This window comes from Poecilia mexicana, unplaced genomic scaffold (genome assembly GCF_051168715.1).
Source record: "Poecilia mexicana isolate PSO_F unplaced genomic scaffold, ASM5116871v1 scaffold_9, whole genome shotgun sequence".
Taxonomy (NCBI): Eukaryota; Metazoa; Chordata; class Actinopteri; order Cyprinodontiformes; family Poeciliidae; genus Poecilia; species Poecilia mexicana.
The window spans coordinates 30,616,797-30,902,169 of NW_028263378.1; the positions used below are offsets into that span (position 1 = coordinate 30,616,797).

At 40.2% G+C, this 285,373-nt stretch overlaps 16 protein-coding genes and 2 long non-coding RNA genes across 30 annotated transcripts; 10 read left to right on the forward strand and 8 right to left on the reverse strand.

Moving 5' to 3' along the window:
- Nucleotides 1–23,988: 23,988 nt before the first annotated feature.
- On the reverse strand, nucleotides 23,989–37,708 carry LOC106930528 (TNF receptor-associated factor 2-like). Its single transcript, XM_088009130.1, has 10 exons — nucleotides 35,882–37,708; nucleotides 34,437–34,515; nucleotides 33,361–33,459; nucleotides 32,825–32,986; nucleotides 32,083–32,157; nucleotides 31,880–31,954; nucleotides 28,872–29,354; nucleotides 28,365–28,542; nucleotides 28,120–28,268; nucleotides 23,989–26,741 (listed from the first exon to the last, which is right to left on the reverse strand). The coding sequence occupies exons 1-10, from the start codon at nucleotides 36,067–36,069 to the stop codon at nucleotides 26,523–26,525; spliced, it is 1,707 nt and encodes a 568-aa protein (XP_087865256.1). The 5' UTR covers nucleotides 36,070–37,708; the 3' UTR covers nucleotides 23,989–26,522.
- Nucleotides 37,709–39,548: 1,840 nt separating this feature from the next.
- On the forward strand, nucleotides 39,549–59,469 carry rabl6b (RAB, member RAS oncogene family-like 6b). 5 transcript variants are annotated; one of them, XM_088009131.1, is made up of 17 exons: nucleotides 39,549–39,702; nucleotides 41,944–42,308; nucleotides 42,413–42,547; nucleotides 44,371–44,418; nucleotides 44,570–44,599; nucleotides 44,939–44,991; nucleotides 45,075–45,163; nucleotides 46,438–46,578; nucleotides 47,188–47,293; nucleotides 47,423–47,526; nucleotides 47,891–48,276; nucleotides 50,801–50,954; nucleotides 52,126–52,329; nucleotides 53,511–53,772; nucleotides 54,229–54,415; nucleotides 55,494–55,549; nucleotides 56,518–59,469. In XM_088009131.1, exons 2-17 carry the CDS (start codon nucleotides 42,179–42,181, stop codon nucleotides 56,707–56,709), a joined length of 2,277 nt encoding a protein of 758 aa, XP_087865257.1. In that variant the 5' UTR covers nucleotides 39,549–39,702; nucleotides 41,944–42,178; the 3' UTR covers nucleotides 56,710–59,469. The 5 variants fall into 5 exon arrangements, with proteins under 5 accessions (XP_087865257.1, XP_087865258.1, XP_087865259.1 ...); XM_088009132.1 differs by having other exon boundaries at nucleotides 50,804–50,954; XM_088009133.1 differs by lacking the exon at nucleotides 44,570–44,599 and having other exon boundaries at nucleotides 39,550–39,702.
- Nucleotides 58,997–62,961, reverse strand: LOC148157757 (uncharacterized). 2 transcript variants are annotated; one of them, XM_088009137.1, is made up of 5 exons: nucleotides 62,805–62,961; nucleotides 62,235–62,522; nucleotides 61,210–61,299; nucleotides 59,727–59,749; nucleotides 58,997–59,639 (listed from the first exon to the last, which is right to left on the reverse strand). In XM_088009137.1, the coding sequence occupies exons 1-5, from the start codon at nucleotides 62,839–62,841 to the stop codon at nucleotides 59,535–59,537; spliced, it is 543 nt and encodes a 180-aa protein (XP_087865263.1). In that variant the 5' UTR covers nucleotides 62,842–62,961; the 3' UTR covers nucleotides 58,997–59,534. The 2 variants fall into 2 exon arrangements, with proteins under 2 accessions (XP_087865263.1, XP_087865264.1); XM_088009138.1 differs by having other exon boundaries at nucleotides 59,727–59,765.
- A 1,057-nt stretch (nucleotides 62,962–64,018) lies between these two features.
- Nucleotides 64,019–71,290, forward strand: imp4 (IMP U3 small nucleolar ribonucleoprotein 4). Its single transcript, XM_015008141.2, has 9 exons — nucleotides 64,019–64,127; nucleotides 65,264–65,372; nucleotides 65,493–65,576; nucleotides 65,663–65,772; nucleotides 67,418–67,550; nucleotides 69,150–69,304; nucleotides 69,395–69,489; nucleotides 69,572–69,645; nucleotides 70,924–71,290. Exons 1-9 carry the CDS (start codon nucleotides 64,125–64,127, stop codon nucleotides 71,034–71,036), a joined length of 876 nt encoding a protein of 291 aa, XP_014863627.1. The 5' UTR covers nucleotides 64,019–64,124; the 3' UTR covers nucleotides 71,037–71,290.
- Nucleotides 71,291–71,511: 221 nt separating this feature from the next.
- araf (A-Raf proto-oncogene, serine/threonine kinase) lies at nucleotides 71,512–95,365 on the forward strand. Its single transcript, XM_015008116.2, has 16 exons — nucleotides 71,512–71,604; nucleotides 75,741–75,959; nucleotides 83,426–83,529; nucleotides 85,485–85,587; nucleotides 85,672–85,826; nucleotides 86,189–86,284; nucleotides 86,384–86,522; nucleotides 86,615–86,639; nucleotides 86,723–86,853; nucleotides 86,936–87,138; nucleotides 87,874–88,050; nucleotides 88,325–88,371; nucleotides 88,780–88,898; nucleotides 89,694–89,825; nucleotides 90,776–90,910; nucleotides 92,143–95,365. The coding sequence occupies exons 2-16, from the start codon at nucleotides 75,852–75,854 to the stop codon at nucleotides 92,281–92,283; spliced, it is 1,815 nt and encodes a 604-aa protein (XP_014863602.1). The 5' UTR covers nucleotides 71,512–71,604; nucleotides 75,741–75,851; the 3' UTR covers nucleotides 92,284–95,365.
- A 149-nt stretch (nucleotides 95,366–95,514) lies between these two features.
- Nucleotides 95,515–101,195, reverse strand: LOC106930521 (leukocyte surface antigen CD53-like). The gene is made up of 8 exons (XM_015008118.2): nucleotides 101,042–101,195; nucleotides 100,295–100,379; nucleotides 99,883–100,071; nucleotides 97,238–97,312; nucleotides 97,062–97,154; nucleotides 96,869–96,973; nucleotides 96,711–96,794; nucleotides 95,515–95,848 (listed from the first exon to the last, which is right to left on the reverse strand). The coding sequence occupies exons 2-8, from the start codon at nucleotides 100,355–100,357 to the stop codon at nucleotides 95,777–95,779; spliced, it is 681 nt and encodes a 226-aa protein (XP_014863604.2). The 5' UTR covers nucleotides 100,358–100,379; nucleotides 101,042–101,195; the 3' UTR covers nucleotides 95,515–95,776.
- Nucleotides 101,196–106,670: 5,475 nt separating this feature from the next.
- On the reverse strand, nucleotides 106,671–109,592 carry LOC148157758 (uncharacterized). Its single transcript, XR_015764308.1, has 2 exons — nucleotides 107,808–109,592; nucleotides 106,671–107,732 (listed from the first exon to the last, which is right to left on the reverse strand). It is a non-coding gene; the product is annotated as an uncharacterized LOC148157758 (long non-coding RNA).
- A 3,119-nt stretch (nucleotides 109,593–112,711) lies between these two features.
- Nucleotides 112,712–136,630, reverse strand: pnpla7b (patatin-like phospholipase domain containing 7b). 3 transcript variants are annotated; one of them, XM_088009141.1, is made up of 36 exons: nucleotides 136,565–136,630; nucleotides 135,713–135,757; nucleotides 134,599–134,673; nucleotides 134,304–134,391; nucleotides 133,955–134,034; nucleotides 132,521–132,615; nucleotides 131,638–131,778; nucleotides 130,755–130,914; nucleotides 129,374–129,454; nucleotides 129,131–129,259; nucleotides 128,966–129,046; nucleotides 128,729–128,849; nucleotides 128,570–128,635; nucleotides 126,606–126,688; nucleotides 126,337–126,489; nucleotides 126,143–126,220; nucleotides 125,589–125,794; nucleotides 125,379–125,510; nucleotides 125,175–125,298; nucleotides 124,899–125,088; nucleotides 124,391–124,540; nucleotides 122,833–122,896; nucleotides 122,501–122,669; nucleotides 121,704–121,886; nucleotides 121,490–121,608; nucleotides 119,828–119,984; nucleotides 119,555–119,671; nucleotides 119,164–119,233; nucleotides 118,630–118,746; nucleotides 117,545–117,693; nucleotides 117,322–117,474; nucleotides 117,106–117,222; nucleotides 116,579–116,663; nucleotides 116,288–116,409; nucleotides 112,865–114,632; nucleotides 112,712–112,789 (listed from the first exon to the last, which is right to left on the reverse strand). In XM_088009141.1, the coding sequence occupies exons 2-35, from the start codon at nucleotides 135,749–135,751 to the stop codon at nucleotides 114,567–114,569; spliced, it is 3,960 nt and encodes a 1,319-aa protein (XP_087865267.1). In that variant the 5' UTR covers nucleotides 135,752–135,757; nucleotides 136,565–136,630; the 3' UTR covers nucleotides 112,712–112,789; nucleotides 112,865–114,566. The 3 variants fall into 3 exon arrangements, with proteins under 3 accessions (XP_087865267.1, XP_087865265.1, XP_087865266.1); XM_088009139.1 differs by having other exon boundaries at nucleotides 124,391–124,561; XM_088009140.1 differs by having other exon boundaries at nucleotides 112,712–114,632; nucleotides 124,391–124,561.
- A 670-nt stretch (nucleotides 136,631–137,300) lies between these two features.
- mrpl41 (mitochondrial ribosomal protein L41) lies at nucleotides 137,301–138,179 on the forward strand. Of its 2 annotated transcripts, none has more exons than XM_015008142.2 (2): nucleotides 137,301–137,453; nucleotides 137,658–138,179. In XM_015008142.2, exon 2 carries the CDS (start codon nucleotides 137,672–137,674, stop codon nucleotides 138,077–138,079), a length of 408 nt encoding a protein of 135 aa, XP_014863628.1. In that variant the 5' UTR covers nucleotides 137,301–137,453; nucleotides 137,658–137,671; the 3' UTR covers nucleotides 138,080–138,179. The 2 variants fall into 2 exon arrangements, with proteins under 2 accessions (XP_014863628.1, XP_014863629.1); XM_015008143.2 differs by having other exon boundaries at nucleotides 137,304–137,453; nucleotides 137,654–138,179.
- Nucleotides 138,180–138,762: 583 nt separating this feature from the next.
- dph7 (diphthamide biosynthesis 7) lies at nucleotides 138,763–144,196 on the reverse strand. Of its 2 annotated transcripts, none has more exons than XM_015008119.2 (10): nucleotides 144,066–144,196; nucleotides 143,685–143,864; nucleotides 142,781–142,914; nucleotides 142,616–142,703; nucleotides 142,319–142,413; nucleotides 142,058–142,215; nucleotides 141,081–141,153; nucleotides 140,921–140,986; nucleotides 140,640–140,812; nucleotides 138,763–139,838 (listed from the first exon to the last, which is right to left on the reverse strand). In XM_015008119.2, the coding sequence occupies exons 2-10, from the start codon at nucleotides 143,814–143,816 to the stop codon at nucleotides 139,435–139,437; spliced, it is 1,323 nt and encodes a 440-aa protein (XP_014863605.2). In that variant the 5' UTR covers nucleotides 143,817–143,864; nucleotides 144,066–144,196; the 3' UTR covers nucleotides 138,763–139,434. The 2 variants fall into 2 exon arrangements, with proteins under 2 accessions (XP_014863605.2, XP_087865268.1); XM_088009142.1 differs by having other exon boundaries at nucleotides 143,632–143,864.
- Nucleotides 144,197–144,908: 712 nt separating this feature from the next.
- LOC106930523 (SH3 domain containing GRB2 like, endophilin B2) lies at nucleotides 144,909–172,748 on the forward strand. The gene is made up of 11 exons (XM_015008127.2): nucleotides 144,909–145,085; nucleotides 145,535–145,676; nucleotides 150,249–150,377; nucleotides 153,253–153,386; nucleotides 155,817–155,909; nucleotides 158,991–159,053; nucleotides 161,360–161,383; nucleotides 161,579–161,668; nucleotides 163,137–163,237; nucleotides 166,116–166,317; nucleotides 170,040–172,748. Exons 1-11 carry the CDS (start codon nucleotides 145,023–145,025, stop codon nucleotides 170,145–170,147), a joined length of 1,149 nt encoding a protein of 382 aa, XP_014863613.1. The 5' UTR covers nucleotides 144,909–145,022; the 3' UTR covers nucleotides 170,148–172,748.
- A 6,475-nt stretch (nucleotides 172,749–179,223) lies between these two features.
- On the forward strand, nucleotides 179,224–180,947 carry LOC148157759 (uncharacterized). Its single transcript, XR_015764200.1, has 2 exons — nucleotides 179,224–179,578; nucleotides 179,666–180,947. It is a non-coding gene; the product is annotated as an uncharacterized LOC148157759 (long non-coding RNA).
- A 9,428-nt stretch (nucleotides 180,948–190,375) lies between these two features.
- On the reverse strand, nucleotides 190,376–196,303 carry LOC106903935 (tumor necrosis factor ligand superfamily member 15-like). Its single transcript, XM_014967980.2, has 4 exons — nucleotides 196,057–196,303; nucleotides 193,909–193,939; nucleotides 193,751–193,813; nucleotides 190,376–192,645 (listed from the first exon to the last, which is right to left on the reverse strand). Exons 1-4 carry the CDS (start codon nucleotides 196,285–196,287, stop codon nucleotides 192,191–192,193), a joined length of 780 nt encoding a protein of 259 aa, XP_014823466.2. The 5' UTR covers nucleotides 196,288–196,303; the 3' UTR covers nucleotides 190,376–192,190.
- Nucleotides 196,304–201,049: 4,746 nt separating this feature from the next.
- LOC106903932 (multiple epidermal growth factor-like domains protein 9) lies at nucleotides 201,050–239,694 on the reverse strand. The gene is made up of 6 exons (XM_014967974.2): nucleotides 239,009–239,694; nucleotides 233,505–233,709; nucleotides 218,487–218,626; nucleotides 211,622–211,771; nucleotides 204,966–205,235; nucleotides 201,050–203,124 (listed from the first exon to the last, which is right to left on the reverse strand). The coding sequence occupies exons 1-6, from the start codon at nucleotides 239,550–239,552 to the stop codon at nucleotides 202,595–202,597; spliced, it is 1,839 nt and encodes a 612-aa protein (XP_014823460.2). The 5' UTR covers nucleotides 239,553–239,694; the 3' UTR covers nucleotides 201,050–202,594.
- A 2,176-nt stretch (nucleotides 239,695–241,870) lies between these two features.
- Nucleotides 241,871–247,023, forward strand: LOC106903936 (serine/threonine-protein phosphatase 6 catalytic subunit). Its single transcript, XM_014967981.2, has 7 exons — nucleotides 241,871–242,029; nucleotides 244,205–244,300; nucleotides 244,430–244,495; nucleotides 244,573–244,714; nucleotides 244,795–244,874; nucleotides 244,995–245,204; nucleotides 246,186–247,023. The coding sequence occupies exons 1-7, from the start codon at nucleotides 241,955–241,957 to the stop codon at nucleotides 246,432–246,434; spliced, it is 918 nt and encodes a 305-aa protein (XP_014823467.1). The 5' UTR covers nucleotides 241,871–241,954; the 3' UTR covers nucleotides 246,435–247,023.
- Nucleotides 247,024–250,139: 3,116 nt separating this feature from the next.
- On the forward strand, nucleotides 250,140–274,322 carry golga1 (golgin A1). 4 transcript variants are annotated; one of them, XR_015764309.1, is made up of 25 exons: nucleotides 250,141–250,344; nucleotides 250,956–251,249; nucleotides 253,577–253,667; nucleotides 254,971–255,045; nucleotides 256,217–256,314; nucleotides 256,405–256,437; nucleotides 258,400–258,528; nucleotides 258,780–258,949; nucleotides 261,562–261,673; nucleotides 261,752–261,835; nucleotides 262,384–262,509; nucleotides 262,998–263,093; nucleotides 265,050–265,145; nucleotides 266,067–266,162; nucleotides 266,521–266,661; nucleotides 268,257–268,331; nucleotides 268,743–268,832; nucleotides 269,308–269,410; nucleotides 269,687–269,847; nucleotides 270,690–270,848; nucleotides 270,956–271,015; nucleotides 271,134–271,358; nucleotides 271,435–271,521; nucleotides 272,323–272,614; nucleotides 273,243–274,322. XR_015764309.1 is itself a non-coding variant. In XM_014967975.2 (24 exons), exons 2-24 carry the CDS (start codon nucleotides 251,121–251,123, stop codon nucleotides 272,401–272,403), a joined length of 2,517 nt encoding a protein of 838 aa, XP_014823461.2. In that variant the 5' UTR covers nucleotides 250,141–250,344; nucleotides 250,956–251,120; the 3' UTR covers nucleotides 272,404–274,322. The 4 variants fall into 4 exon arrangements, 3 of the variants coding, with proteins under 3 accessions (XP_014823463.2, XP_014823461.2, XP_014823465.2); XM_014967975.2 differs by having other exon boundaries at nucleotides 272,323–274,322; XM_014967977.2 differs by lacking the exon at nucleotides 254,971–255,045 and having other exon boundaries at nucleotides 250,140–250,344; nucleotides 272,323–274,322.
- A 424-nt stretch (nucleotides 274,323–274,746) lies between these two features.
- Nucleotides 274,747–278,030, forward strand: rpl35 (ribosomal protein L35). The gene is made up of 4 exons (XM_014967982.2): nucleotides 274,747–274,851; nucleotides 275,302–275,438; nucleotides 277,063–277,144; nucleotides 277,546–278,030. Exons 1-4 carry the CDS (start codon nucleotides 274,849–274,851, stop codon nucleotides 277,693–277,695), a joined length of 372 nt encoding a protein of 123 aa, XP_014823468.1. The 5' UTR covers nucleotides 274,747–274,848; the 3' UTR covers nucleotides 277,696–278,030.
- A 97-nt stretch (nucleotides 278,031–278,127) lies between these two features.
- Nucleotides 278,128–281,938, forward strand: LOC148157760 (uncharacterized). Its single transcript, XM_088008467.1, has 4 exons — nucleotides 278,128–278,819; nucleotides 280,206–280,315; nucleotides 280,398–280,616; nucleotides 281,787–281,938. Exons 1-4 carry the CDS (start codon nucleotides 278,431–278,433, stop codon nucleotides 281,936–281,938), a joined length of 870 nt encoding a protein of 289 aa, XP_087864593.1. The 5' UTR covers nucleotides 278,128–278,430.
- The last annotated feature ends 3,435 nt before the right edge of the window (nucleotides 281,939–285,373 follow it).

The following is a 285,373-nucleotide window of genomic DNA, read 5'->3' on the forward strand; positions in this document are numbered from 1 at the left end:
ATGCCCCTTTTTATCTGATGTATGGGAGAGTGCCACGCCTCCCTGTTGATGTGCTTTTCAAGAACATCCTCCAAGATCCTGAAATTGGTGGATATGACAAGTATGTACTGTCCCTGACTAAAGATCTTCAAGAAGCAATGGCCATAGCTCAAAATCATGCTAACAAGGAACAAGATCGACAGGCTGGTCTCTACAATCGCCATACTAAAGGGAAATCTATTGGGGTCGGCGACCGTGTTTTAGTATCAAACAAGCGTGAAAGAGGCAAACGCAAAACTGCTGACCGCTGGGAGTCTACAGTGTACACCGTTGTGGACATGAACCCTACAACTCACACATACCAAATAAAACACCCCACCACCGGTCAAGTTCGAGTTGTGCATCGTAACCTCTTGATGCTAGTGAACTTCTTGCCTGTTGATGCATCCGGTGAGCCTGTCGACTCTGCTGCCGTCACACCTGAAAGCTCTGACATTAACACTATTTCAGATGCCCTGGGATCAGTTATTCAGGAAAATGATTCAAAAATCAGAACACAAGAATGGGTCAGCTCCCTATCTGATAAGCCCCATGATGTTACCCCTGTGAATGACTTTGTTGGAGACGTTGTCTCTGCAGCACAGGCAGACGGGGGATCTCCATTGGTCCCTAGTGAGATGGACTGTGACAATAATTCCTCAGATGCATCAGTTGACAAACAGAGTGTTTGTCCACACACTTCACTAGTTGCTCAGTCTGTTACTGACACTGAGCCTGACACTACTTACACAGTTAGAACCCGTGTTGGTAGAATAGTCAAGCCTGTCAATAGACTGATCCAGGTGATGACCAACATGGCTGCTAATGATGATGCTAGTCAGCTTTTTGACAGGGTTTCTAACTCAGTGTTTCAAATGTTCCAGCAAAGACATTTATAGTAATAGATTATTTTCTAATCTGACTTTTCCTTGTCCTGAGTTTTGTTTTGTTTTTGTAGTGTATATTACCATTGTTGGTACAGTTCCAGGGTTAGGGACTGACCTCTTTTAGTTTTGGGCATGGATTATGTGGGATGTAGGCTGCATCCTGCTTCCAGGAGCTGGCAAGGAAATAAGGCGCCATTTTCTTGCCACTTCATCCTTTGTAAAGGATACTACTTCAGTTGGACCTTGTATATTCATGACAGCCAATTCATGTGATTTATTTATTCATTTATTTTCCATTATGGTGATAATTATACACTTTAATCATTTTGGTCAAAATTCAGCAGGGGTGGGTGTAACAGAGAGAAGAGCTCGTGTGTCTGTGTGAGTTTTGATCGAAATGATTATAGTGATGGTTGTATGTATTTTTGATTTTGTTTGGAGCCACCTAGTGGTGTGATGAGTGACTGCATGCAACGGGTCCGTCAGGCACTCTCGCGGCTTCCTCCACCAGAATTCTGAGGAGCGCTGGTGGAGGTAGGTGCGAGAGAGGCAGCTCTTCACTTCTTTTTTTACTTAGGGTCATATTTTTCTAGTTCAACTATTAACAAGGTACTGTAAGAATATTTAACATTTATAAATATAATTTGTAAAGTTTTCTTGTGGTTGGGCTGGAAAAATGTGACCCTATGAGTGGGAGCTGCGCCGGTTGGTGTTCGTGGCTGACCACTCAGTCACGGCGCTAACTGTGTCTTTTATTTTTCAGCCTGTCGGACCACTTGGCTGCAGTCAATCACATTGTGAGGAGTTTTACATCTTTTGTTGTGCTAGGTGGGTTCAGACAGTGAATTTGTTGATAAAAATGTTTGAGTGTTTTGACTGTTAATTGATGTAGCTGTTGTCTGTTATTTTACTGTTTATTGCTGTTGATGTTATTTTTGATTGATTCATTGCATAAGAATGTTTTGTTTTAGTTTTGAAAATTTGTTAACAGTTGTAAGTGTTGTTAAACTATACGATCACATCTAAAAAAAAAAAAAAAAAAAAAAAGAAATAAAAGAATTCTGAGGAGCGCTGGTGGAGCCTGTCGGACCACTTGGCTGCAGTCAATCACATTGTGAGGAGTTTTACATCTTTTGTTGTGCTAGGTGACCAACAACACAATAAGAAGAGTTACACAATTAAACAAAAATTTATTTTTTTTTTCAAACTGATCAAGATCTGCCTCAACATGAAGCGGTGTAAAGTCTAGTAATTGGCCATCTGTGTTGTGCAGAATGTCAGTTTTATCCCTGCGAGTGCAAACCTTGTAAAGTCTGTTCTGAGTGCATTTACAACCATCCCACCGTCATTGTGCCGGAGCTGGCCTTATGTAACAGAGGTGGTTCCCCTGACAGCTGTCCCACACTTGTGCTTCCTCTGCAGCCCAGACGCACTGAGAGCAGAATGTGTGTCAGGAGGAGCTGGAGTCTGCAGGCCAGACGGCAGCCATGAGAACTGGACCAGATCTGTGGTCCTACTCCAGTTAACCGTCTCCCACTAGACCTGGACTACAACCAGAGGCCTGGAAAGAGAGCTGGAGTGGAATTCATTTAGCAAGTCGATAGCTCTGCTTCACTTTTCTGCAGTCCATGATGAAAGATAATGAAAGATTCAAGCCATTAGAACAAACCACCGGAAAGTACGACAGCTCATCTTTTCACAAGTAGTAAAGATCAAGAAAACATATCTCTGGTTCTGTTCTGTTTCCTGTTTGTTTTAGGATTAATTTTAAGATTTTATTGGTTATTTAAAATGCTAAAAGGATTGGCCCCATCATGTCTCCATGATCTTCTTAACATCCAAATTCCAGTATGAGCTCTTTGGTCAACCGACCAGTTCCTCTTAGATGTTCTGGGATCCAGGTTAAAGTTCAGAGGTGGTTGGGCTTTTGCAATTTGATTTCCTAAACTTTGGAACATTTTACAGAATTGTTTACCTTCTCATGTACGGACCGCTGAGACTGTCGAAACTTTTAAATCGTTGTTTTAGATTTATTCTTTGCCGCTTGATTCAAACAGAGTTTGAGTGTCTTTTATTATGACAGTTATGGAGTATATTTGTTTTCTGTTTTAATCTTACTTATGTATATTTTCATTGTTCTTATTTGTATTGTCTTGTTTTATTTCATTGAATAGTACAGCACTGTCATCGACATCTGTTGTTTTTATGTGCTATATAAATAAATTTTCCTTGACACTGACCATTGTAAATGTCAAACTGGAATTTTAAAGTCACACAAATCTAAGTATACATGGACAAAATATGTGGAAATAAAAGCCAAAATGACAGATTAAATTTTGTGTGGACTGGGTTTCCTTCTTGCCAGTTTTTTTTTTTTTTTTTTTTTTATCATTCATGAGGATTTTAAGTTTATGGCCGGAAATTCTGGGGCAGCCTGAGCTGAGTAATCCTGTTAATGCTGTGTGAGTTGTGACCATGCCGAGGTACAGTGACAGGAAGACAATGGTGGTGTTGTGAGGCAGACAGCTGGGTTTCCACCACCCCCACCCGACCCCACCCCCCTGTCCTCCCAGCCCCCAGCACGGCCCTTTGTTCCACTTGCATTGGATGAGATAGACTCAGGGTTTCCCTCAACCCTCTGACATCACCGCCCAGCTGATAGGAAACACAAAGGACCTGGAATAAAAGATGTTTTCTATTTATGTAGAGTGAATGAGTGAAGTGACTCAGCTGCTTTGGTTATTTGTTATAAATCCTCAAGTCATGGCCTGCGTTATGAAACACAAAACTGCAGAATCATCTGAGTATTTCTTGAGATGAAATACTCTCCAGAAATACTCAGAGTATTTACTCAGAGTGAAAAGGAATACAGGTGTGTTGTTGACCACCTGCTTAGACACACAGTCCAGTCTGACAAGCTGTGGTCTGTTAGTGAGGTAGTCACAGATCCAGGTGATTGTTGAGGCCTCCACCTCCAACTGTTTCTTCCCAGTCGGCCATGTTCGTTTACTCTGATCTCACGTTTGGACTCAAGAGGTTTTGTGAGATTTTCCATCGGACTTCTGAGTGTTGGTGAGTGAAATCAGTTTGTGTGTGGTGTGTTGTCCCTGCTGTGCTGCTCGACACCACACACACACTATACAACAAAACCTGCTATATGTGAGATTTGTTAAATTGCCACAAGTAGGGTGTCTTATTATGAAAGCCAAGATATTTATAACAAGATATTTATGTCTTGATTATGAAATAATAGCTGTTTTCTCTTTTCTCTTTTTCAAATTTTCCACATTTACTTTTTCTCGAAGATTTTCTCAAAATAAGTTAATCTTGAGAAAGTTTGTTAACAGAAGATGATTGGTGTCCGCGGGTGTGTGTGTAGGTGAGTGTGTGTGCGTGTGTGTGTGTGTGTGTGTGTGTGTTCAACTTGATTCCATCCTTAAATAACGTCATGCATGTGAAGCAAACAAACTTTTGTTTTTCTCAAGTTTAACTCGTTCTTCCCCCAAAAAAACACCAGGAAATTAACTTATCTTGACAAAACCATTGGGAAACAAGTCACTGTCGGCTTCCAAAAATCATTTAACAATTTCAAACTTTGCTCTGTGAAACAGGCTTCATCTGAGCCTAAGACTTCTGCAGCTCCTCCTCTTTGCCTCATGTCTGCTTCTCTGGTCAATGCTCTCTTTGCCCAGTCAGTCACTTTAAGTAGACAGTAACGTGTCATGTGTCATGTGGATGTAAGCTGGTAGGTTTGTGCTGGTTGGTTGTATTGGCTGTCATAACAGTGGTATTGCAGCTTGACCTTCTCTGACTGAAATGGCACTTTGACTACACTGCCGTAATGTTTCCAGCGTGCTGCATCATTATTACTTTTCAAGATATTCCCTGCAGACTTGAAGGAAATCCATTCACAAGCAGCCAGCTGTAAACGTATCCGCCTTTTACAGCACGGCTCTAAAACTCGGTGGCAGGCCGGGTGAGACGGAACCACAGAAGGATTGGTTTGCACTGCAGGGACGACGTCCCGCTCTCCTCCCTCGTTCTCTGCACTCTCCTCCATGTCTCCCCGCTCGCTTTGCTTGACCTCTGAGATGAAAAGAAAACACCTGGCTTTACTCTCCACAGCCAGGTTTGGACACTTATCTGTTCATTAACAACTTCAGCTGGGTCCAGAGGGAACAATTAGGGCAACAACTCAAGCCCCATTCCTTGTGGGCGAGGACTGGCGGCTGTTACCGCGGGTGTAAAAAGAGGTTGTAGAGGTTGTGAGGGACATCCACTGACTCCTGCTTCCTCTCGGTGGAGCAGCAGGATTCGGTTTTGATTAATGGTGGCAATTAAACAAATGAAAACAGGGGGACGTCTAATGAATCCATCAGTATTTAGTCCAGAGACTCTGAAAGTTGTTCCATTGCCTGACATCTTTAATTTGATAGCATAAATCACTGGAAAGGTTCAGTTTAGGCTCAGGCCTTGTTAAACCCCTACAGATGGCTGAAAAACGCAATCAGACCAAATTCGCTCAGCCAACAGGAGATGTTTATCAGTAATAATTGCCATATATTAACTTAACTATGTCTGATGAGAGCTCTGTTGAAATGCTTAGAAATGAACAGTTGTATTGTAGAAGATACATTTCATGTTTTATTAATTGTCAACGGCAATATTTACAGCTGTTTTTTTAGGCCAAAAAGTGGAAGCGTGGAAAACCTGACTCATTTCAGCCCACAAAGAGAGGATGAACACGGCCCCCAGGGGCCCCTGACGCAATGGGAACTCATCATACCTGAGGAGGACTGCAGCACAGATCAGAACCAGTCTGCGTGTGCTTGCTTTCACCGCGTACGATCGTCTCCCCAGACCCACTGCTCACGGCGGCGCCTGCCAGAGGAGGCAGGAGATCAGGAGCTCCGAGTTCATCGGGGTCATTCTGCAGTGAAACAGTGATGTCAGCGCAGCCCACAGGGGCCGAGAATAGACAAGATCTGAAACTCTACTGTTTGAAGTAAGAAGCAAGGGTATTGCAGATAACTAAAACTAACAAAATAGTGAGAAATGAAATTGAGAAAACATTTTTTTAATAAGTAAAAAACAACTATAATTAATGTTGAGAAATTGGAACTGTAAGTATAACTTACTGAAATCATAGATGTAATATCCTTCGTTTTTGTGTTTATAAATCTTTTTGTTAATATTTTTGATCTGGTGTTAAATAGATTTTTCCCCTCTCAAAGGTAGTTGTCGACAAATTACGGCGCTGTATACGCCCCCTGGTGGCACTTAGTCCGCAAAATAGCGACAGAAACAGCTGGGAGAAAACATCAGTCAGTTGGTTGTTCCACAATAATTTAATACATCTTTTGAAAACAGCATCTTCTGTTGAGTATTCATTAACCAATCCATGTATAAAGAATCACAATATCATAATCTGACCTTCTTGAATTCTGCACCTAAGTGCATCTTCCTGGTTTTGGTTTCAATTTGGAACATTTAGATCACTTTGGGTGAGCAATCTGTTGTTTTCTGCACTTCTTTTTATGTTTTCACCTGTCCAATCAACATTTTGCTGAAAATAGGCTGTTCTTCAGAATGCCATCTGAAATGATTTTCAGAGGACTTAATGATGACCACATTTAATGTCTTCATCCATAGCTAAGGGCCAGCTCAGCTGTTAGTTTGGACAATAAATGAGCTCACTGAGTAACACTGTTGTTTTAAATATGCCCTTTACAATTAACTACACAGAATCAGCAGCCTGACTGTCATGGCTGCTGGTTTCCTATTACTTTACTAAACCTGTAAATTATTCACCAAGGAGAAATATAAGCTGTGTCTGCAGATGAAATTTAGTTGGTTTGGGATATTGGATTGCTGATATAAAAACAACTGCATAACTTGACCTTTCTATTATAGGTCTTGTAATCTGACATAAATTACAATCATTCTGTACTAAGTTTGAAATGAAAGTTTTTTTCTCCAGATTTTGAAATATATGATAGACATTACATGTATAATCAAATTAAATCATGATCTATCTGTACTAAAGAAACAATATGTCAAACTCCAGACAGTTCATCTGAAATAAACGGAGTAAAGTCAAGAAGAACATCTGAGACCCAAGCTACTTGATGCTCATTTACGTCTCAGCAGCAGGAGTTTGAAAATGGAAAATCTTCAGTTATTTTCCCTCACACACATTTCACAAGAAAACCTCGGGGGAGTCCAGTGACTCAGTTATGCCAACCTGCTCCTGCCTCCCCACTGAGGTGCAAACCTCTCCTTGAACAGTTTATCACTGTGACTTAATCCAAGATGAGCTAAGCTAAATAATAATGATGATGATAATAATAATAATAATAATAATAATTAATAATAATAATAATTAATAATAAACAATTGACATCCTTGCCATCAGAGTCTCTGTTTTTTTTCCTTTTTTCTTTCAAGGTTTGGTAAAGCAGAGTCTTTATGCTAAAGACCCGGTGCTGACCTCTTGTTCCAGTGGTATTCCACAGAAATTAAAATATTAATTATAGCATAAGCATGAGCTGGGCTGAACCACAATGCAACAGTTAGTACATAAATGTAAGACATGACATTTATGCAAACCGCTTCTTGTGTTTCCAAGAAGTGGTCTGCTGGTGACTTCAGGGTTTGCTTTAAAGTCCCAAAATAACTGATATATTCATTTATGTATTTTGAACAATTACATCATGCTAAAATGACTTATTCTCTTCTAACCTGAGTTGCCCTACTGAGTACTCCAGTAACACGTAATTTTACTATGGGGGGGGAAAAAAAACAGTGTTTTTGACAGCCACTTGAGGAAACCTGTCAGATACAGTTAGGAAAGATTAAAAAATGACCAAAGGAAAAGAAAAGCTAAATGCTACTTATATTGTTTTTTTTTTGTTTGTTTTTATTTCTAAACATTGATAGTCGTGTCTGGAGTGTTTCACTCCAAATCATGCGACAATTACAGGTCAAAGAATAAATTAGATAAATTATCAGCAGTCCTTTTTCACACCAGGGGAGAGGGAAACCAGATTAATATGGTTTCCTTGAACTGTTTGATGGAGGATAGTGAAATGCTTTTTCAGCAACAAGTGGCTGATAAAGACTCTTCAACAGACAGATCATCCCATACAGGAGCTTTAAACTTCCAGCAGTGATCTGCACCATGGTCAGCCATTTTTCTTCCAGCCAGAAAGGAGGGAGGCTGAGAGGCTGAGCTTCTGGGAGTCTGGTGGTGAATCTGAGTCATTCACTAAAGGAATCCAGTTCACTTGAGTCACCTGAAGAACAAACACCATTATTGTCTTTCTTCTGTTGCTGATGACTGGTTCTCTTTATTGTCTCTGTTAATTCTCCCAATAATTGTGAGTGAAGTCAGTGAACTGAACCTACTGAGTCAGCAGTGTTTCCAGTGGATCCGCTAACTAGAGTTACTAACCAAAACCAGCCAATCAGCTGAGTTCGTCATGTTTCCGCTGAGTCTTCTAAGCTGAGTAGTTAGCAGAATCAAGCACATCCAATGCAAACAGGACAGTGACTCCAAACTGAACACCCCTGGTAGAAAACCTTCAAATTATTCTTCTTAACCAGAGTCAAAAATCAGGTAATGAGCTTTACTTAATGAGCTTTAATTCCTAGTTAGCTAGCCCCTAGCTTTATTTCAACATAAGAAAAGTGAGAATTTGGACCCAAGATCAAAAATAGTTTAGGATTTTTGATCTCAACTTATTGCCCAAAACATCTCAGGCAAGGTTTTGGATGAATTAATTAGAGTATTATTCAAAAGTTCATTGATTTCAGGAACTCCGCTCCATATTCTGTGAATAAATTCCACACAGATAGATGTTTTCAAGCCTTTATTTTGGCTAATCATGATTATTATTTTTATTTAATTTGTATTTATATAAGTTGTCCCATTGAGATTCAAGATCTGATCTTTCGGACATTATCAGCTCGGTGCGTCTGAACGTGAACATCCACCAAATCATCTCCACATTCACTGGTTTTGCTGAAGCCTGGCTGCTACATTGTTGTTGTGACACGGCGGTGTCCTGGCCCCTTTAGCCCATTCCAACCGTGACTGGGATTCTCTGGAATGACTGCCGCTTACAGGACCCAGCTCCAGAAATCGATTTCACCACAGGGGTCAGTGTCAATCTTTCTTACTGTTAGGGTTCATTCAATGTCACATGCTGTTTTTATTTTGTTTTTTAATTATGTAAAGCACCTTGAAATGCCTTGCTGCTGAAATATCTGCTGAAATGTGCTATACAAATAAAATTTGACTGATTGATTGATGTTTTAGTAACTGAAATAAATATCAACCAACTCTGCACTGCTTTATCTGGTAATTGTTGTTAAATTTAAACAACAATTTCTGCTCCCTCAATAAAGAACTAGTATTTAGTTTCCCTATATATCTCTAAATTCATCTGCTTTAAAGCTGGATGGAAGTTGTTGGTTTATGGGACCATGCAAAGGTAGGAACTACAGTAACATAAAACTCAAGTGTATAATTGAAATGTTCTCATCACCTTTCCCATCGCCCCTCGGGAGTCTTGCCTATCTTCTGTTTTCCAGACTCGTGTTCTGTCGGATGCCATGTTTCCATGTGAGGGTCCAGCTTCCTAGCTGCAGTTACACCAAATAATAACTGTTATTACCAATCTGCCACATAGCTGTGCTGTGTAAACCAAAAGGAAGATCCAGATGCTCGTAGTGCACCACTCTTTGAACATCAAAGGCTGAGAGGAGGGGCTGAAATGCACCAACCCGCTCCATCATCCGATAAACACAAAAACATACATGTTTAAAGCCACACCTGCAGCGTTGAGAGGTAAAAGTTCACTAAGCATTGATGGCATTTCAAAGGAAACAGGTTGGGAAAGTCACACTACTTATACTGAGGATGCTGAGCCAGCACAGCTGAAAGTGAAGCAGTCTGTAATTCTTCATTTAGTGCATATTAGCATATACACAATAAAATGAGAAATGTCAAAATGGCACTGATAGGGTCAATTTCAAGAATGAGCCAGGGAGCATTACGGTGTTATGGTGTTAAAGGTACACGAAACCTTTCACAGATGGTTTTACTCTGAGTTGCAGAGTAAACTTGAACATAAGAAAAATGTAGATTTAATAATGTTCAGCACTAAAATTTGTTTTATTTCTATAGTGGTTGCCAAAGAAGAAATATGAGTTGAAGTTTCACCTGTGCTGATTCAAACCTGCGTGTGAATAAAGGCAGCCGTGTGAAATGGGTGGAAGTTTGGTCCATGTAACATGGGAAAATCCCTTAAGTGAAATAATCTGTCTATATCAATATTAAGAAAGTATTGACTTAAAACGAGCTCTTATATCTTTCCAAAAAAATATTTGTAACTTCCTTTGTCTAATTTCAAGTGTACTAAGGTATTTGCACTAGAAAATGGACCAAAAAGAACTGGGTAAGATTTTGTGTTTTTGCAGTGTGTTTCATTAAAAACACCTATCTTAATTGTTCTGACAGGGTCCATACATCTGCAGCATATTACCCCCTCAATAGAAGCCACTGGGGGCCCACAGATGGAGGGTCACTTCCAAATTAGATGACTTAAGCCACTGAACTTGATTTATAGTCCACATATTCCCCGAGTTCATGTCACAAAACAGCCACATCTGTGAAGCAGTCCAGTCAGAGCTAAGCCAAGCTCGTAAACTGAAGGTTCAGTGGAAGATGTGCTAATGAGAACCATGCCGGGATATTTGCTTCCATAATGTCAGGGTTTTTTTATAGGGAGATGGAGAGTTCCCTGAAACGCCTCTGAAAGGGAGAACCCCAACCCGTCTGCTACTGCAGATCCATCAGTGAGAGCGCGAGGCCTCAAAAGAAAACAGTAGCTGCTGACAAGTAAAACAGAGTCCTGATGAGGGGCCCCGGCGCTTCGGAGGGTATGGCTTCCAGCAATGAAAACAGAGCCTTGTGTAAAGCCAGACCATGAAGAGACAGACAGGCCGAAGCCTCTCGGAAGTCGGCTGCACAGCGATCCAGACCCGGTGAAGAATAGAGGCTTTGTGAGAATGTCACTGTCAGAACAGCAACAGCCTGAACAGAATATACATCAGGCCCTTCAAAACATCCACCCTTCAATATGACTGCTGCATTCTAACTGTACGGAGCTAATGTACATCACTCTACTCCATTAACATTTTATGGTTGGATCCATTTAAAGGTTTTGCTCATAATGTGGGGATGAGTCTCTTGTGAAATACCCAAAGAAATGGCAATTTTCTTAATCTCCCCAGAGAAGTCATGCAGCGTTGCATATGTTGATACGTTCTGGGTCAAATCAGAGTCCTCTGTTCTTGAAACAGAGGACTCTGTTTCAAGCTGGTTGCTTGTTGGTGACAAGCAACCAGCTTGTCACCAACAGAAAGTGTGTACTTGGACTGACAGAATCCATGTGTCTGGAAGTACGTTTTGCATGAATATGCATTTTTCATAAGAAGAATGCATTTGTGTGCGTGTGTGTGTCTTGTGAAGCACACTTTAGAAAACACCACGACTAGATTCCTGCACATTTTTTGGCCTGGGTGACTGGGAGAGCTGCTTTATTGAAAGAAACCTGAGAGTTGATTCTTATCTTGGAGATCCATTACAGTTAATCATACAAAAATGCAAAAACATGACAAAACCTTTAACATTCTTCAAAGCATGCACCGATCCATTTTCTCTACCCCCTTCATTCTAGCAGGGTCACAGGGTCTGGTGTCTGTCTCCAGGACTTAATGGGACCCTGCCACACAGCACCAGTCCTTCTCAGGGTCCATTTATCCATCTACCTAGACTTTTACTTTCAAAGCATCATCTCATTCCAAAGCAGAGGTTTTGTAAATGCAATTATGTGCAAAACTGTGAATCCAACTGAGGTAAATTGGAATGTATCTTTTTCTTTTCATTTTCACATTTAGTAATAATAGTAAAGTTAATGGTCTAATGCATGCTGAGTCTGTACAATGAGTTCATCCTGATGTTCACAGTAAACATGTTAATTATCAGAAGCAGAGTTCATATTTCAGCAGCTAAAGGGGAGAAGCTACAGCAGTTTTAATGAGCTGGAACAACAAAGATTTAAAAGATAAATCTCTGTTTTTTTATTGCAGCTCTTTACAGTTTCTTTGACTTGTTTTATTATGTCAGGCTATTTTAATGTTCGGTATGAACTGCTATGGCTCCCAGTTCTGAGCTAGAAGATAATTAGACCTGGAGCGCTGTGAGTCTTCTCCAGTCGTTCCAAACAGAAAGTTCCTGTGAATGCTTTCTGGGGATCAATGCGTTTCCCTGCAGCTGCTGAAACTCACGTTCTGTCACATTTCACAACATTCAAGGTCACTTTACAAATGAAAGAATAACAACCACAAAAATAAAAACATCAAAATGCCGTATGTTCTTCTTAACTTGGCATGCCTAAATACGTTTTGAAGGGAAGATGGCAGCTTGCTCTAACGCTGATTAGCTAAACAGTGAATAAAATGAAAAAGCTCAGAATTCTATTCACACTGCAATTCGATAACTATGGAAGAAAAACAGAAATATGCGGTAATTTGAACATTTCTTACTGAACCAATTGCAGTCAATGACAAAAAAAAGCAGCAGTTGATCACTCAGAGAAACCAAGCTGGTAGTTGTAGAACGAGCTAACCGATGGCCTCTTGGGCCCATTCTAGACATGCAAGCTCACCATCATACACCCATCACTGGTCTGCACGTGTGTCTAATTATCTTTGAATGACGCCATTTTTTTTTTTTTTTAGGGAGCTTACCGTAATTTTATTTTTCCAGTGAGTTCAGCTAGCACCAGTAGAGACGTTCCACTGTGGTTAAATGAAGCTGGTGGGGGATCAAGCAATGGCAAGGTTTATGAAACTGAGCCAGTTTAGGTTTGAAAAATATACAGTAAGGTTCATTTTTCCATATTAGAATCTGAATGTAAGTATTGTAAGATGAGCAATTATAGGTACGATAGGATATAATCATTAAATGCCATTTTATTGGTAGATCATAACATTGCAACTAATAAACTTTTTATTTTTTGATGAGAAATATCTACAACTTCTAAACAGGCACAGATCTGTGAAGGCTTCAAGCGCCATTGTCTAGAATACCCAAGATGCATTGCAACATAAACAACATGGCAATGTCCGTGTGACAATTAATTTTTTTACATTTCTAAAAATGAAACACCCCACAGTATATTTACTGGATTATTTGTACATGGAATGTTTCTCAAATAGTGTATTGTTACAGCTAACTGTGGATCCCTTTAAACAGCCCTACTCAGTAACACATTTATTTTAATCTGAGTATGGTATTTTTGATAACTGTATCAATTTTGTAAATTATTTTTATTATTGTTATTTATTCTTATTAAGAACGTGTGGCATAACAAACGGCATAAAGATGATGAAGAGATGAATCTCCAACTAAATCATAGTTGCCATTTTTACATGAACAACCAGAAGAGAGAACAAGAAAAGCTGGAGCGACCCCACAAAGACAAAGTTCACTTTTAGTTTTATAATTTGATTATGTTATCTACTATAGTTTCACTTTGTTTGTGAGACTTATGTACAAACTTACATTGGAGACTGATGTGTTATGTTTTCATTATATGAAAAACTTTTCACTGAGTTACAAATATCTAAAATATACATTTTTATACATAAAGCAGATTTTTGTGTCTAAATGTTTCACATGCAGGTCAGTCAGTGTGAGGTGGGGGATCTGGCAACACCTGTGAATTTGCTGACGTGTTATATTATGAGTCTTATTAAAAACCTAAAACCACTTTCCATTTAGAAAATAATTAATGGTAATAACTCCAAACATATGTTCTTGTTAAACATTTTTTTAGATATTGCTGTTAAAATGTTACACATAAATGTATTATTTCACTTATGTTCTTAAATTTCTCCAAACTGGAAGTCCCAAGTGGTCAGCAGAAATACTCTGGAGAACCTTCCTTGTTATAAATGACAGATTGCCTCTTCTGGCTGCCCTCAGACAGCTGCTTCATCATTCTGATTCCCAAGAGCCGGCACAGCAATGTCCATGTTCGCCCAAACATAAGTTCTAAAACCTAACTTTTCCAAATCCTGTTTTGTAAAGTTTCCAATTATGAGGTGGAACAGTGAACAACTTTACCTCCTGTGACTTCTTTGAAAATTTGACCAAAGTTGTTTTTTTCTAAACCTTCTCCTGTTGATCTTCGCCCCCGTCAGTAAACCCCAACCTGACCTTGGTTTAATTTTCAAACGTCTGGTGAAATGCTCAACCACATCTTATGATTATCTCATGCAAAGTCAGCATGAGATCATCTAAAGATGTGGCATTTGACATATGAGGTTCCATCTGAAGTAGGCTGTGTTTGTAGTCTGGGTGGCCCAACCTGGGAAGCTCTGGTAGCAACAGACTGGTCCTGTTCCACAAGAAAGCCCGCAGCCAAACTCAGGGGAAGATCTGACCATACTCTTAGTCATTCAGCATCACGGCATGTGAAGCTACTTGAACACAACTGTATTCTATTTAAAGGCTTAAACATTGTTATGGCAATTGCCTGCTTGTTTAGTGTTTATGGAAAAACTCATTCATAAAAGAAGCGAAGAGCATTTCTGGGTACTGCTGATGATGCTGTTACCATGGTGCAGCGAACAGACGGTCTAGCTTGGCATATGTTCAAGGTGTGGAGGGAGTCTGGCCTCCCATCCTCAGGAGTTTGTTCCACTCCCACTGCTCGCCCACTGAGCACCTTTGTTTCAATGTGTGTGTTTCCAAGGCCTAATAACAACCCTTAGGAGAATGTGTATTTTCACCACATCAGCAAGGGAAAGCAGAACCACGAGATGAGGTATGGAAGTGAGCTCACACTAGCAGAATGTGGCCACTGTTAAAGCACCACATGAAAGGGCCTCCTCTGGGTTTTGTGGGAACTCCAGACCCCCCAGCCTAAACCCACCCAACCCCACTCTCTTACCCCCGACTGGTGAAGTTTTCCATCCTGTGATGACCGTGTAAGTGTTGGTAAGTGATTTATGAACATGACAAATTAGCTACTGTTCTTTTAACTCGATGGATAAGTGCCTCCACAGAGCTTATAGTGACCACATTGAAAACTACATAGCCTGGGCTGACCAAAGACAAACACAAGAACCAAATGATTAACTACATCGCTGCCAAGAGGATTAGCTGACTGGTGTCGGTGAATGCAACTCAGTTTTTATCAAAAAGATACTTTTGTTCAAAAAGAAAAATCTTCTTCCTGCTGAACATGTTTTCATCCTAGTATTTATTGAAATACTCTGCTCACTCAGGTATGTTTTACTCTCTTTTGATATCACTTGTTGATCATTTGGCTGATAACAGACTTTTTTCCACAACCTGATCTTTCATTTCCTGATTTGTTTTTGTCTCTACACCTCTACCAATAACTGGTTTGAGGAATTGAGTTTCATCAAGGAATCCAGTAAAAGTCAGTTAAAATTAATTCATCAGACCAGTAACACCAAATCTTTCAGAGAAACTAGATTGGGGTTTTCTTGGTTAGCAGTCTTGGTTGCAGTTGAGCCACTACTGCGACCTTAGCAATTTTTGCTAATGTATTTAATAAATCATTATTTATTATTGTAGGTAACCTATGACCAAAAAGCCATGGAAACATGATAAACAGTGTGGAAAACGAATCAAACATCTTCTCTGTTGAATGTGACTCTATGAGGTAGTTGTCATTTTGAACATTGAAATGATGGAGACGATGGGGCCCTGTAGAGCAAATGTACAAAGTAGAGAGAATCCTCAGGCCACCTGCTGTTAACGTATCAGCTAGAGAAGAGCACTTTGAGTGTGTGTGACAGGAAACACAACACTTCTCAGGGTAGAGCCCCTCACAGTAGCAGGGATCTGTTGTCCAGGAGCTTTTTGTGATGTGGTGACCAGATGCTGAGACCATGTCAGGGAGGTGGAGCATGAGAAGGATGGATGGGACAACATTAATCATTCTCTCCTGTCACCAATCTGGCAATATTTGTTTTTCTGTTACCATCCTGAGGACAGAGTTTCTTCACACAGCATTGAAAAACAATGTTGCTATGAAACCTTGTGACTCCAAGATGTCAGTTTTTGCTGAACTCACAAACAGTGAGCTTTGGGAATGTTATTGTCTTTCATGTATTAATATTGCACTGTTACATTTCTGCCCTCTATTCCAATGGTGTTGGAAGTTATTATGTATAATGCTCTAGCTCAGGGGTGATCAAGTCCAGTCCTCAAGAGCTACCATCCTGCAACTTTCAGATGCATCCCTGCTCCAACACGTCTGAATCAAATGGCTGGTTAGCAGGTCTGTTCAGAGCTGATCCCGGTCTGTTGGGGTAAGGATGCTTCTAAGTTGCAGGATGGTAGCTCTCGAGGACTGGACTTGAGCACCTCTGATCTAGCTTCACCCATCTACATATCTGCAGTGTGATTGGTTCATGTCCAAACTTTAAAACTCAAGAGGAAGGTAAATGATCAGCATCTCTCCTCTTGTGGCTGGTGAAAAATGAGGCGAGATTGCCCTCTGCTGTTCTTCATAAGCAGTCAGCCAGAAACAGCTGCATCAGTCAGAAATGGATGTCAAGGTTGTTCCCTGTTTCCAGAAACCTGGATGCTCAGGCGTTCTGCAGGTGCACTGTAAACATTTTATCTAGGTTCCTGAAGCCGTGTGTGTTTGCAGATGCTTTCAAACAGGAAGTCCAGCATGAAGATCTGCTTGTTCTTTCAAATGTGCTTCAAAAAGTGATTCTGCCATCTCTATCCTGGGAGTCAGGCTCTTGTTGCTGTTGGACAACCAAACACACTTCTCTGATGAAACTTAACCAGGTTTGATTTGCTCCAGAGAGACTCAAATACTTTGATACATTTCAACAATAGTCTCACGTTGTGAAAACTGTAGGTTTCACAAATGAACTCTGTCAAGTCTGTGTAGTCCAAGTCCAAGTTTGAGCTGTCTATATATTGTTCTATTCGATTCAATCTGAGGAGGTATAACAATGATATGGATTCATAGAAATGCTCAGACTTTGTTTTTCTTTTTTGGAAAAGCAGAAGCAGAATTTTTGCTCAGTGTGGAGTAGATTCCTTTTGAGGTCTAATCAGTCTAAATATTTAAAAGTACAGAGACAGCTCTTTAACTTAGCACTGACTCATCAAGGACAAGTTAACATAACATGTCATTATGGCTATTCTGTGATAAAACCCTCATGTGGGCACATGTCCCATTACTAAACTAATGATAAGACATTTTTTGGGTTGTTTTTATTTTAGATGTTGCCTTGGGCTGCCCTCTTGTGGCATGCTGCCCTGGGCAGAAGGCCATATCTCCCATATCAAAACCTGTAACTGTGTGCTTTTACAGTAGGTGAGATTTATTACTGCATAAAAATACTTGCAATAATTGGTTACAGTGAAGAATCTTGTTTCTTGACCAAAGCGTCACAGAAGCTGCTTTCCCAAGATCGTGCCTCATGACTGAAAGCCCCTTCATGGTTCCACCTCCAGCGCAGGTTGTTATTTCCCCGCTCATTCTCCACTTGATCTACTTTTAAGGATTTTTTTGTCCTTGAGTAATACATTACCAATGACACTGTTGGATGCAAGCGTTTGGACCAAGATGAGGATTTACACTGAAGCGTGTCCTAGAATGACTTTGGGAAATTCTCTCTCCAGGAAATCCCTCGTTGTTAATCCTCACAAGAGACCAAAAGCCCCTGCTCAGCTCACTGACTGCACTGACATTATTAAGATCCGGATCACACGCACAGGGTGATTACTGTTGCTGTGCCGGCCATGTTTATTACCACGCTTGAAAAGGATGTTTTCAATAAACCTTTTAATCAGTGGAGCAGAATTTAAGTTTACAAAATGATTGTTTTTCCAACAAAATTACAGATGCTACAATTATTGCTTACCCAACCCAATATTTAATAAATATTTTCTATGATCGTCTTTTGCTAATATGACTGTATGTCTTCCCTGATATTAGTTCACAATGTTGAAAAGTAGAGACAGTAGGTCAGAGAAACTATTTCTCTGACCTACTGTCAGCCTGAACCAATCTGAGCAGTAGTTCTGACAGTTAGATAAAAACATTAAAATATGGAAATCCAGCTGCAGTAAAACAATCAGAAAGTGATTTTATTCCTGATATGTTTGGTTGATTTTTGCCGGGGCGGAAACATGAACCTAAACTTACCAGCTTAGGCTGCATCCTCACTTTAACCTTTGGAGTCAAAATAAATCTGATGTTTTCTTGAACCACAAGATGAACTTACCTTTTCTCTCAATGCTCGTCATGCATCATTTCCTGGATGCTGGCTGCTCGGTCAGCTATCTCTTAGAAGAGATAGATTGAACAGAGTTTCTTTAGGAGTCTGTCAGTGGGATGCACTGAGTTCTTTACCAGATGTTCAGCAGACATATCACACATTAATATTTCCAGGGAAATTACTAAGAACCGGTACTGGAAGGTCGACATATTTTGGGACTGTGTGAAATACATCCGCTGATATTAGACCTCAAACTTCCTGGAGAATCAATCAAAAAAAGCCCTCTGGATATAATTTAACTGTCATCTTTATGTTGGTCTTTATGAATAATCAGTTACAAATCCCATTTCTAAAAATAAAAAATAAAAAAAGGTTTTTAGAATTACTGCAAGATTTAAAAGGCTAAATTAAATAGTATTTTTTAACTGACTTTACTGATTTACTAATTCAGTAATTAATAAAATCTATCTGATGTTTTGCAATTTAATGTTTCTCTTTTGTGCTAAATTAATAGAAATTGTGTTACAGAACACATAAAAGTGCTCATTTCTTTTCTGAATAAAGAATTAGAAGCATCACTGACATGACTGGGCGGCTGTTTCACATTATTTTCATTTGGTTTACAGGCACCAACTTAAACTCCAAAACTCCTGATTCCTACATGACGCATATAGGAAAAGAATGTAAGCTGTAACCATAAAACGTCTCAGTCGTTCATCATCTCAAATTATTTTTTTACTATTATTGTTTGCTTTTTTTTGTTGCAGAATCTAGTGTAAAGATGTCTGAAATTTTTACACATTTCATATAATTTGTCACATTTCATATGTTTTTCATATGTTCATATGTTTTGTTTCATATCCAGCAAAATAAAAGGCAAAGCAGAAAACTATCATGCTTGCTGGTGTTTGGTTGAGGATCCAAATGCAGAATGGCAGAGACGTAGAGTTTATAATAAAAATATGATGAACAACAACTTGCCAAAAATTCCACAAAAAGCCAGAGTCCAAAGCAAAATGTAATCCAAGGAACACAAACCGGAAAACACGATGAGACAAAGGAACCAGACTAATGAGTGAGTGAGAGGACGAGAAAGTAAATCTAACACTAAAGAATAATAGACACAAGAAATAAAGTGGAATCATAGAGGAAGCAGTAACTAAAGGACAGGAACAGAACAGGACTTAAATTAAGTAACACAGAACAATAATGAAACTAAAGCGACTAAGAAAGCAGTGAACTGAAATAAAACCAAAGCACAGCTGATCTAAATAAAAGAAGAGGAACTAAGAAACACAGAAAACAGAACCCAACTAAACAATACAAGTACAAACCAAACTTGTTTGTAACGTTGTTATTAAAAGCAGCAAATATTATATTTTCTCTCACTGTTGGATTGGATGAGGGGAAAAATGAAATAACTTTATTACCTGTTAAGCTTCAAAATGTTTCTGAAAAGATGCTCTGGAATTATTTTGTTTATTTATTCATATGAAGTCATACATGTCTTCCACTGATCGGGTCATGTGTTGAGCTCAGCATGATGGTGATTCGTAAGTAAAGACAGAGCGCCCTCATGTGGTCAAAAGCTCCAGTGCACTTTGAGATATTTACTGCTGGAGGGAAATTAGAATATAGTGAAAAAATGAACATATTTCTTTATGGTCTACATGATCAGGAGGAAGACAAAAGGTCAATAGTGAAGAAGCTGGCAGTTCAGAGGGTTGGATCCATGATAGTGTGAGGAAAGAATAAGTGTTGTAGAAAAATGAGAACCGGCAACAGGGAAAACCACAACAAAAACAAAACCCATTTAAGAGTTTAGAGGAGATTCATAATTCTTCTGGCATCAGAGGTTGAAGAGCGACTGGAACACAACCTGCAACTGTTTCAGAGATGTTAGAACCATCTAACCTGGGCAGAGGAGAACCAGAACTTAATTCATCTGTTTTCAGATGGAAGTAAAAAAATCATCACCTGAAAGTCAAGGTCCAAGAGTCTGGAGGACCAGAATCCATGAAGCGTGGAGTCCAATGTGACATGTCCAAAGTCAGTGATGGTTTGGGTTGCCATGTCCTCTGCTGGTTCTGGTCCACTGGGTTTTCTGAGCTCCACAGTCAGTGCAGCTTCTAGCAGGAAGTCTCAGAAAACGTCCTGCTTCCCTCTGCTGACCAGCTGGATCGAGAGGCTAGTTTGATTTCCATTTGGACTTGGTTCTGACCCACATTGAGAAGGGTACTGAACTGGTCCAATGATCATGGTGTTACTGTGTTTGATTGGTCAACATCCACCCCTGACCTTTAACCCCACAGAGAATCTCTGGGCTGTTGTTAAGAGGAAGATGATAGACAGCAGACCAACAGTGCAGTAGACCTGCAGGCAGCTGTCAAAGCAATCTGGGCTCCAGAACCTCAGGAGAACCACAGGCTGATCTCCTCCATGCTATGCTGCACTGATGCAGTAATTCATGCAAAAGGAGCCACCACCAAGTATCGAGTCCTTTTCACTAGGGCCACATTTCTGTATTAAAAAAATTTTTGTTTTACTCATCCGACATGGTGGGGTTGATGATTTGGGGTTCTTCTTAGCTGTCATTTCTAATGAATTAACACCTGAAATGTATCAGTGAGTGTATAATGGATCCATGTTTCACCATCTAAAATAAATTAATGTTTCAATGATTTTCCGATTTATTAAAATTAATCCGTCTAAACATCGGGACATTAGAACACAGAGTCTTTGCATGGAGGGCATTTTAAAATCTTTATTAAATCAAAATACAAATATGGAACAAAATTTCCTCTGTACAAAGAGTTAACTAACACATGACTTTCTATCCACAGAATGCAGCAGAAAGAATGAGTACGACTGATGTCACCGCTACAGATGAAGGCTCTTCATCCTAATCTCAGCAAGGCCTTTAGAGGAATAACCCAGATCCACGGGAACGGAGATGGAGGGAAAGCAAAAAGTGACTAGTTTCAGTTTCTGAAGCAGTATTTATCAAAACATTGTTTATTCTGTTGCAGAACAGTGAGGCAGTGTGGCACTTCCTAAATGTCAGCATCGCTGATCCACGGAAACATCAGCTGGCTCAAACGGAACCGCCGCGCGGTTCTGCCTCTGAGCGGACGAAAGCCTGCGTGTGACGTCAGGTGGATGCCGATGAAATGTGAAGCCCTTTTGTTGTAAACGAACCAGAAGTCCAGGCTCACGTCAGCCGAGCATCTGCTAGTGCTACAACCAGAACACACTGTATAGGCAGGAAGAAAAGGGGCTTCATTTGAGGCTGCTGGAACGTGCAAAACAGAGATCACTACACGTGCAAAAACACTCATGAGAAGAGAAACGGAAACGTGTTTCAGAAAGGAACAGAATGCAACAAGCTGAAGTCAGAACGGAGACGCAGCTTGGCGAGAATGAGCCGGATGAACTACAACATGCTTTCAAACGACCTCAACAGAAAACGTTTCTAATCAATAAATATTATCTATGCATTATTTAAATATATTTACTTCTCCAACTGCCCCTCAGGGTTCTCTCTTACTTTGTATAATATACAATAGTGAAATCATAAAAAGGACATAAGAACCTGGCCAACGATGTGAACCAGTGGCCAACGTTATGCATGGTGTCCGACTGAAGCCTCTCATGCACAGAGATGGATCAGTGTGTGTTGAGGTTTAAAAGCATGCTGGTTCACCAGCCTCACTATGAACATTCACTACTATTCGCACGCAAAGAAAAACATTCAAGGTCACAAGAGATTTTAGAACATGTTAAAAAAAAAAAAACAGAAAAACAATACAATTCTGAAGGATAAGATGTTGTAAAACCCAATGTTCATAATATACTGTTATGCTTAATCATACAGGATAGCACATTTAAAAATATTCAAGATTACATAACATAAATACAGGCACTTCTTTTTCTAGGAAAGTAGGTCGGTTAAAAGGTGGAGAAGACGAGTCGATAACAAGGAAGAAAGATAATCAGTTTTCTTCTTCCATCCCAACAGTGCTGCGTAAAACTGGATTTTTCTTCTGGTTTTGTTCCTCTTAAATGTTTCAGAAATGTCTTACAAATTTTAATACCAGGTAATGATAACCTGATAATTTACAAAATGCAGCTTTCCAAAAATTATTTTATTTATTATGGAAAGAACAAAAACAATCCAAAGATAACTGATCGCTTTATGCAAATTATGAATCAACAGTGATTACCCACAAAGCTTGGTTCATCTTGGTTGCCTTAGCCTAAGCCAAGTCTGACTCACTGTAAGAATACAATAACAAAAAAAAAACAAAAAAAAAAAAGAAAAAAGAAAAATCACATAGCTATCTGACAACATGAAACTGAAACTGGACAAAGCACCTAAAACAACAACAAAACACATCAAGCCCTGATCTAAGATCAGGGCCAAAGACTGTTTCAGGGACAAAGACCCTTCTCACTTTTACAAAAAAACAAATAATAATAAAATTAAATTAAATCATTCTGACCAGCAGGATTTCTAGGAGAACATCCTGTGGATGCTGAGATCATACATGGTGGTGGCAGTGTGATGCCTGGGGCTGCTTCCTGCTGCTGAAGGGTTAGGGATAGGGGTGGGGTTAGGGGTTAGGGTACGGATGGGGTTAGGGGTTAGGGTCATGACCATAAGCTCAAGCACACATGGGTTATGCAGCAGAAAAATAACCCAAAGCCCACAAGAAAGTTAAACTTTGCTAAAAAAAAACATAATAATAATAATAATAAAAAAAATAATAATAATAAATATTTTATAATAATAATAAATATTTTAAAAAGGCCTAGTCAAAATGTATATATAAATGCCATTTAAAAATCATAACTGTTTCAGTGTGGCTGAATAAAAATATTTCCAAGAAGAGTTAACCAAAGATCCTCTGGAGTTTTGCAAAACACTCATTTTCAGTTGAGTCAAACCCATGATGGTTCTAGTTCCTGGGGGTGACTACTTTTCTGTAAAGCTGCTTGTATGTATTTACTCAGTTTATCTCCATCTGATATTAAGACGCTCTGAAACATGCAAGTGTAACAAAAATAAAAGAAATCAACACCAGAAGACATGTAAGGTGACACACACTTTGACCTCACTGTACACACCGTTAGCCTTACCAAGAAAAATATATTTGTATAGATTGGAAACAAGTGTTTCAGCTAGGGGTGCACTGATTTATCAGTGCCAATTTCCTTCATTTGGAGAAATTGGTGATCAGCTGATGCTTACATGTGAAGCAGATCTTATCTTATCAGCAATGGTCTTAAAAATCAACCACTGTCCTCTTTAGCTCTGCTAAAGAGCCATGTTTGAGTGATAGGCTGGTCATGTTTGCAAATTTGTAGTTAACTATAGTCACTCCACTGTTATCAACTCAGTGACTTTCTTGCTAAATTTAGCAACATTTCAGAAACAAAACATTCCAGCCAATATCAGAATCAGCAGGTCAAGCTTTTTGAAGATTAGTAATCTGCCAGAAAACTGTCATCGGTGCACCCCTGGTTTCAACTCAACAAAAATCCCATGAAAATATAAATGTTTTTTATCTGAACTGTGTTGGAACATTAAATAACTCAATGACATCAATTCATTTCAGCCTGCAGTCTCCATTGGTACTGCATCTCTGAAGTCATCTTTCTGGTTATTTTTGCTTCGCTTTGCATTTTCCTTTTGTGTTTTTAGAGAAAGTTTGAATTTTTTGCATGTTGTCAATGTCTTCAACAATTTTTTTTAAGGAAGGGATCGTTTAGAGAGAAAGTGTTGGAAGATTATAAAGTTGTTGCAGACCATCAGCAGTCCATAACTCTCTGTCCACCTTTATTCAGTGTAACCGAAGGCAACAAAACAATAACCAAGGCTTGATTCATACTTCACACCATAGAATTTCTTTCAGAGGAAAGGAACTGCAAAGACACATTGACAGGAATGTTAGCAGCAGAAGTACGGCAGACAGAACTGATGGGCTTTAAGAGACAAATGATTCCCAAAGAACAGCAGAGCCAAACACAGACCAATCGCTGTTATGCAACAGTATGTGAGAAATTCTGACAACACTGTGAGCAAAGCTTATGGGAGAAACATAAAATAAGAATGATGACGTCACCAAATGTTGGACAGTACACAACAGTGAGCGCAACAGCCAATAATGGTCTGATCTATTGCTTTGACTGTAGACTTTATAATCTGCCTCTCTGTATTGTCAATCATCAGCAATGCTTAAATACATAGTGCATCATTTAAAATGCAAAAAACAATTCTATAGGTGGAATTAAGATGATAGAATCACTTTATGCACTTTATGGAGTTTTGGTGCATACGTACATCGCTGGCACCAAGTGAAGCACTTAGAACTGACCGAATCGGATGGATTTCAATGTGCAACCAGATCCATTATGTGGCATCTGGGTGATCAACATGGCAGGTGATGTTCTTTTTTTTCCACAATGCGAAACCAAAATATGACACTAACCAGACTCCATCAAGTTCAGTTCATTTTGTCTGGCATGTCTGGGAGCCGTCCTCTGATCTTCACTCAGCGTTTCCGCCGGCAACTGCCTGCAACATGTCACTCAAACTGCCACTCGACAAATATGAATTTAGAGGAAATGTTTGAAACGCGTTTAAAATGTTATTAAGCATTGGTCACTGGTGTTAAAATGTGGAAATACTGTCTGAATAACATCATGCGCTGTACCTCCAATCCACCCATATGATACATGTAACAGTTCATTTCGATTGGATTGAAGATTGTTTTGTTTTTTTGGTGGCATTACCTCAAAAGTCTGATAATAATCAGACCTGGGCAGGAATTTTAGAAGCTTTAGTTTTAGCATAAACTTTTTCAGTTTTCCATTTCTCCTTTCAGACGTAGAAGCTCTGATCTCCTTTTTGTTCAAATAACCTATCCAGAATCGACCACCTGGGTGCTTCACTTGGTGTTTAAATTTCTTTGGTTGCTTTTCTGCAGCCAATTGTTTTAAAAGCATGGCCTATATTTCCCTGTGCATAGCTTGCACACCTGTATTAAACGTGTTACTTAAATAAATCTGAAGTCCTATTAGATTACACCACCTTCAAAGCAAAGCGCGAATTTCATGAACATGACTTTTGAAATAACTATCAACAAACTATCAACAAGTCACATCAAAACAGAGAACAAGACCAGCAGGAGAAATGTGCACATGTGGACTCAGACATACAGTAACTATAAACACATATGAAACTACAAGTGTTTTAGCTCATGTGTTACCAGAACGTTATGCTGGCTTTCATTAACCAAGCACCACATTGATGCTGGGACTGTAGCGGCCTGTTACTGTAACGGCTTCACGATCATCAAACCAACTTAGACCACATAATACAGTTGACAAGTAGTTCATTTTCTCCTCCTTAAAGCTACTGAGTTTGCAAACAAGGCGATGATTACAAAGAGGATCTGACTGAAAGTCTGAATCCAGGAACACCAGTTCTAAAACCACTCGGCTCGGCATCTGGGTAAAAAGAAATATCTGGATAGTTTTTGGTTTTATTCTCATTTTTAATTAACTCAGACCACTTTCTTTTCAGCTTGACTCACGTGTGAATATTTTCTCTATTAAACCCTTTAATTAATCCCAAACCAGCTATTTAAGACGGAAGGAAACTTGCGGTACCAGAAAAACAATCTTGTTGGAAATCAGTGGAACGATCACAGAAGACTTAATGAGTGTCATTAAAGAAGCTGAATATTTTCAGGGACTTGCGTGTTTGTTAGTTATCTTAGCAGTTAGTAAGTTTCTGGGTTATAACTAGTAATAACAAGAGCATTAACTAGTGCCTACAGGAAAGCTTCCTTTAAACCTTGAAGGTGAGCCCCTTCTGAAGCACCAGGAGCTTCAACATGTTCATGAGGGATTAATGAGGCGGGCAGAGTCGGCTCGTTTCACATAGTACACTACACACTTGTTGGAATGCCTTGGTTAGTAAAAACGCTGTTTAAAGTTCTGCAGTCACTTTGGTGATTAGTCACAACTTTGATGCATAAAAGCTCCTTCTGATTGGTAAAACAGAGACTGAAGGACTTGAATAGCCAACAAAGAAAAAATGATATCTTGCATATTGTCAACAACAACTGATTCCAAAACCAAACGACACAACACCTCCCAGAGAGAAGTGCCGGTTACTGCTAATACGAAGGCCGGTTGATGAACAAGTTAGTTGCAACAAAAGGCAAAGTTGGGATTTCTGCTCTTACGATTTCTCTAGAGCCCAGTGAGGTCGACGATGGCCTTTATGAAGATGGTGTCGTCACGAATGTAGGAGTTTTTGGAGTCCAGCTTGGACAGAGGACAGAAGAGCGGGCAGCCGCTGGCGATGTTCATGTCGCTGACGGGCCTCTGGAAGGACGAAGATGAGATGTCGGGCCGGAAGGCATCGATTATGTGCTCCCTGTTGTTCTGGTCAAGCAGCATGAGGGTAACCTGCACAGATGGTACAAGTATTACCCAACGGCGGCTTCAACAGGGAATCTGGAGCTGAGGCGGATTTTGTTTCACTGTTTGCAGGCTGATATTGGAGATTAGTACAGCAGAGATTTGCACTACATAAGACTATTCTCTACAGATCAGACTGAACTAATGTTAATAATGCGAATCCCACTAAAGGTGCATTTAAAGGTGCACCTACAAAGGTGTGTTGTAGATTTCAGTTTTCTGGGATCTGGTCTTTAATGCCTAGACCAAATGAGAATATCAGGGTAAAACCCTCAGGAAACAGCCCTCTTTCAATTTCAGGGCGTAATAAGAAACTTATCTGGCCTTTGAAGTAACGTCAGGAGAACAAGAGCCCACAAAACACTTATCAGTCATTTATTTAGAGAGAAGTCAAAATAAAAATGCTCTGAATGAAAAATTAAGTACACCTCAAGAGTTAACAGCTTATAGACCTTCCTCTAAAGCTGTGGTTGTAACCTTTTTATATATTTGTTAAAACTGTCACCAAGACAGATAATCTGTCTCAGCTATTGCCTAAACTTATGACTGTAGAACACTTTAGTGCACAAAACATTCATGTAATCCTACAAACAAGTTCAAGTCTACAGCCCTCCACTATGGTGTTTAACACTTGGTGAGACGTGTTTGTTCTGGTTCCGTTTTTAAAAACATGGCGCCTTCCACCATGTCCAAATACATCTACTTCTGTCTTATTTCTTCAAAAAACATTGTTCCAGAACAATGTCGTTTGTTCAGATGCAAGTTAGCAAACGTGCATCCTGCTGCCATATTGGTTTTAAAGGAAAGAGGCTTTCTCCTGGTATCCCTTGTAAATACAGCTGCACAATGAAAATTGAAGTTTATTTGTTGCAACTGGAGGATGAGTCAAGTGCAAATGATGTAGGTTGTGTGATTAATAGGAGTGTTTACTGTGTGCTCTGCTTGTTACAGTCTGATGAGCGTCTGCTCTCCACCTTACTTTCTTTTGTTCCTCAACAGGGAAAGCTGCCTACTCCTCTATTTAGACTATAATAAGTAGATTAACACAGCTTTATATCGTACACTCTGATGTGGTGTTCTCTGCTGGATGTAGGCTTAGAAAATAGGCCACAAAAGCCTGGACCCAACCATCAAGCAAATAATTTTGGCCTGTCCATGCCTGAATTTTGGGTTCAAAACTTACACTAAGCATAAGAAAACTATGAAATTTTCTAATTTAAAAAATTCATAAAAGTTTATAAAACTTTAACTCAACTTATCCTGGTTCCAGTCTAGATGCAGAGCCCTACAGCTAGTTTAAATTTAGTTGGATTCTGTTAAAAAAAGCAACATAATGTTTAAACTAATAATAAAAAAAGACTTCTACCTTCTGATTGAAAGGCCACTTAAGGAGTGCGTCACTGTGTCCTCTCATCACCACAAAGAACAGAGACAGGTGTGTGCCGCGGCCCGTCCCGTCACCATTCAGGTAGATTCGTAAGCACATCTTGTAGCCGTATTTACTTGTATAAAACGCTGGAAGACAAAATCAAACGACTGAGTGAGTGTGAAGATCTTGGTTACTCCAGGCCATAAGCGCTTGGTGAGAGCATCTCCGGATGGAACGCTGACCGGGAGAGAACATAGCAGGAGCACGGCCAGCCACGGCATCCTGCCTTTTCTTGGTGAAATCAGAGATCTTCCAGATAAAGACGCCATCGTAGGTGGCTGCAGACATCTCCCTCATCTTCCCCTCCATCTCCACGATGGACAGGTCCCTCAGGCTGACCGTCCTTTCCAGCTGACGGACCTGCAGCAAAGCACCAAAGGAATAAGACCGTTTTAGCTGGATACTTTCAATCCACTAAATCCAAGGAACACAGCAGATGAGTGAGGGAGGGAGCTGTGGAGAAACTACTTAAAGCAGGGTCAGGTTCTTGAAAGATATTTCAACCCATCATCTCTAAATGGAAAGAGTGTGACACAACTCCATACCGAGACATGACCATCAACCTAAACTGACAGGGTATGATGTGGTGTTACTGAGTATGTTATGGTGTTATGGGCTATGATGTGGTGGTACTGGGTATAACTTTGTGGTACTGGGTATGTAAAGAGGCATCCAAGGCTCATTCGTACCTTGTTGCTGAGAATCTCGATCTTGTCCTGGTCCAGTCTGTGCTGGCGGTTGTAGGCTTCCATGGTGGTGCAGGAACGCTCCATCTCCCGGTTCAGGACACAGACGATGTTTTCAAACGTGTTCACTTTCAGCTCCAGCTCCTGGCAGCGCCGGCTCAGCTCGGCCACTTTGGTCTTCTCGCTCTGGAGCTGCAGCTCCAGGGCGGCACCCATGGCGCTGGGCAGCGGGGTGAAGGACGTGGCCAGGGTGAGAGCGCATGCACCCTGCACGGGAGCGGGGCCGCCCCCACCCAGCTGGCTCATCTTCAGCTCCAGCTCTCTGAGGGACTGGTGCAGCACCTGGAGCTTCTGGCTGGCCACCTCTAAGGTCTGTGGTTGGAGGCTCTCCAGACTCACCTTGATGCCCATGATGAAATGCAGCAGCAGGTTGAGGTGCTCGTATGAACACTGCCGCTCGTGGTCGTGGATCTTTTCCTTCTCCACCTTGGAAACAAAAATAGAAACTGTAAAATTAAGAAAATAAACAGTTTGTCTCTCTAAAGATTTGCATAAACAACAAAAGAGAACAGTAAGATTATGTGGCAGAGCTGGTTCATAATGAAATACACAATGAATTAAAGGGGAAGTACTTTGTGTTTTCCAGGTATATAGTACCATTTTGTGTTTGCTAATAGCTGCTGACTAGTCTGAAGGAGCTGAGTGGTGGAGTCACAGCGGAGGGCTGCTCTGTGAGGAGGAAGCTTGGAAACTGCAGCTCCGATGAGGACAACCAAATAAATGGTTGTCATGGAGATCGGAGGATTTCTTAAACTTGCGTGAAAGACTCAAGTAACACTCCAGGTATGTTTTTTGATGAGGGCATAATATTTTAATATTATTACTCAAAAAAATGTATTTTACCTAAACTTTAAAAAGTTTAATTGTTCTCTTAGACATTTCACAGTTGAGACTGTTTCGTAGAACGTTCATCCAGCTGAATAAAGACTCACTACTGACACACAATGTGTGGACCTTAGATCAGGCAGGCTTTATAGTCGGAGTTCCAACCAAAATACAATGAGCTAATGTTAAAGTAAGATTCCAGGAGAGATCATTTATGAGTTTTAATAGAAAAATACTTTTGTTCAGACTAACTGATTTGTCAGAGTTGCTTTCAGAATGTCAGGGACCGACAGCATTCAGAGTGGTGGTGGGGGAGCAGAGGGTTGATGACTCATCATAATCATCAACAGTTAGAGATGAAAGGAAAAAACAACAGCTGTAACAATTAGCTAGGGGGTCACAAATCCATGAAGTTTTTCACAAATGACTCATGATCTGATTCAGGCAACAGTCCAAAATGGTAGCTGATAAACTTTGTTCAGTTATCAGAATCAAAGTTTTGATCATTTTATTTTGTAATATCTTATTTTATGGCGTCTTTGATTATTACACCGAAAAAAATGTCACTTCTTATTTTTCAACACCTTTCAAAAACTCTAAGTTGCCTTTAGCTAAAATGGTGGTTTAAACCACATGACTGTGGTTTAAACCACATAACCAAAACATTTGGTTATGTTTTGATCAATAACCAAAACATTATTGATCATTGATTTGTGATCAATATCAAGTTAAAACAGAGACTATGACACCAAATACTGTTTGGCTGAAGAGCTTCTTAACAAAACAGGTAGTACTAAATATTGTTGGTGTGATTAGTAACCTGATCAGTCCAGTTTTCTCTAACATTTTAAATAAAAGGATGGGTTTGACAAGATAAACCAGCTCAAAAATATTATTACGTAAAATCATAAATAAAAAATGTATGAGTTTCACCGAAAATAAAATATTTGCAAGACAGAAAATTTGCAAGACAGAAAATGTTTATATTACCCCTGTTGATTCATGCCAGATTAACCTAAGCGCATGTAATCCTCCGTGTTGCTTTGAAACGGTGATCATGTGATCAGTGGTCATATCTAAGGAACAATCCTTTAATCTGGAATCTAAACAATATCCAAGTCATTCAATTAAAATAACAGTTTTTTATTCTTTGTTTTTGACTACTTATGATGCCCCTTATGGTAATGCCACCCTGGGCAGGGAGCCATCTTGCCTATGCCAAACAAAACTGCTGTTTTATTGTCACATTGCATAAACAGCAGATTTAAAGCCAACAATACAAGATTTAGCAGACATGTAGCAACTACAGAAGACTAAAAGGGACAGCATTAATAAATACCTCCTTCAATCATTACAATAACCATTTATCTGCCAATCAATTTAACAAACATGTCATTAAATTGTTAAATCCAAACTTACATTACTTTATGAAGGTATTTAAATGTGTATTCAGTTATTTATGTCTCCTGCTCCTGCAGGTTTATGATGAAGTACTTCTCTGTCAAACTCACCTATCACAGTTGAGGGGTGGGGCTATGGGCTTATCGCTATGCCATGAAGCAGAAGTTAGCTTTTGTTTGCAGCTTCTGATTTAGAAAATGGCTAAAGGGAAATTCCACCTAATTTTACACTACACTGAGCATCTTTAATACACTCTTGAATGTGATAGGCGAGTTTAACAGAAAACTATTTCATGATGATGATGATGATGATGCAGGATCAGGAACCATGACATAATTAAATAGACATTTAATTAATTATTGGTTTGCATTTTAATGATTTCACATTTATTTAAACATTTGTTTACATCATGGTACATTTAATTCATATTTTAAGGATGAGTTTGTTTGTTTTTTCTTGATTTTGTCCCTTTTTATCCTCCATGAGCAACATCCTCTCCAACAAGTGTTTTTCCAATAACTTGGCAAACTTACTGATATAGTCAAAAATGCTAAATTCTTTAGCTTACTGGCTTACTGGAGGAAAAAAAATGTTTACCTGACCTTTTTGTTTGAATATGTCTGAAGTGTGATATAATTCATTTTGCCAAGTTATTAATGATGGAATAGTTATCACAGTAGGCAGTCATGCACATATAGCAATTTGTGACAAAAGTATCTACTTACAGACGTATCGCAGCCAACAACATGAAATCTGCATGGTGTTTTAAATTTACTGCAGAACTTAATATGGTCCACATACTGCAAAACAAAACAAAAATGAAAGAAGCCAATGGCGTAAAGAATGTCAGAGAGTTTGATCCCAAGCTCAGAGCAGAGAGAGGTTCATCAAACTGAAGAATGGAGGAGAGTGGAAACGGCCAGGATACCTTCTCACGGGGGATCTTTTTCTTCGCACAGCCTTCACAGATCATTGGGTACTTTGGGCAGATTTCATCATGAGCCTAAAACGACACCGCACATCAGTTCAAAACATTTACTGTCAGAAAGGCGCACAAAACTGTAATTCGACAAAATGAGTATTTCCTTTTAAAATGTCACATCTGAAATTCAAGTTTTACTTATTTGCCCTTAGCAAATGTTTATGAACAACAGCAGATGAAAAGTGTTGTTCATTCAAATTTTATATGGACCAAAAGAAAAAAGCTAAATATTTTGAAAGCTGCACAAAATATGATAATATCTTTACTACATTATTAGTGGTAGCAACATTAACAACTGTAAGAACCACACTTTGCATGTCACTACCATTTTCTCCCGATTGGATGGAGTTTCAATGAATGAATAAATGGCCAAACTAAGTGTAAAATGAACTACGAATAATGATAATTGTCTATGACTTATCTGTGACAGATCATTTACAATATGATCCGTCACATACTCATATGATTATATGACCAATATGATAGTATGCCATAAGTAAGCATATCCATGATTCTTCAAAACCATGACTAATCATGGTATTCATTATTCATGAATCCAAACCATGAATAAGTTCAGTGAAACCCTTTCAGCTTCCTGCCAGCCCAGTGTTTCTGAGGATGACCGTATTTGGTAACAGGTACAAACAAGCAGCGCATCATGAATAGTGTTTAGTTGTTTAATCCTCACCTTGATGTTCTTTAAGAGGAATGGCTCTTTGCAGTATTTGCAGTTCAGTGTCCTCTCTGGACACTCTCGCTCGTTGTGGCGCTCCTGTTCATTGGCTCTCATCAGCTCTTTACACGATGGACACATGATGATCATGAAGTCACAGTTGCCCTCATGGCTCGCCTGCAGGGACCCAAAAGCAGCAGTTTTCTTACCACTTCATTATTTCCATCAAAAGTGCATCACAGTTCATGCCTTTGAACCAACCATGGAACCAAAATGATGGGAGATCTTAGTTTTGTTGCATTTAACAAACAGGAAATAAAACAATTAGATTTTTTTTTCTATTTGAACACCAATCAAATCAGATCAATTAATGGAATTATCCAAATTAATTATATTTGTAAACAAACATATTATTTATGAGCTGGATCTGATAATTTGAATGGATGATCAGATAAATCTATTTCTTTTTGAACGGACTAATCTGTCATAATCCTCAGTAACAGATGAAGGGTGTGGTTGACCCCAGAGGGAAATAATGCTCTGGGATTTACCTCAAACTCTCTGACAGTTCCAGTCCATGTGCATCCTTCATTAGGACAAACTGCTGCCAAGGCCTCCACCTCTCTCCGAGCTGCGTTGTCTGGGAACGCCTGGACAGGAGAAAACGGCTGTTATCGCTGTGTAGAGTTACAAACGCTCTGCATCGGTTTACCGATGGACACAACGCTGGGAGCTCACTTTTCTCCCCTGGCTCTAATTTCTTCACCACATATGAAGATAGACAGCAGAACTAGAGTTTCAGTTTCTGCTTCTTTTTTTTTTATGGCAACAATCACAGAGTACTCAAAATGTTTTGTAGAACTAGATCCAAGACGAGCAGCAATGGATCGGAAACTCAGAAAACACTCATATGTTACTCTGTTGACTCTCAGATTTTTTTTTTTATTGTTTTACATCCACATATATTCTGCCTCCCATCAAGAAAATATGGAAAAGTTTAACACTGGTTCAACCTTACTACTGATCCTTTATTATTTCACCTTTATTTAATCAGAATAAATACCCTTTGAGATTAAAAACCTCTTTTTGAACAGAGACCTGACCAAAAGGCAGCAACAAATACAATACATAAAAATTACACAGTTAAAAGAAAATGTCAAACTATATAAAAAAAAACAGCTACCTGTTGTTGAATTGGGCTCAAGAACTTTTAGTTTGGATGCAAAAGCAAAAACAAGATGAATTCAGTCAATCTCAACATTTCTTGAAACAAGTTCCAAGAAGAGGGAGCAGAGTGAACAAAAGTCTTATTACCCAATTCAGTCCGAGCAGAAAGAAGCCACAAATCATGTGAACAAGAAGTATAACACTCAACACTTCTCAGTGTGACTGCAGTACAAATATAGACCAGCAGGAGTCTAGGTAATACCTTGTCAATAAAAGTTAACCAATGGGATTCCCTAGCAAACTTAGTCATAGTGACAGACCTGTGTAAGAGCTGAGCTTTGTGATACCGATACTAAAACTTAAACTGAGCCTGAAGTTGACCTGCTGTGGTAGAAATCTCAGGTAAGGACTAAATATCTGAAACATTACAGCAAACAAAAGGAAGGTTCAATGCGCTTACACCGCCAGGCTTGAGAATGGAGGTGGGCTCCTCAAACAAGTCCTCCTTGATGCATGCACTGCATTTCTGTGGTCCAGAACTAGGAGAGGGAAAATAGATAAACACACATGACTACTGTTTCATCTGCTTTTAACAATCTGTCAATACATCATACTATTTTCACAGGAGATTTACCAAAAAATATAAGAAATAAATGATAATATAAAGTTGTTGTACTTTGACATGCAAAAGCATTCATACCTGAAACATTTTTAGATCGAGGGCCAGGACTTTTGATGAATTAATTTCATATATTAGCTTGTTAAAATTTTAATGAAATGATTCACTTTTTTTTTACGAAGTTTCTGACAGAAACCTTTGCATTTGCGCGTTTCTGATACACATGCAAACAGCAGTGATGGATGACTTTTTTTTTATTCTGCACGTAAATGTTTTTGTCATTCAGACAGTAACACTGTTTAATTTTAACATCTTTAGCAACACATCTCTTGTCAAGAAATCTTATTGGATACGTCGATTAGACAGTATTTGAGCAGTGAGTTTATTATACACCGACTGACATTGACCCAGAATTAGATACGTTTCCGTTTTTTTGACCTAAGGGAGAACTCAAATGAGCACTCTTGTGTTTATTTATATTCTGATAGTTATTACAAAGCTGTGACAGCATCTCAACTATATTTAATCACACTCTGATAATGATTTGACTTTTTTTTCCTTTTTGCGACTAAGGATAGCAAAGAAAAAGGAAAAGTGCAATTCCATCCTACACATGCGCACTTTCAGACTAGAAACCCGGTGATCTCATTCTCCTCAGCGCACCGTCACTCCAAAAAGAAAACCAATATGAGATTATTTTTTAATTTATTATGTTCAATAACAAACATATAACGGTATTATTTGAAGTCCTACTGCCGATTTCTTTTCAAGATAAAAATGGAAGCAATATATGTTAATTCTGGTTAGCGTAAATACGTTATTCCAAATTTAAATAGACAGCCCAAACTCCATTCGAAAAATGGCGAATTTTAATCAGTGTAGTTGTATTTATAGCTTTGGTGGAATATAATTAATGGAATAAAAGAGTCAAACCTTCTGGTATATTCGGCATGCAAAGCGACTCGATAGTGATTTTATTTCCTTCACGTCGAGCCAAACTTTTCACATTTTCCACTTCCAAACCAGCCTCATCAATGAAAACACACAACCAGCTCATCACTCAGATCCAGATTTTCTCTTGGCTCAGACAGTGTTTGTGAATTAGCCGTATGCCATATCCCCCCACTAATTCCCTTGATGTTATTCATTTTTAATCCTATAAAGTGCTTCCCGTGATAACCGGTGGAGAAGAGTTAAAACGTGAATTATGTGAATGGAGTCTGGCGGTGGGCTCCACACACTCCAGCTAGCACCCTCCACTAGCAGCCCCCACACTCACCACTCACCTCACCAGCTTGTTGAAACAGAACGAACAGAAGCGGTGGCCGCACTGGGCCTGCAGGGGCCTCCGCAGGATTTTCTGACACGAGTTGCACAGATGCTTGTCCTCCAGGTTGTTGGCCAGAATTTTCTTTGGGAAGCCCGGCTTGTTGCCTTCCAGGGAAGATGGTGGAGACGGCTCTTGTGCAGCCATTATTCCCCTTGAACAATATCGGGGGGCTCAGCGGGGTGTGTTCAAGACAACAAACACCGACTGGTGTAGTTTTCGAAATAACCGCCAGCAGTGACTCATTGCTTTTTGGCAAATTTATTAAAACGTGTATACCTGCTTATGTTTACGAGCCCATAACGACGTCTGCCGCTCACGTGCACGGAGCAGGCGTTTGAGTGAGATGGCAGTGACAGCTGAAGATGCAAGCCCGAGAGAGCCGGAGCATCAGGAAGCACGCTGCGGTGGAGTGGACTGGGCTCAATGGATTGGACCTGAGGAGAGGTGATCATCTCGGAAGCAGTGTCAGTTCTGATTCTTCAAAGTAAGGGCTTGTTGGAGTGACCTGGTGGACCATAACTTGTTTCTAATGTATCAGGACATGATGAAAATGAGCTGCTATTTGTTATTCAGATCTAACCTGTACAAAAACACAACGTACTCTAGATTTTCGTTATTTAATAAACAGAAATTAATCCAAAATGCAACAACCATGTATGAAACACTATTACACCCATTAGTAGCTTGTAGAACCACCTTCTGCTCCAATGATGTCCCATAGCATTTCTATCTTATACAATTAAGTTTGCAAACATCTATGTTAGTTCCTTTAAGGTCCCACTGACACGTTTCTTTCAGCTTATGGTCCAGACTTTGACTAGGGCCATTGTAATTGCTCTTTGACTAGGCCATTGTAATTGCTCCAGTCTTCTTGTTCAACTATTCTATTGTGGATTTGCGGCAGCGTTTGGGATGTTTGTCCAATTGATGACAAATTTTGTCCAAGTTTCAGCTGTCAGACAGATTGCTTCACATTTGTCTCCAGATTGTTTTGATGTTGCCTGTGATTTGAAAATGCTCTGTGGCTGTAGAACAAGCTGAAATCATCATGCTTTCAACATGGTATTTGTGCTGATATGTTTTTTTTTTTTTTATCTATTTTTTCTAACCCAATTTTGGTGCTCTGCATAAATACATTCTTGTTTGTTCCCTTTTGGTCAAAGACACTGTATTTGTGGTTGAAAGATATACTCATTCTTTTTCCAATTATTTTTGTTTTGTGCTTGTCATTTTGTATTTGAATCATCTCCCTCCTCTGTCATCCATTGTGTGTTACTAAGCATATCAGATTACTTGTAACTCTGTACCTGACCTGTTTACCATTGCCTCGATATTTTGTTCTCATGAGATTGTCTGTCATTGATTTTGTGCCTTTTCCTCAGTTTTATAAGTTCATGTAACAAATTACCATCCTCTGTGTTAGACTGAACTTAGATCTGTCTCCACTACACCGCACTCTTGATAACTTCAGGCCAGTAGAGTCAGTTTGTAGATCGATCTTGCTTTATTGTTTTGTTCATTTCCCTGTGAAATGCAAGGTTTGGCCACCACCCACTGCCAGACTCCATTCACATGACTGACCCTCAGAGGACAGTCAGTCATGAGAAGGTTAGCCACAGTCTGAAATATTTTCCTTGTGTGAATATTTTTCTCCCTGAAAAATGATGGGCATCAAGTAGTTTGGAAATGATCATATAATGCAAGAGTAAAAAGCTGATGATCTGTGGTCACTGGTGATGTCTTTCGTCTTTAGCACACACATATGCTCCACACCTGCAAACTTTGAGATGATGTGACTTTATGATTGATAATCATAAGCTAATCATGTCAGTTTAGTTGGAGGCACCTGTTGTCCTTCAAAATTCCCTGTAAACAGCAAAGATGTGCTTATTTTTCCACACAGCTTTTTTTATTTTGGTTACTATCCCATTTAGGATTAGTACAACTATTGAAACTATGACAACTGCACTGAAAATTTCAGCAGCAAGAAGTCTAGGCATTTTTTGCCTAGACTCTATATGCCCTCATAAGAAAATTAAGTCAACAAAATAGCCACAAACACACTTACAAACTATGTTTATATCACTGTCTCTTTTAAGAAAACAAAGACAATTTTAAAGTATAAATGTTCATAGTCTCATTAGCCAAAATAATACAAAAATGTTCACTTTTTTTTAAAGCCTCCTTGAAGATGCCCACTTCCCCCTTTTCAGCTAAGCATGCCAGAAGCTCATTTTGAACTTCTGGTTTATTTTTGCACTCCTGGTTTTTCAGGCAGAACAGAAGCTCTAAGCTGTATTTACCTTGTTCTGTGAGGTTTCTGTTTCATCGTGTTCTTGTTGAAAAATGTTTTCAGTAACAACATTTCAGCTAGAGCTTGATTGTTAAAGAGAGACCTCTTTTTACACAAGCTTGTTGTTTTAAGGTTATCAAAACCTTGTTTTAAGGTTTTAATGTTTTAATAACATTAACTGATCACTCAGCCTGTGATACTGATGTTTTAGACCAGGGGTCACCAACTCCAGTCCTCAAGGGCTACCATCCTGCAACTTTTAGATTCACCTCTGCTCCAAAATGTCTGAATTCCCTCACCATCATTCATTCCTCTCTGCAATAGGCTGGAAACGAGCAGTTTATTTGATCCAGGTGTGTTTGAGCAGAGATACATCTAAAAGTTACAGGATGGTATCCCTCGAGGACTGGAGTTGGTGACCCCTGGTCTAAAACATCAGTATCACAGTAGAGCCTGTGATCAGTATCATGTGATACTGATGTTTTAGAGCCATCAATGATACTTCAACCAATGAAAGCCCTAAATATTTTTTTCTATTTTAAATATTCATAACTGTTCTTGTTTTTGTTGCAAGCAAAACTAACAAGGGAAATATAGTAATGCACCCAAAACCTAATTTCCCACCAAAACCTCTTAACGTTGACTCCTCTAACCTCCATTTAGAAAAGGGGTGTCAAACTCCAGTCCTCAAGGGCCGCTGTCCTGCAGTTTTTAGATGTGCCACAGGTACATCTAAAAACTTAATTAGCTCCTTCTTGTCTAGATAAGTTCTCCAGAGCCTTGCTAATGACCTAATGATTCTATTCAGGTGTGGTGCAGCAGAGTCGCATCTAAAAGTTGCAGGGCAGTGGCCCTCCAGGACTGGAGTTTGACACCAGTGATTTGACAATCATCTACTATCAAATCTAAACAAATGTGCTGAAGGAGCATTAGTGTCTCTGTATTCACTTGGAAAACACAGTGGACTGGAGACACAATAGCAGTCTACTCAAAGGGACAGACCCAGACTGTCTTCAGTCAGAGGTTTCTTCAGATTTAGTGCAAAACAGACCACTACAGAAGATTCTCCCCATTGTTTTATATGTAATGACTCATAAGAAGTTTAGATAAAGACACTTTAATTTAGGATTAAAATTGTACCAGTAAATAAAACAAAAATAATTGCAGTACATCAATTAAATAACTGAGTTAAATGAAAACAATCCATTATAAAATTGTATTCTTATGAACTTCAGTGGTGCCTAATGTTTTGTAAGCGACAAAAACCTGTTATGTGTAAACTTAAAATCCCTGTAAAAACTTTAAATGCCTGCTTTTATTTTGAAGGTCCTATCGGACATTGCAGAGTTTTGCGATAAGCTTGATGCCAGCTCTGCGTGCCCGCTGTCTTTGCGAAGGAATGTGGCTGCTTTCCCTGTGTCGGGATGGATGTCTGACAGATGTTTTGAGAAAAAGATGCAGGTCCCCCTCCTCATTACAAAGCAGTGAGTATTAATGGCGACGCAGCGAAATTGAGGGCTGCTGCTGTGTGCTGTTATGGAGCCGCGAGCTCGAAACGCTAAGCTAATAATACAGCGGCTGGAAGAGCTAGCTAAAACTGAGCTGGGGGATAACGTTACCTCCTTTATCTAGGGTAACAGCAGGTAGTAACCTTGGCTATCTCATCTCTTTTTGAAGCCAGTAATGTACGTAGTATTCATACTTGGGTTTTATAACAATAAAGGTATAATTAGCAGAGTACTCACTTAACGGAGCGAAGTGAATAGACAGCTAATGCTAACTGACCGACGGTGAAAATAGGAAACTGAATAATGGCGAGGAAGTGTGTTAATATATCATTCAGTACTGTTAAAATTGATTTGGTGTCTCTTTAAATGAACGGACACGAATACTCTAATTTGGTTACTTGTTATGATCGAGATGGGATGTTTTCTGGACATTGTGTCCTCTCCATTACTTATATGAAATAGAGATAAAGAATCACAACTGTAAGCTTGTTGTGTCTTAAATTGTAATATTTAATCATAGGTTAATGAGCCACCTACTAATACACTGTCACTGGAGCCGCTGTGAAGAGGGTCAGCTGACCTCATCATCTTACCCGGTTCAGCCTCTCGTGTTCTCCTTTGTGTGACAGAAGTAGGCACTGGCTTCAGGCTAACATACAGCAAAAATATATCGATTTATGGGAGGTTTATTTACTTTTGTTGATCTTCTAAAATGTTTTGGATGCAAAAAAGATTAATGCAAACAATCTGGATGAATGAATGAATGAAAGGCCATGATGTAATTTTTGTGAAGTTGCAGCTACACATCCAGGCATTTAAGCTCTATCCTCCTGACCAGTGACACGGAAAATGTTTATCTTGATTTCCTTTGGTACTAGATAGGATGTGCAGTTGAAAAGAAAGAATACTTTAAGACTGCATGATGCAAGGGGAAAAAAAAAGAAAGTGTGGAGTTTTATAATGTGGATCATTCCCACTAAGTTGCTTTAGCATATTGGTCACTAAATTTATTCCAGGTGTGTGGATCAAGGACTACAGAAGTAGTCCATACATCTGGGCAAATATTTGGATGCAGAGTTTGAGTACAGAACGACTGAAGCTATAAAGTATTACATACAGGCAGTCCATCGTGATTGTATAATTACAAACACTGATACTGTAGTGATGATTACTATTCAGTATAGGTGCAGGTCTTGCACATGAACATTCATTTGATGTATGACTGAATGTCTTCACTTGACTCCCAGATGATTTAAATCTGACCTCCAATATTCAAAGCCACTCATTCTTTACCAATACTTTTATTGGTAAATGAAATTTAAGCCAAAATGGAAAACATACATAAAACCTTAGAATGCATATTCCGTTTAAGCTTCATGATTTGTTTTACTTGAGTTGCAGGTGAAATAATTATATATTATACATCTCCTATGATTTTTAAAAATAGAAATTGGGGTCCCAGTTTGATTTTTACTGTGAATTTTCTCTTATCCACATAGGGTCAAAATTCTACATGCAGGCTGAAATATATGCATGTACTCACCTAAAACTTTTAATAAAGTGGTACTGAGGTGCTAGAATTTCATAAACTTGAGAACTTCTTTGATCACGATTGACCACAGCTTGTGGTTTCTCTTTGGAAACAAAGAGATTTGTTTGACTCCCTTGATTAGCCCTGGAACCTGTTCAATGTTTGACAATGAAAATGATAGTTTTACATCAGCTGGAAAAGTATTTTTGCATCATTTCTGAACAACTCCTGATTGCCAGTTAAAACAGCTGTATATGAAGTGATGTTGATGTTTCACCACGATGACAAAGATCCAAACTATCCATCTTGGATGAATGGAAATTGTTTAGGATGTTCAGGAGAAACCCAAAGGGTCCAGTCCAGAAAACTACCCCATTTAAATTACCCCGGACATTGCTGAAAGGACGCATGGTCAAATGTCATTCAGTTATATATAGATATACAAGTGTGCCTACATATTTGAGGCTTTTATTTTGGCCTGATGTACAATTGAAACACATTTATGCCTAGATCTTTATTTTTCTAAAGCATTGCAGTAATCTGTAGCTCTAAGCAACCTATCAGTTCCTGAAAGATTGAAAACTCTGAAAAAAACCTCTGATAGACAATTAAGGTTTGGTTTGTCTTTAAAGTGATAACCAGTGATTACCAACAATTATTTTTTTTATTTTTATTTTTTATCACAGATGACGATGTTCTTGATCCCCACCACTGATGACCAAGAAGGAACATCCAGTCAGATTTAACAGAAGTCAAACTTGATCCATAATAATTAGTTTGACCTCTTTCTAAACATGGAGCCCTAACTTCTCAGCTATAAGGACACCATTCTACACTGCTCCTTCTGTTCTTACAAAAGGAATCTCATTAAGTGGCGTCTCAGTGTTTTCACTCCCCTCTACGCCTCCTGAGACCTCAAAAATGTTTTCGGCTTTGAAGAAGCTGGTGGGATCTGAGCCGGGGCAGCTCCGGGAGAAAACCATTCCAGCAGGACTGCAGTCCATGAACCAAAGTTTGCAAAGGCGCTTCGCCAAAGGGGTCCAATATAACAGTAAGACGAATGTGTCAAATATGTGAGCAAAGTTTGAATCTTTGTCAAATCTGTGCTACAAATACCATGACGCGTTTTTTTTTTTTTTTTCTTCCCCACTTAAGTGAAAATAGTCATCCGAGGAGACAGAAATACTGGAAAAAGTACTTTATGGCATCGACTGCAGGGGAAGAAGTTTGTGGAGGAGTATATTCCCACTCAGGAGATCCAGGTCACAAGTATTCACTGGAATTACAAAAGTAAGTCACATCTCCTCTGACTATCATAGATCGTTTTTACTTCCAGAATGCTGCCTTTTGTTACCTTCCTGTTGGGATGAATTTTTGACATCTGCTGTTTGTGCCTGGTGCTTTATTCCAGTGGCTCCATATCAAGGTAAAACATGTCAACAGGCCATCTGAGCTAACAACCATTTAGAGAGTGTTAGTTTTCTTCCTTACCCAGGATAGATTTCCCCTCTCCACTGCTTATTGTTTCAGGTAGAGATCCTTCACAGAAACATGGGACACTACTCACAACAAGTTTGGGTTGTTTGACTTACTGGTGAAATTTAGAAAAGGTTCACAGTATAATGATATCTTATGATGAAGATGGGTCATTTCAGTAGAAGCAGCAGTGATCTCCTCATCTCGATGTATTGAAACAAGAACCATCAGCAGCAGCTGCGTTTCCATTGCAAATGCATGCTAAACTTTGTTGATGTTTTTGCTATTAAAGAAAACAACACAATTTCGCAATTGTGGAGTTTCCATTAACAAAGTAACGCGATTAAAATCCCATGTGAATAAGTTTGTTTATATGATAAGTCATTAAAAAACATGCACTTCCATCATTCTTATGCAAATGAAGTTTTTCGCAAAATCCAATCATTTTGTTGAAGCCGAAAAACCACCTCATCCTGGCACAATTTTTATTTATTTTTTTTTTAATGTGAGGATTTTTTTTAAAGTAAATTTATTTTTGTAATTCCAATTTGTGCAAATGTATGCTAAATGGGAACCCAGCCTCTGGTGGGTACACCATAACAAAACTTGTCAGGGTCTCTATAACATGCCATGTGACGCTGAGCATCAGTTCCATCTTGACGACGACGACATCTCCTGTTCTTTACAAGTTGACTTACTTGTCAACTGCAGGTGTGGCTTCCCTGCAGTTGGAGGGCAGCCAATGTCACAACATGAACAGCAGGATGATGAGAACTCTATAAATACCAGTTAACCTATTGGTCATTTCATGGATCAAACACCTGTTGTGAATTGTGTCGTTAAGCTCCTCATTAGAGAACAGCAAGTTGTGCAAAAAGTACTGAAGCTTTGAACAGTTGGACATGTGCACTAAATGTTTAGAGAACCTGGAATTTTTAGGTTCAACCTGGAGTTCATTCCTGACTTTTTGTGAGTAGTGCTTGTTTCTCTGAGTTTTCAATGAAAAAGAAATGTATGTACAACCCTGACCATCCTCTTCATAAGATTGTCATAGAAAAACAGTGTCTTCAGTCAGAGGCTTGTTCAGATTTGTTGTTATACAAACTGCTACAGGACATCTTTCCTATCCACAGCCACCACCATCTACAATAACTCTTTGGTTAAATGATTTACACATACACATTTAATTTCTGTTTTGGATCAATAAAGTACTGTTAAATAGAATTTAAAAGCTGTGACCTGTCCATTTCTCCAGAGGTCCAATGAGCAGCAGCAGTTAAATCGTTGTTTTCTACCATGATCACTCATGAATTATTTATATTAGGATCAGTGGCAATGACTTAACCCTAGTCACTAACTAATAAAAAAATACTAATAAAAAAAAACTAAATAAGACGCATCACATTTTAAGCTATCTTGTGCCTTTTATTTTAGCACTTAGCATGGTTAGCATCACTAACTGAACAGCAGTATGTGTATTCCCTAGAGGCTGATGGTCTGTGCATTTATGTATTGGACATATTCCTGCTCCAACATAGTTAGTTCATATTAAAGTCACCTAAACCCCATGTTTCTGTAATCCCTTCCTTTGTTCCTTAAACCAATACTAATGAATCCAATCTTTGTTTTGTGCTCAGCCACTGATGACGTGGTGAAGGTGGAAGTGTGGGACGTGGTGGACAAAGGTAAGTGTTGACATCAGCTCAGACTTTTTTTGACTAAGGGAACTCGGCTATGAGATGTTGATGTTTTATTGAATCATGCTCAGTGTGCTGGCTCGTTTCTGTCCTTAATCTTGATGTTGTCTTTCTTACACCTCTCTTGCACTCATCTCAGGCCAAAAATACCCTCTTCCTGAAGGTGGAGGTGAGCTCCACTGTAATGCATAGAAACCCGTGTGTGCTTTGGGTGTGCCCTGGCTCCTCCCATTTTAATCTGAAAGTCCGTAGAGTTGAGGTTTTGCTGTGCTCAGGACTGCTGTTAGTTTTTCTTCTGCCATGTAGAGGCTGAACATTTGCTGTGTGTGAGCCCTGGCTTGATGCTAAGGCTAGTGTGAGCAGGGAGCTTTTCACAGAAAAAAGTGGATGAATTGCTGTGCTTGCTTTAGTCACGATGAAACACTTGCAAGCTAACAGATGGCAGAACACTTTAAAGCCTTATGTTGACTTCCCTCTCTTATCGTCTTAACTTGTGTCTTGTTCTCAGGAAAAGGCAAACGGCGCGGAGACAACTTGAAACTGGAGAATGAGCCACAAGAGGTGATTACCACATGGCTGTCATGTGGTCAGGCTCATTAACAGGATGTGTGATTGCTAAATTGTTCTAAATGTTTGTGTTGCAGTCAGACGAAGTGGCCCTGGATGCAGAGTTCCTGGATGTGTACAAGAACTGCAATGGTGTCATCATGATGTTTGACATAACAAAGCAGTGGTGAGCCACCATAGTCAGAGAACTCTTTCATGCGACTATCTGCAGGAACAGAAATGGTTCTTTTGTATTTGAATCATGTGAAGTTCTGAAATATTAAAGCTGCAGTATGTAAATTTGATAACAAATGTACATATTTGCTAAAACTGTCGCCATGTTGTAACAGCTTGGTATGAGACAGATAATCTGTGAAAAAAATCCAACTCCTTTGCCTTCTTTCAATACTAACTGGAAACAACCAATCAGAGCCAGGCGGCAGATGGTAATGTCTGTGGAGTGCTGCTCATGCCCTCCCCTCTGCTATGCTGCAGCTAGCACAGCCTGTCATGAATGCTCAGGTTAGCAGCATGGCCACCGATGGTGGTGGATAAACAGTTTCCCTGTAACGCCAAGTTGTTTCTCTGCCATTAACACATTGAGCAGCGAGTACATGAGGTTGATTGACAGCGTTAAGACCCTCCTCCTGGCTCTGATTGTTTTTGGTCGGGAGCGGTGCATCCAAGCTTGAGTAATCTATATATTACAGATTTTGTGTTTGACTAATTATAAAATGATTCCTATGTCAAAAACATTCAGTGTGTTCATATTTGTATTCACATTTATGGTATAAAGTTTTTATGACTCTTTTCAGGGCAAAATTCTCCAGGTCAAGTTTGATTGGTCTGAATATTTTAGATTTTTAGCTAAAATAAGATGATTAGCCAGTTGTATTATTCTCACAGTTCTTATCAATAAAGCTTATATTGCCCATCACCCTGTCACTATTTATTTTAGCTACCAAGTATCAATTAACATATTGACAATAAAGGTTTCAGTTTACTTTATTTCCCAAACAGTCCAGGATAGCAAGAAACTTGTTAAAATATAGAGGAAGCTGTTCACATAGTGTATTACTTAAACTCTTTAATAGTCATCAGAATATTAATTCATATTGTGTCAAAGAAAAAGCAAAGTCATATTTTCTCTTTTTCTCTTACTGCTGCTTACTTTGATTTCCATTGCTGATTAGTCAAAATATGTTTTCAGTACCTCACAAGTTTCCTAAAGAACTTAACATACAAATTTAGTAAAAATAATTCAGTTATTTAATTAAATGATATAACTTCAGGAAACGATAAAGCACAAAGGTGCATGTGTCAGGCTGCTGTATCTGGTTCAAACTAAATCAAGTCAATCTGGCATGTTGACATGTCAGTCCTAAGCTTAGTGTTACTCAGGGTTTGTTGTTTTCTTGCTCTCACCTGCTAAATGTTATTCTGTGATTCTGTAAATTTCAGGACTTTCAATTACATCCTGAGAGAACTGCCTAAAGTACCCACCCATGTGCCGGTGTGTGTCCTGGGAAACCACAGGGACATGGGGGAACATCGCGTCATTCTCCCCGATGATATAAGAGACTTTATTGCAGGACTAAACAGGTAGTTTTCCTGTCGCGACATTTCAGGCAGGAACTATGTGGAGAAGCTGTTTTGAGACCTGGAGAACTTCAATCGCTTGATTGATTGTATTAAAGGGGACTTATAAACCAAAATTCATATTTTGCATACTTTTATACTTCCATTTGGGTCTCGGCTGCTTCTCAAAATGGCTGGGTGTCTTAAATATAACACGCAACCTTTTTATGAGAATAACTTATTTTTTGGGGTTTGGAAAACGAGCCATTTTATAAACCTTCCAATTGTTAAGTCACAATCAGCTAGCACTGCAGTGTTACCTAACAACTCCGTCTAAGCATAGCCCATCACCTACCTACTTAGAAGTTCCAGCACGTTCAATCAGCTGGTTTTGCTGCTGTTTGCGCTGTACAATAGCTGCTGGGAAAGACAAGTGTCCAAATAACTGGCCAGCAGCCGGTTATTTGGATCTAAAGTGACAAGAAGCCTTAAAACGGCTGATTCCGAAAAGCACTCCAGGGTCTCAGAGCTGGCCCAGAATCCCTGCTAGCGTCTTTCCTCAGCACACAGATGACACAATAAGTCTGAATGAACTCTAAGATCTACTGGATGAATAACTCTTGTTTTTTACAGACCAATGGGATCATCCTACATCCACTATGCCGAGTCTTCTATGAAGAATGGGTTTGGGTTGAAGTATCTGCACAGGTTTTTCAACATCCCCTTCCTACAGCTGCAGGTTAGCTTTTAGCATTTTCCCAACAATAGTTGGATTAGTCAACTTTAGAAGGATTCAATCAATAAGATATGATCTATAGCTGTGTTTGATCATTTACATTTAAATAAATGTGTGTGTATGTGTGTGCAGAGAGAGACCCTCCTGAGACAACTGGAGACCAACCAGCTGGACATGGATGCCACCCTGGAGGAGCTTACTGTCCAACAGGAGACTGAAGACCAGAACTATGAGATGTACGCTGGTTTCTTTCCCTTTTGATTGTGCATTGAGGAGCAGAGCCACTAGGGGGAGCTGTTTCTGTTCTGAGGGTTAGGGATAAAAGTGTAATCTTGACACTGAATGTTGCTGTGGTTGATAGCAGCACAACTGTTGTTCCACCTGGAACATCTGATGCTGATGTTTAAATGTTGCTTAGATGGATGCAGATCTTTGTGATGGATCATGCACAGTGAAAATAATTTTTCTTTTGTCTGTTTTGGAAACAAAAAGAGAAGGCTTCAGATTTATTTGGTAATATCAGACGACGCATACAAAAGTTGTCTTGACGAGTCTTCCCTTCCCCCACTCCCCATGAAATGTTTTCTATGAACTTTCCAGCTTCTTGGAGAACTTGGAGTCTCGCAGTAAAGGGTACGCCTCCCCTGGTCCACCCAACGGTCAGAGCCCCTCCTCTGGCTCCCAGTCCCCCATCGTCCCTCCCAGTGGTGCTTCCACTGGCAGCTCCAGCCCCAGCACTCCACAGCCTCCGCTGCCCTCCCAGATGCTTCCTCAGTCTCCGTCTGTATCTGCGTCCTCCCCTGTACCCCCCACAGCAGTGGCTAGTGGGGCAACCTCCCCCACGGCTGAGGCGAAACTTCCGCTCCAATCACCTGAACACCAGCAACCATCAGCTGTGCCTGGGGGCTCAGGCCCCCAGAAACGTGGTTTCATCTCCCGCTGGTTTGGTTCATCTCCTGCTGCTGACACCCCTGCTGCTGCACCAGGTGAGCAAAGTTACCCAGGTCTGCTTATTCAGCATTAATACTCTACTCAGCCACTCCTCACTATAGCAGTGGATCATTCCTGGACTGGCCCTGCTTAAACCTCACATGAACAAGTCCAAACTGACGAGGCTGGCTGTTCCACCTGTGAAAACTTGTACAAACAATTATTAGTAATGAACAGACAGCTGGTTCTTATTTTTTTATGTTCATCAGCCGGTTAACTAAAATGGTTTTAGCAGCCCTGCCCTGTATCTCCACCACTCGGCTCCTTCAGACTAGCAGCAGCAGCAATTTGCAAACATCTGGTGGAACTGCTCATCCGCTGAGCTCATTATAGGAACTACTACTCAGTACAACGCTTCTAGTATTTTAGCATACATTTTGTGAGTTGCACACATAGCATGGCACCGGCATGCAGCTCTAGGTCTGCTAGGCCTGGAGCAGCACTATGATGGTGACGAGGAGGTGAGGTGAGCAGTTGTGTGCGCTGCCCTGATTAACTGTAATACCTAGAAAAAAAAAAATTTACATTGGGCTTTATTAATGCTGAAATAAAACATTCAGATATTTATTTATTACTCTCTTCCACCTTTCTGCGTGAATGTCAGGCCTGACAAGAAAACCCTCCTATGCATGGTTTAATTCCACAAGAGTTCAGGGTTCACAGACGATTCCATCACAAAGGCAAAAATAATTGAATCTTTAATGTTAAAGGAAAATAACACTAAGAAGTTTTCAGAAGCTGAAAACTTCTGAAAATCTATGTTTCTAACTAGATAAGCCCAGGCATAACTGTCGTATGTAGCTAGCTAGACAGTGTCAGGACAGCAAGATGTTCAGATCAGACACAATGACATTGGCCAACATGCTGAAGGTCGGTGTGATGGAGGCGCAGCTGAGAAGGAAAAAAAACAGGTTGCTATTCTAATCGTTTTTCTAACATTATTAGTAATAATAATCAGTCATGCAGTTCACCATTGACACTTCTATTTTCCTTTCCTGTAGAATAATATAAGTAATTATACACTCATGAGTTGAATCTGTTTCAGTGAAATTAGGACACATTATCCACAGAAAAAAATAACATTGATCTAGACACTGAATTAAGGTACACATTTATTAATCAAATTAATATATATTTGCATTCAATACTTATTAAAAATAAGAATAGGCAGAATTAATCAAAATAAGGATGCACAACAAAGAATAATCTACTTCTACTAGAGTGAAGGAACATCCAGCAGTCATACCAGGGTTACTGACTAATGGTCATCATGACCAAATTTACATGAAACCTTATTTTTAATTTGAGTTCCAGCTTATCTAACAGGAAGTGCTAAAGGAAATGCTTTGACAATCTGTCTTGCACATCTGAGCCCATCTAGTTCTGACATGGTGACAGAAAATTTTGAAGTTTTTCACAATGTTCTAATTTGCTGAGATCTACCTGCATATTAAATTACCTTTAAAGTGTAATATTTTACATTCAAATGAGATGTTTGTCATAGCAAAGGAGAGAAGCATCTCTGATGAGATAAAGGGACATAAGTAGTTTCTATTTTATGACCGGTTATTGTTTATATTATGCTTAAAAATGTCACGTCAGATTCATAGTCATGGAAGAACAGAATATTCACATCACTGCTGATTGAGAATATGAAATTTATTTATTTTCAGATATTTCATGACAAGACCTGACCTAATATGATTATCTGTTTCAAATCAGATCTTTTTAATAACTTTTTTTTGTTGTTGTTTTTTTATAAAACATTTGTAAACACAAGATTTGTTCTGTCTCACTTTATCATACCTTACTCACATTTTCATATTCTAACAAATTATTTCTGTATTCTGGACCCGGCTGGATGCAAACAAAACTTTTCTTGGATTTCAACGGTTCTTTCTTCTTCCTCGTCATCCCTCGTCCTCTTCCGCCTGACCAGCAGATCTCTGTAGTTGTGGCTCTCTGCTGTTAACCTCATTGTTTTGGTCTAATACATAATAATATGTCAACATTTGTGAAAGTTTAAGTGATCTGAATAATTTTGCAAGGCACCACATATGCTTATATTTTTGTTGTTCAGTTTTAGATTCGGTCCCGTAAAGGTCACAACCTACATGTTTACTGTATAGATTGTGTGTCACTTTTAGAACCTAATTGCCTTGAATATAATATAAATGCCAGATTAGATTTTATTTGACAACACATCTCTATATAAACCTACCTTATTTCTGTATACATAAATATTTTAAAATCCTGACATGAATGGATTTAGCCATAAATGAAAGGACCCTAGTAATTAGTCATGAGATTTCAGACTTAGCAGTTAGAAAATGCAGAGCATTCCTATGAATCAAAGGCCTTACTGAAGTTGGAATGTCATGTGATTTTTTTTTTTTTTTTTTTTCCCCCAGCTTTGTTGAGGCTTTGTTCTAGATGAAGAACATCTAGATGGGAACTTTTGAACACTGGGACAAACTGAAGTGCAGCTCATGTTCTTGATTGTCCCAATGTCTTCCTCAGAAGACCCTCCTGCCCCCGTGTGTCCCGCTAAGGTGCAGAGTGTGGATGATTTTGTGCCAGATGAAAGGCTGGACAAGAGTTTCCTGGAAGACGGCGTCCCCTCCAAGAGCAAGGTGCCCCAAACCGCCCCGGCTGCAGCTATGGATAGCGACAGGTGAGAAGCTCACTGGCTTTAAATCGGCTTACCTCGGTTGTCTTGGATTAAACGCTATTGCCTCACACAAACTCGTATAAAAGAAAATTCCCTTTTTTAAAAACCAAAAAATACAATTTACCTAATGAACTCCAAAGCAGTGGCTTATAGTCCAGAATTTACAGTAATCAGATTTTACTTAAATGTCATGCATGACCTGTGAAGGGCAGATAGTTTATACTGTAAACCGCTCATTTAGTTGTTTGTTTATGAGATTATCTTTTATTAAAATCCATAATGCTATCTGCTCATACTGGTAAAACCAGGTAAATGACACCGTTGTTTTAAACAAGGTTCTGATCATGTTTTGATTGGCTGCTGCTCACCATGAGCCTGCCCCTAGCTCCTTGTGTCAGCGGGTCTTTCCTGTGGTCCAACATTGAAGTGTCTTTGGTCAGCAGCTACAACTTGGACCATGACAACACAAAGTTTTTTGCATCATAGTAGTGATTAGCGTGGCTGATATCTTGGTGCATCTCTCCTGTGTGGGCTCTGGCTCTGCTGATATTTCTTTATATTCTAAGGAAGTCCCTTCATTTCCTCTTGTTGTTGGAGGTAAGCGGATCTGACGTATCACTGTGGTAATTATGGCAATGTTTTTTTCTATTTCAGTGCCTCTTATGTGCCTCTGCAGGGTTCAGTTTTGGGGAAACGTCTTCTTTAGAAAATTAAAGTTCATTAGACTTTGAGGGAATTAACTTGCATTATTATATTACTTGAAAATTGTCTCAAAACAACAATATTATTGATTATCACAATAATTACTGAGACAATTTATCTTTCAGGTCAGGCCTATGTACATCAGTTGTAAAAACGCACTTTATCCCTGAGTTAAAACCTACTTAACTCACTTAACTTATTACTATTAGTTTTGATTTACCAAAGTCTGAGTTAAGGCCGTATGTTAAAGCAAAGAACAAACCTTCACATTTCAGTGAGATCTAGTAACACTATAGCTTCTCTCTAACTTTCATATGATGAACAAACACTTGTCTGGATCAACATCTCTGCTCCGTCCCCATAATGACTGTGTTTGTTCGGATTACAGCTTATAATGGTGGTGTTAAGTGACATCATCGCGCTCACTACTTAAACATAATGTGAAAGAAGGTTTGTCCTGTCATTCTAACAGTGATGGAGAAAACCGAGGAAATCCGATGGTCTCCGGCTTCCAGGATGAGCTGGATCCTGACGACAGCGAGCCCAGCCTGCCCCAGGTGAAGGCCCGGCCCCACAGTAAGGACATCTCTCTGACCAGCGATGAGGAGGAGGCTGAGCAGGGGGCCCCCACAGTCACACAGGACCAGGACTGGGACAGTGAACCTGATCTGAAAGCGTAAGTTGTTTTTCAGTAACTCAGCAGAAACTTGAATTTAACCACACAACTTATTCAAATACAGAAATCTTTCTTAACAGACCTAGACCAATTCCACCACAGATATCAATAACTAATACAATTTAATAAAGATTAGAGACAGATCTTCACTAAATAATATATGGTTGAGTTGTAGCCAGAATGTGGAAATGTTCAACACAGTAAATGATTACAAGACTTATTTTTAAGCTGCTACTTTGATGAAGAGCTCTTTATTCAACATGGATTTATGATCTTATTATGGGCATAATTATGTTTTTGTATAAACGGTATATTCCATAAAACACTGAAAAGACATCTCTAGCAGTTTCTTTGACATCCACTTTCATTTCTAGATGGGAACTGCAGCACTTGCAGAGGGGTTTGTTATCAAGGAACATGTTACACACAAAAAAGAAAAACACTGAAACGTTTGAGTGACCAGTACAAAAAATTACATTTGCACCTCTGGTCGTGACAGTTTGCTATGCAGCAGATAATCTGTAAAAAGGTGGATCTCCTCCACCTCCTCTTTGAGCTACTGTCTGAGAAATCCACCAATCTGATAAACAACCAATCAGAGCCAGAAGGAGGGTCTTAGTGCTGTCAGTCAACCTCATGTATTCCCTGCTAAATGTGCTCTTGGTCAAGAAACAGCTTACTGTTACAGAAAAAACATTGATGTACCATCATCGGTGGTCATGCTAACTAGCCTTAGCATTAATGACAGCCAGTACTGGCTGCAACATAGCAGATCACCTAGTGATGACTGGGTGAAGGCAGAGGAGCTCAATTTTTATTATTATTTTTTCCCTCAATGGCTGTCTCATACTATATCTAAAAAAATAATAATTTTTCATCAACGTTGCATACTCTTAAATCAGCTTTAAGAGTTGATTTGAAAACACACAACAGGATCTGTACATCTTTTGGCAACGACTTCTTAACTGCATGTAACATTGACAATTCCTGATAAAACATGGGAATAATAGGAATATTAACCACTTCTGCAGAATAAAACAAAACATTCTTGCAGATATGACTAGGACATCTAGCTTAGACGTTAACCTGCTCAGAACAGATAAGAAGTAAATATAGTTAAACGTTTAAGTTTTCATTTCAACTAACAGAATTTCACTCATCTGCTTGTATTTTTCTTTCAGGCCAGTTATTCAACTCACAAAACCAAAGGTGTCTTCTCAAGTCCCTGAACTCAAAGTCCAGACCACAGCACCAATCTCCCTGACCCTCACTCCAGCAGCGGAGCCACCGGCTCGACAGCAGGCCCGGAAAAAGGGAAGCACACCCAGAGCAGAGGACTCAGATACAGACCCCGAGGCTCCCGTGGCCCAGCAGATGCTCTCTTTTGTCATGGATGACCCGGACTTTGAGTCAGAAGCATCAGACACTCCAAAAGTTGCAAAGGTCACCAAAAGCAAATTCACAAAAACAGAGTTTAATTAATCTAAACCGAAGGTCTGCAGCCCTCAGTCCAGCTAAATGAAACTTGCTTAGAGACACAAATTTTACATGAAGAAAACTTACGTCTGAGAAAAACCCACCAAAGAATTACAATTTTAACCTCTATTCTTAAAATTAATTTTCTTCTAAGATGTCTATATTTGTGTAAAAATATATATAAAAAAACATTTTCAACATAGCGGCAAGAAATATTTATCTGCAATAATTTGTACCTATAATTTAAGTGTCATTCTGTTATAGAAATTCAATTTATTTCTTGAGAGGTAGAAAAACTGTTTCTTAAAATAATTTTTGATTTATCATACCTATACATTCCTATTAATGTTAAAAACCCCTAAAAACTGAATTGACTCTGAATTTCTCTGTAACATTAATTGTTCGACTCTTGTTTTTGCACAGGACACCTTTCCGGTCAGAGACGAGCTTCTTTCCGACCTCTCTGATGAGGACACACAGTTATCCAAGGTTCTGGTTCCGCTGAAGCCCACTGTGATTTCCTTCAAACCCAAGGATGATGCTGACCTGTTTGGCCTGGGGATCCAAGAAGAACCTCGAGCAGCAAAAGACAGCAGTGAGGACCAGGAAGGCAAGTCAGGACACAGCTGTGTAGTTTGTTTCGCTGTCATTTCACTGATCTTTTTTCCATCATTTACCATCTCTTGGTGTCATAATGCTGAGACCTGAGCTGACAAAATGCTGTTGTTACTTTCTTAATATTTTTTTACTCTAACATTTCTTCATCACTAATACCAGCACCAGTTGTTTGGGACTAAACAGCTGGTTATAATGGCACTTAATGACAGTGCCATTATAACCAGTAAGATCAGGTTTACATGGTCTGCATTAGCATTGTGGTCGTATAGCATGAGTCACTCACCAGTGACATTTATGACATAGCCCCTCCTACTTGGAGTAGCTATGTATGCAGCGTTTGGGGGGAATTGTAGTTGATGATTTTACAGAAGTGTTATGGATTCAATACGTTCAAACAATACACAACTTTTTATGAACTGTGTATTTAGGCCTGTCACCATAAGAGCATTTTTGCAGGATAAAGTCTCAAAAATGATTGTGATGGGGGTGCTGTGGTGTCGCAGGGGCAAAGCACAACCCATGTATTAAGGCCTTGGTCCTCGTGGTGGTGGTCGCAGGTTCGATTCCCGGCCTGGTGACATTTGCTACATGTCTTCCCTCTCTCATTACCCACTTTCCTGTCGAACTACTTTCAAATAAAGGCCACTAGAGCCAAGACAACCTTAAAAAAAAGAAAAGTTTGTGATGATGAACAATAATAATTTCATTTTGAGAACATTTTCAACTGTTATATTTCTAATGGAATATTAATGCCAATGCATAAAACATACGAGTACATGGAAACGGATCAGCACTGGTTGTTATAGAAACCAGTGATTCTCACAGATCTGTTCACCACCATGTTGATGGAGTGTCGGCGACAGGAAGTTCTAGACAGCAGTTGAAATATGGATGAGCAGTGTAGGTGTTTCAGGCAGTCGCCCCAAATAACTGGAGACGCATTTAGTACCTGGACTAAAATGTTTGTACCAGAAGCAAACGGCTGTTTTTATTAAACATGTTTTTGACCTCAGATGTGTTTCATCTATCATCCAATAACCTCTTCTGATTTGTGCGTTGTCCTCTTCTAGAAAAAGAAAGCAAGCAATCCAAAGAGAAGAAGAAAAAGAAGAAGAAAAGCAAGGAGGTACGGGTATTATAATAGAGTACAGATTATCTGATGTATATCTGAGTTCATCCTCACACTTCCAGCTGTACTTTTGATTGTCAACACTAGTGGCTGTCAATATTGTGTGACTAAAGTGATTGTTGCCCTGGTGGAGGTATGGAATCACAGTAAGCAATAAATATTTCCTCCAGGTTTCACACCAACCCATCCAGACAGACTTTGTTTCAACTAAATTTAATTCAGTAAAAAATACTTGAGTGGTGATGCTGCAGCAGATCTGATTACAACAGGTTTCTGTCATATGGAGGAGGACACTCCAGCTCTGTGGTCATTTCTTTTAATGTATCTAATTTCTGAAGTTTCCACCTGTGTCTTCTGCTGTTTTTGATAAAATAAGACAGGCTGGAATATGTTAAAGTTATCAGAGGAATCCAGCAAGGTAATCCTCAGTGTGCTGCTTGCTTTGGCTGGTCGACAGAGCTCAGGTTCCCCTTCCTCCACCTCCCTTTCTACACATCTGAGATCTGTGGCTGTAGTTTAGCCATAATTTGAGCTTTTCAGATGCCATTAAGATGCTCCCCGTTATTAAAAGAAGTCCACGCTGCTATGGTTACATAACAGCTTCACAGCATCCAAACCCAGAAAAAAATCTTTAAAAACAAAACAAAACGTGTCTAATGAGAAAATATAGGAAGAAAGGTAAAATAATCTGCCTAATTTTTAGATGACTAAAGGGTTGATGCATCGTATTTTACATATTCATGATGTGTCCTCCACAAAACACACTAAGTTTTAATGTTCTGTTTTTAGTATCAGACATTATGCTGATGATGCTGATCTTTATTTATAAATTGACCTCGATGATGCTAGTTTCTGAAGCTACCAGCTTTTGGATGTTGGTTGGGATAAGGAGTAGAAAGACTTGTCATCTTTATATTGTTAAAGATTTATTTTTATTTTTTGTAAATGTCATGCCTTGTACACAGGAGGAGGAGAAGAGCAAGAAGAAGCACAAACACAAGAAAAAGGAAAAAGACGAAGTGGCAGCGGTTGACGACAAAGAGAAAAAGAAGAAGAAATCTCGCTCCAAGAAAATGGAGGTGGACGAGTTGGAGGACTTTCTGGGTGGAGGCACTGGCTCCGTCAAAAGAGACGATGGGGATTATGAAGAGCTATAAAAGCTGCTTCTTGTTTGAATCCCAGGAGAACAGCAAAGTCTATGCTCTGTTATCAAAAAAAAGAATCAAAACTAAAAGGTTACCTTGTGTATGCATAAAACAGCGTTACAAGCCATACCCTCCACTGAAACCCACCAACCACAGCAGGATCTGGGAACCTGGGATTCTAACTCCCAGCTCTCATTTCCACTCCAACCAATAAGAACCCCCAGGAGGAGTCGGGTGTACTGTAATGAATCTTACTATGACTGGTATGAAGACAGGCAAGCTCTTTGTACTTTGATTCAAGCTTTTGTTTGCTTTGAACACTCTGTGATGCACTCCCAATGAGCTGCTGTAAATAGGATCATGATTTCCTCTGGATGTTTGTGTGGCTGGTGTAGTGCTTGTGAGCATGCTCAAAGTGATGACTGACTCCTTAAAGACTCCATCGTGTCCTTTTCTTTCTTTTTCTTCTGACTTAGTTTCAGTGGGAAATATCAGATTAAACATTGGTTTAATGATTATCTTCATGGGGAGAGTTTTACACTTTATTGTCTCCACTAAGCTGTTCTTTCATCACTGCTAATATTCTGGAGAAATTTATTTATCAAATCTTTTTTTTTTAAATTTCACATATGAAGCCACATCAGTTATCTGTAGGCTTTTGTTTTGTGCTGATTGTGGTCAATGATGGTCAACCTTCCACCCACCAGAAGACTAAGAGCTGTAAACTAGTCACTAGAGGTGCACCGATAAATCGACCAGCCGATAAATTGGTCCAATCTCATTCATTTTGGGAGATCAGTGATTGGTCAATGCTTACATGTGAAGCTGATCATTTTCACTGATCTTGCATACTTCGAGACCTAATCAGCCACTGTCCTCTTCTGTTCTTTGAGAAAGGTTTGGCTGACAGACCCGCCCACCAGGTGACATCTGCACATTCAGTTAATAGTGACCCCAGTGTTGCCAACTGAAGGATTTTCTTGCTACATTTAGCAACATTTCAAGGAAAGAAATCGACATCAACCTACATCAGAATCGGCAGGTCACGCTTTTTAAAGATTAGTAATTGTCCAGTATACTGCAATCAGTGCACTCCTACTAATCACACTATCATGGTCAGAAAACAAATAATCCGCTAATAAGTGAAGATAAAAGCCCATTGATATTGAGTTGAGTCTAAACCCAGGATGAGGTTCCATGTGTTTTATTCCTCTGCGGTTTTCTGCGTTTGCCTTAAGCAGGGTCACCGCTGAGGGAAAGACGAGCAGCCGTCCCCATCAAGTGTTCTTACTGTAAACCATGTAGTTCAATCTGCTTTAAATGTCCCAGGATGTCCTGCATCCTGGATGCCTGTCATCAGATCGGAGTGAATCTTTACATTTGTTTTTGGTTGTAGAAGGATTGATGTGAATATTCCTCTGTAACTGTCCGGGTTTTCTTTTTGTTGTTGTTCTGTTGTGTCCTTTATTATGTTTTGTTGCAAACATGTCTTTGTTTCTCCTGGTGTAGTTTTGTGTGTGCAGACTGTCCAGTCAGACCCATCATGCAGCTCTCTGTATGGCTCAGAACTTGTCTACTTCTATGACCTTTCACCTGTAACACAGTCAGCTGTTTACTTAAATTGCTTTTTAAAGCTGCAGTATGTAACTTTTAAAAAAAGTTACATACGAATTTGTTGAAATCGTCACAATGTTGTGACAGTATAGTATTAGACAATCTGTGAAAAGGTGGATCTCCTCTGTCTTCTCCCAGCGCTAACCAGAAACAACAAATCAGAATCAAGAGGAGGGTCTTAGCGCTGTCAATCACTCTGTGCTGTATAGTATATCCTGTTGTGAATGCTCAGGCTAGTTTGTATAGCCACCAATGACGGCAGATAAACAGTTTTTCTGTAATCGTAAGTTCTTTCGCCACCATTAGCACATGTGGATGATTGACACCGCTAAGCCCCTCCTGACTGATTGGTTGTTTTAGGTCAGGAGTGGTGCATTTTTTCAGATGGCAACAGTAGCTTAGAGATCCATCCTTCACAGATTCTCTCATAACAAACCATCACAAATGACAACAGTTTTAACAAATATATATATAAAAAAAACATATTTTCTAAGTTACATACTGCAGCTTTAAGGAGAGAAACCAGAGCTGCTTTAGTCCCCATATGGTGTCATTCTGTCTGAAAGCCTCAGCTCACCTGCTTCTAATAGATGGAGAAAACGCATCGCATCCAGAACCGATGTGTGTTTTTACATCTGATGGATATCAGCTCTTTATCTTTCACACACACACAGAACGGTTACAATTTGCTGGTTTACAAAAATCTGTTTTATTCCAAAGGTGACACTATGCAGCATTATCCTGAATACTGTGTGCTTTTGTTTTATCTCTTAAGGATAAATGCTGATAAAAGTTTCAAGCAAAGCATGAGACTTAAATGTACAGCAAGAAAAGAATGTATAAAGTAAATATATAGATGTATAGATAAATATATACGTGAGGAGCTTCATTCCAAAATCATGTACACTCTTGTGGAAACAGTCCTGCTGAAATCCAGAGACTTTTTCTATGTTATGTTCTGTTTACTAAAGTAATAACATTCCTCAGAATGATATGCACTTTAGAAAACTGGTTTTAGGAGGCTGTTATCCAAAATGTTTTGGGATGAAATTCTTCATTTATTTTTCACTCCATGACATGTTCCATCTTTACACTATGTGTGAGTTTGCCTATGTTTGGTTTGTCCAATAAATGCAAACTTATTTCTTCATAAAGAAATTGTGGATTTTTTTCTTTTTTTTTTTTTTTTGTGATGTTGGTAGAAAATGCGTCAAGTGATGCCGTTAAATCCCTGATGAATTCCTCTCATTCTGAGAATCTGGACTCTGATAGAGCGGGTCAGCGAGCGCTTTGCCCGCCGCTACGTCATCATATGGCTCATCCTGCTTCTGAGGAAGGAAAAGAGAAAACTAAATCTCAAGATTTTAGGATTCTATGATTCTAGAATGTTAATTGAGAAACAAGCAGTCGCTTACCTTAAGGCACCGGTTTGCTTTCACTGTGAAGAGAAATAACTATTTGATCAAATTAATTTATTCTATTATAAGGCAAATTGCATGCAACTAAATGACACTGTTTAACTGGAATCCTCCAATGAATACTTGGAAAAAAAAAAGGAAAAGAAATGAAAGCTTACAAATAAAACATCAGATGACTCCAGTGTTTTAAAGTCCATAATCTTGATGATAGTTTTTAATAACAGCTGACATTAAGCTTCTGATTGTATGAACGTCTGGCTGCTGTGAAACCAGAGCAGGAAAGAGTACAAAAACAATGTACCCAAGTAAAAGTTTGATCAAATTTAAAGTTACCGGTGTAAAATGTTACTCCAAAATAAAAAGCACATCATTAAAATTATACTTTTAAGTAAAAGTAGCTTTTTCATGAGCAGAAGAAAGTTCTGCCTGAGGATTTCAGAAAGGAAATAAGAACATGCAGGTCTCAAGCTGTTTAATTAAAGAAGCACCTTTATAAATAACAATGTAACACGTCTCATTTAGTGCTCTTAAACTAAAAGTTTTAGAGGTTGATTCTGTGACAGGGAGCTGCTGTTTATATAGTAACATTTTCTTCTAACTGTATTTTTCTGTGTTGTATTTGCTGATGCGTCTTGCCCAGGACTCCCTTGAAAAACAGATTTTTAATCTTCATGACTTTTTTTTATCCTGGTAAAATAAAGGTTAAATAAAAATTTGACAAAATACAACACATGATAGCACATCACATCATGAATATTTGAGAGTTCTGTGTGATTTTAAATACATAAATACCTAACATCTTCTGTCAGCCTGGCCATCTGGCATTTCTGACCTTCATCATTGTCTTTGTCCAATATGTCCACTCTTCTTCCTGTCTAATACTTTTAAATAACTGAGTCCAAACTAAGCACCTGGTCGCCAATACAGATTGGAATCACAAGCACCAGGTATAACTGATACAAGTTACATCAGTTGTTAAAATATAATTCAGGATGTTTATATGGTCATAGCATTGAACATAAACCAAACTAAGTTGATATCGTATGATAAAGCTGATGTCTTTCTAAAACTTATAAACTGGTCCCTTAAGTACAGTGAGGATTTTATTTTTCTCAGAGGAACTTAAACTACATTCAATGTGTTTTTCCAGCTCGTTTGTCTTCCAAATGATGCAACATGGAATCTGATTATTAACCCAGCAGAACAATAAATGCTGTTTTTTTCTGTTGTTTTTATTATGATTATTTAATTCGTTAGCGGGAGTTACTTTAAATGTAGCTGAGTAAACTATTTTATTCAAAACAAACTCAAGTTAAAGTAAAAGTAAAAGTTTTAGCTCAGTAAACAGCTTTTAAAAGCACATAGTACAGACAAGTTGTTCTTGGTTATAGTAGCACAGGTGAATATAACTAGTTACTTTCCACCCCTGAGTGAACCACATTGTCGGTAAAATAAAAGAATAAAAACAGGAACAGCTTACTTGTGGTGCAGACATGAGCACATATGGTCGCTACGGGCAGCAGAGGCAGCAGCATCCAGCGAGTAAAACTCCAGATGAAAGCAGCTGAGGCTGCAGTGAGGGCAAATTAATGGAGATCAGCTTACAGTGGTCATATTTCATCAACTTATGCATCTTCAATAAAAGAAAAGTGGGTATAAATCTGCCACAGTTACTTTATGTTGGTGTCTTGGTACTTTCATGCTTATTTAAGAAATCCTTTAATCTCTATGGCAACTGTTCAGTTGTACAAAATGGCTGGGTGGACCTAGCTCTGCCTTCAAGGTACAGCTCCTCCTCAGTTTCCAAGTTTCAGAGCTTCCACCTCACAGAGCAGCTCCCCCACTCAGCTCCTTCAGACTAGCCAGCAGCAATTAGCAAACACTTGGTAGAATTATATGTGACTGATCCATAAGGGCAGATCTATTCAGTCCAATTTTATGCTTTGTGCAAGATGATTCTTTCCTATATATTTTACATTATATTTAGAATTCCTAATTGCACTTTCTGATCCTTTTGAAAGGTTTGTTGCAGATTATTTTTCTATGTTTGACCAAGTTACTCAACCTATTGTTTTCATCAGTTTCATTTTCTTTATCATTTATTTTACATTTGCTGTTCTATTGCACTGACTGAAGAGATTACAGTTGGTTTTACATATTTGATCTACCTTCTGAAGCTGTTTGTGTGTTTCAGTGTGCAGTGCTAGTGCAAAGTTACCAAACACATTTGTAAATCACTACATTTATGTCTGTGTTCAAAAAAAGAAAAACGTCTAAAGTCAGTTCAGCTGTTTTTCTGTATCAGCTCAGTATCTATATCTGTATCGGTGCCGGAAGTGAAAAAAATTGATTGGTTCATCCCAAGTTAGCAGGCCTTTAAAAATGATCATTACAGTGAACTAACTGGAAGCCATCTTTCACCAGATTGTCGCCTACAGCAACTAAAACAGACGCAACAATCATAGCTGGACTTTCATTGGCTGTCAAGACGCTGTTTTTACTTACAGCTATGAAAATATCCTTCAGCCAGCTTGATGATGGTGTCATTTCTGCTCAGTAGGCCGCACCAATACACCCCCCCTGTGTAGCTCGGTTCCAGCAGCTCCACGGTGAAGGAGTGCAGGTCCTGGGTCACCCTCAGCTTGCCTCCATCAGCCAACTGGGAGCTGTTGCTGAAGGTGAGGCCTGTGCAGCACTCTGCAGAGCTCTGCCGGCACCAGACCCGCAGCAGGTTCTGCTGCTGGGCTTCATAGGGACATGTGAGCCTCTGCCAGAACATTGCTTCATTCCCACCTGCATGAGCAGTTGGAAACATACCAAACCAAAACAACTTGACCATGTAATAAAGCTTTACAATTCACTAAACTAAATTTTTATTTATCTAAAAGTGAAAAAAGTGGTCTGGACAACAAAATGATTTCTATAAATGCTCTGAATGAAGAAGTTTTATACACTCTTCAAGCTGTTTCAGTCAGAAACATAGCACAGTAAAGACACATGAAGCTCTGCAGTTGAACTAGAATTAACTCGTCAGATTGAGATTTAAATCAGCATCTTATATTTTTGGAGACTTACCTATTGCCAAAAGGAATACCAAGATTAAAGAATGCATATTCCAAACACCGAGCAAAGCTGCACTTACATCGAATAAAATAAAAAGGCAATGTTTACCGGAAGAGGAGGCTTAAAAAATGTACCCAAGCTTCAGGAAATGTCTAACCACACAGAGGTTCCTATCTGTACATGCTGATTGGATGATTATTGCAACACAGCTAAAAGTCTCAGTAGATTTTGTATTTGGCCCCCGTTTTTTTTAAAAAGCTCTTTTCTTTTTTGGAATGAGACGTCCTCATTTTCGATGGGCATTCTTTTCTTTTCTTTTGCTCGTTGTGATTCTTATTCTGGTGTCAGAACTGACCCACTGAAGTTCCAGGTCAACTCACCCGTTTATCATCCTGCCCTCACTTTGTACCAACCATCTGTTATTTGTGTGTTCCTTCTGTTGGTTCATCTTAACAAACCGTTGTGTTTCATGTAGTTTAAGCTTTTGCATATCAGTTTACTTCCGTATGCAGTTGAGACTTTTTCATGAATTATTAATATATGTAAATCTCCAATTATATATTAATTGACTGAATTTAATTACATACATATTTCTTAAAACTTTGTATTAAATCCAAACTAGACTATTTTAGTTCAAATCCCATTTGGATTGGGGTGATATGAAATATGTTAGATCAGGATCTTCAAACTATAATTAACCTCCGAGTAGATTTTTTTTCTTTTTCTTTTTTCTTTTACTGGATTCTAAACCCCACATTATCTTACAGCAAATGTACAATGAAGACAAAACGTCTTTCTAAGGCAAAGGTTAGCCTTTTCAATCCAGAGAGCCATTTTTGGCCCTGGGTCAGCTAAATTAAATGTGTCTAAAACTGCAAAACCTGAAAAACCTATAAATAGATAGCTTTTTTTTAAGTCAGACTTTGTTCTACTTGTGTTATCTTGTTATCTAAAAGTAATAATTTTTATTACATTTATCCTTAAAACAAGTTCTTTATTATTTTTAAACAAAGTATTTTTTAATAGAGCCATTCTGAAGATCCGAAGTAGATATGACCCCAGAACTACAGGTTACAGATCCCCGTACTAGAAATGGATTAAGCAGATAATCCATTTCGGTTAGAACGATGTATGCGAAACGAACAGCAACGGCCCTACAGTACAACTTCACACTGTGGATACTCATTTCAGACTCTTATTTTGAAAAGCTAGCCATAGTCAGTACCGACGGTTTTCATTGGCCGTTTCTTGAGCGAATGACGGGAGTTGTTGTTTGGGAGCTTTTTCTTCCCCACGTGAGTTTGTGGAGCCTGGAAGCTAGCAGCCAGCATCATGGTGAGTTAAAAATAACATTGGCTTTTATTAGGAAAGTGTCGCAGTTTGAGTTGATAATGACGGCCGCTTTGGGACTGCTTTGACATGGTTGGCTTTAGAGTCTGTAGCCTCCCTGGTGCTTAAAGCTGAAGGCAGGATAAGGAGCAGGCAGGAGGATACAGCTCTCCATAAACACTGCCAGGGTTCAGAGGCTTTAAATGGGCTGGAGCTCAACGATGACCTGTGGAATTATAAAGTTTAGGTTAAAACAGGACAGGAACTGATCAGGAGTGCTGCTCGTTTCATCCTGTATTTGTTTCTAACTTTTCCTGCGTTTCCCCTCATGTCCTATGATCTGTTCTCACCATTCTGAATGTTTTATGCTTTTTTGCTTCTTGCTCTTTTCACCACAGTCACTGTCTGTTTTTCCGTGTTGCTGCTTTCCCCCCGCAAACTGGTAGATCTGCTTCAGTGTCTCCCCAGCTGACCCACCACTTCCTGACCTTTTACACAAGGCCCAGTCCCTTCTGCTTTTCTGTCCCAGGCTGTGCTTTAACAGTAAAATACACGGAGTGTTAATGAAAGTGGTTTAGTTGGCTGGTGTTCAGGGTACCTGTGCAGTATGGAAAAGTATGGTTGTTGATTAATGTATTATAGGGGGTTAGGTTTAATTAATAAATGTTGATTGTTCCTAATGGCTTAATGACGTAATTGGTCTGTGTAATTGAAATAATTTCAAGGTTGACTTATATTTTATGCATAAAACAATGTTGTTAAATTGGGACATTTTTTCTTAAATTAGTGTTTTGTTCTCAGACCAGTCAGTTGTAAACGGCGTATGTAATAAGACATTTCAAAACATAAAAATTTGTTATATTTTAGTTTACTTTGTCCCTGCTGTAGAATGTGGAATATTTCTGCAAGACATTAAAGACAGTAATACATGACATATTAATATATGATATATTATAATAATGCTTTTTTGCTTTTATCTCTAAAGTATGATGCTGGAATATTTTGAAAACTAACCTTGAAAGTGTTTGAATTTTACTGTGGGAAAAGTATGAAAACCATGACCTTAGTAGGAGCGTGTGCCTTTGAGTCTGAGAAGCTCTGTCTGCTTTTCTGTGTTTTCCTGCTGTGTGACGGTGAGGCAGCTCCGTCGAGAGGTGAGGCTGAGGCGGGAGTACCTGTACAGGAAGGCCCAGGAGGACCGGCTGCGAACGATAGAGGAGAAGAAACTGAAGCTGAAGGACGCACTCGACAGTGAGGCAGCACGACAACACAGATCGCCTTTTTCCTCATGCATTTTGCATGAGTGGTTAACACTAGGAGCTGTCCAACCACAAATATCCCTGTAACACAAGTATTTGTTCTTGACCACAGAAAACTCTCCCCTTCCGCCCGACGTCCGCAGAGAAGCCCTGGGGCTGCAAAAGCTGGTGGAGTATGATGACGAAGGGGCAGAAGGCAAGTGAGGCTGGAAGCTGACTGTTCGCTGTGTTCCTCCACATGTCCCTCTCAGCTCCTGTAATCGTCGGCTTTTTTGCGTTCAGGCGTCAGCTCTCACATGGACGACGAGTATAAATGGGCTGGAGTGGAGGACCCCAAACTGATGGTGACCACGTCCAGAGACCCAAGCTCCAGACTCAAAATGTTTGCCAAGGTGCTGATGTGAAACCTGGTTGCAGATGAGATGATGTAGAGCACATGTAAACACACTGTGATCATTACTGTCTGCCTCTCCCTGCAGGCAGCTCTGCATGCTGATTCCCATCATGCAGTGTCTCTCACAGAGGCCTGCTTGGGCCCGGTCCCAGTACGCTTAAAGGACACTCTTGTGTCCTTTACATGTGCGTTCCCACTGAAGGGTTCAAGTGCGTAGTGCGTCCCTGGTTTTTAGCCCCGCCCCCTTTGCGCCCTTGATCCACACTTTGGTTAAGTCGGCACCCAGACCAAATAAATTCTTAGTGCCAAAATAATTATTGAGAAAAAAACAAAAAAAAACAAAACAGCGACAGACATTTGGATAAAACCAAGGTATGAGCGAATGATGAATTATCCGCACAACCAGTTTGTACTTAACATTTCTAAATTGTGCTTAAGAAAAATGACTTCATTTAAACCTTCCTGAATATGAAAACTGAAATGTTTGGATTGAGACATTTCCTTAAACATTTTTTGAAAAATGTGCATTTTTACATTTTAAGCTTACAAAGTCAAGCATATTCATTACTCGTGATTAATCACTGTACTAGAGTGTTATTGTGATAAATGACTGTGTTGTTTTGAGACCATTTTTATGTAATATAGTGATAATTACATAATAATGCAAGTTCACCCTGTCAGAAACTAATAAACTTTAATTTGTTTAAAAACCCTGAAAACTGGAACTGGAGGATATTTTCAGTATCCAAAATAAAACACGACAACCAAACAAGAAATAAAAAGTTTATAAAAACCTTTTTATTTCATTTTTCATTGACTGTTTCTACAGCGAATGACGGGAGTCGTTGTTTGGGAGCACACACAACCAAAACCATAATTAAAGTGGATTATGATGTATCTGTAAACAGAATTGGCCTTTATTTATTAATTTATTATTCGATTAATTAATTAGTTTATTGCATGTTATTTATAGAGGGATGTAAAAGGTGGATTTATGGATTTGTATGCTTTATGACCTGCTTCCATATTTTGTCACATGACAACCACAAGCTGTGCATTTGACTGATGTGATTTGTCTGGTGTGCCTTCAGCAGGCAGCTCTTTGCAGCAGCAGTTTGTCTCCATCAGACAAATCCGAAGTGAGAGGAAATTCTGATGAATGTTTCTGTGAACATCATCCCACCACTAATTCTCTGTTTCCTTAGGTAGAAACTTTGCAAACTACTTTGAATAACAAACTGAGTTTACTGTACCGTTTGATAACTGGGATCAGGTGGAATGCGTGTTATTGGAGTGAAATGATTAAGAGACTAGAGACGACGTTTGTTGTGAATTGGCACTAACAAACTGAATTGAATTTGTTTATCACAAATGTGTTTGTAATGTGGCAAAATGTGAAAGGTGAAAATGTTTAAATACTTTTCAGGACATTTTAATTTCCTAGCAGATGCATGGAAATACTGCTACTTTCAAACTGAATATTTCCAGTTGAATGCTTTTGCAAGGTGCTGTGTGTTGCATTGGGAGGTTTGACAGGACAGATACCGACAGAAGACTGACTGACCTCAGTGTGATTGTAGCTTTCTGTAAAGTGTGAAATGTTGCAGAGATCAGTGAGTAACATGCATCCATGCTGTCTGTAGGAGGTAAAGCTGATGTTTCCTGGAGCCCAGCGGATGAACAGAGGAAACCATGAGGTGGCGGCGCTGGTGAGGGCCTGTAAAGCCAACAATGTATCAGACCTGGTCATTGTACATGAAACCAGAGGACAGCCAGGTAGGCAGGCTGACATTAGCCTCTGTTCCTAGATGCTTCCTGTTGTTTTAACCAGGTGAACCTGGAACTAATAATGAATAATGAATAAAGTCCTTCAGATTTTTCTGTCACCGTTTTAAAACAAAACAAAAAACAGTCAATGATGGAAAACAGCCTGCTAACTAAACTCCTGAAATTTGCTGTGTGCTCCCCAAGCGTCTGCTATGGAGGGACAGAAATTCATGCTTTTTGAGTAGCTAATCTTTTGAATAATGCACAGATCTAGCAGAAGAGTTATGGAGACTTTAGAGCTCATCTGGTGCAGCTGAACCAGCGTTCAGAGAGTCTTACCAGCTTCTGATCACTTCTGTTGGAGAAATGTTACCTGATTTTGAAACTTTGGCTGAAGTGCTGTTTGTAATTCTGATCTCCAGAACAACATAAAAACCCTGAGACATTTGATTACAAGCAGGTGTGCTACTGAGGTCCATGCTTACCAAGATGAAGGAGTAAGACCGTGATCAGTGCAGTCTTTTCATACGTGGTTACTGGGCCACAGCCAGTGGTTTTTGTCACCGTGTAGAAAAACATAACATTTATTCATCTGCTTGATGTGTGATGACATGACGTGGATTCTCTGTTCATCTTTTTGAATTTTAATTAAACCAAATAAAAATGAAATGAAATTAAATATACCATTAATATCACGGCATATTTTATTTTAATATATAAATTGACAGGATATTTTTGACACCATCAGTCAAAATGATGGACAATGAAATAAATCTAGTGAAACTCTGAATTCTATCATTATGTTAGTTGATATATTTATTATAGAGACCTACAGATAACCAACATGTGTATTTTACCATCAACATGTAAATATATTCTGTGTCCTATTTGCATCCTTACCAACGTTTAACCGACTGGATGTTGTGTGATGCTGAAATGATGTTGGTAGAGAAAGCCGGACTGTGACAGCAGAGCTTTAGGCATATGACTAAAACGTGTTTAGATAAAACATGTCAAAACTTTCCTACTTTAAGTCAATTTGCCAGAAAACATAAAAACTTTTCAGGGCATTCATGGCCTAAAAATAACTTAATATTACATATATTTGTTAAGCTTCCCTGTGGGTCATATTTGAATCTCTTCTTATTAATATGTGGTTGTTTTGAGCAATACACGTTTCCGCGGCAGGGCATCCAGGCACGCTCTTCTCGGCATAACACCTGTTCGCAACCTGATGTGTGTCTGCACTGCTGTGACTGACAGCCTCGGAACATGACAGGAGGGGTCCAGGATGGATCTGCCTTTTCCACATTGAAACTGCAGTCTGTGGGAGTTTCAGCCAGGCAGAAACTACCACAGTGACCTGCAGGAATTGTTAAGAGAGACCTGAACTCAGCTGTCCTGAGCGGGTCAGGCCACCGGGAAACATCCCAGAGCGCCCGATGGCCGACCCACGCTGTGTTTAAGTGTTTAGCCGATTAACTATTTTCAGGATGCTATAATACACAATATTTCTTGTTTAACTCAGCATGTCTTCATCTATGGGAGAGGCTTGTGTTATATGACTGACATCTGATGGATCTGCTGGATGTTCCTGTATGGTTACAGATGGCCTGGTTATTTGCCACCTACCGTTTGGACCCACAGCTTATTTCACGCTCTACAATGTGGTGATGAGGCACGATGTTCCCAACATTGGCACCATGTCTGAGGCCTACCCCCACCTCATTTTTCACAACTTCACCTCACGCCTCGGCAAAAGGGTGAGCGCTGAGCGTGCGCCGCGCAGACTCTGGGGATATTGTCTTACATCTCTTGTTTGTGCATAAAACTAATTAATTGTTCTTGTGCAGGTGTCGAATATCTTGAAGTATCTGTTCCCAGTCCCCAAAGACGACAGCAGGCGTGTCATCACATTCGCCAACCAGGAGGACTTTATCTCTTTCAGGTCAGTGCCGTGGAAAACATTATGGAAAGTAAAATACAGCAAATAGATAAATAGACAAATCAGATTTTTTATTTTCTTTCAGGCATCACACCTATAAGAAAACCGACCACAAGAACGTAGAGCTGACAGAAGTAGGACCCCGGTTTGAAATGAAATGTAAGTATTGGTGGCTGAGTCTGGTGGTGAAACAGCAAACAGTACCGGTTAGCTGGTTCTTAGCAGATACATCAGCATTCTTTGAAACTCCACACTATCTCCTGAGGTCTCAATAAAATATCTGGCTAGTTCAGGTAATAAATGGTTTCATGTTAAACTAGAGCTAAATCTTCTCTCTCAGGGAGAAAACAGTGGAGACGTTTAAAGCAGAATTAGATTGTAAAACCGTTTCCCAAGTGTTGAACATCTCACAGAGCTCCGTCAAGAATTAATAAGGACAAAACTAGTTTTAGTAAGTGCCTCCTTAGCGTGTCATGGTGACAAAATGTTTGGACACCTCTCGTTTAGATCAGAGCATATCCATGAGTTAGAATGGCCTAGTCAAAACACAGGCCTAATTCAAATTAACAAACTGCGGCACAGTTTGAAAACTGATGTGTTCAGATGCTCTCAAAAATCAAACTCTTTCCCAAAGCAAAAGGAGAACCTGCAAAGTACTGAACAAGGAAGCTGAAAACAAATGCAAGCCAAACTTTTCAGGTTTTCATGCATCATTTTCGTCACAAATATCCCCTATTGTGTTGCTCTATTACATAAAATCCCAAGGAAGTACATTGAAGACTGTTATTGTAAAGTGATGAAAAGCTGGAATGGTTAAATGGGTTGTGAAAGGTTTTGCCAGCTCTCTGTTCCTTTGGGTTTTTCTGGGTTTTAGAGGCTAATGTTGACAATGGCCACTTATTTGGACAAAACATCCCTAATATTTTCCAGATTGTTTTTGTGCTACCAGAACTTTAGCATTAATTGGACTGTTATTGTCTTTAATAAAACATCTGAACATCCAGACCAGAAAAAATGAAAAATAATCCAGAATGTAAATCACTGGAAGGAAATCCTAAAAAGGGTAATTATTTCTTTCTTACGGGGGCAGGATACGGTACGGTGAAAATGTATTTCCTCCTTATGGCTTTCTTCTGTTCTGGCTTTTTTGTCACATTTTAATGTTTCAGATCATCAAACTAATGTTAATATTGGATAAAAATTAACTTAAATATATGTTAAAAGCAATTTAAAAATTATTTTATTCTTTAGAAGATAAAAGGTATCTAAACCAACCAGACCGTAGATGAAAAAGTGATTCCCCCCTCATTAAATCATGAATGAATGACGAACAATTAAACTACATATTTTAGAAATCAAAGCTCAATTTCACACACTTTAATTGCTCCCAACCTGTAGAAGCATTATTGTTACAAGTTAATCTCTTTATCTGTTTAGTGTACATGATCAAGCTAGGTACCCTGGAGAACGAGAGCACAGCAGAGGTCGAGTGGCGTCATCACCCCTACACACACACGGCTAAGAAAAGGAAGTTCCTCAGCGTGCAGTGAGACCAGAGACATGAACCTGGCTACACCATCTTCACAGATCTTCAGTTCCATTTTGGGGTTTAGAATATTATGATTCATACTTTGTTAGAGCAATCTAATATAAGTAAAGACATGATCATCAGTTATAGATTTTTGTCATGTATATTGAAAGCTCCGTTAAATTGAGCATTTCTTTCAGGCATCCCGTTTGGTTAGATCCTTTGTGGTTTTTACTTTGCATTTATTCCTTTTCTAAATAAAATATGTATCATTTGTGTCGTCTTGTTTTATTTGACCTGTGATGGGAAAATAACTGCGTTTATTTAACATAATTATTGAATCCTTTTATTATTGTTAAAATGTAATGGCATATGCCTACCTTGATATTTTGCGCTCTAAAATGAGTAGTGTCAGTAATCCACTGACAGCACCCACCTACCACATGCCAAGCCTGCGATTGTCCAATGAAAAAAACGCGACCAAATGAACCAGCCAATGGGGACGGAGCATTATGGTGGTTTTTCCGCTTTCCCCGAACTTCTTGACAGATTCGACTTCAGATTGAGAGCATTCAAGATGGCTGCTACAGGTAAGAGTTGAACTTTTCTACGCTAATTGTTTGGGAACACCGCGGAGTGAAGTGGTCTCGGTGTTACAGTCGGGATTATCTCCCGGCAGCTGTTCTGTGGTGTTTAAGGTCGTCTGTTAGAAAATTGTTAGTTAGGAGGAGAGCAGAGCAGAAGTGAGTAGCAGACTGACGCCGTGGTAAACCCCCCACAGGTTGGCTAACATTAGCTGACTAGAACTAGCATCAAAGTGAGCTAGTCACTGAGGGAGAGGATAATCTCACTCAGCACAGCACTTAGCTTGTTAGTTTGTTGCTCGAATTTAGAGGAGTCGGCCAGTCCTATAACTTTGTTTCGCAAACCTAGTGGTGCCGAAATTAACGTTTTTCCTCTTTATTGTAAAACCACTTTAAAAGTTATTGGATGGTTAGCTAAACTAGGCTGACTGACGCCCCCGAGAGAAACATGGCCTCCCTAGTCCCTAAACTGGAAATGTCAGAGCTGCATAGCAGGAGGATTCCATGCTAACGTCAGCTAGCATTAGCATCTTTTCACAACTAGAGTTGCTTTTAAACAGTGATTTTAAGGCTCATTCTGGAGGATTTCCTCCCGTGCTTAGGTGAGCTTCTGGGAGTTAGTCCAACTCTCAGCTGTACTCATGTTCTCTTGTCACACAAATCTAAGCTGTCGTTGACACCGGTGTTTTTCACTTAGTCACACTTCAAAGTCTGAAAACAAATTTATCCTAAAAGCCGAGACTGACTACGGCTCTCACAAGTTGCTATCTAAGAACCGGCGTGATGCATAGACTACACTAACATGTTATGGCTTTTATGAAAATGAGTCAAAATGTTAAAGCTTCTGTTGAACATGAGCTCTCGGGAGACAAATTGTCATCGTTATGCAAATGCTCCGTTTGGCCAGTTTTGTTTAGCTCACAATGTTTTTATTGCTGATAGTAAACTGCTATTAGTTAGTTACTGTTGGGGAGATGTAGGTGGAGATGCTGTAGAATAATAATAATCAGTAATAACCCATCGGGGGGTTAATCGTGCTGTTTTAAGTAGATGCAGCACACGCAGTTCAAAAATATAATATTCACGGAAATGTTCTAAGAATAATAAACAAAATGCAAAATATGTGAACAGCGCATTTTCTGATGTTGATATGTAAGGTTTCATATAAGACATAAAAAAACTATTAAAAGTTAAAAAGTAAAAGTCAAAATGTACTAAAGAAGACATCAAATATAAAGCAATACATGATAGGAAGAGTACAGTGTTTATTGTTGTGATGTAATCATAGATTTATGCTATAAAATGTCGATACAGTTTTCTTTTTAGTGCCAACAAGTATTTTTGCTTTAAGGAAATTATTTCTAAACAAATCTAGAAAAGTCCTACAGGTTAAAAGACAGATTAATTTATTCAGATAAAATGAAACTATAAAAATAATCCAGGAAGTCTCCTTTACCAGATGGAGCTCATAAATGTTTGTTTCTTAAAAAGAAATTTTGCACACCTGGAAAAAACAAATTCAACAATACAATTTTTTTTCCACAACAGCACTTTAGAATTTATGTGCACTGTGGCCAACTTAAACTATGACAGAAAACTTATCAGATTTACTGTTCAGTTCTGAATGGTTACTTTAGAATAGAATATGTGTTTTCAGGACTCTTACTGATAATTGTGAGGCTTGTCTATTGGAAATATCTACATTTTTTTCAATATTTTTCACAATTACAGTTTCTAGCAGGTTGTCAGTGTTAACATTTCATCCAGGGTGGGCTTTAAAGAGCCACCCAGATTGGTAAATATGATGTTGCACAGGGTCTGAATTCCTCAAACATGAAATAGTAAATGCCTTTATTTATTGCATTTAATTTTTCTATTGAGATATTGCATGATTGCAATGACCATTCAATATATTGTGCAGATGAGAAAGTGCAGAACTGTACAATTTAAGAAAATCTCATAATTATTACATTATTTCTAATTGTTAACGATATCAGTAATTATGAATCCACAGTTTGCCTTATCTGGTCTTCCAGCTCTCTTCTAGATCCTCAGCATCTATGTCAATTGTGGACATTTACTCCATCCAATAGGCTTAATATGACACCTTTGTATCGTCCTATAATATTGCATTGCAATCAGTCCTTTGAGATATTATTTGTGCACTGATGTTGTTATGACAATATATTCAGGATTGTTTAACCCTAAAAAGCGATGTCACACGATGTGTGAGAGGCAAATCCATCACACTGTGACCAGCAGAGTTAGTAAACGTCCACTCCGATGACCAGCTGTCAGGATTTCATGGAGAACAGAGCTTCTTCCATTGGTTGTACTTCCTCACTGCCTTTTTAAACACCTCAGCGATGCTCAACATGTCTTCCCACCATAACTTCATCAACAGACAGTATTGCTTCCAGGGTGACCTGCTGGCTCTTATATACAGTTTTAGCTCCTCTCCTGCCTTGGTCAAGTATAAAATTATCCAATTCTGGTTGGCAGCAGATTTCTTAATAATACTAATAATAGTAGTAGTAATAATAATGATAATAATAATAATAATCAATTTGGTTTATAATGCCTTTATATGTCTAGCTAAAATCACAGAGGGCTCATTCACATATTGATGATTATGATCAGGTGTGAAAAAAAAAACCTTAATTTATTTTCATAAAGATTGAGAACTACATGATGGGAAAGTGATTTTTTTAAACCACATTTGTGGATCTTAATCCTTCATTGAAAATTCATCAGGCTTCAGAATAGCTTAAGGCTGCTTATATTTAGTTATAAAACATCGAATGTGTTGGTTATGACTCTTCACTGAAAACTACTAAGAACTGTATCAAGTAGAAGTTGTAGCTACTCAATCTTCTGATATTTTGAACCTTGGAAATGCTCAGTGGTAAAATAGAAAGTCGAGACATTTTTGTCCATTTCTCTTTTAATCATGCCTTCATGATGAAAAAAAAAGAACTCAGATGGAACAACTGGAAATATTGTTTACTGAAATAATCTCCGTCCACCGCTGTGTTACCAAAACAAGACTTGTGCTGGCGTATCTCTGACAGCTGCTGGCCACGTATTGAACATTCACTGAACTAAATGGTACACATTTCCTGACACACAGGCATATACATGTTTATTTTTGTAATTGTTACATAAAGTTTGGATGTGCGTTTTTTTTCCCCAGTTCTATTTTATCACCTTTGCTGAACTTAGCTGGTTATCACCACCAAGTTTCTGTTTGAAAACACCCTCTTTTTACACAGTTTAATGAGAACTATATAGAAGAGTTTAAAGCAGCCCTATCCATCCCCCACCTGTTGCTGTTTACTACTGGTCAGCTGGCTGAAAGGAAACTACACTCCTGTTTTAAACAGAGCTTTTGCATTTTATCTCAATGCTGTAAAATCGCTTGTAATTTTGCATCAGATGTTCTTAAATATTTGGTTATTGTCTAACTTTTTACATCCATTGTTTTTGCCAGTACAATTCAATAACTTTTTAAAAATGTATTTGATTAATTTCTTTTTCTTGGTAAACAATCTAACAGAAATCAGTGCATTGTAGGTTTATCTGAGATAGGGTGGTCAATCAATTAAAATATTTAAATTATCCATAGTTAATCTGTGATGAATTGAACATTTTTAAAAACCTTTTTAATGTTTGTAAAAACGTTAATGTGGACAATATATGGTGGTGATGTATTTCTGCGAATGGACAGCCTTTGCTAATTAAGATACATTTGAAGTAACACAGGATTAACATGTCAACTTGGAGAACAATAGAATTAATTAAATAAATTAGTTGACTTCCTAACAGTGTTAAAATGTCTTCAGTTTAACGGAGAGAATCATGCAGAAACCCTGGTTCTGTCCAGCAGCTCACTGCGGCCTTTTAACCAGTTCAGATCTCCTGAATATTCCAGAATATTCCTGATAATTAGGGTTTAAGATTAAATATCAAAATAAACATTCTGCTTGTAAAAACCTGTTGGGTATGTTTCAGCAGCAGCATTGAATTTAAAGCAGCTACATTATGCTAAACTTTGGGTTTTACATTTTTGTGAAGCTAAAATATAAAACTAATGTTTTCAGTAGTTGCATCTAAACTGAAGTGTGTGTGTGTGCATGTTGCAGGTCCAAAGTAACAGCCTTGCCCACAGCCCCCTGTGCATGCAGCTCTCTTAAGGTTGCAGCATCCTCAGTTGTGTGCCCCCCACCCTGCCCCCGGTCCTCCTGCTTCTCACCATGTCCTCCACCTCCTCGTACTCGTCGTCGGGGGAGACCAGCCCGGAGGATGTACCCCGTGGTGGCGGCACCATCCGAGTCTACCTCCCCAACAAGCAGCGGACGGTGGTGAGTTCTGCTCTGACTTTAATCTACTTTATTCAAATCAGTGCATTATTCAAGGTTTTTTTATGCTAGCTTTATTTAGTAAATGAGGAGTGAAAATATGCTGAATGGTGTTGGGGTGGCTGCTGCCAGTCACATTTCTGTGGAACAAGTGATGTGTTTGTTGAAAGTGTGATTAGTCACACAGAAGTTGACATCTTTCACAACATTACAGTGAGTAAGCTAGTGGGCAGCTGGTGTCAGATGTCACAGATGGTGCCTGGAGCTGTCCTCCATTTCTCTTACATTCAGATAGCAATTTATTCTTTTCATCCTTTAGCTGCAGTGTCTCATTAGTACCCTTTGTTCTTGTTTTCTCCATCCGTCTTTAGGTTAGCCAGGCAGTGCCTCACAGCCTCAACATGTTGTTTTGTAATTTAGCCTCCAGAGGTGGGATCACAACTAGGGGTGCACCAATAAATCGGCCCCGATTTCCTTAATTTTGGGAGATCAGTGATTAGCCGATGCTTGCATGTGAAGCTGATCTTTTCCACTGATCAGATCTATCTCAGCAAAGATCTAAACATCAGCCACTGTCCCCTTCTGCTCTGCTGTGAGAGAGATTTGACTGACAGACCAGCCCATCAGGACGGACTGTGAACATGTCTGCATGTTCACAGTTAACAATAATCACCCCACTCTTGCCAACTCAGCAACTTTCTTGTTATATTTAGCAATATTTCATACAAAAAAATCAGTATTGGCCAAATTTGATTGAGCAGATCAGGCTTCAGCGATCGGCCAGAAAACTGCAGTCGGTGCACCCCTAAACTTCATAGCTCAAAGGTTTACAACTATGGTGTGAAACTTTATCTACATGTCATCAGGGAATGTTCAAACAGAAACTTTTCATTACATTTTTATGTTGCATTAGCTGTTTTTATAGCAGTAGCTAGTGTTGTCTCTAGGTTTGTTCATCATTGTGGTTCAGTTGCTCATAAATGCCTAGTTTCTTTACCAGAGAGTGAATTTCACTCTTTACCTCTTAGCACCAGTGTGAATCTCCATTTTTTTATTCTGAGTTTCTGTGAAGGACTTGCAGTCCAGACAGTTTGACTTCACACATCACATCTTTTCCTCAGTATCCCTGCAAACATTCAAAATATCAGCTTAAAATGACCATGTGAGGGATTAGAAAATACTGACAATTTTCTAAAGCAGAGAAATTGTGAGATCGTCTATGAAGTCCAGCTCTATGCTGGACTTCATAATATCTTCAGAATATCTTCTGCTCTGCTAGAAAATATTCCAAGCCTGAAGTGAGCCAAATCAGATTTTTTTTTCCCTTATACAACCTCTATTTGAACTTTTCACGACAGTCCAAACAACACAGATCAGATTTTTACACTTGGTCACTTGGATATGTGGTCCTAAATCAGTTACACATCTCAGGGTTTCTCCCAGAAAACGTTCTAAGCCAGGCGGTAGGAGCTCCAAAGCTGACCACCAGGGGGCCGCTGTGTTATTAAGTAATCAGTCAGTGGATCAGCAAACACCATGTAATGTTGGTCTCATTTAGAGACGACCCAAAGCATAAGTGAACCAAGCAGCTGCTTACGGGCCGTCAGGGGCCCTATAAATGCTAACATTTTAACACAGATCATAAATCTAGAATTTTAACATTTATTTATTGAGAATGACAATGTGTTAAATTTAATTTTCATGCACACATTATTTTTGTTCATAATAATACATCATTCACTGTACACTTAGTCTGGCAGGAATCAATAAAGCCTGGCAGCCCGCCAGGCTTATAACACCCTGGGGGAAACCCTGGTATCTGATCTCTGTCTGTACGGCCAGGTTCCAGCTTTCCGACCTGTACGTCATTGATACTCGACAGCTTTAAAATCACAAGATACGCTCCAGCATCACCATCCATGGTTACTTCCGCAAACAATGAATATGATCACTGTGATGTTACTGCATCCTCTGCTGTCTGAAATGTTTAAGGTTCATTCAGGACATCACATTCAAATCGCACATATTTGGAAACGTGAATGATGACACAAAAAAAGTCAAATTTCACAAAAAGTTGGAATTGAGCATGAAGGCCTGCATTGTGAACACAGCCTTATACAAACATGAGTTTACTGCAACATAAAATCCCAAACTCCTGTAGTTGGGATGAAGTTGTTACTGGTTTTAAGTAGAGGTGTGCCGATCGATCGGTCACCGATCACAATCGGGCCGATTTTCGTGAAAAAGTGCATGATCGGTGATCGGCGATCATTGTTTCTTTTACCGATACCGATCACCTGCTTCTCATTTCCAACCTGCCTGTGCAGCTGGTCTCCTCTTTCCTTCACTCTGCGCAAACGCGCAGCAACAAATCCTAAGCGATGTGGAACTATAACGCACTGAATGAATGGGGAAGTTTGCGTGTTGCAGCGGAAAATTGAAGCAGGTCAAAATGCATCAACACGACGAATCTAGTATGGAATAAAAACAAAGCCATACTTGACGGAGATTGGCTACATCGAGGCTCACTGCAGTAAAAAAGACATACGGAGCGATCAGATAGCAGGTAAAGCAGCGCACAGCTACAAACAATCACCCGGATTAGCATGACGGTCAGAAAGCTAAACAAATAACCCGCGAAATTATTTAAGTCTTCGAGCTGCGATGTAAGACGCTGGTTCTGCTCTCGCTGTTGAATGCTGTTCGAACATACTGCTACAGGTAGTAATATTTGACAGACGGAGCGCCGCTTCTGCTCCACCTGGTAGTGACTCTCACACCGAACCTGCTTAAAGCTGCAGCATCTAACTTAAAAAATAAATTTTACATATGTATTAAAACTTTCGCTGTCCTAACATGAGACAGATAATCTCTGAAAAAATAATCGATCTCCTCCCTGTTCTGCATAATTACTCCGCTCAGTCAGAAACAGCCAATCAGAGCTAGCAGTAATCAGCTAGCCACCATGCTATCAGGAAGTTTTCATTCAGTAACTCTGGATTGTTTATTGTAATGGAACCTGTTTTTGCCTTTGAATGTTAAGTTTTATACTTGAACTTCTTGGCAATGTTGAGAGGTTTTATTTTGGCTCTTTGTATTATTTAGCCTCTTCAGAGCCTTCATATGTTATCAGTCTGTTAAAGATAGTATTATCAATAGCAGTACAATTTGCACAATGCCTGTTTTGTTTTGTTTTCTTCTTGGAAAAAGTTATTAAAAACAAGTTTTTGTCTAAATTAAGGTGAATTCATGGTTCCTTTTTCCACATAATGTAACCAGTAGTGTTTATGATAATAATAATTATGTGATCGGTATCGGTGATCGGTATCGGTGTATCGGCCCTCATGGGTGATCGGTATCGGTATCGGGAGGAAAAAACCTGATCGGCACATCCCTAGTTTTAAGCATTACTACAGTAATGATTTAATGAGTACTACTAGCGTAGCACTAGAGTTAGTGGAGTATTAAACTATTCTTAAACTACAGTGATTGATCTCTTTAAATATTCAGAGATGGTGATCACAGTCTGACATCACAGCAGAGACATGTGAACTATCGGAGTCCACCAAGTGTTAAATGTGACTGGAGTTTGGACTCGACAGCTTCACCAGGAAGGTTTTCTGAAGGTGTTTTGTCTTTACTACATGCAGAGTGAAACTATGGAGCTACCAGCTCTGATTACTCTCTATAGACCAGCCAGAGTAATAAAACGATGGTCCAGGGCTCCATTTATTATGCCAATAAAGTAAGCCTACACAGTAAAGCTTTATCCAGGTATAAAGCGCTCTGAACTTCAAATGTCATAAAGCTCATTAAAACTGCTTGCATGGTCCTGATTGCTGACAAGTTTCCTTTAGAATGCTGGCTGCAGTCATTTCTCCCTGGCAGACAGCATGCTGTGTGTTGGTTCAGAGATGCCACTTATACATGTCATGGGCAAATATTAGTGATTGGGTCAAATTTAAAACTTCAACAGAGTCCATGCCTCCAGGAAGCAATCGTTTAGCGAGAGCCCAGACTGTCAGGATGAATAGTAGTAATAGCAGTATAGTAGGACAAGAGGCTGGTTTTTTTACCCGACTAATAATATCTATGCTATGAGCTTAAACTCACAACTCTAGTGCATTTGCACACACTAATCATAATTTAAAGCCTTCATATAGTTGCATATTATCAAATGGCAGAAGGGGGCTTTCTCTGTTTCTCTTTCTTGCTCTCCTTATTTTTTAGTCTCTCTTTCTGTTTCTCTCTCTTTCTTTTTCTTTTGGATTGAAATCATACTGTTGTCTTTGCCCCTTTACAAGCTGAATGTGTTCAAACTGTTTTTATACAAGTGGTTTTTGGGAAAGCTTCACAACGCCATCAGTTTTACTGCGGGTGTTGGAGGAGGATTTACTAACATGGCAGGGCTTCTTTCCCCCAGAAAACTTGCTAAGCCCAGTGTGAGGGGGAATAGGGCAGTTATCCAGCGGCCCACCGTGTTTGGGTTAAAAATGTTTGAAGTTGACAGGAAATTTTTAAATACGGCTTGCTGCTTATGTATTCTTCAAAATCTGTATTAACCTAAACACCAACTGTAAAGTTTTGGAAAAGTCAAACATAACAGAAATGCAATTAAAATAAATATGATTTTTTTGACTTGTCACTTTGTTTGCTGAAGTTATTAGTGGGTAGACTGGTAAAGACAGGCAGTGGATAAAGGAGTTCTGATGAATAAAGATACCCGACCTCATTCTGACCATACTATGTTGTCATTGTGTGTCTCTCCAAAGAGACTCTTTAACGTGTATTTGCTGTCACAGTTACTGGTGTATAATAAATGAACAAATGATGTTGAGCCTATTGGGGGTGTAACCAAAGCCTGGTGGCCCGCCAGGCTTATAACACACTGAAGGAAACCCAGTATGACATGATATTAAAGGACCATTACTGTCTATTAACTGGATTCGGCAGAACATATGGATTTTTAAACACCACTCTATGCAGCTCATTGAGGTGACATTCTGACAGCTCAGAAGAGAAGAGAACAGTGAACTCATGCTATTCCATTTCAAATCCAACTTGCTGTTAATATTGATGTTCAGTGATTTTGAATGAGGTTTTTTGGTCTTATATCTGTCAGATCAATATGAAAATAGACTGGTGTGTTGAACAGGGTGCTCTTATTTTCATTGTTTCCTGGTCTCCAGGAGCTGCTCTTCTGCTCCTGATGACAGTGGTGCTTTCATCTGTCCCAGCTCCTGGTTGGTGCTGAAATGGCACCAGTTAATCGGTGCCAGACCCAGTTGACTGCATGAATACTGGGTCCTTCTGCTAAAGCTTTAGAAACAGTCTGGATTCTTTACAAAATCTAAGATCTACGCAGCCTTTAAATAAAGAAACTTTCCTAAGGAACAGGAACTTCTGTGACAAGAAGAGTGAACTTAATTTCCCCTGATTACGACGAGATTCTTTAAAATTCAAATGAAAAATAATGACAGTTCTGTTAGAGCACCAGGCACCAAAGCTCACAGTAACGAACATGTTGGTGGCCAAGAATATCTTCTAATACCACTTTTACTGTTTTCACATTGATTACCACTAATGATTGGGAATAAAATTAGAATTTCATATTACCAATTCCTACTTTAACCTCTCTGTTACCTGATGTGTTTTAATCTCTGAGTCCAGACTGAAACACAAATCTTCCTACAAACACAGGCCATGTTGTTGTTTTTGAGCTGCGGATGGAAGTCATCTTGGTTTCTGGAAGCAGTTGGACAGAGATGACTCTGAATGTTTTATTCCTGTTCTTCCTGATTTTCTGGATTGTTGTCAGTGATAACATTACGTGGAAAGTAGAAACGAGTTATTAGCTTCTCATGTGGGCTTCAGAATAGAGCTAATGGGTTCACGGTACGCCCCGGGACTGGTGTTTATTTTCTGGATCTCTGTCATTCAACAAGACACTGACCTCAAGCCCACCACCTCGGCCGTGACACGGCCAAAGGCTTTACGAGTGATGTACGGTTGTTTGAGAGGACAGTGATTATTTTTAGCTTATTGTGTAGAGAACTTTATTAGCTTTAAGTTTATACTAAAACTCTATTTTCAGCAAACTGTGTTGCATTGAGTGAAGAGTTTGTGCAGCAGTAAGCATACGTTAGGTGTAAGGCCAGGATCACAGCAAAGAAACTCCTTCTGTTTAAAACAATCATCAAGGAAAGACTAAAAATTTTCAAATCATGCATGAACAGGCAGGAGGAGACCGCTCTAAGATTATTTTATCAAATAAATCTTCTTCCTGGTTCTTTTGGACGCATGGGATGATTTTTTTTCACTTGTCTTAAGAAGAAAAGGTGATCCCCCCCATGAGTCCTGTGTTGTACCAACAAAATGGCATCCGTCTGCAGGTTGCTTCCCTCTAGGAGAGAGACTGGACTAAGGACAGACTTTAAAATTTTATTACAATATTTTGTGGTACTATTATCATAACAATATAAGTGATGAGAAAAACTATTAATTACTTTTTTAGGTAACTGTATGGCTGTGGCTGTATGATGCGTCAATCATAGCCCCGCAATCACAAATACTGCTCTTGAAAGCCGTTTCTATTTTAATACTGTCCTTTAGGAAATCAGTCACATAAAAACATTTGACTAAACGTCACACAGTTACTGCATTTAATCATATTTTTAAATTTATTGATATTTATTGATACACTTTTATTGAACAAACAGTGGGGGAAAATAGTAAAATTAGTCCTGAGTATATGAACAGTTTTCAGAGATTTAAACATCATTAACTGGAATATATTGAGAAAACAATAAATCAAAAATATTATAAGAAATTTAGCATGACAAATGATAAAATAAATGCAAACCCCTATCTGGACATGTTGCCAGGAAAGTTCTCAGGATCAAACCTCATCAAATATATCTGGTCATATTATAAAACGGGTGGATAAGCTCAATCCTAAAACTGAGATCAACTTAAAATAAAAAGTTGATCACAAGTTTACTTGTAAAGTCTGCATGGCTATTTTTAGATATCTCAGTCACAGTCCAAGTATGAAAGTCTAATCCTCCTTGTGATTAGATGTTGGTTCAGTTTTATTTTTCCCACCTTTGCTGTCTGTACAAAATAAACATCCATGCACAAACTCCCTGGTGCATCATTTAGAAATGCACACATAGTTGGGAAACATCTTGTGTGGTAATGTTGCCATGGAAGTGGAGCTTGTGGCTGTCTGACATCCCACGCTGTCATCTATAAGAGCTTTGTTGTGGTCAGAGCAGGAATGTAGCATTGTTTTGGCTTTAAAAAGAATCTGCACACTGAAGCTCCAGCTTGGAGCTTCACTCTCAACAACAGCAGGAGCTAACGCTAACTCAGTGATCATAGTGCTGCTTTCCAGTTTGAGTCATGTTGTCAGCCGACTGAATGTCAATTTAAGCTTCTGCTGTTGACCTGAGGATTTCTGTTGGCAGGTGAACGTCCGGCAAGGACAAACCGTGTACGAGAGTCTTAATAAAGCGCTCAAAGTGAGAGGCCTGAGCCAAGACTGCTGTGCTGTGTTTCGCCTGCTTGAAGGGTAAGATGTTCCTCCTACATCAGTGACAAACATTACACTGCATTCCTCACTGTCTCCACAGAAAACCACAGCTAATCTTGTCCCAGCTACATCCACTCAGACACACATTATCACCCTAAATCCTTATTTGCATGGAGGGAAAATATTTAAAATAACAAGCTTTTTTCTTGTTAAAGCTGCAGTATGTAACTTTAATAAACAATATGTTGTTTTTTTTATATACATATTTTTAAAACTGTCAGAATGTACTGACAGTATAACATGAGAAAGATAATCTGCAAAAAAATCAAGCTTCTCTGCCTTCTCCCAATGGACCTACAGCCACTTGCAGAAACACACCAACCAATCAGAGCCAGGAAGCAGACCTTAGCACTGTCAATCATTCTCATGTACGCGCTACACACACACACACTCCCCCTTGCTCTTTGCTGTGCTACAGCTAGTTGCCCGCACTGGAGTTTGCCATGAATGCTAAAAGTTACCATAGTCCTCAATGATGGCGGCTAAACAGTTTTCATGTAACAATAAGTTGTTTCTCTACCATTAGCACACTTAACAGCTAGTCCATGAGGTTGATTGACAGCGCTAAGACCCCCTCCCCCTGCTCTGATTGTTTGTTTCTGTAGTTCAGCAATTGGCAGTAGGACCACAGGGAGGAGACACAGGAGCTTAGTTTGTTTCACAGATTATCAGTCTTATCTTATACTGTCACGAGATGGTGACAAATTTAACAAATCCGCTGTTTTCAACAAAAAGGTTTGTTTAAATAGTTTTCAGTCATTCAGCTAACAGGCTAAAGTCCATTTGCCCTTAGCTTACCACGCACCGCAGCAGATCAATGAGAAGTTGAACGGTTGCACAAGTCTTTAAAACACGGCAGTAACTGACAGATTAGTAAACTAACACCAGCCTAAAGTAATCTTTGCATTAGCTTTAAAGTTATATTCTGAACTTGTGGAGAACATGTTACACGTTACGATCTTTACATTAACTAAAGACTGTTGCTGCAGCTTCAGACTAAGGCAGCGGACGCTACTCAGCTTCAGTCTTTCCAGTGAAAGACACGGAGGATCCACATCTTTCTCTGTCGACTCAAACACTAAGTTCACCTGATGAGATCATGAACTGATTCATCAAACGAACAGCTGAACGATTCAACCTTGCACCGCAACTGATTCAAGGACAAGTGTTTGAAGAGTAAACAGAGAAACTAGTCAGTGCCTGGTTGATGTTGGCAAGCCACCAAGTTGAACGATGATCAGCTGGCAGATGCGTCCCTCTCCTATGTTTGGCTCTTGGCAACACATATCCACAGTTCACACTGCAGTCTTGTCCAGATTGGACTAAAACGGTGTTCCTCCATCCTGGCCCTCAGGACCCACTGTCCTACATCTTTTAGATCCGCCTCTGCTTCAGCACATGTGATTCAAATGATAGCTGTGGCTGAATGTCAACAGGTGCTGCATAGTTCTGTTATGTACCCATTTATTAGGCTGCCACCGCATCCTTAAAATGACTTAAATTTGTAAATGTAAGTTGGCCTTAAATACGATAATCACAGGTCTTACATTTTGTCGTGACAGAGTTATTTAATCTCATATATTCTTGAATGTAGTCTTTTTTTCTTTTCTCTCGCCATTTCTGTCAGGCAAAGGTTTGAATCATGTGCAAACTTCTTCATTGCTGTACGATGTTCGTTTTTGCCACTGCCTCAGTTATGTTGCCAAAGGCTATATGCATTCTGTACAAAAAAACTGAAGTTTGGATTAAGGCTGTAGAGATCCATATGCAGTGTGATAAACACAAAGATGCTGCCAAGGACCACAAACAGACAGCAGAAATTTCACAGTTATGCTTGATTACAATACAGCAGGATGCCCCATCTGTACCCTATATTTATAGTTCTTTTTCTCAAAGCTGTCTGCTGTTCAACATGTTTTTGTTCCTGTTCATAGTCGTAAGAGACTGACGGACTGGGACACAGACATCACCCCTCTGGTCGGAGAGGAGCTGCTAGTTGAAGTCCTGGATGACATTCCTCTTACCATGCATAACTTTGTACGTACCTGGTCAGAATCGCAACATTTCCTCTTTCTGCTGTTCTTTCAGAAGCTAATATCTTGGATGTGTTTGTTTTCATAGGTACGGAAAACCTTTTTCAAACTGGCTTACTGTGATTTTTGCCACAAGTTTCTTTTTAATGGCTTCAGATGTCAGACATGTGGCTACAAGTTTCACCAACACTGCAGCAGCAAAGTCCCCACTGTGTGCGTCGACATGGATACAGTGAGCAAACGGTGAGTTTTACTTACTGGCAAGTCATCATCAAGTCTTCAAACTTGCCTAAAGTTAAAATTTACCAGATATTTATCTTTTTTCCTGCTGGATTTTGAGGGTTTTATTGAGACTTTTGACTGCACTTCTCTTTCTTTTCATGAGGTCACTCTCCAGATGTTTGTATGCATATAGTTTTTATAGTAATCTTAAATGGAAGTTAGTTTTATTCTATGAAAGAGTCTGACACTTGAACAAATCCCAAGTGTCAGGCTCAGCTGTCTGACTCCCCATGTACAATTACTACTAATCTGTTGCTGTTGACCCATCTATGGGCACAAACTTGTTGCAAATTGTGTTTTTGTTCTCTGATTGTTTTGTGCAGGTGTGACAGCAATTCCTGCACAGATTATCCTCAGATATTGTTGCCTGAGAATTCTCCATCGCAGAGCAACCTCGCCTTAACCCCAGAGCCTGCTGGGTAAGCTCTGAACCAAACCAGATGGATTGAAATCAAAAGCTTCTGATGTGTGAAACTGACTAACACAGTTTGTGTTTGTGTTTTCCGGAATGGTTCCAGATCAGGCCTCCTGTCCCCGACCTTTAACTTTCCAACAACAGGTGGAGACGGCCAGTCTCTACAGAGACATCGCTCCACCTCCACCCCCAACGTCCACATGGTCAGCACAGTGGACATTACTACCGTCATCGTCTTAGAGGTCAGCTTTGTTTGGACAGTCCTGCTGTACATTAAAACAATGTGTGTCCTGAACTGACCAACATCTAATGTTTCTTTATCCAATGTTTTTAGGAAACACTGAAATACAACACGATAGGTAAGCCTCCTCCCAACAGCTGCTCTGGTTTCATTTCCAATCCAGGTTCGTCTCATCCTTACTGGTGTTATGTGTCCCCACAGGCCCAGAGCCCTCGCCCAAACCCCCCACCAGCCCACCCTCCTCTTTGGGTTCCCCCGGAAGGAGGCTGCAGAAGTCCCCCTTGGAGCACAAGGAACGCAAATCCTCCTCCTCCGACGACAAGAAGAAAGTGGTATGTTGTCTCCAGCCTGGTCCATGGTTGTCCTCTGAAGGGGGGGTGAAGTAGAGTAAAGGGCTGCTTTGTGTTGCTTCAGCATCGCGGAGGCTACAGAGACTCTAGTTACTACTGGGAGGTCCCCTATCGAGAAGTCACTCTGCAGAAGAGAATAGGCACGGGTTCCTTCGGGACAGTCTTCAAGGGCAAGTGGCACGGAGACGTGGCCATCAAGATCCTCAAGGTTAAAGAGCCAACGCCTGAGCAGCTGCAGGCCTTCAAGAATGAAATGCAGGTCTTACGGTGAGCAGCCATGTGGTTCATACTCAACATTCAGTACTACTAATGCATCCTGTTGATTTATGCTCTTTGGGGGTAGGTGATAAATTCATTTTATTGATTAATCATGTTTTTGAAGATTTCATTTTTGAAAATCTGGATTTTTTTATATATTTATTTGAGGGGATGTGCATAAAACAGACACACTATCATAAATATGACAGAACACCTGTCATGAACATGAAGGACGCTTCATGAATGTTTACTACTGTTGTCATAAAGTGTCATTTGGTAAATAATGACAGCCTTAATGCAAAGTTGACACTTTTAATGGACTTTAAATGCAAGTTTTAATGGAATTTTGCATTAAAAGTGTCATTATTTAACAAATAATGCAAAGTTATTCGGTAAATAATGGCGTTTTATCATAATATGGAACAAATGTTCTCATATGGCCCTAATATTCCAACTCACAGGACATTTGAAATAGAAGTCCTTTTTGGAAATATTTTTGTCATTTGTAAGAACATTTTATGCAAAGAAAGTGAGAAAAAAAGTATTAAAATAGGATCAGGAACGAGAAAAATTTAAGCCGTATGGCCTAGTACTGCTACTATTAGAATGGTCTTTGGTTGATCAGAGATGGTGAAGCGGTAAATCTGACTCTGATGTCCTCATTATGAACTGACTCTTAGGGATCCACTGACATCCAGCGGATGAGATGGAGTTTCTAACATGCTTACTATTTGTGCTCTGCAGGAAAACCCGCCATGTCAATATCCTGCTCTTCATGGGCTTCATGACTAAGCCCAACTTTGCCATCATCACCCAGTGGTGTGAGGGCAGCAGTCTTTACCGCCATCTGCACGTCACAGAAACCAAGTTTGACACGATGCGTCGCATTGATGTGGCCAGACAGACGGCGCAGGGCATGGAGTAAGACGTTCAGATGACTTTCCACCAAGACGTTTTAATGGGGGGAAGTCTGACTATGAGAGGCATCCAGTGTGTCTTCCTCAACAGATGATCAGCTTTATTTTTACATCAAATTGTTGAGTTTAATAAAATAATTGAACTTATTATACAGTTTTTTTGAACTAGGAAACAGAAAGTTGAATTTCCTTGAAGGATGTTTGACTCCGGTCAGTGGAGTGGATCCTTGTGAAGATTTGTGGATTTTATTTCATTCTGCTCTTCGTCTCTTCCATAGTTACCTTCATGCAAAGAACATCATTCATCGAGACCTGAAGTCAAACAGTATCCTTGCTTTGTCAGTGTTACCCTTTAATAAATGCATGTTTATGTTTCTCAGTTTAGCTCAGAGTTCAGCAACTTCTAAAAGTAATTTGTTTGTAAGTGATACAAAAAAAGAATAGTCATTGTTCAACCATACTTTGTTTATTTGACCTCCACATATTTCATTTGACATTAAACTAATGTATGGAATTGAAGGTGAAATTTTCTTCATTCTTGTTAGGTGCTGACTAATTTGACATTTGAAGTTTTGAGCTTCAACAAATTTTCCCTTGGTGGTTAGTTTCCCCTGCGACCCTCCCCCCGCCCCCACTGCCTTTTACTGCTTTAAATATCTGCCTGGTTTTTGTGGTATGTGATACAAAAAGCCTCTGCACCACAAACTGGACCGTTTCTCAGCTCTGCTGCCAGATATTTTCCTCCACGAGGGCTGGACCGTAAAGATCGGTGACTTTGGCTTGGCCACGGTGAAGTATCGATGGAGCGGCTCCCAGCAAGTAGAGCAGCCCAGCGGCTCCATCCTCTGGATGGTAAGCTCTTCATAAGCATGTTCCATAACTAACGCATCTGCTTCATATTTAAAGGAGAATCACACTGGCTCCTTTTCAGCCAGTTTTCTGGATAAATTGAAAGTTTTTATTTTTTTAAAATGAAGCAATTTTCAGCACTGTCTCTTTGTTCATCAGAGAAAATCTCCTAAAGCAGTAAAATCTTCCTGGTTGTTATCAGACGCAATGGTAACAAACTGCGACCTGTGGGAGTTGCATCACACTTCCTTTAGTAGAGTTCAAAGGTCAGAAGAGTCAGTGCTTTAAATATCTGTTGTTTCTATCTCAATATTTAATATTCAACTTCCAGAAGTGTTAAACTGTGACTTCATCTGGTAACTACCCAGGAGCCTAAAGACGCCTTTCTGTGATTCATTCATTATTACTGTTTGGACCAGAGGTGATGTCACACTGTGTGTGGAGGTGATGAGTGTCTTAACCAGGATTTCAGTTTTAATACAAAAGGAAACATAATTGACATTTTAAACTGTTAACTATGGATAGCATCAATTATCACCACTATCTAAACATCACTGATTAGAAAAACATCTGTTTCACTTCAAAGTACTGGTGCTTCACCATGACAACCAGTTATTAACAGAATATAATGCAGCTTAAATGGCGCTGCAGATTTACGTCCACATTTACGCTGATCCTCTGCTGGATCCTCAAGATGGCCGCAGCATTACAAACAAAGGGATTCTGCTCTCTTTAGGTCGCAGCTACTAAGTCTGATGCTGACGTGCTGCTGCTGCGTTTTCTCCCGCTGCTCTCCAGGCTCCCGAGGTGATCCGGATGCAGGACAGCAACCCGTACACCTTCCAGTCTGACGTGTATGGTTATGGAGTGGTGCTGTTTGAGCTGATGTCAGGAACGCTTCCTTACTCCAATATCAACAACAGAGACCAGGTTTGGTGCCGACACTCCACTAACCCAGATCTGTCCAGCTGCCGGTGTCCTTTATGTTCTAGCTGTCCCTGGTTCTGCAGAGTTCTGTTCACGAGTCGTGATTTGACTCGGTTGTTCTGAACCAGGAAGTATCTAAAACAAGGAGGATTCTGGGCAGTGTGCCTACCTCAACACCTCACAGATCAGGTCGGCCTGATGTTCTGATCTGTTGTGTCCATCAGTGGTTGACTGCTCCTTTGCTTGATGAGAGCAATGCTAAACATCACAGCAGAGGTCAGAGGCAGGTGCTTTTTGCCCCTCACTGTACAATGCCACATCAGAGTAGTCATCTGCTAAAAAAACACTTTTAAAGCTTAATTCTAATATTTGGAATATATTGGAGGAGTGAGGAATATAATCTTAAAGTAACAAATTTGCTTTATTATTTTAAAGCAAAGTGGTGCTCAGATTTATTGTCTGTCAGTCTCTTGTGAAAGACATTTCCTTTTACAAGAGGAGCATTACAACTTTCGCTATGTTGCTCTACTTGATACTTATAAACTTTTTTAGAAACTGCTGTGGGTTTTACTAAAATGTAATAGAGTATGGTACAAGAAGGACAGAGAATACAGGATTACATGCTCAAACTCTGCTTCTACAGAAACAGAGAAAAAGAAAACAGAACTGAGAAACCATAGTGGCAAAGTACGCATATATAATTAGATCATCACTGAAAAGTACATGGTCTGAGTTCCTACATGATGTGTTTAGTTATATTCTCTATTCTAAGAGTCTAATTGTTGCTTATACAGCATTTCATTATCTTCTCAGTCATACCAGTTCAGGTCAGTCCTCTGCTGCTCTTCAGTATGACACAGTGAACCTCAAACTCTGCAGCCTCTTGGTCAGTCTTTCAGCTCATGTGGCACAGGCTGATGTATGTTGTTTTTTTTCTTTTCCTTGTGCTTCAGATACTGTTCATGGTGGGGCGTGGTTACTTGTCTCCAGACCTCGGTAAACTGTGCAGCACCTCACCCAAGTCCATGAAGAGGCTCATCATCGACTGCCTGAAGTTCAAACGGGAGGAGAGGCCCCTTTTTCCACAGGTGGGTCAGAGGGATGGATGCTTGCTGCTGAAATGAGTACCAGCATATCATCCTGCAAATTCTTCACTTTGATCATTTCAGTGTATCTAATGAAAATATTACAGTGTGATTATTAGTGAAAGGACATAAGGGATAGACCTCATAGACTCCCTTCAAACTTACAGTACTTGAAGCGTTTTGACTGAATCTTTTTCTCTTTTAGAAAATTAGTCATGATTCATGAATAATTAGAGATTCATTTATCAGTAAATTATAATGCAAATGTTGCAGCATCTGGAGATGGATGCAGCGTGAATATAAAGCCTGCACCTTCATCTGCATGTCTTTATGTGAAAACCAATATGTTAGAGCTCTTTTTTAATTACATTTTCTTCTCACTTTTGCCCAACCCTAACAGAGGGTATGAAGCAAGGGTGTCCAAACTATGGCCTGGGAACCATTTGTGGCCTGGGGACTGATTTTGTGAGGCCTTCAGTTGGAACGAGTTCAGATTGACCTTCCAGCAGGTCAACTCTAAACCTTCAGCCAGAGCTACACCAGCTGTCTGTGCATCCTTAAAAAGTCCTAAATGCCTGTATTTAAAATTAAGTCCTTAAAAAGTCTTAAAATTATTATTTTTTTAAATGTAGGTTGGCCTTTGATATGTTAATGACAGGGCAGTAATTTTGTTGTGATAGTACTATTTAACCTCATGTATTCTAGTTAGTGTATTTTCCTTCTTTTTGTTCTGGCTTGATGTTCCATCGGGCAACAGTTTGAGTCCCGTGCAGACATCTTTGTTGCACTGCTAGCTAGCTGCTAGTGTAGACTTGCTAGCTAGCTTTTTGCATCTATCTGCAGTTGACTGGACAACGTTAGTTTTCACCACTAGCTCATATGATGCTACATGCATTCTGTGTATAAAAAACTTAGCACTTCGGATTTGAGGCTGCTGCCATATTTGGTATGAGAAACACAAAGCTGCTGGCCTGGGGAAAATGTTTATTTAAACAAGGATGTTACTGTGGATGGAAATACATCTGAGAAAGTTGAGAAAAGGTTTTAGAAAGTTTTAGATTTGAGTTGGTGAAACCTGCAGATGCTCTGGCTCATTTCAACACATCAACAGTCCAGGTCCAGGGTGACTCCGGTTCTACTGAGGACCAGAGTCCTTCAGAACTCACGACTTCTGTAGAAACCTGCTTCCTTAGCATCATTGAACCGTTTCTCTACATGTGGTTGTGTCCCTCCAGATCTTGGTAGCCATTGAGCAAGTGCAGGAACTGATGCCAAAAATTGAGCGAAGTCGCTCGGAGCCATCGCTTCACCGGGCCGTCCAGGCCGAGGACCTGAACCCGCTCCTGTTCCACACCACCAGGCTGATGCCCCTCTAGGCCTCCTCTGGCCTCAGCTGAAACGCAGCAGCGTTCCTGTGCCTGAGAGGACACAGCTGGCTCTGAAGACAGAACACACCCACCCCACCCCCACCCGGCACCCCACAGCTCAGGAGCCGCACCGCTCAGTACCAAACTCTACAAGCAACCGCAACACTGCTTAGTGTGATGGCGAACCTTACCATACCAGACAGAGGCCTGATGCTGAACAATAGGATAACCCAGAGACTCTCTGCCTGCGACTCAGAGGGAGGGGCTTCTGATGCAGGGATGCTGCTCCTCATTTCCCTTAGTCAGACCAGAGGAAGCTAGAAGTCAGGTTAACAACCCAGAGCTGCTGATGTTCTGACACTTCCTCACTTTATGACCAACCACCCAGCTCAGTGGGGGGTGGAGGTCTGAAGGGTGAAAGCAGGAACTCTTTTCTTAGAGGATGATAAATGTAGTCTCAATAGGAACCTTCTGTATGTACTATTTTGATCAATATTTGAACACAATCACCAAACCAGCCAGTCTCAGGGCAGGGGAGGAAGCACTGAGGAGGTTCAGGTGACCTGGAGCTGACCTCCAGGTTTGTAGGACAGTGTCCTGCAGAGCTCAGCAGCTCACTGACCAGGGCTCAGCCAAATGGGCCCCAGCAGCCTCCTCCCACCCTACTGGTGAAGGACAAACTGGTAGTCCTGAACCACACCAGATCAGGTTTTAAATAGCAGGCCCCATGAGCTTGAAATGCGTGGTCAGGGTTCTGGCTGGGAGTGGAGCCGTGGTCAGACCAGGGAAGGTTGTGACCGCTGCCTGCTGAGGCACAGGAGGTCTGCTCATACCTGACTTCTCTCTGGTAGCTGGAGGGGTGAAGAGACGGTTGTTGTGCTTGTTTGTTTGGGTTGTGTGAGCTTCCTGCACCTTCAGACAGACGCAGCCAAGCTCTCCAACAGGTTCACAGTCAGGTTTTCACTCTGAACTCAGGCGGCTCCTTGGTGTTTCCTAAACTTAGGGTGAAAGTTTGGAACCTCCATGAGTAATGACACGGTCTTTCCTCGGTATCCAGGCAACATTTTGGTCTTCTCAGGCTGCTCGGGCCGCTCTGTTGACCCTGATGGTTCACCAGGGCTCAGAACGTTGTACTAAATCAGAGCAGCTGATGAGATTTCTGCAATTGTTTCTGTTTTGGATTGGAAACCTTAATAGTTAAGAAAATTGAATCTTCGGCTAATATTTCTGTCTGCTGATTCCAGAACCAAACATAAGCCATAGTTGTTCCCTGCTTCAGCCTGTCGTTGGCGGAGGCAGCCAGCAGCGTACTGTCTGCGTCATCATCAGGGTGCGTTCAGGTTCAGTCAGTAGCTGTTCTGCCGTCACCTCACTGCTCCTCTTCCTGCTGGCTCAGCTCACACCTCTCTAACTGCTGACTACAGCTCGGTGCCTTGGGGTTTGATCTGCACCATGATCCATGATGATGATGCTGCTGCTGATGATGAAGAAGTCAGTTCTGCTTCAGTCGATCTGCCAGGCAGCAGCAGGTCAGTGTGCGCCATCTGCTGGATCACACAGTAAACTACAGCCTGCTGCAGTGGTGGTCCTGGTTTTTTCACTGAGCTCTCAGCCCTGACCTTTGACCTGTGCTGGAAGCTCAGGAGTCTGTAGGCCTGTGAAGGAAGCGACATGTCCTGGTGTTGCCTCAATTCTCTTGCCCCAAATCGTTTTTCTTCCTGCCACAGTTCCTGTCATTCTGAGCTTCACAGCTGATCAGAAATGACTCCCATCAGCCCCATGTTCCAGAGGTCACCGCTTTCTGATGGTAACATGTCTCCTTGTGTCAAGTTGAACGAACAGCCAGCGTTTGATCCTCCATGTTCTGATGGGGCTGGGTCCCCCAACTCTGCATGCTTCCTCCTGATTGGGCCAGAGCCTCTTTCTCCTCATTATTTTTTAATCTTTATTGAACAAGAATGTACAAAGCAAACAGCACATCAAAAGACATTCAATACACAAATAAATGAATCTAGGAAAAAAGAAAAAAAAAGACTAAACTAGATAAATAAAATAAAAAATCAGGCTTCAGGAAAATGTTTTTGTAACTAGAGAGAAACATGCTGCCTGTGTGTGTGTGTGTGTGTGTGTGTGTTCGTGTCCTGTGGATGATCTGGTCTGTGACCACAGCTGGCCTCCCGGCCAACACGGTACCTTCTGCTCCTCTGCCACAATGCTTCGCCTCATGGACTCAAACTAGTTAGCAACATTTAGCTCATAGGAGCTTCACTACAGAACAGTTGCTGGTAGCAACGCTTCAAAATTGTACAAGTAATTTATGTGGTGTGTGGAAACTTGATCCTGATCAGGGATGTTTGAGTAGAACTTGAACGTCGGACCAGCGCGAGGCTGCTGAATGAAACGAGCTGCTCTGTAACTTCCTGTTAAAACAACAGTATGGTTGTTTTTTTCTTTTTTTTTTTTTTCTTCTTTTATGTGATTTGATTTTAGAGACAAACTGCTCTGTGGCACAGGTCCTTCTCTACTCAGAGGGTCTCACTTATGTGTTTGCTTGCAATAATTCTGGCTCAGTGTTGCAATATGGCGGCGTGTTCAAACCGCTGTCGCTCGTCTTATTTATCTGAAGCAGGAAGTAACCGGGACGGCCCTGTTCCAGTGGACCTGCAGGGTCCCGCGCCTCGTCTGAGACACTGTGCTGCATGTGGAGACTCACTGGGTGGGGTGGACCAAACTTTACACAGCTGTTAGTTTCATAGAGTTAAAGGAAGAGAGAGCTGTATCAGTAGTTTCTTTATTTTGTCTCTTCATATCTTTTAGGTGAATTGCAATACTGTTGTTTCTGCGGCGTCAGGTGTTTTCAGTTTGCAATAAACGGTGTATTCTGCTGTGTACAGTTACATTTTTTAAAAATTGCAGAAATTGTATTTGTATGTTTTTTGTCTGATGGTTTTAAACAGAACAAAAACAATTTTAAAATATAAATGAAATTCTAGTATTTTTTTCTAGTTTTTTCTTTTCTTTTTTTTTTTGGTCTTAAACTATTGATGCAGGATTTATTCTGGAGAGAAATAAATTAATCTGTGTTACTGTATTCTGGTTGATGTGTTTTTCATTCCTGCTCCTGCAGTTTGTTTCTTGCTGAAAATGGCCAGGAGAGGAAGTTTGGTTTTAAAGCCTTTGCCACAGGGCGCTTAGACAGGAAGTCACGTGACAACAAACAGACGGCTGCTGAAATGGATGTCAGCTCTGAGTGAACCAAACTTTATTTATTAAGAGACAAAGAGCTGCATCAGAAACTGTTTAGCATAAAGACATGCAGGAAAATTCTTCAAGTAAAATACAGCAGTGCTCACTTCACGGTCTGACCTGAGGTGACAACATGTGAAGTGAATAATAAAATCTGTACAATGTTTTTTTTATATAATGTCCAAGAAAATGAAATTTAATTCAGGGTTTTTAAGGAGGACTTGTAACTTTACAAGGATGTCAGGCCACAGGCTGTTCATAACTTGTATCCCAGTCCAGACCTGCTGATGTGGCAGAAGAGCGTCATGGCGAAGCACATTCCCAGGACCTGCAGAGGCAGACATGGTGAGTTCCAGGGATGAACAGAAAGGAAATGATCAAAAATCCAAACTAAAGAGGTCTGGGCTGAGGAGCCACAGGACTGCAAACAGACACACTGGTTCTCTGTAGGAGGAGAGACTCTGATCAGATCAGGCTTTAAGCAAAACTGACTACATTTTAACAGTTTTTAATATTCTTTATTTAAGAATATGCATATTCATATAACATAAAAAACCAGTTAAAAAGAGGAAATGAACCCAACATATGTGCACATATTATATAAATATATATATATATATATATATATATATATATATATATATATATATATTTTTTTTTTTTTTTTTTTTTTTTTGGCCTGTTATTCAAGCATTACCAGATTTCTTTTATAGTGCCAGGTGGCAGAGAGTTGAGTCAAACACCAGCAGAGTTCAACCAACCAGGGCACATCTCTCTGTCTCTGACACCCTGATACTTTTCACACTGATTTCAGTGGAACTGGATTTGAATGTTTTCCAGTTATGAAATGCATGGAAAAACACAAGTTTGGAGAAATATTTCAATTGGTATATAAACACAGGGACGTTCTCTATCTCATTGTCTAGAAAACAAAGGATCAAAAACTAGGAAGTTGAGTCTGAAAAGTAGGAATTATCTTTAAAGTTTTGTCTCAGGATATAATCCAAAACTCCTAGTCTGCTGCCAACAATCCTTGGGATTACATAGAAAACTGAAGTTTGTAACTTTTTTCTTACTGCTAAAGGCTGCAAACATCGATATCTATCAGGTTCAGCACAGTTAAAGAGAGCCACCTAGCTGTAAGCCAAAGTTCAGTAATATTTGAATAAACAGCTGCATGCTCTTCCTACCTCAATGATGCATAGAACAATGACAGCGATCCCAGTAGTTAGGAAGTTTTCTTCAAACCATCCTTTCAGTTTTATCAAACAGCCCTGCAAACAGTGAATCAAGCAACATGTTATTTCAAGAATAGATTATCAATAGTGTCAGTCTAAAAGGCCCCTACCTTTTCGTAATCCGGTTTTCCCGAGGTACATTTGTTTTCCTCGCAGCAGGAATTAGGGATGTGATCGCCCCAGTCACTTGCATTATGGACTCCACAGCACTTAAACTGTTTTAGAAATGAAGAGGAAATGCAAACAGAATTTTGGTAAATGTCTGGATCCCTGCAGAATGAGATGCATCTTGGTTCCACTCACCGTCAACTGAACTGTGTTCCAGTCACTCATATTATCCGTACCAGTTGCATTTTTCAAACCTCTTTCGAGATCCTCTGTCACTAGTTTGCCAATCTAAACGGAGATGTTAGAGAAGCATTTAGTCTTCAGTGTGATCTGGTTATGAACCAAGCATGTGTGTGGAGCTGGAGTCCCACCTCGGCCTCATAAATGAGCATCAGGCATGCTGCTGTGAGCTCCACCAGCATCAGAACGAAGATCACCAGGAAAAACTGTCAACACAAATCATTGCACTTTTACTCACTTAAAAGTTGAACAGTGTCAGAGCAACACGACCTGGAGACCTGAAACAAAGACATTCTGCATCACCGCACGCAACAGGAACTGTGTGAAATGACACCAACATCACTTAGCATCGTGAAGCTGCAAAACTTTGAACTTTTACTGAAAACAGCATGATGCTGCCACCATCATGTTTCGTCATGGATATAGTGTGCTCAGGGTGATGTGTAATGTTGGTTTCACCTTTTGATGTTTCCTGTGACAAACTGTTAAAACAGACTTCTTGTGGTTTTTCTTTCTACTCTTCCGTAATCAGAAGATTCGTGGAGACGCGTTACTTTAGTTACTTTTACTTGAGTAACTTTTGGGGGAAAAAAAGTACTTTGAAGAAAATTTTTACTACACTGTACATTTTGACTTTTACCTGAGTAATTTTATTGCGAGGTATTGCTTCTGTTATTTGAGTAAAATTTCTGTATCCTGGCTGAACGAAGAACAAGCTTGTTTTAACCTGAGGTTCACCAGACTGCTTTTACATGACTACATTTTTTGGATACTCTACCCACCTCTGCATATTTTTATAGTAATTTAAACAATATATATCATTTTCCTTCATAAATGATGCACCTCTTTGCACCATCAATAAAATACAGTGAAGTTGTGATCCTGACATGAGTAAATGTGAGCCCTGCGGTCAGTTGCAGTGCTCTGTCTTCTTGTGGACACGCTCTGCTTCACACAGGAAGATTCGTGTTTTGGACCAGCTCAGCCTGCTGACTGAATAACCACAGCGATCTATGTAAATCATCAGCCCTGCTCGAACGGTTTCTTCAACAGATCTTGGTGTGAACCACATGCGCTGACTGCAGGGACTTCTTCCAGGAACCAGGCTTCTCTCCTCTCCTTTTCCCTGCATTTACTGTAGTAAAACTAGAGCAAAGAGTCTGGCAGAAACTTAGAATAGGAACTATGGGATGGAGTTCTGTGGACTCAGACATGTTTGCTTAAGCTCATTTAGAGGTGATTTGTCTTATATTGTCTGATTTAAAATATTTGACATCTGCTCACATTTATCTAGAAGGAGAGAATCATTCTATTTATTGGTTTCTAGTTATGCTGGTCATTCTGGTATCATACGGCAGCATGTTGTTTCACACTCTGAACAGTTCTTAAATGACAGTGAGGACTGGGTTGTTCATTGTAATGTGGTAAATTTTTATTACCACTATTATCACTACTTTTTTCTTTTTCTCATAGCCAATTTCTGTGCGTTTGTTTTTGTAATGTAACTTTCAATCCCCTTGAAATCTGGTCATTCTATTTCTAGAAGTTTGTAGTGACTTTTATGTCACTTCAAACAGCATTATCGCTGATAGAATAACCAGTAACAGCTTTAATGCTGAAATCCGTCTTTTTAGCTCCACACCAGGAAACGTTTCCACAGACAGCAGCTCAGGCTCTGAGTGGATCGCTTCCTGTTTCCATCGGTGAAGCAATTCATCTGTACTTATACAAGATCAAGGCACTAAACAAGCTGCTAACAAACACTCCACAGAACCCCACTTCCAAAAGTCTGAAATATTCCTTTAACTGCTGCCATTAAAGTGTGTGTGTGTGTGTGTGTGTGTGTGAGTGTGAGAGTAGGTTTGTTTTTGATATAGCATAAGGTCCATTTCTCCAACAAATACACCGTCGTGAGGACCGATGGCTCCTAATGGAACCCAAAACTCTGACCCCAGAAGAGGAAGTGCTGTTTTTGGGTTAGGAGTTAGGTTTAGGACAGGGTGTCCAAAGTGTGGCCCATGGGCCATTTGTGGCCCTTGGACTGTTTGTGGAGGCCCCTGACTAGAATTCAAGAATAATACAAATTTAATCTCCAGCACAGGTGGTTGATGCAAATGCAAACTTTTTATTTTTACTTGGGGCAAAAAGATCAGAGACAAATGGGAATCTTATTCAAATACAAAGTATTAATCTTTACATAACCACTTTTTAGCTTTCTTTTGCAAGAACAAAATTGATCCAATTCCATACAGACTGGCATAAATCCTGCTTTTATTTATCCAAACTACAATTTTTGTTTTGTTTTTTCAATAAATACTTGACGAATGTTTCTTTTAATAAGAGAAATCTGAAAAAAGTTTTGACTCTACAATAGTTCATGCATCAATAAAAATAAAACAAATCTGATTACTTAATTTGTTTAACTAATTTGTTACATTATCAGGTTGGTTAAAAGAATAATAGCATCACCATATAAGTTTTACTAAGAATACGACATTTTTCTGCCCATCTAGTCATTTTGATTTGAAAATTTTGGCTCACAAGACAGAAAGTTTGGACACCCCTGGTTTAGGATGTGAATTGAGTTCAGTTCAGGTTAAGCTTAGGTTAAGTTTAGGTTAAGCATGGTATTGGTTATGGTTAAGTTTAGGGTAAAGGTCAGGGTTGGGCTACAGAAGGGAATGAAAAATGAATGGAAGTCAATGAACGTCCTTGTGCTGATAAAAAGACACAGTATGTATGTGTTTGTATGTGTGTGCAAGTGTGTGTGTGCTACCGTCATGAGGAGGCAGCGGTTCTCCTTCAGGGCCCCCAGGAACCCCAGGAAAGACACACAGGTGATGACAATGCCGCTGATCAGCAGCATGCTGGGAATGTTGAGGTTGGCCAGAGACGGGGTGAGAGCGGCGAAGTTAAGTTGCACCATCAGGTACACACCGAAGCCCAGAACCGCCACTCCACACACCTAACAGCAGGGAGAACACACACACACACACACACACACACAGACAGATTATTACTATATGCAGCTGATCATGTTTCTAAGTATAAAACGCTGCTGAATAGAATCTCTGTGATTTCAGCTGAAGTGAATCAAAACATTCAAACTTGATTGTTTGCTGAGATGCGAACATGAGATCAGCTTGACAACATGATCCAGACTGATGATGTGATTGAGACATACGTACAAAACAGAGGAAGTTGGCGACACACATGGTGTACTTTAAACACTTGAGGCAGCCTTGAGCCATGGTGACACTCTGCTAATGGAACCTGTAACAGGAAACACACACACACACACACACACACACACACACACACACACACACACACACACACACATGAATATTTCCTCCTGATGTAGAAAGAAAAGTCCAGAATTCGTCTGACCTCATTATTTATTTATTCGTTTCTCTCTCATTTCTGACACATTCTGTTCTGTTTGTGCCAAACAGCAGGGAGGTGTGAGTGACGCATCTCACTTCCTGTGTTCTGCCTCCGTTTACAGGAACAACTTCATCGCCTTCTGCCCAAACTCCATCGACCCAAAATAGTTTCATGTGTTTTTAATTTCATTGGAATAAATAAGATTTTATCACAAAATGCCCCCAGAACTCAAAACGTTCTGAACACTCATCTTCAGCATAAAATGTATCTCACCTCTAATGATCTGACAAAGTAGGTATTGTTAAACCCATTTTCTTTTAAAATCATAATTCTTTTTTGATATTTAAAGCTAAAGAATTCCCATTGCCATTTTTAACATTTCAGTTTAACTTGTCTTTTTCGCTTTTTCAAGTTTTCATAATTGTTTACACATTCACAACTCTTACATGTTTCTTTATAAAGACAAAACGATCAACAGTGAATCTTGACTTTGGTCAGGAATCTTCAAAACGACCATAAACAATCAGGAGGAGAAGCATCAGTCCTACCTGTTTGGTAGAATTTGGATCCGTTGGGCTCCGTTTGTTTTCAGGCTGAAGTCAAGTGAACTGTGCTGCTGTGAACACTTCCCCTTCTCATTGTGCTGAGGAAGGACTGAGCTGAAAGGCTCACGGGGCTTTCAGCGCCCCGTCTCACTTCCTCTTTCTGCTACATGGAAAAACCACCCAGCAAAGGGTGCATGTCTGCTTTTATATATTTAGACTTTGACCTCATCCGATGAACACATCTTGAAGAAAAAGTATTCACACCCCTCAGGCCTTGACATGTGTCATATTTTGAGTGATGAGGATTTGAGGATTGAGTGTGACAGACTAATAAAAAGCAGCAGATAACTAACTGTAAAGTGGAAGGATGGTGAGAACAACATTAGGGCAGGTTAGGAGCTAAAACCTTTCCACATCTGTTCATCCATCCTCCCAAAATGGAAAGTGTAAATCTACCAGCATGTCCTAGGTAACACTGGAGGAGCTTCAGAGATACACAGCTCAGGTGGGAGAACCTGCTGACCTTGAGTCTGACCTCCATGGAGAAATATAAACTATCCAGTTTGCCACAGTTTGAACCACAATATGTGATGTTTAGGCTTGGGGCGTTGAAGCTGAGTTCATGGCTAAGTCCAGGACAATCCTGGAGGAAAAGTTTTCAGGATACAGACTAGCTGACCCAGGGGGCGGAGCTTAACCTCTCTGTAAGATAAACAAAAAGCCCGACTCTGTGGACAGAGCTTCACCTACCATGAAGATAACGACCAGAAAAAAAATTATTCTGGGGTTAGAATAAGATCAGGACCAAAAAGCCTGACTGCAGTTAAAGCCTGAGAGCAAAGTAAAACCAAGAAGTTCAGAGCAGTATATATAAAAAGACATTGATTGATTTTATTAATCCATTCATGCAGATTAACTTTAATGAAGCAGTAAGGCAGAGGAAGCCGTGCTACAGAGTCACAAACTGACTCGGAGTCAGATGAGCAGTAACTCATCATTGGTCCACATGTTTTTCACATCAGGGGTTTTCAACTAGAATTAGTCATCTAGAAATGTGTCACACAGAAGCTGCATGTGTATCTAAGAGCTGATGGAAGGTTTTAAATTGTCTGAACAGGAAGTGCTGCAGGCCGTGTTTAGACTCCCTGTTCTGGTCAACACAACACCCGTCATGTTCACAGGAACCACAGAGAGTTATTACTGAATATGTTGGTCAAGCTGCTGATGGTGGCCTGCACTCAGCACGTCATCACTCTACGTCGGGAAAACTCAACCAGAAGGAAAACATGGAGACCAAAGATCCAACTGTTTAGAGAATAAGAATGTTAAATGCTTGAAACAGGAAACATCCCACAGTATCACACCTCCGTCTCCAAGCTGATTAAAGGTTCATGTTTTTCATTTGTTGGCCCAGGTTAATTTCTTCTTCATTGTTTGTAGTTTTGTTCTGTAACAGATGGACGGGTCACACATCCTCCCTAACCTGACTGCTGATGTGAGCTGCTTCACTCGGGTCCTGCTCCTCTGACGGGGATTTCTCAAATTGAACACTTGAATGAACCTGACAAAGACTAATGTTTCTTTTCCAGTTTCGTCACAGTGTATGGCTGTTACTGATGTGTTTGGTCACATATAATAGCTCTAATAATAACGCCATAATGTCTGAACAGGTCTATTTTCAGCTCTAAGCTCTACCTCTGGTGGTCTCCGCTTACCTTCAAAGTATTCAAATATAGATTCTGACAACGTACACAGTTTGAGAAAAAGAGCAGTGATGAAGTTATGTCATGATCTGAAGCAGATCTCCTTCTGAAACTTGATCTAGTTCATAATAGCTTATTTTATTGAGTCAGATTTCTTAGTTTCTTGTTTTGTTGTTGTGTTTGTATTTTTTATTTTTTGGTTTGTCTCTTTTGTAAAAATGATATCTTGGTTCTCAATCAGGTAACTTACTGATCAAATAATAAAAAAAATGCAGCAGTTGAGTGATGAATTAGTTAAACTGTGGATCAGCATCTATGTGGAAAGACGTAATTCCTGTTCTAATATTTCTGCTTTTAGTTTTCTAGAGAATGAAAGAATTGCTCATAAAGGACGTCTGAGGTCAAATTTACCCAGAAAGTCTTACAGTTTTCTTTGCAGAGACTCCATTACTGATAAATGGAGTAATTTCTATCTACTTGATAGAAGAGAAAGCTGACAGCTGTGACCACAGGGAGGGGTGGCTGCACTCAGACATCCAGGAAGAACACAACTGGCAGTGTGTAAGAAATAATAATCCATATCTATAGAGCATAAACACAGCCCAGACTCCGCATCCTAATAAATGTTTGAATGAAATTTTAAAAAACAATTAATTTGTTTTTGGTCATTTCTAACTTTTTCATGCACAAATCAAAAGAGAAGAAAAAACCCACAATGTTGAAAAAACAAGACAAAACTAGAGATAAATATACGATATTTAAATTCTTGTCAATGCAGAGAACACAATTTGTAGACTGGAAAAAAGTCGAGTTGGAACCACAAGTTTGATCCTCTCTCACACACACACAGACACACACAGACACGCGCACACACACCTTCAGGATTAAAGTGTGAGAATCAACTTCTACTGTCCATGACACTAAAGAACAAACATGTGGTGATTCCATTCTCTTATCTGGAAGGAGAAGCAGCTTCTCCACTCCTGCATCCTGTTAACTGAACAGAATAAAGAACTTTCACTGGAGAAAGCTGCCATCAGGTCATTCTGTGGTGTGGAGCGCTGAAGTGTAGCCCAGCTGGTGGAGCGTGAGCAGAATGAGGTGTGGTACCGAGCTGCAACCCAAACCACACCCTGAGCTGTGTGACCCAGCTGCTGCTAACCTGGAAGATGCTGTGGCAGAACAGGTCAGATCAGGTCAGATCGGGTCAGAGCAGCTCATACAGCAGGAAACACCCTGATGGAGTCCCACACATGTGTGATAATCATCAAAATAACAATTGGAGCAAACTCCCAAAATTCCTGTTGCCTAAATGTAAAATAATCTCCTAAAATGACTCCAAACTAGAAAAGACTGAATGGAGAAACTATGATTTGAACTCATGTGCAGAGGTGGATCTAGGGATGTTAGGGCCCAAGGTGAAGCCATGGGGCCTCCTCTGTCTTTTGTAATTATACTTCAGGTTATTTAAATGAAACATACTTGAACATTTTCTTTGCTTTGGGCTTAAATTCAGTTTTACCTCCAAATTCTCAACATATGCTGCAAGCAGCCAGGATTGAGGAACAGCTCTCTGGAATAGGGGTTGGCGTAGGGGAGGTGGCGGTGAGGGGTGGGGGTGGAGTTTATCTAGATGGGTTGGGTTTTTTTAGGAGGTGTTCCCTTTAGTATTTTCGAATTTAGCACAAAACATTTAACAGATGAGCTACTGAAGCTCCCAGTACCTCATTTGTTATTTCACCGATTTCAGAACGCACAGCACGTTGTATTTTACTGCACATTTTTCCAGAGCAGCTGCGGTGAAAACTGCATTCTGTCATCTCCCAGCAGAATAACGCTCCTTCTGCTCAGCTAGAAGGATTCAAGAATAGTTTGAGGAGGACAACCAGCACACCCTGGCCTCTGAATTCCACAGATCTCAGTCTAATCTAGCATCTGTGGAATGAACTGGACAAACAGGAACCACCTCATTGCTTGTTAGCTTCTGGTTGCATCTTGGTGCCAGATAACACACACAAACACACACCTCCCCTGGTGCGGTGGAGGCCATGATTTTAAGTGTGAGGGCTGATTTAGATGCAAAAGGGGAACCAAAACACTTTAAAGTTAGAAGTCATAATATCATCAGTGTATGTTTCTTAAATGATCACATCACAGAGCCAGGACAGGAGAGACCGGTGGTGACCCGGCTGAAATCAACTGCTTGGAACAGAGCAGCTGGACTGTCCATCTGCAGCAGACCAGCTCCTGTCACTAAGCAGAATAGGGTTGGTCTAAACTAGAGCTTTCACTGATCTTATGCTGCGGTCATTTGCATACAGGAAATAATGTCCTTCTTTTAAAATGCTACATCGAGCAAATCTAGTCCAGTTTCTATGCACAAATAAGCACGCACTAAAACTTCAACTAATCACTGTTTGAGTCACTTTGACAAAACAAACTGCATGTAAAAAACTTTTTAAGGTTGTTTTGACCGTTTTAATTTCAACTGAAGGCCAGACTGAATCACAAAATGTCTATGTCCATGGTAACTCTGGAGGAGTTGAAGAGACTCACCGACTAATAAATAAAAAAAAGGATTAAAAAAAAAACAAGTCAGATGTTCACAGCTCATGCAGAGGAAACAGCAAACAAGTGGAAGAAAACATGAAGTCTGTAAAGCAGATCTGACCCGTTGAGTAGGAAACAGCAGAACCTTCCTTTAAAGGTAACAGAGTGCTTTCAGAACCACTTTGAAACAGTGATGCGGGTCTGATGATGCAACAGAGCCGGCCACAGTTACTGGAAGCCCTTCTAAAGATATTCACCAGCCTCAAAATAAATTCACTAAATGTCACTAAGAAAACTTACGAGAAATTCAACCTTTAAATTAAGAACTTAAATACCAGATTGTTTATGGTTATTTATGGAACTTAAATAACAGAACTGCTGGTACCCTATGCTGTTAATAGTTTGCAAATACCACACTTATAGAACAGATCTTTGTCTTCGCATCACCAGGATGGAGCATTCAGAGAGAGTGGCCTAGTCCATGCATGGCTCTCGTCGCCTCAGCTCAGACCACAGGTTTAGGATGGGAGTTGGTTGAATTGTGCATGGTCGCCCATTTTTATATTTATTTGGGAATATTTATACATCATGATGCTGTTGAAATATCCACTGATGACCCATTTTCAGTTTTTCATGCGGTGTCATTGAGGTCATGTTGCCATGGCGTCTGAAGGTCCCCAGGGCCTTTAAGAGCAAAACAGGCACACAGCATCACATACATGTTTATGTTTGTGATGGCAGGACAGAGAAATCTTTTTCTGGCTTCTCTCAACAGGCATCCGGTTTGAAAGTGGTTGTCAGACTTGATGACATCAAGATGTCACTCTTTACTGCAATTTTTACTTCTCTGTCTATTGTGTCCACTGTGTGCAGCGAAAGGATAAATGGGTTGTCGTTCCACCTAGTGGCCAGTGTGCAAAACAAATAGGCCTTTCTCACTCAGGTCTACCCAACAGGAAACAGGAAGTCTATTGTATATTGAAACAAAAATGTATTTAATTTGAAGGAATTATTAGGGGCAGCAATCATTTTGTCTTGCAATAATTTGATTACAAAAACAAATTAACAGAAGATTTCTTTTCTGCTAAATAAAATGAAATCTAATGAAAGGCTTTTTTCTAAGGTTTCCAGTGTGAGATTATGTTGCTGCAGTAAAAGACTAAATTGAAACATCTTTGTCAGTAAATGCAGTGAATGACCAGCAGATCTGCTGTGCCCTCTTTTTGTTCATGTAATAACAGTCCTTAGATCTCATCAATTCCTCTACAGAAGGTTTTTTATCCGTCTAGACCGACTGACCGACTGAAATGAGGTCCAAGCATCACCTTGTTGAGTCTTCACAGTTAAAACAGAAATAAAAAAAATCATCCAATGAGAACTTATTTACAGTTACAGAGTTTAATTTTACATAAGGCAACAGCTTCATTTCAGTCATCATAGCAAAACAATGTTAGGAGGTCACTTAAAAATGAATCACAACCGATTTAAGTTGAGTTTTTACAAGTGTTGACGTTAACATTTTATAACAACACAGAACAGGTAACACTGGCATCAGTTATTATTTTCCCAGCTCCAATAGTTAGTTTTGTTTTCCAGTCGTAAAGCAGGGCTTTGGGTCAAACCCCAGTCAGCAGAAACCAAAATGGCTGCCAGATAAAGTTGCCGTGTTTGACAGGAAAACGAAGCTCAACTAAGATTCACACCGTCATGACAATCTGGCAGTGCGTTACAGTAACACTATGTGAGCAGAGCTGCAGCACAAACTAAAATACAAAACGTTTTGTCAACTTCATAATCTGTAACGCAACTTCAATACAACGCCACTGACATAAAGAAATCAGGATACGGTAAGGCTGCGTAGGTTAAGCTGCTAATGCTGCTGAATTCACTGAGCTGCAGATCATTTAGGTTAAATGAGCTGAATGCAGCCAAACCAGTCAGAGCACAGGTCACATGTCTGCTTTTGGTACAACAAGTGGTGTCTAAATAAAGGGGGCTATATAAACCAAATTGTAAACAGTATGCAGTTTTCAATAAAGTAACCACTTTGCTATGTGACATCTACTAGTATCCTTTGGCTTTTAGGAGACAGACCAAAACGATGCTTCACTTCCACACCACAGTTTAAAACCCTTAGCTGTCATGTGGACAGTGGTGTCCTCATGGACCCACTCACTTACATCTAATTGTTCTGGGGATGACAGTTTAGGGGTTTTAATCACAATTTTGCATTGTTCTATTACATAAAGTCCAGACAGAAAATTGTATGTTTCATGTTCAACAAAACAAAATGTGGAGACGGAAGTGTCATAATGGGTCCTAGTGAACGCACCCACATGCAAGAACACAACCAGTAGAGCGAATCACAATAATAAAGTTTATTAAATAAAGAGAAGTGGTGGGGAGATCTGGATACGGGGTTGGAACTGCAAGGTCATCAACTGTTAAATGAGAGGACAGATGTGAATAGCAGTCGGTGGCAGAAGGATCATGCAGAGATAGTCGGTGAATCTTACTTGGATAAGGGGTGAAATGGGTTTGATTGTTGCCTGATTGTTGCCTGAGGTTGCGACGGAAGACTGAGGTCCAGAGCTCGCTAATCCGGCGAGCGGTGCACGTTGGAGGACGGACAGGTAAGAGCGGCTGTAGCGGACGGCTGGCAAACGGAGAGCTCGATTCATCCAGGGTCGAGGGTACTGGCTTCCAACAGGTACTACCTGAGGCGTCAGAGGGGGTAACGGTTCCTCGGGAGGCTGACCGGAGCGGAGATCACTCGGAGACTTGTATCCACAGGCTACACGCTGGGAGACGGCAGAAAACCATTCTAGGTTAACACTCAGGCACCGGAGTGTTTGCCAGCCGCAGCATAAATACTCCACTTCAGCCCTCTTCAAATTAGCCACAGGTGCGTCAACAGGGTCTGCCACCGCATGTTCCAGGGGCTCAGCCCATCGAGGACCTCTGGTGGATGGTGAGGAAACAGCAGGCAACAACACAAAACCCAACCCCAAGATTACAAAAAAAAACAAAACAAAACACTGATCCCAACAGTACTCCCCCCTCAACGGTTGCCACCCGGCAACCGCGAAGAGGAAGCCCGGGACGAAACAAAATCTCTTATCAGAGTGGAATCCAAAACAAAGGAGCGGGGGACCCAGGAACGCTCCTCCGGACCGTAGCCCTCCCAGTCGACGAGGTACTGGTAGCCCCGACCTCGCCGACGGGAGGCCACGATCCGACGGACGGAGTAGGCTGGATGACCATCAATAATCCGGGTGGGAGGAGGGGGTTCGGTCGGAGGGCACAACTCACAGGTCAGGACAGGTTTAAGCTGTGAAACATGGAAGGTTGAGTGTATACGAAGAGATGAGGGAAGACGGAGACGCACTGCTGCTGGATTGATTATGGACAGGATTTCAAAAGGTCCAATGAACTTAGGTGCCAATTTCTTAGCCATGGCCTTGAGAGGGATATCACGGGTGGAGAGCCATACCTTTTGCCCAACAGTATATGCCGGTGCAGCAGAGCGCCTACGATCAGCTATGCGTTTGTTTTGGGCCGCTGTGTTATGGAGGGCTGCGATGGTTTCTCTCCAAATCTTCTGGGAGCGACGGATCTGGTGTTGCACAGAGGTCACCGAAATGTCCTTCTCATCAGAGGGGAGGAGTGGTGGTTGATATCCTAGAGAGACTTCAAAAGGGGAAAAACCTGTCGCAGCAGACACGTGAGAGTTATGGGCGTATTCAACCCAAGGCAAAAATTGGACCCAGTCAACAGGATTGGAAGAAGTGAAACATCTGAGAGTTGCTTCCAGCTCCTGGTTCATACGTTCAGTTTGTCCGTTAGTTTGGGGGTGATGGCCTGATGTGAGGGTTACCTTGGCTTCTAAAGCTGCACAAAACTCTCTCCAAACTTGAGAGATAAACTGAGGACCTCGATCAGACAGGATCTCCTGGGGAATGCCATGAAGGCGAAAGACATGTTTGATGAGGAGATGGGCGGTCTGAGAAGAAGTGGGTAACTTGCGGAGAGGAACTAGATGGCAGGCTTTCGAAAAACGGTCTATTACAGTAAGAATAGTAGTCATACCCTTGGAATTGGGTAGGCCTGTGACAAAATCCATGGCAATATGGGACCATGGGCGCTGGGGTGTAGGCAGTGGTTGGAGGAGTCCTGCCGGGGGCTGATGAGAAGACTTATTACGGGAGCAAACAGGACAGGCAAGTACAAACTCTTTGACATCTTTGTGTATAGATGGCCACCAAAACCTTCGATTTACGAGTGCAATAGTACGACTGACACCTGGATGGGCTGAGAATTTGGATGCATGGATCCACTGGAGAAACCGGGGCTTAATTGCTGCAGGAACAAACAATTTACCTGGTGGGCATGACTCGGGGGGAGGTTCAGACTGTTGTGACTGACGGATCAGGTCTTCGATCTCCCAAGTAACCCCTCCAACCGTGCAACTGGGAGGGAGGAGGGGAGCCGGACCGTCCTCAGCGTCGTCGGGGGTGTGTAACCTGGACAGCGCATCAGGCTTGATGTTCTTTGAGCCTGGTCGGTAAGAAATGGACAGATTAAAGCGGGAAAAGAACAATGACCATCTGGACTGTCGGGGGTTGGATCTCTTGGCAGCTTGAAGGTATGACAGATTCTTGTGATCCGTCCAAACTAAGACGGGGTGCTCCGCCCCCTCTAACCAGTGTCGCCATTCCTCAAGAGCTAACTTGATGGCTAACAACTCTCTGTCTCCGACATCATAGTTACGTTCTGGAGGGGTCAACCTGCGTGAGAAGAAGGCACAAGGGTGAGTTTTTCCATCCGTTTCTGACACCTGAGACAGCACTGCTCCAACTCCCGAGTCTGAGGCATCAACCTCTACTATGAACTGTCTCTTGAGGTCAGGCTGAACCAAAACAGGGGCTTTGGAGAACAGCGTCTTCAACTGCATGAAGGCAGACTCGGCTTGGGGAGTCCAAGTAAAGACTGACTTAGTGGAGGTGAGTGCCGTTAGTGGCGCAGCCGTCTGGCTGTAGTTGCGGATGAATCTACGGTAGAAATTAGCGAATCCAAGAAAGCGCTGAAGTTGCTTGCGGGTGTCTGGTCTGGGCCACTCGATAACAGCCTTGATCTTGTCCTCTGAAGGCCTTACCTGTCCGCCCTCAAGCACATAACCCAGGAATGTAACTGACGGACGGTGGAACTCGCACTTCTCTGCTTTTACAAATAGCCTGTTTTCTAGGAGACGCTGAAGAACTAGGCGAACATGTTTCTTATGTTCTTCTAGGGACTTGGAATAAATTAGAATGTCATCAAGATAGACGAAGACAAAATCATTAATGAAATCTCTCAGAACATCATTGACTAAAGCCTGGAAAAAGGCTGGCGCGTTTGACAAGCCAAATGGCATCACTAAATATTCATAGTGGCCTATGGGTGTTTTGAAGGCCGTCTTCCATTCGTCGCCTTCACGTATACGTAGCAGGTGGTAAGCATTTCGGAGATCTAACTTGGAAAAAATGACGGCGCCCTGAACGGGTTCAAAAGCTGAAGACAACAGGGGAAGGGGATACTTGTTTTTAATGGTTATCTGGTTTAGGCCTCTGTAGTCAATGCATGGCCTAAGCGAACCATCTTTCTTGCCTACAAAAAAGAAACCTGCAGCTAGTGGTGAGGAAGATGTCCGAATGATTCCTGCTGCTACAGAGTCGTTGACATATCTTTCCATTGCCTCACGTTCAGGCTTGGAGATGTTATAAAGTCGACTGTTAGGAAGTGGGGCCCCAGGCAACAAATCTATGGCGCAGTCATAAGGACGATGCGGAGGTAGTGTGAGTGCTTTACTTTTGCTAAAGACGGGAGCTAAATCACGGTAGTCATCAGGGACTGCGGAGAGGTCTGGGGAGTCCATCACTTGAGGCTCTGATGCCACAGGACTGGGGGGAACGGCAGCATGGAGGCAGGCTGAATGGCAGTGACTTGCCCAAGCCTCAATGTGGGATTCTGACCAGTTAATGTGTGGGTTGTGTTGGGTTAACCAGTTGAACCCGAGGACTACTGAGGAGCTTGCTGCTGGGAAAACATAAAATGAGATGTGTTCAGTGTGATTACCAGAGATGATTAAACGGACTGGTTTGGTTCTGTGAGTGATTCTGGGCAGAGCCTCTCCGTTGAGAGCTGAAACCCTGAGGGGAACGGCCAGTGGGTCAACTTCAATCCCCATCTGCTTAACAAGGTCAGAATCGATAAGATTCTGCTCACATCCTGAGTCTATGAACACAGACAAAGGGAGAGATTGGTTATTATAAAACAATGTAGCTGGAATGAGTAGGCGAGATTTCTTTTCTTGATGTTGGTCCGGCAGACTCCTCACCCTTACTGTCGGACCTGCGGGTTTAACCGGAGGGGGCATTTTGCAATGAAATGGGTGGGATCGCCACAATACAAACAGAGACGTGAGGTCATTCTTTTACGCCTTTCTTCGGGTGTCAATCGTGTGTGTCCCACCTGCATAGGCTCCGGATCTGCTGGGGCTGAGGGTCCAGGCTCAACTTGTGGGGCGGAAGGTGTCGCAGAGGTAAAGGTCTTCACTGAGTAGTTCCTTCGAAGTCTTTCTCGGGTTCTGGCTCGAATTCTGTTGTCCAATTTTATTGTGAGGTTAATAAACTCCTCCAATGACTCTGGCTCATCTAGAGTTGATAATTCATCCTTGACTTGCTCACTCAAAGCATGAAAATATGCACTCTTTAAGGCAGCTGCATTCCAGTTTGTTGCTGCCGCTTTAATCCTAAAGTCAATAGCAAACTCAGAGACACTTCTTGACCCTTGCTTTAGGTTCCATAACTCACGCGAAACTGACGTCTTGTCAATTGATTGACAAAAAACCTGTTTTAATTCAGTCAGAAACTCAGGAAAGGAACAGCCAAAATCAGTGGGGGAAGGAAACCTTGCCTCGGCCCACTCCAGGGCTCTACCGGAAAGCAGTGAGAGGACATAGGCTATCTTAGCATTATCATGCGGAAAACTTTGCGGGGAATGGTTGAAAATTATTGAGCATTGGAGCAGGAAACCACGACACTTGTGAACCTCACCTGAAAATTTCTCTGGTGTAGGTGGATGTATCTCGGAAAATGTGGGCCGGGCTGGCGGAATGGGAGCGGCTGGCAGAGGTGGAGGACTCGGTTCCTGTGAAACAGGGTTCTGCAAAAAGTTTGAAATTTCAGAAAGTTGGCGGTTAGTCTCAGCCTGTCGGGTTCCCAATTCTCGAAGGGCAGCGTCGTGAGACTGAATGAGGGCATGTTGCTCGGACAACGCCCTCCTGATTGCGTCTGCTGGGGTAACTTGTTGGCCTGAGTGTTCTGTCATAATGGGTCCTAGTGAACGCACCCACATGCAAGAACACAACCAGTAGAGCGAATCACAATAATAAAGTTTATTAAATAAAGAGAAGTGGTGGGGAGATCTGGATACGGGGTTGGAACTGCAAGGTCATCAACTGTTAAATGAGAGGACAGATGTGAATAGCAGTCGGTGGCAGAAGGATCATGCAGAGATAGTCGGTGAATCTTACTTGGATAAGGGGTGAAATGGGTTTGATTGTTGCCTGATTGTTGCCTGAGGTTGCGACGGAAGACTGAGGTCCAGAGCTCGCTAATCCGGCGAGCGGTGCACGTTGGAGGACGGACAGGTAAGAGCGGCTGTAGCGGACGGCTGGCAAACGGAGAGCTCGATTCATCCAGGGTCGAGGGTACTGGCTTCCAACAGGTACTACCTGAGGCGTCAGAGGGGGTAACGGTTCCTCGGGAGGCTGACCGGAGCGGAGATCACTCGGAGACTTGTATCCACAGGCTACACGCTGGGAGACGGCAGAAAACCATTCTAGGTTAACACTCAGGCACCGGAGTGTTTGCCAGCCGCAGCATAAATACTCCACTTCAGCCCTCTTCAAATTAGCCACAGGTGCGTCAACAGGGTCTGCCACCGCATGTTCCAGGGGCTCAGCCCATCGAGGACCTCTGGTGGATGGTGAGGAAACAGCAGGCAACAACACAAAACCCAACCCCAAGATTACAAAAAAAAACAAAACAAAACACTGATCCCAACAGGAAGGGGGGTGAATACTAACGCAAAGCGTTGTACTTAAAGCTGCAGTTTGTAACTTTTATAAAAAAATATATTTATTTACATATTTGCTGAAACTGTCACCATGTCATGACAGTTTGGTATGAGACAGATAATCTGTGAAAAGGTCGAGCTTCTCCATCTTCTCCCAGTGATAACTAGAAAATAACCAATCAGAGCCATCAGGCGGGTCTCAGCGCTGTCAATCATCCTCTGTTTGGTGCTCATATGGAGGGTGCTAAGCTGCAGCTTCTTCCTGATAGCATAGCCTGTTGTCAATGCTAAAGCTGCTAGCATGGCCGCTAAACAGTTTCCCTGTTACGGTAACTTGTTTCTCTGCCATTAGCACACTGAGCAGAGTACAAAAGGTTGATTGACAGTGCTAAGCCCCTCCTCCTGGCTCTGATTGGTTGTTTGTGGTCAGAGCAGTGGATTTCTACAGACTACAATAGGAGCTTAGAGAGGAGATGGAGGAGATCCATCTTTTCAAAGATTATCTGTATCATATCATACTGAGAGATAACACTGAGACAGTTTTAATAAATATGTAAAAAATAATATTTTTTTAATAAAAGTTATGTATTGCAGCTTTAAAGATAGTATTTCTTCTGTACAAGTCTGCATGACATTTGAAGAATTCTGGCTCATATTTACAGTTTTTCCACACAATAAGCGTCAGAATATAAATGAAGTTGATAATCTTAAGGACAAGTTGTGTGAAATTGAATGATGAATAGTTTGAATCGTAGCTGCAGCAGACAGCAGTCAGTATGGATGATGTCACTTCAACTCCAACAGGTCAAAGGTTAAATGCAGAATAGCAGCTGTTTTTTTCATTGCATCACTGAAACATTAAACTGACTATGATACAGTTACATGAATAAATGATGTGTATAAAACTGGTTTCTGTAGGACACAGTGCTGTGATATAACGTAGCTGATGACCGCAGCCCGTTTCTCTCTACAGTCACACACTGGTCATCACACCAGGGTCAGCATGAGGTCCAGGACACACAGAGGAGTTCGAGATCAAACCAACAACCTCTCGTCTACTTCCCAGTGGAAGCAGGCCAGTCCTGCTCAGGTCCAGCAGTAGGAGACCAGCTGACTCCTCCCTGCTCTGAAATGGGTTTCCTGTGATTCCCAGGAGGTCAAAGGTGAGCATTCTGAGAGGCGTTCTGGAGCCGGTGTCTGACCTGGATGGGAACTTCTTCATCCTGTTAAAACAACAACATGTTTATTATCAGGTTTTACTCACATCTTTAAATGCATTCTTATTTACATGAATATTATGCTAATTTTTTATTTATTTGAGCCATTCTTCTTGTAGGTTGGGCTGATTATCCTGTCCAGATGGAAACAGCCATTTGACTTCCAGCCATGTAACCTCAGCTGTCAGCCTCAGGTACAGGTTGGGATGTTCTCGCTGTGAACTCTGGGGGGCGCTGTTTTGATTTCGGTCAAACTTTGTTTGACCAAAATCTGCAGCTGAGTACTACAGCCAGACTAACGTACTGAATATACAGGTGCTGGTCATAAAATTAGAATATTGTGATAAAGTTCATTATTTTCCATAGTGTCATGATAAAAATTAAATTGTCATATATTTTAGATTCATTGCACACCAACTGAAATATTTCAGGTCTTTTATTGTTTTAATTTTGATGATTTTGGCAAACAGCTCATGAAAACCCAAAATCCCTGTCTCAAAAAATTAGAATATTATGAAAAGGTTCTCTGAACGAGCAATAAAAATAATCATCTGAATCAACAAAGTAACTCTAAACACCTGAAAAAGATTCCTGAGGCCTTTAAAAACTCCCAGCCTGGTTCCACAATCTTCCTCAGGGTCCGGTCACCTCTTCTCGTTGTGTAGCGTTTTCTGCCACACTTTTTCCTTCCTACTGACTTCCCACTGAGGTGCCTTGATATAACACTCTGCAAACAGCCGATTCGTTCAGAAATTTCTTTCTGTTTCTCACCCTCTTGCTTGAGGATGTCAGTGATGGCCTTCTGGACAGCAGTCAGGTCAGCAATCTGACCCATGATTGTGGTTTTGAGTAACGAACCAGGCTGGGAGTTTTTAAAGGCCTCAGGAATCTTTTTCAGGTGTTTAGAGTTACTTTGTTGATTCAGATGATTATTTTTATTGCTCGTTCAGAGAACCTTCTCATAATATTCTAATTTTTTGAGACAAGGATTTTGGGTTTTCATGAGCTGTTTGCCAAAATCATCAAAATTAAAACAATAAAAGACCTGAAATATTTCAGTTGGTGTGCAATGAATCTAAAATATATGACAATTTAATTTTTATCATGACATTATGGAAAATAATGAACTTTATCACAATATTCTAATTTTATGACCAGCACCTGTACTTTTTTAATTACAAGAATAGTTTGAATATTCTGAAAACAAAGTTATGATATTACTAGAACAAAGATTCAATATTATTAGGAAAAATTTAGAAAATTCTGAGAAAAAATTTGCTTTAATCAGTGTTGCCAGATTGGGTGTGTTTCCACCCGGTTGGGCTGCACGACTAGAATCTGTTGAACGTGACACACTCAGAGTTAAAGGATTAGTTCTGTTTTTAGAAAACTGATACTAAAGCGTAAATTCACAAAACGCTCAACATTCCTCATTTTCATGTTGCAGTTCTCATATTACTACTTCATTCTCCAAACATTAAGACTTCATTCTGGTAATGATAAAAAAAGTCTTATCCTGGCCCTAACATGGCTTATGAGGAAAAGTTTTACAAAGATTGAGCTAACCAAAAAATGAATTAACATTAACACCTAGGATGAGTTCATGTGAAGTTTTCCCCTCTACAGTCCATCTATAAAACACGGGATGCTGTAACGCTCACAGTCTCAGCCGTCTCCTCTCCCTCGGTGTGTTCGCTGCCCGGAGTGAAGGCCTCAAAGTCAGACAGAGCGCTTTCCACTGCCTCCTCGTCGTAGTCAGTCTGGTACTCATCAGATGGTTCTTCTGAAAGCACATGAAGCAGGGAACAGTGTGATCCTGATCACTTTGCAGCTTTTGACACAGACATCACAACCAAACACTTCAAAATAAGAAAACTTTAAGGAGACAGAAGTTTACGTTTCAGTGTTTGTTTCATTCTGTGATGATTTTCTATGTTCTACAGCCGACTGACCGTCTATCAGAGCGTTCTTCACTGGTTCAATTCTGGACACGATCTCTGCCAGGTCGGTGAAGGAGGCGTTCGGACATGTGACCACCTGGAAGAATTCAGCATTTATAAATAAAATCTGCTCTAATATCAGGTGACTTTTGTTTTTGGACTGGCAGAGAGCTGTGTAACTTAGGGATGCTCTTCAGAAATCACTGCACTCCTTTAATATTTTATTTTGAAGATAATTCTATATTCAGGTTATGAAGAAAGCAGAAAAAGTTTTGTGTTCCTGTTGTTAAAGAGAGATTTGAGTCAGCAGCAACAAGATGTTTACCTCTAATTAACATTTCACTGATTTTTTTTTTTACTTTCAATTGTTGTTCATTGTATCATAAAACATATAATAACACGTGTTACAATGTTCCAGACACAAAACAGCCATTTTTCACTGTAGAGATATTTGAGTTTACATAACAGAAATACTAGAAAACAAAGAGCAAATAACATGCATGCATCCTAATCTCCAGCTGTGATTGGCTGTCACTCACATGTCCAGTCTTGGTTTTATGGAACTCCTCCTGGTGTCTGTCCCGCAGCATGCTGTCCACCACTCCGCTGCGGTGCCACACGTCAAACAGAGTCTTTCCGTGCTGGTACCCCACCTCCTGAACTCAAGACCAAAGCAACGGCCCTTCCAGCTTCACACACCTTTCACATATCAAAAGAAAATCCAACAAAAACCAGGAAGACGACAAAAAGCTCACAGCAATTTCATCAAATTTGCCAAAATCCAGCGTTCCGTATCGATCAATGGGCGGCCGGATGTATTCGCAGTAGTCGCTGTCTTTGACCACCTCCAGCTGCCTCACACAGCAGACGTACGCCAGGCGTGTTTGGATCTCGGCCATGTTCAGAACCTGGAGGGAAGAGGCGGGTAAAGCCAGTGTGGAGTTACCAACCGTGGCGGGTCTGACGTGGCAGCAGTACCTTGACCTTTTCGGCCAGAGGGTTCAATCGTTTCCACAGCAGCCACCAGCCACTCAGGCTGTCGCCATAGTTGGTCAGACTGGTTTCATTCCGGCTTCCAACATCAACAGCGATGACAACCTTGGCACCCATGGAGCGAGCCACATCAGCTGATGGAGGAGAGAAACATTCCCTCAGCACCTGTTCCCCAATGTCACTTTCCATTACAAATTCAAAATTAGGGGTGTCCAGATCCAATACTGGAAGCAGAAATCAGTCCCATACCAGCCGAAAAACGGCCACTGGATTATATCGGCCCTCATCTAAACTCGCAGACAGAAGCACGTTGATAGAACTCAGTCCAACGTTTCTACCCACCAGGGCTTGTATCCCACACACAGATCCATTGGTAAACAATAAATGGGTCAGTTGTTCTCTATCCTGGTCAGAACCAGCCTGTTGTTCTACACTATTTGAGTGCCTGAACTCTCAGCTACTGAGAAATGATTGCTTCCTGGAGACGTGGACTCTGTTGATATTTTAAATTTGACCCAATCGCTAAAGCCTACCTGTGACGTAAGTATGAAGCTATGAAGCTTACCAGAAGTTGCCTGTGTTGTAAACAACCATCCTCTACTGTGGAGATAGAAGTGCTGATCCGACTGAGGAGGCTGTTAATGTTAATTCAAAATTTGGAACTGTGGTCAACACAGATTGTGTGTAAAGTGTGTGAAAAGCATGCATGCAAACACCCCATTCCCCTGATTGCACCATCAATAAAGTGGTGGGAGCATTATGCTGAGGGGGGATGGGGAAGCTGGTCTGAGTTGATGAGAAGACTGATGAAGGTAGTAGAGTGGAGCTGTAGCTGCAGCAAAAGTCCAGCTGAATGAAAACATAGCACTACTTTAAGATAAAATCATTTTAGTAATGAATCAGATTTCTTTCTCTTCTCTACTATCCACTCTTTTGAGCTGCTGCATCACATCCAGATTTTTGCAAGGCGCAACAAAAACTGTTCCTACCGATTACATACAGCTAACACTTTAACTCTGTTTGATTTTAAAAGTCTTATTAAGATCCAGTGGGAGCTGCCCGATTCTCACCAGGAAGGTTGTTGATGTAACCTCCATCCATGAGTAAGTGTCCATCTTTGGGATCACAGAGAGGCGGCAGATAACCAGACAGCGACATGCTGGCTCTCACGTAACGCCACAGTGAACCTGTGCAGAGGAGGAGACGAGTGTAGAGGTAACAGGATAAAACACTGATAACATGTTTCTGGGATTAAAATATGAAAAAACATGCATGGAGGATGTCCACTTGTTGAGCAAACATGTTATATATGTTATATATATATATATATATATATATATATATATATATATATATATATATATATATTGTGATGATTCAGATTTTATTTTCCAGGTATATCATTTCTTTTTTCTGTCTTCTGGAAGTTTCACCTAAAGATAGCATTAGCGTTAGCTCCTCCGACTCAATGCTGCTCTTTAAAAATCAACCAGCAGGTGGACATCTTCAAAAAGTCATTTCATCAAAATCTTACTGCAAAAGAAAAACAAGTGGTTTGCTATATTTAGAGAAACTGTAGGAGAAGTGATGATAGTTTCACACACCATCAGTGTGGACCCTCATGGAGGAAGCGGTGATATCTGTTGTTATGGTGAAGTATGGCAACCACAGGTCCTAGAGGTGGAGGGGTGACAAAAACACAAGACGCAGCAGAAGAGAAAACTCTGATCATCGTGGTGAAGTAGGAAATGAGTATTTGAGTTTCAGAACCGTCCCTAAAACCCTCATAGTAAAAACTCTTATGTTTTTCAATTTCACTTCTGTCACATAAAATCCCTGTAAAATGCATTGAAGCTTGTGATTGTGACATAAAACAATATGAAAAGTTCAAGAGGTGTAAATGGTTTTGCATCTCCCTGTAGGAAGTTTGAGTTCTGCTTCACAGCTTTACTGTCCTGCCACTGCTGTTGGGGGAGGCTGGCGCTCCAACCCTACCTCAATCTGTTTGTCCTTGAAGATGGAGCTAATGCTGTAGTTAAAGGAGGCTCCAGAAAACATGGAGGTCACGGGGTAGGTCAGGTCCAAGATCTTCTTAAAGTACGACGTCATTCCCTGAACAAAACCGTAACGAGGGACGTGAGGAGAACGGTGCCATAATAAGGAACAAGGCTTTCCAACACTCAAACAATCAAAGAGTAGCTAAGTTTTGATGAACATTATGAGAAGGTATGAGAAATGTGGAATGAAAGTTGGAGTAAGTGAACACACCATTGCCCACTCCCGAGCCCGGACCCTCATCCGACTGCTGCTCTTTTCCTCAGCGTACAGTGCCCCCATGAAGGAGCCGATGGAGGTGCCGCCCACCACGTCCACGGGGATCCCGGCTTCGATCAGCGCCCGCAGCACGCCGATCTGAGAGCAGCCTCTGAAAGCACAGCCATACAGTTGCTATGGAAACAAACAGCCACCAGTCTCATTTCATGTATTCAAGAGAAACGCTTCTGTTATAACCTCAGACTAATTGTGGGACAAACATCTTAGAAACAACATCAACAACTGATCCTGTTTCTTACTAACTGCAGAGCAGCTTCCAGTCCTGGATATTTTAGTCATCGATTATTCTGACCATTAATCAGATGAAGAAATGGTCACATTTTGGAGATTTTTCATTTAACCATTTACCTTCTTTTTTTCTTTTTGAAATATTAGAGATGCATTAAAAGAGGCAAATAAACAAATTCAATTCATCTCCAGAAAGTCAAATTTTTAAAATAAGAAAATAAACATTTTATTGCCTAAAATGCAATAACAGCGTGTTGATGTGCCTAAAGTCAAAATGTATATTTTGTATTTATGCAGTTTTAGCTTAATTACTGATCTGAATATGTTGTTCATTCAGCAAATGGCCTTTTTAGTGCCTGTATACTCTAGTTAACAATTAATTGATTACTAAATTAGCTGCCGATTATTTCAATAATCGCTTTATCACGATTAATCTGATAAATCCTTTCAGCCCTGAACTACATAAGGGCTTTAAATACACCAGAACATATTTCCTGTACTTTATGTAGTATCAAGCAATCATACAATATAATGATAACAGTCATGGCAGGGTAATTGAAAAGTGCCAACACCCTCCAAGTTCATGTCCTAAAACTAACAAAGCTGTGGGGAGAAACACAGAGCTTCACATGGACATCATGGCTCAAGCTCACCATTATTTTTACATGTGTGCTGCTTTCTCAGGTGTCACTGAGTAGAAAACAAGTCCTACCTTCTCAGAGCTCCAGGACAAGCCAGAGCAGTGCAGGGAAAAAACAGTCAAAACAAACAGTCATTTTAATGTGATCCATACAAACACATGCAAACAATAACTGTCCTGATGAGGGAAGAAATGTCTAAAGCTCCACCTTGAAGGTTCTGTCAGGGTCAGACCCAAAGTAGAGGTGCACTGATTGCAGTTTCCTGGCTGATTGTCAATCACCAATCATTCAGAAGGCTGATCTGCAGATTTCAATTTACGCTGATACCAATATTTTTGTCTGAAATGTTGCTAAATTTAGCAAAAACGTCGCAGAGTCTGTAACAGTGGGGTGACTATTGTTAACTCTGAATGTTCAGACATGACCTGGTGGCGGTTTGTCAGTCAAACCTCTCATTACAGAGGATGCTTAGACCTTCGCTGAGACAGATAAGATTGGTGGAAAAGATTAGCTTCACATGTAAGCATCGGCCGATCACTGATCTCTTAAAATGAAGGAAATCGAGATCAATTTATCAGCTGGTTGATTTATCAGTGCACCCCTGATCCAAAGCATAATTTCTCTACGAGGGAGGTCCATTTCTACCCTGGGAGTTTTTAAGTTTAGAAATGGACAGAAAGGAAGGTTCCAGAAGGAGAAATGTGTCTAATGTCGAATGAATGGGTACCTGGCGCCCCCTCCACCCAGAACCAAGGCGATGCTGTTTCCTGTCAGGATCCTGGCCAGGCGGGAGAAGTCGGAGTGTCGATCCGGACATTTTTCAAACACGCGCTCGTACAGCTCTCTCTGCAAAACAGAAACAAGCTTCAATGTGGAAAATGCTCTAGAAGGCTCAGCAGGTGAGTCCTGCCTTATAACCCACGGAGGTTCAGGTTCAGTACCAGCTTGGGTAAGCTCCTTTTGGAGAACACTCTGCGGGGACAAGACAGGTGGTGGTGCCTGGAGATCCAGCTGCGCATGTTGAGCCACTCGGCGGTCCCGCTGGGCGGTGGGCCGTCCTCCCTGTGCAGCAGCACCAGCTGCTTCTGGGCTCGCACTGAGCTGCTCTCCAGCATCCGCTCCAGCTGCAGCAGGGACGGTTTTCAGGAGGCAGCAGACGACCAAACATTACCATAGAAACAATTCAACATTTCTAACTGATGCCACAGAGTCAGAGGCTCTATGATCACTGAGCAGAACGAGGTGGGAAGATATAACTTGTTAGGAAGCGTGACACTTAGAGATTTCTGTGAATCTCTGACTGACAACCCAAAGGCTACTACTGCAGCAGACACAGCTGGACTCTGATGATGCATAACATTATGACCACCAGCCTGACCATTTTAGAATAAACAATGATTAGTTACGTAGCCACAGCCACATGACGTTTTTCACAAATGACTGATGATCTGATTTAGTCAACAGCATCTTGATTCTCAAATCCGATTTTTTGCTGAAATCAAGTTTATTATTTTTTGTGTGGTCATCCATACTACAAAATAAACCACATTGGGCTGATATGACTACTGCAGCCCAACACACAACTTAGTGAAATGGACTGTTAACTCAAACAGCTTTTGGTCAGAACCAGATCAGGTCTTCCAGCAGTCTGAGCTAATGTTATTATGTTATTCACTTCTCTGTGATCATACAGTATATAGAGGTGATCATACAGTATATAGAGGTGGATGTCTCTGACCTCGCCCACGGTGGGCTCCTGCTCCCCCAGCCCCACAATGATGATGCAGTCGGCCTGGCGGATGCAGCGCTGGGTCCAGGGTGTGAGGCTGGAGTCGGACTGGTAGAGGACTATCCGGTGGATGTCTTCCTGCTGGCCGAGCCAGCTGGACAGACGGTACTCATGGACACTTTTATAAATAAAGAGTTCAGCAGATTAAATTAATGAATATTGTCTGGAAGTTTTATATGATCAACCAGAAAGTTTTACTCCATGTTTGCAGATCTTACACTAAAGCATCTATGCAATGAAAAAGGAAAAGTTTCTTAGAGTTTGTGTAATCAGTGACTAACCTGTCCAGGGCAGCAGAGCCCAGTCTCTCTTTGATGATGTCACTAGTCAGCAGTAAGGTAGGGCCTGGTAGATGACCGTAACAAAAAAAAAAGAAAAAGAAAACTGTTTACATCGCAACATCCTTTACAGAGTGACATGGCACTAATAAATAAATGTGCTGACAAAGAGTTTAACTTCCTGTCAATCTTGTCGTTTCTCTCATGAAATAAAAGTCTCTACTTCCTGTTTTGGTCTATCTGCAGATTTCCTCAGAACAGTGGGAACCAATAATACAGTCAGAACAGGAACATACAGCAGCATAGATGCAGTATTTCACTAAGTAACTTTACCACAAGTCTGAAGCTGCGTAAAACCAAATAAGGTCCTTAATGTGATCCCTGAAAATATGTCAGATCCACCTATAGAATCAGTGCCTGACAAAACTATTTAACCAGCATAAAGCTGAACAGTAGAAGGAAAATAATACATGGGATTCAAAGTCTTCAATAAAAGTCTGCAATGCATGCTGTGCATTTTTATTCAACCTGCTTAACACCAACTCCCCCTAAAAAATGAGGTGTAAATAATAATAGCGAGTAGGTTCTACTCATGTGTAATTTAAGCTGGTAAATGCAGCTGTTGTGTGAAAATCTGTTCTAGAGAAAATTAGAGAACAAACAGGGTCACAGAGATCGACGAGCCAGCAGACAGGTCAGACTGGACTCAGTGGAGTGTAGAGCAGAATTCCCTTCTAAAACATCCCAAGCTTTGAATGTCTGATGGAGCTCTGAATGGCTGAGCTGCAGCCATGACACATGAGACACCTTACTGTCACGGTGCAAAGACACGTTTAAAAACGAAGCAGCTATGAGGTCAAAGTCCCTCTGGAGGAGCTGCAGAGATCTATGATCATGGTAAAAAAAAAAAAAGTCCTTATTGCCAGGACTGGAAAGAAAACCCAGTGTTGGAAAAAACTTCACCGAGAACACCATTTGAAGTTTTTTCTATTGTAGAGGAAAGTGCTTGGTCAGATGAGACTAAAATGAAGGCTTTTGGCTAATATGCAAACTTCTAGGAGTAAGGAGAATCCTGATACCAGGTTTTTACAGATGGTACAAGTACTTCAGTATAGGTACTTGCTGATACCGAGTAGTTGATGCTAATAAATTGGTACTTGTACTTCATACAGTAACTTTTGGAACAAATGTGTTTTATTTAGAACATGGCGGCAGAGCAGAACATACAGATTATATAATCTTCAGATACTATAAAGGTACATTTTTCACACCTCATCTTTTCAGGTGTTTATTTTTTTTTCTCAGTAATGAGTTACTTTATGTTGGTCTGTCAGATCAAATCTCTATAAATTTCACTGAATATTGTATTGGCACTGTGCACAGTATGAACATCCCTTCTGACAACATGAGGTGAGATGTGGAGAGTTTTCCTGACACTTGCAGCTTCTGAAGACAGAAGTAAGAAGGCAGTGTGTGTGTGTGTGTGTGTGTGTGTGTGTGTGTGTGTGTGTGTGTGTGTGTGTGTGTGTGTGTGTGTGTGTGTGTGTGTGTGTGTGTGTACCGATGCCACTGAGAGCATGCTGGAGCTCCAGGGTGAAGGTGGTGAGGGGAACGTCGTCCGACACGGGCAGGATGGCCACAGTGGACAGATTAGAGGCTGGATTCCCAGCATCCCACTTACTGGTGGGCGTGTGAAGGCCCAGACCACGACCTGGAGGACACAAAACCAGTTCTGTTGGGAAAAGATTTCTGATCAGAAAACTTAAAGAAAACAACCAACGCTGGTTTTTGCTGGGTTTCTTTTGCGAAGGTTTTCTTTTGCTTCTTTTTGATTGCATAAAATATTTTAAATAAATCCATTAAAATTGATAATAGTTGATCTTGGTTTGTTACTTTGAGCTCAAGTCAAAAGAACAAATGCTTTTTGAAATTTTAATTAAAGGACTTGAGTTGTATAAACTCAGTGCAGTCAGAGAGTTGAGGAGTAAACCAGTCAACCAATTAAACCACTTCATTGACTTCACTGCAGGAGTGAATAAATTGTAGTTGGAACTGCAGCTTGTGATTACCGGTCAGAGGCCCGTTGACCTGCTGCATGTTGCCCAGGATCTTCTGTCCCAGCACGTGGATCAGCCTGGTGACCACCTGAGGATACCTCCTCTTGATGGAGTTCAGCGCTCCTTCAGGCAGCTTGGCCAGCTCCGAGTCCCTGACAGCGTGGACCGTGGTGGCTCGGTTCAGGTGTGTCAGTGCCTCCACCTGGTCAGACGCAGAAATCTGAGCTGTTCTTCTGTTCTCTTGAACGATTTAACAGGGTTGTGGACACCAATGCTTCGGCAGCTCACCACACCAATCAGGTCGCCGCGGCCGTACTCCCCAGCCAGCTCCTTCTTGCCGTTATCCTTGGCGATGACAGATCGCAACCGACCGCTGAGGACGATGAAGGTGCTGTCTGACTTGTCTCCTTGTCTAAAAGCAGACATTTGGACTGAATGCTGAGTTGGACATCTGTTCAGTTTGACCGTGAAGCGTTTCCTGGTTGAGCGTACCTGTAGACGGCACGGCCAGCCTCCAAGGCCATCCAGTCCAGGGCGAAGTCGATCTGCCTGACAAACGATGACATCCTCTTCACCACCGTGTGAGCTACGTTCAGCACCACCCTCGGCTCCTCCCGCATTATCCTGTCGTTACACACACCGATACAGTCACACACTATTCATGATGAAAAGACAGAGGTGTTGTGGACATTGTGGTCCTACTCGTAGAAGTGGGCCTTGGACACGGAGAGGAAGGTGCAGTCTCGGTGGGCTCGCACGGTGAAGATGAGGGGCTCCCCTGTGAGGACGGCCAGGTGACCCACCATCTCCCCAGGGTGGGTGACAAAGAGCAGGCTCTCTTCCTCACGGTCAATCATACGCTGGTAGACATGGAGCAGCCCTGAGACGACGAACGCCACGCTCACATCCTGAAAGAGGACAATCACAAGGATTGTTAGTTTTTCAAAAACCAGTCTCATCTAAAACAGAACCAGTTAGGTCAAAAAATAGAAACTCTTAAAGAGCCTAGCTAAAGTATTCAAAAGGAAACCTTTAACAAAAAGTATATTTGTGTGTTAAAAACAGATTTAAAGCTCTAACTATGCTGCAAAAATATTGGATTATTTGAATATTTGCTTTTTTTTGCTGCTATTTTGCTACAGCTTATATTTCCCCCTCTGTAGAAGGACATGCCCTCAGCATGTCTGTAAGCCTTTTAAAAATTTCAGACATTTCATTCTAACAGTTGAAAAATCTCATGTTTCTGTTGGACTCACTTGATCTCCTTGGTGGGCTACCACACACCCAGCTTTGACCTGGCGAAGGGTCACCCTTCCTTCCAACAGACTGGGGTCCTGTTGAGCAACGCCAGCAGATAATATGTGTTCCTTTCTATAGTGATATCATAGTACCATAAAACATCCACCTCAGCTTACTGGGAGAAACTTGAAAGATTTAATGTGAAGGCTACCTGCAGCTGGATGACCTGCAGCAGATCCTTCTTAGCAGCCTGGAAGAGGACGTTGACTTTGCTGTGGTGGACGGCTCCTCCTCCTCCAGACTCATCGTAGTGATAAACAGCAGAAGGAGAGTGCTGCATAGTCACACTCTTCTTCAGAATAGACTGAGGAGACAACACCGTTCAGACTGAGCCAAAAGAGTGATGCTGCAGCTTCCCAGCATCCTGATTCAAGCTAACTCATTTTAACAATGGAACAAAGTGAATTGCTCTATAGAGACCTTAACAGAGCCTTGGTTCACTGCCTCTTCTTTGGCAGACTGAGTCTGATCAAACACTCTGGTAACCTCTGAAGGGCCATCACCTGCAAAACACGCACACACACGCACACACACCCAAGTTGGAATAGTCACAGAGTAGTATCTCTATTTTTTGATACCTGTCAGAGGATTTATTACAGACCTGTGGAGAAGCAGTTTTTTCACAGCAAAAAAAAATTAAAGAAGCAACATGGTACAAAATTAATGGAAATAATTTTTTAAATGTCTCTTTTTTTCAATCTGTTTTTTTTTATCTGAAGTTATATTGGAAAACGTGCAAAACAAAATGTGTAACAGAAGAGCGACCGTCACACATCACCCCTAAGATGAAAGCAAGTTACAGCAGATTAGCTAAGCAGAAGTCAATATTAGAAGACAACTGTAACAGACTAAAGACTGGAGGAGGATCACCTTCCACCAGGACAATGACTGTAAACATACAGCCAGAGCTACAATACGATGGACAGACTGAAGGATTTTAGTGTGCTAAAATGGCCTAGCCAAAGTCCAGACCTACATCCAAATAAGAATCTCCAGCAACACTGGTAAATTGCTTTTTACAAAGATTCCACAGCCAAAATGTCTGACCTGGGGAAATGTGAAAAGAAAAATGAGAAAAAAAAGCAGCGTCTAAATGTGCCAAACTGCTACAGAACCATCATAAAAAACATGCAACTGTAACCGAAGCAAAAACTGGTTTTACAAAACATTGACACAAGGAGGGTGCATGAAAACGCACATCAAATTTTCAGATATTCTTTATTGAAAAATCCTGTATTCTTTTTCTTCCACTGCTTAATTAGTTAACTCTAACTTATTATTCCTGAGCTCTGTGGCTGTAGCATGACAAAATGTGAAAAAGCCTTTGGGGTAAGAATAATTTTCTAAGGGCACAAAACACAACAATCTGCCACATTGATACAAAGTAAAACAAACTAAACACAGCCATTTATCTCATAACAGCTGGCAACAGAAGTGAGTACACCCCTATGTGAAAATGTCCAATTTGTTCCCAATTAGCCTGGTGTCATGTCACTCATTACTGTTGCAAGGTCTCAGGTACAAAGGCAGCATTATATATTCACACCCTCTCATACTGGTCACTGGAAGTTCAACATAGCCACCATGAAGAGAGCAACAAAAAATTATTTGGATGAGATGATGTCAACCATGTCTGGTGACATCATCTCAGGTGAGGACAAAGGTAAGTGTTTCTGGACTGTAGCCAGGCATGGTGAGGGAGGGTCATGGTCTGGGACTTAATAAGTGCTGCTGGTTGTGGAGAGGGAACCATGAATGCCAACGTACTGTAACATACTGATGCCATGAAGAAGTGGAAGAGGATCCCATGGCAACCTGTGAAGACCTGGTAAACTTCCCTGTCCAAGAGTTATCAGAATCAGAAAATGCTTTACTGATCCCCACTTATTTATTGACAAGCTATTCCATCCAAATTGTTAAATATTAGTAAATGTAAATATAACCATTAGCAAAATAAAATGTATGAAAAATATATTAAATAATAAAATAATAAGCATGTACATGGAAATATGATAATATATTAATATATCTATAAATGAGTAAGTTTAAATTTAGACAAGTAAAGGTTGTGCTGGAAAATAATGGAGGAACAATTTGGACGCTCTCAGTTAGGGATATACTCACTTTTGTTGCCAGTGGTTTAGAAATGAATGGTTGTGAAGTTCAGCTTTTTTGAGGGGAAATCAAATTTACACTCTTCTATAAGCTGTACACTGACTGCTTTACATTGTATCAAAGTGTTGTTCCATGAAAAAATGCAATATTTACTGAAAGGTGAGGGGAGTACTCACTTTTCTGAGATACTGTATGTATTTTCTTGACATTTCTTCACATGATTGTCTGAGTTTTTGATTATGCATGAGCAGAACTTTACACGTGCGTACCTGAGCCTGGCACGGAGTGAGATTTCTTATATTTAGCTGTAGCCATGTCCCCGGCGCAGAACTTTTCTGTCATGAAAGAAAAACAAACAAAAAAACTTCAGATGAAAATGATAAGAGTAACGTCACAGAACCCCTGGAGATACGGCACTCATTTCCAACCTGCATCAGCTTTTTCAGAAGCCGTGTCTTCAGAGTGGGACGGCTGCCTACGAAACCCTTTGAGTTGATGAGCCTCACCCAGAACATTGGCTACAGACACCAGAGATATAGCCTGACTTTCCTAATAAGCAAATTTTGAAAAGCAAAAAAAAAAAAAAAAAAAAAGTCTTAAAAGTGTTTCAATTTATTCTCAAACAATCCATAAGTTCCTGATGATTTCTGGTGCAATTACAGTACCGGGTTGAAAAGCTCAGTGGTAAGGCCAAGGTAGTTGTGCAAGGCAAGAAAGGTTACTCTCTGGAGACGCACCATAATAATCTAGAGGGAGAAAGAATCGCAACGATGTGCAGTATGAACATGTTTTTAAAACAGCATCAGTATCAACATGCAGCTGAGATTTACCTGAATGACGCGGACCAAAGTCTCTGGGTACTTTTCAAAGACGGACTGAAAGGCCACGGCTGGAAGACGCAGGACGGTGGACGGAACTGCAGCCCTGGCAGACACTGTTTTATAAGGAGCCGGGTAGCCCTGAAATTCACAGAATGCACTGTCTGACAGGAAGGGGGCGCTATAGATGAGAGACTGTTCAATAACAACAAAGAGCAGCAAAGTAGGTGAAGGAGAAGGAGGCTGTAGACCTACGGTGATAATGTCCAAGATACTGAGCAGACTGTGGACACTGTCTCCTGGCAGGACATCCTTCACAACCGCGTCTGTCCCATCCTGAAGGACAGAGTGAAGGACACAGTGTTGGATGAGAACATCTTCATCCAACACTCTGGATGAGGCTCCGGATTCATCTTATTCCAGACTTTTAGTGAACCTATTCAAACTGCTGAACGGCAACAAATGACTCAGATGACACGTGTTCTAAGACTAGAACCAGATGTTTAACTTTTGTGATTTTTCTAGTTGATTGCTTCACCAACAATTGCATCAGCTATGAAAAAAAAATGTCTGTTGCTAATATGTTCTCCCTCTCATGCTGTAGCACTTTCCTTCTGATCCAAAATACTTTCAGGTGAAAATCCCAACCTGGATACTGAAAAGCTTTGGCTGACTTGGATTATTTTATTACAAAGTCCAAATATTTCAAAGTTTTACGTTGGTAGCTGGTTACACAGATGCATCTTGTTCCTGAGGCACATTCTGCAGTGTAACACTTCTACAAGCCTACTTAGGTCTTGCAGCATTACCAAGACCTAAGTGCCTGCTGTTATTAACCCTGGTTAATAACAGAGGCAGCAGCATTAACCATTACATAACCCTGGAAACATCCCAATAAAACCAGTGATATAGAACTGGCATCGCAAATCTTCTGCTGTGTGTCGGCCCTGGATGGTAACCGGCTTGGTCAGAAACTACAAAAATCTGATATTTCTGTCTCGTTAGTGAATGCACCATGACTTGCAGTAAAACATCACTCCTCTATGTGGACACTACTGAGGGAGGAAGACTCACAGTTAGCTATGTTTTATTGTGTAGAAATATTTGACCTTTCAGACTTTGTAGTGGAACATCCTGGACTAGAAAATGTTGGAAAATTTTACAGTTTAAATAAAAATGTACATCCTGCAGAATAAACAGGTATGAAATCTTAATGCTAGGCTAAAATGTGAACTCCGTCACTATTTTGTCGATTTTAAAACAGTAACTGTTCTTTACACAGTGGTGTGACATTGTCTCTTTATTTACAACAGGAGGGCTAACAAGAGGTATGTTGAATATTGTTTTGATATTTTGTACTCTTTTGAAAGTGAACTCAGATTGGTTTAAAATTGGCATCAACAGGTTAAGGCTTTAAAAAATACTTGCATCACAAAATTCTGATCAGGGCATCTCAACACAAAAAAATTCATAACTGACTTTATTAAGTAAACAACTCATTTATGTGACATGTTCAAAATATCCCAGATAGTAAAAACAATAGTGGAAAAAAAAACTGCTAAAACATATAAAGTTTAAACAGAAGTCAAGTGATCCAATAATCATATTTTTGTGAAGCTTTGAGAATTTGTCTTACACTCTCATGGATGCAGAGCTCCAGGCGGCCATCTTGAACAACATAAATGCTGTCATCAGTGTCACCAGGTCGGAAGAGTCCCTCCCCCTGGTGCAGCTGGATCAGCACCATGTGGCGGCAGAGCTCCAAGAACAGAGGCTTCTCAAAGTGTCCGAGCACCCTGAATGCAACATTCTGACAATTACTGACAATATTCAGCCTTAATATTATACTTATTTTCTATTAGCCAAATGCAAAGAATCAAACTATTCATTTACTAATTTTTAGCAATTAGTGAGTAATTAGTAATTACTTACTAATTATGGCAGACATAAACTTATCTGATCTTTTGCAGTAGGAGAAGGAGAAAGAAATTAGCTGTGTTTCTATTACAAATGTGTGCAAATCTTAAAATTAGGAAACAAAGTGGAATGAATACAATGTGACACTGGGGAGGGGGTTACAAAACAAGCCTGTGTCCTGTATAAGGTGTTGTTAAAGTAACATTTATTTTTGAGCTGTTTTCACATGTCATCAATAGGTGAATGTAGTGTGAAGAGCTTTGGAGTCTTCTGGACTTATTAAAGCGCTTTACAAGTACAGGCTGTTTACCATTTGCTCACGGATGCACACAGAAAGAAGGAACCCAGGCAGGGTTTACTGCTCATCTTTTTACTTTAAAGACAAAACCAAAGAAAAGATGCAGAAGAATCTTTGATAGAAGTAGAACTTTACAAATGAAGCTGGAAAGGTAGTAATATCAAGATTACCCCCGTTGATTCATCTACTGTAATGTTCCTAGTGAGGGAAAATGGTTCATTTTAGATCTGATTGATTGGTACGTCTCCACTGGGTACAACATAAACAAACAAAACAAAGAAACTCTGTGGTGTTCTTTACAAACCTGACGTTCTTCAGCATGTAGAGCACCTCCGAGGGCAGGTGGGAGTTCTGCACATCGAACTCAGTGAGATCAGCTTCGAGCAGACAGGGAGGGGGCTCTTTGGGCTGCAGGGTGGGCGGTTCCCTCCGGATGCGCAGAATCCTAACCAGCACATCAAGAAAACCAATCAGTGGACCAAATCTCATGCGCGCCATGGTCAGTTCATGATGGGAGGAAACTTTCTCCCACCTGAACCTCAAAATAAACACTGAGCTCCTTCTGCTCTGATACAATTGTTTTATTGGCTTATCTTTTGATAAAACTTTATTTGACAGGGTGTGCATAAGGCTGACATAACACCTGTCATGAACATGAAGGAATCTTTATGAATGTCTATGACTGTTGTCATGAAGTAAATAATGACACTTTTAATGCAAAGTTATTCTAAAAGTTGCATTTCTATCTCCATCTAGACCAAAGTGGACAATGAGGTCATGTTCGTTTTAAAAGTGGAGAAAATAAGCTATGTGAAATTTCAACAAATTACACACTAAAAGGCAACCATTTATGTTTTTTTTTTTTTTTTTTTCCATTAGTGTAAATTCCCCTGGCCTTTATTTTATTTTATTTTTTTTATGTGTTTTTTTCTTCACTTACTTTGGCATTTATTTTAGTATATATTTATTTCCTTTTATTAATTATTATTATTATTATTATTATTATTATTATTATTATTATATCTATTTTTAGAGGTGTTTAGCACGTGTCCCTTGTTCCTGAAAACATACATCTTGAAGTTAATGGTGTATACAATATGTTTATGCTCCACATTGTGTTGTATGTAAACACATTTGTTCTGTATGCAAACATATCAATAAAAATATCAACCAGAAAAAGCTCTCACTTTCGAGCTATGGACAGGACTTTGGTCCTCTTCCTTACTCTCTGCCGTGAAGCTGAGTTTGAATTGTTTGCAGGAGTTGTGGACAATGTCTGAACCTACAGCAGAGAAATGAAACACAGTGATTTACATGGCAAGCAAAGGTTCACATCCAGACCAAAACAGGAACCGTGCAAAGCAAAACTTAAGGATGAAAATGTGGGACAAGATAAATAAGCTTCAGGACAGTCGAGAAAGAGCCATGATGCTCTCACGCTGATGGCTGTGGCCTGCCACCTGTGAACATCTGTCCACTCAGCGATGTGGAGAGATTTGGTCAAAAGAGAAAAACTGAAAGGAGGTGCTGATGTTCTGTAGGATGAAACAGGACAGACAGATGTGCTTATGAAGTGTCTACTGTTGGGCCAGAAAAAAAGACAGAAAGAATGGACAATTCTTCCCATAGGTCTATATTAATCATTACAGCAGAAATGGTAGAGATTAGTAAGAAAAAAATCAATAAATATGGACCTATGTCATGAATCAAGTCATTTGGTCCTGAAATGTGTGACATGTTTTGAGTTGAAACGACATATGTATTCACTGGTAGTAAAAAAAACATCAAAAAGCCAGAAAAAAACAGCAACACTACCAAGACTGTTTGGGTTATGACTATCTCTGAATTTGCAGGACCATGTTCCAAGATCCTTCCAGAAGACCACAGTCTGGGGTACACTGACATTGGTGATAAATCGCCCAGAAAATTGGTCCTGATTTCCTTAATTTTGGGAGATCAGTGATCAGCTAATACTGGCATGTGAAGCTGATCTTTGCCACCGATCTTATCTACCTTTGCAAAGATTTAAAAATCAGCCACTGCCCGTCCTCTTCTGCTCTGGTTTGTCAGAAGTTTGACTTACAAACCAGGTCATGTCTGTACATTTGCAGAGTTAGTAATCGTCACTCCACTGTTAACAACTCAACAACTCTCTGTCTTTCAGACAATATTTCATTTTGTCTCAAATATTTAGCAACATTTCAGACAAAAAAATGGAATTGGCTGAAATCTGAATCGGCAGGCCAGGCTTCTTAAAGATTGGTAATCAGGGATTGACCAGAAACTGCAACCGGTGCAGCCTTATCTCAATCAGTGGACTGAACCTACTGAGCATCACCTGATTGCAGTGGAGGTGATGTGACCTTTGCTATCAGGAACTGAGAGTCATCAATAGCACTCAGCTACATCAGCTTGTTTGTGAAATTGTAACCAGAGAACAATCCATGAAGTCTGAAATGTAAGATGAGAGAAGAGTCTGGACCACTGATGGTGAAACATCTGGTGTCCACTAAATTTAGCAACAACACAAAGTCTTGTAAAACACAATATTCACACATTTTACTGGAAGAGCATCATGATCAAACCCAGGAGACTTCTTGCCTGTTTTAGACCGTACTGACCTTTCTCATGATCTTCCTGCCATAGAACATCACCTTGTCCCTCTTTCTGAAGCGGTAGTGAGGAACGCCGGCCTCCTCCTCTGAAACAGCACATGCTCTCAGTCAGACCAGCAAACAGGGTCATGTAGTTCAATGTGTCCCAATGCAAGTTGTCTAGCAATCATGATAGCAGTGTGTGAATGTATGTGTGTGTGAGAGTGACTGGGAGAACGGGGCTGTTGTGTCGAATGCTTTGATAGGTCAGGACTAATACACATCAACTCTGTCCATTTACCATGTGAAAGAGCTAACATGCAGTGCAGTAGAGCTATAATGTGAACTTGTAAACGGTTAACAATAAGACACCAACTTGATTTTTTGTATCTTCTGTAGACAAACAGCACAACAACTCCCAGAACAGAGACGGTGATCACAGCTCCAACCAGAACAAAAATCCACTGGAAGAAAAACACGACAGAGACAGAAAGTTCAAGCAGTTCAAGCCAGTTCACCAGAACCAGAACTGCCTCTGGTACCAGACTCTAAACATACAGTATATCCTGTAGGGTATTCCCAGCAAACTGCAGAATGTGAAATATTTCATTTTAAAAGGAAGGCCGCAAAACATATTGTCAAAATATTAAGATGTAGGTCTCAGTGCTCACCAAACTGGCTTCAGTCCGTTCCTCCACAAACTGCTCCATCTTGGCTCTGATCTCACTGGTGAGTGGACCCAGGTTCTAAAAGATTCAGCACAGAAACAAACCCAGCAGATGAAACAAACTGGAGCCGAGACGGGCTGAGTCTGACAGAACTAAAGGAGTATTACAACTCAATTTATAAACCAACAAACTCCATTCAGTGGAGTACCTTCAGGAAGGTCTGTACTTGAGTACATTTTTTGAGCACCTTTACTTTACTTGAGTATTTATTTTGTTGAAAACTTATGACTTTCTTTGTCACCACATTTCTAGAAAGCTTGTTGTTACTTGTTCGTTATTGTTCAGCACAGCTTTGTAATCTTTATTTTTCCCTTATCAGTTTAAATTGTGATCAGTAACATGAACAGCACACTGGATGGATCCTAGTAAGGTGGTTGTGATGTCAGAAGAACATTAGAAATGACTCTTTTACCATTTTCACATCAGATTAATGGTTTTATAAATTCTAACCTGTATTTCAAAGGATGCCTGGTGTAGAATAATTTAATTCAGGTCTTACCAATCTAAGCAGTCTCACCTGTTATATTCAGCCTTATTTTCTTACAGGACTTGTGTTGTGCCCAACACTGGGATCACCCACTCACCACTGACTCTGGACACCAAACAGCTATGAACAGTTGTTGTGGACACAACTATGGAAGCATTTAATTGTTAGAGCGAGGAAATAAATACAGGAGCAAGATAATCATAACAAGATGGTTTCTCATTACAGCCAGATATAAACCTTGTTAACAGCAATGTTTCTCAGTATCGAGATATAAAACTTTCCATTTTAATAATGATAACACTCTTGTGTTTATTTCCTAGCTGTGGGAGTTAAACGCTTCTGTAAACAACTGTCAGATAACCTTTGTTAAAAAAAAAGAAAAAAAGTCAAGGTTCAGGACGCCCCCAAGGCCCTGCACCCCTGAGCAGTGTGCCATATCCTTCATATCAAAATCAGCCACTGATTACAGATCATTCATTATCATATTACGATCTTCTCTGGGTACCACCAGAGGCAGCTGAGTGGTACCAATATGAGCCTAAATAATTCTGACACTGAGTATTTACGTACCGGGTAGACACAGCTTTCCTCCTCATCCTGGCTGCCCATGCCTGCCTGGTGAATTAAAAAAGATCACAGGCCAATAAAAATATCTCTCAGTGGAAAATGACATTTAAATCCTAAACATGTTATCATCCGAGAATCAATTACATAGAAACATGCTCTCCCTGTTTGCTTCACTGAAGTCATTTTGCCAGTAAGCTGATCTGCCCTGGGCGCCAGGACAGAGAACAACACAGAGCAAATGCCCGGAAAGATCTGGGTTAAAGATCACCTCCATTTCTCAGGCTCACTCCGAACTGGACACGTCCGGATAAAGGCTCCAAAGCTCAGTGGGATAAATAGATTAAAGCTCCTTATTAATTAGAGAATGTAATATGCTTGTTTTTGACTTATTTCTTTTCCTCTCATTTACTGTAAAGCCAGTCATTTCTGCTCAAGTTCTGTGTCTTTGGCCGACTTCAAAGTGAGAAGTGAACTTTAAATACACTGGAACCAACGACGAGAGAAGCTTAAACAACAGGATTTAATATTTAAGCAATATTTCAAGCAGCTCGGTGTCATGTGGCTGGATGTCAAAGTCACATTAAGTGAAGCTCGTCAGTTATTTCACCGAGTTAACTCACGTTTAGTGAGGAAAACTACATGTCTATGACTTGTTGATTAATGTTAAAACTTGGGAGTTTATACACAGTGTTAAAGCAGTGTTTACTACATTACAAGCCGTCGAGTCACAGCAATAAAACAAGAAAATAAACGCTAAAAAGAAAGAAAATAATGCACTGAAAAAATGCTGGAGGAATCTTCTACATTTACTAAAAAATTTGTTTCTGAAACAGCGTAAGCAATCTTCATACGTACCTACTTTAAGGCTCAAAGTTTTTTGTATACATGCCTTATACTTAATCCTACCTTGTGACGGTGTACAACTTCCTGCCAACATTTCAAAATAAAACCGTATTTGGTCAAAGGAAAGCCTAATTAAGGATAGAGCTAACCCCTGCACCTGAACTTGGATGCTCTCAAATTTTTCATAAATAAAAATATATTTTCTTCTTCATCATTCATGTTCTAAATGTCTTGTATTGTAGCTGAATGGTCAGTTTTTCAGAATATGGGTCTTTTTCACACTCGGATATGTTTTTCTCTATTCTGTAAATGCTCTTTTGTCATAACATCTGTTTTCTGTTTGCTCATGCAGTTGTTTAGCTGTTGAGTCCCACATCCTCCACACCTTCTTGGCTTATAGCCCATAGGTCCAGGTTGTCTCTGGAGGACATCGTAACCCAGACATCAGAGAACATAGATTCAGTATTCCTGGTGCTAGTTTGTTTTTCAGCAACAAAGCCTGCTGAAAAACCAGGCTTTGGCTGCCTGGTTTTTCAGTATTGCCCATCATGAAGTTTTTGTCTACATTTCCTATAGACAAATACGGTGAATTTATTTATCTGTTTGCAACAAAATACAATGACTAGACATACATCCCATTTGAGCAGTAATTCCCTTTGTTCAGTAGCTGTTCCTCACACTATATTTCATAAAGGCATTTATTTTGAAGAACAAGTCATAGAGCTTCCGGAAGTAGAGGCGCTTCTGTTTTCTAGTTGTAATTGTGTTCCCTCCAATTGCTAACAGCTTCTGTCAGTATCTTGTATTTTAATTGGTCAACAAGTATTTTTTTATTGACCAATCACTGCGCACTTCATTGGGTCATAGTACACACTTGTTTCCTCTCAGCGGGACCCTGAAGGTGAGAAGAATTTTGTTTAATAGTGAGTGTAAATGAGTCAGTTTCGGATTTCCAGAGTGAAAAGTGCGTAGAGTGCAGAACTAATTATAGCCGTGCTGAGCTCAGACACATTAAAGTAGCTGTCTTTATGTTGTTTTGCTACTAATGGCTAATGCTAAAGCTAACAGCTGCCCTCTGCATGTGTCTTCATGTTCCTGGAGGAAGACCCGACGGGAACCATGGGGGTTCTATCCACACTCATGAGGGGCCTGGTTCGAGGTGCGGACAGGATGTCTGAGTTCACCAGTAAGCGCGGCCCCAGGTCCCTCAACAAAGGCCGCAGCTCCCGCCCCGCAGGGGTGAAGCTCCCCAGCGGGAAGTTCCTGTCGGTCCGGGCCATGATTCCCGAGTTCGTGGTTCCTCATCTGGAGGGATTCAAGCTAAAACCCTACGTCTCGTACCGGTCACCACTCGGTACGGAACCTCCGCTGACAGCACAGAGTTTATTCGATCAGGTCGTAGCCCCACAGATCACCAGAGACTTTAGGAATGGCACATTCAACAAGGATAACCTGGAGAAATATGGATTTGAACCCACACAGGAAGGGAAGCTGTTTAAGCTGTATCCTAAGAACTATGTGCGTTAATAAGTGGATGGGAGACCATCAGAATCATCATCACAGATGGGACTGCAAACTTGTCATTTCTTAACTGTTCAATCTGGAAATAAAATCGCTCTACACATGATTTATAGCAGAATGTCATTTATGTGTCAGGGTTTAGTGATTCAAATCTGAAGGTAATTTGGCGTTGTCATTTTTAACTTTTTAAATCTTTTAGAAGTTAAAGAACCTCAACCTAAAAAGCTGCTGTTTCCACTGCAACATAAATGGGGATCAAATGAACGAGTTGCTTTTCACTGGTGAATTGTCACTCAAAGTGTCAGAAAAGCCACAGAAAGTGTAGAACGTTTTCAAGTTTGATTCTAAAATCCTCTCTCAAATACTGAACATTTTCTAACGAATCAGTGTTAAGCTACATGCCATCAACATTTAGCATTTCTGTCCTTTTTAGAAAAAAGGGCAAAAAGCTGATTCACCAGGCTTTTTATACAGTTTAGGTCAAGATTATACAAAGTGTGGCCTGTGAGCCATTGTGTGGCCCCCCCAGCTGCAATTCAAGAATGATGCAAAGTTGGCCCTCCATCACAGGTGGTTGGAGATTTGTAATCTGGGTGAAATAATTACTGACCATCTTCTTACAGTGGACAGAAATTACTTTTTTATACTAAGCAGAACCAAATGCATCAAGAGACTAACTGAAAAGCCAATTAAATAAAATCAGCTTTTATTTAATTCACTAAACTTGGATTAATGTAGTAAACATTTTGAAAGAAAGTGACCTAAATCCTGTTCTTTTAACTGACAAATTTGTTCAATCGAGCCTCTTGTATGCAAAATCCTTTTACATTTTTATTTGTGCATAGAATAACCTTGCTTTCCTAAAAAAAAAAAAAAATTTAAAAATTGACAATTAAAATTTTGCACATTTAGTTTAGGCAAAAAAAAAACAAAAAAAAATAACTAAAATCAACTTAAGAGTTTATTTTTTTCTTATTTTCTTGGCCCACAAGTCCTTTTGACTTGATTATTTTGGCTCACATGACAAAGTTTCGAGACCCCTTGTTTTTATCATGTGACAACAATAGATATAGAACAGGGTTAAGTTTGCAGTTTTCTGCCAGAGGTCACCAGATGTTTCTAAAACACCAAGGATCACATCCTCTGCCGTAGATAACAGGATGAAGGGCCGTCTCACTGCTGCTGCTACAGACATGTTCACCACAGACATGGGAGGTGTTTATTATAAAAACAGTGTCATAATCAAAATAGACATTTCTGCTAAGTCAATCTCATGTTTTGTAGGAGAGTGGTCCATGTGTTTGTTGCATCTCACTCAGTTCAGGCTGTTTATGGGATGCGTGGCTGCAGCTCAGTCACTGTTAGTGGGACTCTTGTTGGGACGTTTCTGGAGTCCAGTCCCAGCGCCACACATGCAGCATGTGGTCGTAGAATGAGCAGCTAGCTAGCAGACAGGACAGCGACGGAGCGTCCTGACCCGGGCTGGGGGCCGGCACTGGAGCTGGACTTCGGGGGGGCGGTCCACTCGCCTCTGGGATGTACTGACCTGCGTCGTCCTCCAGGGACGTGTCGAAGCTGGCAGTTGGAGACTCGTACTGAATGCGCAAGTGTCCTCTGCTCTGAGCGAGGCTTTCCTTTGGTTCTGTGGCAGGAGGGGAGTGTGGCGCGGGGTCCTCCAGGGACACCCTGGACCAGTCGGCTCCATAGGCCAGGGAGTTGTGGAGGATGTAGGAAGCAACGACAGGACAGGCTCCCTCGCTGCCCTCTGAGCAAACACACACACAGATAAAAAACCATCAGCAGTCCATTTTCAACTTTGTTCCACACAGAACAGTTATACTGAATAATACAAGTGAAAAACTATTTAGTAAAGACTAATCCTTCCACCTTCCAATTTAGCCTCAGCATTGAGTTCTCATATTTACACCTGGAGTGAATCTAATAAGTTTGAAATAAAGTAGAGCTGCCTGGTTAGAATGGTACGGATCTGGCCTGTGAGTCGACAGGTGATGCTTCCTACACATTTTTAGAGAGATATGCTCTAATGTGAGACTCCGCCCACCTTCCTACTGGATACACACATTCATGAATAAACAGCACAACACCAGCTGTGAAACACATGCTGATGGAATATTAAAGAAAATCAGTATGTACAACATATTAAATTTTAACTGTTTTAAATGGAATTAGCAATCACAGTTTTGCCATTTCTTAGACCAAAATAAATGTTTATACACTCAAAAAGAAAAAATTCCTTCAGTTCAGTTTTTTTTAGTTGAATACTGAAGTTTCTTGGACAGTTTCTTTAACCAATATTATTTAAAAACTGGTGCACCAGTCTCCTGATAAAAATTGACTTTTAAAGCTCAACAGTGATATATTTTAACTTTGGAATCTGCATCAATTAACTGAATGAATTGAGTCAAAATAAATCAAACATTATTGGTGAGCAGCCATGTTTCTATGCTTAGTAAGTCAGAAAAATATCATCCCTCTGTAAAATTGAGTTAGAAACAGTAATTAAGAACTGGGAGCAGCTTTTCCTCGTCGCTCTGATCATACCAACCTAAGGCCTGCTGGCAGTGGAGGATGTGGAAGTCATTATGCATGCAGGCAGCCAGCAGAAGGTACTGATGGCTGGGATGCCACTTCAGCCTCCACACCCCGCCTCCCACCGCGCTCTGCCCGAGGGGCTGCCGCATGTTCCTGCCATCCCACAGCAACACCTGCTCATCGTAGCTGCCGAAGGACAAGATTGGAGCACGATAACACGACGACCGAATACAACACAACACCCAGCAGGAGGCTATTCCTTTATTTTCCTTCATTAAAGATGAGGATACTGACCTGCCTGTGGCCAGGATGTGCTCCAGGTGAGGGTTGCTGTGAATACTGCACACACCCATTGAGTGCCTGAAGCAGAAAAGCTCAGAATTTACCGCAAGATTTGGCAGGAAGGACATCAGCAGTGACACACACAAACACACACATAAATCTCTGTCTCTACCTTTTACTGGTGAAAGCAGGGCTAGAAGGAGCAGCTCTGAGATCCCAGCCTTTCAGTTTGCAGTCGTCCCCCCCTGGGAAGAAGGTTCCAACATGAACACTAAGGCTGCTCAGTGTAGTGCAAATATGTCATCACAATATCAGTCTGCAAAACATTCAAACTACAAAGGTCTGGAGTGCAATAACATTTGACTAATATATTCCAAGTGTTATAAGGCTGCATTTACATACAGATTTAATATGTAACACAAAGGCTCACTGCAGCTTTCTGATCTATTCAGATTACAAAGAAAACAGCCACACCTTTCCAAGTTCTTAGCGCTACTATGCGTTTGTCACATAAAAGCCGCTGAATTTGTGGTCGTCACGTAACAAGATATGAAAAATTACAAGAAGTGTAAATGTTTTTCAAAGAAACTCTGTAAACAAAGGGTCGTCTTTGCTGATGCTGTCAGTAACAGCAGCCGCTACATGGATCAACGTGAATTGCATTGAACTTTAAAGAATAGTGCATAATTGAATGTGTTTGTGTGAGGTTGAGTCTTCTTCAATTGTTTTCCAGCAACATAGGGTCATTATATAGCACAATCAACTATTTTACCTCCCATTGCTATAAAAATGCTGCATACAACTTATGTGACTTAAAAGAAATTTGACTCGGTAATGTGATGCCTGAAAATTGGGCCCCTCTCTCTAAAAAATGCTGCTCTTTCCTGCAAATGGTTACCATGGTGATTAAAGGATTTCTCAAGCATGCAAGAAAGAATCAAGTCAACACTCCAGGTGTGTTTCTGATGAGGGAATAACATTATAACATAATGAAAAGCTCAAGGGAGTTGCTTTTACATAATATCTCCCCTTTAAAACCTGCCAAATCCTAGACCAGATGATTTTATTTTGGGCTATGTTCTGAAACTAACTGATCAATCACTTCAATATTTGCAGGAACTATAAAATGATGGGAAGCAGTTGTGTTACCAGAATAAAGCAGCTGTGTGTTCCAGTAGGAGAAGGCTGTGATCCAGGCCTCAAAATCATGAGCTTTCCATTGGGACAGAGCCATCAGAGCTCCTTCAGACAGGGAGAACACACCGACGCAGCCCGCAGAATCACTGCACGCCACCCGGATGTCACTGCTGCAAGGAACAGAAGGGTCTGCTTCATACGGCCTCTGATTATCCACCACTGGAAATTTGACTTAAGAAAAATAGCAGCAGGAGCTCACATAGCTTACAGTACCTGTCCATTCTACCAGTGGACCAGTCCAAAGACAAAGCCAGGCGCTCTGCTCCAACCTCCACGCTGCACATAGTCTGCAGACTGCACCCACCTTCCTACTGGATACACACATTCATGAGTAAACACCACAACACCCGCTGTGAAACACATGCTGACGGAAACAAAACATTCTAAAATAAGAAACAGGACACATGATAACTCCAGACCATTACTGAGGCACAGTCATGTCATTGCTTAATCTAAGGTTGCTGTTATCAGAAGACATCACTGGGATTCTTCTGAAGCTGCAGTTCTCACCTGATTATCCAGCAGAGTGTAGAGGTGCAGCTCTCCTGTAGCAGCAACCATTCCCAGCAGCGGCCTGCCCGACACAGGGACATGGCACCTGGCCACGAGGGAAAACATTGAACAGAAAGGAAATGATCACGACTACATCCGTGCTAGTGAAGCCCGACTTCTCACCATTTCAGATCTAAAATGGCTGCTGTATCCAGGCGCTGCAGCTCAGTGAGAGGAGGGCTCATCGGACCCTCACGGCGAAACTGAAAAAGGTAGAGGCGGCCGGTCCGGCTGGGCGCGGCGTCCTCTCCACCTTCCTGCAGCATGAATGACATACAGCAGAGATGTGCGTGTAACTACGCCGTATGGGATGATTAATCACTATTCAGTTCAGTACTTCATGGACATATTCTTTTTTGCATAGCTGTTTTAGGTTGCACTGCTTATGGTGTGTTCAGGGTTCTGTGGAATTTTTTGCCCAATTTTCCATTTGCACAAAATAGTGACATGTCTCCTGGACACCTTCTTCCTCATGTTCCTACATGGCTTCTTTAATTTCCAATACATTTTATCTAGGAGCATCAGGGCAACAGGGGTCAAGTACAAATGAACACTTCATTTTTCATGTTTGTATTTTGCTAGAAATTAATTTAGACTGTGTAACATTTTCCTCCCAACTAACTTGGGTTGGTATGTCAAATAAAATCCAAATAAATTGCAACATGTGAAAAAATTATGATAAAACCCTTAAGGACTCAAATTTTCCAACACTTCTAGAATCCAAAGTCGTTAAATTTTCTCTTAATTTGTTTTTTTATTTTTTCCCCAAATCCTTATTTTTTATTGATGATAATGGCGCATGTAACATTTTGTACAATTATTTTCTGGTTTTGTATTATGGCTTTGTAATTTTCTTCTCGCTATTGTTTTTATTTGTTCCACTTTTCACTCTAATCAATAATAAACTAGAGAAAAACTCGCAAACGTTTTTAGATTACCAAAGGACTTAAATAAATTGGAATTGCGCTGCTCACTGTTGGAATGTACTCCTGCGTTCTCCAACAGGTTGAGCCGCATCTTATCTCACCGCTTTCTGCAGCTGGTATGTCCCACATGCCAGGATGTCGTGGCTGGGGGACAGTGGACACCATTCCACCGTGTCCGCGCTCAGCTCCGTGTCAAATACCTGCAGACTGCGGGTCCTTGACTTCCAAGCCATGGCCACCTGGTCTGCATAACGCTACCGTGTTGATTGGTTTGGTGGCAGCTAAACATTAACAACAAAAAACAACAGTACAGTCTTGTTTAGTTTAGTAATATATTTTATCCCAAGCTAACTCCCGTTAAGCTAACTAAGCTAACAAACAATGTAGTAACAACAGCCTGAGTTTACCTTCTGGCTAGACTCTGGGGGAAAGTGGAGTTTGGTCATAGGTTGACATTTAAATTAGTATACTTGCTAACTTACCTCAACAATCGTTAGCTGTACGAAAAAGCTGGAAACAAAACTCACGCGCTGCCGAAGCAGAGTAAACGCTGTGCGTTCTTACGTCATCACTGTGCATAGTGCTGCATTCAGGAACCAAACAGGAGCGTTAATGGGAAGTGTCAGCAGGTTAGAAAGTCTGCACACTGTGTATTTGTGGACAACCAGTGACAGGCAACTCAGGAACATACACTAACACTGTTAGTGTCACAGTTGCTTAACACAGTTAGTGTGGGTTCCACTAACACTCACAGACAGATAAGTTTTTGGAGAGTTGCAGATCATAAAAACAGCAAAGTTGGTGAGGTGTGGGTGTTCAAGATACAGGGTCGACAACTAGAGATGAAAAGGGCTATAGTCGAGATCAGGCAAGAGTTCCAGTGATAAATCGTGTTCACAGGCGACATTGTGTTGAAGAGAGCATAGTGAGGTGGAGGTAAATATGCAAAGATTTTCACTTAAAAGTGAACAAACTGGAGAGGAATAATAGAGGAAGAAGAAAACCAAGGAAAAGTTTCATGGATGTATGTAGTGAAGGGGGATGTGCATAGACATCAATACGGGTATGTGACAGGGAAGGATGCTGGGTATAGAGTTGGATAGCGACCCCTAAAGGAAGTAGATTAAAAAAAAAGACAACGAACTTGTGACATTGTTTTTAGGATTTTATTTTTTTAGTGTTTCGGTGGAAGAGCACAGCAGCTACAAGTGCAGGAGAAAAATCATCACAAACTCACAATTATTGTTATTTTATTATTATTATTATTATTATTTAGTAAACCAGCCAGTAAAAAAAAAGCCTTTTGACGTAATGAGAAGCTACGCGTAAGACGGTCACGTGATTTATTTTTTGGCTAGTGCCATATTTTTTGTAGCTACTGCTGTAAGAAGCTGCCTCTAAAGCAAAGCCAGTAGCTTGCAGCTTCGCCTACTAACGCCATGGATTTCAACGTGAAGAAGTTAGCCAGCGGTGCGGGGCTGTTTTTCACGCGAGCCGTCCAGGTATTTAAACGCTGCGGCGGCTTGGCTCGTTCTTCCTTTCACTTTGCCTACCAGCTGTTACGTTTCAGGACGTCTGACTCTGCAGTTCATCTTCAAAACACACCTCTTTATCACAACTAGCAGGACATGTTCTCAATACTCAGGTTTTAGCTTTGGTATATTCAGTCGTAGGCCGACGAAGCAGAGCTATACAAAGTCACGGTCGGTAATTTTAGCCAAACCATTACTAATTAACGAAGAGTGTCTTTATTCACTTTGTCATTTACTCATTTGGCAGCAACAGTAGGGTAAAAATGATAAATATGAGCACAAGCAGGTTGAGACCATGATAGTAAGGGATGTTATTATGGTAATTATTAATGAAACTTTGAGCCTAAGTTATTTATTAGCATGTGGAGATGACATTGGTTGACTTGTAACAGGGTGTTTGTGGTTGTTTGCTGTTTCAGTATACTGAGGAGAAGCTGGGCCAAGCAGAAAGGACAGAGTTGGATGCTCACTTTGAGAACCTAATGAGCCGCGCTGACTGCACCAAACACTGGACAGAGAAGATCTACAGACAGACTGAGTACCTGCTGCAGCCCAACCCAAGTATGATTACTATGTGGTAATGTATCATTACAGAAGGAAGTACTTACCTGAGCTCATAGTGTTTTCGAGCAGGACCACTGTCATGTCTAGGAATGTCTGCAGTATTACATCGGGTGGCACAGTGACAGTTTTGGGGTTGTTGCCTTTTTGGTTAGTCAGAAATAAGGGTCTTGGTTTCCTTCTGAAAGTTATTGTCAGTTTGTAAAAATGATTTAAGCTGCATACTGTTGTAACCTCAGTATCTATATTTTTCAGTTTTATGCCATAATAAAATTCATCAGGTGCTTATCAAGTTCAAAATTACCTCAAGCTAATCTCAAGTGTACAAAAACATACTGCAGAGTCTAAACTAATTTATTAAACTAAAAGTAACAGAAATGTTGGGAAACTGTGTGTGGGAAAGAAAGTACACCCCTGCTGTATTCTTCTTAAATGCCAAAGTTTTTAAGAAGGAAAGTAACTCTTAATTAACTGATAATTAGCAAGTATGTCTGCCTATATCAGGCAGGAGTTTTGGCAGTTTGGTGGTCTGAACCATGCAGGTTCATGTCAGCAAAAGGGCCAATGAAGAAAAGGCATCAGCAGATACCCTAATGAAGCAACTGTTGCTGCACTTCAATCTGGGGTGAGTTATAAGGCCATTCCCAACCAATTTGTGGAAAGCATGCTAAATGTTGGAGTTGATGACAGAACATAGAAAAGGACCAAACCAACATAACATATTTGGAGAGGTTGCTAATACAGAAGCATGAGTTAGGTTTGCAGCTTAGTAAAATGCAAAATCTTTTGAGCAGTGTTCTTAGAACACATGAGACCAAAGTTGTGCACTGTGCTGTGTTTGTTGAAAAACCAAAGGTAGTGAATCAGCAAAAGCAGTTCTTGCCAGCTGTCTAGCATGGTGGTGGAGGAATGATGATGTGCACTTGTCTGGCAGCCACTGAACCTGAGCAGCTTCCCATCATTTAGCTGTCAGTGAATGCCTCTGAACAGTACTCCATTAAATGCAAGAACAGCTGTTTTACTATTGAATCTGGGCTGAAATTGGATTGTGCGACAAGTCAATGATCCCAAGCACAACAGCAACCTGCAGTAGAGTGGATATGAAAGCTGGGTAAGTCCAGCCCATAACCTGACTGAAATGCTCTGGGTGGGACCCAAAACATTTATCTGTTAACATATAATATTGGTAATTCTTTAAGGTTTCTAAAAAACTGGCAAATGTTCAGGATTTTTGTAGTTAAAAATAGTTTTTGCTTCCCATAAAAAACACACTGTTTTATAGTCACATGACGGGAAATTGAAGGGAAATTGTTCATTAAAGAGAATTCTGTAAGCCTCTACAAACAATGTCTTGTAAGATAGTGGACCAGCCTTGATCCACAACAATATGACAAACCAATAGTCATCCAGAAAACAACTGCCTAAAGTGACTGCTGCTGATGGTGGCGCTACATGCCATTGAATCCTAAGGTTTACTTTGTTCTCCCATACTATTTTCTATTTTGTCTTGATCTTTATTTAATAAATGTTCATGCTTTGCAGTATTTTTTTACACTTGATGTTAGATTTTCACGATATTGGAATCTGTCTGATTACAAACTTACAATTGAAAGAAAATTTACTATTTTCCCCTCTTGGCTATAGTTGATAATGTTGATCAGGCTGTGTAGGACAGAGAACTCTAACTTGTCATTTTTTTGACTCTTCATGCCACAGTTGATCATACTGGTGAGTATTCTGCCTTCCAATCCCCCTGTAGTGCTCTGCTGTGGAAACCTTTCATGCTTTGCATCATTAGCATAAAGGAGTAATCAACAGGAACAAAAATGCTCACATTTTTGTGTTGTTGAGATCAAATACAGATTTTTCACTTTGCGATTAGGAACATCAGAGTGACTGTTGACCACTGAAGAGCTATCTCAGAACAAAGGCTGCTGTTTCACACAGTTAATCAGACAAAATGTTTCCTTGGGATCTTTTTCACTAAACCGATCTCATTGCTAGAGCTGACTGAGCACCGGGCTTCTTCTTCAAACCTGCTGTAATACAGACTGCTACAGGATATTCTTCCTGCCCACAGCCATCACCACCTGCAACAACTTTTTGAAGAATCTTGAATAATTCCAGTTACATTTAATTTCCCTTTGGGATCAATAAAGCATTTTTTAGTTGAATTTGATCAATTTTCAGAATAATGTAAATCACTCTTTAGTAGATTTTTAGATTGTAATTTAAATGTTAAATGATAGAGATAATGTTCATAAATATTAATAGATTAAAAGATTACTGTTAAATGTTTGTAGTGTAGTTTTCCTAAGCCATAAACATGAAAGAAATGTTTTATAGAAAGAAACGAGACTTTCAAACTCTTTGAACTATTTTGAGTTCTTTTCATTGGGTAATACCAGCATCTGCTAACAGTTTTCCTTGTGGAGTCTGTTTGGTGTTGGAAATCTGACAGTTTAATAAAGGACCTGTTTTATTGTCCTACTTATTTGTCTACAGAAAGATATTACACAAACAAACATGAACACCAATTTAATAGACTAATTTCAACCTGTTTTCTGCGCTAAATAATTAAGAATATATAGACACGTTGCATGTTATTGTTTACATCCAAATACGTTGGAGGGTAAAAAGAATCTTCTTTTACATGCCATCTGTAGCCGTGCTTCTGTTGTAGAACAGTTCTTTTGACAAAATGAAACCTGGAGATGTAAGGGGTTTTAATTTAGTGCGGTGCGCCACAGCAATGGGAAAAATAATGTAGGAAAACCGTTGAACGACTCAAAACCGCTTGTATTCTTTTTTTTATCGCTGTCTGTCAGCTATTCTACACAGTTGCGATTACTGACTGACAACATCAATAATATATCAGGATTCAACACCAAAGAACACTAAACATTTCTTACACAAAAAGCAGAACATTCAGTCCGTCACTGTATCATGTTTTCAGGCTCCATGTTTATCTTATGATTATTAATAAGTGATTGTCTGAAGACAGCGGTGGCAGATCAGCTAATTTAAACCTGTGCTCTACTGATGATCTGTCAGAGATGGTGTGCGGGTGTTGCCTTTTTTTTTTTTTTTTTATAAACTTAACCAAAACGCATCAAATTCTGCAGTAAATTTTAAGGTTGTCAAAGTCAAGCTGGGATTATTGACTTCCCTCTACCTTGATATTTTTCAATTAGTAGCAAAGAACTGCGTCCCTTTTTCTATTATATATTACGCATATATTTAAGATTTACCATTTTCTGTTGACAACTTGACAGCTAAACCCAATGGTGGTCCTTGTTGATGAACTTAACATTTGGATTTTAGGGTATTCTTCAAGATGCCATCGATTCTGTTTCATTTGAATTTTACTAAATTTGGTAAAATCTACATCCTTATTAAATTTAAAATGTTAGGGTTAGGGTGTTTAGCATATTTACTTAGGGCTTGGCAATAAATTAATAGTAATACAGATTGTGATAGACATATGATCAATACGTACAATAGACTGTTCAATAATTTCCCTGAACTTTGATCCAGAACTGCACAGCATTCTGGGAGATGTAGGCAGAGGAAAGACTTCAACTGCACAAGCTAGATTGTTATCAATAGTTTGGCTGTATATCAGACATTTAAAACAAAGAAATTATCAATAATTCTTATTATCAAATAACATGAAACATTAATATCATGATACGTTTATCATCCACATCGTCCAGCCCTACATTGACTAATTCTTATCTAATGCAGAAATTATGACATTGATTTTGCAACTAGTAAAAGCAGTGGAACGAAGCAGTGCAGTGCAGAGAATTTTGTTCTTTTACCTGAAGTGACAAGAACAAATTTCAGCCAGAAAAAAGGTTCTGCCCAGATGATGTGGCAATAACCAGCTACAACAACTCCCAGCCTGGGCTGAGGCCTGAGAGAGAGAACAGTGTCTGTGTTCAGGGTTAAAACAGAGGGCAGGATTTTAGCTTTCTAAGAAACATTGCCTCCATGTCCACATTCACTATGGCTTTCCATGTGCTCCTCACTTCATTTTGCTTAACCTAATGCAGTTCTAATTTCTGGTGGTTTCATTGAGCTCATTGTAACAGACAATATTTTTGATTTTACATGTATCTGTACCAATCTGTCTTAGTCAGTTATAACAAATCAGAACTGCAGTTTCCTTTTCAATATGTGATTATTTTATAGTTTAATGCCTGCTGAGAGAACAATATGTGGAACCGAACAGGTGATCACTGATGTATTTTGTTTGTTAATTTAACCGACTGATTACAAAAAAAAACCAATGTATCAAACAAAGTTACTAATACATTAGTAATAGTAAATTATCTCTAAATTTGTTCTGCTAAAACCACTCTGACAGATTATGTGCCACACACAGAAACAAGTTCATTTCAGAATAGAGTTGGTTTAAAGTGTTGCTGGAGTTTTCGCCTCACCATGCACCTTGAAAGTGGGTGAAGTTGTGCCAGAAGTCTTTGGATCTCAGTTTGTAATGAATAGAAATGATTGTAAAGAATAACCTGTCTGCTTCATAAATTAAACTCAGGATTTACCCTGCAGGTGCCAGAATTGAGGAGTTTCTCTATGAAAAGCTGGACATGAAAGCACCCTCCAGGGTTACCAATGCAGAACTGCTGGGTCAGCATATGGAAGATGCTGCGAAGGAGTTTGGGCCTGGTACACCGTACGGTGAGTGTATTAGCTCTGAAGGCTCTGATGGTTAAATTGGAACATGCTACCAGTGGTTTCTTGAACTCTGGTCCTCTGGCTTTTAGCTGTGTCCCTGCTTTAACACACCCGACTGAATAGGAAATGAGTAGGTCACTAAAAGATCCTCCACACAATTTGTCAGTCCTGAGCTGTTGGATGATGCTGTAGTTTTGTAGCTTGAGTGAAGACAAAAGCATGTTCCTGGAGGTGGTTAAAACCACAGACAGGAACGGTAACACTTTATTTGAAGGGCTGTGCATTAGAGTAACATGAAGGAGGCTTAATAATGTTTGACTGTTGTCATGTCACTTGGTAAATTAACACACTTCTAATGCAAAGTTGATACTTTTAATGACATTTTAATGCAACTTTACTTGAAAAATGTAATTATTTACCAAGTAAATTAAAGTTTATGTTTTTAATGCACATTTAACACAATTTCTATTTTATTAATGTCATTATTTACCGAATGACACTTCATGACTCCTCCATGTTTATGACAGGTGCTGTCAGTCTTATTCACACTGCTTCAGTTAAATTGTTAACAAAGGAGCTTTTCAGCACACAGAGTACTGTGGAAGAAAACTCTTCTTTTGTTGCAATATTTAAATTGAAATTAATGAAACGTAACATTGACATAAAATATCAATGCTAACAAAATATTATCATTAGCGTTATTGAATATTTCACTCATCCAGGGTGACAGAAGATCGAGGCTTTCTGAAGCTCTTGCTTCAAACTTGCTCTAGGATATTTTTCAGTATAAAATATTTTTTTCTGTTGCCTGTTCAATGGATGTCCTTCCTCTCTACATGTTGCTTGCACTGTTTTCCACTACAGGCTGTAAATAGTTTTTTCCATCTGTGTAAGTCTGAGGATCAATAGAGCTTTAAATGAGGTTAGCTGCTCTCTGCATTCTGCTGCAGCATCAGTAGTCATGTAGCTGTCACTAGGGAAAGCTATTGCTCCAAAATTCAATAAGTGAGTCTGATTTATGCATGAGTGGTGCAACCCTAGTACTTCAGCATCTCGTTGTCTTTTAAAAAGATGGACTGAAAATTCAGATTAGCTCAAACTCTGACTGATGCCACAGTTTTTCTAGGTTCTATTAATTTCTTAGAAAGTAGAAATAAATCCTCCACTTTTCACTCAAAAATATCCTGTCTTTAAGACCAGAAATCAAACTATGCCAACACGATGGTTTTAGTTGTTGGTATATCCTGCTTTATTGTGCTTAAAGCTACAGTATGTAACTTCTATAAAAAACATCTTTTTTATGTATTTGTTAAAATAGTCACCATCTTATGACAGTATGTTGGGAGACTGGTAATTTGTGAAACAATGGATCTCCTCTACATCCTGTCTGAGCGACTTGTTGGCTTCTGAAGAAGTGCACCGCTCCCGACCAAGAACAACCAATCAGAGCCAGGTCTTATGTGGTTTTACGATTTGTTTAATGAATAAACCTTTGCAGTTCAAACATTTCTTGTTTCCTCAAACTTTAGTCAAACAACACTAACCTAAAGCCAACATCAGGATAAGCTGTTTCTCATTGGAAGAGATGAACTGGCAATTTTTTCTTATGGAATGTGGGTTATGTCTAATTGTGATGCACACACTAATTAACCACTGATTAAAATTTACCAATGGGTATAAGTCAAAGGGGAGGGGAGGTCGAGGGAATAAGAATTCTCAAAAAGGATTTTTCATTCATTAATTGATGAAAACTAAAAAATGAAGATATATGTACATTTATATTTAGTCTCTGGATTTATTAGCAAACAGCACATTGTTTAGACTTTGTTCAGAGCTCAGTAAAAATCCAATAAAGGGAAAAAGGAAAATCAATATTGGCCAGTAAAAGCCTCATCAGCACATTTTTGATGATGACTTTTGGCCTTCACTTGCCCCATCTTCTTAAATATGTCAGTTTCTATTTAAGGGCTCTTTAGGGGTCATTATGGATCTGCTGCAGGAATAGAGTTCTGTCAAGTTGTGCTGTCATTGTTGTTTTTGTTGTTTTAAGTAAATAATCTTTTGCACAATGGTGACACCTACTGGAGCAACTCCATTCCTACATTTAGCATCTTCATAGGAGTACCTAGTCCAAGAGTGGTGAACCAGTTCAGCATTAAGAGCCAAATTAATTAATCACTGTAAAGAGGAATGCAGCAATTTCAAGATTAGCTTTGTACCACATTTCTAAAATGTTTTTGTATCTTAGTGGGACTCCTAATGGTGGTTAGTTTTTACAACTGTCTTTGGGTTTGGTTTGTACTCTGTTCAACTGTTTCACATGTTTAGACTTAGCTTGTTAAAGTGTTGTAAAAACTCATTCACAGGCATACAGCAAACTTTTGAGCTTTGTCTGACAAACTGTCATGTGTGGAAGTGTCTCATGCAGGACATTTTTGAAACATGTTGGACAATTTACTCAGATTTGTATCTATTTGAGGGTACTGTGTTGATCGCTTACATTCTGATATTTAATCTATACTTTAAACATTATTTTGGTGTAACACCCCAAGATCATCACTGGCCTCTTTAAAAGCTTCCTGGATTCCCCCCTGCTCAGGGGTGAATTTAATGTAACGAAACATTTAACATAAATATTAATATTCAAGACGGGTTTGGCGCACAATAATACATATTAATAATTTAAACTCTCAGAGAAGTCTTTGTTTCTTTCTGATTTTTCTCACTTATGTTTTTTCTGCGGTTGAAAAATTGCTCCATATCTCAAATCCATGAACCACAAAGTGCACCAACATGAAATAATGCAGCCAATAGAAATACAGATACCTGTTGAGAAAAGCTTGTGACGATTTGTGACAATTCTTTGGTCTTGTTGCAGGGAGCACTTTGCTGAAGGTTGGGGACTGTGAGAGGAGACTGGGAGCAGCAGAGAGAGAGTTCATTCAGACCTCAGCCATCAGCTTTCTCAATCCACTCAGGAACTTCCTGGAAGGAGACTGGCGAACCATCTCAGTGAGTGTGGAACATTGAGAAGTGGAACACTTTAAGTGTTTGGATGATTTCTCAATTTTACATTTCGATACCCACTTTGATAACAGGTTCATTAGAGGAAAAGTAGTCAACCATGAGAAAAAAGAGTCAACTCATATATGACTTTAGGAAGTGTGTGTCCCATTACCTCTGATATAAAACTAATACAGCACTTCAGAAAAAGCACTTCATACATTCCAGTGAGGACAGAGTTATTACTCCCTCATGCAATTGCAGGGTTTCCCCCAGAAAACTTGCCAAGCCCAGTGGTCAGGGCGCCGAGGCGGTCCACCGGCAGTAGACCCTGCTTTTGAATTAAAATATGCTAAGTAGACAAGAACTGTAAAAATATTACTGGGTAATTATTTGTTAAGGGAAAATGTTGCCAGTGAAACACTATTTAAATCTAAAACTAGTCTTAAAAGCAACAAATCAAAAAATACAAGTAAAATGAATATCAATTATTTGCACTTCTGTTTAATCCAAATTAAGTCATCGGCTCCCCTGAAGCCCTTAAATGCTAATTTTTTAACACAGACCACAGATACATAAATGTAACATTTATTTATTGAGCATATCAATGCTGCTAAATTTGATTTAATGGTTTCTCCATGCATAAATTAAAAATAGTTTTAATTGTTTACCATTTAAATGTAAGATTTTAAGGAGCTCGCAAGTTTACTTTGTAAATATTTCAAGAAAAATGTTCATAGCTAGATTGTGTTGTTACAACAGCAACAATCTGATGGTATGAATTTAATCTTTGACATTGAGCTCCGTTTGTTCACAAATACAAATTAGTTAATTGAAATTATAACTGATTTAGGGCTGAAACGATTCCTCGAATGATTCGAGTACCTCGATTACTAAAATTCCTCGAGGAAAATTTACCTGCCTCGAAGCTTCGTTAATCTATGTTTTATTAGTTAGCGCACCGTGTTCCGGCCGGGACTTCATTTGCGTTGCGCGGAGCTCTCACTTCCGCCTCTGAGTTGTTGACAAAAGCTAAGTCTCAGCGGCATAAAGTCCAATCTTCAAGATTGACCCGTGGGGATTTTATTGATTGATGATAATGCCCGACTTTTTATCGTTTTTTGGGGAACCAATAAGCATCCTTAAAATGACTGGGGGAATGCCTGGAGTACGGCAGCATTTCTCCTCCGGGGCTGCTGGTTGAAAGCGAACGGCGGGAAGAGCGCTGAGGTGAGCGGATAGACTGAACAGGGCGGGCGGCTGAGTAGCTGATGCTTACCGTGTAAATGTAGCTTTACCGACGAACCGCACAATAAATTTCATATCCCGGTCTGAAGAAACGGGTGGCGGAGCGCATCGTACATGGCTGGTAGATGAGTTTCTGAGTGTGACCAGTGAAGGTGTCGTAAATATCCCGTATTGCTTCCCCCTGTGTTCGTCCCCCGGTCTAACGGTTCGTCAGTCCGCTGGTCTATTTCCTCCCCTCCACCCCATCTTACGTTCGTTCATTCGCCCTCTCCTCCCACTCCAGGCGGCATTTCCCGTATTTTCAAACCCAAAGCATGACAGGTTAGGTGGCAAGGTGAGTTTAATTAATCTTTTAAACTCACTGAAGATGAATACATAAACTAAAAGCTGGATTGTAGACATTTTTTATAAGCATATTTGTGAGCCTGCCTCTTTGTTATTAAATTCAATATAATTTCAGATTTTTCTATAACTTTTCTTCTGGTTAACTTAGAAAGTGAGCTATTATTGTTACAGGTTAGTTTTCTAAACTACAAAAAAGCAACTGTTAGGGATGCTCAAATATGAAAAATTGGACTGATATTGATATCTGATAGTAACACCGGTATTATGCCAGATTTACCAATATTTCATTTTATAATTTTTTTTATCCGATTACTCGATTAATCGTAAGAATAATCGATAGATTACTCGATTACTAAAATATTCGTTTACAACAGCCCTAAACTGATTGCTTTTTAGGTTGACCAATTAATCTACTTAATTAATCTTTTTTTATTAATGGAATTAATGAATACATTTTCTTTTTTTTTTTAAATTTATATAAATGAACTTGTTTATATTTGCATTAGTTCAGAATTTGAAGCTCAGGCACTCCTGGGTAATGAATGAAGCAACGATCCAGATTGGCCTAGTCAAAGCCTGGGCTGAAATTCAATAAATTGCTGTGGAATTACTTTAAACAGGCTGTTTATTCTTGAAAACCTTTCAAGTGACCTAATTAAAACAGTTCTGTAACTTTCCCTTAATAAATAAAATCATCATTTATAAAAACACGTTTTATATTTGTTTTACCATTTGAAAATTAAAGTGTGACAAAAAAAAAAGAAAGCACAAACAAAAGAAATTTGAACGGGTGTTGTCTTGCTGCAGTAGCTGGGTACTTAGACTCTTTGTTATGTTTTTGAACAGAGAGAGCGCCGTCTGCTGGAGAACCTTCGCCTGGACCTGGATGCCTGTAAAGCACGTGTAAAGAAGGCCAAGGCGGCCGAGGCCAAGGCAGCGGTAAGACCCGACTCACTCCCACGCCCCCTCAGCTTTCCCTTTAATCATTCCAGTAAAAGCATTGGTGTGTGTTGGTTTCAACCATTACTAATTGTCTGCATATTGACCATCTTTGCAGTGCGAGGGTGCAGTAAGTATTAAAAACTGCTTTATATGGTGCACACCTTGAGTTATTTTCTCAGTCTTACTAGCTTTAATCTGCAGTGCTACTTCTATTGGCGAAAGACAAAAAACAAAAATATTTAAAAAGTCAAGGCAGTGGACTGAAAAAATATCCACCACCTCAAGAGTCTTTTGTTGTCTCTATTGACTCTAGGACGTTAGTCTTAATGACTGACGATGTTTGGATGAATCATGCTTATTCTTTTTTTGCTTTTACCTGTGTGCCTTCTTTTGTTTGCTGTCATCTTTGTTTATTTGAATTTCTTTTTTAGAGTAGGAGTTAGTGACATAAGGCATTGCTTTGGTGCAATGCCTCAGTGAAACTGTTCTGACGGTGCAAGTTATCAAGGTAAATTGGTTGTAAAATGGCAGGAGCTTGGAGATTTCAAATTAAATCTTCAAATGAATGAACTGTTAAAAATTTGCACCTGCATAAAAATGCAAAATACCTCTAGTATTTACACATATGATCATGATTATAATTTTTTTTCCATAATCAAACAGCCCTACTTTAGATTCTGTTCAAATGCATTTTACTAAAACAAATGTATAAATTTTCTTTAAAAAAAAAATAAAGTTCTCGCTGTGAAAACTCTTATTTATTGTCATAAAAAGGTTCTGTCACTAGATGGCAGTAGAGCCATACAAACCTTTTATGTTACCAGACATTTAATAGAAAGACGAATTGGACTTGTCAACATATCAGCTCTCACCAGAGCAGATGCCTGAAGTCTAACTAGGTCACAGGTTAGAGATGCAGGACAAGTCTTGTAGAAAATATAGAATCATTGCTCTTTGTTTTCCTTCTGTTGTTTTTATTTGATGTGAAAATATTACAGATATGATAGCTAAGCACATAAACACACTTATTTGAAAAGCCTTTTTTGTTGATGTTTTACAGATTCTACGCAAGGTAGATTATCAAATAACTTCCCGTTTTTAAAAAGCACATCTAAAATGCCTTCAACAAAGTCTGAGCAGGGAGTACAAAAGTGTCAGTTATTTGTTGTTTTGTCTTGATCTTTGGATGGATGTTTTTCTTGGCTCTAACAAAATGCCTTTCCATCTGAATGAATCAGCTGCACATTCTCCATGTTCTTAAATGACTGGAAGAACAATGCTGGCAAGAGATCAAATTAAGAATAGCAGAAAACGGATGCAGAGCATGACCATCACTGCACTTTTCTGGAAAGTGAGCTTAAAACAGGAAACTGTGACTTTGTTCCTACATCATCACCACCTCTGCACCCATGCTTCTTTATGTATCACTGAGTTATTTGTAACTCAATCCTTGTCCTGTACTTGTACAAAATTAAGCAACTGACTGGCCATCCACTTACTGATTGTATATTTTGGCCACAATTACAGTCAGTTTTCCCTTTTTTGTTCTTTTACTTTTTTTGTTTGTAATTAATTTATTTTTGTAATTCATAATTGTTAATTTCTTTTATTTATTTTTTTAGTTTCTTTATTCGGAGAAATATTTTTTTTCATGTGATGATGAAACCATTGCTTGTCTGGAATGCTTGCATGTGTATGACAAAACCACAGCCTGCAGCTTCAGACTGGAGTAGTAAGGTCAGTGAGAGACTGACTCACTGGTTTCAGTAATGTGGCAGCTGTTGTTTGTATACAGTGATTGCATCACCTTTCTGCACCTTTCTTTTATAACTTCAGACACACCTAATATGAAAGTATGCTGGCTGTTGTAAATTCCCCTCTTCTCTGTTTTTCTCCCTTACGGTTAATCTGTGTAATTCCTGTGAGCTGATGTCACTTTAAAATAGCCCTGCATTCCAGGAGCTTTATATACACCTTCAGATGAAATGCAAACATAAATTTTGTCTTTAAAGATGGTTTCTGTATGCAGTATCTTGCAGAAGTCTTGCATTCAGTTATGCAACAACTACAAACTTCACTGTATCTTGTAAGGGTTTTATGTGAGTGAATAGCACACTGTAGAGCAGAATTGTAAGGTGGATGGAAAGTCATTGGTTTTCTTTTTTGAATGCATAATTGAACTCTGGTGCAGAGCAAAAAAGCAAACTCTGGTCGTCCTACAAACCTCAGGCTCTGTTTGGTTGAAGTGAACTCTGGCGTGGTTCAAATGCATATGTGAACACCAAGTGGACACCGTCGGCAGGAGAAATGGCTTGTAGTCATTGAAATCCTCCAATGGTTAAAATCTGATGCCACTCAATTTTTATTTGCATTTTGTGAAGAAGGAAGTTTTCATGTTGCTTCGTTCAGTGGTTGTTGGTGAGGAGGTGAAGAGATTGCTCAAAGGGTTTGGTTGGTTTGACACAGTGCAGTGTGAAAGCAAACTGAATATCTGAAACTGAAGCACTTGTTGCAATTTTGGTCCACAATCAAACAGAGTCCACCAGTGTTTTTATGTGTGGAAACACCCTAAGTCATAGTATGAATGCAGCTGTTCCATTTCAGTCTGGAAGAATGAGGTCTGGTTAGATTAGACCAAAACTGGACACAGTACAGTAGAACATGTTGGTGCATGCACATCTTTGCTTCAGTAGTTACCGGGAGTCTGGTCAGAGTTTGCAGGAAAATGGAAAACAAAGTGCAGAACTGGGGAAAAAAGCTGTTGGAGGATTTAAGACACCGAATACTGTGGTGGCAGTTCACCTTCCATCAGCACAACTGAACATGTGCAAGTTAAAACAGACAAAGTCCAAGGTGCTTCTTATTACATATGCTTGACTAACACTTTAAAATACATTTACAATCTAGCAATGGTTTCCTTCTGTTTCACAGTCAGACATTACTTTGTGTGTTTCTCACATAAAACAGCAATACACTATAGCATAGTTTGTTGTTGTAACCTTAATACCTTTGCAAGGCAATGTGCAGAGTGAATACACAGCAGTACAAATAATGAAATAATAATTCTTATTTGTGTAGGTGGCCCCAGATTTCCAGGAGACCAGACCTCGCAACTATGTGCTTTCTGCCAGTGCCTCTGCGGTAAGAAGACACTTCCTCCTCACCAATTTTATGAAGTTTAAATGCCACATACGACAATGACAAATCTATGCTGGATATAGGAGACGCCACTGCTTACATCTCCCAGATTCCTAAAAACACTTAAACACCTTTTCACATTAATGTAACTTGGCAGCATACAGATAAAAATTGCTCTGATCTGATTGATAAAATGATATTTAGCATCAGACGTGGCTTCAGCATTGAGAAGGGGGCGTGTCCATGCACAGAGATTAGTTCACTCTACATGCCAGACTTTTGTGTAATGTTCTCCAGCATTCTGACATTTAGGAAGTGGTCATAACATTAAGAGAAAATATGCAACAGCCCAGTTAATGTTGTACATTTACGTAGTAGGAAGCCATTCCACAGTAATCTTCTCTAATCTGATGCCTGTGTTTACGTTCACAAGAAGTACTGTGCTGGGAAACGTTGTTACCAACCTCTAATTTAAAGTAGCATGACTCATATCACAGTCTGACTGTCATAAAGTCCTGGTGTTAAACAATAAGAACGATTGTCATCAATCCGGATGGTGGAACACGGTGTACCATGGCATTGGTTGTGATTTCAAAGGAATATATTGAATAATTCAGTATGGTCCCTCTGGCCTCTTTGAGTCAGTCCTCAAAATCCTTTTTGATCTTTGTATTTTGGTGCTAAAAATGCTCTCATTTTCATATATTTGTTTTTTACACATTGAAATTCAATTTGCTGACAATTTCTCATAAAAATGTAGTAAAACAGGAATCAAAGTCTGCATTTTAGCCGGAATGAAGATCTGGCACAGAAACGTTTGTTTTAGTTTGGTAACAATGTCCTATCTAATCCATCTGTATTCCTGCTCACATCTGGCACTCTGTGTGTCCTGGCTGATCCGGTGACGGTAGACGGGCGAAGGCCCCATTTACACGGAGCCGCTCAGTCAGTTAATCCAATACATCTTTGTTGCGATACAACCACTCATTTACACGACACCAGTGACCAGACTCTCTCACCCCAGCACTTTTTCAAACCAGGTGTCTGAGTGAAACTTTTCTATATCACCCACCACAGAGGTGTGAAGTACTCCACATGCACAGAGCACATGGCTGTAGGGTTTATCCTACGCATTCACGGGCAGGTAGCAACAAAAACAATGGTGGATTGTACTGGGCTGTGTTGTGCTACTTATCCTGCTCCATTTAGCACAATTCTTGATGAGGAATACATGAGCACTTTGTTTATGAGAGACACGTTACTATTTACAATTAATCTTTATTCCGGCTAATACTCAGGGCGAAAAGCGTGTTCAATGACCTCCTTAAATTACAGCGCCATCCAGTGGCTTCTCATGTCAAGTACAGCTAACTCAAGCTGCCATCTAAACATGAAACTTTTTCCCAATTGACATCCGAAAATACTGGCAGTTCCTAAATCAGCTAACAACAGTAATTGAGTGTTTGTAAGGCTATTTTTGCTTTCTTTTGAACTCTAAGACCTCCAGCTAATATCTCTTTAACCTGAGAGGAGTCACAACAGGACAGTGAGTTGTCCTTCAGCGGACAGATTGTGTCCTGAAGGTGGTTGGAAGAAAACTGTCCTCACAAGGTTTTAGAGTGCATTCCCACCAGTAGCTATCTGTTCAGATGTGATCAGATTTGATATTAATCCCAGGTCTCAACAAGCAGTTATTTCCTTCTGGCTTGTGGTCAAAACACAGGCATAAAGCTTGTGATTGTGTAGCAGAGACTGCTTTAGCTTGTCTTGACAGTGACCAGTTTGTAATTGAGGTGACGGATGGGCTCCGTTTGTGTGGGCACTTGTTTTGTACATTGTGGAAATGAGCAGCAGTGTTTTGTCCGTTTCCTGGAGAAGCTGGCTGGGAAACTTGGCTGTCGACTTGACTGTGTGGCAAACTTTCCAGTGCTGCTTTCATTTTCCATGTTGCCCAGAACTTAACAGACTGGAATGTGCTCTGAAGCTACAACTGCTCTCATAGGTTATATGGGCAAATATTACAAAGTACTAATTCAATAAATCAGCATTGTGCTGAGAAACTGCACTGAATGCAGTATCTCATTAGTAGTTGATACAACACAGCCTATGATGTAGACGTCTATGACCCAACAAAGTCATTTTATTGCTTTTGAATAAAAGCAATAAACATCCTACCTTCCTGAATTCAAAATACTTTATTGATCCCAAAGGGAAAACAAATAATGGGAATGGGACAGAAGCTGAATTGTCTTGCTGAAACTTGTTTTTCTTTTCTTTTTTTCTTTTGACTCGGCGTATCCGTCAATCAGCTCTGGACTGAGGAAGTGGAAAAAGTAAGTACATCAGTTTGGTTGTTATATACAGTTTCATCTTGCTTTTTTTTTTTTTTTAACATACCAGGCTGAACAAGCTATGTGTTTTTTAAAGCGGTTCTAACAGGTGTGAATATATGGAGCATCAGAGTTTCAACTTGGTTTCCACATATTAGATTTGTCTAACAAATGAGCTGATTTGGTTTGATGTTTCAGGCTGAACAAGATCTCAGGCTGGCTCAGACGGAGTTCGATCGGCAGGCAGAAGTTACACGGCTGCTTTTGGAAGGCATCAGTAGTACGCATGTAGGTCAGCCACCAGATTACTGGTCCCACACACACACCCTACTTATTCTGTTTCATTCATTATAGAAAAACATTTAGGTTGAAGGGGTTTTCACGGTTGTTTTCCTAATTTATTGAATACCTGTTCAGTTTGCAGTTTGCATTTTGCATGTCTAAATGCTCTTAACACAGCCCTGAGTTCTACTGCTGTTTTTCTCACTAATTAAGCTTATTCTGGAGTACTTTTCTGACCAGACTTCTTCCTCGAAGATGATAGTGCCCCTCTTCTTTTTCTTCCAGTTTCTAATCTTAGATGTTTGCTCTGCTTGATGTTACCCTTCTCAAACAGACTAACATCTTGTCAACCACAGGATGCATCTTTCCACATGGTTGTTTAAGAAATGAGAAGCTCCTCATTGCATCAGCTAGGATTAAATAACTTAAAAAAACAACTTTAATAATTTGTGGCCTAATAGTTAAAAATATTCACTCACAGCCATGCCCCTCCTGGACTGGAAACAATTTTTTTCATTTTTATCTCCGAGTGGCCAGCTTTCTATTATTCTTATTTTGATTTGATACAGTATGGACTCCCACAATTCTGGTTTTCAGCCATTACAACTGTTTACCTATTTTTAACATATTGTGACGTACGTTTCCGAGCCTCCTTTGAACAAAACGCAAATACTAAGATGTTTGCGCTGGTTTTAACACCAGAGACCTGCTGCTGCTGTGCAGACACAGGTGTGTGTTAGAAACATGACAGCAAACCAGCAAAAGGCAAAGAGTTTTGCACAGTTTTTTGTCCCAAACCAGCAGAATAAGTTGAGTAATGTTGTTGGATGCAGATAATGTTGACTAAATGATGATTGGCTAATGCTAAGATATCACGTTAAGCTTGTTAACAAGAATAGGCTTCTATACTAATATTGTTGTTGTCCAAGTTCAAAAATGGGTAGTACTGATTACATTTACTTGAATAACCTTTTGGGAGAAAAAGTACTGATAAGAGTAGTTTTCCTGCACTTTACGTTTTTCTTTTACTTGAGCAAATTGACTTTGCATTTAATGAAATAGACTTCAGAGATTGGAAAAATTAAACTTCTGAAACATACGAGCTAATATTTATACAAATGTGAGCAATATTTTATACATGTCAACATTTTATGCATGTCACATGGTTCATTTAATACAAAATAAACCATGTTTATTATGTATTAATGAACATGGTAATTTTATTGAAAAGTTACATAAACGTCTGTGTATTTATATTAAAGTAAAAGTTTGTTTACTCTGCCCCCCACAGCCCCCAACATATGCCAATGCCACCCCAGCTAAACTCCTCTGGAGTCAGAGCTGAATCAGGGCTGGTATCTATGTGCTTAATTCAACTCAGCTTTTTCTTGGCCAGGTGGTGTATTTCACTGCTGGTGTTTAAAGCAACTAAGAATTTTTCAAGGAAGTAACTGTTGGACTGTTGTCTTGACAGGTGAACCACCTGCGCTGTCTGCATGAGTTTGTGGAGGCCCAGGCCGCTTACTATAAGCAGGGTCATCTTCATATGCTGGAGCTGCAGAAAGAGCTGGGAAGGTGAGAGAAAGTGGAAGAGCTGATCCCAAAACACAACTGTTCCCCATCACATGACCAAAGAGTTTAACTGCAATCAGCTTGTGAACTTTGTACCCAAGCTAAAAGGCACATAGTTTAGAATGTTAAAGATTAAATTCTAACTTAATCAGCTTCAATATGTTTTATGACTCCAGGTTATATTAACTGAAAATGTTGGAAGAGGCGGTGTCTGATTGTGTATTTGTGGAAATTTTGGCCATGAATTTCATGACGGGGATCATTTAACACGGCGTCCTGTGCAGCAGCTCCGTCATGCTGCGGGAGCTCAGTGCTGCTCAGCCGTACAGAAATGGACTCATCGGTTTGAATTTTGCTGCTCTCAATCTTTGCATCCTGCTTGATCTAGTTCATGTCTCTAGCTGTTTGGTTTATCATTTCTCCCTGCAACACTATAACCAACAAATAAAATATGTGTTATTGTGCTTAATAAACCACATTATTGTTGCAACAAAGAACTACAATCCTTATAAGGTCAAAAGACAGCACTGTCTCAAACAGGAGAAACAATAGCAGCAATGCAACTATCTCTGCACATCCTGCTGTTTTTGAGCGTTTTGAGGCATGTACTCAAAAGAGTATACATGCTTTCTTCAGCTCCTGTATCATTTATTATAATGCACTTTATAAACCAGGGTTCCCTCAGTCAGCTCCAACTGGTCCAGAGTGCTGCTGCTCTCCTGTTGACCAACACTTGGAGACCCAGTTACATCATGCCTGTCCTTTACTCTCTTCACTGACTCCCAGTGCATTTTTAGAGTTTGCTTTAAACTTTTAATTGTTGTTTTTCAAGCTCTTTGTGACATTTCACCTTCTTATTTAAGTGACTTCAACAAGCACATTCCCTAGTTGTATCTCTTCGGTCTGCTGATCAACATCTTCTGGAAGTCCCCAGGTCAAAGTTCAAACAGTAGGGTGATCATTCATTTGCTGCAGCTGGTCCAAAGCTGAGGAATTCATCACCTTTTGATTTGCAAACCACCAATGACCTATTTTTATGTAAAAGCTAAGCTAAAACTGCTTTTAACACATAGTCACGCTGTGGCACTTCTAATATTTTTACTGATTTTGATTATTTTTATCTGTTTTTATTCTAGTCTATTTTTATGGAACTGCACTAATATATGTGCACTACTATATGCACTAATTGAAAGCAGTTTGGTTCAGTAGTGACTGTTGTAATAAAATTAGATTGATTGTAATTCTGGTTTACTGAACATGTTCTAGTCGGTTCTAAAGCAATGGATCTAGTTATTCTGTACTACAGTACGGTGTTGTGTAGAATAATTGTGGATTTGAAAAACGTCATTTTTAAGTTGATATTCTTTCAAAAGTCCTCTAATGAACAAACCTTTTTAATATTTTGGCCCTTTAACTCTGTGTCCAGGGGAGTCCATAGATTTTGCCATGAACAATAGAATGAATGCCTCCCACTTAAAAAAACAATAGCCTACCAAATATTGCATCACAGCAGTCATTTGCAACACATCAGTTGTAGTTGTCTGATATATTGTCCATCTGCAGCATGTAGTTCTTTGTTTTATGTTCTTCAAAATAGTTTAATTTAGTATGTTATTAATTTCTTTTCCATCAGTCTCAGCATAAAAATATTCTTGGATACATCCTCGGTGAGACCGCTGATAAGGATGTGGGCTTTAGTTCCTTTTTCTTTACAAAATTATGACAAATAATTTCTACTGTTTTGTGCTTTCAGTTCTGATGAGGATGTGTGAGTATCACTCTTTTATTTTATTTTTTCTCTTTTTAACATCTTTACCTGATCCTACTTTAATGCATCTGCTCCCAAGAAGTATTGGATCACTGTTGCCTTGTGTTAGTCCCTTTGGGAATCCTTGTTTGTTTTTGCCGTCTCCTGCATCCAGTGCAGCCAGTTTTTTTTTCTCAATTACTCTGAGCTGAGAAAAAAAGGGTCACATCCATATGAAGAAGTCTGCTCATGTCAAAATGTTTTTTTTTTTCTTTTTAAAGTTGTTGAATTTATGATAATTTAACATGATTTTCAGTGTTTATCATCAAATGTGGACTGTATTTAACAGGTTAAAATAGTCACATTAGTACTGGAGGCCAGATTAATGGCACTCGGAGTAAATAACTGACATAATTGTATTTTTTTAAGGTTCCTAAGGAAAGACTCTGGACCAAAGATGACAGCTTCTCTGTTGTATGAGTTTAAAAGCAAAATGTCAGTCATCCTGGCAGTAATGTCTTTAATTCATGCTAGTAGTCTAATTAACTCATTGGATGCATCAGTCTTCAACAATAAATGTAGCTGAGCAACATCCGTATCAATATGGGAACTCTACTTAGACCTACATTAAGTGAAGCATCCTGGTCCAAACACTGCTCCCAGTGGAACACCGTAAATGTAAATGTAATCTCTAAAGCTGCACCCATTCACCAGCAGGACTGACACATTCAGTAAATCAGAATATTATTGATGATCAGTTCAACTATTAGAATAGCTTTTCTGATGAAAATATGACATTCAGGGTTAGAATATTACACCAGACCATTAAAAATATTTTTTGAAATAGAAATACGAGCTTAATGAAAAGTATGTTTAATACATTCTTAAAGGTTTTTTTCAAAAGGTACTTTTGATTAATTCCAATGTATTGATTAGAGATGTGTGTCTGTTGTGCTATCCATAAATATCTAAGTATTGCTTTCAGCAGTACATGATTTCCTCATGTTTCTACGATCCATACAGCTTTCACAGCTGGGTGTGTGAGTTCTCTGTGATTGGTTTGGTTTTTCATATTTGAGGTACATGCGTACCATGCCTCATCTCTGACCATCATGTGTGCCTCCTGCCCTTCAGGCTTCCCAATGCCTTTGCACTGAACTCTACTCACTCCGTGGCTGCTGCAGCCGGTGCATCAGAAGCCACAGAGAGCCCAGTGGAGACTGAGACGCTGAAGATTGAAGAGGTCCAGGCACCTGCTACGGGAACCCGCAAGGTCAAAGTTCTGTATGACTATGATGCTGCTGATTCGAGTGAGCTCTCCCTTCTGGCTGATGAGGTGAGGATTTCTCATCAACCTGCTGCAAATGATCTTTGATAATAATAATAGAGATAAATAGATTTTATTTATAATGCCCTTTAGATCTCAAAGGTCAAAGGTTACTACTTACTTTTGATGGAAAAGTTTATTATAGTTAGAACTATAAAGCATTTTCAAAGCAGTTCAACATGAAAAGAAAATAGAACCATGGAGTAGAATTACTGCAAGATTTTTGTATTTCTTTGAAATGTATAGCATTTTAATACAGCTTCAGATCAAAGGCCATGCAGACTCCCCACCCCCCCACAATAACCAGAACATTTTCCTTTGGTTTGTTAATTAGTTCAGTGAAATTAAAACTTGAAAATGTTGAGCAGTTTTGTTGTGACACATCATTATGGTGTGTGAAATGCTTTTTTGCTTTGCAAACTAATCACCTACTCTGATATGAAGCCCCTGCTTCACTGCTAGTCCAGGGGCCATCACAGGATGTCATTCATTTAAGCAAAGGTCATCAAAGAATGTCCAGCTATCAGTTCAGAACCTCAAGCTGAAGCAAACCTTTGCTGTTTAGCAGCAACACAATGATCTAAAGCCCAACAGCAAGTCTACCTCTGAATGACTGACTAAATGAAGATTTTAAAGTAGTGTAGCCATAATCTGAGATGCTGTGCTTTGACTTGGTTGAGTCTCCTAAACCCTTCAGTTTATCTGAGTTAAAATCAAATCTGCAAAGGAAATTCTTCACAACAACTGAACTCATTGCTAGTTATTGCTGTCAAGTAGCAAGTCACTTTTATTTATACAGGGCTTCATAGTTAACAAAAAGAGAACATGCTGTGGATTTACTCAGGTTATCTTTGATAACAGAATATGCTTGATCTGAAACATTGTTACTGTGGACAAAAATCAGCTGTATTTACTTGACTTCTATAGCAATGGCTTCTTATATAAGACCTTGAATGGAGTAGTTTTTTAACTAATGAGCAATTTCCAGTGGGGGATGAATGAAGTAGATTCTATTCTATTCTATTACAGCCAGTATCTCATTAAGATGATTTTTGATCGGACTTCAGCAGATCAAACCAGATCCATTTCATATCCTTAGTCTTTATGTGCCAGTGATGGTTTTTACGTTTGCCAATCCTTCTTTTGGCCTCAGTTTGTGTAGTTTCTATATTCATTTATGAACACATATGGAAGCTTTAGTTAAACAGCGCTATGAAAACTACTTTGTTTCTATTGAAGAACAATAGTCCACTTTCAAAGCTGATAGCAGATTGGTATTTGATAGTAGGGATATTTGTGACGAAGGAATTACAGAGTGGCTGAAACACTGAAAGGAAGCGAAAGAGACTCAAAGTGATGATAGACCTAAAGAAAACAAATGTGACACAACAACAGAGCACTACAATGTTCTGAGTAAGTCTAAGATCTACTGATTCTGATTTGGAACCAAATTCATGAAACTAAGGAGGACATGTGTTTGTGGAAAGCCCATAAAAACCGAGCAACTATCAAAACCTGACACAAAAAACTAGAGATGTGCCGATCAGGTTTTTTCTTGCCGATTCCGATTCAGATCACCCGTGAGGGCGAATCACTGATACCAATCATAAAATTATTATGTTTTTAATCATAAGCACTACTGGTTACATTATGTGGAAAAAGGAACCATGAATTCACCTGAATTTAGACAAAAACTTGTTTGTAATAACTTTTTCCAAGAAAAAAACAAAACAGGCATTGTGCAAATTGTACTGGTATTGATAATACTATCTTTAACAGACTGAAAACACATGAAGGCTCTGAAGAGGCTAAATAATGCAAAGAGTCAAAATAAAACCTCTCAACATTGCCAAAAAATTCAAGTATAAAACTTAACATTCAAAGGCAAAAACAGGATCCATTACAATAAACAATCCAGAGTTACTGAATGAAAACTTCCTGATAGCATGGTGGCTAGCTGATTACTGCTAGTTCTGAGTGGCTGTTTCTGACTGAGCAGAGGAATTATGCAGATCAGGGAGGACAGCGATTATTTTTCAGAGATTATCTGTCTCATGTTAAGACAACGAAAGTTTTAATACGTATGTAAAATTTAATTTTTTAAGTTAGATGCTGCAGCTTTAAGCAGAGGTTCGGTGTGAGAGTCACTACCAGGTGGAGCAGAAGCGAAGCTCCGTCTGTCAAATATTACTACCTGTAGCGTAGCAGCGGTTCAACAGCAAGAGCAGAACCAGCGTCTTACACCGCTAGATCAAAGACTTAAGGATGATCTAGGCTTGTTTTACAATCTCAAGTAGGCCTGTCGCCATAAACAACAAAAGCAATTAATCACATGTTAAATTAAAATGAGCTCGATAATAAAATAAATTCGACCAGAGAGACTGGATGCCTAAAGTCGTCACTCTGGTGCTTTGCTACCCTTTTCCTCTCGTTTCCTTGGTAACATCTAAGCACACAGGGAGATAAGAACGTCAGTTTTCCTCCTCTCTGGCTGGACTCAATATACGGGACACGATGGCGAAAACAGCAACAAATTGAACAATTTTCAACTTTCATAGCGTTGCTAAGCCGCGTATGCACATCTGTGTGTAAGAACTTGAAATTTTACATGCATGAATTACGTTGTTCTCTCTTCTGGGTGAGGGCAAAAAGGAAATTGCAATAATAAATGTGTAAAGACACAAATGTATGGAACAAGAATCTCCGTATTTTAAATGTATAAAATTTGTCTAATTTTTGCAATGCTCTGAAGATAAAAGGCAGCCTTAGCCACTTCCTGCCAAACCACTCCGCCAAGCTCTTTATCATGTCGCTGCATTTGATAACGTAGTGGTCAATCTTTAAGGTAAGATTTAGTTTTGCTGCTTCTAAGGTCCCATTACCATGAAGTCTGTCTTGTCAGTGTTAAGTAGCAGGGATTGATTTGATAACCAGCCCCTGAGGGGTCTATCAGCCCCTAATGGCTGATAGACAGGCCTCTAGTTTCAACAAGTCAGCACAGTTACCAGTAGTGAAAGGAAGATGTAGCTGCAGATCATCAGCATAACAGTGAAAGGTTACATTAAAGGGACACAAAAGAACACCGAGAGGATGAAAATGGAGAGAAAATAGCAGTTGGCCAAGCACAGACCTGGAGGGACCCCGTGCCTCACAGCACAGGTCGCACACAGCTCATTTTTGAAGCCAACGTTCTCAGATGTCATGGACAGATAAGATCTCAGCAGTGAGTTTCCAGTAACTCCAATAAAATGTTGACGCCTGTCCAGTAGAATACTGTGGTCCACAGTTGGTATTCCACATGTCGTTTAATGTGAACTAAGCCACCAATTCAAAGGGCTGCATTCCTCACTGCATGGTTCACCTTCAGTGACCGATACAGAATGTGCCGCAGCATGTCCTGCAAACACACTGGTGAGGAATTTAATTGGGAAGAGTTCATTGTTGTCATACTCCTGCACAGCTGAGAGAGAGTAAACGGTGAGCATAAAATCACTGAGATCAGCATGAGCCATCAGGAACAATGAATGGAATGAAAACAAAGTGTGAGTGTGTGCATCCTTTTTATTTCATCAGAGATGAGAAGTTATTTCATCACCCCACTGTGAAACTTCAGCTGCTTCTCATCTGTTCTGCCTTTGGTTGATTGGCAGCTGAGGTCCTCATCCATCTGGGTTCTTAGCTGCCTGCTCTGTATGCCTGTCCTAAAATACTCCCTGTGTTCTGTGTTTCAGCTGATTACAGTTTACACAGTGCCCGGAATGGACTCCGATTGGCTGATTGGCGAGAAAGGAAATCAGAAAGGAAAAGTGCCTGTCACATACCTGGAGCTTCTGAGTTAGAGTGCATGCATGTGCATGAGTGTGAACGGGCACAACTGAAGCTTTCACTTCAAAGGAAGTCACACTTGCACTAACAAGTAAGCTTCAGTAAACACTCCACTGTAATCCGCTGCACACACTCCTCAGAACAATGAGAGAAGGTCTGAACATATTGACACTGTTACAGCGAGAGCAGGAAACTCCCTGGCTGGGATCAGCCACATTCCTCATAGACCAGTTTTGGTGATGTCATAACAATGTTGTCATTGATATTCTTCTATTTATTGAAGTGCATGTCAGATGTTTGATCAGAGGATTTCTGATGCTAACTTATTTGTTTTTTCTGAGTGTTTCTTCATGCTTTTACAGACATTCCCACGATCTGGGAAAAACCTCCCAAAAATATAGAGTGGTGTGAAAAGTGTTTCAACTCTTCATGATTTCCTTTTTTTTTTTTTTTTTTTTTTTTTTTGCAAGTTTGTCACATTCAAAACATCAGACCACTTTAAATATTAGTCAAGTAACGTATGTAAAGACAAAATGCAATTTTTAAATGAGGATGTTTATTATTATGGGTAGGCCCGTGGCGATAAATCAATTAATTGCACGCTAAATTAAAATGAGATCCATAATAAAATGAGGGTGATAATAATCGCTCGTTTGTTTCGTCCTGTCTGTCTTTTTCTACCAAAAAGACTGCATGAATAAAGTCTTCACTCCAGTGCTTTGTTACTCTTCTCCTCTTGTTTTCTTGGTAACAGCTAAACGCACAGGGAGGTTAAAGCGTCCGTTTTCTCCTCTTGGGCTGAACTTGATACACAGGACACAATAGAAAAAACAGCTAAAAAAGTTTATAATTGTTCAACTTTCTTGTGTGGCCTTGCTTGACTGCGTGTATGAGCTAGAAATTTCACATTAACGAATTACGGCGTTCACTCCGCTGCATGAGGGCAAGTGACGGTCGCCTCACTGCACAAACTCCATAGAAATGAATGGAGAGGGAGCAGCGCTGGGTCCCATGCCCATGTGACCAGTACCTCAGTTAGGGCTCCTGGTCTCCTACCACAGAGCTGGCATGAAGCCCAGAGAGGAGGAGCGAGCAAGTCGGGGAACCGCTGGTTTGAAAGCTCAACATTACAGCTGCAGTCTGGCAGTGCTTTAGATTCAAACTGAATCACCGCGGGTAACCATTGAACCTGTGGAGCCGCTATGTTGTAAAACAGTAGCAACTAAACAATACAACCAACATAACTGCAGCTAACATGCTCCGATGCAGGTTTTGTTGCAACTGACCAAGTTATCTCAAATACTTGATAAGTTATTGCTGCTGCTGGTTTCCCAACCAGTTATTAGGTTTAGGGGGTAATCGTTCCCACAGGACAATGTCAGTTCAGATTTTTTATTTTTTTTCCACATTATAATAAACATTTTTGTTTAAAAACTGCATTTTGTGTTTACTTGTGTTGTCTTGAATATTTAAATTGGTTTGATGTTCTGAAACACTGAAGTGTGAGAAACAAAAGGCTAGGAAATCAGGGAGGAGGCAGACACTTGTTCACCCCACTGCATACTTCTGCTTTTTCTAATATGTTTGTTCTGCTTTAGTAGGTTTCATCTGAAACCTTTCATCTTTACATGAAACGGTCCTGGACTTCAGCCATGCAGTTTTCATGTCATTCATTCGGGTTTAAACCATGCTTAAAATAAGCACAGTGAATCCCTGGTGTGATTCCATACCCCCCCGCCCCCGGTTGATGTCTAGGTTTTCTAAACTACCACAGATTGCTTTACAGGAGAAATATGTCTGATTTTATTTTTCCAGAAAACACTGAAACGAGAACAGCGTTTACTTTTTAACTTTTTTTTTTTTCATCCATAACCAACTCAAACCTTCCACTGAAGCATTAATGTGCAGTGGAAAAGGGCAGATAATGATCCTCCTGGGATCTTTTCCACTCCTGACTGTTGAGAGGAAGATTTGTCTTAACTGCTGATAAAGATGAAAGTCTTAGCAATACTGCTTGCTTCATACTGTTCCACCACACTACAGATTCCCGCCTGAGGAACAGTCTGCACCCCTGTTCAGCAAATAACAAACTGCCTTACAGTGATGGAGGGCAGCTGCTCACAGAATGTGCTCTTCAAGCCACATGCAAGTGCCCCTGCCCTTCATCATACCAGTGCTTCTTCAGGTGGTTTGTCCTTTTAGTGTTTTGTTTGAACACCTTCAGGCCTGTTTGACTCGAACCTTAAAGTGTCCTCAGTCTTAGTGCTGCATGTGCTGCAAATTGCTGTAGTTGCCTGTCCTGCTGGAAGTGTGTGAGTGAATAAACAATGTGAGATTTGAACTTCTTTGCACCAAACCTCACATCCAGTCTGTATGCATGAACCTTTCTTACCTCCTAACAGCCGGTGTTATGAGTTTTAGTGAAATAAGCGGAAGGCCGTCTTCGCTCCAGACGTCAAGACAGAGGAATGTAACCACCTTGTCCTTCAAGCCTCACTTATTTTTGCTTTTTAATAAATGTGCTACTGATGTACCTTTATTTTGTTTGCATTGATTTGCCTCTTACTATCTGAATGAGCAAAAATAATTTAATAAAATGCATAATTTATTTGAAATTGTCTCCTTTCAAATTGTCTCCTCACTGTCAGTGAAATATATTCACTAAATCTGTCTGAGCACTTGTAGCCATCAACAAATGTCTGGCTGATTCTGTCTGGATAATTGACCAATCTTCCTATAATGGTAGTAAATTCATATTGGGTTGTTTCCTTGGTGTGTACACTCTTTAATTATAGTCCACAACATTGCAGCCATGTTTGAGGTCGGGGTTACCCATATGGCTTCCCTATTCAGATGTGGTGATTCATGTGGTTATCCCTCATGAATAACCAAGAGTCCTGGTCACAGAGGAAAAGCTTGAGCCAGTTGATGACATGTACGAGAAGAGTGTTTGGCGAAGTTAAAGTTTGGCTTTTTAAATCTAGCAAAATTCAACCTTGGCATCATGGTGCTGTTCTGGTGCATTACAAAGTGGATTGAACTGTCTCCAAAATGTTCAGCTTTACATCGAATAAAGGGTAACTGGGTGAAATTTGGACACAGCTGGGAGTTTGAGCAGACCTCTGTTGAGAATCTGAGTCATTGTTCTGGAAAGAAACCAGCAGCAGAGGCTGCAAACTGCACTTGTCTAAAAATGTCTGAAAACCCATGGCAACAATTAGAGCTGTTAATAGCCAGACACTGGATGTGCAGCCTGTCATCATGTGGCTACACAGCAGCCATTAAAGCCATTTTACAACTGAATCATGCAGCGGCCTGAAATAGGAAACTTGTGCTATAGAGGGGAACATACTGCCAAGGTTCTGATTCTACACCAAAGACGTGACCTGCTGGCATCACAGAAACCCAGACAAACCCCATCAGCAGCTGCCAGTACTGCCTAATGCATCGACGGGGGGATCCTGTGAGCAACTCTTGGATAAAACCTTTAAATGTGAAATATGAATTCAGGAAGTTTAGGTTTACATCAAAAGGTGATTTTGAGCACAATTATGACTCCAAGCGACTTATAACTGGGAGAGAATGATCACACTCACACCGCTATGAATAAGACCACTTTTTAATTGTTGCTTGAATTAGTCATACTTGACAACACTAACGGCATTCTGTTGATAAAATACCTGTTCCCAAGTTGACCTCCCTTCCAGGACTCCACTTGCCCCTCCCTTAGCAACTTTCTGTATGTTTTGGATATGTCCCGCAAAAAATATTCATTAACTTTGGGAAGGATTCCAGACATGTGACACATCACAAGTTTAATTTCAATCATTTCTACTGAACACTCTGACCTCATTAAGCTGGATGAGTGTCCCTACTGTACAGCAGTCTTGAATCACTGACTTTGTAGAGAATCAACTTGAGCGGTCCAACATATTCAATAGATTTTCCTCAAACCACCAAGTGGGTTGCCTTAATGATTATCGTCATGTTGCAAAATGAACATCTATGCTAGTGCCATTTTTAAAAAAAACTTTAACAAGACGGGGTCAGAACTTTATCCAGCTGAATCACTCCATCAGTTCCAATCAGTTTTCAGAAGAGACCTCTTCTGGAGCTGGAGTGTCTGAGAAAATGCAAAAGCTTTTCAGAAAGCCAAAAGCCAACTTGGAAACAAACCAGACAATGTTTAGAAAGCAATAAGATAGAATATGGCTAAGAATTACAACATTCAAATTATAACGTCAAAGTAATTTGATAAAAGACGCTTAAGCTACATGTTTTGCCTGAAACAGACTATGGAACAGCATTCAATCCTTTGGTCAGTTTAAAGGGGCAGTTTCATGTAAAATCAACTTTTTTGAGCTTTATGTCATGTTATAATGTTATCCCCTCATCAAAAACATAGCAGGAGTGGTTGAGAAATCATCTAATCTCCTGTGGCAACCATTCATCTGTGCAAAAGGCCGGCGTGGACGTAGCTCCGCCTTTGAGGGGCAGCTCCTCCTCAAAGCTGCAGTTTCCAAGCTTCCACCTCTCAGAGCAGCCCTTCCCCACAACTCCCTCCCCCATCTAGATCCTTCAGACTAGCCAGCAGCAGAAAGCAAACACCTGGTAGAACTATGCATCGCTGGTAAAAATGTTGCTGAAGACTTAGTAGAAGAGACATGTTGTGATGACTTCCTGAAGGCGGCTTTTCAGAAAGAGTGAAGAATTTTAAGAGACAGAGGCCCAATTGCAAGGCATTAAATATCAAAGTCAAATTTCCTTCATCATATATGATGTATATAGCATTATTATACCTGAAGGCAACATACTTGATTGTGCTACAAAATGGCACTATGTGGCTGGAAAATGCATCATACTGCCCCTTTAAGTCTAGACTGAAAATGCATTTCTTTTCCAAGGTTTTCAACAACAGTTGAAATGAGACAAAAATGTTGTACTTTATTGATCTGAGTATTGAAAATTTGCTGTAAAATGGAGAATACCTTGGTTGCTATTATCGTTATTGTTAGTTTATGCCAGAAAAGACGCCTGAGACATCTTAGCTGACTCCTTTTGAGGTTTGCTGATCCTTTTGATTTTATTTTATACCTGCTTCTGTCTGTAACTACTGCGAAGCGCTTTGGTCAGCTGAGGCTGTGGGTGATGTACTTTATAAGTGAACTTTGAATTGAGCTGAAAGTGTTGCTGTTGTTAAATCCATACAGACGTTCATAATGTTCTGACTTAACAGCCTGTATCGCTTTGGCGCTGGGAGCAGGTGAGCTTAATGGTTCTGTTGCCCTGTTGGCATTCCAGACTCCAGGACCTTGCTCAACAGCAATAGCTGTCTATATACAATGATACTCTTAGATTACATAGTGCAGACCTTAGTTGAACATTAATATGGCTCTTAAAGTTAATGACTCAGAAAATATTGTTTCATGGCCTCAAAGTCCCTCCCAATCTTTGCTTTCTACTTGTCTGAGATCAGCTCCCAGGTTCAGGACCAGACATTAGATTAGTTTGTTGTTGTAATTTATTACCTGTACTTAATTATACTTCTCCTAAGGTTATTAGATCGAGGCCTAAGGTCAACCAGACGAGCTCCTGCTTTACTTCAGTTCTCAGTTCTCTTGCTGCGGCTTGTGGTTCTAATGTGCTTCAACAGTGATAATGAGTGTTTGGACCTGACTCCTTCACGAACATGCTTAAAAGCTGAATGCTTTTCACTGTGTTCTGTTCACAAGTCAAAGTGAGACCTCTGTGCAGCTCAGTCAGAGTAAAATGCTTTGAACAGATGCAAAAGAACTATGAGACAAGAAGAAAACCATAAAAGTTCAAGAGAAAAAGGAAGAGCAGCGTGACTCAGATCTCACATGCTGTTGGACTAATGGAAATGAAATTATGTCATGGTCACACATCCATCCATCCATCCATCCATCCATCCATCCATCCATCCATCCATCCATCCATCCATCCATCCATCCATCCATCCATCCATCCATCCATCCATCCATCCATCCATCCATCCATCCATCCATCCATCTTCACACACCCTTGTCCCTTAGTGGGGTCAGGGTGGTGCCTATCTCCAGCAAGACGTTTCAGGTGAGAGGTGGGTTCACCCTGGACAGGTGGCCAGTCCATGGCAGGTCATGGTCACACATATTTAATGAAAACACTCTTCAACACCAAATGCTTACCACTGTGGTAAAGTTCCATTCTAAATACATGTTAGAGCAAACTCCTCAGCCTGACTTGCCCTGTGTGATTTAAAACAGGCTCTAAAATCATTTGCAGCCTCTGATTTAGTGACAGAATGAACCATATGTTCCTCTCCTGACATTTTGACTTCTCTCTTGTTCTGAAGTGTTTCGGTTTCCTCGCACTAACCAGACCACAGAGGAGACATCACTGTGTCTCAGTGTTTAAAACCTGATGCAATGTGTGTGAACTCGTGCTTTGAGTTTTTCTAGGAACTATGATGATTGTTACAATTACAAGTTAATGTGAGTGATATTGTGACTCAACCTTTTTTTTTCTACAGCAGCCAAACACACTGAAGGAACTTAGCAAAGAAGCCACAAGGTCAGATTTGTAGGATCACTTCCTGCTGCTGGCAACAGCTTCCTTAGACGTCGCTGTCAGGTTCATATCTGGGTTTTCTGTTGCAGCTCAATTTCAAACTACAGAAACCTTAAAGTGACTGAGGAAGAGCTATTGCTGGCAGCTGAAGGAGTGTTGGAACATAGTTTCTGACACTAATGACTTCTGCTAGAAGAGCTTTGATGACAGAAGGGCCTACAGGCTAAACCTCTTCCTATCTCAAACGCCTGACTGAAGACATGCACCTTCAAACATGGAACTGGGTCTGTTTACAATAATAAAGATACAATGATAAGCACAGCCTTATCTTAACTACAGGTTTTCATACTGAGGCATATTGGTCAGGTATTTCTTGGATCCATTGGGATGCAGCACAGTGCCAACCGTTTGTGCAGTCCTGAAAAATAACACCTGCTGAAATTCATCATCATCATTCATAGCATTTCATTTAACAACAGACGGACTGCAAAACACAAAATCTTACCAAGTAATCCAGGTCTAGTTTCTAGTGCACATTTGAAATAAGACAAAATGCAATCACAACAACCTACAGGAGCTTGTTTTAAGTCTATGATTCTTTAATATTGATAAAAAACAATGTTCTAGTCCCACTGGAAGATTTTCCCATGTTAAAAGGGAAATAATCTACCAGTGGAAGTAATACTTTACAATCTGTGCTCAAGAATTATGGACTTAAAACAAGCTCCTGTATCTTGCTAGAAAGTGATGTGTAAGTTAGTTTAGTCTCATTTCAAGTGTACTAAGATATTTCAAAAATCACTTGGTAAGATTTTGTTTGTGTGAAGGTTAACAGTCCATCTATACTTCTGATGAATGCCCAGGCGTCTCATATGACGGGTCAGTCAGAGAGCTCTGCAGCAGATGGTTTGACGCCTGGACGGCAGCAGAGTTTCACTCGGTTCCTGTAGGTTCTGGCAGGATGTTGCACTAGTTTAGTAATTCATAATGCCACACGAGTTTTGTTTCCCTTTTCCCTGTGGTTCATGCTGTGGGTTTTGGTGGTGAGGTAATAATAGTGTTATGTGTAAAGATGGGAGATCTTGACTGAGTTGATTATCTACTTCTAGATGTCAGTTCAGATGGCTAAAAGTTCTATAGTTCATGCATGCAGGTGTGACAGGTATTTGGGCTTAAGCAGTAAATATACCATGCAGCATGATTCAGCACCCAAACCCGCAGTTAAGAATCATAAAGGGAAAAAAAAAATGTCTCACTCAAAGTATTGTGAATATTTTCTTTCTTTTGATCTGAATAACTCTGGAATGTTCTTGCATTGTCTCTGCTGGTATTGCTGACAGCAGTAATGAGTCATGTGCAGTGGTTTGTAAAAGCATTAATGCTGCTTTAACCTATCAAGCAGTTCATTGAATAAAATTCAATGAACTGCAGCCTTCATTGAATTTTATTGGGATTGTACGTAACTGATTGCCAGTGTCATCAGTATTTCATAATTATGATTTTTATGTAGTTTTACAATTTTATTCCCCCAAATATATGAAATGATATCAGACTTTATTAGGACACATAAAGGTGATTTATATGAAATCATCAGTCATTTCCATTCATGCACACATTCACACACTGATGACGACAAGCTACTGGATTATAGCTGCAGCTGCCCTGGGGCAGTCTGGCATATCAATCTGAAATGTGTGGGAGGCAATTAGCATTAGTATTTAACTTTTGTTTTCTTACCAGCACCAGCAACACTTTTATGTATTTACATGTATTTATAGTCACACATAGTTTTCTGATCATTTTTCTGTGTACTCCAGTAGCCAGGCAACAACATTCCAAATTCACTGAGTCTAATTCTGCAGGACCATCTCTGAAACTCCAAAATAAAATAAAAAAAAACAGACATTTTCAGACGTCAGCCAATTATGTGTCAGTCCAGCTGCCATATTATTTTGATAACTGCGTGCAACTGAATCTCACTTTGAGTCCATCTGTTGTCTGAAGGCTGCACAGCATCATGAAGACCCAGGAACACAGCTGACAGGTCCAAAAGAAAATCAAAGTTCTGGAAAAGAACGGTTCATCACTGAAAAATGGGAAGTAACGTCATATTGGAAACACAGAAAGTGTGGAGGAAAATGTTCAAGTCCAATGAGATTATAACTGATTGTACAAATGATAATTACTATGAATAACAACATAGCATTCACCAGGATATTTATTGTGCATCAGAGGGTACTTGACAGAACTGAACCCTGCAACATGACCATGACACAAAACATTGCAGTAAGTCTGAGAGGCCTAGTCAAAGCCCATATATAGTGTAAAAACAAAGCTAAATTCCCTTCTTTTGACAATAATCTTTGTATGAAATATATCCAAAGATTTTTAGAAAGATCCAGTCACTGACTGGCTGTCAGAGCTGTTATCCAGTTGTCCAGGAATCCTGCAGATACTCTCTGTGCTCAGATCTTTTCTGTTGCATTCATGAAATGTCACTCAAACAGCTCTGTGAGAGCAACAGCACTCAAAAAGAATTCTACGAAAGGAATTCATTGCTGTCCTAACAGTCGAGAGCGTAGTGCCAAACCTGAAAAACCTGAATAACCTCAAAAACCACGCGGAGTTTTCCAGCCTCCCTGCATTGTTTTAGGCAGGCAGCAGATACTGAGTGGGTGAAACAGAGAGCAGCTGCATCCTTTTCCAGACGGCTTCCCAGGAACATTCAGGCCACAGAAACCCAAGACCCAACTGGTAGTATTTCCAGTTTGGGCCGGTGGTTTGACTCCTGCGATTCATAGGCGCCAGAAAACCTGTGAGAAAACTAAGGAGGAAATCATGACTCAGTGTTGTTGCCCTCAGACAACAGTCTAATGTAAGTATAGTCAGATATCGGTTGTAAGCATTACTGTGTTCTCTTGTTAATTTTTCAATTCTTTTCTTGATTGTGTGGCATTTTCAGATGATGGAAACATGTTAAGAAGCCTGTTGCTGGATTCATTTGGACTATTCAGTTTTAAACTTCATGGCCACACACAAGTCACTGCAGCTAAACCTCCTGGCAGCTGTTATGCACACTTCTGACATCACTACCATTCTCCCTGCAGCAGAGCTGACACGCTTCATCACCACTTTCTGTAAAAGATGTTTGTAATCCACAGCTCTACTGAAATACAGGCATAATTATGTTGGGATTTGATAACCTTTTGTTGTTCCAGTAAATGTCTTCTGGAACATTCTGCATGGTGGCCAGTCTGACTTTAAAGGACTCTTGATCATCTAGATCAGAGATCTCATATCCAGGCCTTGAGGGCTGGTGCCCTGCAGCTGTTAGCTGTGCCCCTGGTTCAACACACCTCAGTCAAATGACTGAATTGGCTCCTCAGTACATAGTCAAGTTCTCCAGCTAATGACCCGATTACTGACTCAGGTGAGCTGAAGCATCTCAAACCTGCAGGACTTTGGCCCATGAGGGCTGAATCTAGATGAATCTATAAGAATTTTCTTTAAAAAATTTGTAAACTAGCCCTTTAATTTAGAGTCAAAGTGCAAGTGTCAGATACAAACTTTAGCACTGCTAGCCGCCACAGCACAATCTCTAACATTGTTTTGCTCTATGCCCAACACAGCTATACATACTCCACATTGACAGCACATGTAAATAAGCAATAAAAAATGATTTGGCAAAGGAGAAATCACTTTTGCCCACATGCCTGTGCCGGCCCCCTGGACTGTTGGCACCCTGGGCATTGAGCCATATTGCTCATATAAAAAAGCACGGTCAAACTGAGCCTAATTTTTAAAACTAAAGAAATTATGAGATTCATGTTCTGCAACTTAAATATTTGCTGATGTAGGCTGACAGTTATTTCCCAAAGACATACTTTGAATTCGTTCATTACATCACTCCTTGGAAGCATACTGATCATTCCATAGCTTCACATTTCCTGTTAAACTTTCACCTGTGGAGGTGTATGGACTGGACTGAAACCCCAGCCGCCCACACAGTTACTGTCTAGCTAATGCCTTTTTAATTCATCTGAATAGTTTTTATGCACCCGCCTCTTCATCCATCCGTCCCCAGTGTCTAACCGCTTCTCCCTGCCGGGTCGCACAGCTTGAGAGGTCATGAGTGAAAACAAATGGATCAGTGGGAGAGATAAACCCCCACAACAAATATGTAATAACCTGTGTGCATATTGCATACCATAACCGAGTTGTTTAATAAAAAATGATTTATTTTACTTGATGTCTGCATTCAATTTTTTGTTTTTTCTTGCTCGTGTCACTGGAAAACTGTCCAACACGCAGACAAGAATATGGAATTAACACACAAGAAAATACTTGCAGGTGAGAGAGAGAGAACAGCACAGAGTGGGCGAGAGAATGAGTTTCAAGAAAATGAGAAACAGTTGGAAGGACGAAGGAGACTGACGGATCCTAACACAAGGGGGCAGACACAACGACGGGAAAAAGAGAAGATCTACAAGGAAACACATCGAGAAAACTAAACACAAAATCCACAAGAGCAGAAATACCGCTACTAAAAAATAAGTCTATGTGGTAATAAAACCAAGGAGGCCGACAGGAAATAAAGAAGCAGCAAAATAGAGATACAAGAATAGACCAAGTATAAGATCAAATATTAATAAATAATGAAGAGATGATCAAAGCCGGAAACACAAATGAAACTAAAAACATCACCTACGGATGATGACATGCACATCTTGACTGTAAAATTCACCCACCACAGCAAACCTTCAACATTCAGCAGATTCTACCAGAGCTCTCTACTTGTCTCCCACCACCCCCCACCCACTAATTACTACTGGTGAAGTCAGAGTTTTACTCATCAGGATGTCTCTACTCTTTGTGATATTGAGAAATACAAAAATCCCCTTTCTTTTCCAAATGTGTAACTCACTGAAAAAAATAGTAGAACCACCTTGATTGAACTGCTTCTGTTGGTGACAAGTAATTAAATTAAGTTTATCCAACTTAATAAATTAGTTTACTTCTTTAAACAAAGAAGTAAACTAATAAATGATCTTTTTTGGCTCAGGGAGCCTTTATTTGAGAGTAGTTACACAGGAAAGTGGGTAATGAAGGAGGAGGAAGACATGCTGCAAAGGTTATGCTGGGAATCAAACCTGCGACGGCCACGTTGAGGACTAAGGCCTCCTTATGTTTGTTGTGCTCTACCTCTGGACCACCACTGCACCGGGTTGGTACAGGATCCGTCCCTACTGAATCTTGCGTTGTGACGTCTGATATAGATGCCAATGTGGCATTGAACTTAATTGTTTCAATTAAAGTCGGAAGTTCCTGTATAAGTTAATTCATCATAAAAAAACTACAGCCCAAATATATTTTTTAGAGTGTAACAGACGCTGCAGGATCTGGGCAGACTGGAGCCGGGCCTGGACTCCATACACAAACACATTACTTTTGTGCAATCTTTAACTGACGGATGCAAGATAGGTAGATAGATAGATCAGCATCTATCTAGGGTTTTTTGATATCTATCTATCTATCTATCTATCTATCTATCTATCTATCTATCTATCTATCTATCTATCTATCTATCTATCTATCTATCTATCTATCTATCTATCTATCTATCTATCTATCTATCTATCTATCTATCTATCTATCTATCTATCTATCTATCTATCTATCTATCTATCTATCTATCTATCTATCTATCTATCTATCTATCTATCTATCTATCTATCTATCGAAACATTAGCATTAATTATCCTCTTTCAGCTCTCTGTACAGAATGACCTTATCTTCCTTGTTACATTCCAAACTGCATTCAGATGTCAGCTAACAATAATTTCTGAATATTTGGAGTGCTCTGTGTTCTTCCCCCCGCCTCCACACTGTTTATTTTTTTATGGTTCCTTATCCTCACTCCTCATGACTTATGGGAAACACTGTCACGTGGGGAAAAAAAGCAAAATATTAACAGGTAAGTCTTTGCCTCTCTATTCTTTCACAAAATGTTGTTTCCTGTGTAGTGACATGTTCATGTTCTTTCATTTTTGACAATATTCAGTTCTCACTCACAATTCATATTACCATTTTTCGTGTGTGTGTGTGTGTGTGTGTGTGCCGGTTTCATGTGTGATGATTTCTGCATGTCGTAAAGGCAAACCACAGCTGACCTGTTCCCATGGAAACTGCTCTGCATCTCTTCAGTCAGCTTCACTCTTCAGGTCTCTCATTTTCATATGATGATGGAAAGCGTTTCTTTTCCTGTTATTACTTATTGCATGTATCAATCAAGTTCAATCAATCAAGTTTATCTTTGTATCACATTCCAGCAAAAAAGCTGCTCCAGGTACTTTATATAATATACACAGGAAATGACAAATTTGCAATTCAGAACATTATTATTTTTAAGAGCACAGCACTTTGCCCCTGCTAAGCAACCTGCTTACTGCCGTGCCACAGCATCTCAACTGGATTTAAGTTCAGACTTTGATTAGGCCACTTTACACTCATGCAGAGATGGACTTGTTGATGGTTCTCTCACCACCTCACAGCCAGTAGTTCTCCTGTTGGACTGGAATTGTTTTTCACGTTTCCTTTACAGTTTATTTCTCGATCACTTTTCCTGCATTTCTCAGAACAGAATTGAAATTCTCAAAACTCCTTATTCAATCTTCAAATCATTGTGTCACTGGTGCACATCAAAAAAAAGCTCATTCTTATTACTGTCAACTAGTTGCAAATGCTTTTTCACATCATGAAGGTGATTTTGTCAAATTCTCTGCTTCTTACCTACATTTTAAATTACTTTTGCCATACTGATCAGAATGTATTATAAAAGTGAATTATCTCCACCTCCACAGCATTTAAGCATCATTTCATTGTCTAAGCTTTAACATGGTTCTCATAATATGTCAATCATATTTCTATACATTTCCATCCAACTTTTCTCTAAGTCTGTCCTGAACTGATAAATTGCTTCCAGGTGAATCTTGACTTTGTCCACTGTGGGTAAATGTGTGCTGCATTAGATCAACCAATGATCAACCAGTTTTCTGAAATAGATCAAAGGTCCATCTCATGACCCATCAACATAGTGCATTACAGTTGGACAATAACACAATGTCACATTTCTGACGATGGAAGGACAAGGATTTAGACTGGATCAAGAGTCAGAGAAAAGAAGAGGAGGAAGAGGAGTGAAGTTGTGGTGGAGGAGTTAGAAGGTAAAACAGAAGAAGAGGCTGAGGACAGAAACATCACAGAACAAGGTCAACTTAAATACAGCTTAGATCTTCTGCCTGAAGTCCCAGAAATGCAAAAATAAACCAGAAGTTCAAAATGAGGTTCTGGGATGTTTGGCTGAAATAGAGAGGAGTGTTTTCAAGGAGATTAAAGAAACTGAACACTTTTTATTATTTTGACTGATGAGACTATGAAAATATATGCTTGAAAATTGTCTTTGTTTTCTTAGAAGAGACACAAATCTGGTAGCTCCTCCTCCTCAGTCACTGCTGTCTCAGCTACTATTCGAGTTTCTTGTGTGTTTTCCTCTGGAGAGTCAGTTTGTTTGAATTAGTGTTGCTATTTCTTTGGGTAGAGTTCTTTTATTTTTGATCTATTTTATGCCTGATTCTCCTTTACTGGTCAGTCTATCACAGTGACAAAAAAAAAAAATCTGTAAGGAGTTAAATACTTTTTCACAGCGTTGTAAAGATAATGTAAAATAGGACAGTCACTGAAAGTGCAAACTTTGACAAATACAACAAAAGCGTTGCTTCTTACCAGCAAATAAATTCCTCACTGCATTGTTTTAAATCTCCACAGATAAATGTTACAATGAAAAACACATTCATAAATATTTTTATTTCATCCCACAGGCCTGTGTCACATACTTGCAGAAATAAACCCAGAGATGGGGAAAAAGTGCAACATTGAGGAAACAAATAGTTTGTAGATTGCACAAGATCTGTATCAGCAGTTTAAAAGGAATGGTTATTCATTCCCTTTGCTTTAACAAATTTTCAGAATGTTCAGCAGACTAAGATATCAAAGTTGTTGTTATTTCTCCCCAAACAGAAATGTTTGTTCTTTAGTTAAGTTATGCAGGAGACATCCTGGCTTCACATTTTTACATCAAACAAACCAGTGATGGAAGAAGTTTATTTAATGTTTATAATATGCTTGAGGAACAAAACCAGAACAAATAAACTTAGTCCAACTGAGGAGTGGAAGGTTCTAACAGACAGCCTGTGATAGCTAACAAAGCTGTGTGCATGACATCCTGCAACAGAGCCAAGGAAAAAATGATGCTGTAGTTTAATCTAAGTATGTTAAAGACAAGCTGTTATCTCGTTCAGTTTACAGTAAGTGGGTTGACAGTTTACAGATAGCTGCAGTATGGATTAAAGAATTTCACCATTCTGTAATGCACGAGGGAAGGGCAGGAAGGGTTGGCTGGCTGCGGTTTTACAGCATCTATGTGGGCCACGACCTCACATCCTGGATTATTAGCAGGAAACATTTAATATGGACCTGACGGATATGACTGCAGCTGATAAATGCTCCTGGATCATTTTCATACGTGGTGCAAACATTTCCTCTGCTTACTAACTGAAACAGAGTCACACTTAATTGATTCCTGTCTCTCTCTCTTTGCATCAGATGATCTATGTATGTTGAAAAATCAGGAAATATTTACTGAGGTGGGATGTTGAGAGGGAGAGTTGGAAACTGCATTCTTAAAGAAAATGTCAGATGTAGTGGTAATAACAGGAATCTAAGTATTCACTTCATATCAAATACAAGACTTTCACATTTTATAAATGTTAAAAATATCAATGTCAATCAATGGAAAACATAAAAGAGTTTAGATGGAAGTTTGTTTATTAAAAGATAGTCCAAAGACTTTATTTTACTCCTTTGTCTAATGGGTCTATTGGTCAATATAGATTTTCATTATGGAAAGTAGCATTACATTCTGTTAAAAGGGCTGGTTATGGTGATACTTAGTCACATAATGTCTAACATTATGGGAATCCACTTCTTTTTGCAAAATCATTAAATGTTCTACCAGAAAGATCCTGACTTTACCTCCTGGATTTTATGACAAATCTATTTTTTTACCCTTAAATACATTTTCTATGTACTTTGAGTATTTAGGAGTGCAAAAACTTCCAATGTATTCTCACCTGGTGCTGTGTAGATATCTTTATATGTTTTTTGGATTATATTTTTCAATTTGTTCCTTTTATTCTATTCGCTAGGACATTTTCTTGGCTATGAAGTCATCACATTTGCTGTGGAACTGCTAACCAATGTCACGACTTCCAGCTGAACAGTTTTGTGCATCTGACTTTTTTTTCCCCCTCACAGCGAGTTTGTAGTCCAAATTCATTTGCAAGTAGACAAGTCAAAATTTTCAGCTCTAGCGTGTATTAATGCACAGGTTTTCTTACATCAGAACCTCTTCAAAGTGTCTGGTTACATTTGATTTTTCTTTAGAATGTACGAGTTGCTCTAAAACACCTCAGGTCAGGGTAGACGACTGGTCTGTGGAGCTAGAATAACAAGGAATTCAGATCAAAACAATAATGTTCTACTTTATATAGACCATAAGAAAATTATTCAGATGAGAAAAAGAAATATTTCAAAGCCTAATATATCCACATTAAAACACTATAGATTAGAGCAGTTTTTATGGAATGGAGCTTTCTCAAATATTGAAGTGAAGGTCAAAAAATATTGAAGTGAAATATTTCTATAATAGAAGGGCCAATAGTAGGAGACACGTTTTAACCATCATGATAGGGAGAATGTTGTTAGAATGGGCAGATCGTTTCATTTTGTTGAGTTAAATTGAAATATGTCAGATGGACACTGGGTCTGACCTGTACAGAAGGAGGGGAGTTAGAAGTTATGACATTAATGGACAAATGCATCCAATGCATAAATGCATAAACTGACATTGTTGACTTTCATTACAAAACAAAAACCTAAAAAAACACACACACACACACACGCACACACCTACACAGACACACACACAGGGGAAACAAGACAGACAGTAAACAGTTTCAAACAGGACCTTAGAGTTTTTCTTACTTATATAAATGAACAGATTTTATGGAAGATCTCTGAGCTGACAGAAGCATCAGTGTTTCAAAATCCTGACAGCACCAGGAGCATGTTCCTGACTGAACCGAGCTTATCATGGCCTTCACAACCAGAAGATGAAGCTGTGCAGACTGCATGAGCAAGTTGGTATGTCGGTCTGAAAAACAGTGACGTTATGAGACTTCCTATAGAATTTGCAAATATGTTTTAATTGTATGTTTTATGGAAATTGCTAAAACTGACATTTCTTAATAAAATCCTTTATGATTTTCTAGCATCTGATGTTTTTCGATACACTGAGGAAAGCTAAGGGTCTGTTCCTGCTGTCAGGGGGCTTATGAGCCCCCACATCGCCCCACACCCTTCCATCATGACCTTGGATGGAGAAACAACCTCTTGACCATTTTTTTAAAGCTTTAAAGGTGTTCCTTCATGCACAGTTTTTGTTCTGAATCGAACATGCAGGCCTGTCCCTGCATGATTTGACAGAGTTGATGCAAGAATGCAGAAATCTGCTTTCCTGAAAGTGTTGCATAATGTTTTCCCAAATAGAGACTGAAGTCAAAATCTGTGTTCAAATTCTATTCAGTTTGACTCACTGTTGTCCATGAGAGACTGTAAACTCACACCACTAACAAAAGAAGCGTCATTGTCCCCTCTGTCGTCATGGTTTCATCGTTACAAATGCCTAGTTTATATTAAAAACTCAATCAAGGCACTTACAAGAAAACTATGCATTTCTTTACTGCTGCAAGATGTTTGAATAAGCCTTAACAGGAGGAGGCTCACAATCAGGAATGTGCAGAGATTCTTCTGAACTGACCCAACAATTAAATGTGCAAGTAAGAAGGGTATATTTAGATTAGACTTTGGTGGATCTAAAAGAATGTGTGTGGGTGAAAGAGAAAGAGAGACAGACAGACAGAGACAGTAGGTAAGGAAATCTCACTTTTAAACCATGTTGCATAAAGTCAGTGGCTCCAAATGTTCAGTTCTCTTCAGAGTAACAGAACTGCTAATGAATCTTCTACATCACAGTGGAGTGGAGAAATGGTGTTCCTCTATTCTTTACAAATTCCTACAGACACTTTAAGACCAAGCCAGAGCATCTCAATCAGATGAAAGCCCAGACTTTGACTAAGCCTCTCTAAAACCTCCATTTTGTTTCTTTTTTAATCATTCACAGGTGCGTATTGGTCTGCATAAACTACAGGAAACCATTTAGGTCCTGGTGCAGCGAAGTGGCCCCAGGCTGTGCTGCCACCGCCGTGTGTGAGTGGAGGTCTGCTGTCCACAAAATAGAAAATCTTTAAAAATCATCAAGATGTTTTTCATTTGTTGTTGTTGTTGTTGTTGTTGTTTTCTTTTGTGAGAAATATGAGTTGTGTCTTTTGGTCAACTGTAGTTTTCAGTGTTTCCATGGAGACTGTTTTTGGGTTCATTAATCGTTATAGATAAATAATCAGAAATATTTAACTGTGATGGACTGGCAGACTGGCCATGGTGACCCTGCATTTTGCCCATTGGCCTCTGGGATGGCACCAGCACCCCTCATGACCCCACCGGGGATTAGCATGTAGGATAATAGATGGATGGATGTATGGATGGATGAAAAGATATTAAAGATGACAAAATACATTTTGATTGCAGTGAAAGTCAAAAACACAGGTGTGGAAATCCCCCACGCTTTGAACAAACATAAGTTGGTGTGTAGCCAAGAAATGTGGAGCAGAAGATGACAAAAACGATGACAAGAGCATGTTTTGATTGGAGGAAGTGGTTTATTAGTTTCTGGTAAACGAACAGGAAGTGTGCCAAGATAAAATGCCATTATTTCCCTTGAGGCTGTCATCTTTGTGAAATCGAGATATACGGTGCAGGTAATACAGGTTACGGCTTCACCATGAGAGACAGACATGTTGTCGTGTTACAGGATTACAGCCCTTTGCTGGAGACAGTAATTTGGCTTCCCATGGCTTCCAAGACCTGCTGCCAAGCAGCAACCCCATAGCATGATCCTGCCACCACCATGCTTCACAGTGGGAGATGTTTATGTGTTTATGGTGATGTGCAGTGTTTGGTCTCATCGACCAGAGAACTTTTTTCCACTTCCTTTTGGCTGTCTTGTTGTCATTTACAACAAGACAGCCAAAGCCTCTTACAAACATCTTCACGAAAATAGACAAGAGAATAAATGAAAGTTTAAAGTCTGGAATAAAATATCACAGTACTAGTGTTTTTGCAAAATCTGCCACACTGGTAGACCTGGGGGTGTTTCAGAATATTTATGAAATATATAGGATGATATACTTGCATCCTGCAGAAATGTATCTTTTCAACGGTGGGTGACCTCTAACGTGCATATTTATCACTGTACATCTGCTGTTATTGCTACAACTTTTGAAGAGGACAGTGATATGCCTGACAGTAATGGTTGTGATAATGAAGGCTGTGAGAGCTTTTAGAACAGAACTTTGAGACCAACAGCAGGGAATTGGAGGTTCTGCTGTGCTTCTGATTTCAGTCTCCTTTGAGTACAGCTTTACAGTAATTTAGTATAGTTTGAACTGTAATCTGATATAGGTATGTATTGCTATTAAAAGTTATTTGAGGTTGCACTTGCATCTTTATTGTAAATATTGCTGCAATGATTGATGATGTTTAATAGTTTGACAAAACACAACATCTATGTGATTTTTTTGGAGAACTCAGGCAACAGCTGTTGTCTACCTACTCTCTTCATCTCAGCTGCTGAAGCCTGTAGCACTTTCAGCGTTGTCATGGTGACCTGGTCTCCTCTCTCTAATCTCCTTGTTGATGGTCTCAGGTTGTGAGGACAGCCTGATCCAGGCAGGTTTACACATGGACCAGATTCCTTCCATGTCTTGACGATTCATTGAAATGAACTCCAGGGGAGGTTTCTGTTCATCCACTGACTTTTATTCAATAACCTTCTGTTGTAATGGTAGCCAGGATACTGATGAACCAGTGAATGGACCTCCCAGAACCAGAACCAGTTGTCTTTGTACTCCAATCACTGGAGACAGTCACTGCACTCAGATGATCTTCACTACTAGCACCACCTGGCTGGACCTCTGTTGAAGTAGGTCAACAGTTTTAAAGGGGGGTGAATATTTATGCAATCACTTATTTGATGTTACATATTTTTATTTGTCATTATCTTTGCAAAAAACAGTCTCTGTTTTGATATTTAAGTTCTTCTGTATTTTTAGTTTTGTTTTAAAAAGGCCTAATTTTACCGACCATGATTGAGTTGTAAAAACAATAAAATATCCAAGGGGGTGAATACTTTTTATAGCCAGTATAAATCATATTCAAAAATTCTGCCCAGATGTAGACTTATGAAGACAACTGCAGGTTCCTGCACTCTTTGGCCAGTTGCTTCTGTTTATTGTAATTACACGTGATCTTTGTGTTTGTGGCTGCCTTCGTCCAGGCTGACGCTCTCTTCCTGAGAACAACACGCTTCCTTGAGGGATCACTGGGTCCTCACACTGACAAATTGAGAAATGATGCCATGTTGCATCAGATGTGTGTGTCGTTTTTTAGAATTCATCTTTATTGCAGAACCCCTGACCATCACTATACATACTCCCAACTATAGAGTTCACAGATGGCAATGGCATTTTAAGAGTTAAATCACAGCATTAGCTGGAGAATACAGAAATACAGCTTGCAAGTCATGATTCAAACAATCATTTCAGCACATCATAAAGCAGCACTTTTAATAGAAAAAAATAACAAAGTGAAAAGCCAAAATAAATATTTTAACAGGTTTCTAATTTGGATCTGTCCTCAGGTCCAAACACGCAGCACACACAGCACTGGCTAAAGCATTTCACAGAACCCATCAGATCTGTTTACATTTTTAACATGTCATTTTTTCCCCCCCATCATCAGTTAGAAAAACCATGTTGACACAGCAGGACTTTAAAGAGAGAGTAAATACAGTGTGTTAATATAGTTTGGTAGATTCAGGACAGAGATCAGTGGAAGTGGGAGGTTTTGTGCTTGACAATCTAATTTTTGTGCTTAGTATTCTTTATGTGTGTTTTGTTCAATTGTGAAGACCGGATTAGTTAAATCCAGCCAAACCTGCATGGAGCTACTCTGCAGAAACTGTGATTTAAGTGGAACAAATTTCTGTCTTCATTCTAGATCTGGCTAAGTTCTTCCTGTTTGTTGTCTGTCTTTAACAACTTCTAACATCACAGAAGTGGCTTCAGCAGACAAACTGTTTCACAAGTAGCTCTGGCTCTTCAAATCTTCTGTCTTTTCATCCAAATGAAGTATTATCCAGCTTTTATACTGGCTCTAAAAGACTGCCTGACCTTAGACATTTCAGTAACAGTTATAAAATTTGACCTGGTCAAATTACTGTCTCCAGCAAAGGGCCGCATTTTAAAATAAATAACAACAATAAGAAAACTGACGATGGCAAAGATCAGATTTAAATTAATGCAATTAATTTATTTGTACACATTTGCTACTAAAAATAAACAGTCATGCTTGTCATAAATCCTGGGAAAATGAATGCTTAATAAGACATTCACCACGTGTACAAGGCAAAAATCCCCCTCACTTATTTACTTGGTTACTTGCCTCATAACAAGTGGCTTCCAGTGAATCACCTCAAGACTCCAACTTATAGGAAACAATAATAAAAAAACAGTATAAAATAACTCCTAGCCTGATGCTAGCCTGAAGCAAGCCCTATAATACATGTCCCTTTATGTTAAATTAGAATAAATTAAAAGCTTTCTAGAAACACAAAAATATTTTATCCCAGCATAATATGTAATATAATAAATGCAAAATATAAAATATATCAATATATCATATATCAATATGCAAAGTTTACATATTAGATTAGTGGGTAACACTTTATTTGAAGGGGTCTGCATAAAACTGACATAATATTGTCATAAACATAATAAAACACCAGTTACAAACACGAAGGAGTGTTCATGAATGATTATGGTCATGAAGTGACATTTGGTAAATAATGAGACTTTTAATGGATTTTGAATTCTATTTTTAGTACAATTTTGCATTAAAAGTGTCATTATTTACCAAATAACACTTCATGACAACAGTGATAGACACTCATGAAGACTCCTTCATGTTCATAACATGAACATGCACACCCCTTGAAATAAATTGTTACTGATTAGTGTAGTTTATTTGCATCAGTGTTGAGGCAGCTGTTAGTGAAAAGAAAATGTAGAAAAGAAGCTAACCTGCTGCTGAGAAGGTTCTACTCAGTACTACAGAGGTGGATTATTAAAGCATAAACCTGCACTGGTGTGATCAATCTTTATTGAAGCAACTGTGTCGATGGACTCAGGAGCCACTAACTATCTGACCAATCATCGAACACAAGCTGAGCTCCAAAGAATGACTGGTACTCATTTTGAGGCATAAAGTCTGGGTGAGAAGAAGTTACATGTAGTTTGTCATTAGCATCCAGCTTAAATGTGCCAGATGTGAACAGAGATTTTTTTATATAATCTACTTTATCCTTCTTGTAATCCTTGCAAATCACTGTATCCTCTGCTGTCAAAAGCGGTCGGTCCTCATTGTAACTTTGTTGGTAGACTGTCACAAAGCTAGAGAGCACCAGGAAATGTTTACCAACACAGTGACTGGTGTCAATCTCATACAGGGTCTGCAGGAAGACTCTGTAGAAGCCCTTTCTGGGCACCACCAGACTCCCGTTGTAGTATCTGAAACCTCCATCAATGTACGCCCGTCCCTCTTCGTGTTCCCAAAGAAGATATTTTCCATTCGTGATGTTACGCTTTGGAACTGAAAGTGTGGACAGAAACACAAAATAGGATTGGAGATCTTTCTTCTTGCAGGTAAAACATCTAATATTTCATGCAAAATTAAGGAAGAGTCAAAGGAAAGAACAGAACTCCTCTGGCAACCAAGAGTAAAAGGTTCAATAAGATCAAACTCAATATTATCTGGTTTGTACTGGTTATGCATCCATCACACTATTAGGTTTATACACATGATGCTGAAGCATATCTAGTGTGGTCATCCAGCTCAGTGGCTGTCATGGTATCAGAAAAAATAGTGGCAGGCACCACTGCTGTTTGCTTAAAGCTGCAGTAAAGTTTATGTTTTTTACATATTTGTTAAAACTGTCACCATGTCATGACAGTATATCATGAGACAGATAATCTATGAAAAGACAGATCTCCTCCACCCCCTCCCTAAGCTATTATTGCTGTCTGAAGAAATGCAAAAACAACTAATCAGAAACAGGAGGAGGGCTTCTAATTGGCTACTGTCGGATGATCTGATAAAGATCCACTCACCTCAGCATATCGAACCCTTAAAGTGGGTAATAAATCTCATAATTTCATGCCTTTATTATCTTACTGTCTTATTCTTTTGTTCCAAATCACTGGAAGAGTGAGAGTGAAACATGAAGGGATAGTCTTAACTGTTGACTGTGTAGTATCTGGCTGAAAAGAAACTAACTCAGCAGATTCCTGGGGAGGGAGGAACGTGGCCTATCGCCCAGCTGCAACCTAATAGTACATGATTTAAAAATGGTCGAAAGGGATTTTCCCAAAATAAGAATTTAATTTCTGGAGACATTTCCAAAACACCTATGTGTGTATGTCAGAAGGCACGACATGACCTAGATAATCTCCAGAGTACATTACCTCAACATTTCAGTGTTATTCTGTAAGACAGTCATGTCTGGGCTGGGCTGTGTTAAGACACTTTATTATTAATATTAAAATAGTTCCTTATCAGGCACACAGGAGTGGGGAGAGGCCAATAAATAAGAGAAAACCTGAAGAGTCAGTGTCAGGGTTGCTGGGTCTGCTTACAAATGGAAACCCAGAAAAATCCTCCCGTTTCCCTCCCGTTTATGCCTGTAAAACATCATTACCTGTCAACATAGCGATCGGAAGCCTCTGTGCACTTTGAGGTTGTTGCAGCTTTTCAGGAACACCTAAGACAAAGATACAGAATATATTGCCTGTAACAAATGATGTGTGAAACAAAAACAGACTTCAGCATCAACCTTTCACCAAACAACACATTTACCTGATGACTGGCTGTCAGACTGGGACTTGGTCTGCAAGAAAAAACAAACACAGACTTTGTTAAAACAGGAAAACAGAATCAATTTCTAAATTGGCGCTAAAAAGATCCTGTGGCTGTGTAACAGGCGGTTCTATTTAAAGCCTGACCAACCACACTGCAGCTGGTTTATGGTGCTAAAGTACAGCTGCAGCATGACCTCTAAAACATGCAGAGTCTGAGATAACAATAGTATACAAGAATGTTGTTGAAGTTGTGCCCTGCAGCAAAACGACCTTTATATTACAATAAGTGTAGCAAACCTTTATTATTTCAACCCAGCACTTTATATAAGGCAAATACGGTTTGAATAAGAAAACTCTGGGAGGAATACTTGGCTCCTGTAGAAAGCCTGGCTGCTTTTAATGTGTTAAAAAACTGTGACAAGAATGGAGTCTAGTTTTCCTGGACTGAACATACGAAGGAGGAAAGATTTTTTCAGAATTCCGTCATGCTTTTAGCAGCAGGAAATTATTTTAGCAAAGCAGAACCACCTGCACTATCTTCCATGAACCTTTTCTGTGGTTTCCCTCCATTTCTCCTCCACTGACAGTTTTATAAACAAAATCCTGTGTCTAATATTTTCACAATCCCTGCTATGCACATGTCCAAAATATTTAGGCTTTGCTTGTCTAACTTTATGTCTAATCTGCTCCATTTTTTTATTTTGCTCAGGAATCAGCCAGTGGATTACACTTTGGTGCCTTAATGGGGATACACATGTAAACATGGAACTTCCTGTTCGATTCACCAAAAATAGAAAAAAAAAAACATAAATAAATCAAGTAAGTTGTACTAGCTCCTTATTTTGGAGCCAAAGTTTATTACATTTAACTTGTAACATAAAGTAAAGTTTACACAAATGAATCTGTTTGCTTTGTAGTACTTGGAGAGAAAACAGGGTTTGGTTAAAATCCAGACTAACAGGTCAGACCTCAAAGAAAACCAGAAATCAGCAAAGGCCAGTAAAAACCTGATCAGGGCACAACTACCTACTGCTTGAATGAGAATTTATGTCTCCCAAAAACAATATGTTATATTAGTCTACCTTTCAATGGTCCCATGTTTTAAGGGTTTGTTAGTTGTGATGTGAACAGCTTGCCAAACCCACTCTACCAATGTTAAATAGCATATTCTGCTCATGACTGGGAAACATTTGTATGATTGGATGACTGAAGTTTAAGGATACAACACATGTCGGCTTACTGAATTTATTCACTTAGCAAACAGGAACCTTAGCAGAATGTCAGAGAAGCGTACAACTGCAGCAGACTGGCACCTTGTCATCCTGCTGATTATCAGCTTTTTCACACATTACTGACGGATGCCATGTTATTCCTCAACAGGGATTAGTAATAAATCAGCAAATGTAGTTTTGTTTGGTCACCCTGGAACATGTGTATTGACCAACTTGGTCTCCACTCATTTATCTTATTGAAACAGGTTACAGGATCACATCTCCACATCTGCACTGAGATTGTTTCAAATGATGGCAAACCTTGTTTATCCAGAAAGGCACTTACTGCCCCACATCATCACACTGCCTTCACCAGATGCTGTCAGGCATTGGCAGAGAGGATTCTTAATGGGCAGAGCCCACGTTATCAACAGAACTGCCCAAGCCACAAAATGCATAAACCAAATAAATGTGGCACCATTTCAGTGTGTGCTGTAAGGTCTACTGCAAGTATTACAGTTACAACAAAGGGAAAAAATGGATTAAACATACACCATAGAGACCGACAATGAAGAGAGAGTGAGGAAACTCGGGACTTCCCCTCTAGGCTGAATTGCCTTTTCTCTGGGCTGAACCGGCTCCGTGGGGCTCAGTCCACCAGGTCATAACAACCCACATCTACAACCGGCACGTGCATGTAGAGAAAGTTTATGCTAGGTGAAGTTCTTGTCTCAGAGTGCTGTCAGCAAAAAGCGACCTAAATTTAATACATACTGAAACCATATTCATCCTGCACGAGGGAACACACCTTGACCTCCCTGCTGACAGAGCTTGTTCACCAGTTGCGCACTTTGAAAAACTTAAGTTTGCACCCTGCTGTACTGTCAAACGCGTACACAGCAGCTGCTGATAATATATTAAATATGAACAATTACCTGACTGTCAGTAGCACAGTCACACGGCCTCTCTAGTCTGAACGTAAGGAACACCGCCAGAACTCCGCAAAGCAGCAGAAGGAGCGCCGCTGCCACAAACTGGGCCATCCGTCGTCGGTGCCTTTCCCTCTGGAGCTGAATGTGGCGGCTCTTCTGGCACCGAAGGCCTGCCTCTGCCTCTGCCTCCGCTCCTCCCTCATAGTCACACCGGTAGCTGTTCTCCTCCTCCATGTCTTGTGCCTTCCTATTCGCGGACCAAGTCCCGACTGCCTGCCACAACCTCCATTTATCTGCACTTTCGCCCACGTTGAAAGCCGCGCTCCATTGAAAAGAGTCTCGATTAAAAATGAGTTTCACCAAGAGTAGAAAATCACACCAGAACTTCCTGTTTCTGAGGGCTTTCATGTTTCCGGAGTATGTAAAAACAATCTGTCTGGTTGGAATGAAAATATATGCGCGTGGTAAGAACATCCCCATAAACAGAGCAAAGTCCCTGTAAAGGCACTCCAACTGTCCTGTTACTGAAGACACATTTAGAGCTGCCTATCCCTGCAGATTCACATTGGTTAGCTTCTAAAAAGACAGTTTAATTAATATAAAGAAAATGAACTACTCTCTCATTTCACATAGTGGACATCTATTCTGATCCAATTATTCATGTTTGTGGGGTAAATGCAGAATTAGCCGTTTTATAGTTACAGACATCAAGGGTTCTCTTCTTTGCGTCTTTTATAAGGCCTCATTTTAGCTAAATGTTGCAGGCACTCCTCACTTAATCTTTCAGATGATTCCCAGCTGCAGTCATTTCAAAGCTTGTTTGTTTTGAGAGCTATAAGAGTTTGGCTGACTTGTAGATGCCATTTTCTCTCCTGGTCTTGACTTGGGTTGTACAGTCAACCTTTATATGAAAATAAAAACAATCTCTGTGAAATATTTGAAGAGAACCATTCTCACAAAGCATTTAACAACACATTTGTATAAATGTTTTTAATGTTCAGGTGCCTGCTGCTATATTAGTGTACATGTATCATATTTCCCAAAACCATGAACAAAGATGTTCTGGTTGTCATAAAAGCATGGCGACCCAGAAGTCTGTTCCTGTCTGCTCATACAATGTCTTATTGAGTTGGTTTCTGACCCACACACATAGATTTACAAAATATTTTTTCACAGTAACTCTCCACTTATTGTTTTTAGCACAGTGGATGCCTGTTGATTTGTGGCCCTCAGCAATGAGTCGGAAGGTTTTTTTTTTTTTTTTTTGCCAAAAGTTAAATAAAAAGAACATTGTTACCCTTCTGGTATTAGCATGTGTTTTCATTTGCTTAGCCCACAGACACATTTGTACTAGATGCAAGCTGGTTGTGTTTCATAGACAACACCAAGTAGTTCGCTCTATCTTCCATTAATAACCGCTTCTGATACTTTCTTCTTCTGGTCGCCATGGGTACGTTCACTGTTCATCCGCCAAGACATCCTCTGGACACATTTTGTGATGTCACTGCATACACCATACAACTCCCATTCAAAATAGCATTCTTACAAATACCTGAAAAAGAAAATAAACAGTGTGTTCAATTCAAAATGAAACAAATGACAAGTAAAATTGGATTATTCAAATCTGAGATGTGTTTCTCCTTGTAAAAAAGCCCATTTCAATGATTTCAAACTGTTTGGTATTAAACATATCAAACCAATAGAATGGATCAGACTGTGTTGTTTCATGAAGTATTTTCATGAAATTTTCAAGTATACTATGTTTAAACAAATAACAGATATAAGACGTGTAAATTAAACGTCAGCCTGTTAGTTGAGTACCTGGTTATGTTTAAGTGCTGCAGAGAGTTAGGCTCAGCAACAAAATACTCCTCTGAAAACCTTCTGGTACGACGATGTGGAAAATGTGGGAATAAGGAATAATAATAAATGTGGGAATTTTGTTTTAAGAAAAGCAAAATGTCCAAGTCTCTGAAAGTAAAATATCAACATCCAAAGGATAAAAACTAACACACATTTATTCTTAAACCAACAGATTTCCTTTCCCAAACTATGTAAAACAATAACCTGACCAAATTCTTCAAATTCACCAGGTTTGCTTTCTAAACTTGCGGTTGTGCTTTACATCTGCTCAAAACAAATGTGAGGTAACAAAACCACAAACCAGCGACCGTGTCGTTTATCCTGAAAACACATAAATATATCTAAAAAAATAAAATGCTCACAATACAGGACCCATCTGAAGTTTATTGTTCATCCTTTCTAATGTTTTAACGCTTTGTGATGTTGCAGGAAATGCTGTTATAAACTCCAGCATTGTCTAGTAAATGTAAAAGAAACTGAAAGGCAAGAATCACTTTGTTTAACAGTGATTGTTTTAACCGTCTGAAACAGGGGTGTCCAAAGTCGGTCCTGGAGGGCCGGCATCCTGAATGTTTTAGTTCTCTCCCTGGTTTTACACACCTGTATCAAATGATGGCTCGTTAGTTGGCCTAAGAGGAACATTGACATGCAGGAACAGTTGTTACTATCATCAGGGACAGAACTAAAACATGCAGGATGCCGGCCCTCGACGACTGACTTTGGACACCCCTGGTCTAAAACATCTGTCCACTTTGAAAACAGAAGTAAAAAGTTGCTGCTTTCAGCAAACTGTTCTTGACGTCAGTCAATGTTTGCTGAGAGATGCATTGGCCACATGTGATGGATGACGCAAAATGAAAAAAATACCAAAAAAACAAAAAATAGGGAAGAAGTTTAATCAGGTTCATGGAGGTCCAGTAGTTGTTAGCTGTGATTATGGAGCTGTCGGTCTGGAGTAGAAAATGAAAGGAACCAGAGATGCAAATCCTCAGATGTCTGCTGCTTTTTAACCGATGTTGAGGTTCTGCTCCTGTCTTTGAACTACAATAGTCACTGCTTTCAGACGTGCTTTCATAGGAGCTCAGCAAAAGGGCAAATCTCCACAAATAATATGTGGTTAAAATATAGATCATGATCAGAAACTGAAATATTCCAGAAACTGAAATGGCCTACCTCAGGACTAGAGAAGCCTAAAGTAAAGATGCTGCTCCAACAGGGATTTCTTTTTTCATCTAACCTTTAATTACAGCATTATGTAAAGCTGTAATAGGTTGAAAACAACAGTACAAGTGCTTGTTAAGGATTCTTCTAGTTTCTTTCCTTCAGGTAGAAGCTGTGCTGTTTTACTCCCCAGAGCCCACACTCTTCCAGCTTGGGAAACACTTTGGCATTGTCCAGGAGGAATGAGCCAGACAGTTTCCCAGGAAAGAAAAAAGTCTAGTTGCCTCGAAGAGCTGCTTACAGACGTTCGGTAGACAATACTCAGATTGAAAATAAATGTAAAGAAAAGAAGCTAAAGCTCTAGAAACAGGTTCTTAACTCCGATACATCTCTGTTTGGACAGAATCATCTCCAGCAGGAAGTGACCTCCTGTAAACTCCTCCAACACATAAACATATAAACAGACGTTCTTACATTGTAAGTGCAAATATGGTATTTAATTGAAAATAGTAGACTTAAATCAGTTTTCATCAAATTGCTATCAACACTCACTTTTAGTAAGTTACATGGAATTTGTGGTTGAAAAGTCTCTCCATCTCACTCAAATAGAATGAGTTGGATAATTGTACTTCGATTCAATACTACATGCATCCAAGTACAAATGCTTTACTTGAGTTTTTTACCTTTTCTGGCACCAGTAATACATATTTTTGTACATAATATGTATTTCAAATATTTGATGTAATTAGTAATTCTGTGAAGTGGGAGAGAGGGCTGCTTGGTGGTCCAGGGTTAAAGCCAACCCACATGGAGGCCTTAGTCCTCAACATGGCTGTCACTGGTTTGATTCCCAGCTTGATGATTGCTGCATGACTTCCTCCTCTGTTGTTATCCACTTTCTTGTATGGCCTCTCTCAAATAAAGGCCACTAGAGCCAAAAAAAAAAAACTTACTAACAAAAGATGGACTGTTGGTAGTGATTTGGACCTCTGCTTCCTGCAGGACTGCCTTAACTCTTTGTGGTGCAGATATCAGACAGACTCCTGAGATGTTGGTTCCTGCTGACACTAGCACTACATAGTAATAGTTGTGTTAATCCCACATTGTACCGCGGCCCAGGTGCTCTGACAGGTGGAGACTGGAGGTCAGTGGAGTGCAGTGAACTCATTCTCATCTTTATTAAACCTGGATAAGATGATTTGTGATATGGTGCCTTATCCTGTACATGCTTCACCTTAAAATTATTTTTATCCTAAGCCTTTGTCTCTTTGTTATTATTAATCTTTGATTTCTACAGTGTTGCTAATGTTTGTTGTTTATTGTAATCCTTCCATGTGTTCTTCCCTCCCATCATCCAGGGAATTCATTCTTAATAACTCACCTGGTTAAATAAAGGCTAAATAAAACACCAGCCGAAAGTTGTGGCTGAAATCATGACTTGAAATCTATTTCCAATTATAGTTAGCGTTAGAGAAGTGAAAGCTCCACTTCCTGTTCTCTGCTCCGTGCAGAGCGTGGTCAGCTGCAGTCCTCCTGACTCAAGGTTCCACATGTTCCCAGTTGGCACTCTTCATTCCATCGTCTCAAACCAGCAACCCCATTCTCCTGAGACACCAACAAAGCGTTTTTTTTTTTCTCCTCCTAACGTCTGCTTACTGGAAATTTCCCGTTTTTCGGGTCATCTATGACTGTGAACCACAAATGTTTGTGCATTAATTCCCAGAAGATCAGCAGTTTCTCAGGTCCGCCTTTCTGGCACCAACAACTATTTCACATTCAGGTTTGCAAATTAAAATCTTTCTTCCTCATCCTCATTCTCATTCATCATGTCATCCCCAGCAGCACATCTCCATGGGTAAATTGATGTGCTGACATGCGATTGGCTGATTATATATTTTGTAATTATCTAGTAATGTATAGAGTGAATGTAAATGAGGGATTTACATTTGAACATTAGGAAAAACATGAGTGAAACAGTTAAACTCATTTTTATTTGAGAGTTGAGCTCTGAGTTTCAGGTCTTATTTACACAGTTTGGATTGTTGCAGTTCTGATTTCTGGGCGCTCCCAGTCCTCCGACCGTCTATGTGGCAAAGTAGGAAATAAAAACAATAGAAAAAGCTGACAGCAACATCACACCCAGAGAGGGTCAGCGCTTGTTGAGTGACAGTGCACACACAGTATCCTACCTGTACAATAATCGTGCTACTATTCACATTCATCTGTACATTAAGAATTGTATTTACAGTGATCACATTAGGGAGAGAGAGCCGGTACCTGAGGAGTTACTTCCATGATTAGCTTTTACTCGTTCACCAGAATAAAAAGAAACGTGTCCGGCCAGTGTCAGCCCAAACAACAGCAGATCCCTCAGATCCCCAACCGGGATCGGGCGGTGACCGCACTGGTTTCACAGCTCACTGCTCCCGCTGATGCAACACGGCTGGAAGTGGTCAGAGGAAGCAGCAGGCTCCATAACAACAGGATCAACACTGGAGTTGTGTTTATGTTTCAAACATCAAATGGCCTTGTCATCTGAGTCACACCACACACCCTCCACATAACTGCGAGCCATTTTTCTGAAGGTCTTTTATTTTTTTCAATCCTTTGCTGAGGTAGGCAGCAAAGAGCAGATTAGATTAGAATTTTATGGCATTTTACGCAAGTCCAAGATGTGTCACTTCCTCAGCAGTCGCGCAACATGGGGACTTTATAACAAAAAAAAAAAAGCGACTGCTGTTTCTTTAAGAGAAAAACTCCTCTTGCACGTGTTCAAGTGAGCTGACACACTTTAACAAAAGACAGGAAGCTATAAAACAAAAAGGTGAGGTCACTTCACTCAGACTTTCTCCAAAAGCGCACAAACTGTACATGGAAACATGTTGGGCGAGTAAAAAATACCGTTCAACAGCACACCAGATAAAAAACACCATGGAGGAACACGTTGGAAATGTGCAGCATTTTCTCCCAAGAATGAAACGTCAACAAATAAATAAGAACAGAATAAAAATAATTCATTAAATAACAATCGTTGTCTCAGTTTAGGATCGTCTAAAAAGTAATCTGAGTTTAACTTAAACTGCCCAGAGTCCATTAAAAATAAAATAAAATATATATATCTATGAAATGCTAGGCTCCCATAAGTCCTCTCATTGGGTTCAGGAATATCAGCTAACAGGTGTATGCTTTGGACCTGTCACAATATTCCAATTTACAGAACAACAGTGCCCCCTGCAGGCTCTTGGTCGCAATAAATCATATTCTTTTTGGAAGCCTTTTCACTGTTCATCCATTTCACAATCAAAATATATCAAATAGGGCTTTCTCTCTCAGGTCGGAACTTTGTATCCATTTCTCTGATCTTGGACACCGTCTTTGTCCTTTCTGTCAGTTTGAAAAGAGGTGTCATTTCTCCAGAGGAGCTGGTCAGACGTTAGGGAGCTTTAGATTTGGTATGTTCCAGCAGCTTCATGTCATCTGTAAATCTAGGAGTCTGATTTGGGGCTGAATGGCGGCGTTAAGCCTTGTAGTTGTTTGCCTGTGTGGTGAGCGCCAGCTGACCGTTGGGTGCCACCTCTGTGGCCTCGTCCTCCAGCAGGCCGGACACGTCGGCGTTGGGGATGCTGTCGTGGTAACTGCTGAAGCTGATGTTGTCCTCCTTCAGCTCGATGGTCCAGAAGGGGGCGTTGAGCTTGCGGTTCTGGTACTCCCGGTAGGTGTACACCCCTCCCACGAAGCCCAGCAGCAGCAGCACCACCAGGATGATGACGGCCAGGATGATGATGTTGAACTGCGTCCATGAGACCTCCTTCAGGGCTGCTGTGGTGTTGTCAGTGGGACTGCTCAGGCTGGTCAGCAGGGCCTGTGTGGTGGTGGTGGTGCTGCCACCCGAGGCGGCGCTGCCGTTGTCGTTGGATCTGTGGACTGGGTTGCCTTTGGTTGTTGTAGAGGTCAAAGTGGTGCTGGTGAAAGGCGACGTTGGGGAAGACCCGCTGGATGTGGGGGTCTTGGTCGTGACTTCTGCTGGTGCTGGTATCATCCGCGCTTCTGAAGAGAAAAAAACATTTTAAGCTTCAGTGAATCTTAATTCAATGTGATGTGGCCAAGAAGCCCACGATCCAGAACAAAGACCGGTTTCCCCCGGAAAACTTGCTAAGCCAAGAACAGCGTCCAAACAGAACATTTTGAGTGAATTGGTCATGACGTGATTGGTCAGTGCGCCACCCCAAGCTTTATTCATAGTTTAATGCTTTAACCATAAAACCATCTTTGATATTGCTGTTTCTGGTATATAAAACAACTCTTGAAATAACAAGCAACACTTAGCCTGGTAGGTGGGGGGGCAGGTAAAGCCCAGTGACCACTTGGGAAAAACCTGACAAGAGTGCTGGTTCTTTATTGTTGTTAATAAATCTGAAGATTCCCTTGACATTGTGTTTTTGTTGTTACCTTGTGCAGCCGTTAAGCGTTCCTTTTTCCTATTCCATAACCCCCTAACCTTTAACCTGTGGGATGAAAATCTCTTTTCTATCCCTCACGTGTTTGGTTTCTTTTAAAATACATTTTAAAATTGTCCAAGCAAGTTTTGTCAAACACCAGAAGGTCAAGGCTAAAATATTGTGGTGAATGTCCCTTCTCTGTGGCAGCAGCCCTAATTTGGAGTAACCTTCCCCTGGATCTTCATTCTATTACTGATCCATCTTATTTTTACGTCTAAACATAAGACTTTTAATACTATGTAGCATTGGGTGTGGATATTGTATTGTCTTTTGTCATGCAAACTTTTTAATATAAAGTGCTTTGGTCTTCCTGGCTGATTGTTGTTAAGAGCTAAATAAACAAATCAATCAATCTTTAAGTTGAAGTCTTTACGTTTCAGATCACGCTATTGAGGGAAGCGATGCTGCTGATGATGAATGCTGAGGGACCATTTTTCTCCAGAATGCCTGAGAATCCTCTGCCTGTGGCTTTAACATATTTTCTAAAATACTGATAATTTTATTCATTAGTTGGAAAAAGGAATCCTGTGGAGGAACTTGACTCCAATCCTGCATGCCCAACACCAGCGGGGTGCTGACTTATGAAATAATTTTAACATCCAGTCCTAGAAGCTATACTGCAAAGTTGCATCTACATCAGGGGTGTCCAAAGTGGGTCCTGGAGGGCCGGCATCCTGCATGTTTTAGTTCTCTCCCTGGTTTAGCGCACCTGGATCAAATGATGGCTCGTTAGAAGGCCTAAGAGGAACATTGACATGCAGGAAAGGATGTCACCATCATCGGGGACAGAACTAAAACATGCAGGATGCCGGCCCTCCAGGACCCACTTTGGACACCCCTGATCTATATGAACCACAGAACTTGTGAAATTATGTTTTCTGACAAATGAGGCCAAAGGAAAAATGCTTGGAAAAAAAAAAGTCCAGGCCACAGAACCGGGGCACCTTATGGATCATTGAGTTGACCTTGAGCTCAAGGTGAGACCATTCATCAGACACAAAGTGGGTCATCAACAAGACAATGATCCCAAACAAAGTAACAAATCTAGAACAAATGAGATAGTTGAGTTGTTACAATTAGTCAGCCAAACTCCAGACTTCCTCCTGACTCACATACTTAAAGGAGCTGTGCAGAAACACAGTGAACGGTGATGTAACAAAGAGTGTGCCTAACTTTACTCAAATAGAACCAGAGTGATTTTCTCTGAAATTGGCTCTACCTAGAGCTGAGTCAACGGTTGAATTTTGTTTGTTTTCCACTCACAACTTTTTAACATTGATTTTGTGTTTGTTTATTAAAAGTAATGGTGTTAAATCTTGATTTTGTACACTTGAGATTAATAACATTAGAAGACTGTAACTAAAGCATGTCCTGAGTTTCTGGCCTTACTTGGACGGGTGCAGTTATGTGCTCTGGCGTCCCCTACGAACCCGGAGGCACACTCATGACACCGGGACCCGGAGGTGTTGTTGATGCATCTCAGGCAGCTGCCGGTTTTAGGGTCGCAGAGCTCGGCGGGGCCCAGAGGGTCCGCATTGCCACTGCAGTCACACGGTGCGCAGGCCCCGGACGCGTTGTAGAAGCCAGGGCTGCACTGGTCACAGTGTGGGCCGCTGTAGTGGGAAAGGCACCGCTCACACACGGCAGAGCCACTGGAATCTGAACAAGGAAAGAGAGATTACCACATCAGCTGATCACTGCTTCAACCAGGAAGGCTTTCACTGATGATGCTCAAGAGTCCCAAAATGAAAGGGATGGCTGTTGATTAATTAACAGAGACAATTCTAAGCAATACTTCATGAATTCATATAGATTCCTAAATGTGTATGACCATTAAAAAAAGAAAATGTAGAAAAATACAGCAATAAGACACAATTGTGGTACTAAACCTCAACCTGAAAAGCCCTTAGATTAATGCAGTTTCAATGAACTCTTAATATGTGCCTTTTGCCACTAGGGGGCCCAAGATGACTAGATGTGAATGTGGAAGATGCGACTTAGCCGGTTGTTTTCTCTCAGGTATGGTCATGGAAACATGGACTGCTGCTGAGTCTCCTGAGGTCAGGTCACACCCTGCCTCTTCATTTTAATATTCTCCACCAGGCAGGCTGATTGACCCAAACTTTAGATAGACGAGTAGCAAATTAAAGGGAAAAAAAATGTTTGTTTCACAAAACTATGAGAGTAACAAAATTAATACAATCTGAAATATAAATTTATTAAAATGAGAAGATTAAAACACCTAGAGGAGTGGTACATCTAAAATCATCCTCCATCATTATCCATAAAAACATCAACACATCCAATGAGGGAAGGTGTTTTGGAATCACACACACACACACACACACACACACACACACACACACACACACACACACACACACACACACACACACACACACACACACACACACACACACACACACACACACACACACACACACACACACACACACACACACAGGCATACAAACACATGCACACAGACCAGGAGCAGTTCTGGAAGCCTCCACATAAAACAGATTCAAGCCTTTATGTTCATTTGTCATTAGTCTGTGTTGTTAGGCTTTAAAATCAAAATGGCTCCTGCTGTGTTACGAGTCAGAACTCCCAAAACAAAGCATAACGTTCAGATTTGATGTAAATTCTGATTTTATTAGGAACTGATCTCCTTTCCACACAAGAACCATCACTGCTTTGGAACCAAGTGTTCTTTGTTTCCGAGAGTCGGCTTTCTCTCGGTGTAACATGACACTACAGCCCCTTCTAGCATGTCGGCCTGGAGATGCAGTATTAACGGCGCTCCCTGAGGGGGAAACTTTTCACCAAACATCATCTTATTGACAATCAACAAGTGTCCAACAGGCCTGCCTTGGACTTCTGAAGGTGGTCTTGGTGGTCCTGTGGAACAAAGGGAGCAGGCACCAGGGAAACATCAATTCATCATCCAGTTAGTCAAACGTGGGATCTAAGCCATGTTTGGAACAGGTGCTGTCTGAATTCAGCCTTCACAAGTATACACAACTAAAGTGGAGATGTTTACATATATTCACCTTCAGCATAAAGCTCACAATAAGTCTGGCTTTTACTGTGGTGGGCTGAGAATACAGTGAACACATTCAATGAGCTTTAAAAGCAAGAATCAGGTGTGTCAGTTGGGATTTATTGTGGATTTTCTCTGAACCACACCGGGTTAAAGTGACACATATAAGCTCAATTATATGAATAGAACTTCAGCTGTTTTGTTTCTAAGAAGCTAAAAATTGGTAGATGACCAAAAGTAAAAGCGCTCTTTGGGATGTGAATGAATCCCCAGGCCAGATGGGATTTGGATTTCCTCCAGCATGTTTGTCCAAGAGTTTCCCCCCCAAGAGGCAACACTGTACCTCCAGACTGGCAATGGGGATGTAGGGATTTAATCTTTCTCCTTTTATAACAAACAGCCATATGCACCTTCTAAATACAGCTTTCAGTCTTGTTCTAGAAGGTATTTTGTAAAGAGCAGTGGGGATTATTATAGGTAGCTAACAAACTAACTTGAGCTCAATTGGCTTGTAGCTTCAGTGATTAACTCAAAACTTACACCGATTCCATCACAGATCTTTCAGCTACAGATTATGTACAGAGTACTAAAAGGGCACAACACTTAGCCTCGCTGTTGCTTTCCTACACTATTCCACTCATTCAAATCTCATTTCACAGACAGCCTGGGATTTCTCCTATTCACATGGATTCCTCAGGTAGAATTCCTCCAGCCCAGTCAGCAAACAGAAGGAGAAGTTGCGAACAATGACGTGGATTTTCTGTGCTGTTTTAGAACTGTAGCCTGCCTGTAGTTTTAACAACAGCAGCAGAGGAAGTGAACGTCTGTGTTGGTCATGCTTCCCAAAATGAAATTAACATTAACAATGGCGACGTTCATATCTGCTCTTCTCTCTTCTCTAAGTGACTGGGTAAAATTTTAAACTTCAACAGAGTCCATGACTCCAGGAAGCAATCGCTTTTCAATAGCCAGAGCCCAGACCCTCTGGATGAAGTAAAGTGTAAAATAAGGGACTGGTTTTTACCAGGCTAATGAGGACTGGGCTGTCTTATACATTTTTAAATTTAACCTGTAAATACTGACTAATTATCATATCAACAACATATTAAGACTTCGCTTACACTGAGACAATCGTAGCATTTTTGTTGTGATTCAGTCGCTTGTTTACACGTCTTCAGTGATCAGAGTCTCAAACAGTGACACTTTTTGAAACCAGGTCTCACACTGAAACCTTTTAGAAACACTCTCCACAGATGTGGAAGGACACATTCACAAAGTGCAAGAGAGTAGGGTTTATTCTACACTCACTCTTTAGGAATGCTGTGTTGTGCTACTTAGTCTGTTCAGTTTAACACAACTAAACATACTGAAGTGTTAGGTGAACACTTGGTTCATCAGAGATGGGTCATTATTTTCTAAATGAGGTGAAAGTCAGTTAGGTAGAAACTAAGGGTCAAAAGCAAAAGTGCCTTTTGATTACATGCTAAAATTACAGCACCATCTAGTGCCCCAGCATGACGACTACAGCAGATTCAACGTGTCTTTGCGGCCTCATCTAAAATGTGGAACTTTTCCCTAATCAGCATCTAAAAATAATGGCAGTTTCCAGACAGCAGTCTCACCTAAGAATGATATTCCAGGTCTTAGTTAGGTTACTGCAGAACTGCAGTGTGTGATTAACTACTGGTAATACAGAAACATACATAATAAATATCATAATGTCCCAGAAGAACCCTGACTGCACTTTATCAGTATACACCTTAGAAACATTGCACAGGAACCATGTGAGTAAAGGCTTGTATCAAGCTTGGCTTGCTGAAACTGGCTTCCAGTCACCTATTGGACTATTACAACAGAGTCCAACAGCCAACTCCTCTCACCTAAAATATAAAAACCAGTGAGAGTGGAGCTTAACCCTAAGAAAGTACCTCAGATACCAAATGTGAAAAGCAGACTGATCCTCTGCAACAGTGTGGATCCATGATGGAACCAGTCTGCAGTGGAGCTAGACACAGAGCTATCTCCGTTGTCCTGGCCTAGTTGTCGGTCTGTCTAGTGCAGTCATGTGACTGCGTTGTATTCCAGCAGTGAGCAGTCTGCTCCTCATGATAAGCTTGATTTAACCTCTGCTGGGGGTTCAAAGGCATCAGTCTGTAGGGTTGGGTTATATAACCCAGAGAAAAGAGCTGCTGTGCACAGCACCACAGGGGGCCGGCAGGCCTGACCTGCTCCCTTATCCACTGTCCTCCGCTTTATACGACACACACACTAAAGGTCTGGTAAAGCCTGAGAAGCTCTGTTGATGTAAGAGTTCCTCTCCTCTTTCCTAAAGAGGAGAGGAGGGCAGATTTCTGCTGATGTTCAGGATGAGCTGTCAGAACTGAGCTAAACTCTACCACTAGGTGAAGACACAATCATACATGGATGATTTAGTATGTGTGACCCACATTCTGTACTGGTGCAGTTCTCCACTTCACCTCTCTGAGTGTCTGCAGGGAACTAGATTCATCCACCTCAACAGGGTACATTAGCACATCTAGAAAGCTCATCCATGTTTTAACGTGAAGTCAGGATTCTCCACGGTGGTGTCTTTTCATTTGTCACCGGTGCCGAGGAGACCACTAATATACAACTGTTTCCCTCCACAGTCATGTAACCTACTAACGGGAGCCAGGAAGGACATTTTGATCATCTCTTCCCTCACTCAGCTTCTCCTGCAGTGATGCTGTCTAAACAGAGAGAGATGCTAGCCCATCCCCCCACCCCAGTCTGTTGCTGCCTGTCTCTGAAACGGCCCAGCTGTGCTCACGCTGCCCCTGCTCAGCTCAGCCTGGTTCATGTCCCTTCCAGTCCCTCCCACGTTGTGTAGTCTCCACTCGGGCCCCGAGCAGAAAACAACACTGATCGCTCCGGTGCATCTACGGCATGGTTGTTGTCATGCAGAGAGCCGCCAATGGGGGGCATCAGAAGCTGCCTATGGGAATGACTAGCTGATACAAAGCTAAATAAAAACTGAATGGTTAGAAGACAGGGTTCACATGGAGTTTGATGCAGATTGGCTGTGATCTAAGTCACAGAGTGGTGCTGCGATGTTTGAGCCTGATGAAGTGAAACCATGAAAGGCCAGTGACACAAAACACAAGACATGGCTCCATGCCAAGCTGTAATTAGGGGGTTCTGGCAATAAAGATAATCTCTAGTCTCTATTCACCTGCTTACATCATCTCCCCATTATGCTGTGTTGTGTTTAAAAAGGGAAAGACTAGCAGCCTGGAGGTGAGTATATGGGGTCATGTGGGCAGTGTTAGAGGTTGTACATTCCAGACCCAGGCACTAATCAATGGTGAAAGTGAACAAACTGCTACCTTTTTTAGATAGCTGAGACTTCTTATCCCCTCTATATCCATAGAAATATCTCGTCACACTCCGCTACATTAAATAGTCTTTATAAATTACCACTTTACTATTTTTGGTAATAAACTAGCATAACAATATAAAAGGCATCTATTAATTTGTGGAGTCTTGTTAGTCACACAGTATACAGCAAGAGAAAGGAAACATTGAGTAATCAGAATCATCTCCTTTAAGTGTTAGAGCAGTGATGAATTATTTAGATGATTGTTCTACATGTCCCTACATGTTGGGAAGACGTCATAACCAGCCTGGAGCTCTGGCAGTGCGGTGTATTCCTGCAGGGACACACACCTTTATTCAGGTGTAAAACGAAGCTGCCGTTAAATTTTTCCCACGAGATTCCCACATTACTGGTATATCTAAAAAACATACCTAAACTGGGTCAGAAGGTGGTAAAATGAAGCATATTTGGTGGATTATCAAAACGTTGAGGTATTGTGTTGCTTTAAATAGGCAATCTTTTTGAATAGTGAATGTATATAGGGATGAACCGTGTTAAATCCCATTGTTCTACTCCTGCAGGACAAGCTGCATTATACATGCCTGTCTAGGGTTTCTTTTTTCTGTATTTAGCAAACTGGAAATGTAAATTAAATGCTCTGTAGTAGAGGTGGGATCTCATTCAAATTTTAATTGAGTTGATTGTAGGGTCTGTAATTAATTAATCAAATATTAATCCAAAACTATCTACAAAATCAGCTACGTTTTCAACTTAAAAAAAACAAAACAAACCTTTTTGCTGCTAAATTATTGAGTTCAACAAGATATTATACTTTGTATTTGTTCTTCCGTTTCTTCAACCATCAGGTTTATGCAAAGTTTTGTTCTAGCCACTCAGTTTTCCAGTGTTTCAGGAACTCCTGATCATTCATAGAAATCCTTTAGAGATGTGGACTGTGGATGCTGACATTAGCGTTGGTGATGTCTGTGCTGCTGCTACATGTTTAGCATTCAGATGCTATGTTAAGCTTGAACAGCTTTGCTGACAGGCAAAGCTGTTTGTTGTTCTAGCACAACAAAACAATAGTTTTTTCCAGTGTTCAATCAGATTGTTTCAGAAGCAGAAATGAACCCCCAGTGGGTCAAGAGATGCAGCTTTGTCGTCCATCACTGCTTGTGTGTCAGATTTACAGGCGTACCAGACACACAGACAAAAGTTCCGGGTGGAAAAAAATATGATCATTTGCATTAAAAATTTTAATGCGTTAAAATCTCCGTATTAATTCATCACAATTAACGTATTAAAGTCTCAGCCCTAATCTGCACACAATCCATAAAATGGTGGTAAATTAAGATTATTTTCTTCTGAAAAAGCCCCAAAGTCATTTAATACAACATTCAGTTTGAGAAACAGAGGGCTCATCCTTAAGAAGCTAACATAAACAGATCTCTATAAGTCATGCACTGTACCATTAATTATCTGCACTGTACTCCTTTGTGTTGAGTGGTGTATAAAGCTAGACTCTGAAACAGCAGCAGCCAACAGCAAACCAAAGAGTATGCAGAAACTAACTTAGACTGAGTCTGCCTAATGCTAACAACCAAGCAACCAACCAACCCTTGGATTAGAAGGAGAGTGGGGACTGACCGGTGAGACAGGTGCCGGTGGAGGTGGAGTTGGAGCAGGGGCACGGTGCACAGGCTTCGGTCAGGGCGGCACCAGGTCGGCGGTAGAAACCCACCTTGCACTCCTCACAGTTGGACCCCTGAGTGTTCCCCTCACAGTTCAGGCACACTCCTGCAGGACACAGCAGACTTTATGTGAATAACTGACATTTTTCTGATTTGTGTTATAAAAGTAATGAAAGTTTTCATACAAATTCCTCAATAATTTCCTGTCAACATCAAGTTAGGTGCTCCTAAAAGGAGAATGCAATTACATGAATGTATCTACAAGGAAAAAATAAATACATGATTTCATGAAGGCAGTTCATGTTTTGCAACATCAGACTTAGCTGTGGGAAGATATCTGAGCAGGAGGGGAGGTAATGGTTGGGTTGGTGGTGGGTGCTGTGGTTATATGTGTGTGTGTGTGTAGGTGTGTGTGTGTTTTGAAAATGTGCAGAATTCTAAACACCTGCATGGAAATATTATAATGCAATCTGAATTCAAAGCATGCCAAGTTGTTTTGTGGGTTTTCTTATCTAAACGTGTTTACATTTTAAAATATGTTCTATGTTAAATACATAACGTCAGCAATTGTACCTTATGCTTCTGAGCTTATGTCTCTCAGGTTGGGAACATTCAGCAGCTGCTGCTGATTAAATAGTGACATGATTGGGTTCTAGTGTTGAAAACGCTCCAGGTCTTCCTTTAATCACTGTTAAGCATTTCAGCTAGTCCATCTCACAGAGTTTAAGGCAAATCCACTGACAGGTTATTTTGGTCAGTGAGCCCTCTGCAGGAAGGTGCATGTACTTTCTCTAAGCTCTTAAATAGATTCCACAGGAACATCTGAAAGATCTAATCTTCTGTTCTTTGGAGCATTTATTTGGGTATCTGAAGTCACCAGTGACTTGGATGAGTGACACATCACAAACCTACAGGCCATCACAAGAACCGAGAAGCTGTTCTCCATCCCAGGGTTCTGGAGATCCTCTGGGAAGAACCTTTTTCTGTTGTGATGTACAACAATAACAGTAACTGCATGACTGAAAAAATAGGAGAGCATGGTTAATGCACAAAAGCTATTTACAGGAAATACAGGTGCTATTTACATAGCACCTGCAGTGGGAAGGTGCTATGAAGACATCTAATAAGGGTTTTGAGTTTCCAGTGAAATATGAAATGTTCTGACCAGAGCAAACTTTGTTCTTGTTTTTGACAAAAATCAATTGCGTGTTTCAATTCTTGCAAAACAAGAAAACCCTTACAAAACCAACAGCTCCTCTCACTTCTAATCATGATATCTTGAATAGACCTCCCAATAAGGAAGCTGTAATTCAACTGGCTGTGCTTTGCTTCCATAGTATTATGAAAAAAAAACAATACTAAGGATGCCCCAGTCATGGTGCTTTGAAACGATAGTGACAGATGCAGTCATAATAACGAAGGTTGCAAAGCCATGATTCCACCTGTATCTGGGCATAACAATTAGACAAAAATGGAGGAAGTTGATTCGGTGGTAACAGAAAACCTAAGGGACTTTAGTTCATGAGCCTTTGTTCATTCTGAGTCAGAATTAGATCGATTTATGTGAAAACAGTTGATGACAAATTGAACAATCCTGTTTGCAGCTTTAGCTGTTATGTTAGCTGGATACAAATCCCTGCAGTCTTTTCCTGACGTCCAGAGTTTTCGGGAAAACGTTTGTACCATGTTCCTGGATGAACCGCCCTGGGGGAAGTCTGGGTCGGGTTTTAGAGGGAGCTGTCAAACCTGAGCTTTGTTAATCCACAGCACAGTGACCACTGAGCCCAGGAGAAGGCTGCAGCTCTCCATCTGCCCCTGCATTAGAACGGGAGGACATATGGCTTCTCACACTGCCACCCCCACAACACACACTGTCCCCCTCTGCCTCTCCTCTCCATCAAGCCTCTCGTTCTCCATCTCTGCTAGTTTCTTTAAGTATCTGAGCCTGACTACTGTAAGGTGAAAATACTTTCTGCTGATGACAGGAGTCTGTTTTGTTCTCAAAGTCTGAAGTATACAGAGTGAAAAGGATGGGTGAGTTTTCTTCAGATAATGATAATAACAATTTTATTTGTAGTGCCCTTTATGTCTCCACTTGAAATCTCACAGGGCTCATTCACATGCTGATGATGGCAAGCTACAGGACTATAGCTGCAGCTGCCCTGGGGCAGGCTGACAGAAGCAGGGCTACGATTTTTTTGCGCCATCAGCCCTTCTGACCAACACCAGTAGGCAAGGTGGGTGAGGTGTTTCGCCCAGGGAAATAACCGACAAGGGCGGACGGGGAATTTAACCGGCGATCCACATATTGCACGGAGAACTCCTACCACCACCATCGCCACATGTCTTCCACAGCAACAGAACCTTCTCTTGGGTTAAGTCAGAGGTTCCTAAACTGTGGGGCGCCGTGCCATTGCGGGGGGGGGGGGGGGCGTGGGGCGTGGGAAGCCGTCTGGATGATAAAAAAAACAAAACAAAACATGAAAGCTGTATGCGCTGGGTTTTTACCTTAGAATGGCCAACTCTCTGTTATTCCTCTGTCCATTTGATACAGTAGGGGATTCCGCACTTCCCATATTTGTGTCCTCTGTCACTTTTATCAGCAGTTAAAACTGTTTAATCCGTTGTTAACATGTCCTAACCTGTTTTTCCGATCCGCCTTTAAACGCAACATGAGCGCTACGACGCTCGCGCTGGGTTTACACCTGTGCGGCAGTGAAGGAGACCTGCTGCTGTGCAGAGCTACGCAGGTGTGTTAGAATCATGGCAGCAAACCAGCAAAACGAAAATAACTTTTCACAGTTTTTCCACCAAATTAATCGACTGTTGAGTAAAGCTGTTGGATGCAGGTAAATTTAGCTAAAAGATGACTAGCTAGCTAATATCAACACAGAACCTTAATCTTGTTCACAAGTAGCTTGTAGGCTACTGGTGTTGTGTTCTATGTTCACCTATGATTCATTTTGAGCCCAAAAAAGTTGATTCCCCCCCTTATTCGTCTGGAGCCGGGGCTGAGTATAACAGAGAGTCTCTAAATCCCCCCCACCCCGCTCACACACATCGTTCAACTAGACAGCTGCTATTTGTAAGCCAAAGGGGGGCCTAGAAATAGTTTGGAAACCACTGGGGGGGCCCAGGAGAAAAAGTTTGGGAACCACTGGGTTAAACTAAGGCTGGAGAGATGTTGCAGAATCCCACAGATCTACTCTGCAGCTTCAGGCCTTCAGGACTCTGACACCATCTGGACCAGCTGTATCAGGATACAGCTACAGAAAAGTGGGAGAAGGAACCAAAGGGAGCAGAGCATCTCCCGTTATGACTGAAGTCAAGCTTGAAGAAGCAGAAGAGTCCATGACTGAGATGGAAGATGGAACATCTGAGGTTTGACAGGGAAGCCCAGGGTCAGAGGAGGGTGGGGTGTCTGTTCGGCCTGACTTGATGTCCTCTCAGTGTGGCTGGCTCAGAGCATTCCAGTCTGGAGCCTCAAAACAGCCCTGCAGGGCTTCTTCAGCCTCCTGTGACCGCTTTCTCACAGTTCTCTTACTTGTCTGAACACGGTTTGTATTCTGAGCAGAGAAGATTTTGCTTCAGAGGTGTAAAAATCCTTCATATTAGCATAACATAAATCCAATGTCTTGTTTTGTCTGGTATTGTGCAATTCTAGCATATAGAGTTCTATCCTAACCCTCTTAAATTACACTGATCACTGGAAGAGGAGACAAGGATATGTTGTCACACCACTCAGTTTTTCTTACACTTACTGACCATCAGGCTTTGCTGTAAAGGACATAACTGAAAAGGACGTCTTGGTGAAATGTCTTCTATTTATGCTGCCTTGATATTGTTTTATATTTAAATAAACAGGTGAGGATCACTAAACACAGTGTGTACACTTCTGACAGCATGCATGTCAAAGAGAAATGGACAGCAGTATCTGAGAATCTTTGAAGCTTTGATGGCTCAACAAAAATCCATTAACCCATACTTTTATCACATAATCTGACTGTCATAATTTTTAGACAGAAAAAGAAGAAAATTCAGCCTATTTTACTGACTACATAGGACCCAAAACGATGCACGGACGTTTGTGGCTCTAATGAGAAGAAATGTGCAACAGTCCAAGGGTTGTGAATACGTTTGCAACACCACAACTCTAATGTATATCTGTCTTGACCCCCAGTAGTCCCTCCCAAACTCCACTTAAAGCCAGAAACTGGGAAGTAAATCCTGTAATTACCTTGGAGCTGTGGGTTAGCTGCTGGTGGAAAAAACGTCTGTGGCTTTATCTCGGGTGTTGCTGTTCTTATACTTGTTCTAGCTTCAAACATATTTAGGCCAGGGAATATCCATTTTTATGTTCAAATGTCCAAATTGGATTTCTGGATAAGGTCAAAGAAAAACTAGCAATGAGCAAATTATATTTAGTTCATTTGCTTCCATCTTACAAGAAACAGAAATGGCATAACTTAGACATTATCAACTTAGTTACTTTTCATGTCTCATGTATTTTCTTTACACACGTGAATAAGCATAATCAACAAACTGAGCTGAAGTGGTGAGACCAGATCAGCTGAGGTGAACCTGACAGCTAAGCTGAAACAGAATATGCAGCACTGCCTGTCTGCAGTCAGCTGCCACAGCAAACTCACTATTGTCATATATTCTCTTTTTTATCTTTCCAAAACACATTTCATTTCTTCATTTTTCAAAACGCTTACATTTTACAAAGTCAGCACATTATTTGAACTTATTGATTTGGTAAAACGAATGATATCATTTAGTTTAAATAAACAATTTACTGCATTTTTTAGTTGAAAAATAGAAAAAAATATATAACAAAGCAGCAGGATTAATTACATTCTTTTGCAACTCTCCTAAAAAAAATCAGTCTGTCAGTTTATCTGAATTGAACAGAAAACAGGGCCGTGTTTCATTGGCTAATGCCCATTTGACGTCACTGCGCAGCTACCACGTGCTTGACCGTCTCACAAACAAAAGCTAAAGTAGTATGCTAATGTAGATTGTGGACTAGCAGACCACAATCTACACAATCAAAGTTTTTGCGACAGAACTCAAATAAGAATGGTTCTCCACTGTCAGTGGGGAATCTGTACAGGCGATGTCAGGTATCCTGATCGTATTTGTGGAAATAAAATTCACAGATTTACCAAATCTGATACGGAATGCCTAGCTTGGATCAAAGCTTGCGCACGAACGCATTTGCAGCTCAACCGTCGTAGGATCAATAAAAACAAAGGAGTGTGTGCTGGTATAAGTATTATTGCTTTGCTTTCTTTGTGTGTAGTGAATGGGGATATTTTGAGTGGCCCTGCGACAGAATGGCGACCTGTCCAGGGTGACCCCGCCTATCGCCCGGAACGTTAGCTAGAGATAGGCACCAGCACCTCCCGATCCCTTTTGAATTTTGAAGCTTGAAATGTTGTAAGGTCTTAAGGAGGCCTATAATGTGTGAACAATGACACCAAAGTCTGAAAAAAAGTCAATAATAAACACATTCATTATGAAAACCTTTTAGCTAAGTACAGCATAATGGCAGTACCGATACAACTTCTACACCCTGAAGCCTGTCTGTTACACAGTCTTACGTTAGCTGAACAGATTAATATGCAATGTGTACCGTATCTGACATACATTAAAGATTTTATTTTACCTGAAAAGGCTTTTTACGAAACTAATGGTGTTAGCCACGCTAGCACCGAGTAGCGAGTATCAGGCCTAGGCACACTCAAACATTTGCCAACAAAAGAAATCAGTGATTCCAAAAGTAACCCTCAAAACCATGAATGCCCGACTTACCCAGCCTTGCAAGAACAAGCATCAGTGATCTTGTCCACACCTATATTTATGCTGAGGGTGTGAGGATCTGCTGTTTTCCTCATTGATCGGTAGCTTTTAGCTGTGACAATGTTTGGAAGCATCGCGTGGCTCAAACACCTTGATTTCGTCCAAAAAAGATGACATGAACTTGTTGGTTCCCCTGTCCATTGTCGTGGCTGATATTTTTTGAAAATCCGGCAGAAAGGCTACACTAATCGACTCAGAAATACTTTGTAGAGAGTCAGTTGAAACGAAAGACGCCATGTTTACACATAGAAACTAAGCCCTGTGAGGCTTTGTTTGTGAGACATGCAGCCACATGGGACTGTCGAGGGGCGTTTCTGGGCGGGGCTTGGTAAGGTCCATGTTCTAACAACAACACCCTTAAAACATATAGCTCTGTCATTTTTTTCTCTTACTGAGGACATATGGCTACAGAAAGTCTTGAGTAAGGAGCATCTTGCTCTGAGGAAGATCTTTGCACAAGGGGGAACTTAGCAGGAACAACTGACCTTTCATGCTGACCTTTTAACCTCTCTTTGTTGACATGTCCTGCTGCTATTTCTGCTCTGACATTTATATTTTTGAAAATTGTAAGTTTGTGGGATCAAACCCACATATAAGCAAATTCTACACCATTCCAATGCCTACATGTGTAATTCAACTCATAGCAGACAGATGTCTGATCTGGATAGGGATCAGACTCCAACAAAGGTTTTGACAGATGTACTGATGTGCTGTTAAAATGTTTGTTCATTTTCCTCAGGTTTAGTTTATTTTTAAAGCAGGCCCTGTAGATCTGCATTATACAGCTCGGTTTTGTTTGATTGTATATTTGATTCTATCCAGAGGTTCTCACACTGATGAAATCAAATGTTTCTACACTGAAATCTAAAAAAAAAAAAAGAAAAATAGCCGTTCTGCCTCATTCACTAGAAAATACAAGCAATCCGGAAACGCAAAGTCTTTCCCTCCTAACTCACCAGACTGTGGGTGGCAGTAGTTGGTGTGGTTGTTGCATTGGCAGAGCCGGCAGCCATTGTTGCTGAAGTGGAAGAAACCTGGGTGGCACTCATCACACTTGGGCCCGTACACTCCCGTCTTACACATGCAGGTCCCTGAGCTGGAAGGAAGAGCAGCAGAAAAACAAACCCATCAATAAACATGGACAACCGAACCAAAACAACAACAGCCATCCTGAGGTTTGGGTGTTAGCGCTGCTGCTAACACCCACACACGCCTTCTCTGCAGACTCTAATCCTAAAACTGGCCCAAAGGTCACATTGTAGCCACCCTGTTGCTGCTTTAAAGCTGCTGTATGTTACTCTTATAAAAAAAAACATATCTTTTTTTTTTTTTTACATATTTGTTAAAAATGTAATAATATTGTGACAGTATGGCATGAGACAGATAATGTGTGAAAAAAAAAAATCAAGCTCCTACTACTCTCCCAGTGTTAGCTAGAAACAACCAATCAGAGTCAGGAGGAGAGTCTTAGCGCTGTCAATCATGCAGTCCATTTGCATGCCGTTGATGCCCCTCCCTCTTCCTCTCTGGTCCCGCTGTGGCTTCTCTCTGTCAGCAGAGCCTGTCATTAAAGCATGCTCTGTTGCATTAATGTACTAATGCAACAGAGCATTAATGCTAAGGCTAGCATTAAGGCAGATGACACAGATAACACCTATGATAACAGATAAACAGTTTTCCTATAACAGTAAGTTGTTTCTCGACATTAGCACATTGAGCAGCAAGTTGATTGACAGCGCCAAGCTCCTCCTCCGGTCCTTCAGACAACAATAAAAGCTCAGGGAGGAGGTGGGGGAGATCCATCAGATTATCTGTGTCATAAACTGTCACAATATCAAATATGCAAAAAAACAAAAACATTTTTTATACTAGTCACGTACATACTGCAGCTTTAAGCATTTATCAGCTGGTCACATGATGATCAGTGGATCTCTCTGTAGGAGGGAGCGGCCCTGATTGTTGTTATCAGACAGTCATTTCTACACAGAACTGAAAATTCTTCAGGTCTCAGATTGTGCATGTAATTTTATGCCTGTGTGGATTTGTGGTGGAGCAGAGGAAATGATGCTGAGTCAGAAAAGTGGAGATATTTTTAGTGTAACCACTGGAAGCGATGGCTACACTAAACACTGATTCTAATGAGGAGAAAGCACAGTTACTGAAGGAAAAACATGTTCTCACAGCTCACTTACAGCCCACTGCAGCACAGTTAAATTCCTGTTGGGATGTTTCCACTTTACAATGGAGGAGAAATTCATCTCTTTTTTTTTTTTACCTTCCTTTTTTTTTTTTTTTACCAGCAATGCAAATTGAGCTGGTGAGGCCAGGAAACTGAACAAACAGAGGTGTGGTATTTAAATGATACTTCCCAGATTTGTCAACAGCAGACTGAACGGGAGTTGAAGAGTATGAGGATCTCAGCAGCCGTTGATAAATGACACCCAGGTGAGTTTGTTTTTAGATAGCAGTCAGAGCCGCAGAGTCCTGCAGGCAAACAGAACCACGCTGCAGCAGGTAAGATGACATGTAGCAGGAACTCTTGAGTCACATGTGGGTCAGATCCGGTCAAACCACTTATGCCACAGCAGGTTCCTTATTTTGTTCTTCCCAACTGGAAACTTGAAAAAGCCAACTTCAGGGCCTAAAGATAAATGCCATCACCTAGGCAACAGGTGTTCTTTCTTGATGACTTTTCATTCCCATTTGACAAATAATTCAATTTTGTTAGGATCCTGGGTTGTTTTGGGGTTGGATTTATTGATTCTAGTTTCATTATTATTCTGTGTTCCTTCGTCTCTTTCTTTGATTAAATCAGATTTGTTTCTGTTTTAGCTCCAACATTTATTTTTTGTGTCTAGTTATTCTTTGTAACTCTAGTTTAATTATGTTAGATTTATTTTCTAGTCCTCTCTCTCTCTTCAGTGTGTCCGTAATATTATATAATGTTGTTACTATGTGAAACCGCCCTCTGATACTCAGGTAAGGTAATTTCCAAGGAAGAACACAAGACACTACAAGCCCAGAAAATGAACTCAGAAACATAATCAGGGCACAATGACTTCCAAACAACTGACGTAAATCCAAAGTGACGGGCAGCACTTTCCAGAAGCATGTGCGTGGGTCTTGATATAAGGAGGCCTTTGTTAAAACAACAACACTTAATGCAAATCAGGAGGCCGGGGGAGGAGCTAAATTCAGTGATGCCAGAGACCAGGAGGTCAGCAGTCCTCGTTTTCCCAGCCACACACACACACTGGAAAAAAACTAAATATTCATATGCTGAATCATGACCTTAATACAGACTCAGAGCATCGAGCTGCAACACGAAGGACAAAAATATATGCACATACGTACTTTTTATATATTTATTTAACATAAATCAAAAATCCTAAATACCAAGCAACATAACTAAGAAATAAAAATCAGAAAGTGGAAGAATACAGACATCAGTCAGAACCTCAAAGATAGCACAGACACAGGTCCTGTTCCTCAGTTACATCTGTCTTTATGAACTCTGAACTTTGTCAACGTCTGCAGCTCCAAACGCTGGAATCAGATTAGATCTATCCTCTAACTTAAATATACCATAACACATCTGCCATGTTCAGTCAAAATATATAAATTTTCATTTTGCTCCATCCAGCCTGAACAGAAATAGGTAGAGATGAACTGAGCCAAGGGATGCTGAGCTGCCCTGAACAGGAAGCAGAGGGTCCTTAACAGAAGCTCCACATCTAATCACCCACTGACTGCCCTGCAAAAACACAGTTTTGGTGTGGATGTTGCTGCTGCACTAAGAAGAGTTCGAGTTAGCTGTTTCCGGAATCAAAAAGTCTTTTAAAAATGAATTCAGAGGATGTGCAAAGGTCATGAAATGTGTATAATTTGGAAATGTTGACAGCCTTTTGACACGGGCGAACATTTTCTACAGAACACGCAAATAGATTGATAGTTATTAATAATAACCATGACAATCATGCAAAGCACAAATATAAGATACTAAACAAATATCAACTCTATGATGCTTTTGTCTTTGTTGTCCATGTTTATCACCTGCTCTCTGACTCACGCAGTGTGATGTTGTCTCAATCCCTAAAAAAAAACTGATTTTTTGGCAACATTATTCTAAAAGAGAAGCTGAAACTGGGTGAAACTTATATTGGTAGGTTTATATTTCACTAAAACTGAATGCTGGAAAATTGGTCAAAAATCTTGGATTTGTGCAACACACACTGGTCGCTAAGCTAACAGACTCCCACAATGGTAATAGATTACAGCTCACACATAATAAAGACAAAAAGTAGGTGAGGGCCAACTGGGAGTCGACTGAGAACCATGTTTGACATTCTTTGTTTGGTCTTAATCAGTCTAGATGAGCCTTCACACCTTCAGGAATGCTTCTGCTTTTTCTGATTTAGCTAACTCACAATACTCTATAAACTGGTGGTTAGACACATCAGAAGAAGGAGAATGTATTGATCAGTATGGGGGAACCCGACACATGTCACGTGATACTATTAGCCATCCATTTTCTTAAAGTAAAACCCACGGGGGCAGTTCCTTTAAACGTGTCTATAATCATTACACAAACAGCAGATTGCAGAGATTCAGAAATTCCAATGCAAGATTTCACCAAGAAAGTCAATTTAAAGTTTTAAAAAACAAAAACAGATAGTGTTTCTGCATTGTCAGCTTCCAGATCACCTGAGGTCTCAGGTCAGAAGGGCAGACAGTAGAAGGCTCCAATAACAGCACACAAAATGCTGACACAAAATGAGTTTCCTGGTTTTAGTGACCACTATACTGGACAAACTACTTCTGAAAGATTTTGATGTGGATTCTAAATCAATATGATCCAGCTACGTTGGCTATAAAGAATACAGGTGAATATGTAGTTATGCCTACAGATCAAATTTGTCCATTTCAGTCCACCCTGGTCCTCCACTTGCCCTGCTTCCCTCTGTCAGGGATCTGCAGCCACACACAATATAAATAATCCCCTCTGAAGAATAAATGGGAATTAAAATCACAGAACAACATCGTCGAACTTTGAGCCCATAAGCCATTCTAAGCAGCGCTGCCTTCTGTGGACGGAGGCCTAAGGAAACGTCCCGTACATGGAATGTGAAAGTTGGTTTGGTCCAAGGTTTAATCAGATGAATCCTGATTTATACCAGTCCACCCAAACCAACTGGAGAGCTGATGGACATTATCTGCCTTCTAGTGGCTGGACTATAGGAGTTTAATAGATTTTGACTCCTAAACAGGCCAGCTTGTTTTAAGGACTTGTTTATTGCTTTCATTGGTTTCATTGACACATTATTTTTTATGACAGAATGTGGCAATGGAATTGATGACACTTTCTTATGTACTTCTATTTTTTTTAAAGGAAAGAGTTTGGGAGTTGATGCATGGACATCATGAAGTAAGTCTGCATGTCCTTCATGCAAAAAAGGAAAAGAGACCGTAATTATGATCACATTCACCAAATAATAAATGTTCAAAATCTTGTATGGACTCCAAGAAATCTTTTTATGCTTCAGGATATTTTTCTCCTGACTCTGTTCTGTTCTAATTTGACTCTTTTATAGCTTGTGTTGAAGCCTAAAAGCAACCAGGGCAGCACCAGCTTATCTACAAATTACGCCAAGACTGGATGGTTGTTTCCTTTGTGCCAAGCAAAGAGAATCACATTGAGTTTTGGATGCATTCGATAACACCTAGAAACATTTTCTGATCATTTGATCAATTCAATTCAGATATAATTGATCCCCCACACACAGTAGGGGAAGGGTGTGAGCAGCCCATACACGAGGACCCTCCTATTGGCTCTGATTGGTTGTTACTAACCGGGAGGCGGAAGTGGTGTATTTTTGCAGATGGCAGTAGAACCACTTCTCTGGTGGCGGCCAGAGGAGTTTGATTATTTTCACACATTATACGTGTCTTCTTTTTTACTGTAAGAACATTGTGACAGTTTTAACAAATAAGTAAAATATGTGTTTTTCTTACAGTTATCTAGTCCAGCTTTAAGATGTAATGCAGGAAAAGATCCCAGATGGCCAACAGCATCTGATTTCTGAGTTTATAACCAACAACCCTGAATTATCTCTTTTCAACCTTTTATATCAACAACAACTAATAAGAAAAAGATTAAATGAATAAAGGCCATCTACAAATTACATCATCATTTCTTTCTAATAAGCCTTCACCTTACAAGCAGAAACCATTTCCATTTGGACTCATTAGGAAGTCAGCCTGCCATCAGCCACATGGCTGCAGAAGAAGACTGGGATGAAGCCAGAGGCCCCCAGAGGGCCCGATAATCCCCCTGATAATTTGTGCCCTCTTGACCGCCAGGAGGGGGGAAGGGGGGTGTTATTATTGTTTTGAGTGATTTCACTGTACCGTGTTGGCGCAGCTGCTGCGTGCAAGATCTGCACATTAAGTAGGTCAGTATTACAGGGGCGACAAAGCTTAACCCCATTCTGCTGCTGCTGCTGCTGCTTCCCTGTTGGCTGCTGTATGTGTGGCTCCAGAACATCCTCACTGCAGTATTGGAGTGGGGGGCAGGGGGGTGGGGAGGTCAGCTCAGTCAGTGGTCGAGGGAAACCAACCAGTGCACTACTCTGTGCTGTTTCTGATGAATTTATGGGCCAGCAGCTAGATCCTGAGAGGGCGTGTCTGATGAGCCGCAGTGGAGCCCGTCTCCCAGCAGACTGTCCTGGCTCAGGTCAGCCTCATTCTGAGCCAGGACAGCATGGACATGCTCAGCTACCTACACAAAGAGCCAGGTCTGAGGTCAAAGGTCAAGAAAGTTCTACATCATGCAGTTAAAAAGGAATCCAAATGCTTTACTTTGTTTAACTGACATGTTGAGAGCGTTTGGGGTGGTTCCCAGGTTAATCACAACCTATCCTGCAAAATCAGGTGGAAAAGAAATGTAAATACTGACACTTATATAGAAAATTGAAAGGTTAAAACTTACTGTGTCCTTAAGAAGATGAAGCCGTGTCAAATCTGAATAAAACTTAGTGCATCAAAAGTGTATACCTTTCTCAATAATCAGTGGTGATCTATTTAACTATGTTACAGCATCAAACCCTTCTTATAATTATTTGCAATCTTTTGTGTACAACCCTTCTGGTATTTTGATGATTTATCTTTGGGGATGAGCTGCAAGTCTCTGAGGCTGAAAGGCCTCCTTGCCATCACCCTAATCTTTAGCTCCCTCCTCAGATTCTCAGTCAGGCTGAGGTTGGTAGTCTGGCTGAGCCACTCAAAAATGTTCATATTAATCCCAGTGATAACACACATGCTGATCAAATGAAAAAATACTTTAGCCCTCAGAATAATTATGGGCTTAAAGCAGCCATTTTCAGACAAGAAATATATTAGTTTGTTCGCTGTGTCAGTCTGCCTTAGTGATGAGCTTCATTCTAATGGAAATGCCAAAAATTCACCAAACTTTTCTACAATTGTCTAGATTACTACAGTATACAAGATGAAATGAGCAGTAACATTATGATGCTAGCTTCTTTTCTATCAGAAGCTATAGATGTGAAAACCATTTAACAAATTGAATGAAACCTAGAGATATGTCACTAGCTGGGTATCCATTGTGCTTATGATTGCACAATTTGACAATTCGAAAAATAGAATTTGCTTAATGGAAACACTGCAAATTATAAAAAAACTAACTTTTTATAAAAAGCTTTGATGCTAGGAGGAGATGGTTTTTAGATTATATCAAAATTGGTTTATTTTGCAAAACTGCATTTCCCATGATCAACAACCAGATGTTGCCAATGGTGCAAACCACGAAGAAGACGACAACAGAAAGTAATTGGATGGCGCAGCATGTTTTTTAATGACTTATTGGGAAAACAAACTGACTCATATATAATTTTAATTGCATTTCTTATTTAATTGAAAACGTTGCAATTGTGAAATTGACAGAAATAGTATTTTGCACACATTTCCAATGAAAATGTAGCTACTGTCTCCGCTGCTATCCATCTCCCAGTGTTTATTTTTTGCTTACAATTTCCTTTTTTTTCCTTTTTTTTTTTAAGCCCGAAACCTCTGAACCCTCTCATGCATTCCCAATAGACCGTCATTAATGGTCAATTCAATCATGTGTCATTTATATAAAACCTCATTATCAATAATGTTTTACATCTCAAGATACCAAAAAATGTTGGGGCTCACCAGTCGTCTGCAGTCTGATGTCTACATTATGTTTGCAATAACTAGTCAGTTCTGTATCTTATTTGTAATTTCCAAAAATATACAAAAATACTGACAATTACTTGAAAATAAAGACGCATCTTCTCTCACTTTCTCATATTAATCATATTAACTTTTCATTAATATCAGTAATATCAGTTTCCATTGCTTATTAATGGAGTTTTACCAAAATAGGTGACACAGAAAGTGAAAAAGTCACATAGATAGTCAATATTCATTCCAGATTCAGATTTTTCCATCCTCTATGATGTGACACAGACAGTGCAGCTGACCTCAATAAACAGCTCAAACAACTCTATGACAGATACACATAGGCAAAAACATTCATCCCACGATCGGCAGACCCTCTGCAGGCACAATTTGAGGGACAGAGGAACATCTCTCAGGGCCTGCTGGGGAAACTGAACGGCATCATAATAACAAGTGTCACCAGGCGTCACCAGAGCTGTTAACCATGAAGGAATGCCTTACCATACCATACCATACCATACCATACCATACAGTGGGGAGAACAAGTATTTGATACACTGCTGATTTTTCAGTTTTTCCCACTTGCAAAGCTTGTAGATGACTGTAATTTTTATCATAGGTACTCTTCAACTGTGAGTGATGGAATCTAAAACAAAAATCCAGAAAAATACAATGTATGATTTTTAAATAATTAATTTCCATTTTATTGTGTGAAATAAGTATTTGATCATCTATCAACCAGTAAGAATTTTGGCTCTCACAGACATGTTAGTTCTTCTTTAAGAAGCCCTCCTGTTCTCCACTCATTACCTGTACTAACTGTACCTGTTTGAACTCGTTACCTGTATAAAAGACACCTGTCCACATACTCAATCAATCAGACTCCAGCATCTCCACAATGCCCAAGACCAGAGAGCTGTGTAAGGACATTAGGGATAAAATTGTAGACCTGCACAAGGCTGGGATGGGCTACAGGACAATAGGCAAGCAGCTTGGTGAGAAGGCAACAACAGTTGGTGGAATTATTAGAAAATGGAAGAAATACAAAATAACGGAAAATCTCCCTCGGTCTGGGGCACCATGCAAGATCTCACCTCGTGGAGCATCATTGATCTTGAGGAAGGTGAGGAATGAGCCCAGAACTACACGGCAGGACCTGGTCAATGACCTGAATAGAGCTGGGACCACAGTCTCAAAGAAAACAATCAGTAACACTCTACGCCGTCAAGGATTAAAATCCTGCAGTGCACGCAAGGTGCCCTTCCTCAAGCCAACGCATGTCAAAGCCCGTCTGATGTTTGCAAATGACCATCTGAATGATCCAGAGGAGGAATGGGAGAAGGTCATGTGGTCTGATGAGACAAAAATAGAACTTTTTGGTTTAAACTCCACTCGTCATGTTTGGAGGAAGAAGAATGATGAGTACAACCCCAAGAACACCATCCCAACCGTGAAGCATGGCGGTGGAAACATCATTCTTTGGGGATGCTTTTCTGCAAAGGGGACAGGACGACTGCACCATATTGTGGGAAGGATGGATGGGGCCATGTATCGTGAGATTTTGGCCAACAACCACCTTCCCTCAGTAAGAGCACTGAAGATGGGTCATGGCCGGGTCTTCCAGCATGATAACGACCCAAAACACACAGCCAGGGCAACTAAAGAGTGGCTCGGTAGGAAACATCTTAAGGTCCTGGAGTGGCCTAGCCAGTCTCCAGACCTGAATCCAATAGAAAATCTTTGGAGGGAGCATAAAGTCCATGTGGCCCAGCGACAGCCCCGAAACCTGAAGGCTCTGGAGGAGATCTGTATGGAGGAGTGGGCCAAAATCCCTGCTGCAGTGTGTGCAAACCTGGTCAAGAACTACAGGAAACGTCTGATCTCTGTAATTGCAAACAAAGGTTTCTGTACCAAATATTAAGTTTCATTTTTCTGGTGTATCAAATACTTATTTCACACAATAAAATGGAAATTAATTATTTAAAAATCATACATTGTATTTTTCTGGATTTTTGTTTTAGATTCCATCACTCACAGTTGAAGAGTACCTATGATAAAAATTACAGTCATCTACAAGCTTTGCAAGTGGGAAAACCTGAAAAATCAACAGTGTATCAAATACTTGTTCTCCCCACTGTACCATACAGTATGGTATTGTATGTGTAGGATATGCATATGAAAGGTATGTGTATATATTATATGGTAAGGTATGTAAGATATACACATAGAAACAAACAATAAGAAAACATTTCTGAAGTTTATTCAGGCTGTGAGAGAAGCAGACTTATCGCAGATAACAGGAAGGTTGAACTGAGACATCAGCTCCTGTCTGCCAATAACCTGTGAGCTGAACTTTATAAAATCTGACTCATAAGAGTAAGGCTTTATTTGTGTTCATGGTGCCCACACTAATCCCTTATAACATACTAAAGCCAGTTTAAAACGTTACTGCTGTAACCAATCTACTGGGTTTCTTAATCAAACTGGATAGTTTAATTTCACAGCATAGTTTCAGGAAGGACCCAACACAAAAAAGGAAGCTACTGACCACTGAGACTAGGCTTAAAGGAATTTCTTGTTAAAACTTAGTTTTACAATTATGTCTTCTACACCTAATGACCCCTCATGCCATGAAGAATGGAAAAAGTATTCTGAATGGTGTTTTTTTTTTTGTTTTGGTTTTTGTTTTTCTTGGAGAGAAATCAGAGGCAATTAAAATCTGGCTCTGCAGATAAAAGCCTTACTCATCAAAATCAGCCACCAAACTGTGATGGGTTTCATTTGGGTTAAGGTGGTTCTGACCTGCAAGCATTAATAACTCAGCATTTTCATTGTTCTAGTTCACACCACATAACCAGCTGAGCAAAGGTCGCAGCAGTATGAGTATCACGCTTACGGAAGGTGAGTTAATCTACAACCCTGAGCCTTAAAGAGGACTCAGCACTTTTTCTACACAGACTAACGTGTGTTCACTGATTTCATGCAGCTGAAGACTAACATTTAGTTGTTTCTCTTACCAGCTTGTTATAATGTTATTGGGATGTTACCTACAATGTATGTAACAAGAATGTATTGGTAGCAGAAACCAAGAGTTCCCCTTCCTGAGGTTTACAGAAGAAGTTCTGTGAACTCTGCCATTACAATCAATCTTGTTACATAATGCTGCCTCACATAAAGGTTCGCTTCTTTAAAGAGAAACACAACTAAATAGTTCAGACTTCAAGCTTGTTGATCTTACTTTGCATCTGGTCTTCTTCTGACCAGTCCAGATTCTCCAACTGTTGTATTTATTTCAGAAATGTGTCACCATGTGACATGCTGAAGTTCTGCTGATTTATGTAAATCTTGATGAACCTAAACCTGCATGGGCGTGTATCTTCCTCTATTCTTTTAAACAGAGGGCCCTCTTAATTCAAGGGATTTTCAATATCATATAACTGTCGGTGTTGCTTTTGAGTTGACTTGGTAGACAAGATATGAAGTTCGAGACACTGCAAACATGAAAACTGAGTTATGTGTTATTTTTAAAACTTTCCTCATAAACGCAGTATAGTTAGTAGAATTGTCATTATCCAGACCGAAATGAGCCACTGTGCTATAGTAGCTGTGCAGGCCTGAATGTGGCCTGAATGTGGCCTGAATGTGGCCTGAATGTGGCCTGAATGTGGCCTGAATGTGGCCTGAATGTGGCCTGAATGTGGCACTTTAGCACTACAGAAAAACAAAAATGGACATTTCAGAGTTTCCACAGAAAGCTCGTCTTCGTTTTAAATGAAAACCTTTTTGTACTCGAACAACTTTCCCACGTGGCCAGCATTTAAAGAGATAACCCTGCTTCACATTAATTGGATTGACTGTGACGACTCGATTACTGAAAAATCAACTAATTTTAGTAATTGATTAATCGATAGCTGAGGAATACAGACTCAAAAAATGGCCATATGCTGGAAGAACAACATATTCAGAGAAGTAATTAAGCCAAAACAACCTTTAAGCCTGTAAATATGTTCTGCTCAGAGCTGCTCAAGTAGCGTAGTTTTACCTTTACCTGGTTCAAATTCAGTGAACAAAACTCCTATTAAGCACCTTTTGGTATTCAGTTGAATCAGATTCAATGTTATTGTATTTTAGGCAATAAGATTTTATGTTTTTATTTAATAAATGAATTAAATTAATTCATTTGTATCTTTTAATTTGTTTAGAATAGAATAGAATAGAATAGAATAGAATAGAATAGAATAGAATAGAATAGAATAGAATAGAATATACTTTATTGTCTCCAGAGGAAAATTTGTTATGGACTCAACAGTTTTTATTGTATAGTAGCAGCTGCCCAAACAAACAATAAATGCACGTACAGTATGTGCCAACTTTTTATTTGATCAATTAATCAATACAATAACTAATTAATAGCTGCAGCCGTTTTTCATGCTAACCCTTTGCCTCCCTGTGAGATACAGCATATTTAATCTGACCCCCATCAATCTGATCTTTGCTGAGCGGCTTTGGGCTTTGTGTAACTTCACCAATTGCTGCCATGTTGATCCAAAGATTTAGGCGAGCTGTGCCAATCTGAGGTGCTATCATATTTTTATTTTATAATAGCTGGTACATAGAAGGACATTCAGATTTTGACATATTGAAGAACTTTTCATTCATATAGTCCTTCCTTTTTCCATGTATCACTGATGACTCTGGAGTCGTTACCAGCAGGTGTGTATAAACATCACCACAAAGACAGGCTGATATCAGCTACTTCATGTGATATTTAATTCATAATAGATATGCAAGATTAAGGCCCAGACTGATTCCATCACAGCTCATTACTTAATGAGAAAGATTTGTAAAGAAGCACGCTGGAGGGCAGGGGGCTGGAGGGAAGCTGGCTAATCTGTGGAGTTTACAGTGGTAAGCTCTTGGATGGGGTAAAGCAGGCCAGCAGGGTTTATCTGAGTCCAGGCCCGGAACATCAGAGTGAGACCACAAGAACCAGAACAAGAACCTCCAGAACCACAAGAACCCTCTGGTATCTGAACTTAGCAAAACTACACAGCTTCACCCATGTGTCAAACATCTGCTGCGTTTCCAGACAGGATTCATTACTCCTCTTAGAGTTATGTACTTATGGATGTGTATGCAGTGACGTGTTTCTATGAGAATGACAGTACACATCCTCCACACTACAGTGGACACTGACTCAGCCTGCTGGAGGGCAGCAGCAGTGTTTCTTTTCCTAGAAACAGGCAGGAGGCATAGAGACTATTTTAACTTTTCTAACCACTGCTCCCCCCAACCCACTCCCTACACACACACACACACGCACACGCACACACACACACACACACACACACACACGTACACCTTTCAGTTCTTGTGACTTGTGGGGAAGCTGCATGCATGATGTGCAGTCTTTGCACCGACTCTGATTTCAGACAGTAAGCAGGGTGAGTCATCATTCCTCCTGAATGTCGGGTCAGATCAATGCTCAGAACCAGGATCAGGTCGGGTTCTGATGTACACAGCATCTGGAGGAGAACTGAGCTGTGAAACACCGCGACCCGGCCCTCCATGCTGGAGGTCATCACCCTGGTTCAGGACGTTGTGGTGTATTGTGGAGCTGCGTCAGAAAGTTGAAACTACCTCTGTCAGATCTCAAAGTGTGTGTTGTCAGAGTTTTTACAACATGTCTGCAAATCAATAACTAATCAAACATAAACCACACCAGATGAATACATGACTTGTCTAAACCCATTTAAAGTTCTGCAACAGCTTCTTTCCTCAGGCTGACAGAGCCCTGAACACCTGCACACACCACAACATGCTTTCCCCTCAGCCCAGTACATAAACTCATTACCGACTGTGGACTTTAAGACTTTTGAGAATATGGACTTTAAGTCAAATAATCAAACAACAGAAGCATTGGAAACTGAAGAACTTCCAACAGCAATTATTAGATGATGTCACTTCCACCGTCTTGTTCATGATGCGTTTCAAAGTTCTGCTTCCTCCTCAAACTATTTTCTGTGAATTATTGTTGTTGGAGCTTTTACTGTTAGTAGTAAAGTCTTTATTATTGCTACTGCCATTTGTTTTAACTGTCCCCTGAAGTCAACACGCAATGCCATTTTGTTATGCAACATGCCTTGCATGAAGCACATGAAGTTGATGATCACTGCACTCTTATGACGTGGTTGTGATTGTGATGCATGCATCCTGACATGTTTTTATTTTATTAAATTAAGACTATAGGATTTTTGCAATTCCATACACTTTAAAGTTCTTTGAGAACAACATTAATATGGTCATTAGATGTAATTATGTAATTATATTAGCATCTCAAACAACCTCAACCTCAGGTTTATACCAAAACATACCAAAAGGCCAAAAGGTTTGACATTATTCACATACTGACAGGTTGTTATTTCCATCAACAAAGCTCTGCAGTGTGACGTCTAACGTTATTGTTCTGTGCATGTGGGTCACTTTGGGGACATAAACTATCCACACAGACTCATCATTCAGTCATATATACAATTACACATAACATTTTTTAATTGGATTTCAGCAAAAAAAAAAAATCTGAACTGAGCATCAAGACCTGCTGGGTGAACAAAGCCTCATAGGAACTCCTCCACCTGTTTGCTGGTGCAGAGCCTGCATACAGCTGTTGCCCTCCACTAAAAGCAGGTTTTCCAAACAACTGCAGTGTTTAATTTGCACAACGAATTAAATCTGATTAACAAATTTAATGCAGGCAGGTTGAGGACATCTGAAGTGCTAGATGTGCCAAAGTCTGAGATAGTTATGTTGGTAACATAATACTTAATGTTTCAACTTACATTATGTGGCCTATGGAAAGTTCACTAACTGTTAGCTGGAAAGCTAATGTGTAGTTCCTCAAAATACAAAAAGAAAGTTATTTACTGCAGGTGTGACTATTTACTTCTTGTAGCCTTGAAAACAAAGAGATAAAGCCAGCTTAGTGATTTTTACTGGATGCTTAGATTCAAGGATAGCAGCTGCTAACCGTAGGGAATTGTAACAGAGACAGCAACATAAAACTGACAACGATTTTCAGTCACAATAAAATAAAAATCAAGGTCAAGGTTGTTCCCTTTTTACTAGAACCTTTGTTAGAGTGGTCCTGAAACCCCCACCCCAGCCACCTGCAGAACATAAACCTTTGGGGTTGAATAGTAAACAGTTATATTAGCATTCAGTTGCCTATCAAATGGCTCTCTGGTGGTGTGTGTGTGTGTGTGTGTGTGTGTGTGTGTGTGTGTGTGTGTGTGTGTGTGTGTGTGTGTGTGTGTGTGTGTGTGTGTGTGTGTGTGTGTGTGTGTGTGTGTGTGTGCGTGTAACGTTTGTGTGGGGGGGGTTTATGGGTTGCGGCTCAATAAGCGCTGATGAGAACAAAACACCCTGGTGCACATGTTCATTTCAGGGTGCTGTGTTCAGGTCTGCTGTGGGCTCACAAATTTACATACTCCAACCCAACGTCCCACATGAAGGCTCTGGGATGGACAGCAACATTTCACCGACAGGAAGAGTCAAAGTAGACACATTGAAAATGAATAAATGTTCACTTTAGCTTTTTTTTGTGTGTCTCACATATTTAAAAAAAATACAAATATGGCTAGTTCAGTCTGTCACTAAACTGTGGTCAACTGTAGCACAGACACTGCTGAGGTCTCGGCAAAAACAAATGTTGCTAAAGTTAAAGTACGCCTTAAAGGACAGAAAAACATCCTGACCTGTCACAGTTCGGGCTTACGGCCCCGAAAGAGTCGCAGGAGCAGGGCAGACAGCCGCTGGTGCCGTTGGTGAAGTACTCCTCCTCACACTCCTCACACTGCAGGCCTGTGTAGCCCAGCAGGCAGGAACACTGACCGGTGCTCTGGTTGCATACGTCTGGATCCGAAATTCCTTCAGCGCCGCTGCTGCAGTTACACATCACCTCTGGTTTGCGAGGAGGGTAGAGATCAGCAATGAAAGAAGAAGGACAAAGTATGTAAATATCATATCTGATGTAAGACAAGAGGCAGAAATCGGTTTATTATAAAGTGCTGCACCGTGAGCTGCAGGTAGCCTCACAGAAATAAGTTCAAACACCCAAACATGGCCTACAGAGAGTGTTTTTAATAAAACAGTGTCTACAGCACCAGTATGGAGAAGATCTGAAACAATGCAACCCAAACATTTTTTAAAGAAGTGAAACACCACACAGTATTCCACAACAAGGCATTTTTGAAACAGTTTTTGTGTTACAGATTGTTACAGATTTACAGAAGAGTCAGAATACAATGCAGCATTTAACATGGACATCTTTACTTTATTCTGTTTACTATCATCAGCACATAAATAAGTTTTTTTTCATGAACATCAGTTTGATAATGGGACATTTGCATGTTTGGTTTTCCACTGGATCAGTCATAGTCTGCCTGGGTGTAACAACTGTCATATTCGACTTTGCAGAGTGAGCTGTTTTGTTTTATTTAGCAATAATAAATCTGTGCAAATACACATAACATGTGGGGTTCATCACAGCTCCATTCTCCGTCTAATTTTATTCAATAAATATGTTCCCCCTGGCTCAGATTATTAAGTATTAGCACATCTCTTATGATATGCTGACACCATGGAATTTTAGATTTCAAGTCACTGTATGAGCACAGTCCCTTTTAGCTACTGAGTGTGTCCACAGAGCAAATAAATGGATTGGTTAGAATGTTTATCTTAATGCAAACAGGGCAGAAGTCCCTTATTTGAAATGGATCAAATGCTCTATACCAGGTCTCTGCAGAACATCGACACGGAAAAACACCCAATGAGAGGGGTGAGTATGCTATTTCATTCAGATCAGACTGAAAAAGGAAAAGAGAGGTCAAAAGCAGAATCAAATTATTTGTGAGGTCAAAAGATGCAAGCTGAAATGATTTTTATTCAATATTTTGAACTGTTAAGCCTTGCTATAACAACAGTAAGCCAGCGCCCCGCCCTCTTGGTATAATCTTTTTTGTGAGGCTGGTGTAAACAGTGAATAAGGAAGCAGTTAATCCAGCATACTTCATAAACCTGTACAGTCCAATGTTGGCGTTAGCTACCAGGCTTACATTCCTTTTCAGCAACGCTGCTTAATATTTCCACCTTTAGTGACAATGGAACATTGTTTTGGGGAATATCTGCAGGGAATTTGCACACAGAAATGAACTAAACATGAACATGACGGAAATATCATGGAGCTGTTGGCAGCCCCAGTGAGAGAGCAAAGTGCAGTATGACTGAGGAAGGACCAACAACTCTTTATTGTTCACAACATCATCTGAAAAATAAAAACGTAAAACTTGCTTTTGCACCTTTTCTGAAGTACAGAATAATCTCTAGTCCCATGTAGAGATACATGTTCGACCAAACCGAGTTGATCGAACCTGAACACATGATGTCAGGCATGTTGATGATAACCCTTTAGAGTAAAAGAGAGGTAATCTATTATTTATCTGATGTCAAGTTAGGTGTGGCAACTGAAGGCGCCACTGTTTGTCTTCATTCTGCACTGAGCAGACAAAGACGTCAGACAGTTCAGGTGGAAAAAAACATCTGAATTTTTAGTGGAATGTTACTCAGGCATCCCATTCTGGATTACACTCTGGTTCCACTGCAGCTTGTGCGTTTATGTAACAAAGGCAGTTTTGCTGGTCTGTAGAGTACAGTCTAACGGTCTGTCGCCTGTGATCACCCCTGAAGAAGTGTGACGTGCAAAGAATGTGTCTCATTCCGCACAGCCACTACAGTTCCCGCTCGACCTCCAGCTCCTCCAGGTGGATAACAGGAATCTGGAGGTGCTTCTCCAAAGTTACACAACAGGTTTGATGCAGATCAGACTGGATGCGTGCATTGCAGTGAGGCAGAGTTCACCTCCTTCCTGTCTTGTAAGCTGACTGTAACACAACAACCCCCCACAGATAACACTAACCACTCGCCACAAAACCTTCAGTTACTACAGCAAGCATTTTCCATATTTCATATATAGCAAATCAAATTTGACAGTAAAATGGAAATAATACATCTGATGGTATGTAGAGCCTCGTCTCCATTGAGAGGTATGTCATGGGTCGGTGTGGTTTAATAAGCTATTTTGTCTGTTTCCATTGTAAAAGTGGCCATTCCAACCGTATGAACCTGGGCCCCCTTCAAGTGTAGGACCAACAAGCACAAGATACACATTTCATCACAGCATGAATGAGAATGACTGATTTCATTGTAAAGAGTCTTTGAGTGTCCTAAACTGATATGCAAGTCTGATGTCATTTCTTTTTCATTTCATTACACCAGTGCAAGGTTTCCCCCAGAAAACCTGCTAAGCACTAGGGCAGTCCACCATGTTTTTCTATTAAAAATATTTAAGCTACAAAAATTCAGAGATGCACCAGCAGGTATTATAAGCTGTAAACAATAGCATGTGAGGCCAACAGGCAGGTGGAGGGACGGCATAATTGATGCACACCCACTTGTATCCAGTTCAATCCATCAGCTATAAACCTAGCTTAGTCCAAGGGGCAAGTAGAGACTGGTGGTCCGCCAGGGTCATGATACACTGGGGGAAACCTGTTAGTATGTCACGTTAGTCATTGCATTAGTATGATACCATGTTAAGCATTTGTGTTGAACACTGTCTGCCCAGTAGCAGTCCAACTGACAGTGGAAACGCTCTCCTGAACGTGACCGACCACAAAGTATCATACTGAGCTGCAACAACCTGTTTTTGGTTAGTTTCTTATCTCGCTTTTTAATAACTATACTGTTGATTATGTTTATAATTTTGCATACTAACGAAGTTCTCAAGGAAAAAAATGGCTACAATAAAAAAAATAAGGGAACAGTCATTAGGCATGAGATTACCTTTGGGTAACAACATGCAAAAGACCGTAGTGTTGGCCTCAAAATCCCAAAAATATATTTACTGAATGCAAACAAAACTAAAAACACCAACAGATTATCAGCAAGTGTGAATCTGTTTTGTGTGCCAACTAATAATGTCTTCTCAATAATCCCTAGAGGCACATTTGCCTTCAAATTCAAAGCGCAGTCAAACTCTACACATGACTGCGTGGCTCAGGTCACTGAGGAGCAGAGCTGCTGCTCTGCAGGAACGGTGCTGTGGGCTCTCAGTTGGGTCTTTCACTACAGCATCTAACTGAGCTTTCAGTAGGTGTGTGGCTCCGCCAGGCTCCAGCAGCCCTGCAACTCCAAACAGGATGAAGTAGCTATAGAAAATAGACAGACTGTCTTCAATAATAATTCACTGGCATCTTTACATCCTGGATTTCTACTGAGGCCAGTAAGTCTTGCTACAATCTGACCTGGGATCAGTTAAGTGTTGGTCACTTTGCCTTTTCCACACGGCCATTTTGATGGTTTTGTACCAGATCTTTTGTGGTCTGAACTGGAGCCATCACCAGGTGTGGTTTTACTGCTCTGAGAACCAATGCGATATCTTAAGAAATTGTCTATATTGTACAGTAAAGAGAGCTGATTTTATAACTCCAATGAAAATATAGCAGGATATCATCCAGTTATTGTGGTGTGATTATGGGTCAATCTGTCAGATCTGCTGACAGTCAACAGGCTCCACCTGGGCTCAGAACCACAAACAATGGAAACATGATGTAATATAAGAGCCTCACAAAAATGTACATCTGAATAAAAATACATTAAATTTGAGCATGTTTACAAATATTTATTTCTAGGGTTCATCAAAGTACTTATTGTTTAGGGCTGCAACTAACAATAATTTTAGTAGTTGATTATTAAAATTGCCACAGTTTTTTTTTTGTTTAACCACTTAATACTTATTATACAATATTAGAAATAGATTGAAATGCAAATTTAAAAATCTATTCCTTTTTTAAATAAGAAAATAAGGCAGCATTACTTTACTATGCCACTTGAAGAGTTCTGGATAAAACATCTTGACAAATTTAAATGCAACATGTATAAATATTTTTGTACACTTTTGGATTAATTACTTAAGTACAGTAACAAAGTACTTGTACTTCGTTACTCCCCACCACTGCATATTCATCACGATTAACCCAATTAATTATTACAATTCTATTAATGACCAAGAGAAATAAACTGAAACACAGTGGACACAACTGTTGTTAGGAGTCATATGGAATTAGACTGGGATAAAATGGCAACATGTACAAAATGGGGGCATGAATGGGCAAACTGACCCCAAGCATTGGTATTCACGCATTGGCTAAGATCACCATCTTTTTAGGCCAAACAGTCGATCAGAACAGGGAACGGTTCACAAAAGCACAGCGGAAGAAAACAAACTGATATTAAAGCACGAACACCATTACAGAAAGACAATATGGCTAAATATGGCTAAAAAGCTTGTTGTTCAGGGTTGAGGATACTACTTAGCAAGAAGAAATCTCAAGATTAAAATGATGAGATTTAGACTAGCAAGAACAGAACAAAAATAAAAACTTCTGTATGCTTAAGCCCCCTTGTAAATTTGATAAATCTAATAAAAAAGACAAAAGATAGGTGGGATTTTCTCTAACAGCCATTCTGGTTCAAAAGCGTTCAGCATCTGTCTGCTGCTGACAGAACAACACATTCACATGGAGGGTGGGATGTGTGCGGGGTGTGAGAGGGGAGGGGCCCCACTGTCATTGCTCATTCATGGCTTCAGCCTGCCTGGCCATTTTGGTTGGATGGCCTTGTTCTGATGCTGAACATGCCATCAAAACAACAATCCAGACAGGGTGAAGCAGCTGATCGCTGCTACCTTCCTGCTTTCTCTCCAGACGCATTTGGTTTCTGAAGGGACAGAGAGGTTTTACCGAGCAGCAGCATCAGAACCGCCATCCACCCCCTCACGGCTCCCCCTCCTCCTCCAGCCCACTAGAGTGTGTGGCTCATCTTCTAACAAAAAGGCCTGCAAATTACATCAAAGGCCAAGCAGAAGCACCTGCACTATGCACTTTGTGAATATGGAATATGTATCATTTAGCGGGCTTTTGTGATGTGAAAGGGTGCAGTGTAGAAACTGGTGATCTGCCTATTGTTGCCATGTTTTTATGGTCGCTGTCTGCGTCAAAATGACAGCGCGAGCCTCCGGCAGCCTGAGCCTGAGTCAGTGAACACACTGGCGCCGTGTTTGTTACTGTATGCAACACAAATCCAACTGAAAAAAAAAAAAAAAAAAAAAAAAAAAAAAACCAACTCATCCCAGATCGCTCACCTTGACTGTTCTCTACTGAGGTAACAGACGCAGCGTTATCTGCAGCCCAGGCTTCATTGGTGGTGTGCTGGGAAACCATGGACACCATGGTCTGCAGCATCTTCTCCGGGCTAAGAAGTGATGTCTGAGCATCGGTGGAGCGTTTGCGCGTCCAGGTCAGCCGGGAACTCGGGGCTGTTATTTGCTCCTTAATAGGGGAGGTTATTCCAGCGTCTGGGGTGGCAGTGGTGCGACTGGTGGTGGTTGTCGGGTCCGTTGTTGGAGGCTGGAAGGTGGTCGCCTTTTCAGAGCCAGGGCTGCCGGGGCTTGTCGGGTGGGATGTGATTCCAGCCGGAGGAGCGGACAGGGTTCTGGTCCCGGGTGAAGCAGCGCGAGGCTCGCCTGTGCGAAAAGCGTCCCAGCCGCCTGAGCCGGGCTTCCTGCTGGAGATAGGCGACGCATCGCTGGGACTGATGCGAGGGGCAGATTCCGAAAACCCAATATATCCGTAGAGAATGAGTAGCAGGGCTGGGGATATGTACATCATTGAGGACGTTAATCTCATACTCGCTCTCAGCTCTCCATGTATAAGCCCCGGTAACGGTCTCCCTCAGACCCGGCCCTGAATAAACGCGTACTCCACCATTGATGTCGCCCGGCGGTGTAACGCTGCTGTTGTTACCGACAGCCTCACTGCAACCTAGCTGCTGACATGGACTGATGGGCTCGGCAGCCAATAGGAGCTCTGGAGGGCTGTCTCTTCGAGCTGTTTCAGTTGCTGATTGGACAATCCCTTAGCATGGTTTTAACGTGTAGAGGATTATCAAACGACCCTACTACACTGTCCAACATCGTCATTTAAATATCCTCATTCATAAATTTATTTAATTTACTTTATTTTTCTGTATTTTATAATAATAGGCCCGCTAGTTATTGTACTTTGTCTTATACCCGTAACAGATTATAAAGCGTTTTTTCCCTGCAGGTTTATTTGTTATGTCACAAGGTTGTTCCCAACTGGCTGTGATAAGGGAATGACATGCTCTGGCTTGTTTTATAAATACCTTTTCCAATAGTCATATTTGACAGTTAGTTGATATCCTGTTTGTGCTCGTTTTGTATTTCATTTTTTACAAATCTGTTGGATTATGAAATAACTAGAGACTTCCTCTTAACGGTTTGCTTAAGTTATACTACAAAGGTGTCTGAGAGATGCTTTCCCCCAGACACCTTACACCTTACACACACCCTCCTACAAAAGACAGTACAATTAATATAGCAATTAATACATGTAAAAAATACATAAAAAATACATATATGTATGCTCATTGTGCTTTCAAACGGACTCTGTAATATATCATTCTGGAGACATTTGGTGCGTTTTAATGTATAAGAAAGTGAATTTTTTTTTGTTTCTGACAGAGAATTTTACATGCTTTTTTAAAGGCTTCTCTTTTATAGTCGGATTATATTGCCTCCTGGTGGTCAAAACATGTAAACAGCTCTTATTGCGTCATGATGATAGATAGATAGATAGATAGATAGATAGATAGATAGATAGATAGATAGATAGATAGATAGATAGATAGATAGATAGATAGATAGATAGATAGATAGATAGATAGATAGATAGATAGATAGATAGATAGATAGATAGATAGATAGATAGATAGATAGATAGATAGATAGATAGATTTATTGTCTAGTGGGAAAAGAAAATCACTTCCTCAGATGGTTTTCTAAAACAAATAACCATTCATAATTCTATTGCTGATTACTTTTATTTTACATTATCATCTACTACTGACATTGATCTCAGCGTCAGTTGAAGTAGCTTTAGTTTTATTTTCCATTTGCACAATTACTGATAAATTCAGTTAATCATGAGTTCAACTACTCATTCATTTCTGTTACAGATTATTTGGTTATGTTATTTTCTTGTTTCAATATTAATTTTTCATGCAGTTGTTATTGGTTGTTTCCCAGGTGAAAAAGGATAAGATGGAGGCTAGCATTATCAGCATATCAATACAATCTCACACACTTGAATTCCTTTGCTTCTGATGCTTTGCCTGTTCTAACAATCTATTTGACTTTGTATTTAAGCCTTACCTTTGTTCTACAAAGATGTTTCTTGTCATAGACCCTGTTTTTATGTATTAATTCATAATTTTTCCATAAAAACAAGTACACATGAAATATACATTTGTGAAAATATAGCAAAAGAATAAACACATCTAATGCTTTTCACAGACATAAAATCACAAAATGCTGTACAACAGAAACCAGCCTTAAAAACATACAAATAAAAGCCTGGGAAAATATGATTTTAGTTGCTTTTTAAAAAAAAAAAAAAAAAACTCAACAGAGTCAGCAAAACGGAGCTGCAAGGATAAACTTTTCCACAAACTTGGGGCCACCGACTGAAAGGCAGGGGTCCCCTTTAGTTTTAAACCGTGTACGTGGAACAACCAGAAGAAAATTAAAAGTTTTGAACGTTCTTCAATTTAATAAATTTAAGAAGGAGAGTTTTGGTCACATCTATGTGTAAAAAATATGAAGCTTTACATCATAAGAAGTTAAGAAACCTATGTGATATACATTAATTGAGCTTGAAGCCAGCCATTCATGTGCTGATTTCAAAATAAATAATAATAATATAGCTTTGCACAAATGACATTTGCCTCCATCAAATATAAATTTATCATTTTTAAATCTCCTTGAGATAAAGTTTTCATTTGTAGTGTTTAAATCTCCTTCCTTACGTTTAGAGGGAAATGGAAATGTGAGGTGTTTAGTTTTGATAGTTCTACTTGAACTTTTACTGAGCTTCAGCTTGGTTCCGATTGGTACATGTTCAGTTCGATCGCGCAGACTGTAGGTGGCGGTAGAGCGCAACAGAAGAGGTGTGTGGAACTCCGCTGGAGCGTCGCAGGAAGCGCGCAAGAGTCAACTCTTCGCGGTACAATGGCGCCGCTAGATTTAGATAAATATGCGGAGATTGCCAAACAATGTAAATACCTCCCGGAAAATGACCTCAAGGTAAATGTAACGTTTGTGAAACTTGTTTTATACAGACGTGTGTTTAAGAATGACTAGCAGCGCTGTCTCTCTGTTGTAGTAAACAGGAACAGAGTTAGCTTGTTGTAGCTGATGAAGCTAAGCTGTTGTTTTGGACAGGAAGTGAATAGTGTGCAGTCAACAGTTTATCTCACCGAGGAATGTTATGATGTTGGAGCCAAACACAGCCGGCCTGTTTGCTTCCTCCATTTCTTTTACATTTCAATTTTTTCTACCCATCACGCTCGAGCGGTAATAATAATCTGATCCGTTAGCCCACTTGCCATGATCATATTTTTAGCACTACAGAACGTCACAACACTGATCAACAGGGCCTTCCAAAGATATTAATTCCTCTTGACGTTTTCCGCATTATTGCCATTAATTTTAATAAAATAGCTTAGGCTTATTGGAGTAGAAGTGTTGCTAAACATAAATATTCCATCCTGGCGATGGATGCTCAATTGAGATTATCTCTGGACTTTTACTGGGCCATTCTAACACACGGATATCTTCTTATCTATTGTAACTCTGTCTATTTATTTAAGAGTTTTTGTCCTATATTGCAAAGGGAAGCTCCTCCCCACTTAAGCTTTGATCGATTTAGTTTGGGTTGCAGTAGAACTATCACTGCTCTATTAACTTTTGTTTTTGTTTTTATTTTTGCCATGTATACTGTTTAACTTTTGTTTTTATTTTGTCCATGTATGCTGTTTTTTGTATCTTGCATTTAATGATTTGTAGACACACACTGTCTGATTAAAAAAAAATCCCAGGAGTTCCATGTTATACTGCACAGGTTCAATAAAATAATGTTACCTACGGTGACACTAAGGTTTAACTGAAGCCAGATTGTAAATTATCCTCGTCACTAATGTCTGACAGATGTTGTCACTAACATCTGTAAGTGAAACCTTATCTATAGAGCCCTTGTGACCCTTTCAAGATAAGAATCACAAAGTCCCTCAAGAAACAAAATAACAAATACACAAAACAAAATTAAGCAAAGATAGATTTAAAAACATATGATTTTAACTGGCCTTTAAAGAAAGCCACTGATCCGCTGATCTGAGAGTCGGAGGAAGGGAGTTTCAAAGACTTGGCACTGCCAAAGAAAAGACTCTTTCTCCTTTAGTTTTTCCATTTTGTATGGAGGACAGTCAGCAGCTCTTGATCATAGATCCTCAAGGCCACGATGGGGATGTATGGATGTAATCGTTCCGAAATGATTAGTCCATGCAGAGCTCACCAAGTCAAAACCAAAATCTTGAAATCCACCCGATGATCAACCGGGAGCCAATGACGTTGCTTTAGAAGTGGAATTACATGACAACATATTGAAGATCCAGTTTGGAGTCTAACAGCAGCATGCATGCATGCATGCATGCATGCATGCATGCATTCATTCATTCATTCATTCATTCATTCATTCATTCATTCATTCATTCATTCATTCATTCATTCATTCGACTCAGGTGTGTTAAAACAGGGACAGAAGTAAAATATAAAAAATGTCCCCTGAGAGTCTGGACACCACTGCCCTTCAGGTGTTTATGTTGCCTATTTATTTTAGCCAAAAACAATAAACCTTAACATGGAATTGTGACAAGCAGTAAGTAAGTAAACTTTATTTATATAGCACCTTTCACAGACATAAAAATCACAAAATGCTTTACAAAAAAGGAAACACATCAATAATAAAATAATCTAAAATCAATTAACAAAATTAACCAAAAGCCAGTCTGAAGAGATAAGTCTTGAGACTTTTTTAAATGCGTCAGTTGACTCGGAGCAACGCATTGATAGAGGGAGAGCGTTCCAGAGCCTTGGGGCCACCACCTGAAATGCTCATCACCACGAGTTTTAAAATGAGTTCTGGGAACCGACAGTAGCATCTGATTAGAAGATCTCAGAGTCCTAGATGGACAGAGAGGCTTCAAAAGGTCCAATATATATGTGGGAGCCTCACCATGAAGTGCTTTAAAAGTTAAAACCAAAATTTTAAAATGAGTCCTAAAATACACCGGGAGCCAGTGCAGAGAGACCAGAACAGGAGTTAAACAAGTAGTTCCTTTTCTCTTTAGAGTTTGTCCATCTGAAGGTGGACATGTTGGTCAGCTGCAGGCCCTTCCCTCTGACCGTGTTTCTTTCTCATAGAGGTTATGCGACTATGTGTGTGATCTTCTGCTGGAGGAGTCCAACGTTCAGCCCGTTTCTACACCAGTGACTGTATGTGGAGACATTCACGGACAGGTAAGATACTTTCTGTAAATTCATCATTTTGGGTTTTTATTTTTGTTCTGAAATGTAAAACAAAAAAGATTCTGGTTGTGTTTTGTGGAAATATAAGGTCCAAACTAATTTCTTCTCTGCTTGTGTCAGTTTTATGACCTGTGTGAGCTGTTCCGAACTGGCGGCCAGGTTCCAGACACCAATTACATCTTCATGGTTTGTTGGTTTCTGTCTGACTGAACATGAGAGTCATGGTGTTTGGCGTTTGTGTGACCAGCCTCTGTTGTCTCCAGGGGGATTTTGTTGATCGAGGATATTATAGCTTGGAGACCTTCACCTACCTGTTGGTGCTGAAAGCCAAGTGGCCCGACCGCATCACACTTCTGCGTGGGAACCATGAGAGCAGGCAGATTACGCAAGTCTACGGCTTTTATGGTGAGGTTAGTTTAGTAGAAAATGCCAAGCGCCGGCTGCCCACACCCCTAAACTCTGTGGGAACGTCTAATGTTTCACAGACGAGTGCCAAACCAAATACGGGAATGCAAACGCCTGGCGGTACTGCACTAAAGTATTTGACATGCTAACAGTTGCAGCTGTAAGTATAGAATATGTCATGTTTGTTTTCGTGAAAAATGCATTTTGGATAAACCTAAACAGCTTCGCCAACATCCAGCTGAAAAGGAAGCGTGATTGTGTTCCTGTCCTTGTCTGTCAGCTGATGGACGAACAGATTCTGTGTGTCCACGGCGGCCTCTCTCCAGACATAAAGACCCTCGATCAAATCCGAACCATCGAGCGAAATCAGGAGATCCCTCATAAAGGAGCTTTTTGTGACCTGGTGTGGTCAGACCCTGAAGACGTAGACACCTGGGCCATCAGCCCCAGAGGAGCCGGTTGGCTCTTTGGAGCTAAAGTTACAAATGAGGTAAGTGGTGGAAAACTGAATGGGTCAAATGCTTATCAACCTGTAATAAATCATATAGTTAGACAACAAAGACACAACAATAAGAACTGGAAGATAGCAGGCCTATTGTCCTACACTCACTATTCAGTCCAAAAATTGAGTTAATGGGGATACAACATAAGACTTATCCTTATGTTCTTGTCTCAAATCTTAAGAAGATCTCATCAATTCTCTCCCTTTTAAGCTGTAGTATGTGACTTTTAGAAAGGAAAAAATTCTTACATCGAAAACTTTCACAATAATCGTGTTTTCACCTACGTTTATTTTACCTGCAAGTATCACAATAGAAATGGCTGATGGAACCAACAAAATTGGATTAATTTCTTCAATTTCGCAAAAAAAGGTTTTACGCTCACTTTAAGTAAATTTTTTCTTTTGTCATGACATAGCAACAATTTAAACCCATATGTAAAAACATATTTTTTAAAATCTGAGATAAATATCATCCATTACCATTGAAACTATGGTAGTGGAATTTCTGAATTTAATGCATGGTAATAACCACGGTTCAGAAAACTGAAGAGTTAAAATAGGCTAAAATGTTCTGCAGCGGGGTTACTGAGAGCTGTCTATGCTGCTGTAAAGTGAGTGAAAAAACTCAGTATTGAATCCTTTAGTTATGGAAGACTGAAAAGAAGCCAGCTGCAGTGTTGAAATGGAGAAGAAATATTGTGAAATCATAATTAATAAATTATTTACCACATTTACCACATGAACTGTCTTTCTCTATGTTGTGCTGACAAGATGAAAGCCTTGAATTGTAATCTGTCAAAATGACAGATGGCCTTTGGATTTTTCCATATATATATATATATATATATATATATATATATATATATATATATATATATATATATATATATATATATATATATATATCCAGGACAGAAACTATTCAGCTAATTATTCCTGCTTTTTTTATCTGTCTCTCTCTTTCTGCAGTTTGTTCACATCAACAGCCTGAAGCTCATCTGCAGGGCACATCAGCTCGTCCATGAAGGCTACAAGTTCATGTTTGACGAGAAGCTGGTAACGGTGTGGTCGGCTCCCAATTACTGCTACCGCTGCGGCAACATCGCATCCATCATGGTCTTCAAAGACGTTAACACAAGGGAGCCAAAACTCTTCAGAGCAGTGCCTGACTCCGAAAGAGTCATCCCTCCCCGAACCACGACCCCTTACTTCCTGTAGACGCCCTTCAGACGAAGCAGCTTGTTCAGTAGGCAGAGGCACTCGTGAACCCATGTAAACGTTGGTGTATTTGGGTGTGTTAAGGGAGCACTTCTTGGTGCCAGCTGTCAGTTTTTATTACCGCTCTGTGATGCATTTGATGCCATTATTCTTAAGTTACACCTAGAAACCACAGCAAAGGAGGGTTGCTGAGCATCACTGCTGTATTAGAGGAAGGACTCCAGTCAACTGACAATGTAAAATCATATTTATAAAGCTTCATGCTTTTACATTAAAAAGAAACAGATTGCACATGCAGCAATGTATAGATTGTTTTGATGTTATTTTGTTATGGTGATGTATTTAGCTGGATGTATAAAAGCACTGCACACAATTCAAAGCTCTGTGTCCTGACACGTCTCACTTCCAGTTTGTCATCATATAACCCCATGAATAAACTGTATACCTGAGAGTTGATATGTAAAAAAAATGCTCATCCCCTTTACGTTTTGTTTAAGCTGTGGTAGCAGTCTGGCAATTTCAAAATGTAAAGTCAGTTCTTTGTGGATATTATTTCTGTCTGTATTTAAATAAATCCTATTGAAAAGTATTACACCATAAGATGTTGTTAAAGGTTTCTAAATAGATATCATCTCATGATGTCACCCTGAATCAGCCTTTTCATTCAGAATATTACCAAAGGTGTGCATTTATACAGGGCTGGGGTAAGGCCAGCCTTTTTAAGGTCATTTCTCAGCATGTCAGGTTTGACATATATATATATATATATATATATATATATATATATATATATATATATATATATATATATATATATATATATACTGGCATATGGGAGAGGGAGGCGTCCCACAACAGCAATGCACAGTGGCTAACCTCTCTACGAGAGGACCACAGCAACCTCCCTGAACAAGCCCCGGTAACCATCACTGTGGCAGATGTCCAAGAAAGAGTCTCGGGTATGAAAAACTGGACAGCACCAGGGCCTGACATGATCCATGCTGGCTACTGGCTAAAGAAACTCACTGCCCTCCATGAGCGACTGGCAGTTCAACTGAACCAGCTGCTACAGAATGGGACTCACCCTGAATGGCTAACTGAAGTCCCATCCAACTATCGGCCGATAACCTGTCTCTCTACAACATGGAAGCTCATGTCAGGCATCATAGCAGCTAAGATAAGCGGGCACATGGATAAATACATGAACACGGCACAGAAGGGCATCGGCATAAATAGCAGAGGAGCCAAACAACCACACAATCACCCGAGACTGCAAAACCCGACACACCAACCTGTGCACCGCTTGGATTGATTACAATGCCACACACTTGGATCATTGAATGCTTAGAGATGTACAACATCAATAGGACTCTAAGAGCCTTCATTGCAAACTCGATGAGGCTGTGGAAAACCACCCTTGAAGCCAACTGCAAACCACTTGCACAAGTGTCCATCAAATGTGGCATATACCAAGGAGATGCTCTGTCCCCACTGCTGTTCTGCATAGGCCTGAACCCCCTTAGCCAAATCATCAACAAGACTGGCTACGGATACCGACTCAAGAATGGGGCCACAATCAGTCACCTCCTCTACATGGATGACATCAAGCTGTATGCCAAGAACGAGCGAGACATCGACTCACTGATCCACACCACCAGGATCTACAGCACTGACATTGGGATGTCATTCGGACTAGAGAAGTGTGGCCGGATGGTTACAAAGAGAGGGAAGGTCATCCACACAGAAGGGGTCTCACTCCCAGAGGGAACAATAGTAGACATAGAGCACAGCTACAAGTACCTGGGAATACCACAAGCAAATGGCAACCTCGATGAGGTCACAAGGAAAGGAGCCACAGCCAAATACCTCCAACGAATAAGGCAAGTCCTGAGAAGCCAGCTCAATGGCAAGAACAAGATCCGTGCAATAAACAGCTATGCCTTACCAGTAATCAGATACCCTGCCGGAATAATTAGCTGGCCAATGGAAGAGATAAAGGCCACGGACGTTAAGACTCGGAAGCTACTAACCATGCATGGAGGGTTCCACCCCAAATCCAGCACCCTGAGACTGTACACAAGCCGTAAGGAAGGAGGCAGAGGACTAGTGAGTGTGAGAGCCACTATCCAGGATGAAACATCCAAGATCCATAAATACATCAAGGACAAAGCCTCAATGGACGATGTGCTCAGCGAATGTCTCAGACAATGGGGAACAGAGGACGAGGTGCTGGAGGAACCATCATGGGAAGACAAGCCCCTACATGGGATGTACCACCGACAAATAACTGAAGTGGCTGATATCAGGAAATCCTACCAATGGCTGGAGAAAGCTGGACTCAAGGACAGCACAGAGGCCCTCATCCTGGCCGCCCAGGAACAGGCACTAAACACCAGAGCAATAGAGGCTCAGATCTACCACACCAGACAAGACCCAAGGTGTAGGTTGTGCAAGGAGGCCTCTGAGACAGTCCAGCACATAACAGCAGGGTGCAAGATGCTGGCAGGGAAAGCATACATGGAACGACATAACCAAGTGGCGGGCATAGTGTACAGGAACATCTGTGCCGAATATGGACTGGAAGCCCCGAGGTCAAAGTGGGGAACACCCCCAAAGGTGGTGGAGAATGACCGAGCTAAGATTCTGTGGGACTTCCAGATCCAAACAGACAAGATGGTAATGGCGAACCAACCGGACATTGTGGTGGTGGATAAAGAACAGAGGAAAGCCGTTGTGGTGGATGTAGCAATACCAAGTGACCACAACATCAGGAAAAAGGAGCATGAGAAACTGGAGAAATACCAGGGCCTCAGAGAGGAACTGGAGAAGGCCTGGAAGGTGAAGACCACAGTGGTGCCTGTGGTCATAGGGGCCCTCGGGGCAGTCACCCCCAAACTGGAGCAGTGGCTCAAACAGATCCCAGGAACAACATCAGACATCTCAGTCCAGAAATGTGCAGTTCTAGGCACAGCCAAGATACTGCGCAGAACCCTCAAGCTCCCAGGCCTCTGGTAGAGGACCCGAGCTCAGAGGATGAAAGAGACCACCCGCGGAGGGTGAGAAGGGAATTTTTTATATATATATATATATATATATATATATATATATATATATATATGTGTGTGTGTGTGTGAATACTATTTTATGCACAAAATAAAATAGCATACTCGGGTCATGCAGACTGAAAAATTAGGACTGAAGTGACTGACCCAGAGGTACAGTGACATGTGCAGGAGAGGAAAATGGAATCAAATCCATAACTTTCTGATTATCGTACATGAGAACTATTTTTTTCCACTTGGTTCCATGTTTTCTCCATGTGTGGATAATGAAACTCTCACTGTGGTTCTCTGCAGTCAAATCCCAAGAAAATGCCTCTGATTCCATTTTCAAACTTCTAGATAATATATAGCTATAATTATTATTGAATGTAATTCTCTTCTACTCCATAACACTATATAGGATTCCAGAAAGTCAGTGGGATTTAATCTATGATAGAGTATAAGTTCATGTAACAAATTGTCAGAGTTTATTATGTATTATTTTGTATTCTCTATGTCTTACATGCTGTGCTATTATTAAATGCTGCCTTTACCTCTTTTGCCTGTAGGGATTGTTCACCATAGCTGTTACTATCTACGTTGCCACGCCTACTAACTCTGCTAGCCAATCAGCAGAGGCCTCGCCATGACGTAGTCAGTCAGCTGGCGTTTGGCTGATTACGTGTAGCTAGCTCCCCAGCAGTAGCTAGCTTGTCAGACGAGTCAGTTTCACCGACTTTTTTTTTATTACTGTTTTATTTACCTGCTTCTCTTGGAGTTGTTTTTAAGTGTATATCGAAAAGGACAATATGTAAAGCCATCGAAAACGTGGAAACGCAACGAGTGGACTTTTAGTCGGAATTACTATGGTAAGAGAGTCTGGAGAAGCAATAAGCTAGCGAGAGCTAACGTTTACTCTCATTGTTAAAAACAGCAGAGCTAGTAGGCTATCAAAACATTATGTGGCAGTTTGCCTGGACGGTCCTAATTGGATAAACCCTCATAAGACAGCAGTGTGTCATCTAAATGAGGTACGCAGATTTAGTCAGAATAAACATAAGCTCATCCATGGCAACATATTTAGCTATGCAAATTATAGAAAGCAAGATAAGATTTGATGAACTGACACATATCAGTTCATACTAAACTGGTCTACTGATATAAGATACAACTTTCTGAGCTTTTGCAAAGAGTCCCCGCCTTGCTGTATCCCCAAGATTTTAATGCCTGCTGTAGTTGGCTCTATCAAACCGAGGTTTTCAGGTTGTTGTCACCTACCTGAAGTGAACAGTGCACTTAAGGTAGGTGCCCAGTGCAGCTGTTGGAAACAATGTATCTCCAGTTTTACGTGGAAAATTACCTTAAAGGCACAGAGCAAATTTTCTTAATGCCAAACTCAACTCATTGACTTCAGGTTTTACAGTTGATGCTTCTTTTGTTGGGATCTACATTATGTTAAATGTCCTTTTTATTCTTCTAGATGTAGCAGAATGAAAACACACAAGCCTGTTTTGACGTGGGAACAGAAAAAACAGGACCATTTTCTTGAGCCCTCTGAACAACAGGCATTAACATCCATACATATGGTCACAAATTCTCCAGGAGTTGTAAAGTGCACTTAAAACGAGACGCTAAAGGGAGCAACATGTTTGCCAAGCTGAAGAAGAAGATTGCAGAGGAGGCAGCCACAGCCCCCAGAAGTGGTGTCCGTATCCCCCGCACCATTAGCAAGGAATCTATCACCTCAGTGGGAGCTGACTCTGGGGATGACTTTGTAAGTACTTTGACATCACATCTTGGTCTGTAGCCCAATCCTGCATCACTTGCTTTTTACCCTTTCCCAACGACCAAGTGGAGACTTTTTAAATTTATTATATGATGTGCAAAACCATCTGCAAAATAAATCAGTTTTAAGAAACAGCTAAAGCAGGACAAATTTAAATTAGATCCATGTTTTCTCAGTAGTTTCTGCAGAAACCTGAAGAGTTTGACTCAGTTCAGGTGTGCTGAGGCAGGTAAACATTTCAAATGTACAGAGCGGTGTTCCTGAGGACCAGGATTGGGATCCTCTGCTCTAGTCAACACCTCAGATGTGTCTAGGATTATCCCAGTTGTTATGATAGAAACAGTCTCTTTACACCAAAAAATTATAAACGGAACCATGAAGATGCTTTTGAATGTCCTGGATTCAGTGGTTCAGTACAGTTGTGGTCCAGCTCTAACACTGACATCAACCCAGATTAGATAAAAGCTTTTAAGAGATCCAGGACTTTGCTTCCAGTGGATTTTTTATAATTTTTTTAATTTTTCTCTTGATTTACTCTCACAAATTTGAGAGTAATGATATAATTCTTTTGCTCTAAAGTACTGCAGCAAGTAATATAACATCGTCAGAATACTTGCTGAAACACAAGAGAAGAAATAACCAGTTAAAATGAACTTAAATGGTTTAGAGGTCATCAGATTTTCTGCTGAATAATGACAGCTAAATTTTATTTTGGTTTCTCTGCCTAAACGTCAGCCATGTCCAGAGTTCAGGTAGAGTTAGTGTATCATATTGTGATGTAATAATGGACATCCTCTTCTGTACTGCAAAGTGTCCCAGGCTGTTCAGATCAGTGCATGCTCAGGAACTCTGGTCTCTTGCACAGGCCATTTTTAAGCTATGGTTCCAGGTCTTTAAAGCAAACTAGAATAAGTCCTCCATGTTTTATTTAAGTGATTTGATCATCATCTTTTTTTTTAAACCACAAAACTCTTAACAGTTTTTTTTAATCTGTATGATTTACTGTTGACTGTGTGTCTTGCGTTTTGGTCTGCTGTTTACTCTATAAAACAAACGGAGGCGTGTTAAACTCTCAGGATGGTGTCATCTCTCACTAGCAAAGGAAGGCTGTAGAGGTTGAGCTCAGCTAAATAATTCAGGGAGCAGCAGTGTCTTGGTTTTACTTTTGGTACAGCCCAGGTAGTTTGTGCAGGTTGTCCTTTTTACACTTTTAGAGCATTAATTTCTGCTTACTGTCTGTTGAAAATCTTAATATGATCATTACTCTATTTTTTAGCAGTATAAAGTTAAAAAAGAAACAGCTAAGTTTTTGTTTCTGTTCACCCCTGGGTGCCAAAATGTTTGCTATGAAATTTTTATTCATAGAAAATATGAATGAAAATTGTTTAGCTACAGATGATTTCCAGCTGCAAACAATCAAGCATTCACTAATAGAATGCTATTGTTACATTCTAGGCTATAATATATATATATATATATATATATATATATATATATATATATATATATATATATATATATATATATATATATATATATATATATATATATATATATATATATATATATATATGCATATGTTCTTTTTTCCCTTTTCTTAAAAAAAGGAAAGAAATATATATTTGCATCTTTAATGTATTTTAATGTATTTCTAAGATTGTATGAAAAGGCTTAATAAATGTGCCAATTTTTTTGAATCTGATTGTCAGAATAACCAATAGATTAATTGATTTCTAAAATAATCATTATTTGAAACCCTATCCATCCATTTTATCCATCTCTTTCAGATGGATAAAATATTGTAAGAGCAGGAAAATGGTCCACTTTGCAAACTTTTATCTGTTCACTGCTCAATGTAAGAATGGTTGTAACTAACCACTGCTCACCACTTGGACTGATCACAATATGATTTATTACTGGATCAGGTGTTTCTGCCCTTTGAACGTCCAACATCCAAGTTTGAATACAGTCATCTAATACAGAGAAAGTTTCAAACAAAATGATGGTATCTGTTGAGAAAATCCTTTTTTTGTGGGTTTAAACACTTCAAAAAGTTCAGCAGTACTGAGTGCTTAAATAGGAAAGGATGAAGTGATGTTTCTATGCCTTTTACTCATCACATGATGTGTTTCTAGTCAAGGATATTTAAGCAATGTTAAAAAAATGTTTTTGGAAAAATGTTTAAACATATGTTGTGGCAAGGTTTCAAGACAAACCTTGCATTTTACCTGTTTTTTTGTTGTTGTTTTACTTGTGACTTTTATTTTAGCTATCTGAAAATGTCTGCCTTCTAATTGCCGTTTGTCCGAATGTAGGCATCTGATGGCAGCAGCTCCAGGGACGACATGTCAGCCCAGCTTCTTAGAAGAAACGATCAGATCCGGAAGCTGGAGGCCAAGCTGTCAGGTAGGACATGGGACTGAGGTCAAGCAGTTTTCAGTCTGATGTAGTACAGTTCAAAGTCATTTAATGTTTGCAGAAAGCAGAAAACTTTGTGCTGGTAAACAATAAAACACGAGGGTCATTGAAAAAATGAAACTACTTCAATGATGGAAGCCAAATATTCCCATTTTTGTCAAAGATGTACCAATCAGAATTCCCTAGTTGATTATTGAACTCTGTTTTTGTAGAGCTGCCTCTAGAGATATGAAACAATTTCAGCATTCATTAATGAAGCATGCGTTTTCACTAAGTGCTTGACTTAAGTCAGATTTCCAAATAGCTGAAAACATTCAGGGTTGCCAGAGGTCCTGTGCTTCATCTGATTTCATGTTAAACACTTCTCTGCTACTGGTCATGGCCAACTTCTTGTCATCAGTGGGTTTCGGACCTTTTACTTTGGGCTGATCTTGCTGAAAATCATGTGATTCTGGTCACTGAATCATCAATTATTGACCATCTCTAATTTGGAACCAGAATCCTTGTTGTGTGGCTTGTAGATTGACAATCGGGGTGCTTATAAAGCATGGGTAACCATTTGAGGGATTTTAAACATCATGTGTCCTTTTTTGTGTTTGATAGAAAGATTATGTGGTTTTTATGAATCCTGCTCATTGCTTTGCTTTCGGTTCTGTTTTCTGTGAATTTTTCACAGACTTCTTCTCTAATCAGGAGAAAAATCCCTTTGTAAAATGGTAGCCTTAGCTAACTGTATGATATTATTGCACTAAAGGTAATTTTGTGAAGTCGAAGTTATTTTACATTTAGATTTTAGTTGTGTGTTTCATAACTGAAGGCAAATCAGCTGATTTTGACTGGATTCTAACGAGCCTCCAGCTGGTGTTAGTTTCACTTATTCAGTTGAGTTTTTCCAGCTGAGATCAGGTTGGGATCAGTGAACATGTCTGTGGTTGTTTAATTGTGTGTGTACTCTTTATTCATTGTGAAAAAGTTGCTGTTTTTATTTTCTAGCCCTACACTCTCCTTTTCTTCCCTTTAGTTGCTGTAATGATGTTCACTCATAGAAAAGGTTAAAGGTCATACATTCTCATGAAGCCTTTAAACCCGTATGGTTTTCTTAGATGTGAAAATCATTAGAAACTTTACCTTCCATTGTTTCTCAATCATATTTTCCCTTTTGTTTTCTCCCTGTCCTTTTGTTCATATCCTCCCCTGCCTGTCTCTTACCTGGTCTGTGCCTCTGTTTTATGTGTGTGTCTATGTGTGTGTTGTCGATACCCCATCCCAAAACTCTACTTCTCGACACTAGACTACGCTGAGCAGCTACGAATTATGCAGAAGACCAAGGAGAAGCTTGAAATTGCTTTAGAAAAGCATCAGGATTGTACGTACCTCTCCTCTCCTCTCTGCCCAAACAGCTTTCTCTCTCTTGCTTATCTTTCCACTTTCCTCAGCATCACCAAGCACATCAACACTTCTGTATGGATTAGTTTTAAATCTTTGCTTTGTGGACACTTGGCTGCTGCTTTTTCTTTCAATCTAAAAATCCACCCTCAGTTTCTTCTTGTATTTGTTCAGGGATTTTTGTTTCCTTCTTTATTGAGGGAATAGTAGTCAGCCTTCTGCAGAGGACAGTGAGTGCAGCCACACCTATGACCCATGTGTAAATAGTAGAGGTCAGCCCAGATGGTTTCTGGTCTGTTGACTTTGTTGCCAGTGGTGAAACTTCTCAACAAATTCTTCCAATACCTTAAATTACTTCCAGCTCATCTTTTTGACCTTTCAAACCTCAGGGCTTCTCAGTTCTAGGTCGTCTTTCAAATAATGTCACCTGCCTCCCTTTTGGTCTTTAGGGGATTATTTGCTGTTTAGCTAGTTGCAGAAGTATTCATGTCCTTCATCACCTCTTGTCATGTTATAACCACAAGGTGTGTTTGGTTTGAGATGTCATTATTCCCTAATATCTTCTGTATAAATGAAATGAAAATTAATATAGTCTTTGTTTTAAAAATGAGTGAATAAAGACTCTTGTTAAGTGAAAGAATTAAAGATGTTAAGATTCTCCTGTGATGATGTATTTTCTTAAAGGTGTAGAGTGTTTTAATACTGTCAGGAACTCTTGATAACTTCTGACTCTTGAGTGTTAGGCCAGCAAAAAAGGCTCTTTATCTTTTTGTAGAACTGCTTACAAATAGATCTGCTTAGGTTTAATACCACAGTCCTTCAATCTGACCATCGGGTCAATGTGTGGACACCTCAGTGTGGTGGGGGCTTTGCGGGGACCTTAGGGGATTAGTTTAGGTCAAACCAGGGTGGGTTTGTTTACCCTGCACAGATTCTTTAACAATAGCCTTTCTGCCCTTTTTCCTCTGTCGCCATGCATCGCTCCTCTTTGCTTGTTTTTTCTGGTTTTCATTTTTGCTTCCAGGAAGAACACCTAATCTCCCTTCACAGCTACTAACAAAGCCACTTTTTGATTTATTGGCTGTATCATTTACATATGAACCTCTGTATGGTTTCTTCCTTTTTTTCCTGCTGTCACTGTCACTGCACAGCATCCATTAAGAAACTCCAAGAGCAGAACGAGTGTCATCAGAGCAGCAGGGCCAAAATGGCTGAGGGAATGGCTTTAGCTCTGGAAAAAAAGGATCAGGTAAACCCCTTTGCGTCTCTCAAATCTCACAGCAACTGTTAGTTTGTGAGTTTAGCTTGTTTGCTTATGTCTTTCTCCCTTCTCCTGCAGGAGTGGATGGAGAAGATGGCCGATGTAGAAAAAGCAAGTACCTCAAAGTGTCTCTGATGTTTTTTCTGGAGGTTTTGATATAGTTTGGATTCCCTGAAAGATTTCTTGGCACTGAACTGTGCAGTGGAATCATGTTGGTGGGGTGGTAACATACATTCATGTTCTCTACCATTTCATCGTAAAGTGATGTAAAGCTGGGCTGTTTTGTTTGATTAATTTTTTTTACTTCATCTTTTGTGAGTAGCACCATTACATACTGTCAAGCCCAAAATTATTCACACAGCTGGCAGATTTAGGCTTAAAGTAATCTTTTAATTTTACCGTCTTTCTTTTGACTGGAATTAGTAATATTTTAAAATGGCCCAGATAGTTTTGATTGAACCTGGAAGAGAATCTCAGAATGGAGTTAAAACTTGGGATGATGCCAAGGAGTAAATCATTGAAATACCTGAGGAAAGATGCAAAAGTCCAATCAGCAGTTATAAGAAGATTGCTCTAATGAAGATATAGATTTTTTTTTAATTGAATTGAAATTTTTCACTGAAAAGGGTGTAAACAATTTTTGACGCACTTTTTTTTTGAATAAAGCATAAATAAAATAAAATTTAATATTTAGAACTGGTACTCCTTTTGCATGATATTTCAACAGAAGCCCGTCTATCGTCGCTCTACTGTAGTTGGGAATGGTTGAGTTTCAGGTGAGATGATAAGATCTATGACATTATAGACATAGACCATGTTTGCATTATTATCTGTTTAGATAGAATTAATGTTTTTAGATGCAAACCAAAACTGAAAGACATTTCAAAACGTATAATATCACATATCTATTGCAATCATATGTTCTTGTGATTTAAGCTTAAAGTGTCTTAAATTGCATTTTATATGGAAGTGGAACTGAAATATAATGGCTCTGAATCCTTTAATATTGCCACCTGCTGGTATGTTTTACCCTTCCGACCAATGTCCTGGAGAATTTGGAGAATCCTAAAGTCTGTTAGCTGTTAGCTTATGATTGAATGCTCTATGGCACCACATACTCCCTTTATTTTGACTTTGGTCAGAGTGAAATGTCTACTCTGGTGCTCCCTGTGATGTGAACAAGAACTCAACAGCTTGATTTTACCCTTGGAGCTCTAGTCAACACGGTACATATTCTTGAAAAGCTGAAGAGAGAAACAGAATGGCAGGGGCTCGTTTCAGCTGCTGGACTGAGCATTATTAAACAATTCATTTGATTTGTTAAAGGGGCAATGTTATGTAAAATCAACTTGTGTGAACTTTTACATCATGTTATAACGTTACTCCGTCATCACAATTATACTTGGAGTGTTTGCGTGATTCTTTCATGTATGTTTGAGAAATCCTGTAGTCTCTGTTGGCAACCAATCAGCTGTGCAAAACGGCTGGCTAGGACCTGGCTCCACCATCAGGTACGAAGCTCCTCCTCAGAGCCTCAGCAGCTCTCCCCCATGACTCTCCCACTCTGCTCCTTCAGACTAGCCAGCAGCAATTACTATACACCTAGTGGAACTGCACATCTGCTGAGCTAATAATAGGAGCTACTTCTCAGGGCAATGCTGATATAAATTGTTGTTAAAGGGTTAATAGAGGAGACATGTTGTGATGACTTCCTGAGGTTGGAGTTTCAGAAAGATCATGGCTTTCTTAAAGAGACAAAGGCCCAATTTCAAGGTGTTAAATTACAAAGTCAAATTTCTTTTAAGTTATATTTGATATGCAGCATTTTTATAACAATGGAAGGTAACATACTTACTTGATTGAGCTATAAAATGATAAAACACATAATACTGCCCCTTTAAGAATGGTCTCTGCACTGCTAGTTTGGACCTACACTGTCATCACCGAACACACAGACTATAGGAGAACTGTTAGAACCCCACAGGGAGTCTCAGGGAGTGTGTTGCCACCCAACATATATGGAATGGCGAATGTGTGGGATCTCTGGTATAAATAGTTATTCTGTATGTTTAGGAGAAAGCTGCCCTGTCAGTTCGGCTTGAGGAGATGATGGAACAAAGCTTAGCACTCTTCCAGAAAAGGGATGACCTGGATGAACTGGAAGGCTTTCAGCAGCAAGAGCTTGCTAAAGTTAAGCACATGGTGCGTACATGTGAAGTTTGTCAACATATCTTTTCCAAGCACAGTTTGAGATTAAATAGAGAAGTTAGAATAGAAAAGAGCGGACCTACGGGCTTAATTAAAGAGCTACACTGTAACTTAGTGCAGTCTCTTTGTATCACTGCAGGACCCAAAGGAAATGTTTAATTTGTTCTCAGCTACACATCTCTCATCCATGTTTACTCTGTTACAGTGGTATTTTATTTATTTTTTTACCTTTCTGTCTTTATTAGTTGCTGAGAAAGGAGGAGATGCTGAGCCAACGGGAGCGGGAGCTCCAGCAGAAGGAGGCTGAGGTTCAGTCAGCCAGGCGGGGCCTGTCCGAGGCCCAGGGTAAGCTCCAGGCTCTGCAGCAGCAGCATGAGGACAGCAGCAGACTCAACTCGGAGCTGGAAATAGAGCGGTGAGATGTTCAGCCATGAATCCCAGGAATCCCTTAGCTTTGTGTTAGAATTCACTTCAATGTCTCTGCATTGATGTTCAGGACTTTTTATAGACGAGCCCTAAAGTCAGGTTTATTTTTATAGCACATTTCAGCAACAAGGCCGTTGAAACTGCTTTACATCATAAAACATCACAGTCATGAATTATGAAACAAGCAATAAATATTACATTTTGTCAAATGTCATCAAAATTATACATACGATATTTTGATCAATGTTCCACTTAATAGTAATCAAAGACAACTCTAAACAATAAAGTGTGTTATTGTGTTGTTATGGCCATACACATGGACTCCAATATGTGAAAACAAGGTTTGCAAATGATGAAGCTGGGTGGTCAAGTAGTGATGGGACGTTTTGGCTGCCTGCTTTTTAATTTTTTTTCTCTGCTCATGGTGAAACTTTGTTTTGATCAGCATGGGAACCATCTGTTCCTCTCTCTGAAGCCTGTAAGAGAAGTAGCATCTGGCTGAAGATTAAAGAGATTAGATAATAAATTATTACCGTATTTTCCGCACTATAAGATGCACCTAAAAACCTTCAATTTCCTCAAAAGCCGACAGTGCGCCTTATAATCCGGTGCGCCTTATATATGGACCAATATTGAGCCACAACAGGTCCAGCAACGGACCTTACCACAGGGGCCGCGTTTCATTGGCTAATGCCCATTTTAGGTCACAGTGCAGCTACCACGTGCGTGACCGTCTCACAAACACAAGCTACAGTAGTAAACATATGCTAATGTACATTGTGGACCATCAAAACCATGAATGCCGACTTACCCAGCCTTGCAAGAACAATAGGCATCAGTGATCTTGTCCACAGCTATATTTATGCTGAGGGTGTGAGGATCTGCTGTTTTCCTCATCTATCGGTAGCTTTTAGCTGTGACGCGCACAATGTTGGAGGCATCCAGTGGCTCAAACACCTTGATGTCGTCCAAAAAAGATGACATGAACTTGTTGGTTCCCCTGTCCATTGTCGTGGCTGATATGTTGTGAAAATCCGGCAGAAATGCTACGCTAATTAACTCAGATCGAAATGAAAGATGTCATGTTTACACAGACATGCAGTAGGCTGCTTACGTAGTTGGTCCACTACGGTAAGCAGCCGCCAACTTCTTTTTCCCCCGTAGAAGAAGTAGTGCGCGGTGCATGCTGGGATAGTTGTCAGAACACTGGTTTGTTAATAAAGTTTGATAATACATTTAAAGGGGGGGAGGGGCAGGGGAAGAGAGACAGAGACTGCAGCGGCAGCGTGTCGGTTGGTCTGTGTTACCCAGAAAGCAGTTGGGCATAATATCGCAACACCAACACCGTGAGTGAAACAACGGCTGGGCCAGCCTACTATATAAAGTACTCGGGGACCATTTCTTTATTAATGTGGATGTGTAATAATAGAGTATGAAGCGTCTATTCTATGCGCCTTGTAATGCGGTGCGCCTAATGTATGAAAAAAGTCCTAAAATAGGCCATTCATTGAAGGTGCGCCTTATAATCCGGTGCGCCTTATAGTGTGGAAAATACGGTACTATGGGCCTGTTCCATAGATTTGTTTTTAGCGTTTTGTTGATTTGTTTTAGTTAAAAATTTAAAGTTTGATTAAAATATTACCAAGTATGTCTGCTTTCATAACTGGAAAAAATACACAGAGTTAAGCAAGTATAAGGGTCCTCATACAGGGAACTTTTAATGTGAAAGAATTTATCATGCATAATATTCCTATTTGTAAGTTATGTTAACATATGGGCCAGCAAATGATAATAAATTAGGAGCCATTTGGAAGCTGAAAGAGCCAGCTCTTCTTTGGGACAATTCTTGAAGTCTTCCCTATCAGAGCTGTGGATGAGAATACAGAGGAGGAGGTTAGAGCAGGAAGCTAATGCTATCTTGCTTCTACTCTGTTTTGTTATGACCTGCTAATAATTTAGCTTTGATTGTATGTCAGTTCACTCCTCTTGAATGGATGTTGGTACCTCAACATTCAGTCCTAGGACCCCTCTTCTCTTATTCAATATCTATATGCTTCGACTGACTCAGTTACTTTTGGACAATCGGAACCTTCTCATGGTGTCTGTTTGATGCTCAGCTTCTGCTTCAGCTGTAAATGTTCTTCTGCTTCCAAATAATTTCTTTCAGCGGTTTAACCATGTATTATGAGAGTTTATCTATTCACTTTTCAAATGTCTAAAAAGATCAAATCTGTCCTCAAAAACTAAATTAAAAAATTATTTATTTTTAACATCCACTTTATTATTTTTCAAACTCCAAGCAACAATCTGGAACCAAACTGATTGTGAGGACAGGGTTGTACAGATGCATGGTGGGAAGCCTGATCAGTCCTGACATCTTGCTCCACCTGTTAATGATGATGTTTCTCTGTTGGTGAACGCTGTGTGCACAAGAGATGTGGCCTTTGTGTTTTATCTGGCTTAAAAGACGACACAGGTGTAACTCAGCAAGCTGCTCTGTAGGGCAGCTAGTGTCTCAGGAGCCCTTTGAACAGTATTTTCTCTGAAAACCCCTGTTGTGTTGGACTGTGGAACATCAACTTGTTGTTTGTACTTGTGCAGAGAAGAACTGCTGCTGCTCCGAGAAGAAGCCGACAAGAAGATCTGTGAACTAGAAACACGATGCCAGAAGCTGCAGGCGGTCATCCAGCGGGTTTCAGAAGACTTCCAAACGGTCAGCTCAGAACACTGTGACCTCTGCACTAAACACGTTCTGATCCATTCATAATAACATTATCTTTATTTCTTTCAGTCCCACAACATGGTGTCATCTCTAGAGAAATCCCTCCACAATTTGCAGGCTGAAAATGAATCCCTGAAATTACAACTACAGAAGGTGAGAAAAAAAGGTGGCAGAAATAATTCTTAGCCAAAGTCAAAACTTGGCCTTTCATTATCAAACTGTTAAGCTGGACGATAAATTGTGCCAGAAGTTATTGCGGTAAACAACAATATTATTTTGAGACCATTTTCAAGTAACGTATTGATAATGGCATAAAAATGCAAGACCACCCGCTCAAAGATCAATGAACTTTCATTTCTAACAAACATTTAACACTGGAACTGGAAGACATTTTAAATATCCAAAACAACCAAAATAAAATGGCAGTCTATCCTGAAGCCTAAACAAAATAGTGCTTCAAAAAAAGGTCTTGTTGAGACCAGTGCACCAGATTGAAGATCTTGTCATACAGTCTTTGGTAGAAAAAGAGAGAGTAACGAAAAAACAATTGGCCAAATGGAAATTATCAAGCTGGTTCTTGTTTATCATGCAATGAAGTTATCATGTAATTCAGGACTTGCATGAACCAGAAGTTCATCAGTTTGTATTAGGCTTCAAGTTCATAACTACAGAGTGTGAACTTGTCATGACTGTTTGGTCAGGCTGCAGTGACGGAGGAGGAGAAGGAGCGGCTGCTGGTGGAGCTTCAGAGGAAGGCTTCGTCCCTGGAGAGACGGCTGCAGGGGAACCTGAGCCAGGACGAGCATCTGCAGGAGCTCCTTCAGGAGGTGGGCTTCTCCCAACAAGCTTCCTTTAGTCCCTTCACAGATTATTCTGTCCAAAGCTTAAAAATAATTCTTCCTCATTGCAGGCATACACTCTTCATAATATAATATACAGTTCATCAAATGAACACATTTCTTTCTCACTGTCTGAAGTTATATCTGACCAAATCTCTCTTGTTGTTTAGGTCAGTTAGTTACCCAAATTATTTGCTTGAATTCAAAAGTTTATATACATTTTGAAAGACCAGCATTACTTTGGTTAGTGTCAGCTATAACCTGACACTAACCAAATGTATTTAAACTTTTGAATTCCTGGAAAGTTACAAAAAGAGTCTCTAAAAAAATTATTGTCGCCTTGTTTTCTGACCTAAATCAAGAGAGGCTTGGTCAGATTTAATGTAGACAAAGAGTCTGTTTATTTTGTGAATATAAATATGAGAAGGGAAGTAGAAGAATAATTGTGATTGCCTGTGCTGCTGTTTTTGTTCTAGAAAAATGACCTTGAGCTAAACCTGGAAGAGACGAGAGCAGAACTGTTGGCTGTCAGGACCAACCACGCCGACACCGTCAGCTCTCTGGAGGCACAGGTGAAGCAATGCATCTGCTCTCTTTACATCTCCATCTAACTATAAGTACGCTCTCCTTCACTTCTAAGTCTGCATGTAAATGATGCAAGTAGAACACAACAATTTGAATCATGTAATTTATTCAGCAAAAAATGGGAACATGTTTTTTTATCTGTTGGTCGCTCTGGTTGCATCTCAGCTATGAGGTGGTTCATTGTGTCTGTTTGAGCCTCTTCTCTTTATGAAGAGGCTCAAACAGACACACACCAAGGCATTGCATTAGGGCTGCAACTAACGGTTATTTTAGAAATCAACGTTTCTAGCAATTGTTCTGAGGATTAATTAATTAATCTGATAATTAAAAAAAGCCACATTTTGCATTTTTTTCATTTAGCCACTTAAGCCATTTTCATACAATATTAGAGATACATTCCAAGATACAAATAAACAATTCAATTATTTTTGAAATAAAAATAAACATTTTATCGCCAAATATTGTATTCCTTTAGTGAACTCTTGATCATTTGTAGCAAATGATGTAGGGCTGTTGTAAACGAATATTTTAGTAATCGAGTAATCTATCGATTATTCTTACGATTAATCGAGTAATCGGATAAAAAAAAATTATAAAATGAAATATTGGTAAATCTGGCATAATACCGGTGTTACTATCAGATATCAATCAGTCCAATTTTTCATATTTGAGCATCCCTAACAGTTGCTTTTTTGTAGTTTAGAAAACTAACCTGTAACAATAATAGCTCACTTTCTAAGTTAACCAGAAGAAAAGTTATAGAAAAATCTGAAATTATATTGAATTTAATAACAAAGAGGCAGGCTCACAAATATGCTTATAAAAAATGTGTAATGAGTTTAATTAATAGATTAATTAAACTCACCTTGCCACCTAACCTGTCACGCTTTGGGTTTGAAAATACGGGAAATGCCGCCTGGAGTGGGAGGAGAGGGCGAATGAACGAACTTAAGATGGGGTGGAGGGGAGGAAATGGACCAGCGGACTGACGAACCGTTAGACCGGGGGACGAACACGGGGAAGCAATACGGGATATTTACGACACCTTCACTGGTCACACTCAGAAACTCATCTACCAGCCATGTACGATGCGCTCCGCCACCCGTTTCTTCAGACCGGGATATGAAATTTATTGTGCGGTTCGTCGGTAAAGCTACATTTACACGGTAAGCATCAGCTACTCAGCCGCCCGCCCTGTTCAGGCTATCCGCTCACCTCAGCGCTCTTCCCGCCGTTCGCTTTCAACCAGCAGCCCCGGAGGAGAAATGCTGCCGTACTCCAGGCATTCCCCCAGTCATTTTAAGGATGCTTATTGGTTCCCCAAAAACGATAAAAAGTCGGGCATTATCATCAATCAATAAAATCCCCACGGGCCAATCTTGAAGATTGGACTTTATGCCGCTGAGACTTAGCTTTTGTCAACAACTTAGAGGCGGAAGTGAGAGCTCCGCGCAACGCAAATGAAGTCCCGGCCGGAACACGGTGCGCTAACTAATAAAACATAAATTAACGAAGCTTCGAGGCAGGTAAATTTTCCTCGAGGAATTTTAGTAATCGAGGTACTCGAATCATTCGAGGAATCGTTTCAGCCCTAAAATGATGTATCTGCAGCAAAAATCCTTCAAACACCAACATGTGGAAAAGCTGAGTCCTTTCTGCTTGACTTCACATCAGTACAATGTAGGACTGATCTATTGATTATTTTGTGGATTTGACAATTAATAATTAGCTAGCAAAATATGCTAATTCTTTTGTGATATAATTTTTTGACATGATTTGAACCAGGTGAAGCTAAAACTTGAGATCTGGAGTACTGGACCTTCTAGACAGATGACTAAGTGGACTAAACAGAGCTGGTGTGAATGCATCCTAAATGAACCGAATAAATAAATATTTAGGTCCATCTTCCTGATTTCTGGGTGTGTCCTCCTGTCTGAACTCAGGTGTCTAAGATGAGTGGCAGTATCAGTGAGCTGCAGACTCTTCTTCGTCACAAAGAGGACTCCTCCAAGGCCTACAGAGAGAGAACAGATGCTCAGGTAAGCTGCTTCACTCACTCACACTTACTGGTAATGATCACAGGACTCATTTACCATTACTGATCGTTTAGTATTCTTTATAATATGTAGTAGGTCTACATTATGATGGCTAGGGTTTGTCTGATTATGGTCATGACGGTTTTCTTTTAGGACTTGTTTATATGCTCTGAGATTCTTGAATTTTCCACAACACACAGAGGACAGCTTAGCTCCAAATCAAGTTTTGCCACTTATATTTGCTTAAATCTTTAAAATAATTTTAGAATAAATATTTCTTAAAAATATTTTAAAAAAATACTTTTGATAAACCTCAATGTCCAGCCGAACTGCAAATAGGAACAACGTTAGAACTAAAATAATTTTAATGTTTTCTCCATAAAGAGAAAACATCTCTTTATGGAGAAATCATCCAGATTAGATGCAGCCTGTGGTAGGTTTCCAAAAAACATGAAAGAAACAAAGCCCCTTACAAGAAATATATTCTGCTCTTCTTCTTTACCTTTTTGTAATCCTTTCTTACTTTTGTTTTTCTCCTCTTTCCTTAATCAGTAGTTTTCCTCTAATATTAATTCTAAATTTAATTTACCACTTAATATGTATTCTGATCAATACTGAGTGCTGAGTGGCTTCTTATTTTGACCAGTAGTTTAGTTTACACTGCAGATCTGAAGCCAGACTTGTTGTTGTGCTTTGAAGCAAAGCTTCTGCACATTGATTGAACAACATTGCATTTGATCCAGGGCATGTTTTATCCGCTATATTATGTTAGAAAAAAACCCAACAGATAAGGAGTTGAACAAAACTCCCTAAATAAATCAGCATGATGAATTTATATTCCACCTAGGTTCAGGCATCTTTGACTTTCATCACCGGCAGCTCAATCATTTGTTGCATATTTATTGTAACATGTTCTTGTTTCAGATTGCCAGTCTGGAGCAGCAGGTTGTGCAGAGCACAGAGAGGATGAAGAGTGCAGAGCAGCAGGTCACAGAGAAACAGCAACACATGGAGAAACTGGTAAACATCACAACACTGCCTCCTCCTCTTTCACTTCAAAGCTCACAGTTTTCCCTTTGAACTATAAAGTATGGGGCAAAGGCAGATAGCTGTGTGTCACAGGAGCTTAACATTAAAAGTCTTGATTGGCTATTTAGTTTTAAGGTAACCTACTTCACGTTAGGTATGAATAACTTCTGCTGAGGACCTTGCTTTACTAGGAAAGGTGCATTGTCAGTACAGTAACAGAAATCTATTTTTAAAAAGATCACTATCTTCCAGAAGTGCATTTGAACTCCTTTGCTTTAGGAAATGGTGTCATTATAGGTTTGGTTAAATTTTTTTTTTTTTAAGTACATTAAGGCCAGTTTTCTTCCAGCAGGGGGAGTGGAGTGCTGAGAAGGCCTTTCTGGAGCAGCAGTTGTGTTTGTTGGAGCAGCAGAGTGAGGAGAGGGCCAGCCGTCTGGAGGAGAACATCTCCTCTCTGCAGACAGACAAACAGTCTCTCCTGGACAGGGTGGTATGGTTCTTCTTCTCTCTTTGTTTACGTGAAAACGGTAGCAGCGTTTCCATTACAAATGTGTGTAAAACTTTGCTGATATTCTGCTAATACCAAACAAACCACAATTTTGCAGTTGCTGTGTTTCCATTCAATAAGAAACGCATCACACGTGAATAAGTTTATTCAGGTGATAAGTCATGGACTCTTTGCACCTCAGCTTCCGCGTTTGGGGAAAAGCAGCTCGATTGTTTCTGATCTATTGAAAATGGCCTTTTACATTAGGTGCTTGCAGTGCTTGGCCAAGGTTTGTACATCGATCCGAAGCCCCAACAAGTCAGCTGGAGAAACGTTTTAAGATGTTCGCCTCGTTATGCATTCACTGACACGAAGGTGAATTTTACTTAAACTTTGTGGCTAACATTAACCTTAGCTTATGCTAGTAGGCAATATTCTCGGACAGTTTTCTTGTAAAAATGTCCTATTTAAGTATCTAAACATTCTAAAGGAACAATGTTTTTCTTATTTTCAAGTACATTATGTCTGTTTATTGTCACAGACTAACGGGGTTCAGTTACGGTTCAGGCTTTTTACTTCCGAAGCACAACAAGCCTCATAGCTTAACAGTAGCGCAGTTCTGGTGTCAGAGATCTGGTTCAGCTGTTCAGGTTCAAAGTTGCTGCTTTTAGAAAAATATGACCGTGTTGCTTCATGTCTCCTTGTTATTTCGTTTTATTACCTTTGCATGTTTCTTGTGAAGAGCTCAGATAGGACGGTGTTTACAGCAGTGTGTACAGGCGGATCAGTTGCTCGGCTGTCTGGCTCTGGTCTGCTCTCTCGTTCCCATAAACTCCCTCTTTCAGGCTGAATACAGAAGTGATTCCATGGAAATAACTCAGGAGGCTCCTTTATTTACCATCCGTATCCCTGGTATTTTTAGGCTGAGCCGGAGTGAAGTGAAGGCTGCAAACTTTGTGTTGTGCAGCGTTAGCTTTAACTGGTAGTGACAAATATTTACAAGCCACCATCTTCTTAATTCAGGATCGCTTGGAAATGAATGAAAACTTAAAAGCCTATTAGGCTTTTATATTAGGAAGACAATGTTAATAGTATTGCATTTTTTGCATCTGAAATACGACTTAGTCTTTTCTACCAGTCATGGTAACTCAAAGCGGAAACAAGTGAGCCGCATTAGCTCCTGGAGATGTGACGTCAACGCCGTAGGTGCAAAGAGCCCATTAAAAAACGTGCTGCGTCATCGTCCTCCATCGTCTTCTTTGTGGTTTGCACCAGTGGCAACATCCATGTTGTTGATCGTGATGTGAAAAGTGTTTCCATTGCAGTTTTGCTAAATGAATCAATTTTTAAAAAAACATCTCATCCTAGCACTAAAACTTTTTAACAAAAAACAAGAACTTTTTCATATTTGGCTTGTTTTGATTTGTGCAGTTACATGGACAATGAAAACACAGCCAGTTAGATACAGCAGCAGTTATTTGTAGAGAGATAGATCAGTGTCTATTAATAGATCTATAATTCCTAAACAAAAATATAAAAATAAAAATGTATTTGTTGTGTGTTGTCACAACATGGAGAGCCTGTTTTCTGTCTGGCAGGCTGATCTGGATAAACAGATGGTTGAGGCTAACACCATGTTAAAGCAGCAAGCAGAAGAGCTGGAGAACTGTAAGGTAAAAACTACAACATCTTGATTAAAAAAATGCTTATTTACTTTGTTCAAACTAAAAATAATAAAAATGTGTAAAACTTGGAGACAATCAACTGTGGTGCTGACACAGCAAACGTGACTTTTATGCTAAGAACTGTTTTGTCTCAATGAGTTTGACTTTTTATAGTACTATGGGTAAAAATATCTAATATTTCCAGAACCATTTATATTTACTCTGAATCTGTACAATTACTTTCCTCAGTTCAATCAACACTTTTTCAAGTTGATGCAAACCTTTTAGTAAACAGGCAAATTTGTCCACATTAGGCCTATCTAATGGCAGAGCTTTTGTTGAGTATTTGATTTGAGTTTTTTTCACTACGCTGTTCTTTTTTGGTGAAACAGAGTAAATGTGTGATGTTTGTTTCCTCAGGCAGAGCTGAGCAGCCGGCTGACGGTGAGCACAGAAATCGCCAAATCTCTGGAAGAAACTAGACAACAGAAGCAGGAGCTGCAGACACAGGTCTGTTTGGGTGTAGAAACAACACAGCAGTATCATGTAAAATCGACTTTTTTAAGCTTTACATCATGCTATGATGTCATTCCCTCTACAAAAACATACCTGCAGTGTTGCTTTGATACTTTCATGTATGTTTGAGAAATCCTTTATTATCCTGAACAACCATTCAGTTGTTCAAAACACCTGGGTGGACTTAGCCACGCCTTCGAGGACTCCCCTACTCGGCTCCTTCAGACTAGCCAGCAGCAATTAGCAAACACCTGCTGAAACTGTTCCATCATCTGATCTCATTATACGAGCTACTTCTCAGAGTAATGCTGGTGAAAATGTTTAGTGTTGATATCATGATGACTTCCTGAAGTCGTAGTTTCAGAAACAGTGGGAGCTTCTTAAAGAGACAGATGTCAATTTCAAGGCATTAAATATTGAAATATTGATCAGTGTGGAGTGACAGTCATCTGCTTTTGCCTGATGTCAGGTTGGTGAGCTGACTGTGGGCCTACAGAACTCTCAGCAGGAGTTATCTACTGCTGCTAAGAAATTGCGACTGAGAGATGAGGACGTCCAGACACTTCAGAATGGTACGCGTACACACACACACACACACACACACACACACACACACACGCACACACGCACACACACACACACACACACACACACACCATTAGTCCTTCAAAGCAGATAGTAGTTTCTGTTTTTGGTTTATATATTTGTGATTTCTGTCACTTTGACGTGTCATGTGTGTTCTGAAAGATCCTAGAAGCTTTTTCTATAAAACTACTATAGAAAATTGTGAAGTGGCTCTAAGGTTTAACTTCTGTATCCCTGTATGTGTGTGTGTGTGCGTGCTGCAGAGCTGCAGAGTCGGCAGGACTCTTTGGCTCAGCTGCAGGAGGAGACGGAGCGACTGCATGCCCAGCTGCAACAGGCAGAGCTGGACAAAACCTCCCAGCTGACGAGCCTGCAGGGGGCACTGCAGAGCCAGACACAGCAGCTGGACAGCTGCCAGGCCCGGGTCAGCTCATGCTAACAAGCTTTCAACATGGAACACAGGCTAGCTGTATGGAGAGTGAAGGGTCCCAAATTACTCTTCACAAAATAATTAGTTACAAAATAATTATTTAACTCTCGTTCACTTTTTTAAAATTGGAAAAAAATACAGAAATAGTATTTTTATGTAGAATAGGTGCCTCAATTAAATGTATTTATTTCATTTTAAAAACTAATTTATCTATTTTTTCATATTCCTCTACTGAAGTATATCATGATTTAATTTAATCTGTCAACTTCAGCTGTCAAACCCAGTGGGCTTCAGTAGAGACCCTGACATCTGATTGGCTGCTTCAAGCATCAAATCAAAACATTTTCCCTGAAAAGTTCAGAAATACCTTGTTACTCAAATAAATTATTTCAAGTTATAACAACTTGACTTGAACCAGCCAGTCAGCCGATATCTATAAAAGCTGTCCTAATCCTACCCATTAACGTCAGCCATTGAGTTTAATGGCTGAAATTAATGGTTTGAATTCATGTGTGCTTCAGCACAGGAACAAGAAATAATTTAAGTCATGACAGATTTTTTTATAATAAATCTAGTTTTTACAATAGAAAAATCAATACATTTCATCAAGGCACATATAATTAATGTTATATTTAATCTGTTATGTTTGTATTTCCAGTTTAATAAATTGACACATTTAAATAATTTTTGCATGTTATTATAATTTGTCAGTCTTTGCTCTCCATATGCCTTATTAGACATACATATTTATTAGTGGTTGAATCGAATGGTTACGTTGGGGTGGATTAATGATGTGAAGCATGAAGTGACAGTGCTGCTTGGCATGTGTCGTTCAGGTCTCGTACCTGGAGGTGGAAGTGGAAACGCTAACAGAGCAGCTTCAGAGTCCAGAGGTGTGTGAGGAGGACCAGAACGGCTGTGTCACCGTGGACGACCTGGATCACATCCACCGGGTCAACAGAGAGCTGGAGCAGCAGCTCAGTGATAAGAACCGGGTCAGACATCTTATCTACTCTGCAGTCTTGTTGGATGACCCACCTTTTGATATGCATTTAAACACACACTGCTGTCTCTCATCATAAAACACACATGTTGTTTTCAGACCATCAAGCAGCTGCAGCAGAGGCTGGCAGAGTTAAAGAGGACACTACAGAAAGAACTGGTAATACCTGCAGCATCTATCTGAAAGCAAATGTGTGCATACTAAAAAAAATGGGTTAAACAGGCTACTGATTAATTCCTGGACTGTTCTAAAATCCCTGTTTCTGTGTTTGCTCAAGAAATTAAAGCCTGAAACTGAAGCTGAAGGGAAGGAGAAGTGTTTGGAAAGCCGAGCAGAAAAACAGGAGCGTGTTAATTTGGATCCTCCGCTGTCAGCTGCCCCGAGCCCGCCCACTTCCAACACCACCGTGACCAACACCGCTGACCTCAACGACTCACGGGAAATCAACTTTGAGTATCTCAAGCACGTCGTCCTCAAGTTCATGTCCTCAAGGGAGGCGGAGGTGAGTCATCAGCACTTAGATTCTTCCAGGTCGATCCGACCAGCACGCACTAAACTAGTGGTGACTCCTCTGTTAGGCATACCAGCTGATCAGAGCTGTGTCTGTGCTGCTCAACTTCACTCGGGAGGAAGAGGACATGCTGAAGCAAACTCTGGAGTACAAGGTTGGGGCTGTTTTTAACTTTCACGTGTTCTAAGGTGCATTTTAGTTTTGGGAGTTTTTGGTGACAAATATAATTGTGGTCATATATTTTACTGAGTTCCTGCTTAAATTAAGCTGCTCCTGAACAACTGGAAGCATTTCCAGTGCTTTAGCAGGAGGATTGTGGCTCTACCGCTCTTTAATATGTTTGAAAGTACATTTAGTCTTGTTACAGCCACAAACACTAATTAATTTTAGTGGAATTTTATACAATAGTGCATAATTGTGATGTGAATGGAAATACATGTTTTTCAGGCTCCGACCTGTTATTTTTATTTTATTTACAAATTATGGACATTTTGTTGTTGGTTTATCACAGGAAACTACAAAAATGCATGTTGATATTTGTATAGGGATGTAAATATGTATACCTTGGCATCCTCTGAATTAGATAAAGCACTACAAGGGCTTCTGGCCACTTATCATTTTTCAGGTCCAGTAATAGTTGATGTAAAGTTATTAGCACAGTTTCACACAGAGACCCTAAATGCATATGTCACATCCTTGTGGTGGTTTGTTAATCACACATTGACATCATTTGTAAGGAAGAACCTGCTGAGGTTTCCTTTGTTAGACGAGCTGCATTACACAGTGAAATGTTGTAGAGGACAGTCTTACTACAGTCTGTAGTCTCATTGAGATTCACCAATAGTGAATTCGATTTAGATCTTAAGAGCAGAACAACTTCCTGTTGTTCGAACATTTTGGAGTTTTCTTTCTGCGGGTTAATGATGATGCCAGCTGTGTCTCCTCTCTGTTCTAGATGTCCTGGTTTGGATCCAAACCTTCTCCAAAAGGAATCATTCGGCCTTCCATCTCAGGCTCTTCTACTCACTGGAGCTGATGAGCATCAAAGTGAACTGCAATGGTGAAACTGAAGGAAATAAAGTAACTGATTAGCCAGGAAGAGGACCTCTTTGAGTTGTGGCTCTTGTTATTGACCTTTGAACCGCCTCCTACAGCTTTACCCCTGCTCTGTTACCAGTTGTTGTCTGTGTGTTCCTGGCAAAAAAGGATCTACACAGTATCATCAGGACACAACCACGTTGCATTCGGTAATTGATTTTTAAAGGGAACTGACAGTCTTGTTAGTATCTGCTGCAGGTATCTCAATTTACCTCTGACATTTGACACAAATTGAATGTTTTCTCCTCTGTGATGCTATAAGAGATGGAAAGACTGATTACCGCCTCACATCTTATGTTTGTTCTGTTCAAAAAATTGTTACTACGACAACGCTGTCCTCACTAGACAGTGTTGGCATGTTATTCAGTGCTTCTCATGTTTTAAATCCAGAATGCTTTTATCAATGTTAGTCTGTACAAAAGACTAAACCTGCATTGGCTTCAGTTCTGATAAGTAAAATGGACATAATTATTGACACTGGTGTCTCTGGATCCAGACTGTCTTTACTTAACACAAACATCTCCTCAGACTGAGTCAGTTTTACTTCAAAACGTTCTGTGGGTGATTCTAAATTTTGACTGCTGTGTTTTCTAAAATGAGTTTTAATCAAATAATTTTACTGGGTGAAATTGACTTGTACTAGTTTTTGGTACTTAAAGGCAACATTTTACCAGCCACTGTGTGGTGAGCTAAAAACAGAATAGCCTTAAATCAAACTGTTTTAATCGTAGTGTGACTGTCATTAAAAAAAGCTCGCTCTTTATGCTTTTGTTCCAGCTCATCGTGCATCATATACAGTAACAGTGGCCCCAACCGGAGTGCCGGTCAGATGTCTCTCTAACTTCTATTGCTGGTCTACTGGTTTTAGCTCCAGTGCTAACAATAAAATAAATTAAATAAATTAAGTGTAAGTCTAAAACCTGGATCTGCTCAGGAATAGAGGGATGTTATGTATATGATCTGTACCTGCCTTTCCTGTAAATGAATCTACATTCCAACATGTCTATTTATGTATAGAGATATGTACATACTGTATGCATTGAGATCTTTCTAAATCAATGGGTGTAAATAATTTGATTTAATGAGTTTACAGTATTTATCACTAGCATTGTCCAGGACTTGATGTATCTGTTCTGCCGCCTGTCAATCAGTCCCCCTGCCTCATGTTTTCTCTCAGTTCTCAGTTTGATGAATGAACTTTCAGACTTTATAATTAGGGGTGCACCGATAAATCAGCCAGCTGATAAACTGACCCTGATGTCCTTAATATTGGGGGATCTCTGATCTCCCAATATTATCCCCCAGTACACATGAAGCAGATCTTCATATGCATGTACTCAGACACTGATCTGGCCAATCATTGACTAAGTCCCCATCAGCCACTGTCCTTTTCTATTTAGAAACATTTCAGACAAAAAGACTGCTTTCTCCTAAATTCGGAATTGGCAGGTCAGGCTTCTTAAAGATCGGCGATCACCCATAAAACTGCAGTTGGTGCACCTCTAATTATTACTCTGGAATTTTAAGTTGCTTGTATGGTTTTTATATTCTGGGGTGCTGGAAAACGGTTTTGAATGCAGTTTTGTTGCTGTCCTGTTTTACTAATGACTGGTAGGCAACTGTAGTCATTCTGTTTGTTTGGGTGGGATGAACCATCTCCAAGAAAATTAACAGTGGGAGCACTTTGTAATCTTATCAGTTAAGCTGTTATGTCTTTCACACTATTCTTCCATCACTACAACTTTGTGTCTAGCTTTTCTATGATTTAATGACTTGCCTTGAGTACAGTTGATTGCTTTCCAATGACGATTACAAATAAACCCAGAAAGGTCATGAAACCTGATCTCTGAATCCAAACCCTGCTTATTTACTCGGTGTCATTTTGCCATTTTTTCCTCTTCTATATTTGCACACAGTACATGGGGATGGGAGTATTCAGTGCCTGAAAACAAAGTATTGATTTCTTTAATTTACAAAGATTTTACCAGATTGTAGTCATTGTAGAAAGTACACCACAGACTCGTGGTTTACACAACCGATTCCTCCACACTGTTATTTATTAAAGACGAAGTTAAAATGTGTGAGGGGGCGGGGGGATAACAGGAAATAAATAATTTCCTGTTCTATAGAAATTCTGACAAAGAAGAGCACGAAACTCGTCTAATAATACATATTTTAATTTACATTTCCTTGAAAATATATTTAAAAAGTTGCTTTATCTTTGCGCGCTTCATGGTGGTTGAGTCGTTGCTGTAAACACTCCGTCCGTCAGGGGCGCTGTTCGAACATTTTGGATTAAAGTCTTGATTCGCTTTTTTCCGGAAGCTACTTTTTCTGAGCACGCGGTGTGTCCGGCCTTTCCAACAGGGCAGCGACGACGAACATGGTGAGGAGCTGACTCTCCGGGATAAAAATTTTATTTTTCTACGTTTAGCAGACTGTTTAACCAGAATTATTCAAGCTGTAGTGGTATATAAGGTTCTTATGTACCTCTCGGTACATGTATTGAAGGTTCGGTTACTAAAGTTTTGGAAGAAATGGTTAATTATGAAGCGCTCCTACCGAGCGGTGCTACTCCACTTAGAAGCTAACAGCTAGCTTGAGAAACATGGTGGGACTAGCGATGACTCGTGTAGTATTTTGTTTATAGAATTGGTACATTATTGTTACATTTACTTAAAATTAAACACAGTAGGTTTACCGATAGAACTGTATATTATCTAATGGATAGTTTAACGGTGGAAGCTCTGCCTGTAGAGGAGTAGGAGGTCTGCAGATGGCCTGTGTGTAGAACTAGCAGCGTTCTCTAACACGTCCTTTCTCTGTCCGACTTCAGGCCAAGATCAAGGCAAGAGATTTGCGGGGCAAGAAGAAGGAGGAGCTGCTCAAACAGCTGGATGACCTGAAGAACGAGCTGTCTCAGCTCCGGGTGGCCAAAGTGACCGGCGGAGCCGCTTCCAAGCTCTCCAAGATGTGAGTGTGAGCCCGTTGGTGCTGCTTCTGTTGATCCACATCTACACAGACAAACTGTTATCTCTTCTCCGAGAAATGTGTCCATATTAAGATTTAAATCACTGGTGTTTGAGCAGGAAGATCTTTCTGAAGGTTCATTTTCTAGATGCTTTCACTCTTAATTTTTTGACCAGGGTTGGGTGATGCAAACATAATTGTAATTCACCAGGTTTTCAAGGCAAATGTATCATATGGGTTAAGAATATTCTCTGTATAGATGTGTAGTTTGTAAGAAATCTTCATTAAGTGTTTTATTATTTTTGGGGTGAAATGTGCCCAGGGTGGTCACAGACCTGCGTAGGGGTCCAGAACAAAACAACCAAAAGCCCTGCTGCTCCTTACAGAAGCTCAATGGAGACGTGCAATAAGTCTGTCAGCAGCCAGGAGAAGCATTTGGTTACTGCAATGGTTAATGAAGTCTGTACCATTACCGATATCTGTACATAATCTTGGGACATGAGGTTTTTGTTCAAATTCAAATAAAGAGATTTATTTCCACAGTAGTGCACCTTGTATGAGATCTCTTGGGTTATGTCTATCATTTCCTGTCAGAAATGATGAAAAATAAAGATCTAAATCTGGATTTACTGCAGACACATTAACCTGTCTCTGTGGAAATTGTGAACAATTTAAATGTTGTCTTTCTGTATTGGTTCTCATCTGCAGCCCACTGGTCCTGAGCTCAGCTAGTTTCCTATGGGCAGCACTGAGGGGTTAGTGAAGAGTTTGACTGGAACAAGCTGGAGTGTCTATAGATGAAATCAGTTGTTAAAGTGACTAAATGAGCTCAGTGGATCCCATCTGAGACTGATGGAGGGTAGAGGTGTGTGTTAACCTCCTCACACACCAAACCCTCCTGTTCTCTCCCCAGTCATTGCAGCACCTCCTGCTGTCCGGTCTGTTAAATGTTTGGCTCTCCTGCAGCTGACTGAAGAACTTTTTTGTCTTGAAAGTTGAACTACAGTAGCAAACAAGTCATTTGACATCTTATTAACTATGTATTTGCAATATTTTGCAAACCAGCTCTGCTCCGGACCAACTTCTTGTTCAATCTTAGGATGCCTCTGCATTTCCTGCATCTTTGGGTGAAAGTTGGAAACATTTCACTGCTTGTTGTAGTTTCTGCCAGAACTATTCTGCTAGAATCAGAGAAGGTTAGTATCTAGAGATACTCACTGGATGAAAGCAAAACTATAACTTTTTACAAATTCACTTGCTCATTGAAGCAGTTAGCTTAAACATCCTCAAACCCAGATTAAAAATAACATGCATTCTAATTGCTGAGTTTCAACCAGTGTGGTGTTGATTTAAATAAAATATTCTGAGCCACACAGTAGTAGGAGTGTTGTGAGAGTCCTCCAGTTTATTGTGATGATGTTGGAATCCTGCTTGTGTAACTGAAGTTTATAAGCCAAGCTGGTCAGAACATGTTCAGAGGAGGAAGCACCCAGCGGCATGGAGGAGATGGAACCAACTCATTAGGAAGCTGTTTTCATCCAGTTTTCATCAGGCTTCAGGATGTAAATCTCTGAGCTCTGGTGTTCATCAGTGTGTTGATCAGCTGTCTGACTCTGTTGTTTCACAGCCGTGTCGTTCGCAAATCCATCGCCCGAGTCCTGACCGTCATCAACCAGACACAGAAGGAGAACCTGAGGAAGTTCTACAAGGTGAGAGCCACATCCTCAGTCTCTGCTCACTGAACACACACAGAGAGCCGTTGGCTTGGGATTTTCAGTTTCTCTAGTCTGAGATGATAATTGTTGAGCTGATGTTTCGCTGACTGTCAACAACTGCTTACCAAAAGACTGAGACTTGAGAAAACTGTTACTAAACCCTGGTTAGAATGGCTGCTCTGATATCTGGTTATTGTTGCTGCTGCATCAGAACATTTTTACTGTGATTAGCATGGGAATGGAGTATTTGTGCTTGTTGTGGAATGCACAGCTTGTTTTTTTTGTTTTTTTTTCTTACACACTTTATTCAAATATTTCTAAACAAATTCAGTGTAAGATGAACCGTTCAGCAGGCTGCATGACCAATTCTCCTGACCCCAACATTGTTGTTTCAGGGCAAGAAGTACAAGCCCCTGGATCTGAGACCCAAGAAGACCAGGGCAATGCGCCGCCAGCTCAACAAGCACGAAGAGAGTCTGCGCACAAAGAAACAGCAGAGGAAAGACCTCCTCTACTCCATGCGCAAATTTGCTGTCAAAGCTTAAAGGCTGTTTGTTATTGATAAAATAAAATCTGTTTAAAAAACTTCTTGTTTTCTTAAATATCTCACTTAAATGACCATGACATGCTCCACCCAAAAGTTGGTTGTTTATTCAAATGATATTTTTGCTTTCATATCACTAAGAAGTTACTATGAAGTAGATGATTTAAATGTTGGAAAAAGTCGACATCCTCCATTAGGAAACTTTCTAATCCCAAATTTTACATCGTGCCAGTCTTGCATAACTATATTCTGTTTATGGGAATGTTAACTAGCCAAAACATTCTACACTGAAAAACACAAACCTTTTACAGTAAAGTTGAAAATGCTAATGAATAACCTGTCATTACGGATTGAGTGTAATACAGATTATATGGCCAGCAGGGGGCGCTGAATGCAACTATGAAGACTTGTGGAACAGACTGGAAGTTTGAACTATTTAGAACCAGTGTGTTGAACTGAAGTAGAAGAAGGTGTTAAGATGAAATGTCTAAATCAGTTTTTATTTAAAACCAATAGGTTATGTATGTTTCATAACGTGACCCATTCATCCCATTTGGTGTATAAAGCCCCTAGATTTTTGCCACATTATATATTACTTCTAGATTACTTCTACATTTCAATAGCAAAGTGTTCACACTTTGTTTGGAGTCATGGTGGTACAACATGTTGAAAAGGCGGTGAGTTGAACGCCCAGAATGCCTGTCACCTTTCCACTAATTACTTTCCTACAGTCACGATGCAGTCAGCCTCCTGCTGCCCCTGCAGGAACACTGTGGACCGCCTCACCAGCATGAAGCCTCCAGCAGGCCTTCTCTCTCTGTCTGTGTGTGTTAGCATGCTTTCTTCTTCTCCTCTTCCTCACCTGAACCCTGCTGGTGATCCAGGCTGCTTCAAGGTCAACAGCTGCAAATGCATCCTGAAGGACGGCAGCGGAGTGATAAACCTGAGAGGTATGGGGGATGCAGACGGTTTCCTGGGGCGTTTGAGGGCCGTCCCAGTGTACAACACGTCCATGGACACGGAGAGCCTGTTTTCCTTCAGTCCCTGCCAGGTCTTCTCCCAGCCAGAGGACCTGGACCTGGCAGGAGGCGCCTGCTCCGGTGTTGCTGCCTGCCTCATTGTCAGGTAGAAGACAGGGAGATAATACTGTTTTTTTGTCCTCGTTGACATTTAATTTATATTTATTTGCTTAAATGTTGGTTCTGTTGATTCAAATGACATTTGGTATGATTGTGTATTTTATAAAGCATTTACATTCGACACACTTTTTCTTTAAAACTTTCATGCATTTTTCAACCAAATAAAATTCGTTTGGACCTTTTATTTTGACATTGGATCTCATCGCTGCATATTTTAACTAAACTAAGACAGTTTTCTTTTTGTCTCTCTAGGTGTTGACATTCCTTTAACATCTCATGTTGTATTGCTTCCCATACTGTAATTTCACAAAATTTGACAAGTTTTCATAACTTTGCATGGTACAATAAAGTTACTGCCAATTTCTAACACTCCCAGGCTTGGATGGAAAAAACAACAAACAAAAAACAACATCTAGATTATTTTTAAGACAGAAAGAAGGGAATGGTCAGATTAATAAAAACTGTCATTAAGTAACAAATTCAGAATATTTATAAATACTTCTTGTGAATGTTGATGACTGAAGTTGGAGCAGAAAGGGCACAAAGTCATATACAATAAATCAGAATATATGTCCTGAAGGGTCTGGTCAGATTAAAATCACCTTTTGAAAATAACTTTTAAGTAGGTATTAAACTTACTTTTCATTAAGCTCACACTTCCCAAAAAAATATTGGTTTGATGTAATAATCAAATTTTAAATGTCATGTTTTTATTAGCTGTACGTAGAAAATCAAAAGTAACAGAAATAAAGGCTTTTGTGAACATCCGTCTGGATAGTTGATCTATATATTGTGTTTCATTTAATGATAAAGTTTAAAATAAACGGGCTTTTCAATAATATTCTAATTTATTGAACGGGTGTGAAAAGCAGAATGCATCAAAGGTGAATGTGACTCAAGTTAATATATCCCACATGTCATAAATGTTGAGCTACATTATTTTACTTTTTGAGTCTAATCATAAAAACCTAATTTAGCTCTTAGTTCATTGCTTGACATTTATTTATAATTTTAAAAATCTGAAACATTGATCAGAGTAAATAGCTGCGTCTCCTGAGTTTGTGTTCATTTCCACTTGTTGATGGGATATTCACCACTAGGGGGACCCCTAACACACAAAAGAAAGGATATCTGCCCTCATGCAAACAATATTGTGTAGATCTATTTGCTAACATGAATGCAGCTTATTAAGATGCATATTTTATTCAGTTATATGTTGATCTTGATGTGGTTCATCAGATTTTTGCTGAATTTTGACGGTGCTGTGGGATTCTGATAGGATTGTTGTGTTTAACGTGTTAAATATTCATTCTTATGTATCAGGTGAAATCAAACACATTTCAGTTATGTGCTGTTTTTCTTGCTTGGTGAGGTCCCCGGGGGCCAGGGGCCACATCAGCCGCTATGTGAACTATGGGATGCACGAGGGCAATGAGTTCCACTACAACCACACTCTGAAGATGCTGACCGTGTTTTACTTTGGTGAGTGGAAACACAAACATTTTCCCACGTTGAGTTTTTGCTTTCATCATGACATCACAGCAGTGTCTGTGTCCTGCTCCAGCTCACAGGGAACAGCCAATGACTGCAGCCCATTACCACTGCAGTCCCAACCAGTCCACGTCCTCCCTCCGAGTCCAGAGCCTCGGCAGCCAGGGCCCCCTGCACATCTGGGTGGAGAGCCCCTGTGCTTGTCCAAACGCCTGCGCTGTGGGGGACCTGGGTCTGGGCACCATCTTCCTCATCATCCTCTCACTCAGTGCAGCTGCATACTTCATTCTTGGTAGTGTTTTGACTCCTGAAGGAGCAAGACGATCTAACTTTATGCCATAAAATGTGTTTAACGATGCCTCAAAAGGTTTTATGCATCTTGAAATTTTTGTACATTTTGAGTTGACAAACCAGTCCTTATGCAGAGTAACTTATGGATGATTGTGAAGTTGAAGAGCAATTATGCATTATGACTAATTTTTTAAATTAACATTTACCTGAAAAGTTCATTAGAACTTTAGTCAGGGGCTGGGTTTTGCTCTCAGAGGGGGCTTAGTTACACTTTAAAACCGGAGCAAGTAACTTTTATAAAAAATAAATGTTCAAATTGACTCCTACCAAACTGTTGTGACAGTTTGGTAGGAGTCAGATAATCTGTGAAAAAATTGAGCTCCTCTGCTTTTTTTCCCCCAGTGCTAACTAGAAACAACCAATCAGAGCCAGGAGGCGGAGCTTAGCGCTGCGCCTCCCCCTCATTTCTCTCTGCTAAGCTGCAGCTTCTTCCTGATAGCATAGCCTGTTATGAAAGCTCAGTCTAGTTTTTCTTTCACGTTAAGTTGTTTCTCCTCCATCAGCACATTGAGCTGTGGGTACATAAGGTTGATTGACAGTCCTAAGCCCCTCCTCCTGGCTCTGATTGGTTGTTTTTGGTCGGGAGCGGTGTGTTTCTACAGACGGCAACAGTAGCACATAGAGAAAATCAATTTTTTCACAAATTATCTGTCTCATATCATACTGTCATGACATGGTGACAGTTTTAACAAATATGTATGTGTCTGTTAAATACAACGGTATGTCACACTTTTCAAATCTCTTCATATGATTCACAGTTATGTTGTACCTTGTGTTGGTCCCGTATGGTTTGCATACGGGGTTTGCATGTCTGCTTTGGGTTTTCTCTGGAGACTCTGGTCCAAACATGTTCAGATTTTTTCAATTGCAGACTGTTTTTATGTGCTTGTTTGCTTCTATGTCTCTGAGTTCACTGTGGACTGGATTCTTGTAAGGACTTATACTGTTGCTCATCCAGTGACAGCTGGGACAGATTCCAGCTGTCACTCGACAACCTATCAACCTAACTCTCAGCATAATTAGGTTGTTTAGATGTCTAAATTCCCAGGAAACCATACAACCCAAAAACACCATGACATGGTACTAGTGAGCTCCTCCTCTGTGTGTACAGGCTCCTGCGCTCTCCAGCCGTTCCAGAGCAGCAGCGGGATGCAGATCTCTCCAGAGCGCAGCGTGTGGTGCATGATCTGCTACTTCTGCAGCGAGACACGACCAACACCTGCGCCTGGGCTGAAGAGGATCAGAAGAGTCAGCAGAGTTTAGGTTGTTTTGTAAAAGGAATCTGAGTCAATGATCATCAGAGGTGATGATGTTTGACTTGTGCATTATTTTAAAACGTAACCGAAGCAGAAATACTTAAAATGCCGGGATTCTGGGATGAGAAAAAACTTTCCTCATATAAAATGCAAATAAAAAAACAACACAATGTGGTACCTAAGGAGACTGTGGGGGGTGGGGGGGGGTAGAATACACTCAGCCCCCCACACTCTTTGGTTGGACTGCTGGTTGTGGTGGTGCGGATTGGTGAGCTGTGTGTGTGCGTGTGCGTGTGTGTGTGTGTGTGTTGTTTCAGCCCCTTTTGGGGTGGGCAGCTGTGGGGGGTTGAGGGTTGGGTGCACCTGCTAGATGGGTCCTGTACGGGTCTGTGACCCTGTTTCCAGAACCTGGACTGGTCTTCAGTGGGGGAGGAGACAGCGGGTTGGATTTGGGGGGGATCTGATTGGACCGCAGGTTTCTGCCCCCATGCCTCGCTGTTGGAGCCATGGCTGCCCTATGGGGGGTTCCAGTGTCTGTCCGCATGGCCCCTGCCACATTTCTTTTCCTCCTAACAGGTTAGTTTGATTCTCAGTTTAATGGCTTTTTTCACATTACACATGAAATGAAAAAAGCTTTGAAATTCTAAATCATCTTATCACAAAACCCTGGTATGTAATAGAGTTGAGCAGACTTTTAAAAACTACCATAACCTGAAAATTTGCTTTGAACACTTAAGGAGAAAACTGTTTCTTTGGCTTGTTTTAATTTGACCTCAGATAATGTAAGAAAACAAAGCTGAGCAGAAAACAAATGACTTTCTGCTTGGTTTAATTAGTGGTGGGCTTTGGGCCAGCCTCCTGCTCCCCCGGTGTCTCATTCTTTGTGTCTAATTAGTGGTTAGAACGTTACCTCCATCTCTTCTCACTGTGTGGTCCCAACTTGCCTTTGCAGCTGTCTTTTATTATGAAACAAATACAGAACACCTGTTTCACTTAAGAAGTCATTTGTGTGGCATTAGTGCATGGCTTGTCCCAAACGTCCTTATTATGTTGGCCTTTTGACAGAGGAACATTTCTTCTGCTGGGGCTGTTGGGCCTTCTTCACCAGAAGCAACTGGCTGGAGTCTCGCTGATCAGTGTGGAGGCTGTTTGGAACCAGCAGCAGTGTTGAGTCGTGTGGAGATATTTCAGAGGTGAACTGGCTCAATCTGTTATCTGCCCTGTGCCTTGTTGTTTCTGCTGTGATGTCAGAGGGGCCCACGGCTGGCCTCTGCTGGTATGTGAAGCCTGAACGTCGTTTGGTTTCGACCTCGCATTCTTCAGGTCTGCAGACAACACAGGAGCACATGGAACTGTAGCATCTAGCTGCAATGAGGTCAACTCATTAAATGCATCTCAGCTGTTTCCTTCCAGTTCTGACTCTGAGCACTGCCTTGTTTAAAGGGAGCGGGATCATGTAAAATCAACTTTTTTGAGCTTTTATCATGTTATGTTTTTCCCTCAACAAAGATACACCTGGAGTGTTGCCTTGATTCTGTCATGCATGTTTGAGAAATCTGTGAATCTCCATGACAACCATTCAGCTGTACAAAACACCTGGGTGGACTTAACCCCACCTTTATGGTCACAGCTCCTCCTCAGAGATGCTGATTCCAAGCACCCCTCCCTTCATGGCTCCTCCACTCAGTGCCGTCAGACTAGCCAGCAATTAGCAAACACCTGGTGGAACTGTGCATCTGCTGGGCTCATTATTGGATGCCTTAATAAAAGCTCCCATACCTTGTTGAAAAGTTACTTGTAAGTTACTTTTGTCTTATTTAAAGTGCATTAAGATATTTAAATTAGTAAGATTTGTGTTTTTGAAGTGTAAAAGCTTGAGTCTTTTGTGATATGAAGTTAATTTCAAAGCCGTCAAGCTTTTGTTTTGGGTCTGACTTATTGGTTTTCTGCATGTTAAATACATGACCTGGTTTTTAGGTAATAAATCACCTGAAAACTACATTTTAGGTCATTTGAACAGCATGTTTCACCTTCCAGGGACTTTATGTCTAAGTTTTTATATTATTGACTGTGTAGTTTTAGCCTAAACCCCCATGCATGTCCAGAGCCCCCCACCCCTTATCTCCATCCTTAGCTGTTTCTGCTCAGACATTTCACTGAATTCTTTTGCACAGAACACAGTGTAACTTCATCCTCCTGGACTTTTGTGTAGCATGGCGTGATTCCATGGATATACAATAACATATCCCTGTTAGACCCAGTGGGCATGCTTTCTCATGCACTGCAGTTGTTCTAATTGCTTGGGAAAATAGCTTTTGTCTCCCCACCCTCCAACTGGGATCATTCTGTTCAGGATAGGAGGCTAAAACACATAAAATCTGTCAAAGAAACATTTAATAAAAGTGATGCAGATGGCTGTTTGCATGACCTGCAGCAGCGCCTACACATTTTTAACACCATTCATGACCCTCACCTCATATCTGCAGCATTCGGCTCATTCTCCTCACAAACTGCTGAAGGGAGATACAGATCCAGCCCTGAAATCCGTGCGGAGCCATAATGTTCAAAACTAAACCTGCTTCTTGTCATCACAGAGAATTATGGGTATTTCTGAAGGCAAAATGAATTTAGTAAAATTCATTACCGAGATGTAATTTAGGATTTGCCAACAATCATTACTAGCCAGAACTGGATGATGGAATGAAAACAAACAATCTGAACAACTGATTACAGCTTATCACCAAAGTTGTAATCACGCAAAACTGCTGCAAGGGAGAAAAAAAAAACTGTCAGCAATGCCAATCTGTGTAATAAGCAAAGAATGCAAAACACAGAAATGTTCATGTCAACTGGCAGTGAAATTTTGTTTGAATCATCACAAACAAGCCCAGCTGTTCCCACCCAGAACCAGAAGAAAACTCAAATGTGCACATTGTCTGGACCCAATTAGAGAGACTTGCTGGCACTTGGAAGCTGTTATGTTTGTGTGCACACTGATTCAAATTTCCTTTCAAGTGGTTGGCAGTGAGAATAAACTGTCACATTTCAGCACCACACAGAAAGATCCGTGGTGGCTCCGCTTCAGATGACCCCTAACTGAGGTTTCTGACCATTCCTCATGTTAGTCAAAGCAGGCTCAGGTTCTTTAGTCAATACTACGGCTCTTAGAGTAGAGACAAGAGAGGAGTCAGTTATTGGGCATCTGATTAAATGCTCCCTTTAGGAGATTTTACAGACAATCTGGGTGTAGTGATGGACTCTGATCTGAACCTTCAGACACATAGAGACAGTTACAAAGTCGGCCTTCTATCACCTGAAGAACACAACTAGGATTAAAGAACTTGCGTCCCAGCAAAATTTAGAGAAACTCATCCATGCATTTATCTTTAGTCGCATTGATTACTGAAACAGTGTCTTCACGTCTGCCTAAAAAAATCAAACC

Excerpts from the sequence above, each read along its gene's own strand:
- LOC106930528 (XM_088009130.1), bottom strand. The coding sequence starts at position 36,069 with ATGGCTGCACAAGAGCCGTCTCCACCATCTTCCCTGGAAGGCAACAAG. Across the intron at positions 33,460-34,436 it reads CCATTCTCAAGCCTGGCGGT|GCGTTCCCAGACAACGCAGC; the intron begins GTAAGCGCATTG and ends TCTCCTGTCCAG. Across the intron at positions 28,269-28,364 it reads TCCTGCTATGTTCTCTCCCG|CGTTTTATACAAGTAAATAC; the intron begins GTCAGCGTTCCA and ends TTTGTCTTCCAG.
- rabl6b (XM_088009131.1), top strand. The coding sequence starts at position 42,179 with ATGTTTTCGGCTTTGAAGAAGCTGGTGGGATCTGAGCCGGGGCAGCTC. Across the intron at positions 42,548-44,370 it reads TATTCACTGGAATTACAAAA|CCACTGATGACGTGGTGAAG; the intron begins GTAAGTCACATC and ends TTTTGTGCTCAG. Across the intron at positions 55,550-56,517 it reads AGAAGAAGAAAAGCAAGGAG|GAGGAGGAGAAGAGCAAGAA; the intron begins GTACGGGTATTA and ends CCTTGTACACAG.
- LOC148157757 (XM_088009137.1), bottom strand. The coding sequence starts at position 62,841 with ATGCATTCTTTAATCTTGGTATTCCTTTTGGCAATAG. Across the intron at positions 62,523-62,804 it reads GGTATTCCTTTTGGCAATAG|GTGGGAATGAAGCAATGTTC; the intron begins GTAAGTCTCCAA and ends CTGCTCATGCAG. Across the intron at positions 59,750-61,209 it reads TGCTCATGTCTGCACCACAA|TGAAAGCAAACCGGTGCCTT; the intron begins GTAAGCTGTTCC and ends TTCTCTTCACAG.
- imp4 (XM_015008141.2), top strand. Across the intron at positions 67,551-69,149 it reads TGAAACCAGAGGACAGCCAG|ATGGCCTGGTTATTTGCCAC; the intron begins GTAGGCAGGCTG and ends GTATGGTTACAG. Across the intron at positions 69,305-69,394 it reads CCTCACGCCTCGGCAAAAGG|GTGTCGAATATCTTGAAGTA; the intron begins GTGAGCGCTGAG and ends GTTCTTGTGCAG.
- araf (XM_015008116.2), top strand. The coding sequence starts at position 75,852 with ATGTCCTCCACCTCCTCGTACTCGTCGTCGGGGGAGACCAGCCCGGAG. Across the intron at positions 85,827-86,188 it reads ATGGATACAGTGAGCAAACG|GTGTGACAGCAATTCCTGCA; the intron begins GTGAGTTTTACT and ends TGTTTTGTGCAG. Across the intron at positions 86,854-86,935 it reads CCGACGACAAGAAGAAAGTG|CATCGCGGAGGCTACAGAGA; the intron begins GTATGTTGTCTC and ends GTGTTGCTTCAG.
- LOC106930521 (XM_015008118.2), bottom strand. The coding sequence starts at position 100,357 with ATGGCTCAAGGCTGCCTCAAGTGTTTAAAGTACACCATGTGTGTCGCC. Across the intron at positions 97,313-99,882 it reads ACCGCTGCCTCCTCATGACG|TTTTTCCTGGTGATCTTCGT; the intron begins GTAGCACACACA and ends TTGTGTTGACAG. Across the intron at positions 97,155-97,237 it reads TGCTCATTTATGAGGCCGAG|ATTGGCAAACTAGTGACAGA; the intron begins GTGGGACTCCAG and ends ATCTCCGTTTAG.
- pnpla7b (XM_088009139.1), bottom strand. The coding sequence starts at position 135,751 with ATGGGCAGCCAGGATGAGGAGGAAAGCTGTGTCTACCCG. Across the intron at positions 125,089-125,174 it reads GCGGCGACCTGATTGGTGTG|GTGGAGGCACTGACACACCT; the intron begins GTGAGCTGCCGA and ends GCGTCTGACCAG. Across the intron at positions 117,223-117,321 it reads GCAAATTTGATGAAATTGCT|GAGGTGGGGTACCAGCACGG; the intron begins GTGAGCTTTTTG and ends TCTTGAGTTCAG.
- mrpl41 (XM_015008142.2), top strand. The coding sequence starts at position 137,672 with ATGGGGGTTCTATCCACACTCATGAGGGGCCTGGTTCGAGGTGCGGAC.
- dph7 (XM_015008119.2), bottom strand. The coding sequence starts at position 143,816 with ATGGCTTGGAAGTCAAGGACCCGCAGTCTGCAGGTATTTGACACGGAG. Across the intron at positions 142,414-142,615 it reads ACACTCTGCTGGATAATCAG|GAAGGTGGGTGCAGTCTGCA; the intron begins GTGAGAACTGCA and ends TGTATCCAGTAG. Across the intron at positions 141,154-142,057 it reads CACACAGCTGCTTTATTCTG|GGGGGGACGACTGCAAACTG; the intron begins GTAACACAACTG and ends CCTTCTTCCCAG.
- LOC106930523 (XM_015008127.2), top strand. The coding sequence starts at position 145,023 with ATGGATTTCAACGTGAAGAAGTTAGCCAGCGGTGCGGGGCTGTTTTTC. Across the intron at positions 150,378-153,252 it reads TGGGCCTGGTACACCGTACG|GGAGCACTTTGCTGAAGGTT; the intron begins GTGAGTGTATTA and ends GTCTTGTTGCAG. Across the intron at positions 163,238-166,115 it reads CTGCAGAAAGAGCTGGGAAG|GCTTCCCAATGCCTTTGCAC; the intron begins GTGAGAGAAAGT and ends CCTGCCCTTCAG.
- LOC106903935 (XM_014967980.2), bottom strand. The coding sequence starts at position 196,287 with ATGGAGGAGGAGAACAGCTACCGGTGTGACTATGAGGGAGGAGCGGAG. Across the intron at positions 193,940-196,056 it reads ACTGTGCTACTGACAGTCAG|ACCAAGTCCCAGTCTGACAG; the intron begins GTAATTGTTCAT and ends TTTTTCTTGCAG. Across the intron at positions 192,646-193,750 it reads TCCGATCGCTATGTTGACAG|TTCCAAAGCGTAACATCACG; the intron begins GTAATGATGTTT and ends CCACACTTTCAG.
- LOC106903932 (XM_014967974.2), bottom strand. The coding sequence starts at position 239,552 with ATGAGATTAACGTCCTCAATGATGTACATATCCCCAGCCCTGCTACTC. Across the intron at positions 233,710-239,008 it reads CTCAGTAGAGAACAGTCAAG|AGGTGATGTGTAACTGCAGC; the intron begins GTGAGCGATCTG and ends CTCGCAAACCAG. Across the intron at positions 218,627-233,504 it reads GTAAGCCCGAACTGTGACAG|CTCAGGGACCTGCATGTGTA; the intron begins GTCAGGATGTTT and ends TCTTCCTTCCAG.
- LOC106903936 (XM_014967981.2), top strand. The coding sequence starts at position 241,955 with ATGGCGCCGCTAGATTTAGATAAATATGCGGAGATTGCCAAACAATGT. Across the intron at positions 244,301-244,429 it reads GTGGAGACATTCACGGACAG|TTTTATGACCTGTGTGAGCT; the intron begins GTAAGATACTTT and ends TGCTTGTGTCAG. Across the intron at positions 245,205-246,185 it reads GAGCTAAAGTTACAAATGAG|TTTGTTCACATCAACAGCCT; the intron begins GTAAGTGGTGGA and ends CTCTTTCTGCAG.
- golga1 (XM_014967975.2), top strand. The coding sequence starts at position 251,121 with ATGTTTGCCAAGCTGAAGAAGAAGATTGCAGAGGAGGCAGCCACAGCC. Across the intron at positions 268,332-268,742 it reads AAGAGCTGGAGAACTGTAAG|GCAGAGCTGAGCAGCCGGCT; the intron begins GTAAAAACTACA and ends TTGTTTCCTCAG. Across the intron at positions 271,016-271,133 it reads GGACACTACAGAAAGAACTG|AAATTAAAGCCTGAAACTGA; the intron begins GTAATACCTGCA and ends TGTTTGCTCAAG.
- rpl35 (XM_014967982.2), top strand. Across the intron at positions 275,439-277,062 it reads GCTTCCAAGCTCTCCAAGAT|CCGTGTCGTTCGCAAATCCA; the intron begins GTGAGTGTGAGC and ends GTTGTTTCACAG. Across the intron at positions 277,145-277,545 it reads ACCTGAGGAAGTTCTACAAG|GGCAAGAAGTACAAGCCCCT; the intron begins GTGAGAGCCACA and ends TTGTTGTTTCAG.
- LOC148157760 (XM_088008467.1), top strand. The coding sequence starts at position 278,431 with ATGCAGTCAGCCTCCTGCTGCCCCTGCAGGAACACTGTGGACCGCCTC. Across the intron at positions 278,820-280,205 it reads GCTGCCTGCCTCATTGTCAG|GTCCCCGGGGGCCAGGGGCC; the intron begins GTAGAAGACAGG and ends TTGCTTGGTGAG. Across the intron at positions 280,316-280,397 it reads GCTGACCGTGTTTTACTTTG|CTCACAGGGAACAGCCAATG; the intron begins GTGAGTGGAAAC and ends GTCCTGCTCCAG.